At 42.9% G+C, this 288,358-nt stretch overlaps 6 protein-coding genes and 2 non-coding genes across 19 annotated transcripts; 5 read left to right on the top strand and 3 right to left on the bottom strand.

Moving 5' to 3' along the window:
• Positions 1-2,846: 2,846 nt before the first annotated feature.
• LOC125135574 (24-hydroxycholesterol 7-alpha-hydroxylase) lies at positions 2,847-83,846 on the bottom strand. Of its 4 annotated transcripts, XM_047795836.1 has the most exons (12): positions 83,376-83,844; positions 76,476-76,611; positions 71,823-71,997; positions 69,410-69,559; positions 68,091-68,184; positions 56,444-56,551; positions 48,620-48,710; positions 30,358-30,491; positions 25,488-25,583; positions 24,548-24,636; positions 8,445-8,532; positions 2,847-3,542 (listed from the first exon to the last, which is right to left on the bottom strand). In XM_047795836.1, exons 1-12 carry the CDS (start codon positions 83,550-83,552, stop codon positions 3,471-3,473), a joined length of 1,410 nt encoding a protein of 469 aa, XP_047651792.1. In that variant the 5' UTR covers positions 83,553-83,844; the 3' UTR covers positions 2,847-3,470. The 4 variants fall into 4 exon arrangements, with proteins under 4 accessions (XP_047651792.1, XP_047651793.1, XP_047651797.1 ...); XM_047795837.1 differs by lacking the exon at positions 56,444-56,551 and having other exon boundaries at positions 83,376-83,846; XM_047795841.1 differs by lacking the exon at positions 24,548-24,636.
• On the top strand, positions 45,170-45,272 carry LOC125137082 (U6 spliceosomal RNA). Its single transcript, XR_007137387.1, has one exon. It is a non-coding gene; the product is annotated as a U6 spliceosomal RNA (small nuclear RNA).
• Positions 83,847-83,974: 128 nt separating the features above from the next.
• Positions 83,975-115,608, top strand: SLC25A27 (solute carrier family 25 member 27). Of its 5 annotated transcripts, none has more exons than XM_047795830.1 (10): positions 83,976-84,323; positions 86,808-86,999; positions 90,279-90,363; positions 91,894-92,016; positions 94,129-94,241; positions 98,781-98,865; positions 103,780-103,872; positions 104,753-104,855; positions 106,895-106,928; positions 110,967-111,359. In XM_047795830.1, the coding sequence occupies exons 1-10, from the start codon at positions 84,218-84,220 to the stop codon at positions 110,999-111,001; spliced, it is 969 nt and encodes a 322-aa protein (XP_047651786.1). In that variant the 5' UTR covers positions 83,976-84,217; the 3' UTR covers positions 111,002-111,359. The 5 variants fall into 5 exon arrangements, with proteins under 5 accessions (XP_047651788.1, XP_047651786.1, XP_047651787.1 ...); XM_047795831.1 differs by having other exon boundaries at positions 111,219-111,266; XM_047795832.1 differs by lacking the exon at positions 106,895-106,928 and having other exon boundaries at positions 83,975-84,323; positions 104,753-104,860; positions 111,219-111,300.
• A 10,744-nt stretch (positions 115,609-126,352) lies between these two features.
• Positions 126,353-141,768, top strand: TDRD6 (tudor domain containing 6). The gene is made up of 5 exons (XM_047796157.1): positions 126,353-132,420; positions 134,707-134,831; positions 136,843-136,932; positions 140,399-140,462; positions 141,180-141,768. Exons 1-5 carry the CDS (start codon positions 126,357-126,359, stop codon positions 141,221-141,223), a joined length of 6,387 nt encoding a protein of 2,128 aa, XP_047652113.1. The 5' UTR covers positions 126,353-126,356; the 3' UTR covers positions 141,224-141,768.
• Positions 141,769-142,977: 1,209 nt separating this feature from the next.
• On the bottom strand, positions 142,978-186,629 carry PLA2G7 (phospholipase A2 group VII). 5 transcript variants are annotated; one of them, XM_047795554.1, is made up of 12 exons: positions 186,436-186,629; positions 169,294-169,436; positions 162,549-162,670; positions 161,710-161,854; positions 159,063-159,156; positions 156,074-156,142; positions 155,387-155,513; positions 153,809-153,922; positions 151,876-151,967; positions 149,176-149,346; positions 146,549-146,697; positions 142,978-145,222 (listed from the first exon to the last, which is right to left on the bottom strand). In XM_047795554.1, the coding sequence occupies exons 2-12, from the start codon at positions 169,400-169,402 to the stop codon at positions 145,104-145,106; spliced, it is 1,311 nt and encodes a 436-aa protein (XP_047651510.1). In that variant the 5' UTR covers positions 169,403-169,436; positions 186,436-186,629; the 3' UTR covers positions 142,978-145,103. The 5 variants fall into 5 exon arrangements, with proteins under 5 accessions (XP_047651510.1, XP_047651511.1, XP_047651514.1 ...); XM_047795555.1 differs by having other exon boundaries at positions 169,294-169,361; positions 186,436-186,627; XM_047795558.1 differs by lacking the exon at positions 169,294-169,436 and adding an exon at positions 182,123-182,188 and having other exon boundaries at positions 186,436-186,626.
• Positions 186,630-198,904: 12,275 nt separating this feature from the next.
• Positions 198,905-214,741, top strand: ANKRD66 (ankyrin repeat domain 66). The gene is made up of 4 exons (XM_047797355.1): positions 198,905-199,502; positions 203,255-203,433; positions 205,500-205,728; positions 213,729-214,741. The coding sequence occupies exons 2-4, from the start codon at positions 203,271-203,273 to the stop codon at positions 213,928-213,930; spliced, it is 594 nt and encodes a 197-aa protein (XP_047653311.1). The 5' UTR covers positions 198,905-199,502; positions 203,255-203,270; the 3' UTR covers positions 213,931-214,741.
• Positions 214,742-234,397: 19,656 nt separating this feature from the next.
• Positions 234,398-234,504, bottom strand: LOC125137087 (U6 spliceosomal RNA). The gene has a single exon (XR_007137392.1). It is a non-coding gene; the product is annotated as a U6 spliceosomal RNA (small nuclear RNA).
• Positions 234,505-246,481: 11,977 nt separating this feature from the next.
• Positions 246,482-284,389, top strand: MEP1A (meprin A subunit alpha). Its single transcript, XM_047796704.1, has 14 exons — positions 246,482-246,550; positions 246,633-246,657; positions 246,749-246,799; positions 251,317-251,357; positions 252,954-253,029; positions 258,776-258,893; positions 263,175-263,350; positions 268,995-269,216; positions 270,005-270,154; positions 272,439-272,654; positions 276,599-277,072; positions 278,337-278,510; positions 279,460-279,760; positions 284,233-284,389. Exons 1-14 carry the CDS (start codon positions 246,482-246,484, stop codon positions 284,387-284,389), a joined length of 2,250 nt encoding a protein of 749 aa, XP_047652660.1.
• The last annotated feature ends 3,969 nt before the right edge of the window (positions 284,390-288,358 follow it).

Below are 288,358 nucleotides of genomic sequence, written 5' to 3' on the forward strand. Positions count from 1 at the left end.
GAGCTGGACAAAAGCAAGGCCACCCAGGCTCAGACCCCTCAGGGAAGAGATCTGGCTCATTTCACCAAACAACTTGGATCAGTTTACATGTTGCCTCAGGGTGTGAGACATCTAGACTAGGTAGAAGAGTCACATGAACATTCAGTATTGGCTTCAGATAGATGCAGCCATAGGGACTGGAGCGTCTTAAATTAGTCATCGTGTCTTGGGTCTTTCATAGAGATTGTGGCCAGTTATCACTTTGAAGACTTGGTGATGGATTTGAGTTGACGAGGAGCATGAGCGGGTCTGAGGGGTGCTGGGCGAAGGGAGCGTGCGATGATGCTGGTGGCCCCAGTGTCTCATCCCTCAGCCTAATTCTGATTTCGGCTGCAGTAAAAACTCCGTGCAAGCTCAGATCCATCTGGAGCTTCTCTGAGGCTATAAAAACCTGCTCCATCTGCACACAAATGCAGCTGAGAAAGGCAGGGTTATCATGCTGGGGGCGGTGGGGGCGAGGTGGGGGTGGGTGGGAGGTAATTGCTCCCACCTCTCAGCTATCAGGTGGGCAATTCTGGGAGGCAGTGCACATGTTTCTCAGCTGGTCCCAGGGAGGCTAAACCCTCAGAGCCAGAACACCTACCTTGGTAATATAACTCCACTATGGAGTATGGACTCCTTCTGATCCCTTACTTCTGCTGTCTGGGCACATCTCAAACAGTGTGCAATGCACACAAGCCTGTCTCAGGCTCTGCTTCATGGAAAACTCAAGTTAACACATACAAATACACACCCATGTATGTATTCTTGCATATTTGTATATGAATATACATTATATTTATATTGATATACATAGTATAAAATACCAGGCTAGTGAAATAAAAAGAAAGAGGGACCTCCTGGTATATTCCTCTTACCAGGCATTATTTTAAAAGGTCAGCAGACCTCCTGTGTCTGGACTGTTTGTTTTGTTATTTATTTATCTGTTTAAGGCCTAGGGTTTTGGAAGTTCCCAGGCTAGGGGTCAAACAGGAGCTGCAGCTGCTGGCCTATGCCACAGCCATAGCAATGCCAGATTGAAGCCCTGTCTGCAACCTACACCACAGCTCACAGCAACTCCAGATCCTTAACCCACTGAGTGAGGCCAGGAATCGAACCTGCATCCTCATGGAAACTAGTCGGGTTCGTTACCACTGAACCACAACAGGCACTCCTTTTTTTTGTTTTGTTTTGTTTAAAGGTAACCTGAAGGATATGGTTTTATTATCCTGTGAGATAGTAATTCTTCTTTTTTTTTTGGGGGGGGGCTGCACCCACGGTATGTGCAAGTTCTCTGTCTGGGGATCGAACCCAGGCACATTTTCTACCTGTGCCACAGCTGCCACAATGCTGGATCCTTAACCTGCTGCACGACAAGGAAGCTCCCTGCACTGTTTTTTGTTTTTTGAAGTGCATAAACTTGTCAGCTAACATTCATCCTTACCAAGCAGTAATAAGGAGATCAACACTAGCTCTGAGTGTTTGCAAATTCAGCGGATGAGTCTATTATTTGCAAATACAGTGTTTCTCTGCCAGCCTCAGCTGTCTGGGAGGACACACCTTCCCTGAGGACACTGCTGCCATATTTAGAAGAACCTTCCAGGCAGTGGTCCACAGTGATCAGATCAGCTGTGGACTCCAAACTGCTTTCTTCAGCCTCTTCTGTCTCCAGACTGCCATGCCTGCTAAGCTAAGCTGCTCACTTAGCTTCACAATCGCTGCATTAGTCTCGAAAAGTTAGTGCACTCCAAAGCACTTCATGTTCTCCTAGGGAGTCATCTGCTTGTTGGTAGGAAGTAGGTGACTAAGAAATTGTTAGCAATCCCATGGGTTAATTCCAGCACAGGGGAGCAAATAGTCCAGAGGATGACAGGCACTCCGAAGCTTCCTTACTGTGAAATCAAGGAGGCAAGCCGCCTTTCACTTACTGCTAGACGATACCTCTTGACATCACTGATCACGCTATTATTGGAGTCATACGTTTCCCCTGACCATGAAAGGATTTCTTTTCTGGATTTCATAAATATTTCAGGTGTAACCCTTAAGTAGTAGATTGAAAAGTGGTGATTTGCGATATTATTGGAGTCATACGTTTCCCCTGACCATGAAAGGATTTCTTTTCTGGATTTCATAAATATTTCAGGTGTAACCCTTAAGTAGTAGATTGAAAAGTGGTGATTTGCCTTGACACATCACTTCATTTGAGTTTCTATACATTAGGGAAGATAACTCTTTTTTTTTTTCTCTCTCTCTCTTTTGAGGGCTGCACCTGTGACATATGGAAGTTCCCAGGCTAGGGGTCGAATCAGAGCTGTAGCTGCTGGCATACACCACAGCCACAGCAACACAGGATCTGAGCCACATCTGCGACCTATACCACAGCTCAAGGCAATGCCGGATCATTCAACCCACTGAGCAAGGCCAGGGATCGAACCTGCATCCGCATGAATACTAGTCAGATTCGTTTCTGCTGAGCTACGACAGGAACTCAGGAAAATATTAACTCTTAAACTGCAATTACAAACACCTTGAGTCAAGAGAGTGATTTTGCCTTAATTAAGATACAACACAAAGAGTTCCCTTGTGATACAGTGGGTTAAGGATCCGGGGTTGTCACTGCAGTGGCTCGGGTTGCTGCTATGGTACAGGTTTGGTCCCTGATTGAGGACCTCTGATATGCCCTGGGAAAGGCCAAAAAAAAAAAAAAGTACAAATCAAGACATCAATCCATAATACACCTGTACTGAATATGCCTTATAGAGAAGGTGCTGTCCTAGGCAGAGTTGAGTATGGAAATGAATGCAAGATACGATCCCTAACTTCGCAGGTCTTAGAAAGCTACCATTTTATTCATAATTTAGTGTTAGACGTGTTTAATGAAGAGTTATATTAGTAGTACTTAAGAATTTTAATTGCATATTGGAAAGGCACTGGATATATATGTCTGACTGGGTCACTTGGCTGTGTAGCAGAAATTGGCACAACATTGTAAATCAACTATGCCCTAATAAATTAAAAAGAAAAATAGCAATTTCCAGAGATCATTATTTCATACTTGGTAGAGTCTAAGACTTTTAGCCTTTTTCAAATTTGAAGTTTAAATATGTTGCTTTCACAGTGAATTTAACGTACCAAAATTTTCATTCAAATGACATTGTTTCTATGTAGTTTTGATACAGGTATGCATGAAACCACACTCCAACTTTTGAAGAAATGCCCCTTTTTTGACCATTTAAACATTTTTCTATAAGCCCTATATTGGGGGGTCTTCCTATCAGTGACAGCGATGTCATCTTAAACACACGCACATCCCATCTGGGCGCTGTCTTGAACTAAATCCTAAAACAAAATGAAGGGACATCTTTCAGTCAAACTCAGGTCCAGGTGCTGCCAGCGGATGTAGGGCAGTCACTCCTCCAGAAGGCCCTGGCCCTCCTGGGGGCCCGCATAGGTCATTTCCTCTGTTTAAATTCAACTCGGCATTGTCCTTCCGGCTGCTGGACACCCACCAAATGGAGAGAACTCTAAAAGCAGAAATACAGAAGGAATATAGAAGTTAAGGGACATAAGCCAATGGTTTGGCTCAAGGTTTTTTCCTATGTAATTGTTCCTAAAAGGCACAGAGGCTAGGTTTGGAAGCCGTGAGAGTTTTTGCTTGATGAGTTCTCAATGGCAAGCATCAATTTTCGCCCTCCATCAAGGCACAGAAAAGGAGGCAAATCTCTTATTTTTTTACTTTTATTTTTTGTCTTTTTAGGGCCGCACCTGCGGCATATGGAGGTTCCCAAGCTAGGGGTTGAATTGGAGCTACAGCTGCCGGCCACAGCCACAGAAATGTGGGATCCAAGCAGCATCTGTAACCTACACCACAGTTCACAGCCCTGCCAGATCCCGGACCCATTGAGCGAGGCCACATCCTCATGGATCCCAGTCAGGTTCATTAACCACTGAGCCACGAAGGGAACTCTCCAAAAGGATATTTTGTGGGTTCCAAATGTTCTGATCTGTTCTGTTCTGTCCTAGTTATGAACAAGGGGTGACTATGTCGGGGGTGAGGGGAAGTCAGTTCACTGCAAACGATGAAAAGAGGTTGCTGAAGCTTGGGGGCCTGAGTAAGAAAAACAACCTGTTCTGTCAACCTTGAGGGCTGGGGGAAGACAGGAAGACAAGGAGGACCATCCAAGTTAGATGATCAGATCAGTTTATTGTCAACTGTTTGAATGCCACAGGGCACAGAAAGGGCTCCTCGGCAGGGGGGTTCTCAGGGCAGTTAGCAGAATGAGTCACAGATTTCCCTCAGAGTCTCTGAAATTGTATCTGCAATTCTCTGTGTACGAAGAGGTATGTCCTTTTCCAGCAAGGGGATCCATAGGTCTTATGAGAGTTTTCTAAGACTCCACGGCCCTCCCACAAATGTAAAGCAGAACAACATCCACCAACCAAAGAAAATCCCACTGTGTTGGCCAAAAATGTGCTTGCTTTTGCACGAGAATGGAAGTTGGTCTTCTCATGCACGCGCCAACACGCCAGCATCTGGACATGGCTCACGAATCACAGATCTTGGAAAGCTTTGTAATGTTCCCTTACTGTTTGACTCTTATCGGGAGAGAATTAAGATGAAATTAATTCCTTAAGACTGTTTGGGGTGAGATAAAACACTGGGCTGTTACAAAAGTAAAAGTGGGGATTCTAGCATTTTATTTTTTGCTGGAATGGCAAGTAAACGCCTTCGGGGGAGCTGGTTTCCAGGTCCAGTGCCCTCCCTGCAATTGACAACAGCATCCCAAACATGCCCTGGCAACCCATCCAACTCCCACATCCTACAAGAGCCTGGCAACTTCCTACATTTTTTATTTTTATTTTTATTTATTTTTGTCTTTTTGCCATTTCTTGGGTCATTCCCACAGCATATGGAGGTTCCCAGGCTAGGGGTCGAATCTGAGCTGTAGCCGCTGGCCTACACCAGAGCCACAGCAACGCGGGATCTGAGCCACGTCTGCAACCTACACCACAGCTCACAGCAACGCCAGATCCTTAACCCACTGAGCAAGGCCAGGGATCGAACCCACAACCTCATGGTTCCTAGTCAGATTCGTTAACCACTGAGCCATGACGGGAACTCCCACTTCCTACATTTTTTGATGATCTCCTTTCAGAACTGAGGGGGAAAAGCCCGGTAATTAAATAGTTTGAATGTATCTAAGATAAGTATCATGAGATAAAATGCCCTTTGAGATAAGGATTCTCTCAGGCTTGTCCTTTTTACCAATGGAGGGAACATTTCTTTGAAAAATGTTCTTAGTAGTGTCAAAACAGAAAGAGGATTTATGTTTTAAAAAAGTATAATAAACACAACTAAAAGTGCTGGGAAAAATCCTGCCTAATGATCTGGTCAAAATGACTGATCTCCAGAGTCATTTGACAAATGACATCCTCTTAATGTGAAAAAGGCATTCCTGTGTCGTCTTGCTGGTGGGAAAATATTTAGATGCTGATTCAGTCTGGGCAAGATCATGACATCTAATTCATGTCAGAATGGATCAGAAACTAGTATTTGGTGCCTGTAAATCCTGACCCTCGTCTTCATTTTGCCAACAAAGCAGTACTCAACTGAAAACCTTTGGGAAGGGTGTTTTGATTTCCTCTCATCATAGGATTTTGAGAGCTCTTTGCACTGTTACTTGTACTCTGAATAGAAGTGCAAAAGAAAGCAAGGCAAAGTGCTGAAATGAGCATATTTGTAAGTAATATAATATTTTGTGTCCCTTATGCAGTTACAGAATTTCTACTGAAATGTCACCAAGAGTTTTATTTATCCCTCCATATGTTAGCCCTTATTATACAGAATAAATGTCCACTGGAGTTCCCATCGTGGCGCAGCAGAAATGAAGACGACTAGTATCCATGAGGATGTGGGTTTGATCCCTGGGTTAAGGATCCGGTGTTGTCGTGAGCTGGGGTGTAGGTGGCAGACGTGGCTCAGATCCCGAGTTGCTGTGGCTGTGGCTTAGGTTGGCAGCTGTAGCTCCTATTCAGCCCCTAGACTGGGAACTTCCATATGCCTTGAGTGCAGCTCTAGAAAGCAAAGAAAAAAAAAAAAAAGAGTAAGTGTCCATCAACAGAGGAATGGATAAAGAAGATGTGGTACATATATACAATGGACTATTATTCAGCCATAAGAAAGAATGAATAAGGAGTTCCCGTTGTGGCGCAGTGGTTAACAAATCCGACTAGGAACCATGAGGTTGCAGGTTCGATCCCTGCCCTTGCTCAGTGGGTTAACGATCCGGCGTTGCCGTGAGCTGTGGTGTAGGTTGCAGATGCGACTCGGATCCCGCGTTGCTGTGGCTCTGGCGTACGCTGGCGGCTACAGCTCCGATTAGACCCCTAGCCTGAGAACCTCCATATGCTGCGGGAGCGGCCCAAGCAATGGCAAAAAGACAAAAAGACAAAAATACAAAAAAAAAAGAAAGAATGAATGAAATAATTCATTTGCAGTAACATGAATGGACCTAGAGATTATCATACTGAGTGAACTAAGTCAGACAAAGATCACATGATACCACCTATATATGGAATCTAAGAAAACATGATGTAGGGAAGGGAGCTTGTTTATAGAACAGAAGCAGACTCGCAGATTTCAAAAGCAATCTTATGGTTACCACAGGGGGAACCATGGAGGGAGGGAAGAATTGGGAAGATGGGAGTAATATATGTACTGTATATATATATATATATATATACATATATATATATAATTGTACAGAATAGATGATTAACAGGAACCTACTGTATAGCTCAGGGAAATCTTCTCAACAGTTTGTAATAACCCAGATGGGGGGGAGAGTAGATATAATATATATATTTATGGCCGATTCACTTTGCTATACACCTGAAACTAACACATCATTGTAAGTCAATTACACTCCAATAAATTTTTTAGAAAAGAGAGTCAATCAGAGCACAAAATGCTATGTGAATAGCCCTGAGATTGCAGTACTTAATTTCTGAGCTTCACCCTCAGTTTAAACAGCACCTTTTAAAGGAGTTCGCTTGTGGCACAGAGATAAAAGATCCACCGTCATCCCTGTAGCAGCTCGGGTTGCTGCTGTGGCTCAGGTTGGATCTCTAGCCTAGGAATTTCCACACACTGTGGGTGCAGCCTAGAAAATAAATAAATAAATAAATAAATAAATAAATAAATAAATAGCACCTTCTAAAACATTTGGAATTAAACAGAACTTCCCCTGATTTCCTAGGACAGTGATACCTCTAGACCGGCAGTGTCAGCAGCACCCGGAACTTGGCAGAAATGCAAATTCTCAAGCCCTTCCTCAGAACTAGTCATCAGGAACTCCTAGGGTGGGGCCTGGGATTCCAAGTTCTAACAGGCCCTCCATCCAAATTGATTCTGATGCTCACACCAGTTCGAGAGCCATTGGTGAAGGAGAACAGTTACAGAAACACAGTAGAATTAAATGACTGGCATATTCAATGGTCAGCGGTTTGAACAGGTCATGACCTTTTCATTTCTGTACACTGTTTCTACTGTTGGGTTAATTTCCTTCCATGCCATTGCTTTCCAAATGGACCAAGGACTGTGACTTGCCTCCAAAACTCATGGATCACTTTTTTTTTTTTTTGCCTTTTGTCCTTTTAGAGCTGAGCCCGAGGCATATGGAAGTTTCCAGACTAGGGGTCTAATCAGAGCTGTTGCTGCTGGCCTACGCCACAGCCACAGCAATGCGGGGTCTGAGCCATGTCTGCCAACTACACCATGGTGCACGGCAACGCCGGATCCTTACCCCACTGAGCAAGGCCAGGGATCGAACCCACAACCTCATGGTGCCTAGTCGGATTTGTTTCCACTGTGCCACGATGGGAACACCATGGTTCCCTTTTTTTAATGGCCACACCCATAAAGGAAGTTCCCAGGCCAGGGAATGGATCTGAGCTGTAGCTGTGACCTATGTCACAGCTGCAGGAATGCTGGATCCTTTAAGCCACTGTGCCGGGCAGGATAGAACCTGCACTTCTGCAGGGACCCAAGCCCCTTCAGTCAGATTCTGAACCCACTGTGCCACAGCAGGAACTCCCCATGGTTTACGTGTGAACCCACAGATATGATTTTCTAGGGAAACAACCCAACGTCAAGGCCATGTCGATCTTACCCAGGAAAAAGGATTAACATTGACAAATTCATTGAGGAGCTCCTAGCACTAAGAGATGGAAACACTACTATCAGGTCCTGGTCTTGTGATAATGGGGCACACAGAGTAGACCTGGAATTAAGGAACATCTTTTCTGTCTGGTTCAATGCAGGTCATCTGTTATGATGACCCAAGAGAGGAAATCAGTCAGCTCATCTCCCGTAATGAAAACCAAGGAATTAGAGTCATGCTACTCAAAGTTCTGAAAACACTTACCTGTTTTGGCAAGGGGTCTAGAAGACTACAGTCATAATAATAAAATATTAAAATAACACACATTTGAATCTCCAACAGAGCAAGCCACCTGAAAGAAAAATAAAATAAAACTGGTGCTGGGTTGGGAAAGAGGCATAAATACCTACCAATGAAGAATATCTATAAAGAACACATGTTTCAGAGCAAGTGAGCTTTTTTTTTTTTTTACAATAGAAATGTTTAGTACTAAAAGAATAGTATCAAAAAGAACTTACTCTTTTATAATATTGTCCACTCCATAGGTAGGTGGGACAGCTTGATTGCTTTAAAATGTACATAAAATGCTTAGTGGAAGCATGTAAGGAATGAGAGCCCAGGTATCTCTCCTAAGTTTTAGATCTGTGCTTTCTAATATTCTTGTCCTTACCTATGTGCAGCTATTTAAATTTAAATACATTAAAATTAAAATAAAATATTTTCAGTTCCTCATGTGCACTAACCATATGTCAAGTGCTCAATGGCCATAGTGGCTACTGGCCACCATCCAGAACAATAGATATTTAGAACATTTCCATGATCACAGAAAGTTCCATTGGACAGTCTGGACAGTCCTGTCTGATCTAGATGCTCACTGCCTACTGGAAATTACTGCCTAAACATTCTATAGGCACCTTGAATTCCCCACACCTACCAAATTTATTTTTCCTTTTGTAACCCTTCACCGGGTCTCCAAGTTTTTTGATCATACACCTCTGATAATAAAATAGTTGAGCAAAGCCTACTGATACTCATTGGTTTATAAATTGTATATGCAAACTGTATTAGTCTATGGTCTACTTTGTAGACACATATACATAGACATTTAAAAATCAGGAGTTCCCATTGTGGATCAGTGGAAATGAAGCTGACTAGCATCTATGAGGATGCAGGTTCAATCCCTGGCCTCACTTAGTGGGTTAGGGATCCGGCATTGCCACAAGCTGTGGTGTAGGTCGAGGACGTGGCTTGGATCTGGCTGTGGCTGTGGCTGTGGTGTAGGCCGGCAGCTGTAGCTCTGATTCAACCCCTAGCTTGGGAACCTCCATATGCCCTGGGTGTGGCCCTAAAATAAAAAAGATGAAAAGAAATTTAAAAATCGAGAAAAGCATACATGGAATTCTGCTACTTTCCCCTGCATCCCAGTGGGTTATTTTGAGCTCTCCATAGGAGGGCCAATCATTTTAGGGGGAATGGCCCTTAATGAGTACAATTAGTCCAGCATCAGAAAACTGACCATCATCAAAGACCCAGGCCTCTCCATTACCCTTCCTGTCCAATTAGGTACCACGGTTTTTCATTTAACCCTCTTAATGTTTCCCTAGGCCCTCTCCTATCCCTTTACCTCCAGTCCCTCCGTGGCTCCCCAGTGCCAGTCTTCACCATTTATTGATGTCCTGGATTAGTCGCCTGAGCTTCCACACTGGTTTCTCTGCTTCCATGTCACTTCTCTCCACTCCATCACTAGACTGAACTTTCTAGAACGGAGGTCTATCACTGTTTTCTCATTTTGCACACATGCACGCACACACACACACACACCCTCCATCACCATCATCATCTGCCCGTGCTCCTCATTTTTTTCCAAACTCCACCGGAGAACACAGTCAGACCCTGAAGATACGCCCCTCCCTATCTCTTCGGCCTTCTCTCCCTCAGAGCTCCTCCTTAAACCCCATGCTCTTGCCGCACTGCATACGCGATGCTCCCTGAAATGTGATGCTCTCTGTGGAAAGCCCTATCCCTGCCCGAGGCTCAGTTTCCCCCTGGAGACATTCTTTGATGGCTTGCTTCAGGGCTGAGGTCCCTTCCTCTCCTTTCCAAGGCTCCCTGTGCACCTTTCAGCCACAGCATCTATTGGCACTCGGCTGTGATTGCTTACTAGCCATCCCTCCCCTGGGATCATACTGTTGGATCTTCGCACAGTGCAGAGTGTTCTGCTGGTGCCTGACAATGTTGACTGAATAAATGAATACAGGATGGAAGGTGAAGCTGCTTTTGAGCAAATCTGGCTTAAGTTTTAAAAGGATAATTCTGGCTGCTACATTGAGAAGAAAATATAAGGTGATGCAGGTGGAAGCTAGAAGACTGATTAGGAGGCCATTACAACCTCCCAGGAAGGGGTGACCTGACCAGGATAATGGAGCCATGGCTAGAGTCTGGCTATACTCTGTAAGATGGGTTGATGGCTCATAGGACGGAAGTGGAAGACCTTATGAAGGAGTCAAGGATGAATCCAAGGCTTTGACGTGAGGAAATGCAAGGACACAGCACTGGGGGAGGCTGAAGGAGGAGCAGGCTGAGGCGTTATCACCCGGAGCTCCGTTTTGGACCTGCTAAGGGGAGCTGGCTATGGACCAGTGCCTTGGAAGCCCAGTGGGGAATGTTGAGTGGAAGCTGGGAGTGAGCCTGGTGTTTGGGGGATTCCATCAGAGCTGGGGGTACAAGAGATCATAACTATTGAGTGATACAGAATCATCACTCTTCAATTATTTAAAGCTGAGGGACAGGATGAAGTCACTTGCAGAGTAAGTTAAATAGAAGAAAAAACAAGAAATCTGAGGAGAGAGCCTGGGGGTACTCTAAAATGGGGGGGTTTGAACGGTGAGGAGGATGAGCAACAAAGCCTGAGAAGTAGCTAGAAGGGTAGGGATAATGAAAAGAGAGTGAGTCTCTCCAAAGCCCACGAAGAAAGCGTTGCATGGAGGCCATGAACTCCTTCTCTAACGGGAAAGGTGACGACAGGTACCCGCATGTGAAATGAAACTTTAAAATTCCTGTGTACATTAAAAAATAAATAAACGTATACAAAAATAAACAATTTAAAATAAAAATTAAAAATAAATCCGTAATAAAATAAAACTCCTATGTACATAAAACAACCAATTCCTCTCAGTCCTCAGCTCCCTTCCTAGCCGTAAAGGAGATGAGTTCACTCAGTTGACATTTTCTGTTCTCCAGAATAAGCAGGAACTCCCCGATAGGCAATGTTTACCGGGCAGCACTAGAAAAATGCTGGCTAGGTCTGCATTTGTGAGTTCTAGAACAGGTTCAGAGGGTCTCCTTTATGCAAACAAATCCCATTTTCTTAGAACTCTAACTTTAGCTGGCTATGACCGGGGCACTGCTCTGAACAGCCCCCTGGGAGAAGGATGCCTGGCATCCTTCCTCTCCGGTCCCCGGGGGAGAGTGACTGTAACCAACAAAAAAGACGATAGACAGACGGCTTGGCGGGGCTGGTGGGGCTTCTCCTGGGAGGAAGGCCCTCTGGTCAGAGGGTGGGTGACCAAGGCACAGGCTTAGGAGGGGCTCTGGCACGCCTAGGGGCCTGCAAGTTGTCTAGTCCTTGTAGAAGGTGAGGTGATGAGAGATGGAGCTGGACAGCGCAGGCAGAAAGGAGAAGCCAGCTCCTGGAGGGGCTTGAATGTGTCATGTGACAGCACTGGGACTTTGATGCTGAAAGCACAATAGACCTGGTGAATACACTATACTATACTGAAATATAGTAGGTTTTTTGGTCTTTTTTGAATTTTTAGGGCCACACCTGAGGCACATGGAGGTTCCCAGGCTAGGGGTTGAATTGGAGCTGCAGCTGCTGGCCTACACCACAGCCACAGCAACGTGGGATCCAGGCCACATCTTCGAACTACTCCACAGCTCATGGCAATGCCAGATCCTTAACCCACTAAACGAGGCCAGGGATCGAACACTCGTCCTCATGGAAACAAGTCAGGTTTGTTAACCACTGAGCCACAACGGGAACGCCATGAAATATTATACTGATGTGTGAAAATGAAGTTTCTTCTTCTTCTTCTTTTTTTTATGGCCACACCTGCAGCCTATAGAAATTCTCTGGCCAGGGATTGACTCCCAGCTACAGCTGCAATCTACGCCACATGGCTGCAGCAGCACGGATCCTTTAACCTGCTGAACCAGCAAGGATTGAACCCATACCTCTGCAGTGACCCAAGCAGCTGTAGTCAGATTCTTAACCCACTGTGCCACGGTGGGAACTCCAAAAATGAAGTTTCTTTAAACACCGTTACACATAGGAGATAATCAGTGAATCCTTCCTCTATCATGCAAATGAGTAATGTAGACAAGAAATAGTTCACAAGCTTTTTAAGAGTACACACTGAAGTATTTTAGAAACACTATGCATGTTTTGATTGGAAATAATTAGAACTAATGATGATCAATGTATTTACACAGTCTTCCACTAGGACTTGGAGGCATTTCCTTAACTAACTTTAATCCCTGGGATGTTCTTAAAAATCATAAAACCTGAATTTCCCTTAAAGTAAAACTATGATTAAAGCTTTTGACCAATTCATACTGTGTGCATTAGTAAGGCTTTAATATGTTTTTTCTTTTATTTTTGATTGTTACATTAGTCTCGTTCTTACATTAGTATTGATTGTAGGAATAGTATAAGTATCAATATTACATTTACATTTAAATTAGTTCTAAACATGTTTGATATTCTAGTTAAAGAAAAAGTAAGATAAGTTAAAAATCAGATAATAAAGTAATATGTGCTCAAAATCTTATATTTTCCAACTCCAAATATTTGGATATTGCAGAATGACCTCAATTATCCACTAAATAAAGCCCATTTTCTTGCAATGGCAAAAACTAAATTGTGTCTTCAAGCCTTTACCATGTTCCTGAATTTTGTTGAGTGTCCAAAGTATCAGGAACTAACATATACATATCTATGACATTAAAAGCCCATTATGCCAATGAAAATGAGCCTCATAAATCCGTATTTTTACAGAAGCTCTTCAGAAGCAAGCTGAGCTATGTTCATGCAAGGAATGTTTTCGTAATACTTCTAATGTCAAAATAGTGAAAATAATGAGGCTTATTATTTATAACAGATTTATTTTTTACACTTATAAGAACATTACACATCTACAAATGAAGCTCATTAAAATAAAAACATGCTGAAAATTCCTTAAATACTGAGTGCTTGTGTGTTTTTCCCATTCGTAAATAAACGTCCAAGGAGAGCTACCCAGACATTGAGAACACAGAGTCCTACAAAACCTGGACACTGCCTTCACATTGCCAGTGTTGCACATGCACAGATGGGAAAGGTAACAACCTAAGATAAAGGTGGAAATGGAAACAAAAGGGCTATGGGGATTTCGGGCCTGGGGGGAGCACTATGACCTGGAGTGACCAACTCTACGTGGAGGTGACACTCGAGTTAGACCTGGATGGATGGGCAGGTTTCAAATAAGTAGACAAGTTAAGTGCGGGCATTCTGGACCCAGCAGAGAGTGAGAGCAAGGGGAGGAAGGAACACGGTAATCTGGGGACACCTGGGAGACCCGCCGGGAGGGTGTTCCCAGATGTTCAGACAGGTGTCTTTGTGTCAGATTCTGAAGAGTCTGGAATTCTAGGCCCATGAGTTGGGCCAGCAGGCAGTGGTGCCAGAGTCTCAACAAGAAGATGACAATTAGAGATAATCGTTAAGGAAAATTCATCTGTACCTGGTGAATAAGAAGGATTGAAGGAGGAGATAATAGACCCTGGGGGAAAGGCAGGAAAACTACAACATCACCTGGGGCATGCTGGCCTGGTCTAAGAGGTGGGAGTGGACCCAGCTGGCCAAAGAGAGGATGGCGCAAAGAAAGGGTGATTCTAGAAGCCCAGGTGTCAAGATCAGTGATGTACAGAAGAGAACCAGGAACTGAAGGAATGCTAGGATTAGGGGCAAATCGTGATTCTGGTTTCAGTTGTCTTGATTTTGAGACTGAATCCCTCTTGCACTTTTTTAAAAGAAAAATCTCTCTGCGTTTTCCTACTAGAAGTGATTGTGGGCAGTGCCAGCATGGGCTGGAAAACTGCCACTGTTGCTGGGAGCAGGGGCTCTGCAGTATATTCCGAGTTGCTACCAGCTGCAGCTTATGAAAATAGAATGATCTTGCCCTGGAATTCTGAGAAGGCAGCAAACAGACATACTTTCACAGGCACCCTTCATTGAAGCAGGGCCATTCCAGTTAAATGGGAAGTACTTTTCCCACAGCCTCATCCCCTTTAAGAAATCTTATGGGAGGATCAAAACCATTTGGTGACGGGAGGCAAAATAATCTAGGCCAGTGTTTCTCACATGTGAGCATGCATCAGAATCGCATGGAAGGCTTGTTCAAACACAGACGGCTAGGCTTCCCCGCCGACCCCTGAGTTTCTGACTCAGTAGGTCTGGGGAAGGGGCCGCCCAATTTGCATGGTTTACAAGTTTCCATGTAATGCCAATACTGCTGGTCTGGGGATCAAACTTTAGAATCACCCATTAGGTGATCTTACTTTAGAATCACCCATTAGGAACTTGACAAACAGAAGGGGGGAGGGGAGGAGCTCATTAAAAGACGTAGTTTATCAAACCTTTTAGTTTTAGCACACAAAATTAAAATTACCGAAGATACCTCAGCTACACAGGAGATGTCTGGCTGGGGTATCAAATGTTGATTGGGAATGACGGTGTGGCAAAATCAGATCGAGTGAGCAGATGCACGATAATCAATAAGGGGCAAGAGATCCAGAATAAAATGAGAAGAGGTGAAGATTAGGGTCACTTGGAAGAGAAAGAAAATACGTGAAGAAGAGAAGAGGGTAAATTAGAAGGGGAAAAAGGAGGAGAGAAAGATGAGAAAGCAAAGAGGAAAGATCTGGAGGACCTCAGGGCTTCTGGGCTTGAGAGATTGTTTTCTATCTCATTGGGGAGATGAGAATCGGATCTGCAGCCAGGATTATTTTGACAGTGATCCACCTAGGAAAAAAATTCCCATATATAGGAGCTAGGAGCTAGGCATTGGATACCTGTTTCTAAACCTCTTATGCAAGAAAAAGGCAAAGGATCACTTCCGACCTCAGTAAGATAACTCCTTATCAAATAGAAATGATCTTGTGCTCTATCTTAAATTCCATACCCTACAGGAAACATTTAAGATGTGACACCAGTTTTGTTTTGTTTTGTTTTTTCCTTCTGGTGATATACCCAGAGGAAGAGAAATGCTACCCCTCTACAAAGCCCAAGCTGTTTAGAAAGCTATTAACGAATGTGGTTAATGTTAACACAGTATTTCATGGCATACAACAGATCTTGAAAGAAAGGCTTTGCTTTTAAGGAAACTACATATGACTTAGGCTGCTTTTGGTTGCAAGTGACAGAAAATCCATTAGTTTCTGTATTGAAGAGAATGCCTCACTTTATGTACCTAAAAATCCTAGAGCTGGTACCGGTCTCAGACACTCTGATGGCTCAGTGACATTACCATGAAGCCAGTTGACCTCGGCTGCTTTGCTCTCTGGTACCAACTTCATCTTACTTTTACATTCTTATACTCCTATTCACATCCTACAGGTCGTGATTCTGCATCACAGAATCTGGTTAGATTCTTTTTTTTTAATTAAAAAAATTTTTTATTACCCCAATACATTATTATTATTTTTTAAATTTCTGACGCTGAAGTCTCAACAGAAACTTTCACTTGGTAGTTCATTGTACTGCTTAAAATACAAGACACAGAGTTCGCACCATGGTGCAGTGGGTTAAGAATCCAATTGCAGCAGCTCGGATAGCTGGGTAGGCTTGGGGTTACTTCCCAGTCCAGCGAAGTGGGTTAAAGGATCCTGTGTTGCTGCAGCTAGGGCATAGGTCGCAGTTGCAACTCGAATTCAATTCCTGGCCTGAGGACCTCCATGTGCCACGGGAACGGCCATAAAAAAAGTTAACCAACTTTTAAAAATGATAACAATGAAGCACATGCACACACAAAGCACTGAAAGCAATCACTGTGGGAAGGGAAGGGGGGTCCGGGGATGGGATATGAGGACTGGCTTAGGGAACAGTGCTCTGCTGCCATTGAGCTGCAGTGGAATCAGCATCCCAGCATCCTATCATCCCACGGATCTCCAAATGAAAATCAGGGCTATTCGCAAAATTAGCTGATGGGGACATAATAACAGATGGGCAATACTGCGATACAGCACAGCTTTAATTCCAGTCCCCTTTTCCCAGGAACTAAAACTTCGTTCTGGACAACAGAGGGAATGACCTTATTACAGAGCAGTTAACTTGGTCTGATGAGGGGAGAAAGCCCACGGGAGGCGGGGGGGAAGTGGTGGGGAGAGACTCAGCCCAATGTGCCCTTTCTTTCTCCCCAACAGACACAAACCCTGGGCGGGTCTTCTGTGCACCACAGAGGGACCAGCGATCTATTTTGCAAAGAAAAGGGAAAGAGGGTCCTTTCGGGCATTTTCCGGATCAGAAAGGAACATGTTCTATTTTATTTTTTTATTTTTTCTTTATTTCCCCAATACATTATTTTTTTTTTCCTACTGCACAGCAAGGTGACCCAGTTACACATACATGTACACATTCTTTTTCTCACATGATCATGCTCCATCATCAGTGACTAGATATGGTTCCCAGTGCTACACAGCAGGATCTCATTGCTTATCCATTCCAAAGGCAATAGTTTGCATCTATCAACCCCAAATTCCCAGTCCATCCTACTCCCTCCCCCTTGGCAACCACAAGTCTATTCTCCAGGTCCATGATTTTCTTTTCTGTGGAAAGGTTTGTTTGTGCCATATATTAGATTCCAGATGTAAGTGATATCATATGGTATGTGTCTTTCTCTTTCTGACTTACTTCCATTTAGAAGCACTTTGGCCTAGGTAGCCAAAATCCCTCTTGAATTTGCTGCTTCTGTTCTTGACAGGCTTAAATCTTAGCCTCATAATGAAGTGTCAGAATGAAATGGCCCGGAAAGCAATGGGTGCAATGTCACCAAAGGTTTCCGTGCTCTTTGGAGGAATCACTGCTCCTTAGTAAAGGAGAAGGAAGAGAGAAGCACGGCTGCAAGTTAATAAGGGCTTGGGCAGCCCCACTCTGTCTATAGCCTCTCTTCCCTCTTCTTCCTACACCCTCCAGGACAGGTGCACGCCACAGAGAAAATGTTAGGAAACAATTAGATAAGTAAATCCAGTGTGTTCCAGCTCCATTTACCGACTGGAGTTGACGGGATGCTTTTGTTTTTGTAAGCCATTCCTCAGAATAAACTGAATTTGCAACTTCTCATGAAACCCAGAGGGACTGGAGTTGCTCATTCCTCAAAGGCCATCAGCTATTTCTATATATAAAGGGGAGAAAGGCTACTTAGAGTACTGCTCAAATACAAGGTTGCACAAAGATGGTTTACTGAATAAGGCACAATTATTAAAATTATGTTATCTTTAATATGAACATATAGGAACAATTATACCCAGAGGTATGCAAACCCCAATACAGAGCTGCTTTCCTGTCATTAACATACAGGTATATAGGAGTTGCCATCGTGGCTCAGGGGCAACAAATCTGACTAGTATCCATGAGGACGCAGGTTCGATCCCTGGCCTTGCTCAGTGGGTTAAGGATCTGGTGTTGCCGTGATGTAGGTCAAAGACGTGGCTCGGATCTGGCGTTGCTGTGGCTGTGGCGTAGGCTGGCAGCTATAGCTCCGATTTGACCCCTAGCCTGGGTGCCTTCCTATGTCTCAGGTGCGGCCCTAAAAAGACAACAAACAAACAAAAATATATAGGTGTGTAACATTCTTATATTCCTATGAGCATGCAAGTTTTTCCCCCCTACATATTTGATACCACTGCCTTTTTAGGTGATGTGCTTTTTTTCTGTGCTGTTCATTGATTATTCTCATCCAGTCCATAAAGCCTTTTCTAATGCCCCTTGCTGAGAACTCCTGCGGTAGTTATGATGCAGATGAGTCATCTGGCATTTCTCAAGTGCCATCTTACGCTGTTAGGTATGGTTTGTTTTTCTGTTGCCATGTCTCATCTCTCCAAACGCCATCATTGCAATTCCGGAATGCTAAATGTCTTTGCGTCTCCCTGGTGTTTAATATGTGGTCTTGAGTTAGACTATAAGCTCCTTGAGGGGAGGGACTTCATTATTTTGTTCTCCAAGGTAACGCCTAAAGCTCTACCCTGACACAGAGCATACATGGGACATGCATTTATTGGGTGAAAGGATAATCATATTAATACTAGGTACTCAGGAGAGATTTGTTAGGTAAAATAATACTACTACTAATCTACTATCAGCTGGACCTTTATCTGAATGAATTGTCCAATAGTGATGTGATTTTCATTCATAATTCAAGACAGGTCCATGATTTGGTGGCCTCGTACTGCCCTAGGATACGTGAAGAATCCAAACACACACACACACACACACACACACACACACACACACACACACACACACGAATGGAGAAATTACAGTTTCTATTCCCAAGGAATCCATGCTTCATTTCTTTGTCTCAAGTACTGCAGCCTTCCTCTTACCACACTCCCTTCTTGCCCAAGCATGCCTTTGTAAGGGGGGTGGGGGTGCGGGTGCTGGTAAACTTGCCGAAGATGAGGGCTATTGTTTTACACTGGAATTTAACCCATATCAACTAGCACAATGGTACAGCCAAGCGGGGTTCTCTTGCAGGGATGGGAACCAACGAGAATCAGGGCTGTTTGGCTTTAGTGTGCATTCCAGGGGGTGTGATGGCAAGCACATCCCTTTCTGCTGAGATCATCAACTCTCAGAGACATCCGCTCAATGCTGGAAATCCCCAGTCCCCGTCCTCCATCTAAATTCACAGTTTAAGAGGAGCAGGGCAAGTCCACTACAGTGAGACTCCTCATTTGTTCTTTTTTAATTGTAGGGCCGTACCCGTGGCATATGGAGGTTCCCAAGCTAGAGGTCCAATCGAAGCTGTAGCTGCCAGTCTATGCCACAGGCACAGCAATGACAGATCCGAGCTGCGTCTGTGACCTACATACTACAGTTCATGGCAATGCTGGATCCTCAACTCACTGAGCAAAGCCAGGGATCGAACCTGCACCTGCATGGATGCTAGTCAGATTCATTTCTGCTGAGCTACAATGGGAACTTGGAGACGCTTCATTTTGCATGCTCCCATGGCCAATGAAGGCTTGTAGTTCATGTGCTTTCTCCTGTTTGTTTTTCTGCAAAACCACTAGACTTTCTCCAGCAGTAGATTTACTGGGAAGAGTTCCCTGCCACAGCAGGGCAGTGCCTAGCAAGGGGTTCCTCCTCCAAATATTTTTTCTTTTTGCTTTTTAGGGTGGAACCGAGGCATATGGCAGTTCTCAGGCTAGGGGTAGAATCAGAACTACAGCTACCAGCCTACCCCGCAGCCACAGCAAGGTGGGGATCCAAGCCATGTCTGTGACCTACACCACAGCTCACAGCAACTGGATCCTTAACGCACTGAGCGAGGCCAGGGATCAAACCCACAGCCTTGTGGATACCAGTCGATTTGTTTCTGCTGCGCCACAATGGGAACTCCCCCAAGTATATTTTTGGAACATCCATCATACACAGGAGAACTCCAGTTCCTCCATCTCGTTTTTTGGTTGGTACCTGATGGCGGCCAACTTGGCCATCAGCTCCCTGATGGCTGACTGCTTATTTAGTTAAATTCGGCAAAAACCTTCTGTGTCCACTTGGGAGCGAAGGGATCTTGGACTGCCTTGGTGGCCTAAACTCCAAGGGGCGACAGCTGTTTGTCCTGATTGTCGGCTACTTTGCAGGCAACTTTCTCTGACTCACTGAGTATTTGGTACATGAGAAGATAAATTGGCCTGAGGTACATAAACTAAGAATGGGTGCGATTTTCTGGGGATTAGACTAAGGGTTTGTAGGATTATGTTTCTAGGGCAAACATCTATCTTGGTATATATTGTCCAAATGAGGTCATTCGCCTTCGTGAACAATTGTCTTTTGTGTCTGTTTTGTTCTGTTTCATAGTTTGGCTGCTTAAAACAAGTAATGGGAAAATGATGGACTTTTAAAGATAGAAACCTAATAAGCAAACTAGACAAGGGAGGTTTTTAAAAATTAAGTCACATTTATTCAACCTTCCCATTCAACTATAGATTTTGGTTATATGATATATATTTTGCCACACCTTAGACTCAAAAGGTTTTGAAGGAAAACTTAACATCTGGTCCCTAAAAGTGCTCCTGTTCCTCATTTCTCTGCTTCTACCATCTCTTCCAGCCCCCTAGACTCAAAGCCACAGTCTTCTTCAAATCCTCCCTCTCCATTGATCCCCATTTCTCATCACTTCCTGAATCTGGTAGGTTTGGGCACTCCCTGTCTCTTACATGGAGTTTTAGCATGACCCTATAACCAAGGTCACGCCCCAGTCTAATCCATTCTACCACAAACTTTTTTTTGTTTATTTTTTGCTTTTTAGGGCTGCACCTGCAGCATATGGAGGTTCCCAGGCAAGGGTTCTAATTGGAGCTACAGCTGCCGGCCTACACCACAGCCACGGCAATGTGGGGTCTGAGACGCAACTGTGACCTACACCACGGTTCACGGCAACGCCAGATCCTTAACCCACTGAGCAAGGCCAGGGATCGAACCTGCAACCTCATGGTTCCTAGTCGGATTGGTTTCCGCTGCACCACGACAGGAACTCCATACCATTCACTCCTTGTGAGCTGTGTACCAAGATACTGGAGAACCTCCCCAGTCTCTTCTTCTCACCACGACTTGTAATGTGGTCCCAATGACAGTAACACCATAACCCCTAACCTATGTACTCCTGTACTTAATGACCCCTTGCTCACTGTTTCCTCTGGCTGGAAGTTTGTCCAACCCTTCAAAGGCCCCTCTCCCCAGAAAATCTTCTAAGGTCACCTTGACCAGATACATGCTCTCTATTGAATCCCTGCAGGGTGATGCTTGGCCATCTCTCATCCCTCATTTCTTGCAGTTATTTGTGAACCCGATATTCTCCTTGCCTGCTCCAAGCCATCATCTCCTGAGGGCTGAGAACATGTTTTACTCTTGCCCGAAGCTCCTGCAGTACCCAGGACACTGCCTCCCACATAGTAAGAGCTCTCGGTGCATTGAAAAATGTACAGCTTCCGTATTGATTGAGCTAAAATGCCATGGTCCCCCCAAATCTAGTCAAACTCAAGCAAATGACTGTTAGCCTCAAGAGATAATCACAGTAATGTCATAACAGTCCCTCTTAGAAACCAAAGTCATCAGTGAATCCTTGATCATTGGCCTATGCTACATGCATCACTGCACAACATTTCAATCCTTGATTTAAAATACTTCTAGTTCAATGACAAACTTTTGCACAACAAAGGAAACCATTAAAAAAAAAAAAAGACAACCTACGGAATGGGAGAAAACAGTTTCAAACGATGCAACTGACAAGGGCTTAATCTCTAAAATATACAAACAACTTATATAACTCAACAGTAAAAAAACCAACAACCCGATTGAAAAATGGGCTAAAGACCTGAATAGCCATTGCTCCACAGAAGATATACAGATGGCCAATAGGCACATGAGAAAATGTTCAACATCACTAATTATTAGAGAAATGCGAATCAAAACTACTATGAGGTACCACCTCACACCTGTCAGAATGGCCATCATTAATAGGTCCACAAATAACAAATGCTGGAGAGAGTGTGGAGAAAAGGGAACCCTCCTGAACTGTTGGGGGGAATGTAAATTGGTACAACCACTATGGAAAATAGTATGGAGGTACCTCAGAAAACTAAATATAGAACTATCATCTGATCCAGCAATCCCACTCTTGGGCATAGATCCAGATAAAACTTTCCTTGAAAAAGATACATGCACCTGTATATTCATTGCAGCACTATTCACAATAGCCAAGACATGGAAACAATCTAAATGTCCATTGATAGATGAATGGATTAAGAAGATGTGGTATATATACACATGGGAATACTACTCAGCCATAAAAAAGAACAATATAATGCCATTTGCAGCAATATGGACAGAATTCGAGACTCTCATATTAAGTGAAGTAAGTCAGCAAGAGGAGACAAATATAATATCGCATATCTGGAATCTAATATATGGCACAAATGAACCTTTCCACAGAAAAGAAACTTAGGGACCTGGAGAATAGACTTGTGGTTGCCAAGGGGGAGGGGGAGGAAGTGGGATGGACTGGGAGTCTGGGGTTAATAGATGCAAACTATTGCCTTTGGAATGGATAAGCATTCCAAGAGATCCTGAGATCCTGCTGTATAGTGCTGGGAACTATATCTAGTCACTTATGATGGAACATGATGGAGGATAATGTGAGAACAAGAATGTACATATATGTGTGACTGGGTCACTTTGCTGTATAGTAGAAATTGACAGAACACTGTAAGCCAATTACAATGGCAAAAATAAAAATCATTAACTCCACCCCAAAATACTTCCAGTTCAATTTCAAAGATCCTTATAACATTCCTTAGTGGCAACTGGGAATATATGCAAAGAGACCTGAAAAAAGTCATATCTAATGTCTATAGAAGAACTACTCTTAGAAAAATGATATTAGTAGGAGACAAAACTATAAATGTGTTACTGGTTTAAGAACTGCTTTTCTAAAGTAAAAATAATGTGAGAGGAAAGATGAGAATGGCAGGTTTTTGTAGCTATAGTTTGGTTTTGTTGGTTATACTATTCCTTTAACGTATCTAACAATTATAACGTTAAATTTTGAGTTTTTGGTGGGTATGTCAGCATGATTTCAGATGTAACCAATGAAACCTCTAACTCAAACTGCCTTAAAAGTAATGAACATTCATAACATATATATATATATATATATATATATATACACACACACACACATGTTATTTATAAAAATAAAAACAGTTTCTATGTAACATAACAGGAAGTAAAGTAGCTCAGTACTGATGATTCAGTGATACACGACATCTCATGGACCAGGCTCTTTCCATATCTCTACTCTGTGTCCACAGACTCTGCACCATCCTAAAGCCTGTTCCACTTGAACTTGTCCTCAGCAACAATTGGAGCTCCCTGCTTGGTCATTCACTTCCAATGGGAGAGGTCAGAGAGGGTCTCTCCTAACTGTGGAAGAAAAGTCTCTCCCTTCAGTCTGACTGGCTGTTTTAGACCAAGGATCGACCCCAGGACAAATCACTGTCTCCAAGGAAACACTAGGCACCAAACTGCTTACCCTTTGGCTTCTAGAATAACTTCTAAGAAAGAAGATAGAATTTCCATGGTTGGCTAAGACTAATGAAAACCATTTGGGGGGCAATATCAATTACAAACAGCAAGTTGATATTATAAAACATAAAACAAACAAAGGAGCGGTGGGATGGATGTTGTGGAGTTTAGGTTACAAGGCAAATATGGATTTGTGTCACTGTTCAAATAGTGGAGATGCCTGACTTAAGTTGAGACACTACAACTTTTCCAATGTAGAATTTTTAAAGGATTTATATATTCACTGAGTGAGATTAATGTTACAAACAGGTACCAACATTTTCCAACAGACCCATCACCAACCAGGAAGTGGGATTTATTTAGTGCTGGTTGTACGTTTCATGTGGTCCAGGACCATGTCTATCTTTCTCAGTGCTCTATTTCTCATACTTAGCAGAGGGCCTGGCTCAGGTGAGATGGTCAAACAAGTTTCGTCTGAAATAAATCATCAATCACTTGCACTAGAACAGGGCATGATGCCGAGGGAGTCCTGGGCTCCAGGTTAAACTTAACTCTAAAAGGTATCAAAGGCCCATTTTTATGGAACCAAACTAATTCAATAAACGAAAACCGCCTGGGACGCTGCTGTGATGCTCCAAGTTAAAGCTGTTCTGTAACCCCAGCAAATGTCCATGATAACGGTTGTCGTGAAGGATATATTATACCGCTATCTTTATCTTTAAAAAAGAGGTAGAACGCAAACCACTTCAAATTATCCTTCGATGAAAGCTGAGCATTTGCAACACAAACCCGCCTTCATCTGGCAGCAGACACTGTGATATTTTATTCCCAAGAGGTTCCCTGTCAGAAGCTACATTCCCACAGAGCATCTCACAATACGACAGCCCAACCAAACAGAATGTGGGCCTCCCAGATGTCCCTGTGGTTTTGATAATAGAGAAAAGAGGGGTTAAGCCAAAGCTTTCCCCCTCTGAGCTCTCGTCTTTTTGCAGACTCTGGATAAATGTGGCCCAGCTGTCTCACTGACCTTCCAGGACACTGGTACTTCCCGGTCCCAAATGCCATGAACCAGTCCAAGAAAGCATGCTTCTCTAAATTTGCCTTTTTCCAACGTTCCTGTGGGAAGAAAGCATTTTTTTTTCCCCCAAATCACTCTTATATAAATAAGCTCAACTTTATTTCTCTAGGCTAAAAATGACCTTGTACAGCTAATCCTTGCATATAAAGTTGCAGAGTTGTGGGTCATTTTTTCCAACCTGTTAATACCAGTCATGATTATGTTTTTGGAACACGAACTAATAAATACAAAGATTTAGAAAGAATTTTGCGAAGTGGTAAATGCAAATGATAATGTAAATCAACCAGAGAACTGACCTCAGAAGAGGAAGAATATTTATAATAAGGCCTCAGGCGCCATCATAAAATTGCCCTTGGTAATAAATGTGGCAATGAGACACTGACAGGCCTCCCTACTGGAGAATGTCATCTGCGGAATGAATACATCTGGATGCCATTTTTGAGAGTTTTACCTAAAGGCAGAGAATGGACAAAATGACCTCTTAAGGTTCTGTTTAGTTCTGTAACTCCCTAATTCTAAGAAAGAGCAGAACACAGTTTTAATTTGCTTCATTTTAATTTTCTGTACTCCTTGGAAACCAATCATTCAAGCAATTGCCTGAAGCACACGAAATACATCTTCTATCGGAACCAAGCATATTTACTTTAACATGCCCAGCTGGTTTCAGATACAAATTTATTTTAAAGTTGGCAGGGCTTATTCCAAAAACTTTTCTATTTGATCTGTATATGTTATATCATCTATATTACAAACCTAACCGGTGCTTTGTAGCCTTAGTTTCCGGGGAAATACGGCTGCTTAATGATAGAGCCCCAGTTAATTTATGAACTCATACTCTTGGCATAAAGAGGAAATCCAAGAACAAAGTATATTGAAAGAGATAACTTACAGGCTTGAACAGGTCAGGTTCAGGAAAATACTTTGGATTTCTATGTAGCCAAAACGGAGACAACATCAACAAGTCGCCAGAAGGAACGGTGTAATTCTATGACAGAAAAACAGGTTCCAAGTCATTTTTTTTTTTTTGAAATCTGCTTTAAAGAGAGTTTGGATCATTAAAAATAATGCTACACTATAATACAGAGAAGATATACACAGGGAATAATTAATGGAGAGGAAATCTAGCACTTTCTTAGATGGCTCATTTCTGTTTTCCAACACAGGCAACAACTGATTTCTAATTATATATATACATGTGTATGTGTGTATATATATATATATATATTTTATATATGTGTATGTGTGTGTATTTTGGGGGGGGGGGGCGCTGTGCCCATAGCATGTGAAAGTTCCTGGGCCAGGGATCAAATCCTCTCCACAGCAGTAAACCAGAGCCACAGCAGTGCTGGATCCTTAACCCACTGAGCCACCAGGGAACTCTTCCCTGATTTCTAAGTCTGATGACTAGTTACAGATACATATAGCTTCATTTATACAGGGGAAAAATATAAGATAAATGTGAAAATCTTAGAAATTGGAAGAAGCCCCCTCTAATACAGCTTTTGATGTTCGATATTGGGGTTTGCAATAAATGCTCTTGATGATAGAAACCACAGTGGATTCCTAGGTTCTAGGATAGAAAACTCTAATTCTGGGACAGGACGCTGGCCACAATGGCACTGAGGACACGGTCAGTGGGTGCTCCATCCTTGGGGATGCTGATAACAGCATCAGGGCAGCAGCAGTAGATTCTCTGTTTGTTTGTTTGTTTGACTCTGGCAGCAGCTGTTGGGGCAGAAAGAAGCTGAAGACAACTGGTTAGGAAGACAGGGCAAAGCAAGTGCTATGCATTTATTGGGTGGGTTTCATGTTTGAGGTCTCAGTGGCTGTGAAACTGATAATAAACAGGGAGTTCCTGTTGTGACTCAGCGGGTCACGAACTTGACTAGTGTCCATGAGGATGTGGGTTCAATCCCTGGCCTCGCTCAGTGAGTTAAGGATCCTGAGTTGCTGTGGTTGTGGTGTAGACCCGGCAGGTGTAATTCCGATGTGACCCCTAGCTGGGGAACTTCCATATGCCACAGGTGTGGCCCTAAAAAGCGAAAAAGAAAAAAGAAAAAAAAGAAACTGATGATAAAGAGTATGTTTCCTCAAGCAGCAAAGGTGACATGATCCTTCTCCTTTCACATTATAACAGGTCTTCGTGATACATAAACTACACCAAGAACAAAAAACCATTTCACGAAATCACTGTCACATCACCCTGTTCAGGAACCACTGGACAAAGAGTTCTCCCACGGTGTGAGATGGCTAGAGAGCCTCACTCTACTGAGGTAAAGACGTTTTATTAGTAACTCCCATCACCAATCATCAGAAACCACATCTGTTTAATCCCGTACAATTTCGAAGTGTCCTCAAGATAAGTGCAAAACACTTATTTTAAGTTTATTAGCACCTTAGATTTGAAAACATGTCTTTTTATGGGAGCAGGGAGTGAGGTATGGCAAGGGGTCATCCTTTTTTAACCCAAGAGAACTCCTATTGGCTCTGATGGCAGCTGAGTGTTACTTTTGTTTGGTAATTTCAGTACCACGACTGCTGGAAGGAGTCAGGTTGAAATGGGAGAGAGATGGAGGCTTTTGCTTGTGACCACTTAACATTTTTTTAAAATTTTATTCAAGTATGGTTGATTTACAATCTTGTATTAATACCTGCTGTACAGCAAAGTGATTCCGTTATACATTTATATATTTTTTCATATTCTTTTCCATGATGTTTTATCACAGGATATTGAATATGGTTCTCTGTGCTCTACAGTAGAGCCTTGTTTATCCATTCTATGTAGAATAGTTTGCATCTGCTAATTCCAAACTCCCAATCCTTCTCTTCCCTATGCCCCCTCCTTCTTGGCAAGCAGAAGTCTGTTCTCAATATCTGTGAGTCTGTTTCTGTTTCGGAGATGTGTTGATTTGTCATATTTCAGATTCCACATATAAATGATAACATATGGTATTTCTCTTTCACTTTCTGACTTACTTCACTTAGTATGATACCTTCTAGGTCCATCCATTTACCATTTTTAAAGTGGAAAGAGATCTGTCTGATCCCATTTCTTTTCTTTTCTTTTCTTTTCTTTTCTTTTCTTTTCTTTTCTTTTCTTCTTCTCTCTCTCTCTCTTTCTTTCTTTTCTTTCTTTTTCTTTCTGTCCTTCCTTCCTTCCTTCTTTCTTTCTTTGTCTTTTTAGGGCCGCACCTGCGGCATATGGAGGCTCCCAGGCTAGGGGTCAAATAGGAGCGGCAGCCGTTGGCCTACACCATAGCCACAGTAATGCAGAATCTGAGGAGTTTGGGGAGTTCCCGTTGTGGCTCGGAGAAAACAAATCCCTGAGGTTTCGAGTTCAATCCCTGGCCTTGCTCAGTGAGATCTAGTGTTGCTGTGAGCTGTGGTGTAGGTCAAGGATTAGGCTGGGATCCCGTGTTGCTGTGGCTGTGGTGTAGGCTGGCAGCTGTATCTCTGATTCGACCCCTAGCCTGGGAACTTCCACATGCTGCAGGTTCGGCCCTAAAAAGCAAAACAACAACAACAACAACAACAAAAAAGGAGTCTTGTAAAGGCAAAGCATCTATCAGAGAAGTTCCAAAGCACACTCTTCTTGGCCAGGAGCTTGGTTGGTGTTAGTTACCTTAAAAATTAAAAGTATAGGAGTTCCCGTCATGGTAAAGAAAACAACCAGAGTGCTGACAACTAAATAGAGCCATTAATTGGCTAGACTTCTCTCTCGTACTTTTACCTAATAACAGTGGTTTAGTTGTGTTGTTGTTGTTACTGTTTGTTTGTTTGGTTTTTGTCTTTTTGTCTTTTCAGGGCCGCACCCATAGCACATGGAGGTTCCCAGGCTAGGGGTCCAATTGGAGCTGTAGTTGCCAGCCTACACCACAGCCACAGCAACGCCGGATCCTTAACCCACTGAGTGAGGCCAGGGATCGAACCCGCAACCTCATGGTTTCTAGTCAGATTCGCTTCTGATGCGCCACGACGGGAACTCCAAGGACACGGATATTTTTAAGGCTATCAATGCATGTCACTCAACTGATATGTTGCTACAAAATTTGAGGAAGCAGTTAACTACAATATATGAGAGTATCAACTTTATCACCCTCATCTGCTAATCTAACACTTAAAACAGGCTCTTTCTGATTGCTCTTTGTATCTCTGTTGAGCATTTTCCATGTTATTTTCTTCCATAACACTTTTGTGTTCATGTCCTAGCCTCATTAATATTTGTAATACCAGGGCTTTATTTATTCATCTGCCAATTCATTAAATATTAACGTTATTTACCCTTGCATTGTACTTACATTGAAATTTATGTTTAATTTTTGGCTTACATTTAACACAGGTGGTACTTAAAAAATAAGGCATGTTATATTTTAATATGGTCCATTCTGTACATTTGCTTTGTGGTTTCACTGATTAATCCTAAACACAAGCAACTGTCTTCTCCCCACAATAGTGGCTTTCAAAGGTGGTTTAGGGTCTTCCGGGAGTCCCAACTAAGTATGTTTCCTGGATTTTCTGTCTCTTTTGTATTCTACTACTGTAAAATTTTCTTTCTTTCTTTTCTTCTTTGTTTCTTTAAGGCCGTACCTGCGGGATATGGAGGTTCCCAGGCTAGGGGCTGAATCAGAGCTACAGCTGCCAGCCTGCACTGCAGCCACAGAAACGCCAGATCTGAGCCCTGTCTTCGACCTACACTACAGCTCATGGCAGTGGTGGATCCTCAACCCACTGAACAAGGTCAGGGATGGAACCCGCATCTTCATGGATACTAGTCAAATTCATTTCTGCTGAGCCACGGGGGGAACTTCTTTTCTTTTTCTTTCTTCTTCTTCTTCTTTTTTTTTGTTTTTTTGCTTTTTAGGGCCACACCTGCAGCATCTGGAAGTTCCCAGGCTAGGGGTCAAATTGGAGCTGCAGCCGCCAGCCGACACCACAGCCACTGCAATGTGGGATCTGAGCTAAATCTGCAACCTACAGTGCAGCTCATGGCAACGCCAAGTCCTTAACCCACTGAGCAAGGCCAGGGAACAAACCCGGGTCTTCATGGATCCTAGTTGGGTTCGTTTCTGCTGAGCCACAAACAGAAGTTCCTAAAATTTCCTTGATTTAAAACCAAGCACTCTCAAGCTGTGGATTTAAACAATGCTAATGAGAATGGAAGGCTAAGTGCAATCTATCTGGATAATCCAGGCCCCAAGCCAGTCATCCTAAAAAAATTTCGTTCTGTCTGATTGACTCACCAAATATTGAATTGAAAGTCTGCCATGTGCACACAATTTTCAAGGGCACTTGACACTGTTCTCCTACTTTGCCCACTTTCCCTCACTCAGTCACTAACTCTTAATACCAGTTGCTATTATCCACGGCATTTCTGCTCTCTGTTCCTAGATCTGTGATCTGTGGCCTGAACTGTTGTCCTGTTATCCTAAAGGACTTCCCTCACACCCTCAATTCCTCAACCTATTCCAGCTCAGGAATACTCACAGGGGGTTCAACAGAGGAAAGACGATCCAACTCATCTGCTTGATTGAAATAGGATTCTAGTAATTCTGATACAGAATCACACGGCCAAAACGATTATAAAAGATAAATAGCTCTCTTAATAAAACATTGCTACCCAACTCATATTAGTAACCTGTTCCAGGTCATTTAGTACTTAATGGAACTTAAGAAATTATCTAATAATAAATGGGTGAAATATCTTCCTTTTTATTTTTTTCCTAGAAGGTTCATTATTTCGAAACAAAACCAGAGCTCACCAAAATTTTAACTGGCTTCAGCACTTTTCTAGTAATGACACCAGGGGCCCGTAAACGAATGGTTTCCAAAATACACCACTGAATTAGAGGGAGTTTCTTCAAGTTATCCTCAGACACTTCAATCTTATCTTTACCTGCAGAGAGAATTAAAAAAAAAAAATGGTTTTACATAAGCTCATTAACATAGGTTAAATACTGGCTCTGGCATCAAGTATTAATACTACTATTACTTTTGCATACCAAATTTAGTCATTTGTTGTCTCTTTTTATCCTTTTCCTCTTACCAAGATAAAATGTATGGCATAAAAAACTAAACCAGGAGTTCCCATTGTGGTGCAGCAGAAACGAAACTGACTAGTATCCATAAGGATGTGGGTTCAATTCCTGGCCTCACTCAGTGGGTTGGGGATCTGGTGTTGCCCGGAGCTGTGGTATAGGTTGAAGATGTGGCTTGGATCCTGCATTGCTGTGGCTGTGGCTTAGGCTGGCAGCTGTAGCTCTGATCTGACCCCTAGCATGGGAACGTCCATGAGCTGTGGGTACAGCCTTAAAAAGCAAAAACAAACAAACAAAACCACCCCCTCCCAAAAAAACAAAACTAAACCAATGTTGATTAATGTGATGGACTAGTGTCCAACCTTGGTTCTCATAGCCCTGTGGCCATCAAATGACTAAGGTAGTTCCTGTCAGAAAGGTGTTCAAGTTTTACTCATTTCCTTCTTTCTTGGTCAAGTTCTCATTCCACTTAAGTCTTAAAAGATTGGCATCAAAAATACAAAGGGGCTAGGGATTCATTAGGAGTTTGGGATTAACATAGACATACTACTATACATAAAAGAGATAACCAACAAGGACCTGTTAATAGCACAGGGAACTCTACTCAATAGTCCATAATTACCCATACGGGAAAAGTATGGGTATGTATATATACACATATTTGAATCACTTTGCTGTACACTCGAAACTAACACAACATTGTAAATCAACTATACACCAATAAAATAAAAAAATTTTTAAAGTACAAAGTAAAAGGTCTGAGAAGCTATCTGGCTTACTTCTCTTTTCTGCTAATTAATTTTTAGTTTTGCTTTCTCTTTTTTTTTTTTTTTTTTGTCTTTTTAGGGCTGCACCCTCGGCATATGTAAGTTCCCAAGCAAGGGGTCTAAATGGAGCTACAGCTGCTGGCCTTCACCACAGACACAGCCATGCCAGATATGAGCCGCATCTGCAACCTACACCACAGCTCATGGCAACGCCAGATCCTTAACCCACTGAGCGAGGCCAGAGATTGAACCTGCCACCTCATGGTTCCTAGTCGGGTTGTTTCTGCTTGCGCAAACAGGGATTGTTTCTGCTTCTTTTGAGCTCCTTACACATGGCTGCATCAAACGTTCCTACTATAAGTTGTATACTTTAGATAATATTTAGATTGAAGGCACCTGAAAGAGGATTGAGACTGTATGATCAATGTATGATCATGGCCATCAGTCAAAATAGTTTAATTAATGGTACTTTAAGTACAGTGTTTACACTTTTAAAATTACTTTAGGAGTTCCCTCGTGGCTCAGTGGTTAACAAATCCAACTAGGAACCATGAGGTTGCGGGTTCAATCCCTGACCTCACTCAGTGGGTTAAGGATCTGGCATTACCGTGAGTTGTAGTGTGGGTCACAGATGCGGCTTGGATCTGGTGTTGCTGTGGCTGTGGTGTAGGCCAGAGGCTATAGCTCTGATGGGACCCCTAGCCTGGGAACCTCCATATGCCGTGTGTGCAGCCCTAAAAGACAAAAAAAAAATTCCTTTAGACAACTCGGCTTTCAACTTAGTTTTGACAGTATCTGCTTCATAAAAGTCAACAACATGGTCAATTTTTTTTTTTTTTTTTTTTTGCTTTTTAGGGCTGCACTGGTGGCATATGGAAGTTCCTAGGCTAGGGGTCAAATCAGAGGTGCAGCTGCCAGCCTATGCCACGGCCATAGCAACGTGGGATCCCATTCTTGTCTGCAATCTTAACTCATTGCACAAGGCCAGGGACAGAACCCGAGTCCTCATGGATAATAATAGGGTTTGTTACCCCTGAGCTAGGGGTTGAATCAGAGCTGTAGCCAACGGCCTATACCACAGCCACAACAACACGGGATCTAAGCCGCATCTGTGACCTACACCATAGCTCATGGCAATGCCGGATCCTTAATCCACTGAGCAAGGCCAGGGATCAAACCCATGTCCTCATGGATACTAGTCAGGTTTGTTACCACTGAGCCACAACAGGAACTTCCAGGATAACGAATTTTATTTTATTTATTTTTAATTAAAAAAAAATTTTTTTTGGGGCTTTTGTCTTTTTAGGGCTGCACCCGTTACACATGGAGGTTCCCAGGCTAGGGGTCTAATCAGAACTACAGCTGCCGGCCTCACCACAGCCACGGCAACGCCAGATCCAAGCCGAGTCTTCCACCTACACCATAGCTCACAGCAACACCGGATCCCCAACCCACTAAGCAAGGCCAGGGATCGAACCGGCAAGCTCTCGGTTCCTAGTCAGATTCATTTCCGATGCGCCACAATGGGAATTCCCCAGGATAACGAATTTTAGAGTATTGACCTAAAAATGTGTAGGTCAGGATCTGAAATTCTTTTAGCATGTACTTGAGTAGAGAGAGAGAGAGACAGACAGACAGACAGACAGAAAGAAAGAAAGAAAGAAAGAAAGAAAGAAAGAAAGAAAGAAAGAAAGGAAGGAAGGAAGGAAGGAAGGAAGGAAGGAAGGAAGGAAGGAAGGAAGGAAGGAAGGAAGGAAAGAAAAAGAAAGAAGAGAAAGAAATGTTGAAAAAGACCACTGCCTAATGGCCTGTGTTAGAAGATGAAGCCCTATGGTGGAAACCCTGGCTGTCTGTGGTGAGACAAAGAGCAGGCCCCATGGCCCTGCGGATGAAGCAAAAGGGAACCAGGAGTGCTGGGGTCTCAAGGGAAGTAAGACCAGACTGGCTGGAGGGCTGCGAGAGGAGAGGGCACCCAGCTGCATGGCCAGTGACCGGCAACCTAGCAGAAGCCTAAGGAAAGCTCACCATGGGCACAACGGCAGATGGTTTTTTAAGAATAGAAAATTCAACTGTGTGTCACATACTCAATTTTAAGTTGCTTCCAGCTACAGTGTAATTTTCCTTTCCTTGTCTTATATTTTTAATGTTCGAATAAAGTCAGCTAACGCATATCCTTAAATTAACCCTTGGGGAAACAAAGATCAACGTGATGTCCAGGAGGCAGTGCAATACAGAAAAGAGGCAAGAGGTGCAAAAGGGGAAAGGCAGGGGAAGAGGAGGTTTCAGGAAATGAGAGACCGGAAGTCAAGAAAAACCGAGAGGCCTTCCACTTCTGGCCGCCTCCCCCAGCTTTCCCTCCAAGGATTCTGAGAACTCTGGGAGGGGGTTCAGACCAATTTCTCCCTTATCTTGGAAACCAGATAGGCTCCAGAAAGTGGGGGCCTTTGCCGAATGGCCATTGCAAATAAATAAGCAGTAATCTATAGTTCAGATTATAAATCTAAATTTAAAAAAGTTTTTTTCCTCTTTAAAAATCTGCTTAGAGCATTTACATTAGACAAGTCTACCAAACAATCACCCTACTTATTTATTTTTTGTATTTTACTGCAGCTCTAAGATACAGAAAATAAATATTTTTTTACTTGATCAAGGATAAATGACTACCAAGAGTCAGAAATTGTGTTCAAAACCAGATCTGTGTGCTTCCAAAGTGACCTATGTATTATGAGACGAGCAAAATTCTGGCCTTGAAAAAATTTGGACTCTTCATGGTGAAGTATATGACCTTCTTTTGGAGAAAAGTTTTTTTGATGAAGTACTCTTATGAGACTAATTGAATTATAAAGTGCAAAACAACAGAGTTTTGTATTATATAATTAAGAAACAAAAGCTTGTTCTGAGTTGAAAAATAATACTTAAAATCTCTTAGGACCTATAAATGTAGGAGAGATGTAGGCTACACCAGAAAATAAATGTTTTGATAAAATATTTTTAGTTTCTCAAGTCAAGTGATATAAGAAAAATAAGGTAGTATTCTCAGATGAGACAAAGAAAAAGAAAGGGAAAGATGCTGTTTTCAAACATCTTTAGGTTAAAGACCTTTCTTATTATAACTCTTAGAAATGGCTCTGTACTCATACTGTGCATATTTCAATGCACATCTGTGGTTTGTTCTTCCAGTGTTTTGACTCTAAAATTAGAAGGCTCCACTTGGAAGAACGCCAATGTAACATCAAAAGGGCTAAGGCCTAATGGAGACCAGGACCAGTATACAAGGCAGCCAGGGAAGACGCTGTGGGTGATTTGGGGTAAAATTCAGAAACCATCTGTTTAACTCTTGGCATAGGTGTAATAGAAGTCAGACCAAATCATGGGATGTTTGAAACGAAATAAAAGACAGGATGGTTCTTGAGCTCAGAAATAGCAAAGAATGTTTCTAAAATATTATACATTGTTTTGGGATGCTGCAGGCATGATGACAAGCACATTAGAACATGATAACTATAAATTACATTTGTTAAGGATGTAGAGTAGATTAAAATTCTATTCAACGATTTGCTCACGCAATATAAATTTGCTTCATACCTGCTACATGCTAGGCCAAGCACAGGTGCTAAAAGAGGCAGGAAGAGAATAATATCAACCTATTGACCATCTAAGGTCACCAATACTTGGGACCACTTCGTTTATTCCTCATCACTATCTGCCAGCTATCAAGCGCTCGCATGTCCAAGGTGAAGCTTGAAGGTATCAGAGCAGCCTTCTCACCTATGTGTGTCTACCTCAAAGCCCTTACCCTTTTCATCACCTCCCCTAAGAGGAGAAACAAATGAGAAAGAAAAGAGCCACTGTCTTCTAGGAGATTGGACACAAAGACACAAAATACTATCCGGATATAAATAACTATAAATTTCATAAGAGAGGATGTGAGCATCAATGGTGTTCATCCTCTCTTGCCCAGGACGGGGGTTTCAGCTAAGCCTGGAAGGATGAGTAGCACTCGCCCAGGCGGAGAGAAAAGCGACTCAAATTCCCAAGTTAATTGTAAAGATATGATTTCTTGGACTGAAAAAAAAGGGAAATGAATCCGACTAGGAACCATGAGGTTGCGAGTTCAATCCCTGGCCTTGCTCAGTGGGTTAAGGATCCGGCGTTGCCGTGAAATGTGGTGTAGGTCGCAGATGTGGCTCAGATCCTGCATTGCTGTGGCTGTGGTGTAGGCCAGCAGCTACAGCTCCAATTAGACCCCTTGCCTGGGAACCTCCATATGCTGTGGGTGTGGCCCTAAAAAGATAAAAAGACAAAAAATATAAAAATAAAAATAAATACATAAATAAAATAGGTCCTTCTTTGAGAGATGGATCCTCTGACTTTTAAGCACCCTCCCCTTACACACACACACACACACCACATTTATTTAATAAATAAATGCATAAACGATAAAAATAGTCCTGAAGTAACATTACATCAAAAGGTAATGAATAATTTGGGGAAAATAACTCATGTTTTGACAAAAAAGGGAAGAACGATAGGCATTTGCTGAGTCATTCAGATCTTTTGAGACATAATTCTGAGAAAACTGAACCAGAAGTTGGGGTGGAATACTGTCTTTCCACAAGTGAAAGACAGGCGTGTATCTACAAGGGACCCACAGCAAGGTGAAGAGAAGCAAAGAATAAACTCCACTGAAATTAAAGGGGGCATCCTCCCGTGTTGCACAACCTCTTTCTTTACTTTTGAAAGCAGGGATTCTCAGTTTTGTTTGCTGTTCTGGGTTGGGAGGTTGTTTTCTTGCACAGGGGTTGTCTTTTCATATTCATGGAACAGCTTGTTTAAAACATTTAAAATTAAGGTGTGTGCAAAAGGTCAGAGTCCACATGAAGGAGAATGAACTGGGATGAAAAATATAAGAGATGAAGGTTGAAAAATAAAGACTCTGATGAAATAACCTTAAGCAATACTTCCTACCAAAATGTGGTCATGAAATTTGCTCCCCAAATTTGATAATAATCTCTCTAAAAGTAATATCAAATAATATAAAAGTGTTTACTTTATACTGTTCTTTGGGGGAAGTTATGTAACAGCTTTGAAACGAATCCAATATTTCTATGACTGCTACTGAAAAGCAATGAAGCAATGGCATCAGTTGCTGACAGAGAATAACGGTAAGAAACTAGTCTTCTGGCATATTTTCTCAAATAGAGACCTCGAGATAAGCTCCTGAAAAAAGAATGAGTTTTTAGAAAACAGAGATAAAGCTAAAGAGAAACAGTAAATAGCTTACAGCATTCACGAGGAATACAAAAGAAGTATCTTAGGTCATTTTCTTCATTTCAGGAATTGAAGAAATTTTAATAAGTAATGTTCAAATACTTAATTTTTAAAAATTATACCTCTACTTTATTCCAGGAATATTTTCATATATTTACAAAACTGCTGTTTTCTTCTTAGAAGAAACCTATTTACACTAGAAAAGATTAGAACATCTCAGAAAGAGTAGGAATGGATAAAGTGTCCTGAAGAAGATAATATTAATTATAATAGGTTTCTATGTCCAAAGACCCTATAACAGTTATTTATAGGCAAGGAGAATGTACTGGTTACAGATTTCTGGGAATTTTAGTGAGATGAAGATTTGTTTGGTGACTTATCTCCCAAACGGGGACAATAATAAACCCCTTTCTGCAAATGTTCTTCTTTTAAATGTAAAAAGAAATGCAGTGAAACTTTTAAGATCCTCTCTTTATTTTCAACTTTTGACATTTTCATTATAATGTGGTTTGGTGTGGTGTCTTTGGTTCATCTTGTTTGGGACACACTGTGCTTCGTGGACTTAACTGTTTCCTTTACCAGGTTAGGGAAGTTTTAAGCCATTATTTCTTCAAATAGGTTTTCTGTCCCTTTCTCTCTCTTCTCCTCTAGGAATCCTTTAATGTAAATGTTGGTATGCTTGTAGTTGTCCCAGATATCTCTTAAACTATCCACATTGGTTTTTATTCTTTTTGTGGTACTGATTGGGTGATTTCCACTACTCAATCAGTACAGATTGCTAATCCCTCAGCCCTCAAACTCAACCAAATGTAAATCCCACTTGTCTTCAAAGACAGATGTTATGAAGTCCCATCCTTCCTATGCAAATCCCAACACAGGGCTTAGACCCGTCACTCTATAGGGGGCACCTCCACAGCTATGATATGTCTCCAGCTTATGAGTCACCATGCTGGGAGTGTGCATTCTGTCTAGACTGCATCTGTATGCCTCCTATCCATCTTGACACCTCCTGTCCATCCATAGCATTCTATTAATCCATGGCATTCTCTTTATCCATCCATGGCATCTATCTATCCATGGCATTCTCTTTATGTCCTTAGGTGTAGAAAATCTGTTCTTCTAGTCTTCAAGTCACTCTTAGAGATAATCGCTCCAAATGTAGTTGTAGTTTTGGTGTGTCCATGAGGTGAGCTCAGGATCTTCCTACTCTGCCATGTTGATCTGGAACCCCTAAATATTCTTTTTTTTTCTTTTCTTTTTAGGGCCACACCTGAGGCACATGAAAGTTCCCAGGCTAGGGGTCAAATTGGTGCTGCAGCTCCTGGTTACACCATAGCCACAGAAATGTGGGATCAGAGCTGCGTCTGCAACCTACACCACAGCTCACACAATGCCAGATCCTTAACCCACTGAGTGCATCGAGGGATCGAACCTGCATCCTCATGGATCCTAGTCAGGTTTGTTAACCACTGAGCCATGAAGGGAACTCCCCTAAATATTCTTTTAATAGAGAAAAAAAGATGTATTCTTTGAGTTTCATCCCTTATGTGTTCTGTGAGACAAAATTCTGTGATCAAGACATAAGTTCAGTTTATTTTAAAAAATCAAGAGAAATAAGATGAGCATAGAGAAACATGAAGTAAATGCTAGGCTATGGAGTTACATGCCTTTTAGTTCTCTGCTGTTCACTATAAATTCTTTATAGTCTCCCAAATGACTGCACGTTTCTAGAATTCCTGGAAAATGTTGATAGTTTAGAAAATGACTTTTTTCCTGAAATTTTTTTAGCTTTGAAAGAAAAGATTCTGAATTTGCTTTTTTGTGGTAAAAGATTAGCAAATAAGAACCATGATGATCAATTATTTTTCCTGTGCCAGTGTGTTCTCTTTTATAGCAGCTTTATAATAAGTTTTAATATTTGGTAGGGCAAATATGGCCTAACTAGGTTACATTTTTAATAATCTTGATTTCTAAGCATAGATTCTTCAAGAGATGTGTAAGTCATTTAGTTAACTGCCCCCCCAAACCACTGGAATTCTCCTATAATTAATTAAATATATATTAATTTGAAAGGATTGGCATTTTCATGATATTAAGCTTTCCCATACAGGGACATAATATGTATTTTTCTTTATTTGTGTTTTTAAAATGTACATATTTTTAAAATGCGATAGTTCTTCCACGTAGGTCCTGCCCCAAGCCAATGTCTTTATGGAAGAGAAATACCAGTTAAACGAATAGGAAGGACAGATGTAAAATGGAAAGGAAGGTTTAAAAACAGCTTAAGGTGTTCATGGTGGATACAGACTGGGAAAAGCAAAGAATAAGCCTAGAGATTGTCCATGGACAGCGAATATGGGCACTAGGGCTTTAGGGATTGTAGCTAGAGCCTGGCAGGTGACATCTCCTTTAATTCTCTGCCTCTAGCGCCCGTCTTCTTCTAAACCCCTCAGTCATTTCTGAACTTCCAATTCTGGTTCTTCCAATGTTTCCAGGGGGTAGACAGGGCATTTTGGCATCTGAGGGATTTAGGATAAATTTTTATTGTCAAAGACACATATTCTCATTGTTGGGAAAGGGAGTCTCATGCTCACAGTCCCCCAGCTCAGCTGCAAAAGAGTGGGCCTTGGGCCTGGAACACTTCCTCACCAAGAGACAAAGAGCCCACACAGCCTGTGCCAGGCTTATCCCCTTGTGTGGCAGAGCAGTGAGTTCTTCAATTTTCTCTGCTTAAAGAGTGTGCAGAATATAGTGCTTTCCTAACCCACCATTACACCTGCACTCCAAGGGGAGAGGACAGGGTTCCTTCCACTGTGGTGTAGAGGGGTGCACAGAGGCCAATTTCCCTGCATCAGCCACGGGGCCATGGGGGACCGACCCCTGCCCCCTGAAGTGGACCTTGCTCTATTTCTTCTCCATGTGAGTACAGCTCTGCTCCATCCAGTGCTTGACGGCATCATGTTTTCCCTGGCAACTCAGACACCAAGATGCAGTGGGCAGAAGGGGTTAGAGTCCTCCTCTGGGGTTCATAACTCTGCTTGACATCTCCTGAGAAATTGCAAACAATAACCTTTTGGAGGTAGACTCTGATCCGTGACTTTGGTCTGATGTTCATAACTACAGACCAGAAATGAGAGGCAGGGATAACAGTGAATTGAGAAAGACACCAAGGACTGCGGTAGCTCTCAGACCAGCTCATTGAGACGGATGGAAGCTAAGGAGCAAAGAAGCAAAAGATGAACCCTCCCCACCCTTTCTTCCATCCATATGAGCACATATAAAAACATAACAAATCCCATTCTATCATTTAAAGAAAACTTTAGTGCCACTACACCAAGTCAACCAAATAACCCTCTCTCCTGAAAAAAATAATAGCTCATGATAGTTTCAGAAATATTTCCTTCATATATTAGAGAGAGGTTATCAATGTCTTATTTATTGAAATATACAATGAAGCCTGCTTCCTCATTATGATGTTTTTTCCAAGGAATAAAAGACACAGTCCAATTTATAATAAATACAAGATAGAGATATTGATGAAACGAGACAACCATGGGTACAGGATAGAAGGTAAAATCAATTTTGATGTAGAAATACCCTTCCTTTATAAACTCTGCATAATGATTCTAAATTTTTGGGTAGTGTTCTCTGGAGAGATGAATACCTGGCTTGAGCATCTTTATCTCTCTCTCTCTCTCTCTCTCTTTTTTTTTTTTTTGCTTTTTAGGGCCACACCCATGGCATATGGAAGTTCCCAGGCTAGGGGTCGAATTGCAGCTACAGCTGCCAGCCTACACCACAGCCGCAGCAACGTGGGATCCAAGCTGCATCTGTGATCTATACCACAGCTCACGCCAACGCCAGATCCTTAATCCACCAAGCGAGGCCAGGGATCGAACCCACATCGTCATGGATACTAGTTGGATTCGTTTCCACTGTGCCACAGAGGGAATTCCTATCTCATTATTTTCTAAAGAGGAAAAGAGACTATCCAAATGCCTGAATAATTCTCCAGTGGAACACTCAGAAAAAAGAGCCGTGTCTAAAGGAAAAACGTAAGGGATAAACAAAGCAGATGAACAGTGCTACACTGGGGTGAGATAGGTAAAGATTTAATAAAATGAGAAGTGCCGGGAGTTCCCATCATGGCTCAGTGGTTAACGAACCTGACTAGGATCCATGAGGATATGAGTTTGATCCCTGGCCTCGCTCAGTGGGTTAAGGATCTGGCGTTGCCGTGAGCTGTGGTGTAGGTCGCAGAAGCAGCTTGGATCCCATGTTGCTGTGGCTGTGGTGTAGGCTGGTAGCTGTAGCTCCGATTCGACCCCTAGCCTGGGAACTTGGATATGCTACGGGTGCTGCCCTAAAGAGTGGGGGGGCGGGGGAAGAGAGAAGAGCCAGAGCAGGACCTATCTACAGGCTTGTCAATAATCTATAGCCCTCAGGTTTCTCTTTCTACCTGCTAGGCACCTGCTAGGCAGCAGATGAGGAGAGAATAACTATACACGAACTCTCCTAAATTAGAGTGTCACAAGGTATTAAAAAGGCAGAAATTGGTGGAGGAAATGTAGCCTCCCGGGAAATCTCTCATGGGCCAGATGCCATACAGGCAAGTTTCATCCTGGTCCTAGTGCCTGGATGAGTGGATTGGAAAGTAACAAGTTGTGAGTTCCAAAATGACACCATCTTTGTCTTTAAGGTCAAGGGGAGAAAAGAAAAGAAAATTATGGAGTTCCCATTGTAGCTCAGAGGTTAACGAATCCAACTAGGAAGGGTGAGGTTGAGGGTTCGATCCCTGGCCTTGCTCAGTGGGTTGGGGATCCAGTGTGAGCTGTGGCATAGGCTGGCGACTACAGCTCTGATTAGACTCCTAGCCTGGGAACCTCTATATGCTATGGGTGTGGCCCTAGAAAAGACAAAAAAAGAAAAGAAAATTATATATTTGGAGCAGGCTTCTGATGAACATGGCAGCATTTACAGAAAATTCTTAGGTAATCTTCATATGTTCTCCCAGGTTGATGAATGACATAGTTTGTGGAAAGCTCTGGCATAATTTAATGTTTTCTGGGTTTATTGGGGGATTTTTAAAGGTTGGGCTAGCAAAGGAAAATCAGGCTATGGAAGAAATTTTCTCTATGACATGCTAGAACCTCCAAAATCTCCATATTGTCTGGCTAGCAGTGGTAGTGGAGAGAATTTTTTAATTTTTTTTGCCTGCTGGTGGCATGAAGAAGTTCCCAGGCCAGATACTGAACCCATACCTCAGCAGTGACCTGAGCCAAAGCAATGACAATGCCAGGCCCTTTAACTGCTAAGCCACCAGGGAACTCCTGGGAATTTTTTTCAAAAAATAACTTTTCTTCATTCATAACTCCATTGGAGTGGCCTTGGCTCTGCTACTTGATCTCTCTTTTCAGTATCTTGGTCAACGTGCAGCATAAAGTGCCAAGACTCTATCACAGAACAACTTTGGCTATCAGCCCCTGAGCCCTGGCAGGCTGCAGAGGGGTGAGGAGAGTGAGCCTCAGTTACCTGAGGGGACCCAGGTCTTTGATATGCCAGGATGGAGTCCTCCAAGAAGGCTGTTACAGGTTAGCAAGACAATACGAGAGCACATCCAAGCATATAAAAGCTGAATACATGTTATAATATGGGGAAGAGGTGACCAGAGAGAAGATTTCAAGAATAAGTGAAAATGCTTACAGGGAAATTTGAACACAGAAAAAAAAAAGAAAGAAAGAAAGAAAGAAAATGTTTAGATGCAATGAAGTCAAACTTTGGAACTAATTAAAATAATGTCAACAACATGGAATTTGCCTAGAACATCACTATAGGAGCACAGCCTCCTCTACCACTCTGCTAGTTTTTAAGCCTTGTTTATAATTCTGAGCAGAGACAAAATCCTTTCTCACCAGTCCCTGGTGAGTGTAGCCATTGAGTCAGTGTCACTGGGTAATAAATAGCATCTGGTCACCCGACAGGGCTGGTCTGTCCCCTGGCGGGACTGCTGCTAAATCAGAACACACTGATATCAAGAACAGGTATTGGTGGAATCTGAGTCAACTCTCTCTTTTATCCAAAGTCACACAATTCGTGACAGGACTGAAAGTCATGAATCGAATCTGACTCTTATCCAAGGAAAATTTTGTAATGTGCCTTTTATGGTCTTCAAATCATGATTTTTTTTTTCTTTTGGTCTTTTTAGAGCCATACCCACAGCATATGGAGGTTCCCAGGCTAGGGGTCGAATCAGAGCTACAGCTGCCGGCCAACACCACAGCCACACCACACCAGATCCACACCAGATCCTTAACCCACTAAGCGAGGCCAGGGATCGAACCTGCATCCTCATGCATACTAATCAGATATGTTTCCACTGAGCCACAATGGTAACTCCCTAAAATCATGATTTTATATAAGACAGGAATCATTTCTATGCAGGTGTGTTTCTGTTAGCTAACATGATTCCTTGTAAATTAACAGAAAAAAATTACTAATTTTCCCCTTGAATAAATGAACGTGTGGTAAAAGTGAATGGCCACCAAAATACAACAAAAAACAACCACCCCCCCAACCAAAAAAACAAACAAGTTTGTGGTGGATTCTACTCTAAATTAAAATGAGTAGGTGGAAAGGGCCAAATGCAACCAGTTATAAAATTCAAATGCATTTTTATTTGTGTTTAAGACAGGATGACCTTTGGCTGGTGGGCAGATACTCACAGTGTGAGTCCTGAATCAGAAAAGAAAATTATTTGAAGACAGGGTCTAAATAAGATCCAAATGTTAATAATGCCTGGGAGAATTCTGTGATAATAACGGAGGCCCCTAACTTGGAATAGCTGTCCTGTAACACCAGCTTCTAACTCCAAACTATCTTCAGGTCCTTGCTCAAATCTCACCTTACCAGGAAGTCCAACTCTGATCCAATGTTTTTTCTTTTTTTCTTTTTTGTCTTGTCTTTTTCTAGGACTGCACCCTCGGCATATGCAGGTTCCCAAGCTAGGGATCCAATTGGAGCTGCCAGCCTATGCCACAGCCACAGCAATGCCAGATCCAAGCCACATCTGCGACCTACACCACAGCTTACGGCAATGCCAAATCCCTAATCCACTGAACGAGGACAGGGATCGAACCCACAACCTCATGGTTCAGAATCGTATTTGTTAACCCCTGAGCCACGACGTGAACTCCTGATCCAACTTTTTTTTTTTTTTTGTCTTTTTGCCTTTTCTAGGGCTGCTCCCGCAGCATATGGAAGTTCCCAGGCTAGGGGTCGAATTGGAGCTGTAGCCACCGGCCTACACCACAGCCACAGCAACTCGGGATCCGAGCCACGGTCTGCAACCTACACCACAGCTCACGGCAACGCCGGATCGTTAACCCACTGAGCAAGGCCAGGGATTGAACCTGCAACCTCATGGTTCCTGGTCGGATTCGTTAACCACTGTGCCACGATAGGAACTCCCTGATCCAGCTATTTAATGCTACCACCTGCCCCCACTCCTGGTCCTCCACACTCTGCTCCACTTTCTTTTTCACACAGCATCTATCACCACCAAATATTTTTGGAGTTTACTTATGTAAAGAAACAAACAAGAACAACAAGCAGCAATAATAACAAACCCTGAGGAGAGAGGAGAATCTGCTTTCCAAAATCACATTATATCATTTAAAATGTCCAATTTTTAACAAAAAATGTGAGACATGCAACAAACAATATGAAATAAGACATGCAACAAGAATATACAGACCACACAAGGGAAAAGCAATCAGTAGAAACTATCCGTGAAGAAACTCTGATATTGGATTAACTAATAAAAGACTTTAAATATTTTAAATATTCCAAGAATTAAAGAAATCATGTCTAAAGAACTAAAAAGAAAATATCAGTAAGGACATAGACATGATAAATAATAAGGATTCAAACAGAAATAAATGATTGAGAATGGAAAATGAAACATAAAAATAAAAACAAAACAACACCACCAACAGTTAGCTGTTTGAAAACAAAACTGACAATCTTTAGCTACACTGACCAATAAAAAAAGAAAGAGGGTATAAATTACTAAAATCAAGAATGAGGGAGGAGTTCTCTTTGTGGCTCAGTGGTAACAAACCCATCTAGTATCCATGAGGATGCGGGTTCGATCCCTGGCCTCACTCAGTGGGTTAAGGATCTGGCATTGCCATGAGCTGTGGTGTAGGTCACAGACATGCCTCAGATCTGGTGTTGCTGTGGCTGTGGCATAGGCTGGCAGCTGTAGCTTTGATTCAACCCCTAGCCTGGGAATTTCCATGTGCTGCAGGTGTGACTCTAAAAAGACAAAAAAGAAGAAAGAAAAAGAATAAGGGAGATGTTTTCCTAGTGAGATGACAGAAATAAAGGTTATGGGGAAACTTGAACAATTGTATGCCAACAAGTTAAATAACCTACATGAAATGGATGAACACTTAAAAAGATACAAACCACAAAACTGACTCAAGAAGAAATAATATGTGCTTCAGCAGCACATACACTAAAACCGCAAAGATACAGAGAAGATTAGCATGGCCCCTGCACAAGGATGACACTAAAATTTGTGAAGCATTCCTTAGCTTCCTGGTGATGTAATATATAGTATGGTGACTATAGTTTACAATACCATATTAATAAACATTTGAAAATTGGTAAGGTAGTAGATTTTAAAAGTTCTCATCACAAGAAAAAAATTGTAATTGTATGTGGCTATGGATGTTAACTAAATATGTCGAAGCAACCATTTCATAACATATAAATATATCAAATCATTATGTTTCACACCCCAAACTAATACATTGCTATATGTCAATTACATCTCAATTTTAAAAATAAAGAAGTAGATAATCTGGACAGACCTATAACAAGTGGAGAGATTGAATTAATCAAAAACTTCTCCAAAAGAAAACTTCTGGACCAGATCACTTCACTGGTGAATTCTACCATATAGCTGCAGAAGAATTAACATCAATCCTTCAGTAACTCTTCCAAAAAATAAAAGAGGAGGGACTACTTCTGAAGTCATTCTATAAAGCCAAAATTATTCTGATAGCAAAACCAAAGATATCATAAGAAAGAAAACTATAGATCAATATGTCTTATCGATATAGATGCAAAATTTCTCAAGAAAGTACTAAACAGAATCCACCAACATATATAAAAATCATGTTCTTTAAGAGAGTAATTACAATCTAAAATCCACAGCACAAATTTTGTGTGTTAAATAAATTTATTCATTATCAAAATATAGTTGATTTACCATGTTTCATCAAGTTCTGTTGTACAATAAAGTGACCCAATCACACACATTTCCTTGTGCTGTACAGTAGGATCCCTTTGTCCATACACTCCAGATGTAACAGTTTGCATCCCCGAAACCCCCAAAATGCCTACCCTCCCCACCCTAGGAACCCCAAGTCTGCTCTTCTTGGCCATGCTCTGTTTCTGTTTTCTGTTTGTTTGTTCTTTTTAGATAGGATCATCTGTTCCATATTTTAGATTCCACAAGTAAGTGACATCATATGGTATATGTCTTTTCCTTTCTGGCTTATTTCACTTAGTATGAGAGTCTCTAAGCTCCATTCATGTTGCTGCAAATGGCATTAGTTTGTCTTTTTTTAAAAAAAAAATCATGTTTTATACAGATTATACACCATGACAAAAGACTTAGCTCAGGAATGCAAGGGTGGTTCAACATCTGAAAATCAATTAAGGTAAAATATCATGATATAAAACATAGCATTATGCTAAGGGAAAGAAACCAGATACAAAGGACCAAATATTCAATAGCAGCTTTTACCCTAATACTTATTTTATTTCGTTTTATTTTTCTGCTTTTTAGGGCCACACCTGTGGCATGTGGAACTTCCCAGGCTAGGGGTCAAATTGGAGCTGCAGCTGCTGGCCTATACCACAGCTACAGAAATGCAGGATCCAAGCTGTGTCTTCCACCTATACCACAGGCTGTGGCAATGCCAGATCCTTAACTCACTGAGTGGGGCCAGGGATAGAACCTGTGTCCTCATGGATACTAGTCAGTTTCATAACCCACTGAGCCACAATGGAAACTCTTATACTTATTTTATAAGAAAGTTGGGCAAGGTGTCTGGGATGGGCTCTAGTGATGAGTGTTGAGGCTGGAGAGATGCAGAGTTGGAAATTCCCTAAAGACATCTCCAAAGAAGGAAAAGGTAATTTTGTAATAGAAAAGAGCATAAGGATGGGAGAACTGCCATACTGAGTCAGAGTCTTACTTCCTGCACTTCAATGTTCCTTCTCTTACAGGATCCTTTGTATGAGCACAGGAAATCTTCCATGATATCAACCTCCAAATATCTGTGGCATCCTCTCACAATATTTAAATTCTTGAGCTGCTACATCGTATGCATGAATTGATCTGAACTGCTTCTGAATGAGCGTGGCAAACACATCTGATATATTATAGACTGATTTCAATGCTACAAGAGTCTTATAAACTGAAAGCATTGAGGTAGTACTGCTAGTACACCGGTACTCCTATTCAAAGGAGAATTTTTCCATCAGAGAACAATAGATTCTAAAAATGAATGATACAGAAGAAGAGAAAAGGTTTTGTCTTTCTCCATTAGGACTTTGTTCAAGAGTTCAAGATTCAAGCACAGCAGAAACTCTGATGAATGTAACACTTCTGTTGTGGCCTTTGGGTCAGATAGACCCCCCCACATTACCCCAACCATCCCCATCACTGCCTTTTTATTTCCTGAAGGCCAGGAATTTGGAGACGCATATGTCAGGAGGCAGATGATGAGAAGATACAGGAGAGTATGTGATGATCAAGGACACCTTTCTTCTGTCACTTGTACACATGCAGGTGTGCACGCTTCTGTTAGCATTGCAGACGTAAACTCCATAAAGGCAGGTCGTCTTCTCTTACATCCATTAGTGTAGCTCCAGAATCTAACTTGTTAGCATGGTTGGTACTCAGTGATTCTAACGCTCACCATTTCTATGAAGTATGACCTAGCATCTGCTGATTCACACACAAGGCTCAGAGACAATATGGCTTCAGTATTCACATTGGCCAAGCCCCCTTACTCTTTGGTTCAATAAGAAGCAGTCACAATAAAATTTAAAATCCAAATAAAGTATTTTCAGTCATCATGAAGGGGAGGAAGGATAACCTAACTGGCATCGCACCTTTTGTCCTACTATTATATTTTGTTCTTCCAAGAAAACCAAGTCATTTATTATTTCTATATAAGAATACGTAATGACATATTGAAGCGACATACTGAAGTTTTTAAAAAAATCTACTCCCAAACAGGTCGAATGATGCTGAATAAACAAATAGTGGAACCTTATCCATTCAAGCTTATTTTTGCCTTTTAAAACAGATGACAAGTGATGAGCCCACAACTGAACCAGAAAGGGTAAGGTCGCAATCGCTACCTAGTGTTCTAAACCACAAAACCTCTAACAATAACTTTTAAAATAATTCCTTTGGTGTATAGCCTTACCCAACATCTGTACCCCACTAGGACTGTTAAGTAATACATGGAATATGTACCATATTACTTTTACAAAATCTAGAAAATCCTGAATTCCAAAACTATGGACTTGTAGTTGATTGTGGTAAGGGGCAAAAAGACTAGAAGACAAACCTTATGAATTAGATATTTATGTTTAAGCAGGGAAGTTGGGCAAATAAGGGAGATTTCATCACTTGGAAAGTAAGGGAGTTGGTCCAGATGACCTCTAAAATCCTTGACAGTAATTAAATTCTAGGATTCATGCTTCCTCAATTTATATCATGAAGCACATAGAAAATATGTTCAATTTGGACTACTTTGAAATTCTATAAAATTATGAGCATTTAACTTTGCCCATAATGTGTGACAAGAACGCATTATTAGATGTCTCTTCAATCATGCAGTTTAATTCAGTTTTAGTACCTGTTGTGCCAAACACAGATGATATGCCTTCCAAAATGGTCCTGTGGATATTGGGATGAGAGAGGATAAATGCAAGTGTCCAAAATGTAACCTTAAAAAGAAAAGCACATGTCAAAAACATGACCTTCTTCAAACATGAACAAAAGTATACACAGTATTAGCCACAAACACATAAAGGAAACAAGGAAAATACATAAATTAACCTTAAAAGCATGTTAGTAAAGAGTATCTTTGAAAACAACTAGATTTTATGAACAAAATAAATGTTAACATATTTCTAAGAAATCAAATTTATAAATTTATTCAGTCACTATAATTTCACTATATTGTTTACATAGAGTAAGTTATCTTCATTAAAAAATAAGAAAAGCAGGATTTATAAAAAAAATTTTAATGGCTGCACCCTTGGTATATGGAAGCTCCTGGGCCAGGGACTTAAACCGAGCCAGAACTGCAAATTGCCCCACAGCTGTGGCAATGCTGGATTCTTTAACTCACTGTGCCAAGCCAGGGATCAAACCTGCACCTCTGCAGGGACAGGAGGCGCTGCAAGTTGGATTCTTAACCCACCGTGCCACAGAGGAATTCTAGGATATTTTATTTTTACTAATATACAATATAAAATATTATATAGGCACATATTAGAAATTTTAAAACAACAAATTATGACACTTTAGAATGTTAATCCAAAACACAGTCATTTTTCAGGATTTAATTTCTTTGAAGTACAAATAAATTAACAAATCATATATTCTGCATATGAAACAAAGTCATTTGAATAAGCCCCAGAAACTTATACCTAAAGGCTCACAAACTAAATTATGAGAATATTCAATATCAAAAATAGGGTCCTTTCACACCTTATGGAACAAAGGTGCTTACAAGTTCATAGAGTATTATTGAACACAGTATGTTTGTAATTTCTCACTTTAGATGACAAGAGTATTTCACATCTTTCCTCATTGTGGTATTATAAGATAAAATTATACTACTGCATATCAAAGACATACAGATGCCTAACGGGTACATGAAATGATGCTCAGTATCACTAATTATTAGAGAAATGCACATCAAAACCACAATGAAGTATAATCTCACACCTATCAGAATGGCCATCACCAAAGAGTCTAAAAATCACAAGGGCTGGTGAGGATGTGAAGAAAAGGGAACTTTCACACACTGTTGCTGGGAATGTAAACTGGTGCAGGCACTACCGAAAACGGTATGCAGGGTCCTCAAAAAACTCAAAATAGAACTACTATATGATCCAGCAATCCCACACCTGGGCACATATCTGGAAAAAACAAAATACCAATTTGAAAAGATACATGCACCCCAATGTTCGTATCAGCACTATTTACAGCAGCCAAGGCATGGAAGCAACCCACGCACCCACTAACAGGTGCCTGGATTGAGAAGATGTGGTATGTATAATGGAATATTATTCAGCCATAAAAAGAATGAAATACTGCCATTTGCAGCAATGTGGATGGATGGAGAGAATATTATGCTTAATGAAATAAATCAGACAGAGAAAGACAAATACTGTATGATATAATTTATACGTGAAATCTTAAATATAATACAAATTAACCTCCATGCAAAACAAAAGGAGTCTCACAGATATAGAAAATAAACCTGTGGTTACCAAAGGGACCGGGGAGGTACAAATTAGGGGTATGGGATTAACAGATCCAAAAAGCAGATAAGCAGATATACAGATGTCAGATATAAAAAAATAGATAAGCAACAAGGATATACTGTAGAGCACATGGAATTATCTGTTTTGCCATAACCAATAATGGAGTATAATCTTCAAAAATGCTAAATCAGGAGTTCCCGTCGTGGCGCACTGGTTAACGAATCCGACTAGGAACCATGAGGTTGCGGGTTCGGTCCCTGCCCTTGCTCAGTGGGTTAACGATCTGGCGTTGCCATGAGCTGTGGTGTAGGTTGCAGACGCGGCTCGGATCCCGCGTTGCTGTGGCTCTGGCGTAGGCCGGTGGCTACATCTCCGATTAGACCCCTAGCCTGGGAACCTCCATATGCCCTGGGAGCGGCCCAAAGAAATAGCAAAAAGACAAAAAAAAAAAAATGCTAAATCACTAGACTGTATACACAATGGTTGTGAATAAACTAAAGAATATTGTAAATAAACACAATACTGTAAATAAGCTAAAGAATACATACAAATGTATAACCGGGTCACTTTACTGTACAGCAGAAATTGACAGAACATTAGTAAATCAATTATAATACAAAATTAAAAAAAAATAACTTTCCACTAACTCAGGTAGATGCTTTTGCTTCCATTTTTAGATTACACATTAAAGGAAACATATCAAATTATCAAAAGAACGTTACGTTGCCCTTTCATTTTTTTTCCCTGTAAACATGCACTGTGAAAGAAGTTTCATCTAGGAAAACCAACCCTGAAAAAACGCAGACAACACCATGTAACTTAAGCCGTTGCCTCTTTTGTGGGGACCATTAAGCACCTTTAAATAATCCCAATACTCCCCTCTGTGGTTAAAAGAGGAAAAGCAACCATCTAAAAGGAAGTGCTTGGACACAGCCCAGTTCAACACTGCTCCTTGTTTTCCCCTTGGTGACACTAAATTGATACTGCAGGGACATATACGGCGCTGTTCACATAAGCAAAGTGAACAGAGGGCCCAGCCCTCTACACTCCGGAGACCCGCTTTCGGTGGCATGTTCCAGATTCTAAGAGATTTATCCTAGAGATCAGATAGTTCATGTTTACAGAGGAAATATGCTCAGAGAGCTCTCTTAGCCTGTCTTGACGCTGGGGCTCTTTCTATAATTTCTATAGATGGAAGTGCTGAATTATTGGATTTAATGAATAAGCCACTCCATACTCAATCCATCTTATTTAAAGAGTCAGAGTTAATGTTGGGGAAAAATACACCTTTTTTTTGTTTGTTTGTTTGTTTGGTCTTTTTAGGGCCGCACTCTTGGCATATGTTAATTCCCAGACTAGGGGTCCAATGGGAGCTACAGCTGCCAGCCTACACCACAGCCACAGCAACGCAGGATCCTTAACCCACTGATCGAGGCCGGGGATTGAACACAAGTCCTCGTGGCTACTAGTCGGATTTGTTACCACTGAGCCACGATGGGAATGCCAGAAAATACATCTTGATCACAGTGCAGAGGTTCTCAGTTACACAAAGAGGGGTTCAGGGTTTTATGTGCTTAATTAGAGCTTTAGAGAGTCACTAAAACTGAATAATACTTTTAAGGCAAACTCAAGGAATTCAGCTAAACCATAAATGCCTGTACAATGGTGTTAATTACTAATTTTGACGTCTCTTTTCTTGATAGAGTTTTCTTTTAAAAATCTATACTATTTCCTACTTTAAAAATCATTTTAGGAGTTCCCTTGTGGCACAGTAGGTTAAAGATACAGCATCATCTCTGCTGTGGCTCGGGTTGCTGCTGTGGCGTGGGTTTAATCCCTGGCTCAGGAAATTTTGAATACTGCAGGTGCAGCAAAAAAAAAAAAAAAGGTTTAATTTGTATAGCACTGGGAACTATATCTAGTCACTTATGACGGAGCATGATAATGTGAGAAAAAAGAATGTATGTGTATGTGAAACTGGGTCACCATGCTGTATAATAAAAAATTGACAGAACACTGTAAACCACCTATAATGGAAAAAATTAAAATCATTAAGTACAAAAAATAAAATAAAAAAATGAAAAAATAAAAATAAAATTTTCTCTGAGCACCACATTTGGGAAAAGAATGAAAAACTGCCCCCCAAAGTAGCAATTGGCAAGGGGTCAGGTCCATGGTGAGAGCTGGGAAAAAAGGAGAAGGACCACCTGGCTCCTTGACCTTCAGAGGCAGCCGCCACAGTGTCTCTCCACTGTGTCCTGGAGAGGTGAGAACAGAGGAGAGACGGGCGGACAGCTCTGCCTGCTGTGTCGGAAAAGAGGACCTGAGTGTGTGCTTCGGTTTCCTTTATTCCTCTGTTCAGAACAAGATTTCACAGAGACAGATGTGGTCTCTCTAACAGGCCAGCCACGGGAAACACAAACTTGTGTAGGACATACCTTCTGTCCAAAGAACAGTCAGATCTGCTGGGGATGTGAGATACACACAGGAGGAAAAGGAGCTACATGTATAGGCAACAGATGGTACAGACAATAAATGCTGTGGGAATAGAGGGTGGGATGGTCATTAGGGAAAGTGCTTAGTAAGAGCATCAGAGAAACAGATTAAAAAGGTAAAGTGTTGGAGTTCCCGTCGTGGCTCAGGGGTTAACGAATCCGACTAGGAACCATGAGGTTGTGGGTTCAATCCCTGGCCTTGCTCAGTGGGTTAACGATCCGGCGTTGCTGTGAGCTGTGGTGTGAACTGTGGTGTAGGCTGCAGACGCGGCTTGGGTCCTGCCTTGCTGTGGCTCTGGTATAGGCTGGCGGCTACAGCTCTGATTCGACCCCTAGCCTGGGAACCTCCATAAGCCGCGGGAGCGGCCCAAGAAAATGGCAAAAAGACAAAAAAAAAAAAGTGTTTTGTAGATGGGCTCATTTGTGCCATATTTTAGATTCCATGTTTAAGTGATATCACATGGTATTTGTCTTTCTCTTTCTGACTGACTTCCCTTAATAAGAGAACAGACTTGTGGTGGCTAAGGGGAAGGGGGTAAGAAGTGGGATAGACGGGGAGTTTGGGGTTAGTAGATACAAACTGTTACATTTAGAATGAATAAGCAGTGGGTTCCTACTGTACAGCACAGGGAACTATATCCAGTCTCTTGGGATAGAACATGATGGAAGACACTATGAGAAAAGAATGTATATATACATATATATGGCTGGGTCACTTTGCTGTATAGTAGAAACTGGCACAACACCATAAATCGACTATACTTTAATTAAAAATTAATTTTAAAAGGTAAAGCATCAGCTTGGAGATCCATTTTGGAAAAAATCTTCTTAAAGAGCTCATTTGGCAGTCAGGAATTTCTTGGAACTTGGAGATGATTTTCTCATAGCAATAATTTCATAAATTGTGGTTGATATCTTGGGCCAGTCCACCAAAGTTCACCTAGATTTTGGTCACATAATAGAGCCTCCTGGCGCCCTGTGTCAAGCCCATCTGAAGCCTGACCTGTGAGTCCCCTGGGCCCTGAGTCAGCACAGAGTGAAAAAGAAGATGATTTGGGTACCAGGAAAGGACAGGCCCCCACCTACATCTCTGGCAGGGCTTTTGATGGCCTTCCTGCCCTTGATGGGAAATCACAAAAGCCAGGACAGCAGGGGCCACTCCTACCCTTGGGCATTGGAGAGGTCAAGTTTTGGAAGCCAAGGTGGTTCATTATGAGTGGACCATTGAAGTAATGACTGATTGAAGCCTTGGTGTTACTTTGCATAAGGAAAGAAAGCTAACATTTATTGAGCACCTATGTTGTGTCACGGACTGTTAGCCACTTTCCACTTCTTCAAAATACAATGCTCACAACATCCTATGAGGTAAGTAGCATTAATCCTGTTCTATTGATAAGGACACTGAGGCTCACAGTTAAACAATCAGCCCATTGTCACCCAGTGCCGCGATCTGGCTTTGGACCTGACTCTAAAGCCATTCCGGGGTCTCTGCCCAAACACCAGCTGCCTCTTGGAAGGGAAAACAAGAGCCTGCAGGATGGAACTTCTGCTCATCATCAGACAACTCCTTTCTGAAATTAATGACTGAAATTCTTTCAGACCAGAGCCAGGAACAAATTCCAGAGACCTGACTTCCTCTGGGCCAGATCAATGGGGCTTTGTGTCCCTTTCTTCCAGGGGATCTTTCTAAAGATATCTTGAAAATTAATCCTGTGACAGAAGTGGCTTTTCTGTTGTTGCTTTGGGAGGGTTTTTGTCTGTTTGTTTGTCTGATATTTGTTTTTTTAAATTTTTCTAAAGCTTAATCAGTTTCCAAGAAAAGTATATAAGGAAAAATCAGAGAATAATATTAGAGGTACATAAAGAAGGGGAAAATATTAGACTATGTTTACTTCCCCAGGCCAAAGGAAATACGTATTTTAGTGGCTGACATAATATTTGAGCAGAGAGGCCAGAATTTCTATTTCTGCTCTACTCAATTAGTTTATAATGGGGTAAAGGAAACTGGAACATAATACTTAGAAAGTCTTCCACAACATTCATAAAGAAGAAGGAAAAATAAAACATATTTTACTTCGATTTTTTTAGGAGAAAAAAGAAAAATGAGCACATTTATCATTAGAGACGGGTTGAATGTTCTTGTGTAATAGAAAACAAATACATAAAAAGGTTACCCTTTGATTTCTCAAATAATCTAAGTACAGCTTAAACTAATATGAAATCCCTCTGACACAGAAACTGGTGTGCACTGAACATAAAGTGCCAAACAGATTGCAGGACTTTAGTTAATAATAGCTATGAAAAGAAACAATTCAAAAAACTCTGCTTCCCTTAGCAGTATTTTGGGTTCTAGCCTCACCACCTCTATTCATAGGGCAGTTTATAGAACCACGACACCAAATAATGCAAACAGGAATGATGCCCAGAAGGAGAGAAGGTACAGGGGAAAACAAGAACTCATGGTCACTGGGTAGCAGTTGGGTTTATCTTGTTGAGTCCTCACAACAATCTTAAACTGACAGAACACTATAAATCAACTCTACTTTAATAAACAAATTTTTAAAAATCTTAATAGAGAAATGAAGGTTACTGTGTGTTTGTTTGTTTATCTTTTCAGGGCTGCACCCACAGCATATGGATGTTCCCAGGCTAGGGGGTGAATCAGAGCTATAGCTGCCGGCCTACGCCAGAGCCACAGCAATGTGGGATTCGAGTCGTGCCTGTGGCCTACACCACAGCTCACGGCAACATTGGATCCTTAACCCACTGAGCGAGGCCAGGGATCGAACCGGAGTCCTCATGGATGCTAGTCAGGTTTGTTAACCACTGAGCCACGATGGGAACTCCAAGGTTACCATTCATTAAATACACAAGTTCAGGACCATTCCAGGAGAATAATTACCCCGCCCCCTTTTTTCCCAATAAGGAAATGGAGGCTCAGAGAGTTTAAGTTATCTCCTTGAGACTCAATGGCAATGGCTGGGATATCTGGGTTCAAGCCCAGTTCTGGCTGAAACTGTTTACCTACTCTCTCTCTCTTTATGATAAATGGCAGGGGTCGAGACTTACTCATCCTTGCAGCACCAGTGCTAAGCACACTGCCTGACATGGAAAGTACAGAAAGTGCTCCATACAGAGGTGTTACAACGGACCCCAAGTGCAACATTTTCCCTTCGCCTGTTACACACTGCCTTTCAGATGGCAGAATTCACTTCAGATCCCTGTTTTGCATCCTTTGTGACCTTATCAGATTTCACGCAGCATTCCCTTTTGTTTTTCCATCACACAACCAAATCCATTAGTCTTTTTTTTTCTTACCCATAATAAGGGAAAAGATTGGAAAGAAAGAAAGAGAGAGAGAGGGATGGAGGGAGGGAGGGAAGGAGGGAGGAAGGAAGAGAAAGGAAGAGAGAGAGAGAGAGAGCGAAAGAAAGAAAGAAAGAAAGAAAGAAAGAAAGAAAGAAAGAAAGAAAGAAAGAAAGAAAGAAAGAAAGAAAGAAAGAAAGGGAGAAGGAAGGAAGGAAGAAAGGAAGAGGGGGAGGGAGAGAGAAGGGAGGAAGGAAGGGAAGGGGGGAAGGGAAGAGAAGGAAGGAAGGACAGAAGGAAGGAAGGAAGAGAGACAGACGAAGGGAAAAGCAGAAGTACAGCAGACAGAAATGCTACTGCTTCCTTTACTAACATACTTACAGGGACAGCGTTGGACAGAGAAGCCCAAAGTAGTAAGAGCCCGTAATTGGGGCTCATTTGTTCATTTGTTTCCATCTCTAGGAGATCCAGAATATCCTGCATTATTGTCTGTTTAAAAAATATATATATTAAATAGTTAACCCAGAGCTCTGCGACTGATGTTAATAACCAAAAACCATGTATTCTCTTTAATCTGAAAGCTATTAGTTTTGCCATTCATAGGCTTGTGATCTTGGGTATGCTAAGGGAGTCACATACTTTTTGGTGGTAAAGTAACCAGGAGTAGGGCTTCTGGAGGTCAATGCTCTTACTGCATTGGTTCAAATTCTGCCTTAGGTTTTTTGTTTGTTTGTTTTGTTTTGCTTTGTTTTTGTTTTTTGTCTTTTTACGCTGCACCTGAGGCATATGGAGGTTCCCAGGGTAGGGGTCGAATGAGAGCTGTAGCCACTGACCTTCGCCACAGCCACAGCAACATGGGATCTGAGCCGCATCTGCAACCTACACCACAGCTCACGGCAACACCGGATCCATGACCCACTGAGTGAGGCCAGGGATCGAACCCACATCCTCATAGATACTAGATAGGTTCGTTAACCACTGAGCTGTGACGGGAACTCTAAGACTTATTTTTTTTTTTTTGAGAGCAATTTTAGATTCATAAGATTGAGAGGAAAGTACAGAGAGTTCCCATATAACTCTTATCCCCACATATGCACAGCCTTCCTCATCGTCAACATCACTCACTAGAATGGTACATTTTTTACTGAGGATGAAACTCCATTGATACATCGTAGGCAACTAAAGGTCATAGTTTGCCTTAGGGATCGCTCTTGGTGATGTAAACTCTATGGGTTTATAATGATGCCTATTATCATTACAGTATCATACAGAGTATTTTAACTGCCTTAAAAAGTCCTTTATTCACTGCCTCTTCATCTCTCCCTCTTCCCTAACGACCACTGATTTTTGTCACTGTCTCCATGGCTTTTGCCTTCCCCAAAATGTCAACATCAGATTCTTAACCCATTGAGTGAGGCCAGGGATTGAACCCACATCCTCATGGATACTAGCTGGGTTCATTACCACTGAGCCACAACGGGAGCTCTTCTTTGTATATTTTGGGCAACTGTCTTTTATTTTGCAAATAATTTCTCTCAGTCTGGACTTGTCTTCTAAATCTCTTGACATTATCTTTCACAAAGCAGTTTTCAATGAACTCCAGCTTAACCATTTATTTTACTAATTGTGTCTTTCGGTGTTATATCTAAAAAGACATCATTATACCCAAGGTCAACTATGGTTTCTCCTATGTTATCTTCCAGTAGTTTCATATTCTTGCATCCTTCCCTTAGGTCTATGATCCTCTATCAGTGAATATTTGTAAAGAATGTAAGGTTTGTGTGTCTAGATCCTTTTTTTTTTTGCATGTGAATGTCCAGTTGTTTCAGCATTATTTGTTGAAGTAAAATTTTGTTTTACTATATTGCCTTTACTCCTTCAAAAGATGAGCTGATTAAATTTAATGCTGTCTGTTTCTAGCCACTCTACTCTATTTCGTTCATCTCTTTGCTTTTTCTGTGCCAGTACCTCACTATCTTGGTTACTGAAGCTTTACAGTAAGCCTTGAAGATGGATAGTATCACTTTTTGAAGAACTATACTCCTTTCAATAATGTGTTGGTGATTCTGGGTGTTTTGCTTCTCTGTATAAACGTCAGGGTCAGTGTGTCGATATCCATACTTTCTGCGATTTTTGTTGGGATTGCATTCAATCTATAGATCAATTATTGAGTCCTCTTATCCATGGACACGGAGTATCTCTCCATTTATTTCATTCTTTCATTTTGTTTATCAAGAGTGTTGTATTTTTCTTCATGTAGTTCTTATTCGTTATATCTATATCTAGATCTATATGTATCTGTATATATACCTAGATATTTCTTTGGGGAATGCTATATACCCATATATTTCTTCGTGAAATGTTAAAGAGTATTGTGTTTTTAATTTCACATTCCACTTGTTCATTATTGGCATGTAGGAAAGCAATCATCTTTTGTATATTAACTTGGTATTCTGCAACCTTGCTATAATCACTTTTTAGTTCTAGTAGTTTTTGGTTGATTCTTTTGGATTTTCTACACATATGTTCATGTTATCTGGGAACAAAGACAGTTTTATGATGTATCCTTCTCAATCTGTGTAGCTTCTATTTCCTTTTCTTGCCTTACAGCATTAGCATGAACTTCCAGTATTATGTTGAAAAAGAGTGCTGAAATGGAAGATCTTTAGTAAGGGGTTCTGGTACCAATTTCCAATGTGTGTGAGCAGAGGTCCACACGTCACAAACAATGCTTGGTTCATCAGCTGGATGTCTTATAATGCAACTCAATTCTGATGCTATTAACCTGGAGATAGCATCTGGTTCCACAAGTTAAGGGTTTAATCCCACAAGACTGTGCCCTGCTCTTCAGATGCCAGTTGCAAGCCCAGGTTGTTACCTGTGCTTGACTGACTGGCTACATAAATCAGAGGTAGGTTCCCATCAACCCCCTCCTTAGATTTGATTAATTTGCTAGAACTGCTCACAGAACTGAGGGAAGCATTTGCTTATTACACTAATGTTTTATTTATTTATTTTTTAGGGCCGCACCCATGGCACATGGAAGTTCCCAGGCCAGTGGTCAAATTGGAGCTGCAGCTGCTGGCCTACACCACTGCAGCTCTGAGCCACGTCTGCAACCTACACCACAACTCATGGCAACACTGGATCCTTAACCCACTGAGTGGAGCCAGTGATCAAACCCATATCTTCATGGTTACTAGTCAGGTTCGTTAGCACTGAGCCACAGTGCAAACTCCAGATTAATAGTTTATTATAAAAGGATATGATAACACCTACAGATGAACATCCATGTGGAAGAAATGTGTAGGACAAGGTATGGGGAAAGACCATGGAATTTTTATGCTTTTTTCTTTCTTTTTTTTGCACTTGTGGCATATATAAATTCCCAGGCTAGGGGTTGAATCAGAGCTGCAGCTGCTGGCCACAGCCACAGCAACACCAGGCCAGCTGAGCCAGGTCTTTGACTTACACCACAGCTCACAGCAACGCCAGGTCCTTAACCCACTGAGTGAGGCCAGGGATCGAACCTGCAACCTCATGGTTCCTAGTCGGATTAGTTTCCACTGCACCACGAAGGGAACTCCCGAACTCCCCTTTTATGCTTTCTTTTTTCGTTGTTGTTGTTTCTTTTTGTTTTGTTTTTTTTAGGGCCACACCTGCGGCATAAGGAAATTCTGAGACTAGGGGTCAAATTGGAGCTGAAGCCTCTGGCCTATGCCACAGCTACAGCAACAGCAATGTCAGATCCAAGCAGCCTCTGAGACCTACACCATGGCTCACAGCAATGCCATATCCTCAACCTACTGAGCAAGGCCAGAGATTGAACCTGCATCCTCATGGATGCCAGTCAGATTCATTTCTGCTGAGTCATGATGGGAACTCTGCCTTTTATGCTTTCTGGAAGCACACCACTCTCCCCAAATCTCCAAGTGTTCACTGACTCAGACACTTTCTAAACCCTGTCCTTTTGGGTTTTATCAAAGCTTCATTACATAAGCATGGTTGATTAAGTCATTGGCCATTGGTGACTGACTCAACTCCAGCTATAAATTTCTTACAACTAAGGTAGCTACAAAGCACTGCTTTCACTACCTCCCACAAATTTTGATAAGTTGTGTTTTCAGTTTCATTTTTAAATATTTCAAAATATTTTAATTTCTCTTGAGAGTTCTTTGACCCACGTGTTATTTAGAAACGTGTTGTTTAAATCCTGTGTATTTTGGGATTTTTCAATTATCTTCTATTATCACTGTGGTCTAAGAAAAGACATTATATGATTTGTGTTCTTTTAAATTTGTTAAGGTGTATTTCATGGCCCAGAATGTGGTCTATTTTGGTAAATCTTTCATATAAGCTTGAGAAAACATGTATATTCTGCTGTTGTTGGAATAAGTACTCTATAGATGTCAATTATCTCCAGTTGTTTGAGGGTGGTATTGAGTTCAATTATGTCCTTATTGACTTCTGTCTGCTGGAACTGTCCATTTCTGAGAGAGGTGTTGAAGTCTCCAACTGTGACAGTAGGCTCATCCATTTCTCTTTGAAGTTCCAACAGTTTTTGTCTCATGTAGTTTGACAATGCTGGTAGGCACATACACATTAAGAACTGTTATGTCTTCTCTTTGTCAATATGTAATGCCCTTCTTTATCCTTGATAACTTTCCTTCCTTTGACGTCTGCTCTGTCTCAAAGTAATATACCTACTTCTGCTTTCTTTTTATTGGTGTTAGCATGGCATGTTTTTCTACATCTATTTACTTTTAATCTATATTATATTGTCTTTTTTTTTTTGTCTTTTTGCCATTTCTTGGGCCACTCCCAGGGCATATGGAGGTTCCCAGGCTAGGGATCGAATCGGCACTGTAGCTGCCGGCCTATGCCAGAACCACAGCAACTCAGGATCCGAGCCGCGTCTGCAACCTACACCACAACTTACAGCAACGCCGGATCCTCAACCCACTGAGCAAGTCCAGGGATCGAACTCGAAACCTCATGGTTCCTAGTCGGATTCCATAACCACTGAGCCATGACGGGAACTCCATTGTCTTCATATGTAAAGTGGGTTTCTTGTAGGCAACATATAGTTGGGTCATGCTTTTTGATCCACTTTGACAATCTCTGTCTTTTGATTGGTACATTTAGACCACTGATGATTCAAAATGGTTACTGACATAGCTGGAATTACTATCTATCATATGTGTTACTGTTTTCTATTTGGTGCCCTTATTATTTTTTTTTATTTTTGTATTCCATTTTTTTCCTGCCTTTTGTGATTTTAATTGAGCATTTTATATGATTGCATTTTCTCTGATTTCTTAGCATACAGTTATATTTCATTTTTTCATTTTCAGTAAAAGGTATTAGTTGCTGCCCTAGAGTTTGCAATATACATTGACAAGTAATCCAAGTAAATTTTTACATAATACTATACCACGTCACAGGAAATGTGAATACTTGATAATAACAAAATAATCCTAATTCCTCCCTCCTGTTCCTGTTATCATTTCTGTTGTTCATTTCACTTACATATAAGAACACATATGGGATTTTTGCACTTATACTTACTCATAAGCATAGATAATTGAATATACTGTTGCTATTATTATCTGAAAAAAAAACTGTTATCTGTTAGATAAATTAAGAATACAAAAAATAAGTTTATTTTTTCTTTTTTTCATGTCCACATCCACAACATATGGAGTCCTGGGCTAGGGATAGAATCCAAGCCACAGCTACAGCAATGCCAGATCCTTTAACCCATTTCACAGGCTAGGGATTGAACCTGCACTTCTGCAGTGACCTGACATGCTGCAGTCAGATTCTTAACCACTGCACCGCAGAGGGAACTCTGACAAAAAATAACTTTCTGTTTCACCTTTACTTATTCTTTCTTTGATGCTCTTCCTTTATGTAGATCCGAGTTTCTGACCTATATTATTTTCTTTCTTGCTGCAGAATTTCTTTTAACACTTCTTGCAAGTCAGGTCTGCTGGCAACAAATTTCCCTCAATTTTTTTTTGCCTGAGTAAGACTATTTCTCCTTCACTTTTGAAGAATAATCTCACAGGGTATAGTGTCCTAGGTTGATGTTTTTTTTTCCCCCTCAGCACTAAATATTTCACTCCACTCTTCTCACTTGCATGGTTTCTAAGGAGAAATCAGATGGAATTCTTATTTTTGTTCTTCTATCAGTATGGCAGTTTTTGTTTTTTTTTTTTAATTATTATTCCCTTTGGCTTCTTTCAGGATTTTTTCAATCTTCGCTTTTCTGTAATTTTAAAAATGATATTCTAAGATGTAGTTTTTTGGTGTTTACTTGATTGGGTTCTCTGAGCTTCCTGGATCTGTGGTTTGGTGTCTGTCTGACAATAATTTGGGAGAAATTCTCAGTCATTCTTGTGTTATGTTCTGCTCTCATCTCTCTTACTTCTCCTTCTGGTGTCCCCAACTCATGAATGTTACACCTTTTGTAGTTTCGCCACAGTCCTTTGAACATTCTGTTCTATTTTTTAATCAGTCTTTGTTCTCTTTGCTTTTTGGGTTTCCAAGATCGAATTGACAGATCCTCTAGCTCAGAGATTCTTTCCTTAGCTGTGTCCACTCTCTTAATAAGCCCATGAAAGGCATTCTTCATTTTTGCCACGTGTCTTTTTAATCTCTATCTAGCATTTCATTTGGGTTCTTTCCTAGGATTTCCATCTCCCTGTTTACATTGTCCATCTGTTCTCGCATGCTGTCTACTTCATCCATTAGCGTCATGAGCATATTAGTCATAATTGTATTAAAGTCCCAGTCTGCTAATTCTCACAACCCTGCCACATATGATTCTGATGCTTGCTTTCTCTTTTCAAGTTTTGGGGGTTTTGCCTTATAGTATGCCTTGTAATTTTTCCTGATAGCTAGACATGCTGTGCCTGGTAAAAAGAATGGCCATAAATAGGTCTTAGTAACAGGGTGATGAGACGTGAGCAGAGGGGAAGCATTTAACAGTCCTATGCGTAGGTCTGTCTTTTCATAAACCTGTGCCTCTGGACTGTGAACTTCACAAGTGTTTCTCAGTTTTTTTCTCTCCACTTAGGTGGGAGAGAATGTTGAGAGATGGCTGCAGTTGGACACTCCTCTTATCCAGGTCAGTTAGGCTCTGATAATCTCCCAGCAGGTTAAGTTCTGTTTAATTAGTTTCCCCTGAAGGCAGGCCTGGTTAAGGAGAATGGGGTGCTCTGGTGCATTTCAAACTTGCTCCTTTTCCCCTCCTCACTATCAGAAGCCCGGGGGAGGATTTTTCTCTGGTTCGGCTTTTGTGGGTAATTTTCACAGAACTGTGGAGGCTCCTCCCCATGACTGAGTCTCACGGAGTTTTTAACACTGAGAATTGTCTGCATGGAGCCTCCAGAAGTCTGTTCACTACAGCCAGGTGTTCCCACCCTGGCACAGGCTCCCAAGTAGTCTCCAAGCTCACGGATCTGCTCTGGGAAGGGTCAACTCCCTGCATCTGCCTGCTGGTCTCTCCAGTGTTGGGGGTAGCAGGTTGCCCTGGGTCCTCTCTCTCTATAGATCCAGGAGGAGTTGTTGATTTTTTGGTCTGTTCAGTGTTTTACTAGGTGGGAGGATGAAATGGCCACTCCTAAGATCTTTACATGCAGAATTGGAGCCTGGCTTAGTTATTCAATGGCTGGGTAACTTTGGGCAAGTTACTTTCAGCAAGTTACTTTCAGCTGTGTCTCAATTTCCTCATCTATGAAGTGGTCATGATGTATACCTACCTCACAGGACTGTTGTGAGAATCAAATGAGTTACTGCCTATAAAGTGCATAAAACAAAACCTACTACATATTACCATTTTGACAAATGTTATGTTTAATTTTCTAAAATAAATCTCTGCTCTTGGGAAAATGTAAGCAACACAGAAACATGTTTGGAAGAAAACCCTACCCCTACCTGCCATGCAAATTCTTAGCCTACACATCACAGGTAAGGGAGTCGCCAGACCAGTAAATTATAAATACTGCAATACTCTAAAACCATGCAGAGAACTGACATTTGACGTGGACGGTGCCAGGTCAGATCAGGGCACCATCCAAGGCTACCGACTATGGCTGTTCTCAAGTTATTACACAAATTCCATGAAAGCATTTGCTTCATTGGAAGGTTTCCCAGATTTGCCTTCATCATGAGGAAGAAATTCAGACACTACAACATTTTCATGAAGTTACCTGTGCAGTTTGAATCTTACATAACTCAAGCAACAGAGATAATGGTAGCTAATGCCTAGTCTCTGCTTTCTAAGCCAAGTACTGTTTTTTGTTATTATTATTAAAGTATAGTTTATCTATAACATTTCATCAAGTTCTGTTGTACAACAAAGTGACCCAATCACACTCATTTCCCTGTGCTGTACAGAAGGATCCCATTGCCCATCCATTTCAAATATAAGAGTTTGCATCTAAAAAAACCCCCAAATGCCCATCCATCCCACTCCCTCCCCTTTCCCCGACTTGGGAACCCCAAGTCTGCTCTTCTTGGCCATGATCTGTTTCTTTTGTTTGTTTGTTTGTTCTTTTTAGATAGGATCATCTGTTCCATATTTTAGATTCCACAAATAAGTGTTATCATATGGTATTTGTCTTTTTCTTTCTGGCTTACTTCACTTAGTATGAGAGTCTCTAGTTCCACCCCCGTTGCTGCAAATGGCATTAGTGTGTCTTTTTTAATGACTGAGTAATATTCTATTGTATATATACCACATCTTCTTAATCCATCCATCTGACGATGGACAATTAGGTTGTTTCCATGTCTTGGCTATCGTGAATAGTGCTGCAATGCCAAGTACTGTTTTAAGAGCTTCACAAGGATTTAAGCATTGGCTCCTCACCACAACTCCAAGGAGTAGATCTCTTATTGTCACCATTTCACGATTAAGTCAGGGAACTCTGCCAGGGACATATAGCTTGTGGGTGGCTGAGCTGGGATTTCCTGTAAATCTGGCCCCAGTCCCAGTGCCAACATTCCTAGCTACTAGGCTACATTGCCCCTTAACTCTCATAGAGCAGAGATTTACAGAACTGAATGCACCTGAATGCAGTGGGTTTCCTTCAGATCCTACAACATGGAAAATAGCTATTACATCACTATCAAAGAAAATACATGATGAGAGACTGTTGCTACTACTTACAAAGGCGTGTGATGTTTCTAAAGTGATTAACCACTCTGATCCTCAGCTTTCTGGTTTTACTAACCCCCAGTTATTCTGGATATTAAAGTTGTTGTGAAAAATAAATGAGCAATGACTTGGTGAAATGGGTAACATCATGCCTGTCACAGAGTAAGCACATCATAAATGTCAGTGATGTCTTATTGTTCCTGCTTTTGTAATAATGGATTAGCAAATGTGAAAATAATTTAAGCATAAATTTCATGTATTACTGGTTTCTGTCAAACTTACAACGTAAGCTGTTATGGTATAAGATCTATAGCTCATGAAAAATCCTATAGATGTATTTTATTCTTTTGATAGGTTAGTCTGTGGCATAGTCTTAATTTTAAATGAAAATACTAGTTTAGCATATAGCTAGAATAACATGGGAGAAATCACTCATGTTAAAATGTGATAAAATTGTGACATGATAAAAGTGTGTATATAATATTTTTGAAAAATTTCTGCCAGTCTTTTGCTTAACTAGGCCATTAAAATCTATTTAGGCACTAAAAGACAAGAGAATCTTTTATCTGTTTCAGTGTACATTTAAAAAGAAAACTGTGGGTAGAAAAACATACACTCTATGTGAACTGTGCTGGAGAAAAACAGAAACAAACTTTTTTTTTTTTAAATATAGTTTAGGAGTTCCCGTCATGGCGCAGTGGTTAACGAATCCGACTAGGAACCATGAGGTTGCGGGTTCGGTCCCTGGCCTCGCTCAGTGGGTTAAGGATCTGGGGTTGCCGTGAGCTGTGGTGTAGGTTGCAGATGCGGCTCAAATCCCGCATTGCTGTGGCTCTGGTGTAGGTTGGCGGCTACAGCTCCGATTCGACCCCTAGCCTGGGAACCTCCATGTGCCACGGGAGCGGCCCAAGAAATAGCAAAAAAATTTTAAAAATTAAAAAAAAATAAAGTTTAAAGTTTAAAAAAATAGCGCTCAGGAGTGTGCAAACTGAATTCTGTCCCCATCGAAAACACTGGTTTAGCTCCAGCAAAGTTCAAAATTTGTCTTTACTCAAATAGGGAGTCAGGATACCTATAAAGGGCCTCATTTCTTCAGAGTAAGAAAAAGAAATGCTATCGAGAAGTACTGTCAGTGGAGAGTTTTAACCCAGGCATTAAGAACCCTGTTTTCTAGGCTCATAGATGACAAATCTATTTGAGCACAACTTCTATACACACATGCCTTTACCTCTAACTCCTGAAAAATAAAGCAAACAAAATGTGTGTTTGTCTGGATCTCTTTGTAACACAGAATCCTTAGCTGAAACATAGTTTGTCAGCAAAGGGCATTCATTCTAGGATGGCTCACTATTCCTTTTTTTCAGGAGGGAGATCCCAAAACATTCATACACTCCTTTTTTTTTTCTGAAGTCACCTTCCTCTCCAGTGTTAAGCAGAGTTGTCTGTGACAACACATACTGTCATAACTACAAGCCAACAAAAATGCTTGCTATCATCCTTAAATACTAACACATATGAAGTGATTATGTTCAATGATAATAACAGTGATAAACTGTTGGATAGTCCTTACCATGTTCTAAGTGCTTTATACATATTGGTTCACTGAGTTTCAAACTCTATGAGGTAGGTAAGGAAACTGAGGCCAAAAGGTTCAGTACCAGGCCCAAGGTCATGCAGTGGTGATTGGACTTGAGCCCAGGCAGTCCAGGCCAAAGGAAGCCCAGTCTTTGAGGGTGAGTCTAGAGAATCAGGTAGTTTTTAAAAGCTTTCAGAGATTTGAATGAGTGGTCAGGGCCAAGAGCCAGTCTTCAGCAAGCATCAGAACTACCTGGAAGGTGTATTGAACCACAGATGGCTAGGTTCCCAGGGTTTCTGACTGACTGATCCCTAGGCAATGGTGGTCCCATTCGTCTAGGGACCACAAGTGGGGAACCACAGATCCAGGATACTTGGGACACTGACTCTCGGTGCCCTGTTTTTTACATTATACCGCACTATCTCCTTGCATTTGAAGAAAGATATAATTAGCAGGGGTGGCCTCAAACTATTCAGTCATAAAGAAGAAAAAAATAATGCCATCAGCAGCAACATGGATAGAACTAGAGACTCTCATACTAAGTGAAGCAAGTCAGAAAGAGAAAGACACATTCCATATTGTATCACTTATATTTGGAATCTAATACATGACACAAATGAACCTTTCCACAGAATAGAAACAGACTCGTGGACTTGGAGAACAGACTTGTGGTTGCCAGCGGGTTGGGGGAGGGAGTGGGATGGGCTGGGAGTTTGGGGTTAATAGATGCAAACTACAGCATTTGGAGTGGATGAGCAATGAGATCCTGCTGTAAAGCACTGGGAACTCTATCTAACACTTGTGAAGGGATATGATGGAGGATAATGTGAGAAAAAGAAGGCATATATATGTGTGTGTGTGTGTCTGTGTGTGTGTGTGTATACTGGGTCACTTTGCTGTACAGCAGAAATTGACAGAACATTGTACATCAACTATAATAAAAATTTTTTCTTAAAAGAACAAAGTGACTTTGTCCAATTTTCAATAACTCCCACCTATCACCATTAACACAACCAATGTAAAATATACGACTCAATAAAATCTCAGACTTCAGTTTAATTTTGTTGTCTGTCACCTAGTTTTTTCTCATGTAGCATAGGATTAATACCTACCTCACTGTGGTAAGGATGTAATAACAAAACAATGTATATAAATCTCCAACACAGTCCCTTAGCACCAAAGTGGGATCTCTCTCATATCATGATTTTTAGCACAACTATTTTTTAACCATTATAGTTTATGACTGTTTTCATCTCATGTATTTAGCAAAACAACTAAGAAATATTTACCTGGGAATGATCTTTTGCAGATTTGTATGTTTTTATATCTGGAATGTTTTTCTCAAAAAGCGCTAGAAGCCAGTTTTTGGATTTTGACCAGTTTCTAGGTGAGGAAAAAAAAATTTTAGAAATGAATTTGAAAGCACTTTAGAAGTCATGGGACACAGCAGAAAGGGGGCAATGTTGACAGAATGTGAATGATTTCTCTAAATATCTTCTTCATTTTCAGCTGGAACATCATGAGAAATCTACCTTCAGACTTAATTAGTCCACAAGGAAAATTGCGGGACAAGGCATCAACATTTTAGTATCTTTTGCAAATAAATGTTTACATTCCTAAAGGATTGGCATTGAATAAGAAAACAGGGCTCAGGAGTTCCCATCACGGCTCAGCGGTAACAAACACAACTAGGGTCCGTGAGAATGCATGTTCGATTCCTGGCCTTGCTCAGTAGGTTAAGGATCTGGCATTACTGCGACTTGTGGTGTATATTGCAGATATGGCTTGGATCCCACGTTGCTGTGGCTATGGCTGTGGCCAGCAGCTGTAGCTCCAATTCAACCCCTAGCCTAGGAACTTCCATATGCCACAGGTGCAGCTATAAAAAGACCAAAAAAAAAAAAAAAAAGAAAGAAAGAAAACAGGGCTCATGACATGCTTGGTCTACGTTTTTGCTCTGGCTGTGGTCAGGCGCAGGAGGGCCCGGTTGCTGGCTTAAGTGAGGTAAAGCAAACTGGCTAAGAGTTTTTTCACCTTTTTTGGACTAGTCATTGTAGACCAGCTGCCAAGAAACTAAAACATAAATGTGTTACACTGCAATCCAATGACTTTGTGAACTTTCATCTGCGTCACCTCTGAGCAATGCTTTTGACCACGCCCACTTCTGCCTCAGAGAGAATAAGGACCCCAAGTCTGATCCTGACATGGGTCACACTTGATGATGCGGCCTGGCTCTTTGCAGGAGCAATGACCGTGATAATAATAAGCTGTAAATGGCATCAAAAGCGCTTCAAAAGAGGTTCGTCACGTCATTTTCATCGTCCCCCCACCCCGTCTTGTTTTTGTTCCTCAAAATAAGAAAAAAAAGGAAATGATGCATCTCTCTTTTCCCGTTCCTCCCTCAATTCACACACACACACACACACACACACACACACACACACACACACACAAACACACTCACATCCCTAACTGGTCACAACAAATAAGCTTCTGTCTCTTCCACTTGGACTGCTGTCATATCTGCTTAGCACAAAGAAATGAGAGAATTGTCTGAACAGCCAAAAGGAGCGTGGTCAGGACATTCATACAAGATACAACTTTCTACCTTAGGAGACGTTCTGGCAGCTGGGACCCATACTCAAAACCTTCATCATAAGCTTGAAAGTGCTGATGGAACTCCCGGATTTTCCTCTCGTTTGTGGGAAACAAACCTTTTTTAAAGAGCACGTTCACTGTGACCGGGTAAAGGAGATGCCTACAAAGAAACACACGAAACACGTCAGAGCCAATGATCAAAGAAGAGACGCACAGGATACAAAGGGAGGCGGTACTGAAGAGCCATCTACTAGGGGTAGGGAATAATACGTGATAGATTCTTTGGAGAAAAAGTCACTCTTTTTTTTTTTCTTTTTGCCTTTTCTAGGGCCGCATCCGCAGCATATGGAGGTTCCCAGGCTAAGGGTCGAATTGGAGCTGTAGCCGCCGATCTACACCACAGCCACAGCAATGCAGGATCTGAGCCACATCTGTGACCTACACCACAGCTCATGGCAACGCCAGATCCTTAACCCACTGAGCGAGGCCAGGGATCGAACCCGCAACCTCAGGGTTCCTAGTCGGATTCATTAACCACTGAGCCACGACAGGAACTCTGAAAAAGCCACTCTTAAGAGGTTTTAATATTTGTTCCCCGCAGTCAAGTTAACTGAAGGGTAACTGAAATTGTGGTCTTAATTATCTGAAGATTTTCAAACACTTTCAAAGTAAATATTATCAGATCTCGACCGATGTGAGATGATACACAGAAACAGATTCAAGACAATTTCAACAAGCATTTATTTAGCCAACAATGACAATAACTGAGATCCAGTCCGTACCTTTGGACAGAGGCCAAAAATCACCAAAGAATCAAGGGCGATATCAGCCACCCAATTTCAAATATCTCCCAGGATCCTACAACTCTGAATTATAACATATTGAAATACAGTATCTGTCATCAGTAAGTTTTCCCTCAAGGGAATAAAATGATCACTGGGGATATTTAAGCAAAAGAGCAGAGATCGTTACTATGTCCCAGATTAGTAACACCAAGAATGGTTTATTCCATTTTTATTTACCTTCTCTTCCTCACCGAAATGTCTCAGGATCTCCTTTCCCCAGAGTTTCAAAGTTATTCAAGAATTTACTTTGTTTTCTTGTAGATCTTGGGCATGCTAAAAGTCTGCTTGGCTGCTTGTTTTTGTTCTTATTTTTATTTCCTCTCTCTCTCTTTCTGGACATCGAACAAAATATTAAGTGTTCTGTTTACAAATCAGAACAGGTGAGTCCTGACTCCCGCAACTCAGTATCCCACTGAAATGGAAAAATGCCTCACTGGTAACTTCAATTTACCGAATCCCTCTATGCCTGTAGGGAATTTTGCTCACCGCTCCTGTGCCCAGTCCTTATATCTGCCAAAAGGTTCCAGAACAGGGCTGAGTGCTCCCGGGCTCCCCTCACTGTCCTTTCCTGCCTCACTTGCCTCTCAGTACCTCCCCACTCAGAGGGCCCTGGGCTATCCTGAGGTCCAGGACGACTGCCTCAAACACCTTGTCAGGTCTCCCCCAAATCTCCTGGACACTTCTCATCTACTTTCTGATTCTATCTTCTTCCCTGTCCCCTTGATGTCCTCTTGTTCTCATAATTACAAACTGCACGAAATGTTTTATCGAAATTCTGATGGATGCATGACAATTTTAAGAGGTAAATCTATGAAGAGAGTACCCAAGGGGCAGTTCCCATTGTGGCTCAGTGGTTAATGAATCCAACTAAAAACCATGAGGTTGCAGGTTCGATCCCTGGCCTTGCTCAGTGGGTTAAGGATCTGGTATTGCTGTGAGCTGTGGTGTAGGTCGCAGACGCAGCTTGAATCCCGAATTGCTACGGCTGTGGCATAGGCTGGTGGCTACAGCTCCAATTAGACTCCTAGCCTGGGAACCTCCATATGCCGCGGGTGTGGCCCTAAAAGGACAAAAGGACGGAAAAAAAGAAAAAAAAAAAAAGAGAGAGTACCAAAGGGAATGACAAGGGAGAAATTATTGTAAATGTGTTAAAATGATTATCCTGGCTTATTTGCTTGCCTTAAAATTGAGAGCTAACTGAAAATTACCCACTAATTAGAATCTAAAATATTAATATAATCTTTTAATTGCCTAGTTAGGGAGACTTTATTAATTCACCAGGTAATTTTTTAACTTAAAAATGTTTTTTCTATAGTTGATTTACATTGTTCTGTCAATTCCTGCTGTACAGCAAAGTAACCCAGTCACACATCTATATACTCTTGTCTTTCTCATATTGTCTTTCATCACGTTCTATCACAAGTGGTTGGACATAGTTCTCTGTGCTGTACAGCAGGACCTCATTGTCTACTCATTCTTAATATAACAGTTTGCGACCACCAGATAATTTTTTGAAGTGCAACTTTTTTTTATTCCAACCCCCCCCCCACAACATTAAACAATAAGGCATGGATTTACCTTACTAGGTTATTCAGGTCCATGGTTCCATGAGTGCCTAAATTCTCCAGCTGTTTGTGCAGTTCTTCAGTCAATTGTCCAGTGAATTGATACAGGTTGAAAGTCCCCATTTTCCCTTTCATCATGACATAAAGTTTCTCATGCAGTTTTAAAAAGATGTTCTTTGGAATTGATGCTATAAACAGAGAAAACTATTTTCAAAAGAAGCAATGACTCCTTGAAGCAAAGAGTCAATATACGGCAATATATTATTTGATCAGCAGGGATTAGAGCCAAAGTTTGTCTAGTACATAAAATCACCTCCTGCAAATAAAAGTGGGTGACGATTCAACACAGACTGTGAGACAGTGTATGGTAATTCATTTTAAGGGATTGTCCATATGTGGCTGATTGAGAAAGCCTTTGGGGAGTTCCCTCTGTGTCGCAGTGGGTTGAAGAATCTGACTGCGGCTTGGGTGGCTGCAGAGGCATGGGTTTGATCCCCAGCCCAGCACAGCAGGTTAAAAGCATGTGGCACTGCAGCTATGGTATAGGTCACCGCTACAGCTTGGATTCAATCCCTGGCCTGGGAACTTCCATATGCTGCAGGTGTAGCCAGAAAAGAAAGAAAGAAAGAAAGAGAGAGAGAGAGAGGGAGGGAGGGAGGAAGGAAGGAAGGAAGGAAGGAAGGAAGGAAGGAAGGAAGGAAGGAAGGAAGGAAGGAAGGAAGGAAGGAAAGAAAAGAAAGGAAGGAAGAAAGAAAGAAAGCCAGCCAGCCAGCCAGCCTTTGGGAAACACAAATCTAGGGATTTTCTTTCATGTTTAAAACTTTTCATTGACCTCCTATCCTTAAAAAGGTTTACAAGGACTTCTACCATCTTTCTAGCTCTCCAATTGTATTTCCAGCCCCTTCTCCCTCCAAATATATACTCCAGGTATATTGAAAATGGACACTCTTCTACACATCTCAGCATTTTCATGAGTGGTTCTATCTGCTCAGAATGTTCTCTACTTGACCACCCTCACCCCAACCCCCCGACACCAGCTACAAGCTATACATTTCTCCTGTTAATTCCTTTCCTCCTTCAAGTGTCTTCCTAAACACCACTTCCTCCAGCAGGCCTTTTCTAACCTCATGCATAGCCTTGGCCCCAGTGTTTCCTTTCCCTTAGGGGTAGGGTTTATGCTCCCTTCATGAGCAGGAAGAGTGTTTCAACTCATTATTCCTTTCCATTTTTTCTTTAAGCCTCTTTTAATGCCTTCAAAGTAAGTTTTTCAAAAAATAAATCATATAATTTTGCATTTCATCATCTTATTATGTGTAGGTTAAATTTTACACAACTCAATGAAAAATAATTTTAAATTTCCTAAGCATACATAATCTCTGTGATAGGAGGAATGGAAGCTGGTTCAAGCATAAATATTAACATAACATATTTTATCTGTTAAATAGAAATATTTAAACACGAGAGCCCCCGGGGGAGGCAGAAGTGAAAAAATTGATCATTTTCATAGACTTCTCTCTCTCTCTTTTTTTCATGGCCACACTCACGGTACATGGAAGTTCCTGGGCAAGGGATGGCATCCGAGCCACAGCTGCTGAACTACACCACAGCTGTGGCAACAATGGAGCCTTTAACCCACTGTGCAGGGCCGGGGTTCGAACCCGTGCCTCCGTAGCAACCGCTGCAGTTGGATTCTTAACCCACTGTGCCACAGCAGGAACTGCATCTATATACTTCTGATCGGTGAATAAATTGGCATATTTTTCTGAAGGAAGATGTTAATTTACAGATCAAGAGCCTTCAAAATGTTTATATTTCTTTGATCTGGAATTCCATAGTCTAAATATCAAGAAGCACTGGGAAACCTGGACAGCTGCATGCAAAGCAATGAAATTAGAACATACCCTCACACCATGAACAAAAATAAACTCAAAATGGCTGAAAGACTTAAATATATGACAGGACACCATCAAACTCCTAGAAGAAAACATAGGCAAAACACTCTCTGACATCAACATCATGAATATTTTCTCAGGTCAGTCTCCCAAAGCAACAGAAATAAGAGCAAAAATAAACCCATGGGACCTCATCAAACTGAAAAGCTTTTGCACAGCAAAGGAAACCAAAAAGAAAACAAAAAGACAACTTACAGAATGGGAGAAAATAGTTTCAAATGATGCAACCGACAAGGGCTTAATCCCTAGAATATATAAGCAACTTATACAACCCAACAGCAAAAAAAAAACAATCAATCAATGGAAAAATGGGCAAAAGACCTGAATAGACTGTTCTCCAAGGAAGATACACAGATGGCCAGCAAACACATAAAAAAATGCTCAACATCGCTGATTATAAGAGAAATGCAAATCAAAACTACCATGAGGTACCACCTCACACCAGTCAGAATGGCCATCATTAATAAATCCACAAATAACAAGTGCTGGAGGGGCTGTGGAGAAAAGGGAACCCTCCTACACTGTTGGTGGGAATGTAAGCTGGTACAGCCACTATAGAGAACAGTTTGGAGATACCTTAGAAATCTATACATAGAACTTCCATATGACCCCGCAATCCCACTCTTGGGCATCTATCCGGACAAAACTCTACTTAAAAGAGACACGTGCACCCGCTTGTTCATTGCAGCACTATTCACAATAGCCAAGACATGGAAACAACCCAAATGTCCATCGACAGAGGATTGGATTCGAAAGATGTGGTATATATACCCAATGGAATACTACTCAGCCATAAAAAAGAATGACATAATGCCATTTGCAGCAACATGGATGGAGCTAGAGACTCTCATACTGAGTGAAATGAGCCAGAAAGACAAAGACAAATACCATATGATATCACTTATAACTGGAATCTAATATCCAGCACAAATGAACATCTCCTTAGAAAAGAAAATCATGGACTTGGAGAAGAGACTTGTGGCTGCCTGATGGGAGGGGGAGGGAGTGGGAGGGATCGGGAGCTTGGGCTTATCAGACACAACTTAGAATAGATTTACAAGGAGATCCTGCTGAATAGCATTGAGAACTTTGTCTAGATACTCATGTTGCAACAGAAGAAAGGCTGGGGGAAAAATGTAATTGTAATGTATACATGTGAGGATAACCTGACCCCCTTGCTGTACAGTGGGAAAAAAATAATAATAAATAATTAAAAAAAAAAGAAATCTATACATAGAACTTCCATATGACCCCACAATCCCACTCTTGGGCATCTATCCGGACAAAACTCTACTTAAAAGAGACACGTGCACCCGCTTGTTCATTGCAGCACTACTCACAATAGCCAGGACATGGAAACAACCCAAATGTCCATCAACAGATGATTGGATTCGGAAGATGTGGTATATATACACAATGGAATACTACTCAGCCATAAAAAAGAATGACATAATGCCATTTGCAGCAACATGGATGGAGCTAGAGACTCTCATACTGAGTGAAATGAGCCAGAAAGACAACGAAAAACACCATATGATATCACTTATAACTGGAATCTAATATCCAGCACAAATGAACATCTCCACAGAAAAGAAAATCATGGACTTGGAAAATAGACTTGTGGCTGCCTGATGGGAGGGGGAGGGAGTGGGAGGGATTGGGAGCTTGGGGTTATCAAATACAACTTAGAATAGATTTACAAGGAGATCCTGCTGAGTAGCATTGAGAACTATGTCTAGATACTCATGTTGCAACAGAACAAAGGGTGGGGAAAAAAAAGTGTATACATGTAAGGATAACTTGATCCCCTTGCTGTACAGTGGGAAAATAAAAGAAAAAAATTTAATCAACATGTGATATCAATGCATGCAACAAGAAATCATCATCATAATCATCATCATCATCATCAGGCTATTGGTCAGCCTGGAAAACAAAGATTTTTTTTGGTCTTCATGCCAAGAAATGCACAAGAAGTAGCTGTATGAAAATGAACTCAAGAAAGAAGCAAAAAGTGGGGCAAGGAGAAAGAAGCCATAGATGGCAGAAGCCAGCACAGACATGTTAAAAACAGAGAAAAGAACCAGGCACAGAATGAATCAGCTTTACATTCTTGGGAGGCCAAATGGCCTCAGAAAGCACATTCGCAGCCTGGGAGGAAATAGAGGCAGAAAATTCACAGGGGAAGCCTGCTGACAAATTCTGTCCAACAGTCTCTCAGGATGGAGCAAGTAAAGGCACCAACTACATGAGGCCAAGCCTCACTTACCTTAACAGCCCTAGAGACTATGCCAGGAAATGCCATAGTAAAGAGCGTACGAAGCTGTGCAATTCTACTTTCAAGAAGCAAAGGAGCAACAGGAGATCAAGCCAAGAGCTACAGCCTATGGAACACTGCATACATAGCAGCAGGACAGGGAGTGACATTTTGGGAGCTGTAACAGCACACAGATTCCAATATTTTCCGAAGTAAATGAGGTGACCTCATCTCTTAGGCATGTCTGATTGAGATCCAAACACTTGAGGTTGCCAATAATTTGCTTTTCCATGGCCAAACTCATCACATGCTCTTTTCTTCCTTCTATCTCTACTCTAAAGAAGAAAATAATGGGCCCACATCATTCCTAATAGAGGATTGAGGATGTAATTATTAACCTAAGACTGCTCTTGGATTCCAATGTTGGTTGTCTAATGAACTATCTGAAAAGACTGTTTACCTGTACGATAGACGGGATTTTGCACGGCTAGTTCAAAATTTACTTCTTTGGATTTTAGAAACACATTCATTCCCTCTTCTTCGGTAACAAAAGTCATCCGGGTACCCATAGCCAAGACTGTAAATATTGGTCCATACTGAAAGAAAACACATACATACAGATCATATCAGGAAACATTTCCAATAAATAGGTTACAGGACCATGAGTTATGCTTAAGACAGTGTCTGTCAAGGACCCCAAGGCTGAAGTAAGTTACAATCAAGATAAAAACTATTATGATTATATACAGTAGTTAATCATAAATGTTGACTTATTGAGCAAAACATAAATTACATAAATCCTAATTTATTCTGCTGTAACACTTAACCTTCCTTTTGATGATGTTGGTCTTCACTGGCACCTTCCTTTCTAGTAGTAGGAAAGAAGTTATATCAAACACCATGATACCTGGACACTGTTTTCAAGATATCGATGGGTTATCAACAACCGATAGCTGAACTTTGTTCAAAGAAAAGATATATTGCTGTAGCTCTCGCTGCAGCTCAGTGGCTAAGAATCTGATTAGTAACCATGAGGATGTGGGTTTGATCCCTGGCCTCGCTCAGAGGGTTAAGGACCCAGCGTTGCTGTGAGCTGTGGTGCGGGTCACAGATGTGGCTTGGATCCTACGTTGCTGTGGCTGTGGCTGTGGCTGTGGCTGGAGGCTTTGGCTCCAACTGGACTCCTAGCCTGGGAACTTCCATATGCCGCAGGTGCAGCCCTAAAAAGCGGAAAAAAAAAAAAAAAAAAAGATACATTGCTGACTGATTCTACCATGAATCTGAGGTCACTCAATAATGTCTTGGAGTCCTCCCCAAAGTTCTCTAATGTTCACTTTCTCACTTTCCCAAATGACTCTCACCTGTTCACCCTGTCCAACCCTCTCCACTCTGAGTGTGTGTTCCTGCTTTGTAACTCACTGGAAAAAATGAGCACTCAGCTTCTCACCACTGGAGCTTGCCAAGAACAGGACCCATGTGTACCTACTCTCCAGGCTTCCCCTCGGTCAGCACAGATGGTGGGTCTTGTGCCTGTGAAATGTCCACAAATGTCTCCTTCACTTGTGTCATGGATTCCCTACTCTCTCACTCTCTTTGTTCCATCAATTTTGACTTTTCCATCAGACTACTCCTAGGAGCCTACAAACATCCTCTAGTGTGGAATTTGCTTTCAGGGAGTCCACGACGTCATTGGGAGAAAAATATATCATTATTTTCCTTGACCTCTGATTACCATTTAACATTTTCTTTAATTACGAAGAGAGGCAACCAACCACATGAACCTTCCCCATGACTCTATCCTCAAAAGAACTTACTGTTCCAACTATCCTTTCTTAGATTGGGTGTCTGTTTCGCACCCATTTATCCTAGGGCCAACTTATTTGCTTTACTTTCTTCTTCTTGATGCTCGGCTTTGGTGGCCTCACTACTGGGTAAGGATGGCCCCCTCAGGTCCTGCCAATTCTTAGAGCCAAGGGCTCAGCCAATCAGGAGCATGCCTTTCATTTGGACATTAACCCATCTTGAGTCTATATCCTCAGCCTCCTCCCTAACTAACTCTCATACACCAAGCCAGCATTTCCCCTGCCCTAACTCATCCCAGGGATAGGCACCAGGCACCCAGAGACCAAACTTCTAGCCCAAAGCCATCAGAAATTATTCAAATTGTCAATCCTAAGTTGTGTTCCCTGCCCTGACTTGCCTCTCTAAGGAAACCCCAATAAAGGCTCTGACCTGGGCTTTCTCTCTCTCTCTCTTTTTTTTTTTGTCTTTTTTTTTTTTAGGACTGCATATGGAGGTTCCCAGGCTAGGGTCGAATCAGAGCTGTAGCTACCTGCCACAGCCACAGCCACAGCCACATGGGATCCAAGCCACATCTGCGGCCTACAACACAGGTCACAGCAATGGATACTAATCAGATTCTTTTCCACTGAGCCACATTGGGAACTCCTGGGCTTTCTCTTGCTGCCATCTTCTGCCTCCTGACTGACGAGGTCCTTTCTCCTGTGGTCTGTGTGGCATGTAGGGACCCCCACCTTGGACCTGTGAGTATAGTAATCTTCCTTCTGAGCCTCATTTCCTCTCATGGTTGCACTGACTTTCCCTTCCACATCCAACATGTGCATTCTTAGAACAACCACCCGTACTTTGCTATCCCATTACAGTTATTATAAACATCTCCAAATATCATTTATGCTCACGAGTACTTCAACATTACAGTCATTCCTAGACCTGCGCCAAATCGCACTTGACATACGTTGGATGCCATCGGGCAACTGTGGGCCCAGTTATCAATGATCCCCCAAAGAGTGATGTCTCATTTTCTTCCATGTGTGATCCAGACATCTCCATTGCTTCTCACTACCCCCCCCCACAATGGTGTGTTAATTGATACTTAGAAGAGGAGTCATTTTAAATTTTTTTTTGTCTTTTTGCCTTTTCTAGGGCCACTCCCTCAGCATATGGAGGTTCCCAGGCTAGGGGTCGAATCGGAGCTGTAGCCACCGGCCGACGCCAGAGCCACAGCAACGCAGGGTCCAAGACACGTCTGCGACCTACACCCCAGCTCACAGCAACGCTGGATCCTTAACCCACTGAGCCAGGCCAGGGGTCGAACCTACAACCTCATGGTTCCTAGACGGATTCGTTAACCATTGCGCCATGATGGGAATTCCTTTTTTTTTTTTTTTTTTTTTTCATTTTAATTTCTTGTTGAAGCTGTGTTTCGATGAGAAGTCTTTTTTTCCCCCCACTGATAGTTTAATTTGTAATAGAAAGTCATTCAGGTCTTTTTTCTAAACAATGACCAAACTGATCTAACACAAAATAGACACCTCTTAAACAAAATCATAGCACCTATTTTGGGAGCTACCAATCCTTTTTTATAAGGTATAAGCTAGTACTCGGTTTTCAATATTTTTATCATCTGCAAAACTTAATTGAGAAGCAAAGAATAGGCTTATAGAGATCATGATCCCTCATATTTCAAATTATAATCATATTATGATGAATCTTGATCCTCACAGAGTATTACAAAATAATATATTTGAACTTTTCCATGTTTAAAGAAATACCGATTTAAAGACAGGCTGTAAGATACTTCAGGTAGTCCCCAAGCCACATAGCAAAATTCTAAAGTGCAGAAACTCTCATAAACTTATTTTACAACTCTCCAAAGCAACGGTCAAGTTCTAGGCCCAAGATCAGTGTTCCATTTGTACTCACAAAATTACATTGAATTCAATGAGAAGTCTTAACAATCCATTAGGAAAGTGGCCTTTTGGCACACGGGCCACACTGGAGGTAAGCTTGTTTGTCTCACTTGATGGCAACTTTATTTTCTAGTTTCTCAAGCCTGACTTGTTGGGGTCATCTTTGCCCCTTTTCATTCTTTAACACGTCGCATTCCTTCCACCAGTAAATCCTGCTGCTTCCAACCCTCCGAGATGGATCCAGCCACTTCTCAGACTTCCACTGCAATCACCACAGTGCAAGCCACCAAGACCTCAAGATTGAATTCCTTCAAAAACCTCTGAATTATTTTCTTGCTTTTAATTTTATGTTCCTGTTTTTAACTGAGTGGCCAAAATGACCGTGTAAAATTTAAATCAGGAGTTCCCGTCGTGGCACAGTGGTTAACGAATCCGATTAGGAACCATGAGGTCGCGGGTTCGGTCCCTGCCCTTGCTCAGTGGGTTAACGATCCGGCGTTGCCGTGGGCTGTGGTGTAGGTTGCAGACGCGGCTCGGATCCTTCATTGCTGTGGCTCTGGCGTAGGCCGGTGGCTCCAGCTCCGATTCGACCCCTAGCCTGGGAACCTCCATATGCCGCGGGAGCGGCCCAAAGAAATAGCAAAGACAAAAAAAAAAAAAATCTAAATCAAATCACCTCACTCCTCTGCTCAAAACACTTGAAAGGTTTCTCTTTTCACACGAAGTTACAAATGCACTTAATACTTTGACCCCGGTAATTTACTCCACAGATACACTTGCACACCTAGACATGATATTTGTTGCCACATTATTGATGGTAGCAACATTTGGAAAACAAACCTTGTCAAATTTTAAGTGACCGTGTAAGTGAACTATGAGTCAAGGAATACTTTGCAGCTTTTACAATAAATGCAGATGCTTCTCTTTCTGTGTAGGATGAGAGAGAACCTATGAACCAAGGATCTCACTGGCAACTAGGAAAAGAGGGATAGATTACAAAGATCATATTTTAATGGTATCAGAGAACAGGAGAAACAATAAGAACTAAATGGACTAAAACTCCACAGAGGAGAGACTGGTGTAGAAGGGGAAAGATAATAGGTCACTATTGATATCCCTGGTGCCATCTTTGAATTCCGGGTATGGACTGAAGGTCAGGACTGCAATACGCAAGCTTCAAAAAATCTATAGGTAGGAGTTCCAGTCGTGGTGCAGTGGAAACGATTCTGACTAACATCCAGGAGGATGTGGGTTTAATCTGTGGCCTCGATCAGTGGGTAGGGGAATCTGGCATGGCTATATGGCTGTGGTGTAGGCCAGCAGATGTAGCTCCAATTTGACCCCTAGTCTGAGAACCTCAATATGCCACAGGAGCGGCCGTAAAAAGCAAAAAAAAAAAACAAAAAAAAACAAAAAAAAAAACTACAGGTGAAAAGAAATTTAATGGTCAAATTAAACACTAATATTAGGAAAAAGACAAGCTTGCCTGTGCTTGCCACTTTTATTCAGCAATACAGTAGAAGTCCTACTGATTTTATTTGTGCAAGAAAAAGGGAAAAAAGGGCATAAAGATCAGAAAACAAGGAGTTCCCTGGTGGCTCAGGGAGTTGAGGATCCAATGTTGTCATTGCTGTGGCTCTGCTTACAGCTATGCTATGGGTTCAAGCCTTGGCCCAGGATTTTGTGCCTGCTGCAGGTGTGGCCAATAAATAAATAAATAAATAAATAAAATAAATCAGAAAACAGGAAATAAATGTATCTATTTATAGGACATATTATGTAGGGATACAAATCCTAAGAAATCTACAAAATAACTAATAAGTAAAATTAGCAAGGTCACAGGATACAAAGTTAATATACAAAAACAATGTATTTTTTTATGCGTCCGAGGGATAGCACTGAAAAATAAAAGTAAAGACAATTTTATCTACAATAACCTTAAGAATATAAAATACTTTAGGAAAAAATTAACAATCACAGGCAAGACCCTATCACCAAAAACTATAGAATATTTCCATAAGAAATTATAGAGCTAAATAAATACAGCATTCATAGATTAGAAGACTTAAAATCATTAAAAAGTCAATTCTCTCTCAATTTTTCTATAGGTTTAACAAATTTCTAATCATAATTCCAGCAGGTACCATGGAGATTGACAAACCACTTCTAAAATGCATATTAAAATGCAAATAATCTTGAATGCCATATCAATTATGAAGAAATATGAATAACTTTTACTACCTGATTTAAAGACTTGCTATAAAACTATAGTATTTAAGACAGTATAGTATTAACAAAGGAGTAGTCATATAAATCAATAGAATAGGATATAAAGGCTAGACATAGATCAACACACATGTGGTCCATTAATTTTTGAAACCTGCAAAGGCAATTCAATGACAAAAGGAAAGTCCTTCAAGAAATGATACTGGAACAACTAGACATCCAGATGAAGAAAAAATGAACTTCATCCCCTAACTTTACAAAAAAATTAAATGTATGTGGATTATAGGGCTAAATGTAAAATGTAAAACAAAAAACCTTTTGGAAGAAAATAATCTTTGTGACCTTGCTTGACCTTCTGAGGCAAGCTTTTAGAAACATTTCTTAGGATTCTGAGGCAAGCTTTTAGAAACATTTCTTAGGATTTATCAAAATCATATATACCTAAGGAAGGCTGTAGGAGACAAAAAAGTATTTCTTTAAAAGATAACATTTTTCTTCTATCAAACTAGCAAGATTCATGGTATCTATTGTAGGCCAGGATATGAGGAGCTAGGCAATCCCCTACACTCAAGAAAAGGGAAAGAAAACAAACAAACAAACAAAACAGAAAAGGATTCTTACATCCTTTTGCAAAGATAACACAATAATATAAGCAATTTAATGTCCTTTGGGCAACTTCACTTTCAGGAATTTACTGTAATGAAACAATCAGGTAAGTGCACAAAGTCCAACCGCACAATACAAACACACACAAGAACTACACACTCGAGAACGTTTATTGAAGCATCGGTTGAAGTAAAGAGAAAAGTTAGCAGTAACTCATATACTATTTTTGAGAGATATATTTAAAAGCTATTTTAAAGATAGAGATATGTACTGCAATGATTACTAACATTCTTAGTGTGCAGTGAAAACGGATCTCATCATTACCAAATAATAACATCAGCTGAAAAAACAGTGCCCATTGTATTTGTAAAGACCAAGTTTGCAAGCAATTTTTATGATAGCCTGATGTTAACTCTGATTTGGATACTAAATTATTAAGTGCTTTTAAAATTGAAATTAGTTGTATTACACTTTTGTCTTCCCAAATCATGTAAGCATTCATTTAGTTAATATGTATATACTTAGGGTTTGTTTTTTTAAAAAACTATGTTGAAGTAACCAGCACATTTAAATTAATCTCTATTTCCAAAAAGGCAGCGCCAAGCAGCGTAGTATTTCATAACTGATAAAATCTATTTCTTTCGAAAAAACTTGTATAAGACATTGTTGATTGTTAGTTGAGGAATTAATAAATGGCTAGATTGTTTAATTGGGGCAGCAGGTAAGCTCCCCATGTTCCAAAATTGCACTTGAGATTCAATGGAAAAAAATACAAAACATTGCTTCTTCCAGAAACCCCGCCTGCTAAGGCCACATACCTTGATTCTTGCTTTCTCTATAAATTCTAGAGGGGCTTTTCCAAATTCAAATCCAGCTCCAATCCAAGGAATCCAGCCCCCTATGCACGGGGGTCCACGAAAGTTCTTCCACTGAAGGAATAGCAAAAGAGTAACACAACCTAGTATTATAATCACTGCTGGGGAAATGAATTCCATGGTTTTTGTCTAGCACGTCCCTGAATCAGAGAAGCGAAAAGACCTGCTGCCTTGGTACTTGTTCCTTTTGTCTGGAACAGGGCATCCACCGGTCCTCCTAAACTTTCCGCCATTACAACTTTTGCGGCTTTGTTTGGCTTCCTAACTGTAGTCTCTTTCCCCGCCCCAATTTTTAGGTAATTTTTGCATCATCGCTCCCTCCCACCTCCACTTTTCTTTCAAGTTCTGTCCAACCCGGAAAGAAGGCAGAGGCTGAACCCAGCTAGAGCCTGGGCAGAGGTGGAAAACTGGCGCTGTTGCCATGGAGACAGAAGGAGCCGGCGGGGCTGGTGGCTAGTTTGCTGCCCTGGCTAGCTCGTAGCCAATCAGAGAACTCAGTCCGAAGGGGCTGAGCCGCGCGGACTACATTTCCCAGAAGCCTCGCGGGCTTCGCGTTGTTTTCCGCTCTCCGCTGGCTGGGCTGCTCAGCTGTATGGCTGTTGAAGCCTGTGATTGCTAGGGTAGCTGCAGGTTCGCGGGACCAGCCTGGCCGAGCTGCGCGAAAGAAATGGTCCCCGCCCCGCCGCTTGCTGGTTAAAGAGAAGCCGCCCTGGCTGGGTGGCAGGCCAGCCGCGGCACGGGGCGCGGGCCGGTGGGGGCGTATCGTCCTCCCGTGCTGCTGCTGAATGTCGGCTCCAGAGGATGAGGAGAGGCTCCTGCCGCTCGCCCAGAGATGGCCCCGCGCAAGCAAGTTTCTCCTGTCCGGCTGCGCAGCCACCGTGGCCGAGCTAGGTACCCGGCCTGGGCCTCCCGCGCGAGTCAGTCGAGGGGTCGCGCAAGGGTGGGGGGCTGGGCGGGCGGCTGCTGCTCTCTCGGTCCACACCTGTCTCCGCGGGCAGGTGTGGCAGGCTGGGGGGCCAGGGCAGCCTAGTGAGGAGGAGGGATGGGAGATCACTAAGGTCTCTTCCTTACAATTTCGTCTCCATCGGGTGCGCTTTTGAGCCTGAGTGTGTCCTTTTAGAAGCCGCCTGAGCTGTCATTGCATAGAAATCATTTTCCCTTTCGTGAGGCTGACCTCTTTAAAACCACAGTCCACTTTCCATCCTTATCGAAATCACCTCTGTTATTTATATTCTTACACACCCTCACGCTTTTGTTGCCTTTTGGGTCCAAGTTGTGGACCCAGGTTGTGGGACTTAAGTTCTTTCTTTACCTGTCCCTATTGAGCATCCATTCAGGATCGGCCAGTTGACCTCTTTGAGCTGAATTCATCGATACTGTGTTTACCTTGTCTGAGAAGTTAATGTATAAACGCTAAATCCAAGGCAGGGCACCCATTAACTGCGGCATTATTAAAATGACGACGGTCCTGGGGACTATAGAGATGGAGTTGAAAAGACCTAGCCCTGACCTTCTTACAGGCTGGTGGGGAGACATGCAGAGATAGACTATCACATTATGCTGCTTATTATGGTGAAGGTGTTATTCATATCATAAAAGCATAGCGAATGAGTAGTTATATCCCATAAGCAAGTCAGAGAAAACTTGAGAGGCTCCATAGAGCGGAATTATGATGCTCTGACATGAACAGGTGGTGTTTCTTTCAAGGATTTTGTGAGTGCCTGTGTTTCCCCTGCATAGGCTTTGCTGTGCGTTTTAAAATTACCTTTTCATTTTCTTGCCCATTTAAAAAACAAAAGGCAATCGCTTGGATGTGTTAATCATTTGTAAAGGTCAGTTTGTTCCGTTGTAAAATGAGTTTACCTTTTATTTCCAGCAGAGCCAGAACATGATCTGTTTTGCCCTTTGTGCTCCCTATTTTGCCCTTTAGACCCTCTATTTTTTTTTCTTTCTCTTCTCCCACAACTGATGGAGAAATTTTATTTTCACTGTTTTTGCTGAAATCCAAGTCATGAACTTAAAACAAATTTTTTTAAAGCAGATTGCTAAATGACTAGGTATATTTCCAGGATTTTTTTTAACCCAATGTTTCCTCCTGGGAGCAATGGCTTTTGTAAATGAACATTCCTCCTGTTAAAAATTTGTGGAGAACGGGGTGGGAGGGAGAGGGCTGGGGATAAGAGGCAGGGGAGTCAAAATATGAGATGGTTTTGAGTACAACATAATTTAGGATCAGAACCTGAGGTATTATTTAAGTAACCAGCAAGAAAACCACAGTTATTTTGAGAAGCAAAACCTATGCTAATACAGAGGTGCCTGTGTCTTAAGACTGTTCAGGTTTCATAGGTCAATGAAGCATTGCTTGAATTCTCTATATGCACACTCCTTATATTTTAGGAAAACTATCAGCAAGTTATTAACTTTTCCAAAGATGAGGGGTAAGATTTAATATTCTCTTCCCCCCCAGTCTCTGTTCTCTTGGAAAAGTCCTAGCTGAGGTTTTGGATCAGGTGGTGGTAACTGAAAGACTTATGGAATGTCACCGAGTTCATGAACTCATCTGAATCATTGTGTCTAAAAGTTAGGAAGTTGACCTTCCTTTGTGAGTCAGTTAGCTTCACTCTGTTTCAAGGCAAAAGGTCTATCTCTAATTTGAGATGTAGTCTTGAAGAAAAACATTTTTCAAGTACAATTGGTATTTGTAAGGAAGCCATGCCTAAAACTCATCAGAGCTGGAAAAACAACTCAACATATGCCTTAACCGAGGGAATACAGAGCATGCCACCCTCGGATATAAAAGACACGATAAACTCTATGTTGCATCTTCTGTTTCTCAAATCTCAGGTCAGGGATGCATCTGCATGGGAATGTCACCCATGAAATGGTAGAATTCAGCTTCATCTGGCATTTTTTAAGAACCTGCCATAATTAATACAGTATTGTAAAATGGCCCTTAATCAAGGTTGTAGTCCAGGGGACATCACAGACTGTGGATACCTGAATTTATTCCCTTTGAAAAGCAAAACCTGAAGGCTAAAGTAGATCTTGCGACTGAAATGTCCGACCGAAAGAACGCACAGCTTGTCACTTTTTTTCTTCTTTCTGGTCCTCCAGGGCTGCTTTGGGACAGTGGTTCTTAAATTTAGGAGTGCGTTAGAAAAATCAAGTGATTTCTAAACCCCTGTGAACCTACTGAGACCTCGTAGGCATGGGGCTAGGAAGCCTGTAATTTTTAATAATCTCCCTAGCTGAGTCTGATGTAGGCTAAAATGTGAGACTCACCCATCAAGGGGTGACTAAAATATAGGTCCTGTGATTTTTAGAATGTGTGTTTCTCTGAATGCCATGGCTTTCCCCCTTATTTTGTTTTGTTAGCAACCTTTCCCCTCGATCTCACAAAAACTCGACTCCAAATACAAGGAGAAGCTGCCCTCGCTCGGCTGGGACATGGTGCAAGAGAGGCTGCTCCCTATCGGGGCATGGTGCGTACAGCCCTAGGGATTGTCCAAGAGGAGGGCTTTCTGAAGCTCTGGCAAGGAGTGACACCTGCCATTTACAGACACATAGGTATTTATCTTGAGTCTAGCTGGTAAGTTTGCGAAGAGTTCTGTGTTTGTCTCCTCTCCTTTCCTGTTGAGCTGCGTCCAAAAGCCAGCTAGTTTTTTTCTTCTACTAATGTGATCAATGAATCTATAGACTCTCAACTACCAATGGTTCTAAAGGAATTATAGCTTTAGAGTTTTAGACATGCACACAGAAGTACTTAGAGATGGACTGTCATGATGTCTGTAATGTACTTTAAAATAATTAGGCAGAGTTCCTGCTGTGCTTCGTGGGTTAAGGACCTGAGGTCGTCTCTGTGAGGTTGTGGGTTTGATCCCTGGCCTGGCTCAGTGGGTTAAGGATCCGACATTGCCATGAGCTGTGGTGTAGATTGCAATGTGGCTTGGATCTGGTGTTGCTGTGGCGTAGGCCTCAGCTGCAGCTTCAAATTGACCCTAGCCCAGGAACTTCCATATGCCGCAGACGTGGCCATAAAAAATAAATAAATAAAATAAAAATAAAATAATTAAGCAAAAAAATAAAATGAAACCAATATAGTGAAAACCTGCGCAACCGATAAATCTCCATGATAGATATGGAGAGAGTTGTATTATTCTTCTCTACTTTTCTGTGTATTTGGACATTTTCCTGAATAAAAAGGTTTTTTTTAAAGAAAGAAAATGAATAATTGATTTTTTTTTTCACTTGAGGAATGTTAAACACAATATTTACTTTTTTTGTTTGCCTTTTTGCCTTTTCTAGGGCCACTCCTGCAGCATATGGAGGTTCCCAGGCTAGGGGTCTAATCGGAGATGTAGCCTCTGGCCTACACCAGAGCCACAGCAACATGGGATCTGAGCCGCATCTGTGACCTACACCACAGCTCACAGCAACACTGAATCCTTAACCCACTGAGCAAGGCCAGGGATTCAACCCGCAACCTCATGGTTCCTAGTCAGATTCGTTAACCCCACGACGGGAACTCCAAAATACAATATTTACATTTTTTAATGTTCTTTGAAAATTACGATATATTTGAGTGCAATGCCAAATCTCAGCAGTCTCTATCCTAAATGTCAGTGGCCAGGCTGATCTGAAAGAGAATGAAGATGACTGTCTATTCCCCTGGCAGAAGAGTAAATGCAACACAAGTGATTTTTGCTTCAGTTCCCAGCTACCTGTGTGTGTCGTTAGTCACTCTGAAAGGAAAATAGTGGCAGTTACACTACTGCCCATGAAAACACTTTTCTGCTGTGCTTCCAAAGTATACTTGCAAAGACAAGAGCTGTTGACTCTGCAGCTTGTGGATGGGAGAACATAAACTTGCCTTCAAAAGGGAGTCGGGCAGGTGTGGTATTTTTCCTCTCTACGTGTATAATGGTTCCTCAAGTGTATAGGGCTGCTTGATCGGAAAAGGGCCCAGTACTAATTTTTAGCAGATTTGTGTTTTTAAAGCTTTAGTTTTCCAGATGAGCATGTGGGACTCTTCACCAAGAACTATCCAGAAGTATTCATAAGACTGTGATTGTCTTGGTACTTTGTATATTTTTGAATATCTTAAAATACTGCATCAGACTTCCTGAAATACCAAGAATACCATGTACTGATTTTCATGATTTTTCCTTTTCGTTTAAAAAAAAATAAGTTTCTTTTTGCTTCCCATGATCGTGTTCTCTTCTTTTCATTTGTATTTTGTTGACCACCATATCTGGTTTTACGGTTAAGAGTCATTTCACATGTTTGAAACTTGACTGGAAAACTACCTTAATGTAATAAATTATCTAATGAAATTGTACACATTTCTTGAATGAAAATGCCTGCCATTACCTAGGTATACTGAGTAATGCCCAAGTATAGAGGCATTATCTATCTGCCTGTACTAGGGTATATAGAGTAATGAAACCTGCCTTGAAAGGCTCATAGTCTGATGGAAAGATGAACAAACAACTCAATTTAATGTCTAAGATGATAAATGCTGCATTAGAGACATGCCCCCTGGGTAGTTCTGCTGGATCTGAGGAGAAGCATGGCAGGTGCAGTGACAGCCCAGAACACCTGCAGCAAGGTCAGAGGGCATTTTCTGGAAAACAGGGTCTTCAAGTTGAGTCTTGAAATTTTAGGAGGAGTTAGCAAAGCAGAGAAGAGAAAATCCATTTGAGAAAGATCACAGAGCACAGGTGAAGGCTTGAGGCTTTAAAAGGCATGAGCATTTGTGCCATATTAGATTCCATATATAAATGATATCATATGATATTTGTCTTTCTCTTTCTGACTTATTTCACTTAGTTTGAGACTCTCTAGTTGCATCATCGGGTTTTTTTTTTTTTTTCCTTTTTTTTGGGCTGCACCTGCAGCATACGGAAGTTGCCAGGCTAGGGGTTGTGCTGGAGCAGCCTACACCACAGCCACAGCAACTCAGAATCCAAGTCACAGCCTACACCACAGCTTACAGCAATGCTGGATCCCCTACCCACTGAGTAAGGCCAGGGATCCGAACCTGCATCCTTATGGATGCTAGTCTGATTTGTTTCTGCTGCATCACAGTGGGAACTCCTTGTTCTTTTTATGGCTGAGTAGTATTCCATTGTATCTATGTACCACATCTTCTTAATCCATTCATCTGCTGATAGACATTTAGGTTGTTTCCATGTCTTGGCTATCGTGAATAGTGCTGCAGTGAACATAGGTGTGCATGTTTCTTTTTGTATGAAAGTTTTGTCCAGATATATGCCCAGGAGTGGGATTATGATATCACTTATATGTGGAATCTAAAATAGGGCACAAATGAACCTCTCTGCAAAACAGAAACGGACTACTGGACATAGAGAACAGACTTGTGGTTGCCAAGGGAAAGGGGGTAAGAAGTGGGATGGAGGGGAGTTTGGGGTTAGTAGATGCAAACTGTTACATTTAGAATGGATAAGCCATGAGGTCCTACTGTACAGCACAAGGAACTATATCCAGTCTCTTGGGATAGACCATGATGAAAGATAATATGAGAAAAAAAATGTGTGGGTGTGTGTATATACACACGTATGTATGACTGGGTCACTGTGCTGTACAGCATAAATTGACTCAATATTGCAAATGAACTATACCCTAATTTAAAAAAAAAGTTAATATCTAAAAACAAAGAAAAAAGGACATGTGCATTTGGAGAAACATCAAGAAGACCAGGTGTCAGAAGCCTGGGGACATGAGAGAAAGACATGCTAGAGAGGTTGACTAGGCCAAGTCACAGTGCCCTCTGATTTTAGTAAACCTAGGGCTAAATTTATGCTTTCAATGGTCTGTTTTGCACAGTGTACTCTGGAGGTCGAATGGTCACTTATGAACATCTCCGTGAAGTTGTGTTTGGCAAGGGTGAAGATAAGCATTATCCCCTTTGGTAAGTTCTGTTTTGAAAACCATACACTGTACTGTACAACACAGGGACTAGAGCCAACATTTTATAGTAACAATAAAGGGAGCAGTTTGAAAATTGTGAATCACTATATTTTACCTGTATCTTACTTATATTGTGCATCAACTATACTTCATTTTTTTAAAAAAATAATATACTACTGCCCCAAAGGTTTTACTCTCGTGCCAAAACTGCCTCAAGGTATAGCTTCAAATAATAAATAATTGCAATATAAGTCCAAATATTTGAGCATTTACTGCATATTGTATACAAGCATACTTGTAGCTATCTATGTAAAAATTATGTATATATTATTTAAAATTTTAATATTGAAAGAATTCTTACAGAGCTTCTTCTTTATGCCTCTTTCTACTGAGAAACCCTAGTCTTTAGAGTCAAATAAAGATGGGCTCCAATTCCCTCTCGATTTCTGTGTAGCGTAGCCTGGGCAAACTCCTTTTTTTTTCCCTTTCTTTCTTTTTTTTTTTTTTTTTTTCAGGACCACACCCACGGCATATGGAGGTTCTCAGACTAGGGATCTCATCAGAGCTACAGCTGCCTACACCACAGCCCCAGCAACGCAGGATCCGAGTCGTGTCTGCAACCTACACCACAGCTCACGGCAACGCCGGATCCTTAACCCACTGAGCAAGGCCAGGAATAGAACCCGCAACCTCATGGTTCCTAGTCGGATTCGTTAACCAGTGCACCACTATGGGAACTCTGTGACTGCATTATTATTATGCTTAAAATGGTACCTGACATAATAAACATTCAGTGACTGTATTACTATTATCTCTGGACAGGTATAAGAGAAACTGTGTCATTGTGATCACTGCAGAAGAGGGGACCTGGGGATAGGGACCCTTTTCTACTCTGTACTCACTTGTACCTCTTCAAATATTATTTTAGAGTAAAAAGAAGGAAACTGTCCCTTTGCCCCCAGAGGACTACTGTCATCATCTTTGGGGCCTGGCGCAAGACCAGGGCAGCTGGAATGGGAGAAGGGAAGGCTTGATAGCATGGTTAAGTACACTCGTCTGGTCTCACTGGGACATGAGGAGGAGGAAGAATCCAGGAACAGAAGAGTTTCTTCAGCGAGAGGAACTTTTTCAAAACCTCTTTGCTTTGGAAAACTGCTAAAATAGGAATCTATGAAATTGGTCTGTTCGACTGATTGCATCAATGCTCTCTTTGCCCCCTGCAGTCAGAATTAAATGGCAGTTCACTTATCTCTTTGAAGCAATTCATTAATTAACTTCCTTTGAATTTCAGGCCATGGAAGGCCCCTAAAACTTCGGAGTTGAATTTTAACCCCTTCTGGTCCTTGAACCCTCCCATTAGTGAACAGACAAACCATCTCCTCTCCTCTGTGATTTGTTTGGGTCTCTCCTTGGCTTCACTTTGTCGTAATTCTCTTATGCAGGGGCAGTACCAGCATGTTATTGTTCCCTACAAAATTCATGACATTAATAGCAACGTGTTAAAAAAAAAAGTATCTCCTTTTGTAATTAGGAAATCAGTGATTGGAGGGATGATGGCTGGTGTTGTTGGCCAATTTCTGGCCAACCCGACTGACCTAGTGAAGGTTCAGATGCAAATGGAAGGGAAAAGGAAACTCGAAGGAAAGCCGTTGCGGTAAGTTCCCCAGCTACTGGGTACCTTTCCTTTCCCCTTGGCCACAGTCATGCTTTGAACGTTTCCCTGATGACTCTGGCATTTGGGTAACCTGACATTCAGTAAAGACATTAATTCGGACTCTTAATTTGGAAGTGCTGTTCACTAAGAGGAGAGCCAGGTGGACCTCTTCTTTGCCTGATAAGGTGGACATGGTGTGAATGCGTCTTGCCCGCGTGGCTGGGTGTTGCAGAAGTCACTTAACATTTCTAGTCTCTGTTCCTTCACCTTTCAAAGGGACTATCTCAGATGGTTTTTACAGAGTGCCTGGTCAACAGATGCCAGAAAGCCTGCTTTCTTTCCCTTTCTTCCTTCAGGAAGGGAAATAGCAAAGTAGACCTTGCAACTTTTTCCTTCCCTGTCTAATTCCAGTCCTCTTCTTTTCCCAAGTTTTATAACGTTTTCTTTTTCTTTTAATGCTGCGGTTGTGATGTAAAATCCTCCTATTGCATAACTCTATATTGTCAAAGTCTGCCTTTCTTCAAAGGGCCTCTCGTTCAGCAATTTATTAAAATACTGCTGAGGCAGCTTCCCCTGAGAAGGGGAAATCTCGCAGATGGACAGATGGTCCTCACCCAGGCAAGAGGAAAAGTGCAGGATGCCCCAAGCTGAGTTTGAAGGAGTCCGCCCCTCTGAACACTGGAGGGGTGCGGCTGAGCCAGAGGCAAAGGAAGGTTCGGGGCCTCCTTTGGAGGTTCACCATGACCACTGCCCTCCCTCTGCTGCCCCTCCAGCTGACTCAGTGACAAGCGAGGTGGGGCTGCAGCAGGCCAGGCCCCCTGCCCAGCAGGGAGACAATTAATATGTACAGTGGAGGATAACAGGGTACCACTCAGACTTAACCAAGTAGTTTACAGAATCCCATCTTGTGACAACTTCTAAATACCATGTACTGGGCAAAGTGACATCACGTAGTCAGATACATGGAGGGAACTAACTATTAGGGCCCAGAAATACCAGAGTTTTAACTGATCACCTTGATATTTTTCCTTCTCTTTATCTTGAATGTTGGACATTTTGAGTTCAATATAGTAGTAAAAATATTTAATGTTGTTGTAAAGAACGTGAACTTTGGGCTCAGATAACCTGGGATTCAAATCCAGCCTTTATCCCATTTCAGCTCTATAACTCCAGATGAAGTTCCTTAACCTCTGTGGCCCTCAGTTCCTTCAGACGTAAATTAAAATAATAACATATACATAGAGTTTACAGGAATAAAATGTATCTTATGTATATAAAGAGGCTAGTGCTTAATAAGTGCACAATAAATATTAGCTACAATGACCACTGTTAGTGAGCATATACCTCTTATATAGAATAGCAATTGTGAATGTCCAATCAATAGGTCTGTTATCTCTTGGCTGAGATTCAAAGAGTTTAATGCCTGAATAAAAGCCATCTGGCTAGTAAGGTGGCATTTGTCACCAGGTACTTCTAACTATATGAAACCCAGGCTTTTATTTTACATCTGAGGTTTCCAGACTTGGTTCATGGTTCAGCACCATTTTTCATCTGTGTATAGAAAAATGAGCAAAATAAGGAAAAGATACTAAATTTTCATAGAGCCAAAAGTATCCTGTTTTAAGAACTCTTATGAAATTGTCCTTCCTACTTTGTGGTCTAAAAATATCATTTCTTTTGTGAGATTATATGAGAATCAGTTTTTTTTTAATGTTGTTATTTGGTAAAATTACAAAATTTGAATGTCTCACACAATATTAGAGAAATGAAGTCAGAGGTCTGATAACCACCATTCCCTCCTATAATTAACACGTGCAAAGATGGTATAAAATATCAAGAAAGGAGTTTTAATCTGTATAATAATCTGAGAAGAGGATGTCAGAGGTTATAAAGATCTCCATAAGAAATGTTTCAATCAAAAGCTGGCCTTCTAAAGAACTATTAAGTTTATGTGGAAATGTGACTTAAGTGGATTGCTTTAATATCTAATAGTTCTAGATCATTTAGGTGTTATTTTACTCGCAATCATAAGCTGTAGGCAATGCTTATGCAATCTCATTCCATACACAGGAATGCAAAGTTTTCACATTTATTATCATTATTTTTCTTTAGATTTCGTGGTGTGCATCATGCATTTGCCAAAATCTTAGCTGAAGGAGGAGTACGTGGGCTTTGGGCAGGCTGGGTACCCAATATCCAAAGAGCAGCGCTGGTGAATATGGGAGGTAATGGAAACTGTATTGAATTTTGAGAAGTCCTAATCACCTTAATAATTTTAATTAGAGGCACTGCCATCGGGGAAAATGAAACATGTATTTATTTATTGATTGCTTTTTTTTGGGGGGGGCCACATTCTTAGCATATTGAGGTTCCCAAGCTACGGGTTGAATCGGAGCTACAGCTGCTGGCCCACACCGGCAGCCACAGCCTCACAGGATTCGAGCCACATCTGCGACCTACACCATAGCTCATGGCAACACCAGATCCTTAACCCACTGAGCGAGAGGCCAGGGATCAAACGGGCAACCTCATGGTTCCTAGTCGCATTTGTTTCTGCTGCACCACGACGGGAACTCCAACATTTTTATTTTATTATTTTTAATAACAGGTATTGGCTCCAGTCTTCTTTATGTTTTAATGTCATAACTGAGTATTTTCCCTAGAGCCTTTTCACTTTATTCTATGATGATGCATGAAAAGAATTTCCTAAAACCAGCAAATTGTGACAATAAGGCACTAAGACCAAACCATTTCTAAGGGATCCTCTCCACCCAACACCTTCCTCTCAGATTCAGACGGGTGTATGTTACCAGATGATGGTCATTACATGCTGATTGCAGAGCTTCCCTGCCAGTAATCCTGCTCCTTATGCTCTATAATCCATCTTGGACAACTGGGCATCTCAGGCTGGAAACCTGAATGGTTCCTTATCTCATCCCCATCTCTCGCTTCCTGTATTCAGTCACTAATTTCTTCTATCTTCTAAATACTTCTTACAAGTTTTCTGCCTTCCCATATTATGCTAAGTGAAGTCAGAGAAAGACAAATACCACATGATGTCACTTAATGTGGAATCTAAAAAATAAAATGAAACCAGACCTATAGATACAGAGAACAAACAGGTGGTTGCCAGAGCAGGGGGTAGGGTAGGGGGCCAAAATGGGTGAAGGGGATGAAGAGGTGCAAACTTCCAGTTATAAAATCAATAAGCCAGGGGATATACTATATTGCATAAGGAACTATTACAATAATATTGTAATAACTCTCCATGGGGACGGATGGTTACTAGACTTATTGTGGTGGCCATTTCATAGTGTGTGCGCATGTGAGATCACTATGCAGTACACCTGGAATTAACATAATGTTGTACACAAACTATATTTCAATTTTAAAACATGTTCCCCTTCCAGTCCCTACTACCTTAGTATCCTTAAAATGACCACTTTTACAATTGTAACCATCAAAACATAGCTAGACAACTGCCACAGCCATCTAACTGGTACCCAGTATCCATAGAGCTTTATCTAAAATGCAGGTTGGGACATGTTAAAGGTATGCTTAAAACCCTCCACTGGCCTCTCATCATCTAGGGAATCAAGTCAAAATTTCATAACACAGAAGGTTTGCATAATCAACCTGTGCCTTCTGAGATTGAGCAATTGATTGATTCTGGAACAAGCAGAGTCATGAACCAGAAGGTTCTACCGCCTACACACCTCTGTACTCTTTGTCCCCATCCCTCATCTTCCATTTAGTTTTCTTCTGCAGATCTTTCAATACGTAGTTATGGTGTCCTCTCCACCCATGTACTTTTTCCTAAACCTTCCTCCCAAGTCATGTTGTATTAGATGCCCTTTCATGTGTTTCTGTAGTTTCCCGTGCTTATCTCTGTTCCTGCTTTTATCTCATTTTTCATTGCCTCTTGCTATGGGTCTATCTCACCCTTTAGATTTTGAGCCCCCTGAAGGCAAGGAATATGTTTTATTTATCTTTAGTTTCCCAGTCCTTCATATTTCATCAATAAACATTTAACAAATGAATCAGTGAATGAAAGACTCCTTTCTAAGACCAAAATGATATGATGCTCAGAAATTGATAACTAGCACTTCTGAGTTATAATATCCCTTAAACATCAAAGGAAGTAAATCTATTTTATATTTTGCACTTTCAGTCCATCAGTGTCTACTACATCCTATTGGTGGACATTTTGGTTGTCAGAAAACCCTTCAAATTGTAGTTTCTCAATTCATTGCTTTATAGTCTATTGTAGCCCAGATTTCTCTTCCAGGTTCCAGCCATCCACTCAGCATCTTCATTTGGTGATCTCAAAATATCACTTTGAAGTCCAAACCAAACTCATTCATTAAATCACTTCCTTCTTGATTCTTCCCAATCTCAAAATATGTCCTCTTCTTCTCAGTGAACAACCCAGAAACCTAGGCATGATTTGGCTCTCTTTACTTTCTTTTACTTCTTACAGCCAACAGTCATGAAATCCAACCAGTTCTATCTCCCAGATGTATCTCAAGCCCATCCATTTCTCTTCACCCCTGCGGCAACTCCTTTGTCCAAGGACTGACCTCCTACTGGACCATTACAGATATCTACTAACCGGTCTCCCACAGCTACGCCACAACCATTTTGTCCCACTATGCATCTAAAATTGCTCTGCCGTGAGCTGTGGTGTAGGTCGCAGACGTGGCTCGGATCCCGCGTTGCTGTGGCTCTGGCGTAGGCCAGTGGCTACAGCTCCCATTTGACCCCTAGCCTGGGAACCTCCATATGCCACAGGAGTGGCCCAAAGAAATAGCAAAAAGACAAAAAAATAAAATAAAATAAAATAAAATAAAATAAAATAAAATAAAATAAAATAAAATAAAATTGCTCTAATCAGGGAGTTCCCATCATGGTTCAATGGTTAACAAACCCAACTAGCATCCATGAAGATTCGGGTTCAATCCTTCGCCTTGCATTCGATCCGGCATAGCTGTGAGCTGTGGTGTAGGTTGCAGATGTGGCTCAGATCCTGTGTTGCTGTGGCTATGGTGTAGGCTGGCAGCTGCAGTTCCAATTCGACCCCTGGCCTGGGAACCTCCATATGCTGCAGGTGTGGCCCTAGAAAGACAAAAAAAATAAAATAACATAAAATTGCTCTAATCAGGATCACCAGTGACAATCATCTTATTTTTAAAATTTTAATCCATTCTCATTTTTGCATCTCCATAAATGGCAGCTCTGCCCTTCAAACTGTTAAAGCTCAAAACTCTGCAGTTATCTTTGCTTCTTTTCTTTTACTCCATATTCAGTCCGCTGGCTGATCCTGTTGATTCTGTCTTCACAACACCCAGACTCTAACCAGTGTGCTGCACCTCCTTTATCCAAGCTGCCATCATTTCTTACTAGCACAACTGCAGTCGTCTCCTATCTAATCTGCCTTGTCTCCCTATAGTCTACTTTCAACACAATAGCCAGCGCAAGCTTTGTAAACAGGAGCCCAGCCTGTCACTCCTCAGCTTCAGACCCTCTGCTTCTCCGATTCTTGATCCCTCAGCTCCTGTTAAACCAGTATTCTGGCTGTTCCTCTAACATACAAAACCAAAGCTGATTTTTTGCCTCCAGACTGTGATTCTGCCTGGACACTTACTTGAGGATAACTACAAAGTCTACTTTCTCAAGCTTCCTTAAGTTTTCTGCTCAACTATTATTGAGGTCTTCCCCAATCACTGCCTGTAAAATACATAAACCCCATTATTTCCTGCCCTTGCACATGCACCATCCCCTTTCCTGGCGTCTCTGGCCCCAGAGCAGTGACTGCCATCCGAAATGCCCTGTGGTTTACTTATCTGTTTATCGTCTCATCCTTCGACAAAGAATGGGGATTTCGTTCATTTTGTCCTTGGCTCTTTCCCCAGTGCCTGGAATAACGCCCACCATGCGGTTGGCACTCAGATATTTGGTGAATGACCACACGGACCTACCCATTCATACCTCCTTACAGTTCACATCCCTGTACTTGTGTGCAGGCAGTCTTTATAAAACTCTAGGCATGGAGTTCCCGTCGTGGCGCAGTGGTTAACGAATCCGACTAGGAACCATGAGGTGGCGGGTTCGGTCCCTGCCCTTGCTCAGTGGGTTAAGGATCCGGCGTTGCCGTGAGCTGTGGTGTAGGTTGCAGACGCGGCTCGGATCCCGCGTTGCTGTGGCTCTGGCGTAGGCCGGTGGCTACAGCTCCGATTCAACCCCTAGCCTGGGAACTTCCATATGCCGAGGGAGCGGCCTAAGAAATAGCAACAACAACAACAAAAAGACAAAAAGACAAAAAAAAAAAAAACTCTAGGCTTGCGATCCCTCCCTCCCTATCTGAAACCCTTCAACAGCTCTTCATTGTCATTAGAAAAAAGTATAAAAAGCTCCCTGTAGAATAATGGTAAGAACCTTTTGTTTAAAAGTGACAGAATCTCAGCTCGACCTCATTTAGACTCAAAAAAGCAATTCATCAGCTCCAGCACCGAAAACCGCAGGGGTTGAGCCGACTTCCAGCACAGCTGGATTCAGATGTTCAGATGGTATAACCTGGGTGTCTGTCTCCCTTCCTCTTCTCCTCCCCCTCCATCTAATAGCTCTGTTTCCTCTGCTTGAGACCAAGAATAGGATCTTTTATCCTTCTGCACATTCCTGCCCCATGCTTAGCATGTTATTGCCACAAAAGACATTCATTGTAGAATGAATGAGATTTAAGCTTTCTTTTTTCTATCTATTGCCAGATTTAACAACTTATGATACAGTGAAACATTACTTGGTATTGAATACACCCCTTGAGGACAATATCATGACTCATGGCTTGTCAAGGTAAGATTCTTTTAGTTTGTCTCCATCTGTTTTTTGTTTTTATTTTTGTTTTTCTCCTAGCTGACCTTTTCTTCTGTATTTGGCATTAAATTCTAACTTTTCTCTCTTTTGATGAAGAACCTAGTATTATCACCCTTTGAGAAAGGTGATGGTATATATCTATAAAGAGCAATTCCCTTAAAGTTTGTGGCGGTTAAAATGGGGAAGAAAGGGACAGAGTTGTAGAATGTTGCAGGAGAAACCTCCCCAAATATTTGCACCTTGATGGGGCTCTCTGAGAGTCAGATTCTGACAGCGATTCTCTGACTCAATTCACCGGATATGTTTGGGCATCTTTTCTGTTCAAGGCACTGTCTAAGGCCCTGTGGTAGATAGAAAAGGTAAACCACATTCCTTCCCAGGGAGTTTACCAAGGCAGAAAACAAGACAAGTCTAAAAACACGGTGCCGTAAGTACTAAAAGAAGGTGACTAGTTGGTGTAGAGTTTGGGGTGGGGGTGAGGGGGGAGGAAAAAATAACCACTCAGCAGGGCCTGTGACACAGACAGAATGAGATAAGTGTTTTGAAAGGCCGTGGCTCTTGACAAAGAGACAGCCTAAGGGAGTTCCCGTCATGGCTCAGTGGTTAACAAATCCCACTAGGAACCATGAGGTTATGGGTTTGATCCCTGGCCTCGCTCAGTGGGTTAAGGATCCAGCATTGCCGTGAGCTGTGTGTAGGTCGCAGATGCGGCTTGGATCCCGCGTGGCTGTGGCTGTGGCGTAGGCCGGCAGCTACAGCTCTGATTAGACCCCTAGCCTGGGAACATCCCTATGCCGCGGGAGTGGCCCTAGAAAAGGCAAAAAAACAAAAAAACAAAAAAGAGAGAGAGAGAGAGCAACAGCCTAGGAAGAAGTACCTTCAGTTCTTTGCAGCACAGTTGCAGGTTATCCATTAGAGTGAGTGACTTTATAGGTGTCCAGTGCTCTTAACATCACAGGGATTCTATTTAGCTTCTGATCCTGTTTCCAAGTTCTAGCATCCTTTCTGCTATTTAGACAAGCCTCTAAGTATATTAGTGGTGCCAAATCAGTGGTATTTGGAGATGTACAGACATAGATATAAAGGATTCCTAATTTCAGATTCACCTAAACTTACTATTCCTCAAGTCCTTTTTCTTCATTCTTCCTCATCTAAAGTAAGCGCTGGGGTTCCCGTTGTGGCTCAGTGGTTGACGAATCTGACTAGGAACCATGCGGTTGCAGGTTCGATCCCTGGCCTCACTCAGTGGGTTAAGGATCCGGCGTTGCCGTGAGCTGTGGTGTAGGTCACAGATGCAGCTCAGATCTGGCATTGCTGTGGCTGTGGTATAGGCTGGCAGCAACAGCTCCAATTCGACCCCTAGCCTGGGAACCTCCATATGCCACGGGTGCGGCCTTTAAAAGACAAAAAAATAAATAAAGTAAGCGCCATCTTTCATGCTGCGAAGGTACTTTTTCTCCATGTCTGTGTTCACCTTTCTTTCACATTCCAGACTCTCACCCAGGTGTGTTCAGAAGCTACAGCCGTATTTTCTGTCGCTAGTAATCCAGCCTCTGCTATCACACGAGAGGGTTGTGGATCTCTTTCCTCCGTCCCTATAAACATACGTCTGATGCCTATACCCATCCTTACCTTCCTTCCTCCACTCTCATGGTTCATGCTCTTCCCCTCAGCCTGTGAGACTTTCTTCCCCAGTTTCTTCCATGTCAAGTCACCCTGTGAGATATTCTCATCTTTCAGGAGGCTTGTCTGTTCCAGTGCTACAGTCCATTCTGGGAGCAGGATAGTCAGGTCTCACAGTCCCACAGTGGCACTGCCTCTGTTTCTTTCTCATGGTCTTTCTACCCAAATGGTCGTTGAAATACCACACTTCTAACCTAAGAGTCCAGGATTTCCTAGCAGGTGTACATCTGCCTAACAAACACCACTCCACTTAACACATCTTTTCTTGGAAAGCCATAAGGTTTCTATCGCTATTATATTCCAGCCCTAATCTGAAATAACTTCATCTTTTCCTTCCCTAATTCAGGTTTTGGGGAAATGGGATGATTGGTACGTGGTCCATTCTTGAGCTCCACCCATTGGGTCAGGTTTTTTAATGGGTTGGAACGAGTGTGTGTGGTACGTGAAGCCGCTTGGAAGTTGCTGACCACCAGCTCACGGCTAAGTAGGTGAACCTGCTGTGTGACCAGGAAGCTCTGGATCCTACATCGCAGGATAAGATGAAAGCTCACGGAGGCTTGAGGGGATTGCCCCTGTGCAGTCGAGAGATTTGTATGGGCCGTAGACATCTGAGGAAAAAGAGTTTGATAGGAAGAATAAACACAGTGGAAGCACTGAACTGTGTGCCTCAAAAAATGGTCAGAACGGCAAAGGGCATGTTGTGTCTATTTTACCACAATTGAAAACAGTGGTGTAAGTCAAACGAGGGCAGCCCAGGAGCAGCAGAAGACTGGCTAGGCTGTGAGCGAGGTGGGGAGGGAGGTTGATGAATACAGGAGGCAGAAGAAAGGGGAGGCATTGAATTAATGGTCAGGAAATGATGTAGAACTGCAGACCCAGAACAATTCCGCTCTCCCTCTTACTCAGTCATGAGGCTGTTGACAGGTAAAACTGTGCCACAGGTTAGCTCGCCCTGCGTAGACATGATCCCTGAACGTGCTTATTTCGTTGATCCTGAAGATTCTGACACAGGGCTGATGGCATGTTACAGACCAGCCTTGCAGATGGCCATTTGGTCTCCTGGAGAGAACGGAAGACTCACCCAGTTACTCCCTGTTTGTGGCGGCTGTGGCCGTGTCCTGGGCTTCACTTTGGGGTCACACTAGCGAGAAGGGAGAAAGGCCAGTAGCAAAAAGCAGTAACGCTCATTCTAAGTAGCTTGGCAAAACGGACGTTCCTTTTATTCCTCTGTCTTCTCACTCTGCCACTGGATACCATCCTCCCTGAGGCCTCCTTAAGACTTTCTTTGCTCTCTTTTAAAATTTATTCTTTAGAGGAGTCTAGCCAGATCACACCACCTCCTAGAAAAGGATGAGGCAGGCCACTGGCAGCCGCCTCCTAAGGTCTCCGTGTGACAAATGAGGCCACAGTTGCTGAAGGGGGTCCTTGATGTGGTTAGCATTACAGGTAGAAAAACTGCTTTAAGAATAAATGCAGCAATGCATGACTACCAATTAAAATGGAATTTCTTAATCATATTAACACCCTGGTAGAAGTAGTTGCCACCCTTGGCACTTATATGTGAAGCTGAGCTGGCCCCCAGCCTCCCTGAAGCAAATGAACAAGCAAAAATGTGGTGTATCCTTCTACTCTTTTGAGCCAAGGATGGGGAATTTTCTACTCTATTTCATTAAATTCCTTACCTCCTGATTGTATTCTGTTTCTGGTAGACCGAGGTTTTAGAACTTCGGTGCATTTTGTATTAGTTGAGACCTATCTGTGTAGAAATATGAAGATGTATTAAAATCAATGATATTAAGCTTTGATGTCCAAAGAATCTGAATAAATAGGAAAGAATGTTAAAAGAGCAGCAGTCTGCACCTCCTGGGATATATATGGTGAAACAGGAAGTTCTTTCCACACACAGGCAATGCCTGTTATGTGGACAGAGACCCAAGCAAAGTCATACGCACAGCTGGGTCCTTTGAAGGAAAAGGAACATAGGTTACGTGGGTTCCCGCTCTTGAATTCAAATATTCCTAAAGTGAGTTTCTCCTGTGAATGAGAAATCTGGACCCAAAAGAGTCAGAAAGAGCCTGGGTACTTTGTCACAGCAGTTTAGTGTCCTAATGCAGCTTCCACTTGCTAACACAGAGCCTTCAGGAATGTCCGAGGCCTTGCCCAGCACAGAATTCAGTGGTCCTTCTCTCTCGGGGAGGTACTTGATGTTCCAGGAGGACGTCATCATCTTCCCCAGTTTCCTTTCCAGCTTCCCATGAACCCCACCTAGGCTGTTCTTTGACTCCCCGGATCCCCATCTGTGGACTCAGCTGCCAGCTCCTGGGATGTGGGCCTTGCATTTGCCGTGATTCAGGAAGACCCCCTCTTCTTGGTGTCTTTCCCCTGGAAAAGTTGGAAGCAGTGAATGGGTTGTCAGGTTATGGGATTCTGATCGTGTCTCTACATTGCCTCTCTCATGCCCACATACACAGTGGACTGCTAGTTGTTTCAGCCGCTCCTTTACAGAACCTTGATTTACTCTGCAGTGGCATGGGCAATGAACATAGGGGTGCGTGTACTTTCTGAATGAAAGTTTTGTCTGGATATATGCCTAAGAGTGGGATTATGATGTCTTTTATATGTGGAATCTAAGGTATGGCAGAAATGAACCTCTCTACAAAACAGAAACAGACTCATTTATGGGACTGGGATTCCCGCTGCTTGAGATCTTTTCAGTGACTTCCCTTCACAAAGAGGATAAAGTGGAACTCCTTAAATTAGCCTTCTTTGCCTGCTTCCTTCGTCTCTCATCTGGCTGGTGAGGAGACCTTCTGTCACCCAGGAACCTTCTCATGCTCGTGCCTATCATTCAGTTACATGATCTCATTCTGTTTTTCTCATATCGGTGACTGCGTCTGAAATTAATCACTTCTCCTCTGCCTCTCCCCAAGTAAGTGCCTCGAGGACAAGATCTTATCTGTCTGCTTCACTGCCTCAAAGAGTGCCTGCCACCAGCAGATATGCAGTGTATATTTGTTGTCCAGACATTCATTTTTTTTTCTGCCTCTAATGAATTAATTTAGCACTGACGTTAAGCCAAGAGTGTTATTAGGAAGAACATTATTGTAACAGATGTAGTATTCCAGTCTTTCTAAATATCTAATCCCCTTTTCTTAAAATTTTAGAAACTGCTACATATTATCTTTCAATTTCATTTATTTGTATCTATAGTTTATGTTCTGGACTGGTAGCTTCTATTCTGGGAACGCCTGCTGATGTCATCAAAAGCCGAATAATGAATCAACCGCGAGATAAACAAGGAAGGTAGATAGAAAGTCTTCAGTATCCATGTATCTGAATTGTCTGTAATGCTATTGTTCTTTAAAGACTCTTCCCTCTGCTTGATAGAAATGTATTTTTGTGTTTACATGTGTTCAGCCAGGAAATTGTTTTTATGCAATTACCTGCTTCTTGTCTGATGGAAATGTACTGTGTATTTGGGGAAATGAGCTAATTTAACCATTCATATTATTTAGACACACAGTGCTTATTGTGACTTCATTGTTTTCAAAGAGTTTTTGAAAATACACTCTGTTGAGAAGTTACAAGCACTTTCTTCCAAAGATTAAGATTTAGAGGTAACATGGGTAATTTGACTTTGATATAAAAACAGTATGTTCTCTCTGGAAGAGATCAGATGGAGTGAATTCTAAGTTATTGGACCAAGGGTGGGGTGACTCAGAAGAGTCAACCTTGAAAATAATCTTTAGGAGTTCCCATTGTGGTGCAGCAGAAACAAATCTGACTAGGAACCATGAGGTTACGGGTTCGATCCCTGGCCTTGCTCAGTAGGTTAAAGATCTGGTGTTGCCGTGAGCTGTGGTATAGGTCGCAGATGTGGCTCAGATCCTGTGTGGCTGTGGCTGTGGCCTAGGCCGGCAGCTGCAGCTCCAGTTGGACCCCTAGCCTGGGAAACCTCCATGTGCCATGAGTGCAGCCCTAAAAAGACAAAAAAAAAAAAAGAAAGAAAGAAAATATCTTTAAGCTCAGAAGAGGTGCTCTCAATATATAGAAATGCAAGTATTATTTGTTCTAAGCTAGCAGAAAATATTTAAATAAGTTTCCTTAGACTGTTTTTAAGATTTAATTTATACCTCTATTTACACACAAGAAATTTAACAAAATTGTCTTCTTTCCTTTTTAGGGGCCTTCTGTATAAATCATCGACTGACTGCTTGGTTCAGGCTGTCCAAGGAGAAGGATTCATGAGTCTCTATAAAGGCTTTCTACCATCTTGGCTGCGAATGGTAAAGTTAGTTTTTTTCTTTCCCTTTGTTTTTGTTCCCTTTGTCAACTTCAATTACTTTTAATCCAAAAATATTCTCCCTTTTCTCTTCTGGTTTTTGGCATGGTTCTGCCCCCAAACCATGGTTCATTCTTTCTTTTCTATATCTCTTTTTGTTTTCTTTTACCTATCCTAGAGTCCTGTTCCCTTCCTGAGTAAGTTAAGGTAAAATAAATCAGTTACATCAGAAATGAATAGGTTGATATTCTGTTGTTATAAAGCCACCAGATAGATGGTTCTGAAATGTAAAGCATTTTGCTATTTAGCCCAAATATTATAGTTTGAGACAGGTATACAGATTTCGTACTAGAGACCATACCTGTGAACTGTTACTGTTTCAAACAAAATCTGTTACTTTGATGATAAATGTTGCATTACCCATTAATGCTTATTATCACGAAGCTCTGCTTGGTAAGAAAGCATTATATCATTTCTATTTGGGATGGATACTCTTTTTTACTGAAGCGAACTAAGATGTAGAATTAGACAGACTTATGTAAGTAACGTAAATGTAATGAATAAAAACAAGGTACTCAAGTATTTTGTAAGTTAGAACATATCTGAAAGAATGAATTGTGGGTTTAGAAATTCAAATGATCACGACTTTACACGGTATCATATTAATAATATTATCTGAGTACCTACTGCATGCCAAGCCCTGTACTCAGGGCCTGGCTTGGGGTGAATATGAGAGTCTCGGCCCCTGCTCCCTGAGCCAGTGCTGGAGCTTCTAGTCCAGGTCAGGACAAACACAAAGTAAAAAACCAGAAGTGATGAGTGGATGTGGGGTGGTGGGGAGCACATGGTGCTATCAGAATATATGGCCAGTAAGTACAGCCTAGGCTAGGAGATGAAAACCTCCTTGGAGAATGGACTTTTGAACTGTGATCTAAAGAGAGCATCGGACTTAGCCAGGTCAAAAGGGCAGAAAAGAACATTCTTGGTGGAGGGACTAGTTGAAGCAGACAGAGAACATGATGAGTTCAAAGAGCTGAAGGAAGCCAGCGGCCATGGCACAGAGGTGTGGAGGAGAGCAGCACGGGGTGCGGCCAGAGACAGCAGGGGCCGGATCAGGAAGGGCGACGGCACCCAGAAAGCGAGGGCCTTTGGCTTGAGGACATGTGTGCTTTGAGGAAGGCTATCCTGGCTGCCCCGTGGGTTGAAGAAAGAGCAGAAGTACTGATAGATGACAGATAGTGGTAACTGAGATGAGAGTCTAACAGTGGGGACAGATGAAGCTAGACTTAGAAACTATTTAGTATATAGAAAGGAGATTTAAAAACAAAAACAAAAACACGACCAGATGGGGATGGGGACATGGTTTGGAGAAGACAAGGAAAATTCAGGCTTTATTCCCAGATCCCTGCCCTGAGCAACAAATGATATAATTTCCTGAAACAGGGTTCCTTGGTGAGTAGATTTTGGCGTAGAATAACAAGTTGAGTCTAGATATGTTGCATTTGAGAGACTCATAGGACATCTAAGAAGAGACGTCCACATGACTGGCTTAATACATTGGCCTGAGGATGGAGGATGGAGATTTAGATTTGAGCCCTGTCTACACGCAGATGGCAACTGAGGCTTGGGGATAAATGACATCACCAAGAGCAGTAGGTATCTGTCTGTTCACGTGAATTTGATAGCCAAAGCCCTTGGCAATATCTGATACAAAAGCGTGCCTGAGGCGTTCTCCTGTGGTCCAGTGGGTTAAGGATCCAGTATTGTCACTGCAGTGGCCCGAGTCACTGCTGTGGCATGGGTTCAATCCCTGGCTCAGGAACTTCCACATGCTGCGGTGCGGCCAAACAACAGCAGCAGCAGTAACAACAACAACAAATCATGCCTGAATTATACAACACGGTTTTGACTGTCTTGATTATACTGTGATGTGATCTCAAATCTTTGGATATTGAATGGAAAGGAAGATTGTGACTTAGGCTCCATGAGCCAGGCACTATTATAAATGCCAGTAACACCAAGGCTGTTTATTTTTTGCACTAGAGGAGCTTACACTGTCATGGGAGAAGACAGACACGTAAGTAGTTAAAATTACAGAAACTATAAAGCTAATATTACTAAAATCACTTGGTATAAGGCCAGCGCTGAGCTAACCATTTTCTTGGCTTAACTCGTTGAATTCTCTCAGCAATCTATTTAGTAGGTTGCTATCATCTCTTTTTTATGGAGGAGGAAACAGAAGCTTAAGGTGTCTAAATAACGTGGCCAGGCCAGGCCAGGTGGTTAATACCTGTTGGAGTTCAGAGAATCAAACCAGGGCAGTCTGCCCCCAGAGGACATATTCTTACTAAAGACATGGCATTAGAGTTTGGCCCGTGCTGGGAATGACTCATGAAAAGAGGAGAGTAGAATAAAATGGCATTAACTTTGGGAGGATCCCAAAAGGCTTCCCAGGGGCAATGTCTGATCTGAGCTTTGAAGGATCCGTCGGTATTTGTCAAGGAAAGTGTGAGGGAGCAGCAGCGTGAGCAGAGGCACCACGTCACGTGTGGACCCAACATGTCTGGAGAACTGCAGAAGAGTGTGTGTGGCTGGAGGCGAGGTCCTCGGAGGGCAGGTGGTGGGAGCGAATGCTAGAGAAACGGGGAGCCGTCTGAGAAGGGCTGGGTGGAACGCTCAGATGGAACCCGATAGGTAGTAAGTGCCAGGCCATGCTCTCAGATTTGTCTGGGACAAGACTAGTGTGGCAGCAGTGCAGAAGCCACGCTGAAAGCTAGAGTCTAAGAAAGGACGTTTCAGCTTTGGTCTAGCCAGGAGATGGCTGTAGACCTGGAGAGCAGATAGAGTCCAGGAACACTTATGGTTGATGCCACAGGATATAGTAACTCATCAGATGGGGAAAGGAAGGAAGGGGAAGAAGGAAATGGATGTTTCCCATCAAACACTTGATGTTTCTAGTGTGGGAGACAACGGGGCCGGGCAAGACCACTGATAAAAAACAAAATCAGAGTCAGGACAGGCGAGGGAACATCTCGGTGCAAAGGACAACAGACCACTTCATTTGACCCATTCTCTATACAGGAGACTCAGGAAGCATAAATGACCAAAAAAAAGAAAAAAGAAAGAGAGAGAGAAAAAGTATTTCATATAGGACAAGGTCTGTGCTAAGCTCTTTACATACATTAATTATTATTATTATTTTTTGTCTTTTTAGGGCTGCACCCACGGTGTATGGAGGTTCCCAGGCTAGGGGTCCAATAGGAGCTGTAGCTGTCAGCCTACACCACAGCCACAGCCATACCAGATCTGAGCCAAGTCTGCGACCTATACCACAGCTCCTGGCAACACCGGATCCTTAACCCACTGAGCAAGGCCAGGGATCGAACCTACAACCTCATGGTTCCTAGTTGGATTCATTTCTTCTGGGCCACAATGGGAAGTCCTATTAATTATTTTTTAGGTCTTACAAGAACCGAGTAGAACAGCTGGTGGTATCATTTATCAGATGAGAAAAACATGGCTAACAGCCTAAGAAAGTCACTCAAGTTCATGTAGCTAGTATGTGGCAGAGCTGGGAACCATCCACAGGTCTGTTCAATTCTAGATCCATACTACAAACTAAGACAGTATACCAGATTTCTCAAGACCCTGCAGCTCATTATAGAAGTTTTACAAGAAAAGAGACAGGGTGTGGTGATGGGGTGATGTCACCAGAAACAGGCTGGCTAACGACCAAAGATCACTTGGGGGTGTTGGGGGAGGTACTGCCTCCTTGCCTATCATGGTGCAGGACCCTGGGCTTAGAAGCCTGACTCATGAGCACTTCCGAGTAAACTGGGCTCACACATACAGGTTCAGCCCCTCAGCCGAACTCACTGAAATGATGGCTGGACCACAGCACCGGCTAATCCACACTGAGAAACACACTTGGCCAGTGGTCCTGGTGCTGAAGTCCTCTGGACATTTAAATTTAAGCTTAGGAGGAGCCACGGTCTAATCAGAAGGTGGCTTGCTAAATACAGAATAATAGTAGGAAGAGCTTATTATAGACTTAATGTTGAAGAAGATCAACCCAGGAGCCCTTATGTGTTCAGCCCCACAGGAAACGGGGACAGAGAAACACTGCTTCTTCCCCCAGCAGTTATGACAACATGGGCAGTAGACACTGGAATTATTTTCAGTGGTGTAGCTGTGCCAGGGAGGGAAAAACAGGCAGGCATGTCCTGCCCACATACACTTCTGCAGAGAGGCTCCGTCTGTCCTGTTTACGTGCTGTTTGGCTTTATGATCGCTCCCTTTCACATCTCTTCAAAACCCAGCTAAGCTCACTCCCAGTCCCTCCACTAGGTAGTGGTAATATGACCTTGCTTTGCTCAATCCCTGATCAGTATTTATTTCATTTGCATGGGGTTTGGTTGAAGTCCATTACCGGAGCAATTAGGAATGGCTGCCTCGTCCATTCTTTTTTTTTTCTTTTTTTAATGATTCTTATTTGTTCAATTATAGTTGGTTTACAGTGTTCTGTCAGTTTTCTGCTGTACAGCAAAGTGACCCAGTCACATACACACACATACATTCTTTTTCTCACACTATCCTCCATCATGTTCCATCACATTCGTAACTAAGGCCTCTGCTTCTAGATCCTGTTGAAATAATATCCTTGGCTCACTTCATTGTTGTTGTCACACAACTACAGTACTGTCACAGCTTCTTTATTTTGTCTACTTCTTTCTACATCTGACTGACTAAGATGTGGTCTCTTAAATCCACTAGTAAATTCTCAGTCTACCAATATAATTCGCTCAATATTTCCAAACACATATGGCGTAAACATTGCTTTATAAACTCTCTAACCAAATACATTTTACATCCTAATTGCTTATTTCTGTACTCCAGTTTGAGTTTCTCTCTGATCAATATTACCTGTAACCTATGAACCAAATCAAGTAGGAATTGGATTCAAAACACACTTTCTCTGATAGTTTCTTTCAGTGTTTGCTCTGATTTCCCTGTGTGTCTTTTCGTGTTTTTGTTTTCTATTACCACTTTTTTTTTGCCTTTTTTTTTAGGGCTGCACCCACGGCATATGGAAATTCCCAAGCTTGGGGTTGAATTGGAGCTACAGCTGCTGGCCTACACCACAGCCACAGCAACGCCAGATCCTTAACTCACTCAGCGAGGCCAGGGATTGAACCGGCATCCTCATGGATCCTAGTCGGTTCATTAACCTCGGAGCCATGAAGAGAACTCCCTCATCTTCTATTATTGCGTTACCTTCACCCTTTTATAATTCCTTTTGGCACAGTTACACCTTCATCGTCAGTTCTTTCAGAGCTGGAAGCACCTTTCCCCATTTAATGTGACTTTTCTATTCATGTTGTGATATACCAGGTGTTGGTTTAATGACCTAACTTTCAAAGGAGACTCTTTCATCTTCACTTTCAAGTTCTTAGGTGGCTCCTTGTCCTGCTCCATATTTATACACAAACACACATTGAGGAAAGAGCCTAGCCGAGCATTTGGGCATACGGTGTCCTGGCCCTTTATCCAGTAAGCCAAAAGCTGCTGGTGTAGGCTTTGGATTGCTAAGCCTCAGTGTTCTCACCTATAAAACAGAGATATCAATATCTTTCCTTTCCACAGTAAACTGTCCAGAGAGATTTGTGAGAAATAAGACATGAAAATATGTCCCATCATGGTACAGTGGAAACAAATCCAACTAGGAACCATGAGGTTGTGGGTTTGATCCCCGGCCTCACTCAGTGGGTTAAGGATCCGGCATTGCTGTGAGCTGTGGTATAGGTCGCAGACTTGGCTCAGATCTGGCGTTGCTGTGGCTCTGGCGTAGCTCCAATTGGACCTCTAGCCTGGGAACCTCCATATGCAGCGGGTGCGGTCCTAAAAGACAAAAAGACAAAAAAAAGAAAAGAAAGAAAGAAAGAAAATGTGTTGTAAATTATATATAAAGGGCTCTACAGAGGTGAAAGACCACAGTATTTGTTTTCAGCCTAAGTGGATTCAAAATGACATCATCACTCAAAGATGTATATGCATATGTGTGGAATATTTATTATTGCTTTGAAATGTGCACTAACTTCTTTGATTAATCTTTCAGACCCCTTGGTCACTGGTGTTCTGGCTTACTTATGAAAAAATCAGAGAGATGAGTGGAGTCAGTCCATTTTAAGCCCTTAAAGATACAGTGTTGAGTATCATTGAAATACGGGCGTCTGCAACACCCCCCCCCATTATTTCTACCTCTTTAGGAAGACACCTTACTCCACAGAGACTATGATTTCTAGGGGGCAGCACTCTATTTTTAATCTGGAAACCCAAGTTCTCTTTGACTCCTCTTTTTGTTCAAAAGCAATCTGATTGGATCACACAAGGCCACCCAACGCAACCCAGCACCGTGTTCTCTAAAGAAGAATCAAATCCTGCCCACTTAGCTTGAGTGAGAAGATTTGACCTTCAAGATGCTATTCTGTGCCCAAGAGAGAGTGCCAGAAGGGAAACAGCATCCCAGACCTGAAGTAGACCATAGGAATGTGGAAAATACATACACCCATATGTAGTGACCATATTCAATCTGTCATGTCCATACTGAGGGGTTGAAATTTGATTAATTCACTTTCCTGTTGTCATGAAAGTGCACATACTGTAAATTAAAGGGAGGTGAATGAATAAATATTTTGAGTTTCCCTAGTTGTGAAGGAAGCCGATATACTTTTCTTGCCAGGAGAATAAGGCTCGAGTTGAGATGATGTTTGGATCTCAAGGGGAAAAGTCATTCTCTTTTGTTTTCTTTCTGTGCCCCATCATCAGTGGATCTGTGGTAACTGGCTAGCATGCCACTGCACATGCTCAGGACTGCCCACCAGCCACAGACGAAAACCAAGAAGAGTGTTTGCTTTGCCACACATCCCGTGCCAGCTCGAATTTGTCGCTCGCGCTCAAGAATCGCAGTATGTGCAAGATGCCGTGTATCTGAATAAGGCTCAGGTGGATAAGTCCTTTTATTATCAGGAAATATCTGTTATCATCAGCCTCTCAGCGGCATTTTAAAAGCAAGGCTGGGATGAAGCCCACCACTTCTGATGAACATCTTTTCTTAATGTCCCCTGCCATAACCCCAAGAGCCCTAGACAGACAAAACCCAGAAACCACCCCATAGCTGTCTCTAGCCTGAATCTTAACTCAATTTGACAGAGCTTCCTGCCTAAGAAGTGATCAGCATAAACTGCCCATGGTATATCCAGTTATGTCTCCAGTCACCGAATCGAATCCCTCTGCTTAGAAATGTGATGGAGTCCTTTAGGTTCACCACCTGTTCCCCCAGCCTCAGACAGTGGGCATTGCTGGGTGGATGGTCACCGTGAATGGCTAGAGGCTGCCACTGTCAATGTAGGAAAACCCCAGACACTCAGATCCAAGAAAGAACTGGGAGCTGACCGAACAGAATGGACCGTGGCCATGGAAAAACGTTTACAAGGGCTCTGCGGTGGCACTAATGTATAATCACTGCCATTTAAGAGGGAAAGAATACATTAACATATATTTTAATGTGGCATACTAATATGCAGTGGCTTGTTTTTTTTTTTTTTTAGCAGAATTTGCACACTGTGGAGTTTAATCTCTTAAAATCTTCAGGTGGTCTCCTTTTCCATTGCATTCGTCCATCTGTACGAATTGAGTTGTTAAATATATTAAAAATAATATTATGTATTTAAGTGCTCAAGTGTTCTGTATTAGAACAACTTTAGGAAATTTGTCTTTCTGTGTGTATTTTATAATTTTTTTAATCAAGTAAACATTGGATCAGAATAATTATATGCACACCGGCCCATGGAAAACAAATTACTTCGCTTTGTTCTTTGAGGAGCTTGAGGTGAAAGTATTGCTTATGTACTGAGACTGTTCTTTGGTATCTGGATTCAACGTGAATGACTGGAATCTTTTACCCTGAAATGACTGTTAGGATCATCTGGTTTTTCTCTTTCGTTTTCTAGGTTAGGAAATTGAGGTGTAGAGGAAGAGAGTTGTTCCTGCTCATAAGTTACTTCCTAGCAGAGCCAGGATACAAATACAGATCTCCTAAGAATTATTACAACTGGCAGTTACTGTACACTGGTTAGGTTCTGAGTTATGCTACTTATGTTATCTTCACAACACCTCAGGCCAGTGTTCTTGAATCTTCCAATAACAGATGTTTCTTTATGGCACTTTTGGTCTTGTACATTTCCAATGACTTTGAAGTGCCTTTAGTATACATTTTAGAATGGAGTCACCATGCTTTAGCTCAAGCATTAAGACCTCCCAGAATCCAAGCAAGTCCTGTATATCCAACATATATCCCATCACATTCATGCTTTTCCAGTGAAATAATATTCATTAATGTATCCTAATAATGCTTCACTTAATTTTATCACGTTGAAATCATCTTGTTCCTCTCCAAAATAACCCTCAGTAAATAAAAAGAAACAAAGTTTCTGTAATTCTGTGTCCATACTGAAAGACCTAACCACTTCAATCCCACTGTCTTATTATAACACACCTGTATGTGGTAATTATCTTCAGTTCAGTTTTGCTAATATTTCCCATCTAAGTTTCCTTTTCTTAGCTTCCACGTTTTTCTCTTCCCCAATGTTTTTTTTTTTTTTCCTCACTGAAAAATATACATGTTCTTAGGTTTAATTGTTCTTTATAGGTGTAAGTGAATTAGCATATGTATCCAAATAAAGAGATACCATTTCTTAAATTTGCTTTTAGTGAGGAATAATGTGTCTTTATCAAGTGTTCCAAATCCTATTTGATTATAAGCCACTAGTGGTAGGACTATTTCTCATTTTTATATAAACCTCTACTCTCATTAGTAGCATTTCTTTGCTATGAAGTACTCAGCAAAAGTCACATATAGTGTGAACCAATTAATTTTGTCTTCATTATTTTAAGATCTGTGACAATCATAAGACCAGTCTGAAATTTCTTTCATTTTGCCAAGAAAAAAGGAAGGAAACAAATTCAAGGAGATTTTATATGTTAAAAAAAAATTGCTTTTCTGTCATCTTCAAATTTTTAAGCATAAGCACTTATCTATAGTTGAATTAGTTATGTACTTAATGTTACTGAAAATAGAGTCTGTTTAATTTTAATATTTGGTGGTTTAAAAATTGGGGGCAAAAGTATTTGATTCTCTTCTCCCCAATTAAGCCAGAACTCTTTAAAAATGATTACCAAACCAATATCATTATTGAATGCCGCATAAGAAGCAAGGCTGAGCATGGATTCTAAAGACCTTTATTCTGTTTTGGGTTCTATAAAGTAATATAACTATGGTCCAGACCCTTCACTTCTCTTAATTTCCATTTCTTCATAAGATGAAGTGATTAAACTCTGGAATCTGAGCTTGTATATACTTGAAGGGGGGGGCAATATATTAATGCCATGTGAAAAAAATTGGATTTTAAAAATATTAGGATTTTTTTCCCCCTGGATTTAATTAACTTCTCATGGTTTAAGACGAGGAAAGGTTTATTCAGGCCTTACAGTAGGATACAGACTGTGGCTGCAAATCCTTCCTTCACCTAGAAGTATCCAGGTTACCCCACATGTCTTTAATGACTCCTGTACACACATACACACGCACACACACACACACACACTTAAAATCTCTAACCCTATATTCAAGATTCTCTCAATATGACCCCAACACATTTTTCTAAGCTTTGATTTTCATGGCGGATCCACTCTCGACCTCCTTGCAAATATCCCCACCGGGATATCCCCGCTGGCCTCACTCATTTCCCTGGAGATGCTCTTCACTTGGCTGCTCGCCGGGCAGGTTCATTCTGTGCTCTTCACCCATCATCCCTCCCGTCACTTTCAGCTTCGCCTTCACTAGGGAAGCCCCACTTTAACACCTAGAATGACCTCTGAAGGCGCCAGCATCTTCGACACCTCCATGCTCCCATTGCTTCCGCTACTGTGGATGTCCATCTGTCTGTCTGCCTGGACGTGGCCCTACCTCCCCTAAATGAATGAACTCTCGCAAGCAAGGACCACGTCATACATGTGTTTCTCTCTCAAACTTCAAATAGGAGTCAGTTAGAAGGTATTTGTTGAATTCAGAGATTTTTTGGGGTGGTGAGACAAAAGTGTCTTATGCACACATAATTAAGTCATATGCTGTTTTCCTCCTACCTTCAGAATAACTAGGTCAGGTCAGTAACACTTGATTTCATGGGATTCCTTACCGTACGCAGCATTTAACTGCATTTCCACAAAATCATGTGTGTCTAAACCTGTGTAATTATAATTTTAAAGGTCTCCCTGTCAGTTTCTCCCTGTCATTTCTGCAAAAATGTAGAACTGGATAGTTTTAAATAATATAAAATATTTGGTGAGTTGAATAATTAAGTACATGGCAAGTTTATAGTATTCCTCATTTTAGGGTATGTAGTAAAATTATGCCACTGTTTATATGGTACCATGCCAATGTACATTTTACCCACTTGAGTGTCTTATTATTTCTGAATTCTGAGGAATACGTGATCATTTTTCTCTCCCCACACTTTACCCCCCAACAGGCTGCTGTGATTGTCAACAGCAGCAGGCTCCACTTTGAAGGTTTGATAAAAGCAGATGAAGATGCTTAAAGATGTCTGTTTGCTGAAAATATCTGGTAACAAACAGGAATATATGTGAGTAAATAGAGTGCATTATTCTGATTTTTAAAATAAATGTTTTAAAACGCCTAATGGGTTGTCAAGGGTTTTGTTTTGACCTAGAGTGGTTTTGTCCTGGTGTGTTTCTGAGTTTAAATGATAATAACAAATCAAGAGATGATTTTGAAATCTTAGTCTTTACTTTTCAGAAGTGTAATAGAAAGTAGCTTAATTGAGAAGGTCAGATTTGAAATATTTAGAGTAGCAAAAACACCACTTATACCTTGTCGCTATAAATTTTATCTTATGGGTACTCCCTATGAATCCAGCTCTCCTTATTAATCCGGTTCTGCTCTGACTGAAAAGGATGAATAACTAATAATTACAGTGATGGACATGCTCACTGGCTACGGGGAAAAGAGGAAAATACATTGGAATTAGTTTAACTTTGGAAAAGTAATCCTTTCTTTTTTGATACCATATTCTACTTGGATTACCATGATACTCTTCTCCCCAGTCATTTATCCCATATTTTTATTATTATTTTTCAGTCTCCATTGACTGTTTCTTTGCTCCCAGGTCCCTAAATTCTGGCTCCTGAAGGTTCTGTCCTTGGTCCTGTGCTCAGTGTTCTCTCCCTCAGGAAGGAGCCAGGCATTTCTGTGACTTCAGCTACTACCCTTGGGCTGGTCCTTCCCAAACACATCCTAGGCACTCAGTAAATGGTAGCTGTTACCATGGTCTGTGTTTCTGGTCCTTACTCATTTCTCTAGCTTTACTCAGGTTTTCTCAGTGGCCAACTTTATATCTCGACCAGGATGGCCCACAGTCCTTGTGAGCTCAGCATTCACTCTGTTAAATCCACATTTTGTGTTCCAGTCCTTTCTCCTGCCCTTTACAATCTTTTCTTCCTCCAGGAATCTTTGTTGCACTACACAGCTCTGACTGCAGTCAGGAAACCTCAGGGCATCTTTGACTTCTCAAAATATGTAAATCCATTTATAAAAGGAAAAACTACAGATCAATGTCTCTTACCAAGATTAAAAAAACAAAACAAAACATGAGCACTACTTTATACCCATTAGAATGGCTGCTATTAAAAAAAAAACACACATACACAAAAAAACAAGTGCTGATGAAGATGTGAAGAAACTGGAAACCTTGTGTGTTGCTGGTAAAAATATAAAATGATGCAACTGCTACACAAAACAGTATGGGGTTTCTTCAAAAGATTAAATATAAAATTATCATATGAGCCAACAATTCCACTCTTAGGTATAATCCAAAAAATCGAGAGCAGAGACTTGAACAGATATTTGTACACCAGTGTTCACAGCAGGATTTTCCTATAACCCAAAGATAGAAACAATCGAAACGTCCACTGACAAATGAAGAGATGAATGGATAAACAAAATACGGCATATACATACAATGGAATACTTTTCAGCCTTTAGAAAGAAGGAAATTCTGAGATGCTAAAACATGAATCAATCTTGAAAGCATTATGCTGAGTGAAAGAAGCCAGACACAAACAGGCATATATTTATAAAAATTCTGCTTAGATGAAATACCTAGAATAATCAAATTCACAGAAACAGAAAGTAGAATAGTGGTTACCAGGGCTGGAGTGGGAGAAAATGAAAAGTTAGTATTTAATTGATGTTTTAATTGGTGTTTCAGTCTGGGATGATGAAAAGTTCAGGAGATGAATAGTGGTGATGGTTGGATGTAATTAATGCCACTGAACTGTGCACTTAAAAATGGTTAAAATGGTAAGCTTTATGCTATGTATGTTTTACCATAGTATAAAAAGTGTGAAAAAATGTTAAAATCCATGACTATAGATATAAAAAACATTAGCAAATTGAATTCAGCATTATAAAAATGACAGTACATCACACCTAAATGAAGTTTATCGCAGGAATACAAAGTTGGTTCTCAAAAATCAGTCAGTATAATTTTTATAAATGTATGCCTGTTTGTGTTTGGCTTATTTCGCTCAGCATAAAGTTTTCAAGATTTATCCATGTAAAGACCTGGAATAGCCAAAACAAAAAAAGGAAATTGTTTCATAGGATGTGAAATGGTGTATGATAAAATACAATATCTTTGCATGATAAAATTTCTCAAAAAACTAGGAACAGAAGGGACCTTCCTCAACCTGATGAAAGGGGTCTAAGTCAAACCTATGGCTAACATCACTCAGGTGAAAAACTGAAAGCTCTCTCCCTAAATCATGAACAAGACAACAACATCCATTTCCACCACTTCCAGTCAAAACTGTACTGGAGGTCTTAGCCATGACAATGACGCAAGACAGAGAAAGGGCATATAAGAAAGGAAGATATAAAACTGCCTTTATTCATAGCTGATATAATTGTGTAGAAATTTTGCAGGTTCCCAAGGAAGCTACCAAAAAACTACTAGAATGAACGAGTCTTCGAAAATCACAAGGTATAAGATCAATATAAAAAATAGAAATACACTACTATATACTAGCAGTGAAAATGGGAAACTTAAATTCTTAAAAAATCAATATCATTTATAATAACATCAAAATGCATGTAAAACTTAGGAAGAGTTCTAACAGAATGGATGCAAGACTTTTTTCACTGAAAATTATAAGATGGTGCTGAGAGACAAGTAAAAAAACTTCAATTAATGGAAAGATAAACCATGTCCATGGATTGGAAAACTCACTATTGCTCAAAAGTCAGTTCTCAAATTGATCCCTATCTATAACACACTCCTAATGAAAATCCCAAACAGGTTTTTTTTTTTTCCCCCTGAGAAATTGATGAGTATATTCTAAAATACATAAGGGTGAAAAATAAAATACATATGGAAAAATACAGACCTGAATGGCCCAAACAGTTTTGAGGAAAGGCAACAAAGTTAAAGGATTATTAACATTACTTAATTTCAAATTTGACTTTCAAGCAATGGATAAAAATCAAAACAGTGTGGTATTAGCATAAAGACAGACCAATATGTCAATGGAACAGAATAGAGGAGTTCCTGTCATGGTGCAGTGATTAATGAATCCGACTAGGAACCATGAGATTGTGGGTTCGATCCCTGGCCTCGCTCAGTGGGTTAAGGATCCAGCGTTGCCGTGAGCTGTGGTGTAGGTGGCAGACGTGGCTCGGATCTGGCATTGCTGTACCTGGGTGTAAGCTGGTGGCTACAGCTCCGATTAGACCGCTAGCCTGGAAACCTCCACATGCTGAGGATGTGGCCCTAGAAAAGAAAGACAAAAACAAACAAAAAACAGAATAGAGTCAAGGAATAGACCCACTCATGTATGGTTAACTAATTTTTGACAGAAGTGCCAAGATAATTTAATCAGGAGATTATACTCTTTGTACAGATGGCACTGTAACAATTAGATAGTCATATGCAAAAAATAAAGCCCTGATCCTTCTTTCACAACAGATGCAACAATTAAATCAAAATGGATCATAGACCTGAAAACAACAGCTAAAATTATAAAACTGCCAGAACAAAATTTTGAGGGGTTTCTTTGTTGGTTTTTTTTTGGGGGGGGGGGTTTGTCTTTTTAGGGCCAAATGCTCAGCATATGGAATTTCCCAGGCTAGGGGTCAAATTGGAGCTGTAGCCACCGGCCTATGCCACAGTCATAGCCACAAAGGATCTGAGTTGCATCTGCAACCTACACCACAGCTCACAGCAACTCCAGATCCTTAACCCACTGAGAGAGGCCAGGGATTGAACCTGCATCCTCATGGATACTAGTTGGGTTCATTACCACTGAGCCACAATGGGAACTTGAATTTTTGGGGTTTTTTTTTCCCACTGAGAGAGGCCAGGGATTGAACCCGCATCCTCATGGATACTAGTTGGGTTCATTACCACTGAGCCACAATGGGAACTTGAATTTTTGGGGTTTTTTTTAACTTTGGTTTGGACAAAAGGTTTCTTGGGACTCAAAAACTACCACTTAGAAAAGAAGAGTATGTGAATAATTTGATTTCATCAAACCACAATCCTTTTTTCTTCAAAAGACACTATTAAGGAAATGACAAACCATACGCACTGAGAAAAAAATATATGCAGAACATACATAACAAGATGTGTATCTGGACTATATAAGAACTCTGACAAGTCAAAAAATAAGGTGACAATCCCTTTAAAAATGGGCAAAGGAGTTGATCAGATACTTTACCAAAGAAGATATGTGATGGCAGATCAGCACATAATGCTCAACATCATTAAAAAATACAAATTAAAACCACAATAAGATACCACTATAGACAAGAATGGCTGAAATGAAAAAGACTGCAATGTCAAGGGCGATGAGCAGAACAGTACATATGTTGGTGGGAATGCAAAATGATGGTATTTGGGGAAATAATTTGACAGTTTCTTATAAAGCTAACATATTTACTGTATAACCCAGCAGTCCCACCCCTAGTGTTTACCCAAGAGAAATGGAAACTTAAGTCAACCCAAAAAAACATGTACATGAATGTTGACACAGCTAAATGGATAATCACTCCAAACTGGAAATAACCTGAAAGTCCATTATCTAGTGAGTAAATGTATGTCTGGGCAGTGGGAAAACTATTCAGTCATAAAAATAAACTACTGAAGAGTTCCCGTTGTGGCACAGCAGAGACGAATCCAACTAGGAACCATGGGGTTGCGGGTTCGATCCCTGGCCTCCCTCAGTGGGTTAAGGATCCCGAGTTGCTGTGGCTCTGGTGTAGGCCGGCGGCTACAGCTCCGATTAGACCCCTAGCCTGGGAATCTCCATATGCTGCAGGTGTGGCCCTATAAAGACAAAAAAATAAATAAATAAAAATAAACTATTGATACAGATAGCATGGATGAATTTGAAGGCATTATGCTAAGTGATGGAAGTGAGACCAAAGAGGTTACAAACTGTATGGTTCCATTTATATGCATTTTGGAAAAGGCAAGACTATATTGACAGAGATTGCCAGAGACAGAGGCTACCAGGGACTGTGGTTGCCAGCGACTGAGTCCATGATGGAAGGAGAGGAGAGTCTGTAAAGGAGCAGGAGGAAATGAATTAACACAAATGTTTTATATTTTAACTGTGGTGGCATACTGTTACAACTGCGTATATTTGTTTGTGGAGATGGGCATTTACATTATATAAAAATGCATACTGCTTACTGTATACAAATGTATAACCATATACAACTGTCAAAGCATCAAACTACACAATTGTAAAAATAAGCTTTACTGTATATAAATTATGTGTCAACAGACCTAATTTAAAAACTAAGATTTTTTAATCTTTAAAAGAGCTAAGAGTATTTTAAAATTTTATTTAATTACTAATAACTGATTTATTGTGTCTGCTATGTTGGGACCTTTACCAATATTGGGTTATTTAATCTTCATAATAAGGTTAAGTATAATTCTATTTTTACAGATGAGGAAACTAACTTAGAAAAGGTCACTGTTCATGTCATCCTGAGATGAAAACCAGAGACTTTCAAAATCTAAAGTCTTTATTTACAATTTTTTTTGGAGGTATCTCAAACACTTATTTAATGCAAACATGTTAACTGTATTTAAATTTCATGCTTCAAAGGTAATCTGTAAGGTCTGTGTCCTTAAACCCATTTCTAGATGCAGAAATAAGAGGAGAGAGAAATAAATTTGCCTTGGCTTGCTCTCGCTAACCACCCTCCTATAATGGCATAGTCATGAATTATTTGTGTGTGTGTATGTACTCTATTAAACCTTTAGTTATGGATACTGAAATATAAATTTCATAGAATTTTTTTTTTGTCTTTTTGCTATTTCTTGGGCCGCCCCTGCGGCATATGGAGGTTCCCAGGCTAGGGGTCCAATCGGAGCTGCAGCCACCAGCCTACACCAGAGCCACAGCAACGCGGGATCAGAGCCGCGTCTGCAACCTACACCACAGCTCACGGCAACACTGGATCGTTAACCCACTGAGCAAGGGCAGGGACCGAACCCGCAACCTCATGGTTCCTAGTCGGATTCGTTAACCACTGCGCCACGACGGGAACTCCTGAATTTCATAGAATTAAAAAAAAAAAAAAACTGTTATTTTGAAATAATTTGAGATTCACATAAAGTTGCAAAAAATGTACAGGAAAGTCTCATGTGCCTTCCACCCAGTCCTCCCCAATGATAACATCCTGAAATCTTGAATAACATAGTACACGATCAAAACCAACCAGGTGACATTGGTATAACCCACAGATTCGGATTTCAACAGTTTTAGAAGGGTGTGTGTGTGTGTGTGTGTGTGTGTGTGTGTGTGTGTGTGTGTGGTCCTATGCAATTTTATCACCTTTTAAGCTTCATATAATCACCGCCACATTCAAGATACAGAACAGTGCCTTCATGCTATCTCTGTTATAGCCACTCATCCCCTCATCCCTAACTCCTGGCAACCACAAATTTGTTCTCTATTTCCACACTTTTGTTAATTCAGGAAGAGTATATAAATGGAATCATACAGTATCTGACTTTTGGGATTTTTTTTCTCATTCAGCATGATTCCTTTGAGAACCTTCCAAGCTGTTGGATGTACTAACAGTCCATTACTTTTCTTTGTTATTGAGTCATAGCCCATGGCATGGATTACTGCTGTTTGTTTAACTATTTACCCATTGAAGGGTTGTTTCCAGTTTGGGACTGTTAGGAATATAGCTGCTATAAATATTTGCCTACAGGTTTTTGCATGGACTTAAGTTTCCATTTCTCTGGGATAAATGCCCAAGAGTGCAACAGCCAGGTCATATAGCAAGTATGTATTTAGGTTTTTTTTTTTTTAAGTGGCTGTTATGTACCATTGTACATCCCCACCAGCACCGTGAATGATCCATTTTCTCCATATTCTGAGGTTTACCATTATTTTTTTCGTGTGTGTGGTCTTTTTAGGACCACACCTTCAGCATATGAAATTTCCCAGGCTAGGGGTCCAATCAGAGCTGTAGCCACCAGCCTACACCACAGCCACAGCAACGTGGGATCTGAGCCATGTCTGGGACCTACATCACAGCTCACAGCACTGCCAGATCCTTAACCCACTGAGTGAGGCCAGGGATCGAACCCGAGTCTTCATAGATACTAGTTGGGTTCATTACCACTGAGCCACAATAGGAACTCCCTACCCGATTTTTTAGTTTAGTCATTATCCTAGGTTTTTCATGACATATGCTGAAGGTTTGTTTTTCCTTAATGGCTAAGAATGTTGAATATCTTTTCACGATCCTCTTGCCATCTGTATATCCTCTTCAGTGAAATGTCTCTTCATATCTTTTGTTCATTTTCTTTTTTTTTGTCTTTTTGTCTTTTTTGTTGTTGTTGTTGTTGCTATTTCTTGGGCCGCTCCTGCGGCATATGGAAGTTCCCAGGCTAGGGGTCCAATCGGAGCTGTAGCCACCGGCCTACGCCAGAGCCACAGCAACGCGGGATCAGAGCCGCGTCTGCAACCTACACCACAGCTCACGGCAACGCCGGATCGTTAACCCACTGAGCAAGGGCAGGGACCGAACCCGCAACCTCATGGTTCCTCGTCAGATTCGTTAACCACTGCACCACGACCGGAACTCCTCTTTTGTTCATTTTCAAGTTATCTATTTGTACTGTTTTTTTACAGTATAGTTGATTTATAGCATTGTATCAATTTCTGCTATACAGTTAAGTGACCCAGTTACACACACACATATTCTTTTTTTCATACTATCTTCCATCATGTTCAGCAAGACACATACTAATAAAACTGACAGGTACTGTTAAGTTTTGAGAATACTTTACATATTGCAGATACAATTCTTTTGTCAGGCATGTGGTTTGCAAGTATTTTCTCCCTGTCTTTCCTTTTAGCATGTCTTATTCATTCTCTTAACAGAGTATTTCTCACTTGGATCTTTTTTTTTTTTAATATCTATTAAACAGTAATTTTCTAAGTAAGCACTTTAAACAGGGCTATTAGTCATATAGAAACTATAGACTCTGAAGTGTGCTGTGCTTATGCTTAGAGTTCTCTATATATGGAGATTTAAGATAGCACCGAATAAATATGATTTATCTGTTTTGCCCAATTTCCCTGCATCGTTCTTCCATAACAAATATTGAAATAACCCACCGTATAGTCTTCAAATCTCTCTCAGAAACATTCTATCCATCACCTTATCCTTTTCTCTTTTAACTCCTTAAATATTTGCAAAAGGATCAAATTACTCCCCCTCTTACGTTTTCTGAAACCAAGACCCTCTAAGCCTAAGAGAAGGGAAAATTTAAAAATTTTTAATGCAGCTCAATATCCTGCTTAATAAAGTATAGTAAATATAGAGCAGGAGTTTAATCTTCATAGGGCAGTGGTCTCATCTTCTAAGACCCCTGTCCAGTAGCAGAGCAAGACAGAGCAAAGTAAAGCTACCTACTGTGGACACAGCAGAGGCAGGACCCTGGAACTATCTGGGAGCATGTGAGGAAAAGGCTCTGATCAGCCCATCAGCTACAGGATACACCTTGACATTGACATCGAGGATTAAAGGTCTCGAGTTATGGAAGGAGGTCGGGGTCAAGTTAAATAGAAAACAGACGTCATTCACTTTGGCATCTGTAGCTTAAGAGCTGGGCTATACCTCTTGAATTGAAGTAGAGGATTGGTGGAAATCTCCATTATCCCCTTCTATGATCAAACAATCCCAAATGATAGTAAGACCATTTTATAATGAATTCCTTCCACCATCAAGGACACAGTGCCAGATTATCTTCTTGTTTTGTTGTTGTTGTTGTTGTTGTTAGACCCTTATTATGTGCTGACCAAAAGTCCAGCACTGGGCTAGGCATTGAGAATACCAAAATAACTGAGAAGAGGTCCTGCTTTCAAGAAGTTCGCACTGATAGAAAGGAGAAATAGAGAGTTCCCGTCGTGACGCAGTGGTTAACAAATCTGACTAGGAACCATGAGGTTGCGAGTTCGATCCCTGACCTTGCTCAGTGGGTTAAGGATCTGGAGTTGCCGTGAGCTGTGGTGTAGGTTGCAAACATGGCTTGGATCTGATGTTGCTGTGGCTGTAGCGTAGGCTGGCAGCTGCGGCTCCGATTAGACCCCTAGCCTGGGAACCTCCATATGCCACAGGATCAGCCCTAGAAATAGCAAAAAGACAAAAAAAAAAAAAGGAGAAATAGGAAACAATTGCAAGATATGACAGGTAATATGAGAAAGGTTTGTAAAAGGAGAAAATACTCCTGCCTGTGAATAGTGAAGTCATGAGGAAGAGACACTTAAGCTAGATCTTGCTAGATGTTTTAAAACCAAATGTCTGGTTTTCTTCCGTCAAGAATGTAAACGATTAATTAGAGAAAATTTGGAAAATGGAATTGAATGTTCAAGGATGAGATTATCAGGTAAAAGTCTAACTTTTTAGAGAAATCAAATTCATTCTTTTCTTTATTATTCAGCGAGTATTTGTCCCCTCAGCCCCATGTTAGATTCCAGGAATGCAACAAAAAGTTCTTGCCAAAAGGAGCTTCCAAGCTGGTGGGATGACAAAGTGATCAAAGACAACTGTCACACAGTGTAGAAGCGGAGAGCAAGCAAGAGAGGCTCTTGGAAGCACTTGGTCGGCTCTAATCTGAATAGACTAAAGATGCTGAGACATTTACAAGCCAGGGTTATATTAAGCACTGCTGATTTTATCAATTATTATATTTGATAACATTTCAAAATGTGAAGGAGTGAAATAGAAGAGTATGAGAAATCCCTATGAAGGTGCCTTACTCTGCCATTTCAACCCAAATGGAGACACATCTCCGGGAGTCACTCAAGAGTTTGCGCTTTTCAAATTCCCCTCCCTCCCTGTTGACAAACCGCGTCTTCTAAGGATTACTCTGGCAAGATTTAGGTGGGAAAAAGAACGAGAGTCCAGCTAGACAACAGCAAGCGTTGGAAGGCACTTTCTTCCCTGACTCTTGACCTTCTAAGAGTCTAGTTCGATGGTAGCTCCGTGCGTAAATGGAGACTAAACACCCACAAAATGGGCAAACAAAACAGCAGAAAAACTCACATTGGGTGACCGTGGGGAAGGGAGCATTGGAAGGTCTCCATACACCTCAGACTTTATTTACTGTAACCCTCATGACAACTCTATCCGTCCAAGCGATCCAAAAGGTTCTTGGAAGAGAGGATACTCCCTCGAGGCCACTAGGCAGAGCGCGCACAGCCAAAGCCCTGCCCCGGGGGCGCCACCGCGAACGCCGGAGCGCCCCGGGCCTCTGAGAGTTCCGGTCCAACGCCTGGAAGGTGCGGTTGGCGCCTCCCTGTCTCCTCCTCGTTTCTCCAATTGTCTCGCAGGGCGCCGAGCAGAGGGGCTCCGTCCGTCTTAGTCCGACGGCGTGAAAGGAGGTCCCTGCGCGAACTGGGCCCTGCCGCGGCCCTGGCCGTCCGCCTGCATCCTCCAGAGTGCAAACGCTCTGGGCAGAAGCAGGTGGCTTTCCTACCTCGCCACGTCCGTCCTGCTCCTCGAGGCCCCTTCTGCGCCTCCAGCCCGCGTCCCTACTGCGGTCCCGGGTCCGGCTCCGCCCCACCGCCCACGCAGGCCCGCCCACCTCCCGCGGCCGGAAGCCGCGACGCCTCGCGCTGCAAATGCCTGCGCGTCCGCGCAACCGTGAGCGGTTGGTGGGGCCGCGGGCTTTTACCTGTCGGCGCGAGTCCGTGAGGTCCGGCGGCGGCGGCGGAGTGGCGAAGGGGACGCCTGGCCGAGGGTCCTTTCAGCCCGTCTGTCCTGAGAGCCCGCGTCTGCTGGGCTCTCCTTCCAACAGCGCGGGGGCTTCGAGGACCAGGTGCCGCCGTGGAGATGTGCTCGACGCCCGGACTGCCGACGCCAGGGACCTCGCTTGTGCTGCGAGTGTCCTACGTGGACGTGCAGCCCGAGGTGATCCCGGTGCAGCTCTGGGGTCTGGTGGGCGAGCGGCGGGACGAGTACGTCCAGCTGAGCCGGGAGATCCAGGAAGCGGCGGCGACTGCGCGCGGCCCCTGGGCGCTGGGCGGTGCCTCGGCTTCGCCGGGTGAGCTGTGCCTAGTGCAGGTGGGGCTGCTGTGGCACCGCGGCCGCGTGGTCAGCCGGCAAGCGCAGGAGAGCCGCGTCTTCCTGCTGGACGAGGGCCGCACCATTACCGCCGGCGTGAGCTCTCTGGCGCCCGGACGCAGCGAGTTCTTCCACCTGCCTTCGGAGGTACTGGGCTGCGTGCTGGCGGGCCTGGTACCAGCGGGCGGCGGCGGCGCGGGCGGGGGTGAGCCCCAGCACTGGCCGGCCAGCGCCGTGGACTTCCTTAGCAGCCTGCAGGGCAAGGAGGTGCAAGGGCGGGTCCTGGACGTGCTGCTGCTCCACCGCCTGGTCCTCCTGGAGGTGCCCGGGCTGTACCAGGAGATGCAGGAGCTCGGCCTGGCCCGGTTGATGCCCGACAGCCTCTTCCGTTCGCTGCTCAAGCGCTACCTCACGGCTACCGTTGCTGCCCTGGGTCCCGGGGTCCAGGTCGTCCCGCGGCTCCCACCCAAGCACGAGCATCCTGCCCTGGATTACTTCTACCCGCAGCTGCAGCTGGGCGTGACAGAGCCCGTGGTGGTCACGCAGGTGTGCCATCCCCACCGCATCCACTGCCAGCTCCGCAGCCTCTCTCAGGAGATCCACCGCCTCTCCGAGAGCATGGCCCAGATATACCGGGGTTCCGTGGGGACAGGGGATGAGAACTCTACCAGTGCCACCTGGGAGGAGAGGGAAGAAAGCCCAGACAAGCCGGGCTCTCCGTGCGCCTCCTGCGGCTTGGACGGACATTGGTACAGGGCGCTCTTGCTTGAGATGTTCCGGCCCCAGCGCTGTGCGCAGGTGCTCCATGTAGACTACGGAAGGAAGGAGTTAGTGAGCTGCAGTAGCCTTCGCTACCTGCTGCCCGAATATTTTCGAATGCCCGTGGTGACCTACCCTTGTGCTCTGTATGGGCTCTGGGACGGTGGGAGGGGCTGGTCTCGGTCACAGGTCGGTGACCTGAAGGCTCTGATCCTGGGCCAGGCAGTGAACGCAAAGATTGAATTTTACTGTTCCTTCGAACATGTGTATTACGTTACCCTGTATGGAGAAGATGGGATTAATCTCAACTGTGTGTTTGGACTACAGTCCTGTTGCTTGGCCGACCGGTTCCTTCAGAGCCAGGGAACAGAGGAGGAAGAGGAGGAGGAAGAACCAGAAACAGAAACAGCTCTTCAGTCTCACTCTCCTGCGGAAGAAGTGGATGAAGAGATCACCCTCCTGGCGTTAAGATCCATCAAGTTAAAGATGAACACCTTCTATGACGCCCAGGTGGAGTTTGTTAAAAATCCCTCTGAGTTTTGGATTAGGTTGCGGAAACACAAGGGCACCTTCAATAAACTGATGAGAAGAATGTGCAACTTCTATGCCTCTGCTAGTAAGCTGGATGGTGTTGTTTTGAAACCCGAAGCCAATGACCTTTGCTGTGTCAAATGGAAAGAAAATGGCTATTTTCGGGCTATGGTCACCAGATTAGATGACAAGAGTGTGGATGTTTTCTTGGTTGACCGGGGCAATTCAGAAACCGTGGACTGGTGTGACGTGAGGATGTTGCTTCCTCAGTTCAGACAGCTGCCGATATTGGCTCTGCCATGTACCCTGGCTGATATCTGGCCTTTGGGGAAAAATTGGAGCCAGGAGGCAATTTCCTTTTTTAAAAAGACCGTGCTGCACAAAGAATTAGTCATCCATGTCCTTGATAAGCAGGAGAGTCAGTATGTGATCGAGATTCTTGATGAATCTAGAACAGGGGAAGAGAACATTAGTAAGGTCATTGCTCAAGCTGGATTTGCCAAGTATCAGGAGTTTGAAACAAAGGAAAATATTCCTGTAAGTGCCCACTCTCTGAGGCATGTTTCAAATCATTTTACTGCAGAGAATAACAAAATATCTCCTGTCACAAAGGAGCGAGAACAAAAAGCCAAGAGAGGTGAAAAAACTACAGCTGTTGCAGAAGCTTTGACTGATGCAACAGTTGTTACCAACATTTCACCTGGGCTAGTTGTACAGGAAAAAGAGAAAATAGTATCTGTTTATTCTCCTCTTATACTGAATTTCTTGGAAATGAAGCCAGGCTCTTCTGGTAAAGGAGAGCTGGAAGTCGGAAGTACAGTAGAAGTCCAAGTGTCTTATGTTGAAAATCCTGGCTATTTCTGGTGCCAGCTGACCAGGAACATACAAGGATTTAAAACGCTAATGTGTAGCATTCAGGACTATTGCCAGAATATAGCTTCTCCCTACCAGGCAACCACCCCTGCTTGTTTGGCAAAACGAACAGCGAATGGAAAATGGTCCAGAGCTCTGATTAGTGGGGCACAACCTTCAGAGCATGTTGAAGTCATATTTGTTGATTACGGAGACAAAGATATGGTACCTCTGAAGAATCTTTATTCAATTAGTGAAGAGTTTCTCAAGGTTAAGGCTCAGGCTTTTAGGTGCAGCCTTTATAATTTAATTCAACCAACAGGTCAGAATCCTTTTGTTTGGGATGAAAAGGCAATCCAAGCTTTTAGTGACTTTGTGGATCACGCGTGGGAAGACAGTCTAGAATTAAAATGCACGATATTTGCTTTGGCTTCAATACGTGATGAAGAGCCATTTACTATCGTGGATTTGCTGACACCTTTCCAGAGTGCATGCCATTTTTTGGTAGAAAAGAGACTGGCGAGACCGGTAAAACTTCAGCAGCCTCTGGAGTCCTCTGTTCGGCTCCATTCTTACTACTATTCTACACATAATATGAAAATCGGAAGTGAAGAATCAGTGTATATAACACATGTCAATGACCCTTGGACATTTTATTGCCAGCTTGGAAGAAATGCACATATTTTAGAACAGTTGTCATGTCACATTATGCAATTAAGTAACGCTTTGCTGAATTTTAAAACACCTTCCTTGGTCCCGGGACCCTTGTGCCTCGCCAAGTATACTGATGGAAGCTGGTATAGGGGCATCATCATAGACAGAGAACCTAACAAAGTCTTCTTTGTTGATTTTGGGAACATTTATGTGGTACCAAGTGATGACCTGCTTCCAATACCCAGTGATGCATATGACGTCTGTCTTTTGCCCATGCAAGCTGTTAAATGTTCGTTATCAGATATCCCGGATCATATACCAGAAGAAGTTACAACGTGGTTTCAGGAGACTGTTTTAGATAAGTCGTTGAAGGCGTTGGTCGTAGCAAAAGATCCAGATGGAAGACTGGTGATAGAACTCTATGATGACAGTCTTCAAATCAATGCTAATATTAATGAGAAGTTAGGGCTCCTTGGTTACAAACGTGGGACAAGAAAAACAAGTGAAGCACTCCTCTCTCCAGTGGAAGCTCTTGAAATGAAAAAGGATGATATGAAGCTGTCAGCCACAGAGTACTTAAGTAAATCCGTAGTGATCAAATCAGCTAGTATGGCGATCTTAGGAGAATCATACAAACCTAAGATGAGCTCGGCACCTAAGGAACTCAAACTTGGGCGCAATTCAATGAAGACAAACTTAGTCACTCAATATCAGGACTCTTTGGGGACTCAAGATAACCTAGTGCCCCCAGCACCAATAGAAAAGAAAGAAGAAAGTTTGGCTGAGCCACCTTTGAAAGCCACAAAACCAGAAGCCACTCTTTTAGAGAGAAAAATAGGAGATTCTGGTAACAAAGATTTGCCTCTCAAATTTTCTGAGTTCCCTCAGAAGACTATAGTGCCTGGCTTTAAAACCACAGTATATGTTTCTCATATAAATGACCTTTCAGATTTTTATGTTCAACTAACAGGAGATGAGGCTGAAATTAATCGTCTTTCAGAGAGGTTAAACGATGTGAGAACAAGGCCTGAATATTACTCAGGTCCACCTTTGCAAAGAGGAGATACAATATGTGCCATTTTCCCAGAAGACAATTTATGGTATCGTGCTGTGGTCAAGGAACGACAGCCCAATGACCTTCTCTCTGTACAGTTTATAGATTATGGCAATGTTTCTGTGGTTTGCACCAACCAGATAGGTAAACTTGACCTTGTCCATGCACTATTACCAAGATTGTGTATTCACTGTTCCTTAAAGGGACCCTGGGTTCCTGACATTTTAAACCATAAGGAAATGATGCATTACTTTTCCCTAAGGACCAGCGAGGCTCAAATTAGATGTGAATTTGTTCAGTTTCAAGACAAATGGGAAGTTATTCTCGCTGATGACCATGGCATCATAGCAGAAGATATGATTAGCAGATACGAATTCAGAGAAAAATCTCAAATAGGACTTTCTACCCAAATAATTAAAGGGGCCTGTTCAAAGTCGGTCCCCAAAACAGACATAGACACTTCTGTGTTCCTTAACTGGTATAATCCAAATATGAAGATGGTAAGAGCTTATGCCATGGTGATCGATGGACCTGAATACTTTTGGTGTCAATTTGCAGACACTGAGAAACTTCAGTATTTAGAGGTGGAGGTACAAACTGCTGGAGAACGGGTGACCGACCGGAGAAGCTGCATCTTGTGTCCTCAGATTGGAGACCCTTGCATAGTGAGATACAGAGAAGATGGGCATTACTATAGGGCACTGGTCACCAGTATTTGTGAAGATGACCTTGTGTCTGTCAGGCTTGTGGACTTTGGGAACGTTGAAGATTGTGTGCACCCCAGAGCCCTCTGGAGCATTCCTTCTGAACTGTTGTCGGTTCCCATGCAAGCCTTTCCATGTTGCCTCGCAGGATTTAATATTTCAGAAGGCACATGCCCTCAAGAGGGAAATGACTACTTTTATGAAATCGTAACAGAAGATGTGTTGGAGATAACAATAGTAGACATCAAAAGGGATGTTGGTGATATCCCTTTGGCCATCGTTGACTTGAAAAGCAAAGGCGAAAGTATTCGTGAGAAAATGAAGAAATACTCCAAGATTGCTACGAGTAACAGTGAGCTGCCTGCTGAAAAGAATGGCCCTGAGATAAAGGAAGCTCTCGGGTCCTCTAGTCCCGATGTTGGAATGAAGAAACCAAGTAGTAAAGCGGGACGAGAGAAAACACTCTATGTCGAATCACAGACAGATGCGCTCTCTGAAAGAATTGAAAAGGACTTCAACATCGTTGAAACCAAACTAGGTAAATTCTGTGACCCTGGACTTGATAACATTTTTGAAAGCCCAGGCAAAGACAAAATTGCTACTGAGATGTTGGAAGCTAGGGTCGAGTGCCCTCTGGTTGACAAAGCCAAGTTTGATGATAAATACCTCATTACAGGGTTTAACACGTTATTACCCTATTCCAGCAAGACAAAGGAGATCCTAGAACTGAATTCCCTTGAGGAGCCACTTTCTCCTGACGATGAATCCAAAGAATTCCTGGAGGTAGAATCCAGTGTGTTACAGGATTCTCTAGTGAGGGATGAGGAGAAAGAAGGGCTGGGCTTGGTGCCCCCGATGGGGCCTCTTCCCCAAGGCTCTGACTTCGGGGCCACCCTGCCCCCATTTCCCATGCAGCTTCCCCTCAACTCTGAAGCTGAGAAGCAGCTGGAACTAGAAGTACCCACAGCCCAGCTGTGTCTAGAGGACAAAATAAACCCTTTGTCTCTAAGAGTTAGCCGGAAAGCCGAAGAATCCCCGTGTGCCAAGGACACAGGAAGGTCAAGTTGTGTGGACTGTTTTGATGAGGAGCCTAGGTTACCATTGCACCGGCATGGAAAGAGTTGTCATCCCAAGATGCAGATTGCAGTGAACGTCTACAAAGAAGAATTTGCAGAATATAAAAACAGAGATGCCATGTTATCCTTGAACTCTCTGTTTTCAGAAGAAGACTCCAGAGATGGAAGGAAACATAATAACACTTTCTCAGATCATGTCCCAGGTAGGTGCATGTCTTTTTCACTCACTTTCTTTTTTTTTTTTCTAACTTAGAAGTATTTATTTGCTTTAAAGAAAAGAGAACAATTCTTATATAAATTTTTTTTTGTCTTTTTGGGGCCACACCCTTGCTATATGGAGGTTCCCAGGCTAGGGGTCGAATCACCACAGCCACAGCAACACAGGATCCGAGCTGTGTCTGCAATCTACATCACAGCTCACGGCAACACCAGATCCTTAACCCACCAAGCAAGGCCAGGGATAGAACCTGCATCTTCATGGATGCCAGCCAGATTCATTTCTGCTGAGCCACAAGGGGAGCTCCTCTTATTTGAATTTTTGAAAAATTAATTTTTGGGGGGGGGAGATTAAAACCTGAAAGATCCAACTTGGATTTTATGAAGGGTATTGCAAACATGAGGAAATCAAGTTGTGAAATCAATGTAAAATAATATTTTATATGCTGGGTGAAATACTGAATTATTAATTTTTTAAAAAATAGAGTGCTGAAAATTTGTGTACCCTCCCAAAGTAATCACATTTAAAATGTAAACAAGTCATCGCTAAAATCAAGAAATTACGGAGTTCTTTTGTGAAACAGAGGGTTAAGGATCCAGTGTTGTCACTGAGCAGCTTGGGTCACTGCTGTGGCACAGGTTCAGTCCCTGGCCTGGGAACTTCCACATGCCGTGGGTGCAGCCAAAAAAAAAAAAAAAAAAATCAAGAGCTTATGTTTTTTGGTAAGTTTTTGGTTTTTAATAAAAAATTTGCCAAGCGGTAATGTAGGCATGAATGTAGGAATCCTTTTAACAGAATTTTAAATGTAACTGTTTTGTTTCATGTATATACCTTGACAGTCATTTATAAACTGATTAAAAAAAAAAAACACAGGGAGTCTATATTAACCAAAAAAAGGCAACAGCCTTGAGTAAATATTAGAGAACATTTATTGTCATCAACTTTTTCATAAATTATTGTTGCTGCTATTTTCTTGGCCACTTAATAAGATTTAAAAGCTACACAAAATGGCTAACTTATCAGGGGTTTTTAAATAATCAATGATAGATTTTTTTAAATGTCCGTTTTTATATTATTAACTTTGAGCCATTGTGCAAAATAGACCAAGGAGAATGAAAATCTTCATAATCCCACCACCAAGAAATGACCCCTGTGAATGCTCTGATGTACTTAGTCCCTTCCTGCTGTCTCTTAGCCTCTCTGTGTTCATCTGCTTACACATAGTTTTGTTTTGTTTTGTTTTGCTTTTCAGGGCCACTCCTGCGGCATATGGAGATTCCCTGGCTAGGGGTCAAATCGGAGCTACAACTGCCAGCCACAGTCACGCAGGATCCAAGCTGCATCTGCAACCTACACCACAAGCTCATGACAACGCTGGATCCTTAACCCACTGAGCAAGGCCGGGGATCAAACCTGTAACCTCATGGCCACTAGTTGGATTCGCTTCCGCTGCACCACAATGGGAACGCCTACATATAGTTTTAAAAACTAAATAGAGATTATACTCCATACAGTATTGAATCCTGCATTTTAATCCCTTGAAATCTCCTTTCAAAATATTTTAGTTTCCTACTCTGCCATCCTGTGGATCTGTGGTAGTGTACTTAAATACCACTCTAGATTTTTAAGGTGGTATTTATCACATTTTAATAATAATAAATGACAGTTTGGGGATAAAAATGTCTGCTCACCTGTCCCATGCTGCTTTGCTGTGGAAATGGCAGTGGTGACCATGGACCATATTACATGCGGCATTAACGGCCAGCTTTAATCTTCAGGGTTAGAAATCAGATTCAGGAGTTCCCATTGTGGCTCAGCAGTTAATGAACCTGACTCGTATCCATGAGGACACGGGTTCAATCCCTGGCCTCGATCAGTGGGTTAAGGATCCAGCATTGCTGTGAGCTGTGGTGTAGGCCAGCAGCTACAGCTCTGGTTCAACCCCTAGCCTGGGAACCTCCATATGCTAAGGGTGCAGCCCTAAAAAGACAAAAAAGAAAGAAAGAAATCAGATTCATATCTTTAAACAACATCCCATCATGCTCCTGTTTTTTTTTGAGGAGCTCAGTAAGGAATTAGACGGGGAGGAGGCACTGGAAGAATTTTTAAGTCAAATCAAGGGAGGGACACAGACTTAGAACATGTTGCGTCGTACATGATGCTGATGAAAAAGGAATAGGAAAAGCAGATTAGGAGAATGTTTTGCTTGTGTATCTAACATTAGGGACGTGAGAGCAATGCCTCAGTGCTCTCACTCTGTTCAATTTGGCAGCTCAACCAGAGACTACCTACACTCTGAAAGGATTTACTGTCGGATCCAAGTGTGTGGTGTGGTCAAGTCTAAGAAACACGTGGTCTAAATGTGAAATTTTGGAAGTAGCGGAAGAAGGCACAAGGGTATGTAAAAGTGAAGTACTTTGTCTCAAAATGTACTTGCAGATGGTTATGGAAGTTTTATCACACTTGATCAGACAGATTATTTACCTGTTCATTCCCCTCTGCTAACCTGAGGCAGTGTGAAAATCGTGGAAACAGTTCAAATGTAAGCATTCAAGGCTCTTTCATCTCTCTGACCCTTGAAATCCTACCAGTCACCAAGTCCTGCTCTTCCCACTTATCTCTTGGTTAAAACTTTTTATTTCTAAAGCCACTGCCTTGGTTAAATTCTGCATTTCACGACTAGATTCCTCTAATAACCTTCTGTTGGTTTACCTCTAATCTTCCTCTGGTTGAATCTCCACGCAGCCAGTGTGAAGTGTGTCAAAGGCAAATCTGCCTACATCATTGCCTTTGGTAATTTTTTTAAATTTTTTTGGTCTTTTTGTATTTTCTTGGGCCGCACCCAAGGCACATGGAAGTTCCCAGGCTAGGGGGTCTAATCAGAGCTGTAGCCACCAGCCTACACCACAGTCACAGCCACACCAGATCCAAGCTGTGTCTTCGACCTACACCACAGTTCATGGCAACACCGGATCCTTAACCCACTGAGTGAGGCCAGGGATCGGACTCGCATCCTCATGGTTCTTAGTCGCATTCGTTAACCACTGAGCTACGATGGGAATGCCCATCATTGCCTTTTGTAAAACTTATTGGAAACCTCCAGTAAACTGTTTTTCTTGGGGTCTGAAAACCCCCCTGTATCAGGATCACCTGACACATTTCTTAAAAGCTGGCTGATTGAGAATTTCTGGGAAGAGGAATAGGAATGTGCATACTTATACTGTGAAAATTTGAGAACCACTGGTCTAGAAGAGAAAAGTCATTCACATGCCATAGGAGGTTCTCTGGGGTTGAGCATCCGTCCATAGAAATAAGGCAGTCTCTCTCCTTTGGGTTTGTGTCTTATATTAGATGGACACGGTATTGCTTGATTTCTCTTACATGTTCTATGGTGTTTGGCTTCTTTGATGTACTTAATAATTCAATTCTATTTGCCTGTATTGTGTTCCCTTCCCAAACTGGTTAATTTCCATTTATCTTTAAAAGATTAGCCATTGCCTCTTTCAGGAAGCATTCACTAGCATTCTTTTCTTTTCTTTTTTCTTTTGTCTTTTTGTCTTTTTAGGGCTGCACCTGTGTCATGTGGAGGTTCCCAGGCTAGGGGTCTAATTGAAGTTCAGCCTCTGGCCTATGCCACAGCCACAGCAATGCTGGATCCTTAACCCACTGAGCGAGGCCAGGGATTGAACCCGCAAACTCATGGATCCTAGTCGGATTTGTTTTTGCTGCACCACGACGAGAACTCCAGCATTATTTTCTAAATGTCTCTGTCTCTTCACCCCTCCTCCCCCCAAAAGCTTTATACCTGTTTTGTATTTTTATGCCTCCTGTTGTAGGAGGAGTGTGTACTTCCTACACTGTGTCTATTTATTTGTTTGTTTGCTTTGTAGGGCTGCACTTGAGGCATACGCAAGTTCCCAGGCTAGGGGTCGAATCAGAGCTACAGCTGCCACCCTATGCCACAGGCACAGTAACACAGGATCCGAGCCTCGTCTTCGACCTACACCACAGCTTGTGGCAACACCAGATTCTTAACTCGCTTGAGCAAGGCTGAGGATTGAACCTGCATCCTCATGGATACTAGTCGGGTTCATTTCCACTGTACCACAACGGGAACACTCCCTATACTGCATTTAATTATCTGCTTAGTGGTCTGTTTCTCCACCAAATCTTGAACTTCTCAAGATAGAGATTTTATCAAAGATTGTAGCTTTGATCTCTAGGCATAGATACTCAGCATACCTTCTCATTCTTTGAGCTGAAGTACCATTGAGTTGAAATGTAATATATTGACATTTAATACAATCATTTCATTGCCTTTTAAAGTAGTTCATTTTTAAAGAGATTGCTGTGGTATCTAAAACAGCTTTTTGAATGACCAGTTCTGTTAAATGTTTGTCTCTCGCAGGTTTTGAACCTTTCAAATGGTTTGGAGGAGGTGGTGAGCCCTGAGAATGTCTGGAACGGCATACCCAAATTGGATAAGAGTCCATCTAAGGTAGAGGTTTATGTAGATAGTTATTAACGAGAGTGTGCTCCTTCATTTTGAAAGGTGATTTGAGCTATTTCCAAAGCCCTTCTCTTCAGGGATAATGGAGGGAAAAATACTAATATTGTAACAATAACAGTGGAAAAGAATGTGGACACAGTCAGTATTTCTGGGTTGTAGGCCCAGTATCTCTTGGGGGCAAACTACTTATTAATGTTTTACTCCTTGATTTTCATTTGGAGATTAAAAAAAAGGAAAATTGTTTGGTGTCCATGACCTTTATAAAATACATTTGATGCAGAAAATATGGGAAAATGGCAAGACTATAAAAAAGACAAGTATCACAGTTCTCTTGGTAGCACAGTGTGTTAAGGATCGGACATTGTCACAGCTGTGACTTGGGTCATAGCTGTGGTGTGGGTTTGATCCCTGGCCCCAGAACTTTTGCATGCCATAGGCACAGCTAAAAAAATAAAATAAAGACAAACTAGCAATCACTTGTATGTAATACATCCATCCAAAGACATAGATTGATCAGTTTTTCTTTAATGTTTTTCTCTTTATATGGAATATAAATATATCACGTATATATTTTGAACATGGTTGGTTTCACTGCACATACGGTTTTATATTCTGTGTTCTTCACTTAAGAATATGTGATAAGCAATTTCCCATACTATTGTGATCTATCTAGACATAAGGGTTTGCCCTATTTGGATTTTGTTGAACTTCTTGCTCCAGCAGCTCTGTCTGATAGTTCCAGTATCTGGTCATGTCAGCGTTTGTATGTACTGACTCTCTTGAGAAATTATTGCTTTTCCCTGCTTTTGGTATGTTGAGTAATTTTGGATTCTATCCTGCATGTTTTGAATATCATGTTCTAAGACTTTAGATCCTCAGAAAATCTTCTGGAAAATATTAAAGTTTTTGTTTTAGCAGGTGATCCACCTGGTTAGGTTCATACCAGAAATTCTCTGTCTCCTCTGTGTTTGGTGGTTCTCATGTCAGTTTAGTCTTCAAAGCCTTTGCTATAATGTTTGGATCTGCCCAGGGCGTAAGCCACTGGGGAGTTACTCTGGAATTTGAGCAGACATTTATATAACTGCTCAGGGGTTAAAGATTTGGCTCTGCTTTTCTTGGTTCTATTCTGCATTTGCATAGTTCAGGATAACATTGGGTCTGTCATCGGTTCTTGTAAAGTATTAGGGGTTCAAATTTCCCAACTCCTTTCCTTTTTGAGATTTCCTCCATACGTTCTAGCTCCAAGGGTCCACTTTTCTCCACCCTCCCAGGGGCCCCTTTTCCTGGCCCTCTAGCCAGAAAGCATATTTCTTCCAAAGTTTTCCTCTTTGCTGTCATGCTGTTCTGTTTGGCTGAGCCTGCCTCTGGAGTGAAACAGAGAAAAGAGAGGGAAAAAAAAAAATTACCTATCCTGACTCTTCAGGTAACAAAAGGCTCTTTCCCCACATCCACTGGCCAGAGTTCTTCCTCAGATTTTTTGCTGCCCACACTGTGACTCTTTTCCGTAAGCAGTGACCGGGGCTGCGCTCGGGGCCAAAAGAAAGACAAAGAAAAGCAGTGAAGGGCTAGTCCACCCACTTCCCACCCTCTAGTATTCAGGGCCTCTTTCCCCAACCAACTGGCTGGAAGTAGAGGGTTTCACTCAGTGTTTTGCTGCCCACCCCAGCCAGGCAGCTCTGATTTGGCCCAACCTCAGGTGAAAACCAGAAGAAGAAGAAAAAAGAGAGAGAAAAGAATCTGTGAAACTCGCCCCTGTTATAAGTCATTTTCCAAGTTTTTACTTCATTCCTTCTATATTTCTGATCCTGTTTGCTTTTCAGAAGCTTCAGGGTGTTGCTTTTGGCATCCTTTCCAGAATTTTCAGTTGTAATTAGTGTAAGTCAGCCTACTCCATCTTGGCTGTAACCAGAAGCTGCATAATATTCCATGACATTGCCAGTCAGTAGTTTATTAAACCGTTTCTCATCATGTTGGACATTTAGGTCATTGAAATTTTTCACTATTAAAAAAGATCATTGACCATCTCTCTTACCTTCTTAGGTTAATTCCACTTTTGTTTACTTGTCAAAAATGAAAGCCTGCTTCAGGGTTTACTCAAACTTTCTTTTACATTCTGATCTCTTCCATCCATTAATTTTCAACAATCAACAGCCAGATACATAGTAATACATACAAATGGTGTGTACATACAGGATTCTATTTGGATAAACTACTCAATACCTGTCAATAGAAGAGAACCACTTAGGACAAAGTGAAGTGGACATAAAATAATAGAGACACAACTACCTCTGGCTTTAAGCCAATGAGACATATAGAAACTATTTATCAGTAAGTCTCTAAATTTTTTTATTTTGTCATTGATGGTATTTAAATAATCCTTGACCTAAGTTTAGAGAAACTCTTAGATATAGGTGTTTGTCTACATATGAGCTGGTGTTCTGTAGAAGGTAAATATGGTGAGTTATTACGTCATGTATGATTTTTGGTGGTGCATCAATCCCTGTGACCTGGGAGTCTTTTTTAGTTACATTAAAAATTTATTTTTTACATCTGAGCTCTTTTGTCTTAGCATAAGAATATGTCTCATGAATTTTTGTATTAAACACCATGCATACATGTGATGCTATTGGTCATTAAATATAGGGGAAGTATCCCTGTACGTTAAGTCTTTCATAAAGCATCCGCAGCTCACTGTGGGGAATGTCTTTGAATAGCAACCCTCGACAATGCATCAGACACCAGAGTTGCAGGCAGTTGGAAAAGCATTGCTAAGCACTGAAAAAGGATATTTTCCTCCCTGCATGGCTGCTCCAGTGGAGACGTTCTGAAGACATGGGTATTTGAAGAATAGAAAATACGCTTAGAATGTATAAGCAGTGAGGTCTTGCTGTATAGCATAAGGAACCATATCCAATCTCTTGGGATAGAACATGATGGAAGATAGTATGAGAAAAAGAATGAATGTATACATGTATGACTGGGTCACTGTGCTGTACAGCAGAAATTGCCACAGCACTGTCAATCAGCTATACTTTAGAAAAATGTTTAAATAAATGTTAAAAAAGAATACTTTAAAATCAAATTGGAATAGATGCAAACTATTGCTTTTGGAATGGATAAGCAATGGGATCCTGCTGTATAGCACTGGGCACTATATCTAGTCACTTATGATGGAGCATGGTGGAGGATAATGTGAGAAAAAAGAATATATATATGTATGTGTGACTGGATCACTTTGCTGTACAGTAGAAATTCGATAGAACCCTCTAAATCAGCTGTAATGGAAAAATGAAAAGCATTTTAAAATAAATAAAATCAAGTTGGCATACTCTAAATAGGATTACTTTTTGTCATTGACCATTTTTTCTGGTGTATCTATGGTCACCTTTCTGATTTTAATTATTTTGTACTTATAATAAAGAATCAGAAGTAATCCAAAGGTTTCTTTTGTTAGGCTGTCTTCCAAACAGTAGGACAAGATCTTTACTTCATGTCATCGGATGATACTGCGATGAAAGGTAATGTGTGTTTTTTTAAAACAAAATACTTTTACCACCCAGAATTGCCAAGTCTTAAAGATCCCATTACCCTGAATCCCTCAGACAAAAATGGTGTATCAGTTTCCTTGGATGTTGGTAGGAGGAAAAAAGACAAGTTAGCTTAAAATCGTGATAAATAACCAAGAAGAAGATTTCCTGAAATATCATAGGGAATTTATTGATTGAATCTTGAACGTGTATGATAAATTCATGTTTTAAGGAGTTTTTCTCAGTTTAGCTCATATGTTCAGTTGATCTTTGTGAAACAATATCTTGGGATTCCTTTTGGGATTTTTAATTTACGGGATAATTCAATGTGTTGCCATTCCTGGTTGTTTTATTGTATGAACTTCTTCCTAAGGAGCACACTGCTTCTTAGAACTGAGGCACACTGAGAATGAAATCCAGTCTTGGTGACTTTAGGATTATGTGAAAAATATACACTAATCAAAGAGAAGACAGAACTGGTTGGTGGTCATCCTAGCAAAATATAAAATATGCCAATTTTATTCTCTTTTAGAGAAACTTTATTCGATTTCCATGGGAAGACCACGTCCGTAGGGATGGTTGTTTCTCGCAATTAGAAGTCTCCCCATTTTTAGAGGACATTCCCTTTGTCATGGGAGCACCCCTGTAAATAATGTTCTGGTTTTCATGTTTCTTCCTCCACCTGAAGCTTTTCTCTTCTTGTTTCAGAAAAGGGGTCCGGAGGTGACAGAGATTTAACTTTGGATCCATAAATGTGGCCAGTCGGTCAGAAGCTGCTCTTAAACAACTGGCATCTCACCCACACCCACAGGATCTTTGAGAAAAGGGGGCGTGTTAGTCACAGGAAGTTGTCATTTTCAAAAAACGTGGATGCGCGTGGAAAACAAAACAGATCTCCGGCAGCCCATGCAGTGTATTTCTCGTGCCACCGCTGTGTATCCAGAGTTGGGATTTTTCCTCTCCCTTTAAATGTGTTACCTTTCCAATCCGTGGGGAGGATTTATTTTGCTAAACAATTTAGTTTTCTAAATAATTTGCTAACATTTCAAAGCATTAGTCACATTTCGAAAAATATATTTTGGTTTCTTCTGAATGTAGTGTTTAAAATAGAAAGTTATAGGTTGATGCCAAGTGTATTCTATGATGCCACCAGGGAGGATGGCTTTGTTAGCGATAACTCCTTCGAGGTTTTTGTTTTGTTTTCTGAAGCTTTGCCTTTCTGTCTAGTTTCGACTAATATTCTGTTTGGATTTACACTCATAGGACACAAGATTTGAATAAAATTTATCCTTAAAGGTGTCGTGGTCTCGTTTCATGAAAGTAAGGAAATAGGCTTCTGGAATGTTGGAGTGATGGAGAGAACCACAGTAATACAGCTGCAGGAAACATAGTAATATTAAATGTTAGTTTTTATGTGTTAGTCACCCAGTTGAAGCTTTAAGTGCATGTCCCCATTTAATCTTTGATTCTGAGGTGCGTGTTAATATTGATCCTACTTTACAGGTGAGAAAATTGGAGCCTTTTAGCAAAGATAAATAACTTGCCCCCCATCCAAGAGCTAGTCCATCTCAGAGGCTTGATCAAACCTAGAGCCATCCAACTTTAAAGCCTGTGCTTTCCAAAACACAGTTTTGTATAAGCAACAGCACCACGCAAAGTATAGACCCCAGCTTTAGAAAGCAGATCCTAGCTGTATGCTGCTTCCTGGATAGGTGATCTGGGTAGGTTACAACATCATTGAGCCTTGATCTTCCTCATCCGTAAAATGGGAATAATAAAAGCTTTCTTGCAGTCTACCTGCAGCGTATGGGAGTTCTCAGGCGAGGGGTCGAATCGGAGAAGCCACTGCCGACCTGTGCCATAGCCACTGCAACACCAGATCTGAACCACATCTGCAACCTAGGCCAGATCCTTAACCCACTGAGCGAGGCCAGGGATCGAACCTGCATCCTCACAGACAGTATGTCAGGTTCTTAACCCACTAGCCACAATGGGAACTCCACTTGCAGTATTTTTAAGATTAGAAAAGAATTTATGTAAAGTGCCCAAAAAGGAGTAAACGTTCAATAAAAATAAACATTTCCTTCTCTTCCCTGAAAGATACTCACTATGAACTATGGTAGGTTGTGTTTTTTTTTTAACTTTAACTCATTGGATATTTTTAGCAGTTATTCTTTCCTTTCAGCATCAGCTCGTGCCACCAATTAAGCATTTTAAAGAGGTGCTATTGAATGGGACTTCAGTACAGTTGGAATGGTTATCCATTTCTAAAATGAGTAAGGTTTGCTAAGGTTTGTTTTGTTTTTTGTTTTTATCTTCTTAGGCTCACACCTTGCCATGTGGAAGTTCCTAGGCTAGGGGTTGAATCAGAGCTGTAGCTGCCGGCCTACACCACAGCCACAGCAATGCAACATCTGAGCCTTCGTCTGCGACCTACACCACAGCTCACGGCGATGCTGGATCCTTAACCCACTAAGTGAGGCCAGAGATCAAACATGTATCCTCATGGATTCTAGTCAGGTTTATTACCACTGAGCCGCAACAGGAACTCTGGAAAGCCTTTAGTTTTTTGTTAAAAAGTTTAACTCTCTATTTAAAAATTTCTAATTTGAATATCATAGGAATCAAATGTCTCAAAATGAGTGATTTTGCACATGAAAGCATTGATAGGCCTGAGTGCCAAATCAGAAAACATCGTTAATTGGGCAAAAGGGATAAAGATAGAATGGTTATAGTTAACCAGGCTTGCTTACTAAGTACTGATTATTATTTGTTCACACAGGCGTTAATTACACTTAATTATGAAGAATTCATAAGACCATACTTAGACCAAAATATACTTATGACAAAAGTGTTATGCCCCTTGGAAAATAAAACACATTTCCCATGACTCCCAGATGGTGTTAAGTTCACAGAACTTTAAAAAAAAATTTTTAAGTTTTATTGTAGTTGATTTACAACGTTGTGATAATATCTAGCGCACAAATTTTTAAGCCAATTTTTTACTTCCATTTATTGTGCTCTTCCACTTCCATTATACACAAAATTGAAAACATTCATTAAATAAAATTAATGGAAACTGAAGCAGTCAAAATAATGTCTAAATGTTTCCTTTCTTATCCTCAGCAGCTTTTGGGTGAATAATTTAATGTGACAGCTAAAGTCATGGGCCTGTCTTATGCACTTTTTTTTTTTTTTTGGTCTTTTTGTCTTTCTAAGGCTGCATTCGCGGCCTATGGAGGTTTCTAGGCAAGGGGTCTAATCGGAGCTGTAGCCACTGGCCTACATCAGGGCCACAGCAACACAGGATCTGAGCTGTGTCTGAGACCTACACTACAGTTCATTACAATGCTGGATCCGAGGCCAGGGATTGAACCCTCATCCTGGTGCATGCCAGTCAGGTTTGTCAACCCCTCAACCATGACAGGCACTCCTTGTGCACCTTTCTTTAATAAATAGAGTGCATCAAAAATAAACCATGACAGAGTTCTCATTGTGGCTTAGCGAGTTAAGAACCCGACTTAGTGTCCGTGGGGATACGGGTTTGATCCCTGGCCTCAGTAGGTTAAGGATCCAGCTTTGCCACAAGCTTTGGTATAGGTCACAGATGTGGCTTCAGTCTGGTGTGGCTGTGGCTCCGGCTGTGGCCTTGGCCAGCAGCTGTAGCTCTGATTAGACCCCTAGCCCAGGAACTTAACATATGCTGCAGGTGCAGCCATAAAAAGAAAAAAAAAAGATAAGCCATTAAGGTAAATGCAAATGACCAACTTGCCTTTTTTTTTTTTTTTTTGCCTTTTCTAGGGCTGATCCTGTGGCATAAGGAAGTTCCCAGGCTAGGGGTCGAATCAGAGATGTAGCATCCAGCCTACACCAGGATCCGAGCCACGTCTGCAACCTACACCACAGCTCATGGCAACGCCAGATCCTTAACCCACTGAGTGAGGCCAGGGATCAAACCCGCAACCTCATGGTTCCTAGTCGGAGTTGTTAACCACTGCGCCACAATGGGAACTCTCCAACTTGCTTTAATCCAACTTGCTTTAATCTGCTGCCTTTGCCTTGTCACCAATATTCTCACTCCCCATTTATTCATCATACTGAAACTGTGCGGTAGCATTAATCCCACAGTAAAGTAATGCCTTTATTTTCCTCTTCATCTGATTTTTCTGGCCATGATAAAGGTCAAAGGGAATTGCTGCTAAATCCTATCTAGAAGATCATGGTACTAAACCCATCTACTTCTTGTAATAGTAAAAGGAGATAAGAAAATCTGTTTTTAATTCTATTTTTCGGGAGTCATTGTTAACATTTTCAGTGGCATTGTGCCTGTATTTTAATATACCGGTCCATCAAAGTCAGGTAAAATCAGTTGATTTTGACACTGGAAAAAGAGGATCATTTTAGTAAAATTAAAATTAAATTGAAATCAGGGCTGGTATAAATTTTATATGTAGCAGTCTTTACATTTAAAGGAAAAAATTGTAATCCAAGCTTCAATCACTACTGTGGCACAGCCTACATTTTAAAATATGAGTTATTTGAGACAATGCATTAAAATCACACACACACTTTTAGACAGTTTTTCAACAAGATTTTTAAAAAGCTCTTTTAATCTAAATTCTGTTTCTCTCTTCATGTAGAGTTCTGCAGGGTGGCATGGTGGTCGGTGGTGTTAATGTTGGTCCCTGGAATAAGATTGTCATCTTTCCCTTCGATTAAAGCATCCCATTGATCGAAATCTTTCTGAAGTCCTGTAACATAGAAAGGTCAATAAACACGGGAAGCTTTCAAGAGCAGTAAACAGTTCATGGCCGCTAGGTGGCAGCCTAGCCTCACAAACTGCCTGGACTGCATCACGCTTAAGGAGGCAAGGTGCTCCGAGCTGCCACATGGTGGCTACGTTTGGATGAGATAGGGTCTGGATGAGATAGGGTCTGGATGAGATAGGATCGAAGCCCCCTTGGGTCCGAATCCCCAACATGGACGGCCCCCCCAGGCGTCACAGAAAGACTTAACAGGTCGTTAAGTCTTGCTGCCTGATACATAGTATGCAAGTCTGCAAGATTAAATTTCTCAAGTGTTGGTTTTCAAACTGACTGCTGTGTTCCATTGTAAACCAACTGGGAACAGTTAACTGCTAGTTCTTGTGGCACAGTGGGTTAAAAATCTGACTGCAGCAGCGTGGGTCACTGCAGAGCCTCGGGTTTGATCCCTGGCCCAGCACCGTGGGTTAAAGGATCCAGCATTGCCACAGCAGTGGTGTAGATCATAGCTGCTAGTTTGGATTCTGTCCCTGGCCTGGGAACTTCCAGATGCCTCGGGTGCAGCCATTAAAAAAAAAAAAAAAGTTTAAAAACAAATGTATATACATATATGACTGAGTCACTATACTGTACAGCAGAAATTAGCACAACATGGCAAATCAACTATACTTTAATAAAAATTAAATTTTAAAAATATGAAAAAATAAAATGGGATGATTGCTCCATTAAGACAGTTTTGTCCTGAGGCTCATCTGGTTTATGTCAGGAAAGATCAGTTTCAGTTTCTATGAGCAGATGAATGGATGAAGATGTGATACATATGTACAATGGAATATTACTCAGCCATGAAAAGAATGAAATAATGCCATCTGCAGCAATGTAGACAGATCTGGAGATCATCATAACGAGTGAAGTTAAGTCAGACCAAGATGAATACATGAGTCACTTATATGTGGAATCTACAAAAATGAGGCAAATGAACTTATCTACAAAACAGAAATAGACTCACAGACATAGAAAACAATTTAGTTACCAAAGGTGGGATAACAAAAGGGTAAATTAGGAATTTGGGATTAACAGATACACACTACGGTATATAAAATAGATAAACAATAAGGACCTACTATATTCAATATCTTGTAATAACCTATAATGGAAAAGAATCTGAAAAAGAATATTCATATATACACAGACATATATATATATAACTGAATCACTTTGCTATACACCTGAAACTAACACAACATTGTAAATCAACGATAGTTCAATTAAGAGCTGTTTCTTTTGGAAAAAAAAAAAAGATCAGTTTCTTACCTAAATACTTTTGTAAGAATGCTAAGGAAGCTCTGTTGCTAAGGCCAAGGGCTACATTTGAATCTATTTCTCCTTTCAGTGTGAATAGGCAGCCCATTATTTTGCCGGTTGCAAAAGTGAAGTCAACAAAATTCTGATGAACTGAACCCCTGAAAGAGAAAGGAGACGTTTGCCCATCACTTTGTTGGACAAAATGATTTTCGTAGTTAAGGTGCAAGAAAGATACTGGCCTGGTTGGCCTGTTGACTAAGGAAACAAAATTTATCAATTTGATTTCCTTTGATGTACTGGAGGGTCGCAGACTGTTTATTTATGAGTTCTAGGGTATACATTCCTCTTCCCCTCTAGATAAATCATTCAACGATTCCGGTCTTGTTTGGCATCTTAGTTTTATTTTTTTTTAATTTTTAATTTTTTTTTTTTTGCCTTTTCTTGAGCCTCTTCCGCGGCATATGGAGGTTCCCAGGCTAGGGGTCTAATCGGAGCTGTAGCCACCAGCCTTCACCAGAGCCACAGCCATGCGGGATCCGAGCTGTGTCTGTGACCTACACCACAGCTCATGGCAATGCCGGATCCCTAACCCACTGAGCGAGGCCAGGGATTGAACTCTGAACCTCTTGGACACTAGTCAGGTTTGTTAACTGCTGAGCCACGATGGCTCATTTTCAGCTGCCCCTGGGACATCTAACACTTGATTTTCTTGCATCTTTTCTGTCTTTGTTTCCTGGACATCACACCTTCCCTCCCCTCCTTTCTCCAGCTACTCTGTTCCTTGCTGGTTCTTCACGTTCATCTTCAAGATTCTATTCTCAGACCAATTCTTTTCTCACTGTGCAGTCCCATGTCCTCCAAAAGGTTCATCACGACAATAAACAAATTCTATACTTTTCCGATTTGTGACCAAACATCTCTACCCAAGGTCAAAATACACCTTTCCAGCCCTGCGTGGTGCTATTCTTCCTCTGCATTTTGCTGCTGCTATTAAAATACAAGAACAAAAAACCACCATTCTTCAGTTATCTCTACTTGGGAAACGGAACCTCCAGACTCCAGCTCATTCTGCCCCACATTCCAATCCAAACTTGAGAGCCAAAAGTATAAAGATAGGAGTTCCCTGATGCAATGGGTTGAGAATTTGACTGCGACAGCTTGGGTTGTTGTTGGGGTCAGAGTCTATCGAAGTAAAGACATCAGACATGAAATATAAGCTCTTCTTTCTAGCAGAGAAGGGAAGAAATAGTCACAGCCCAGTAAAGAAAGATTGGGTGTTCCATACTGTTTCTGTGTTAGAATTAAATAGACTTGCACATACACATAAGCTAAGTTGAAGGCTTTACTTTAACTATCCAGATCCTTCCTCACTGTCTAGTTAGTCTCTTGATCCTTCAAGACCCAATTCTTTTTCTTTTTCTTTTTCTTTTTTTTTTTTTTATGGGCTGATCCTGTGGCATATGGAGGTTCCCAGGCTAGGGGTCTAATTGGAGCTGTAGCCACCGGCCTACACCACAGCCACAGCAAGTCCAGATCCGAGCCTTGTCTGCAATCTACACCACAGCTCACAGCAATGCCGGATCCTTAACCCACTGAGCGATGCCAGGGATCAGACCTGGCAACCTCACGGTTCCTAGTCAGATTTGTTTCCGCTGCACCACGACGGGAACTCCTCGAGACCTAATTCTAACCCCAGCTCTTCCAAGCAGCCTTTTCTGATAGTTGGTAAAGGGCCCTCCACTCTCTGAGCCCCAGCGTGTTTAATGCCTTTACCATGTGTGTTTCTTCCTGCCTGTCTTCTTTGCCCTTCTAAAGAAATCAGGTTTTAGATAGGAGACGAAGGAGCTTGGTCTTTGCTTTGTAACATCCCATTGTGAGTTCAAAACTCTATAGGGAGTTCTTTTTCACATCCATGATATAAACATATTGCCTTTATAGCTTTGGGGAATTTATCAATTCAAATGCTCACCCAACAGGTGAACGCACTACAGGTCTCAACAGACGATCTTACCTTTTTGTCTAAAGAGTTCTTAGTCTAGCCTAATGATGGACTACTTCCCCCACCCCCTCCCTAAAAATGCGTAGGCCCACTTTAATAGTTAGCTAAAAGCAGAATGTACCCTGAGGCAATTTTTAATTATCAGGGTATGACTATATATATTAACACAATTCCAAAAATTTGCATTTTAAAAAGAGTCCTGAATGCACGCAGACACTAAGGGGGTCTAATGTTCTCCCTTATTCCAAGTCTGAACAACAAATTGAGCAATTCTAGGATAGCTACCAAGTGGAATTCCCAGCGTGGCTCAGTGGAAATGAATCCAACTAGGAACCATGAGGACGCAGGTTCGATCCCTGGCCTTGCTCAGTGGGTTAAGGATCTGGCATTGCCATGAGCTGCGGTGTGGGTCGCAGACACGGCTTGGATCCCGCATGGCTGTGGCTCTGGTGTAGGCCAGTGGCTTATAGCTCTGATTTGACCCCTAGCCTGGGAACCTGCATATGCCACAGGTGCAGCCCTAAAAGATTAAAAAAAAAAAAAATAGAATAGCTACCAAATAATTTTCATGGACCGTTTATCCAAGTCTCAAGTTTCTGTTTCAGATGACTTAATAAGTCCCTTAACTAATACTCACCTGATTGTAATCATTTTTCTTTCTCTCCCCGGTGAGTAGCATTTTTTCATTCTGAGGATGTTAGAAGGATATTGGAAATGTTCCGAGTTGATAAAAAAGAGGGGCTGAGGAATTCGGTCATAGACCTCATCGCCTACTGGAAACATCCATGCATCCAGGGCAATACCGCACCTGCACGGATTGTTACAAGAAGAAGTTGTTACGCACTGGCCTGCATACGGGGATGTCTGATAGTGCTGGCATTCAGAGACACGCACCGCCCCAGTGCCTCATGGGGTATCTCCCTGGGCTCAAGAGGTAGTGTACTTCAGGGTGCCAAGGGCATGCTCTATGAGGTGGCAAATTTGAATGATGTAACCACTTTTTTTTTTTTTTGCTTTTTTTTTTTTTTTAGGACTGGACCCACAGCACATGGAAGTTCCCAGGCGAGGAGTCAAATTGGAGCTACAGGTGCCAGCCCACACCACAGCCACAGCCACACCAGATCGCTGATGCACTGAGCACAGCCAGGGATTGAACCCGCATCTTCATGGTTACTAGTCCGATTTGTTTCTGCTGTGCCATGACGGGCACTCCCACTTGTTAATTTTTTTATTTTTTATTAAAGTAGAATTCATTTACAGTGTTGTGTCAATTTCTGATCTACATATATATATATATATGACTGTATGACCCAGCCATACACACACACATTTATATATGATGTGTGTATATATATATACATTTCTCTTCTTACATCATCTTCCATCATGGTCTATCCCAAAACACTGGATAGAGTTCCCTGTGCTCTACAGTAGGACCTCACTGCTATAATCATTGTCTTTAAGAGGCATTTAAGAATTTAAGATTTTTTTTAATTTTTTTTTTTTTTGCTTTTTTGAGCTGTACCTGTGGCATATGGAAGTTTCCAGACTAGGGGTCAAATCGGACTTACAGCTGTTGGACTATGCCACAGCACAGGGATCGGAACTGTCTCTGCAATCTACACCACAGCTCATGGCAATGCCAGATCCCCAATCCATTGAGTGAGGCCAGGGATCAAACCTGCATCCTCATGGATACCAGTTGGATTTGTTTCTGCTGCACCACAGTGGGAACTCCGGAATTGCAGCTTTTAGAAAGATAATGTTTCAAGATTGCTTATCATGCATTTTTTGGTTCTTTCAAGATAAATTTTAAAGTAAGTGATTCTTCAAACTCATGGGGAGGCTAAAAAATACAGTACATGCACTATTGCCCCTGTGTTTCTAGCTCTTCTGGACAATTTCTGTACTCATTACACCTCTTTCAGAGTGACAATTGGACTCATGTTTTTTCTGGCCACACCACAGCATGAGGAAGTTTCCAAGCCAGAGATCAAACCCATGCTGCAATTGTGGCATGTGCCACAGCTGCCATGCCAGATTCTTAACCTGTTGTGCCCCAAGGGAACTGCCTAGATTCATTTTTTTTTCTTTTTTAATATTTAGGGATGCTTCACCAGGAAGAGTGTCTTGGGGGTTGAAGAAAAACATATTGACTATTTGAAAATGTAACTAACTTCCTTTTTAAAAATAAGTTTATCCTAAACAATGAGGTCCTGCTGCATAGAACAAGGAATTACATCCAATCACCTGTGATAGAACATGATAGAAGGTAGTATCTAAAAAAGAATGCATATGTCTATGTATGACTGGGTCACTTTTTAGCAGAAATTGACACAACACTGTAAATTAACTATACCGTAATAAAAAAAAATTATCCAAAAAGTAAGTTTATCCTGTTTCTTGGCCTTTTGGACACTCCATTTTATGTGCTCAATGGATGAAAGAAGAGCATCCGCTTATGTTGAAACAGACTTTTTAAAATGTGAGATGATGTTTCACCAAGGATCCTACCTGCTTTCTACATGGTTGGCTACATGTCTGAAATGAACTGGTTCAAAAAAGAACATACTTCTTCAAGTTAGAAGACTGGGATCCCAACTTCCACCCAAATAACTTTGTCATAACTTTGCTACATTTCCTCTTTTACTTATTTATTTTTTTGTCTCTTTAGGGCCACACCCACGGCACATGGAGGTTCCCAGGCCAGGGGTTGCATCGGAGCTGTAGCTGCCGGCCTACACCACAGCCACAGCAACACCAGATCTGAGCCGTGTCTGTGACCTACACCACAGCTCATGGCAATGATGGATCCTTAACCCACTGAGTGAGGCCAGGGATCGAACCTCCGTCCTCATGGATACTAGTCAGATTCATTTCTGCTGAGCCATGACCAGAACGCCCCACATTCCATCTTAAAGATGAAAAAAATTAATTAAAAAAATTCCCCAACGAGGAAGTTCTGAAGTCGTATAAGATGACGGTATTATTATTTCTATTTGAAAATGTAACTAACTTCCTTTTTAAAAATAAGATGTCATGTCACAGATAAAATGTATATATCAAGATAAGTTTCCAAATGAATATGTTAAGCCCTTGAGCAGATACATAATAATGAGTTCAAGACACAGGGATGGGAGGAGTTTTTAACAGCAAGAGAAGTAGTGGGGTTTCTGTTTAGGAAAATTCATATAGAGGACTTTATGGAGGCAAAAGACTTGTGAACACTCAAGGATCTCATCGGCCCTAAGAATGTGATAACTCCTGTCTCACATTTATGATCACTCCCCTTTCTGCCAATAACGGGGTGTTCAGCCTCTCAGCCTCATCGTCTTACCTGAATCTCTGGTCTTCACTCAGGGTCTGAAGAACTGTGGCTCCACCAAAAGAATGTCCCATCACTGCTATTTTATCCCTATCGATAGAGTCCTATTGAAGAAGCATCATTTCATAAGTATCTCACACGTTGTTTAGAGAATAGGCAAGGATTTTGTGACTCAGAAGTTCTATCATTACTTCATAGGCATGGTTAAGCACCTTGATTTCATAGAAAAGAAATACATACACATACCCATACTCACAGGCACCCCCCCACACACACACACACTTATGTCTTTATTTTTATTTCTTCATTTATTTTTGTCTTTGGAGGATTGTACCCATGGCACATGGAGGTTCCCAGGCTAGGGGTCCAATCGGAGCTGTAGCCTCTGATCTACACCACAGCCACAGCAACGCGGGATCCGAGCCGCGTCTGTGACCTACACCACAGCTCACGGCAATGTCACATCCTTAACCCACTGAGCAAGGCCAGGGATCGAACCTGCAACCTCAGGGTTCCTAGTCGGATTCGTTAACCACTGAGCCACGACGGGAACTCCTATTTTTATTTTTTAAATGGAAGTATAGTTGATTGACCATGGTGGGTTAGTTTCAGGTGTACAGCACAGTGATTTAAACTGACACACATATATGTACATATACACATATATGAATATACAAACATAGACACATATATAGATGTTGAGGATCCCTAACAGTTCGGACATGAACTTCATGGTCTTCTTTGTCACCTACACTTGAAACATCCAGCTCATTGCCGATCTCTTCCTCTTCCCCACTCCCTGTTTTTCAGTGTGTTCATTTCCTGAATATTTCTTGAGCAACTGGTCTTTTTTCCCTGAGCTCAGTCTATTAGGAGAGGAGCTGCAGATACAGAGTACAGAAGGTAGGGGGCGCCAAGGAGCACATGGGATTGACAGCTAGCCCGGTCCAGGGATGGTAGCCGGCCCCAGAAAGCTTCCTGGATGGGGTGATGGCCTGACTTGAGTTGAAGATTAAGCAGGACTGTGTTGGGGGATGAGGACGACACGCACAAAGGCGTGGAGACAGGACAGTGACTAGTCAGGGAAGTGAAGGCTTCACTGTGTCTGGAGAACAGAATCATCCCAGTTTGCTCTCTTCCCTGTACTCCACCCTCCACACACACTTCTCAGTCTTGGTTCATGCCGTCTGTCCTGATATTCTTCCACCCTGTCCCGAAATTTCGTCCAAAACTTTGGGCCAGTGTTTCTGGATCAAGCTCAAAAACATGTAGGAGCCACCCAAGAAATTACAACATTTCCACCAGGAGTATTAAGTTGAACCATAGGAAATTGCCATGTGTTGGTGGAGTTCCCTGGTGGCCTAGCAGTTAAGGATCCAGCATTGCCACTGCTGTGGTGGGGGTTCGATCCCTGGCCCAGAATTTCTGCATGATTAAAAAAAAAAAAAAAAAAAAGCTGGCCATTGTCAATTTCCCTATGCTATTCAACCTAATGTTCTCCTCACCTCTGAGATACTTCTCCTGACCTTTTTTTTTGGCGGGGGGCAGCCCTTTGATATGTTGTGCCTTGCATTACAGCAGTAAAACGGACACCACAGGAGTTCCTGTTACCGCCCAGTGGAAACAAATCCAACTAGGAACCATGAAGTTGTGGGTTCAACCCCTGGCCTTGCTCAGTGGGTTAAGGATCCAGCGTTGCTGTGAGCTGTGGGGTAGGTTGCAGATGCAGCTTGGATCCCGAGTTGCTGTGAGCTGTGGTGTAGTTTGCAGATGCAGCTTGGATCCCGAGTTGCTGGTGTAGGCTGGTGGCTACAACTCTCATTGGACCCCTAGCCTGGGAACCTCCATATGCTGTGGATGCAGCCCTAAAAAGATAAAACAAAACAAAACAAACAAAAAACAGACACCACAGAACAATATGGAGCAAATGGCTTTTTCAGCTCACCTCCAGCTGTTCCACATCAAACTCTAGATCTAATACATTCTTCACTGGCTTCCCACGATCCATGTCCAGAATCATATTGAGAGCTTGAGAACACTCTTCTGCTCTTTGCCGTACCTAATGTGATGATTAGAGGAAGGAGAGAGCAGTTTAAAACGAGGTAACACTTCCTTTTTCAAATATTTATAGAGTTTATTTTGATAATGGTCGGATTTCTCATTTTGGTTCTCTTCATTTCTTCCTGTGGCTTCAAAGTGCCAGCCAGTGTCAATTCCTGTCCCCAGCATGGCTTCATTCCACATCCTTCCTTGACCTTGCTGTTGTCAAATACATATTATATTTCTAGGTCATGAATGTCATGAATTGAATAGTACAATTTTATATTGTTTTGTGCACTTTTTCCTTTCTTAATTTGCAATTTAATTTTTAAAATCTTATACTATATATTATATGCAGTATATGTGGTATGTATTATATATAGTATATATTATATACCATATATGTCACTTTAAAGTTTGTGTAGGGGAGTTCCCGTGGTGGCTCAGTGGTTAACGAATCCGACTAAGAACCATGAGGTTGAGGGTTCGATCCCTGGCCTTGCTCAGTGAGTTAATGATCTGGCGTTGCCATGACCTGTGGTGTAGGTTGCAGACGAGGCTTGGATCTTGAGTTGCTGTGGCTCTGGCATAGGCCAGCGGCTACAGCTCTGATTTGACCCCTAGCCTGGAAACCTCCATATGCAGCAGAAGCGGCCCAAGAAATGGCAAAAAATAAATAAATAAATAAATAAAAATAAAGTTTGTGTAGAGGTTGCCTGTGGGGAAATGTTTGGTTGTTTATAAAATGGCAATGACCTTGCAATTAGTGAGTAGAACTTAGCCTAGCATAATGACTCATGCATCTGCTTTGCAGGTGCTTAGAGCTCAGTCCATTTGCTGGCTCTGGTCCCAATGTGTGACCTCAGATGATTTACTAAACCTCTCTGAGATTCCCTTAATTGTATAATAATGCCTACCTCGGTAAAATCTGGGTGGGTTTAAATGCAATAACCTATGTAGAAAGCACCCACTACCAAGCTTGGCACAGAGGTGTGAAACGATGTTCTTTGTTTCACTTCATCTCCCCCAAAGCCCTGTGAGAAAGACACTGTTATTTTTCATTACTTCATAATAGATAAAACATGGAAGCAGCAGAAGACAGAGAATAAATAACTTGTCCAAGATCACCTCCCCTGCAAAGGGACGATGCCAGGATTCAAACAGAGAAAGTTGGATCCTAAGGACAGGACTCAATACTATTCTGCACCACCTCTCTGAAAAGTCTTTAACTGTCATGCAAAAAAAATTCTGAATATTCATTGTTGTCTCCAGGATTTTGAGGTTGGTCTTTGTTTTCACGGTGATCCGGATATTTCATTAAGGCAAATGTTATTCCTAAGAGAACCCGTCCACAGAGCTTTGGGGATGGGAAGTGAGGAGACTTAAGAGCACGGTCTGCCATGTGTACAATTCAATTAACAAGTGTCATCATTATGCCAGTGCTTTGGGGGCATCAGCCACCTGTCTTCTTCCCACAACGTGCCTGCTCATTGCGTAGCGGAAACTCCTCCTCCCCTTTTCCGAGGGTTCTCAGATAGAGCCAAGTCTTGTTCCTTATTTCTGCAGCAGATTGGTCCTTGAAAAAGTAAGTCGCAGATGCAGATCCATCTCTACAATACAAATAGAATAGATCACTTACGCTGCTAGTTCTCGTTTTTGTGTGTGTGTGTTCCTCGTCCTTATCCTTGACCCTTTCTGACGTCCCTTTCTCCTTCCACTCTACGTTTTTTTAAATCAAAGAGGCCCCCAAGGGAGGTCTAAACAAAAGACATTGTGCCCTGTAAACAACCTATTCCCTCTGCACAATTCTGGAAGGCCAGGGTTTCAAGTTCACTCCTGGAATCAGATCCCCGCAGGGCCACTTACTAGCTGTGTGGCTTCCTGCCAATCAATTACCTACCATCCTCAGCATCATTCTCTGCCTCCCTGAAACAGTGATAACGGCAACTGTCTTAAAGGGTTGTTATGCATTTTAAATGAGATGGTGTGTGAACAAGACACTCGCAAACACTCTAGAAATATTAGCTTTTTTTTTAAAAAAAATAATATTTGTTTCAAAATCTAACTCAGTCTCCTTTTTCCCTCATCACGGACCCATAGTCAAGATACCATCAGCATTTTTTCATAAACCTAGGAAAGGTAGAGCCTGGCCACAGACCAGGTGACATACCTGTGTTCTACAGCAGCAACTATAAACCCGTAAGATGCCAGGTCAGTGCCAATCGCAGAATAAATTGTCCTTCAAAACAAAAAGAGGGAAGCATTCAACCCCTAGTTAGGATTAGAAGGTGGGGTCCACTAATAAACCTGGGCACATGGGGCTCTTACACCTGCCGTAGTGCCCTGGGGTAAAGCAAAAAGCAGTGGTTCTCTCTAAGGGGGCTGATTTAACCCCGAGGGCTATTTGATCAAGTGTTCAATTTGACTCGTGTTCCTTATCACGAGTGGGAGGAGGGGGCTTCTGGCCTGGAGGGGGTAGTGGGATACTGCTAAACATCCTATGATGCACAGGACCACCTTCCACAACAGGAAACGGTCCAGTCCCAAGCATCAGTGGTACCACGGTTGAGGCTGTGGGTTTTTGGGTGTCAGTCTTGGCCCTGCCCCTTACCAGCCACATGACTAGCTAATTACATGACTTAATATCTGTCCTCACCTGTAAAGTGGGGATAATAAAGCCTTTGCTTTAGAAGAGTGGTAAGGTTTGGATAAGATAATACAGGATATAGGAAAGAAGTACAGTGTGATGCTTAAGAGAACAGGACTGGCACCTGGCCACTGCAGGTATTTGGATCCTATCTCCCCTGTTTGTTATCTTTTTTTTTTTTTTTTTTAGGGCCACTCCTACAGCACATGGAAACTCCCAGGCTAGGGGTCGAATCAGAACTGGAGCTCCCAGCCTACACCACAGCCACAGCAAAACAGGATCCAAGCCACATCTGCGACCTACACCACCTTGTGGCAACCCAAGATCCTTAACCCACTGAGCGAGGCCAGGGATGGAACCCAGAACCTCATGGATGCTAGTCAGGTTCTTAACCCACCGAGCCACAGTGGGAACTCCCTGTCTCCCCTGTTTACTAGTTGTCTACCTTAGATAAGACACTTATCTTTTCTCGACCTTGCTTCTTTATCTTTATCTTCTTTATCTATTATGTTATAATAGTACCTGGTGGGATTATTGTAAGGATTAAGCAAATTAACACATTTTCAGTGCTTATCACACGTCTAAAACAGAGGAAATACTGAACACACATTAGCTGGCAGGTAACTGACTGGACAGGGTGAGATGATCAAAGAACCATGAGCTCATCAGCAGCTCCATTTGGAATCCCTTCCACATCTTCATTCTGCACAACCTTCTCCTCTAAACTTATTCCATAGGAAATGGCCATGAAGGAACAAAAAGGAGGTAGATGGGCGTGTCTTCTACTTTTGACGATGCAGGACCTGCTCAAGAAGGGAAAACTGTCTGCTACAGGGATCAGCAAACCATTTCTATAAAAGACCAGAGAGCAGAGTTCCCGTCATGGCGCAGTGGTTAACGAATCTGACTAGGAACCATGAGGTGGCGGGTTCAATCCCTGTCCTTGCTCAGTGGGTTAAGGATTCGGCATCGTTGTGGCTATGGTGTAGGCCAGTGGCTACAGCTCCGATTAGACCCCTAGCCTGGGAACCTCCATGTGCTGCAGGAGCAGCTCAAGAAAAGGCAAAAAAACAAAAACAAAACAAAACAAACAAACAAACAAAAACCAGAAAGCAATTGCTTCCAGCTCCCTGTGCCATATATTGTCATAGCTGCTCAGCTCTGCTGCTGGAGCACAAAAGCAGCAGAGGCCATGTGGAAAATCATTGAGTGTGGCTATGTTCCAGTAGAAGCTTATTTATAGAAACAGACAGCAGACTGGATTTGGCCCCCAGACCTGAGGGTGCCAACGACTGGTCTAGTAGAAATCAAATCACTCAGAGTTCCCCTTGTGGCTCATCGGGTTGAGAACTCACTATGTGTCTGAGAGAATTCGGGTTTGATCCATGCCCTTGCTCAGTGGATTAAGGATCTTGCATTGCTGCAAGCTGTGGAATAAGTCGCAGATGTGGCTCGGATCCAGCATTGCTGTGGCTGTGGTGTAGGCCGGCAGCTGCAGGTCTGAATCGACTCCTAACCCAGAACTTCAATATGCCTCAGGTGTGGCCGTGAAAGAAAGAAAGAAAGACATCAAATAACTCACTGGAGGTTCCGGTCATGGCTCAGTGGTTGGCGAACCTGATTAACATCCATAAGGACACGGGTTCAATCCCTGGCCTTGCTCAGTGGGTTAAGGATCTGGCGTTGCTGTGAGCTGTGCTGTAGGTTGCAGATGCGGCCAGGATCCTGCATTGCTATGACTCTGGTGTAGGCTAGTGGCTACAACTCTGACTGGACCCCTAGCCTGGGAATATGCTGAAGGTGTGGCCCTAAAAAGACAAATAATAATAATAACTCGGAGTTCCCGTCGTGGCAGAGTGGTTAACGAATCCCACTAGGAACCATGAGGTTGTGGGTTCGATCCCTGCCCTTGCTCAGTGGGTTAACGATCCAGCATTGCCGTGAGCTGTGGTGTAGGCCACAGACGCGGCTCAGATCCTGCGTTGCTATAGCTCTGGCGTAGGCTGGTGGCTTTCGATCCCTGGCCTCGCTCAGTGGGTTAAGGATGTGGCGCTGCCGTGAGTGAGGGATCGAAAATGTATCCTCACGGATACTAGTCAGATTCTTAACCTGCTGAGCCACAGCAGGAACTCCTGCTCCTTTTTTCCTATCCTTCACGGGCATCTCGCAATAAACATCTTTCACAGCTAATCTAATCATGGCGTCTATTTCTTGGAGGACCTGAACACACTGAATGATTTTGAGAGTGTAAATACCACAACAGAGAAGGACAGCCATCAAAAATGCATCGTCCTCTTTCCTCTGTTGTGAAGCTGGTGTCCATGGGCTGGAGACAGGAAAAGACAGGGCTAAGATTGATCAATAGATCACAGGTAATTCCTGAGGAACCCCAACTCCTCCGGGACAGGGGCCCGATGCTCCAAAATGCGCTGTCCCTTTTGCAGGGGAGGTAATGATTGATTCCTAAAACGAGTCTTTGATTCCTAAAATTGTTGAACCTCTGCCACTTTACCTGAATGCTCCAAGACCATGAGAAAAAATGATGAGTGGGTATTTTTCACCAGTCCTCAGAGGGGAATTCCAGGCTGCAGGAGTTGTCATTGAACCTAGACAGCAGTGGGAGATTATAATTAGAGCTTTTTCGGACTTGAATGTCGCTGGTTCATTTAACTTACATCTCCTTCATATAAGATCCTGGCCCACGGAATTTAAATTTTTATGCATTAAGAGTAAACTCATTTGGAGTTCCCATCGTGGCTCAGCCAAAACAAATCTCACTAGCATCCATGAGGATGCAGGTTCGATCCTGGGCCTTGCTCAGTGGGTTAAGGATATGGCGTTGCCATGAGCTGTGGTGTAGACCACAGACACAGCTTGGATCCTGCGTTGCTATGGCTGCGGTGTAGGCTGGCAGTTACAGCTCCGTTTCGACCCCTAGCCTGGGAAGCTCCATATGCCGCGGATGCAGCCCTAAAAGGACACACACACACACACACAAAGGGTAAATTCATTTACAAGGTCTCCTACTTGATACCACCAACCAAGGGCCTGAACCGTGTTTTTCTTCCTAAGACCTTAAGATCATTAATGATCAGTTCTCATGGCCAGCTCTGAACTTGAGGTGAGACATCTTCCTACTTAGAGGTGTATTCAGGAAGCTTGTTCCTTATTCATCCCAGGTTTTGGTAAAAGGGAACTGTTCTGGAACCGAACCACACATAAACCTCCGGAACCTCTTACTGAGACCCAGAATCTTCGAATTGGAAACTCCTCTCTTTCTAACTTGATCAAGGTCAAGCGAAAGGTGGGGAAACCTTTGACTTTACACGCAGATGAGGCTTTGGTGCAGTTCTGCCACTCACTAGCCACTGATCTTGAGCGAGTCAGAAGAACTCTCTGAGCCTCAGACTCTTCTTCTGTACAATGAAGGAAATGCTAGCTCTCTCATGGGGGTTTGTGAGAGTCACATTTAGGGAGGGCTACAGGTAAAGTGCCCCTATCCAGTCACACGGTAAAGGGCTCAAAAATGGAAGAGTGCCTTCTTTTCCCTCACTGCGCACTTATCAGTGTCATCAGCAGCATCAATTCTTTATATTTCACGGTCTCTTCCGTAACATGGAGACCTGCTCTTGAAGATAGTCGGTGATCATTGCTTTGGACGTGACTTCTAAGTTATTCAGCATCAGAGAGATGTGTAGTTACAGCCTTTTCATCATTTCTATTATAATATGGTTCTTTTTATTTTTATTTTTTCCTTTTTTTTTTCAGGGCTGCACCTGCAGCAGATGGCAGTTCTCAGGCTAGGGGTCAAATCCGAGTTGCAGCTGCCGGCCTATGCTCCATCTGGTGGTATCGCCAGACCCTTAAACCCACTGATTGAGGCCAGGGATCGAATCCTCATCCTCATGGATACTAGCTGGGTTCCTAACCTGCTAAGCCACTACGGGAACTCCTGTAATGTGGTCCTTAAGAAAATGTCAAGGAGGTGTTTAAAATGAATGCCAAAAGTTGTAGGAGATTTGGAGACATAATTAATATCAGCCCAACAGCAGTATCTGGTCAACAGATATGGAAGGACAAGTCAATATGAGTGACATGTGGACACTAAATGAGGAAGGCACCGCAGACTGTCTTAGTGAGGGAGGCTGCCCCCTTGCGGTGGGTGATGGGAATGAAACAGTTTCCTCCTTCACAAGTAAGCAAGAAATTCTTTTTTTTAAAAAAAAACAGCTTTTCTGAGATTCCTTTTATTTTCATAATTTTATTGATTTCAAATGTATGTAAATATTAACTATATAATTTTCTTTCTTCTTATTCTTAAAGCCTGTTGGTGGACAATGTTTCTTCAAGTTCTGTTGTCCAGCAACGTGACCCCTTCACACACATTTCCCTGTGCTGTACCAGTAGGACCCCATGGCCCATCCGTTCCAAATGTAACAGCTGGCATCCCCCAAATGAAATTAGCTTTCACTCCTTTGTTTAGGATCTGGAGAGTTAGGCTGGCTTCTACTTTCTTCCTCTCTTTGTCCAACTGTAGGAAGTCTGTTCAGCACAGAGCATACAAGGTAGGGGGCACATCAGCCTAGCTGGTACTCTCACCATATTATTGCTCCCCCCAGAGCATGTAAGAAGGAAAAATCAGAGTAGCCACAGAGAGATGTGAGAGCCAGTCCGAAGGTCTGACATTTCACTCCCTCCCAGCCCCCATCATGTTCAGAATCAACAAAATGAAAACCCTTGATTCTCTGAGAGCTCCCTGGCCCTTTTAGAATTACTCTGTCATCTTAGGAGACATGTAGCCTGCAGACAATTTATTTGGGTCTTTTTTTTTTCTTTCTGTCTTTTCTGGGGTTGCACCCGTGGCATATAGAGGTTCCCAGGCTAGGGGTTGAATCGGAGCTGCAGCTGCTGGCCTACACCACAGCCACAGCAACTCCAGATCCAAGCCATGTCTGTGACCTGCACCATAGCTCACGGCAAAGCCAGATCCTTAACCCGCTGAGTGAGGTCAGGGATCAAACCCGCAGCCTCATGGTTCCTAATCAGATCTGTTAACCACTGAGCCACAACGGGAACTCCTGTTTGGGTTTTTAACTGCCTGAAACCCTTGCTGTTTCCAGATGCTCGAGCCTACAAAGCAGGGTCAACAGAAATCTTACCAAAAAATAAGCTTAGAATTTTGCCTAGAAGCCAGTGTGTTCCGAGAAATTTACTAAGACCCCAAAAATACTCTTTGTCTGGGATCCAGAGGGTGTCAGAAGGGTCACCATCTTGGGACGGATAATACAAACGCAGGAAGGTGCCCTGTAGAGGAAAGAAGATAAGGGACTTTTACTCAAGTTGCTTCTCCAACCTTTTCCAAGAGCTATTTTGCATATTTAATTAGTGGGGCCCCAGATACCTTAGTCATGCATGAAGAGGTCCAGAGAGCTGTTTTAAGTTTCCCTGGTGACTGAATACAGTCAAAAGAGAACAGAACTAGAACAACAAGATGTTTTCTGAGTGAAAAGAAAAGTACGAGCAGCCCGGTTTCAGCCATTAAAGAAGGAGGGGGACAAAAGAGAGTTTATAGAGAAGATATAAGAGCTTAGGGAGTTCCCATCATGGCTCAGTGGTTAACGAACCTGACTAGTATCCATGAGGATGCAGGTCCGATCCTTGGCCTCGCTCAGTGCGTGAAGGATCCTGCGTTGCTGTGGCCGTGGTATGACAGGCAGGCAGCTGCAGCTCCGATTCGACCTAGCCTGGGAGCTTCCATATGCTGCAGGTGCAGCCCTAAAAAGCCAGGAAAAAAAAAAAAGAGAGAGTTTATAAACAATCTGATGACAGCAATGAATTGGGGGAACGACTTAACTGCCAAAGGCTTCCTGTGAAACCATACATAGGGCAAATGAGCCATTCTCAGGTGAGGGCAAGGTCAAATTTCAAAACCTTCTGGTGGGGCCATAGCCACAGTCAATCGTGGAACAGAAAAGGATAAACGGTATTAAAGCATTACCTTCTGAGTGTAATCAAACATCAGGTCGGTACAACCGACGGAGTACAATCCATTTCCTCTGGGGATTTTCGTTTGGCCAAAGCCTGCAGCAGCCATCAGCGCTTGGATCTTACTGACCCATGCTGGAAAAACAGGTCGATGTCATCTCACTTGCCATCCATTAGACCCCAGCCTTTATTATGCAAAGGAACTCCAAGGGAATCAAGCGACTGCCCCTGGTTTCCAGCTTCCCCCTCTTTACTAAATACTAAAATACACAAATAATTCTTATGGGCCTGCTGTGCACCAAGTAGGGGAAAAAGATGGAGGCAGATAGAGTCCTTCTCCTAAGATGCTTAGGGCTGCCGCTGTCTCATACTGATGGCCCTGCCCGTGCCTTCTACTCCTATTTGGGGCATATTAAAGACCATTTCTGGAGTTTCCATCGCGGCTCAGTGAAAATGAATCTGACTAGTGTCCATGAGGATGCAGGTTCCATCCCTGGCCTCCCTCAGTGGGTTCAGGATCCAGTGTTGCCGTGAGCGGTGGTGTAGGTTGCAGACACAGCTCAGGTCCTGTATTAACTGTAGCTGTGGTGCAGGCCAGTGCAGAGCTACAGCTCTGATTCGATCCCTGGCCTGGGAACCTCCATATGCTGCGAGTGTGGCCCTAAAAGTAAATATTTTTTAAAAAAAGACATTTTCACGAATCTCTTTTTCCTAAACGTGAACTTTACCTCACATTTCGGATCTGAGCTGACAGTTTCCTATTGGCTGTCTGCATCGGATAGCCTGCCCAGAGGAACAGCAAAGCCAATGGTCCAAAATGCAGCTAAATGACTTTTCTCCCAACTCTTCCGCCTCAGCCTCCAACCAACCACACAGCCTGCAATTCCAGAATTCCTTAAGGTGGGGATGCCAAGCCAGAAACCTTGGGAACATGCTACTCCCCTAACTCTTTCTCCCCAGCTCCCTACATCCAATGTCTAACATTTGTTTGTTTACCTTAGAATTCTCTCTACAGTATCTCCCTAACCCTCCAGTTCATCTGTCTCACACTTTCACTGTCCTTCACCAGATGGTTGCCATCTCTTCTAAGCATCCTATTCAACTTGGAGCTTGACCCCTTCAAATGTCTCCTTTACACAGCTCCAGGAGTCCCTTGAAGCGCAAATCCCACCACACAATTCTTAAAATCCTTCAATGCTTTCCTATCACCAGGTGTTTTTGCTTGGGGAGGAGTGTACTGGAATCTTTCTCGAAGGCAGCTGGTAGGTTGTATTTAGACCAACACATGCCTTCCAGTGTGGTGTGGCTCATCCTGCCAGTGTTCTGGGGTTGAAACTTATAGAGGTTCATAGCTGCCCAAGTTCAATCCCAAGTTCAAGGGTGCTGTAACAAAGACACTCCATGACCGGGAAGTCCACTGCCTCCAGCCCTTCTCCTGCTTTTCCCTTTTTAACTTATCCCCCTTCCAGGAGCTCCTGAGCTCCTGAGGCACCCAAGGGTCTGTCTGATGCCTTTGCACCTTAGTAAATGCAAGTCCCTCTGCTTAAGATCCCAGTGGGAGTTCCCACTGTGGCACAGGAGGTTAATGATCTGGCTTGTCTCGGTGGAGGTGCTGGTTCTATCCCCAGTCCTGTGTGGTGAGTTAAGGATCCAGTGTTGCTGCAGCTGGAGCATAAGTTGCACCTCCTGCTCGGATTTGACCCCTGGCCCAGAAATTTCCATTTGCAGTGGGTGCAGCCGAAAAAGAAAGAAAAAAATAAAAAGAGCCCCATGGCAAACTCCTATTCAACACTGAACATCTTGACCAGACACCAGGTCTTCTCTAAAGGCTCCCCTGATCCCTCAGACATAATGATTTCATCCTGAGTATTAAATCAATTCCTGCATGTATATTTTTAGTATTCTTCCTATCATATTAAACTTATGTATTTGCACACTCTATCTCCAATACTAGGCACTTTCTTAAGAGCTGCATCCAGGAGTTCCTGTCGTGGCTCAGTGGGATAAGAACCCAACATAATGTCCCCGATGGTGCCGGTTCCATCTCAGGCTTCACTCAGTGGGTTAAGGATCTGGCATTGCTGCAAGCTGTGGTGTAGGCCACAGAAGTGGCTCAGATCCAGCATTGCTGTGGCTGTGGTGTAGGCCGGCAGCTGCAGCTCTGGTTTGACCCCTAGCCTGGGAACCTCCATATGCCACAGGTGTGGCCATAAAAAAGAAAAAGACAAACCACAATAAAAACCCCCCCAAAACAGCTGCATCTATCTTTGTATCCTCAGATCTTAACACTATGTCTGGTACAGAATTGATACTGAAATACCTGTGAAAATGAGCAGAACTAAGCTTTTCACTGTCACTGGGTCTCTGTTTCTACCAGGTGCTTTAGGCACATGCTCTTTGACCCACCCACTCTTGAAACGTTTTCTCTCTCTGGTGCCAAAACGCTTCAACACATCTGCAATTTCACCTGTTCTCCTCTCTAACCCCCAGTCAAGCCCACATTTAATTTCAGGATGCTGAGTCCAAACATCAGCATATCTGGACTTGCACATTTCTAGATTCAGCTTGCCTACTGTTGAACTGTGAGAGGTGATTCCTTTGCTGGACAGATTCCTTTCTGCCTTCCGTCACACCCTGCCTCCGCCACACAGACATTGGGCACTACGTCAGGTGTGGCACCTGCATCGATATCACAGGGCATCTCTCAGAAAGGTTTTGAGTCACGAGAAGCAGCCACGTTGGTGACTGATGTGTGAAGCGCCTGACAGTGAGGAGCCTTTCAAAGCAGAAGCCCTTGCCACTCAAAGCGGGTCCATGGACCAGCCTCATTGGCATCGCAAACGAGGCTCTTGGGCTTCACCCCAATTCTACTGAATCTGGAAAGGTGTGCCTATTAAAATGTAAGCAGCACTGGGCTCAGGTACAAGACCCCCTGGCCTGACACACGGTCAGCCATTCATGATCAAAAGGTAGCAGATAGTTCCAAAGAAGGCAGTGATTGCGAGGAAGAGACCTTGATACTGGAGCCAGGTGGTCCAGCTTTTGAATTCTACCTGTACATCTTGCAAGCTGTGATGCTCCGACCTGGGCCATTTATTCCCTTCTCCAATGCTCATTTGTAAAGTGGGGATAAAAGCCCTGGCCAGCCCTCGGGACAGCGGTCAGGATAAAGTGATAACAGAAGTGAAGTAGCTTGCACAGAACACAGCATAACAGGCAGACCACTGATGTTATTTGCCCCTTCTCTAGAGTTCCTATCTCGGGCTCCCCAAATTCAAGCCCTAAGAGTTTTAGCAGATCTACACTAGATCAGATCATTTTCTCTGGGTTGATTCCAAATTCAAGGCATTTCCTCAGAAGCTTGTTTCCTTTCTTTCTTTCTTTCTTTCTTTCTTTCTTTCTTTCTTTCTTTCTTCTTTCTTTCTTTCTTCTTTCTTTCTTTCCTTCCTCCCTTCCTTCCTTCCTTTCTTCCTTTCTTCCTTCCTTCCTTTCCTTTCCTTTCCTTTCCCTCCTTCCTTCCTTCCTTCCTTCCTCCTTTCTTTTTGTCTTTGCTAGGGTCGCACCCTTGGCATATGGAGGTTCCCAGCTAGGGTTGAATCCGAGCTGTAACTGCCAGCCTACGCCACAGCCACAGCAATGCAGGACCCAAGCCACATCTGCAACCTACACCACAGCTCATGGCAACGCCAGATCCTTAACCCACTGAGTGAGGCTAGGGATCGAACCGGAAACCTTGTGGTTCCCAGTCATTCATTAACCGCTGAGCCGAGACGGGAACTCCAGAAGCATTTCTTTAAAAAGCTCTACCTGCAAAGCTAACACACCAGGGTCTATGAAGAATTACAAAAGCCTTTTTCTCTCCCATTTACATCTGTCTATGGAGGGGTCCTTCACGGTGTCATAGGAGGACATCAAGCCAAGAGCACGGGGGGTTGGGGGGGTAGACCTTCTGTGACCAGCAGCCTGGGCTCTGCTGTGCCCCCGCCCACAGGAAACCATGGAGCAGCAACACCAACTCTGGCTTGCACGGTTTTCTGAGGAGCCCCAGAGGACCCCCTGCTGCCTTGGAGGCACTACCTCTGGAATTGGGAGTTCAGTTCTAGAGCCATGGGAAGGTTCCAAGTTGCAACAGTTCCCCTTGTGAGATCTCAGTGCCACTTAGGCCCTGAGAACCTTTTCCAATAACCCAGAAGTGCCCTGGTCCTCTCAGACCTGCTCTGCACAAGAAATCTTCCTGATGTATTTTCTTTTTTTTCATTTTTTTTGGTCTTTTTGCCTTTTCTAGGGCCGCTCCCTAGGCATATGGAGGCTCCCAGGCTAGGGATCGAATCGGAGCCAGAGCCTTAACCCACTGAGTGAGGCCAGAAATCGAATCTGCAACTTCGTGGTTCCTAGTCGGATTCGTTAACCACTGTGCCATGTCAGGAACTCCTCCAATTTTATTTTACTAAGAGCATTAGCACCTACAGTATGCATTCATCTTATTCTACATTTTGGGGGACATTCACTTATCAAATAGTCCAGATGTTCATTCCTGTTGTTGGAGATGGTATACATTCTAGGAAAACTGCATCTTCTTATACGGCTTTATGTCCTTCATTAGCAAGTGGGATCTCTCTAGCCGTGCTTATAAACCTTTTAGTGGTGTAAGCATATTTTTTATGTGTTCATTTAGTAAGAATAATACAAATAATCATCTGTTATTGCCTTCTTGTACTGAATAAACTATTTCTGATCATTCAAAAATATTTATGCAGGAGTTTCCACTGTGTTACAGTGTGTTAAGAATCTGACTGCAGCAGCTCGGGTTGCTGCTGAGGCTCCTGCTCTATCCCCAAACCAGTGGGTTAAAGTATCTGGCATTGGAGTTCCCGTCATGGCGCAGTGGAAATGAATCTGACTAGGAACCATGAGGTTGCAGGTTCGATCCCTGGCCTCGCTCAGTGGGTTAAGGATCTGGCATTGCCATGAGCTGTGGTGCAGGTCACAGATGAGGCTCTGGTGTTGCTGTGGCTGTGGTGCAGGCTGGCAGCTATAGCTCTGATTAGACCCCTAGCCTGGGAAACTCCATACACCTCAGGTGAGGCCCTAAAAAGACAAAAAAACAAAACAAAACAAGACAGAATAATCTGGCATTGCCACAGTTATGGCATAGGTTGCAGCTGTGGCTAAGATTCAATCCCTGGCCTGGGGACTTTCATATGCCATGGGTGTGGCCATAAAAAGAAAAAAAATTACGCATTCATTTTTGAGAATTTAGAATGAATGGGATATTGGGCTCAAGGCTGGGATGACAGAGAGGAATCAAGCAGTGTCCTCAAGTTTCTGCCTGTCCAGTACCAGCTTTCCAATGATTTTTAAACATCAGGGGCTACAGAACATGTTTTGAAATCCCCACCCAGTGCCAATAAAACTTGCATGATACAAAGGTCTCCTAGGAGAGAATTTGCGTATCACGTAAGACCTTACTTATTTTCAATCTATAGAAAAGGTTTTATTTATTTATTTAATTTAACCGGGCTGCAAGCTCCTTGAACGTGACTACAAGCCCTTCTGTCTTAGTCACCAGTATAAAACTCACGCCTCTGCTTCCTGCTTAAGTATTGCTGCATGAATGGACCTGTGAGATTGAAGCCATTTCCTATGAAAGTAAATATAAGATTGAGTCCCTCTTCTGTTAATGCTTTCATTTCCCCAGCTAGGAAGGAGGGCAAAATTTATAAGGCACTGGGCTATGAGAGCTCTTTTGTAAATGTTACCGGAAGGAGTCACCCATCAAGCCTGAATAACTAGATCCAAGGCAACCTCATCTCCCCTAGAGTTCAGGTCTGTGGCTACAGACGGTATGACACCTTCCAGAGGCCGCTGACACTGTTCACCTGGGGAGATGGACGGAGTTCATGCAGCCCAACCCTCTGGGGTTGCAGGAACTTGCACAGCTCTGGAAGTCATCGCTTTGGAATCCAGGTCCTTCTAGGTGACGGTGGATGTTCCTGTCTAGCGATGGCTCTCTCCCTCCGGCCACCAGTGCTGGGCTTATCTAAACCTTCCTCTGCTCTCCCCCTGCCGCCCCCCACGAGGTAAGAAAGAACCAGCAAAGCACATCCTTTCTCCTCTAGAGCCCCTGGTGCCTACCGGTCCCTGCTTCTCCTTGACATTAGATAGAAAAGATTGCCTCCCGCCCCCACCACCAACCAGACTTGCATCTGTTTCTTTTTTTCTTTTTTTGGCTGCACCCACAGTCTGCAGAAGTTCCTGGGCTAGTGACCAAACCCATGCCACAAGCAGTGACAGCACTGGATCCTTAACCTGCTGAGCCCCCAGGGAACTCCAGGACTGCACTTGTTGATCGAGACACCTGCTATTTCTTCACCTTCACGGGGGCAGGTTTAGGGTTGCCTCTGGGGGCACTCCAGGGGAGGGGTATTACTGCCCCGAGTGGGATGGGCAGGGCGCAGACAAGGGGTGGCCTGAACCTTCTCCACAGCGACTGCAAGCTGAGTTTCCAGCTTGTCTGAGAGGCCTCATCCTGGGCCATCCTGCAGTCCCCAGCATTTCTCTAGAAGAAGGCACTTCTCTAGTCCCAGTAAAAAGAGAAGAGAGTGAGGCCTGTGCCCCTCCCCCGGGAGAAGAGCACTCTCCATCAGCATCTTCTTGCTGGGGTATGCGTGGAAGGTCCCACATGCAGTATCTCTGGGGCTACTTCGAGTCAGGCAACAGGTGGTTAGCTCAAGTCTTTGAACAAATACACCTCTTACCTGATGATTTCATATGGGCAACGGGATTAGGGTCTTGCCAGTCAAAAGGCTGAGCCAGCGCCAGGCAGCTGCAGAAGCAGAAAAGCACATGCATTTTGGGGAGCAACATCTTGGAAGCTGAGCAGCCGTTTCAGCTTAACCTTCTTCAAGGCAGAGTATTAGAAGAAAAAAAAAAAAGACATGCAATAAAAGGGACTTAAATAGGCTGAGATTAAGGTACTAGTAACAAGATTCCATGTTATAAGAGAAGAAGACATTTGGAAAAAAATGGCACATGCATTTTTCTGGAATGGATTTTGATAGATACGAGGGCATCCAGGTCCTTGGTCATACCGATTGCAGAGCACAGAAATAACACTTTCATGTTGTTATAGTGGGTTTTTGGCCACTAGTTTCTGACTTGGTAGTAGTCATTTGGTTACAAAGAAGAGCATCAAAATATGGTAATTATAATAATTGCATAGAAATAACACTTTTAAGTTGTTACATTGAGCTTTTGGCCACTAGTTCTCTAACACTGTAGCAGTCCAGTTTGGTTATAAAGGAGAGCATCAAAATGTAGTAATTATAACAATCATATAACATGATGAAAATAATATCCACAAGCATGTCTAGCACATAGTAAACACTCCGTATGTTTTGGCTAATGATTCCATTCATAAAATCATCATATTGCAGCACCTGGGGTTGGTTTCGCTGCTGCCGATGTTTTTTGGTCATTTCCACAATCCCACTACACTGAGAGCTTCCCAAAGGCAGGCGGGCAGATCTTATTTCCTGTCCCCAGTGCCTAACAGGGGGCCTGGCATGCAGTTGGTGTGGAATAAAAGTTTGTGGAACAGATGAATAAAACCAGACTCGTGGTAATAACACAATATAGGACAGGGAGGCTCTGTGCTAACATCTCATCGCAAAATCTATCTTGTATGTGTGCAATCACTTTTCCCCTTTAAAATCTCTCCCCTCAACTTTTTGGGGTGATGAAAATGATCGAAGCCATCCTCTCTCTCCCTTGAATTTTGCAATAACCTCTAACTGGTCTCCTTGCTTTCCCTCTTGCCCCAGGGTCAGTTCCCAGTAGAGGAGCCAGAGAGACCACAGCGCTCCTCTGTTCAGATCCCCCAAATGGCTTTATGTCACTCAGAGCAGTAACTGCAGACCTTAAAGTTATATATCAGCCTTCAGAGTCTGTATGCAGCAGACCCCTGATCCAACCCCCAGCCCCTCTGGGACATTTACCCACACACTCACTGTACCCACACGGTTTCCTGTCATTCGGCAGACATTTCAGGCACCCCTCCCCCACTTCCCACCCTGGGATCTGTACCCGTGTCCAAGAAGGCTCTCTGTTGTGATGCCCAAATGACCAGCTCCCATACCCCTAAGTTTCTGCTTCCTCGTTACCTTCTCAGTGAGGCTTTCCCCTCATCAGTTTAAAATTACCATCCCATCCCCTTCTCCATACCAGTGCAGATCCTATTTCCCTGTCCACTTGCTTCTCCATAATATTTATCACCAACAAATACACGCTTGTTCATTACTTGTTCATTACTTGTTAATTGCTTATTTTCCTCCATCAAAAAGTCACTCCTGTGAGTGTAAGGAATTAGCACTATTTATTTATTTATTTATTTTCTCTCTCTGCTATTTTCCCAGGACCTGGAGCAATGCTTGGCACACAGCGGGCACCTATAAATGCCTGTAGAGTGAATAAATTCTGGGGCATTCCTTTCATAGCTCAGCAGTTAACAAACCTGACTAGGATCCATGAGGACACAGGTTCGATCCCTGGCCTTGCTCAGTGGATTAAGAGCCCAGCATTGCCATGAGCTGCGGTGCAAGTTGCCGACGTGGCTTGGATCCTGCATTGCTATGGCTGTGATGCAGGCCAGCAGCTGTAGTTTCGATCTGACCCCTAGCCTGGGAACCTCCATATACCACGATGCAGCCCTAAAAAGCAAAAAAAAAAAAATCTGAATTTTAGTAGTTTCTAACACACTGGTGACTCACACCAACTAAGCTGCATGTAATGATCCATGTGAGTGCTGGTTGCATTGATACCAATGGGGTACTAACTGGTTGGCATGGTTACTCTGCAGGAAGGTGTACACCCGAGGCACAGAAATCATTGCTCTTGAAGACCTAAGTGCTCCCCTGAATTTCCTGGCCTCTCTTGTGACTGGACGCGGCCATGGGGCTGACTTCTGACATATGGGAATTTGAATGGACGTGGTCCAGGGCTCTTAAGGGTCAGTGTATCTTCCCCATCCCTTCCTTTCCTTCCTACAGCAAGCTCAGAAGCCCCCTGTGATGTGTCCAGATGAAGGAAGCCTGGCTCCCTAGTCATGAACAGAAAGAAGTCTCTGCCAATTCACATGGCCTTTCATGAACAGGAAATAGACCTGTGTGTTAAGTCATTGAAATGTCCAGATGAAGCTGTTATTCTTTTATCACAGCACAGCATGGCTGGAGCTGGGTAAGATCAGATCTGCAGTCACTCGATCCGTGGGTACTTACTGAGCAAATAAGACCTAGCCTCTGCTATGCCAACAACTGTGAGAAATACCAGGGAATCTGACACAGTGCCTGCTCTAAAAGAGCGTACAATAAGGACTCAGAAACGAGACTGCCCATTTAACATAGGAAGAAAGCAAATGACAGGGACATCTAAAAATTCTTAGATGAGGAGTTCCCCTTGTGGCTCAGCAGGTTAAGAACCTGACCTAGTGTCCATGAGGATATGTTTCGATCCCTGGCTTTACTCAGTGGGTTAAAGATCCCAGGTTGCTGTGAGCTGTGGTATAGGTCACAGATGCAGTTCTGATCTGGAGTGGCTGTGGCTGTGGTGTAGGCCTGCAGCTGCAGCTCTGATTCGACCCCTAGCCCAGCAACTTCCATATGTTGCAGGTACAGCTATAAAAAGAAAGAAAAATTCTTAGAAGATAGGGAACAAATTCTAAGGGCAACAGGAATTCAGAGAGAAAGATTTCAGAGAAGACAGGGTTGGAACACCATCAGCTCTTATCACACAGGCTAAAAATTCAGATAGGTAGCTGGAAAAATTGGCACTGGAGCACTAAGCATCTTGGGCTACTTATAGAACGAGTCTGATATTGCCTTATTCTATAACTTTCTTTGCTGGGGGAGAAGTCAGAAAAAACTTGTATAGTTAGGAGTTCCCATGGTGGCTCAGTGGTTAATGAATCCGACTAAGGAACCGTGAGGTTGTGGGTTTGATCCCCGGCCTTGCTCAGTGGATTAAGGATCCGGCATTGCCGTGAGCTGTGGTGTAGGTCACAGATGCAGCTGGGATCCCGCATCTCTGTGGCTCTGGTGTAGGCTGGCAGCTATAGCTCCGATTAGACCCCTATTCTGGGAACCTCCATATGCTGTGGGAGTGGCCCAAGAAATGGCAAAAAGACACACACACACACACACACACACACACACACACAAAACAAAAAACAAAAAAACTTGTATAGCTAACCTCAAGATTATTTGTCATTTTGGTTGATTATATTTTATCTTAGTGTGATTTTCAATTTTATTATAAAGTTACTACATGATTTCAAAAATTCAAACACGACTGAATAAAGCAAGTTAAAAAATTGAGCTGTCTTTTCACTAATAGACACTTGCTGCCAGATTTTTTCCAGATGCATTTGTATGCTTGAATCCATGTAAACACTCTGCACAAACATATATGCATGCACACATATAAATATACATAAATATATATAGTTTTAAAATTGCTTATAAAACCTCAGACCATATATTCAATTTCCATTTTTTAATCTGATAATAGAGATCTTTTCAGGTGAGTCCATAGCGCTATCATTCATCTTTTTGCTTTAAAATGGCACCTAGGAGGTGCTAAAAAAGCTTGTTCACTAAACAGATAGCAAAAAGACAAAATAAAATAAACAGATAACAAGAGTACTAACACTGAACACTTATCAAGTGCCAAGAACGCTGCACAGTTCCTAGTACGTGGCAATGTTTTCAGACATCACCAGAAAAATCTGTGGGGGAAGTTTAATTATCCCCATTCTACTGATGAGGAAACAGAGGCAAAGAGAGTTTAATTGATGTGTTCTAATCACACAGGTGGCAGGTGCTGGCGGCAGGGCTTAAACCCAGTTTGAGTCCCTGCTTTTACCCACCGCATGCCATTTTCCTACAATGTCCATTTCTGTTCACTCTAAAACCAAAACCTTCTCAACTTAGTAAATGATTAATTTAATGATGCTAAGGTGTTCAGGAACTTCCTGGCTTGAGAGATGCTTTAACAAAGAATTAGGAGGCGGTCTCTGCCTCACTGTTCTTGCCCTAATTACTATCTGGAGCAACAGGCCAAGACCCTAGAAACTGGGGAGTGCTGTACATGGAGCCAGAGAAATAACTACTAAGTTTCCTAGATAAGCAATAGGAGTTGAACTGAAGCCAGGCCAGATGCTTGCCAGCCTCTGCTCTTATCCCTCTGTTATGTTACAGCTTGGTGTTTTTGTTTGTTTGTTTGTTTTAATCAAATAACATCATCCACAGAGAGGGCTTTAGAAAATTCCACCCCTGGTGCTTACAGATGAGGCTGAATAAGAGGAGTATCATCCTGCCACATGGAAGATCGTGAGGAGAGAAGAGGTGAAAAAGGAAGACAAAGGGAAGGACAGAAGGAATCAACAGTGAGTTTTAGGCATCCTGCCCCAACCCCAAGACGGCCCGCTTGCCCATAGCGCCTCAGCATTCATCACACCTTCCCTGTCAATAATCCAGGAAGAATCAGAGACAGCCAATGACTGGCAGGGCTTCCCCACGTCCTCCAGGCAGGACTGGGGTGCTCTGCCCTCCCCATGATCCCTTCCAGACTGAGACCAGGGCCCTCACCTTCTTCAGCCCTTACAGTGGAGCAGCAGCGTGGAGGCCAGGTGAAGTGGCCGGCTCCAGGTTCCAGTCTGGCCTCAGGCAGGTAACAGGGCTCTTGGGGAACCTTTGGACACACTGACCTCTGAGCCCCATCCCAGATGTACTGGCTCAGAGTCTTCAGAAGGAAGGTCCAGCTCCCTGGGGACTCTGATCCAGCCAATCCCAGAGTGCGCTGTTTGGAAATGTCTGCAGTGCAGTTGTAAGAGCACTATTCTATTTGCCCCAAGTTTTTTCACCACTTATATAGCTGCTTTCTGACCTCATTCTCAGAGAAATAATCCTCCAAATAATTTTTTTTTTTTTTTTTTGCTTTTTAGGGCTACACTTGCAGCATATGGATATTCCCAGACTAGGGGTCAAATTGGAGCCTCAGCTGCTGGCCTACCACACAGCCACAGCAACTTGGGATCCGAGCCACATCTGCGACCTACACCACAGTTCACAGCAATGCCGGATCCTTAACCCACTGAGCGAGGCCAGGGATCGAACCCGCAACCTCATGGTTCCTTGTCAGATTCGTTTCTACTGCACCATGATGGGAATTCTGGTCCTCCAAATAACTTAATGACTGGCTGACTCCATTCATTTATTCACTCATTTGTCCATGGATCCATTTACTCCATTGCAAGAGTGCCTATGTGTCATTCGCTATGCTTGGGATGAACAGATTTTAAAAATAGACAAAATCTTGTCTTTAACAACCCCAGCAGGGAGAGAGACTGTCAAACAGTCACAACCAAAGCTGTAAGAAATTACTCACAAGATGTAGAGGGAATAAAGGTCTAGCAGGCATGGAAGAGAAGCAATGCAATTTGCAGCATCGCCATTCATCAATCTGGGGATGAAGATCACTGAAACCCAGAAAGGCTAGGTGACCTGCCTGGGCTGCAGGTGCGGCTGAACAAAGAAAAAAAAAATTCTTAGATGCTTCGGTACAAATTCTCAGGGCAACAGGAATTCAGAGAGAAAGATTTCAGAGGAGACAGGGTTGGAGAACCATCAGTTCTTACCATACAGGAAGAATCCATATAGGTAGCTAGCAAAATTGTCAGCTTTCTCCAGCTTTTCCTAGGTAGCTGGGAGAATTGTCAGATAGGTAGAATTTGGCAAAGGCAGTACTAGATGGTGGCCCTTCTCCTTTACTCCAGTGGATTGAGTGATAGAAACACCCAAACAGGACCTTTCTCTTGTCTGTCTTCCCAGTGCCTCAAATGCATCACCTTTCCCTGTTGCTTCTGGCTGGTGTGCTTTCGTGGGATGGAAAGATATGCCAAGATGTGGCCAGCTGACTGCACGAAGCAGTGGCCAACCATCGCCAGAATTTCCCTGCAGCCAGGAAAGGAAGTCTCTGAGCCTGGCTCTTCCGGGGTGCAAAAGGTCTGGGGACAATCAGGACTTGTGGCTACTGGCAGCACAGAAGGCTGTGTCCCTCTTGGCTGGCCAGATTCCGGCCATGCCTCCATCCAGGTACTATCCCCGTCTCTCCCTTCCTCCCTCCCACCTCTGCTGCAATATGCTTGGTTGCACAATGTGCAGAATCACCTCCCCTGGTAGCCTGTGAGCTCTTCCAGAGCAAGGATCGGCCACATCTGTCTTTTTATTATTGCTTATTCTTTTTTTTGTTTGTTTTTGTTTATAGGGCCGCACTCGGGGCATGTGGAGGTTCCCAGTTCCCAGGCTAGGGGTCCAATCGGAGCTGTAGCCACTGGCCTACGCCAGAGCCACAGCAACTTGGGGTCCGAGCCGCGTCTTCAAGCTACATGACAGCTCACGGTAACGCCAGATCCTTACCCCACTGAGCAAGGCCAGGGATCGAACCCACAACCTCATGGTTCCTAGTCAGATTTGTTAACCACTGAACCATGACGGGAACTCCATTATTGCTTCTTAACAAAAGGCCTGACCTACAGCGAGCACCTGCAAATGCTCCTTGAAGGAGGATGAAGGAGCCTGTTTTCTTTCTAGTTTGGGCCACCGGGTAGCCCAGAAACACATCCTCAGGTGACTCAACACCCGAATTCTCAATACTTAAGGTGGGTGGGGCGTTAGTGCCTGGACCCCCAACTGCCTGGGTCTGCATCCCAGCTTGGATAGGACCTCCTGCAAGTGATGGAACCCTTCTCTGCCTAATTTTCTTACCTGTAAAATGGGGCTGAGGATGATAATATTCTTTAGGGTTAAATGGTAAATAGAGGTCGAACAGCGTGGTTTTGCCGGTAGCGAAATGCAGACTTTGCATGCTCATTTTGCATTCATAGCATCATGCATTGCCCACAGGTCAGTCGATGCTCAATAGTTAACTAAATAAAATGGAAGGGGTCAATCAAGACCTTGAGATAGGAACTAGAGGACTTTTTCTCTGCCCACTGAAGTCACTCCTTGCCACCGTTTCCTCTGTCCTGGAGGATCTAGATCTGACAGTTTTCATTAGGACCCTCCTTCCCCCTGAGCACTGTAATTAGCATTTCTCCTACATTTCTTATGAAATTTTGTGTTCACAGACCTGCCTTCCCCCTTTCAGGTGATTAGTTCTCTGGGAATGCCTGGGGCTTTCCTTGTGGCTCACCATTCTGGCTTTCTAAATAAATTTATCAAGACTGAAATTTTTGGGAGTTCCCATTGTGGTGCAGCAAAAACAAACATCAAAAAAAAAAAAAAAGACACATTTTCAAATAGTTTTCAAGCTCTTGCCGCACTGTTTTCCAACATGGGGGTCTCATGTAGCCATCCTGTCAGCTTGTGGTGCTTAGTAGATGTTTGAATGGGTCGGAGGGTGAATGGGTGGTCAGGTGGAGAGGCTGTAGTGGGGACAGACACTGTGGGGAAAGTCAGCACCATCCTAGAGGGCTGTGGGTATAGCGAGGAGAGGGCAGGGCTTCTGGCTGGGGAAACCAGCAAGGATATTATTATGACAGAGACCCCCAACTAGATGAACTAGAGAGTAAGATAAGAGGCCAATGTGGTGATGCCTACGTATCACAGGTTGAGTACACTGGGGACAAATACACTTTTTTTTTTTTTTTTGCTTTTTTGCTTTTTAGGGCCACACCCACGGCATATGGAGGTTCCCAGGTTAGGGGTCCAATCGGAGCTACAGCTGCCAGCCTACGCCGCAGCCACAACAACATCAGATCCAAGCCGCATCTGCAACCTATACCACAGCTCATGGACACGCCGGATCATTACCCCACTGAGCGAGTCCAGGGATCGAGCCCGCAACCCCAAGGTTCCTAGTTGGATTCGTTTCCACTGCGCCACGACGGGAACTCCAAATTCACAGATTTTTATTTTATTTTATTCCAAGCATCTGCTGATCTTCTAGGGAAGTATTACACACTTTAGGTAAATGTGACGGAACATTTCCCATGCTGCTGAAAGGAAAACAGTGCTTCTTGCATTCCTGAACAAAGAACTACTATAATGGACCGTAAGTCTCTGGCTCGCTGGGACACCGGCTTCCTCTTTTCTCTTCTGATGGCCATTACCATCTCTGAGAGGATGCGCCCAAGGCTTCTGAATCTGAATACAAGAGGGCTAGTTCACAAGAAGTCTTTTATTTCTCCAAGTTCTCTTTCTACAGAAAAGTGTCTGTTTCCTCAACCGCAGGATACACCTCAGCCAGAAATGTATTAATGTTTAAGAACTAGGACCCAGAAAAGTCTAATATTGACTTTGGATCTTTAGAACATAGCATCCAAGGTGACAACACAAAAACCCTAGATACAGTAACCTTTATCATCATAATGCCACCATCGCCAGCCGATACAAAATGGTCTCTGGGAAAGATGTACCTGGGCAGACAGAGCAATAATTAGCAAACAAAAAGCTGGGGACACAGGACTTGCCTATCGGAATAGTGCCAAATGTACCAACGCAAATATGAGGGTATAAACAGTTACACTGATTTCTGGATATCAATTTGGCAAGCCTTAAACTGTCCAGATCTTTTGACCCTTTCCCTCCATTTCTGAGATGAGCACACGCACACAAATCTTATACACAGGGAAGTTTTACTCCTAAAAACTTACTCCCCTATAGCATTTATGCCAACTCTAGAAGAGCCAACACACGTGGAAACCCTGCAGATATCAAACAACAACAAATATCATCACCGGGATCTTCCTCAGTTATTAACATGAGATTTACAAAATTATGCTTTATGATTTAGGAAACTATTTACAAGGCAATTTTAATTAAAAAAAAAAAGAACATCAAATTGCCACGTCAAAGTCATGCTAAAAAGACTATTAGGGAATACAGTAAGAGTGATAGAATTATGGTTTTTTCCCATTATGTTTCATACATTTTATTTTATTTTATTTTTCGCTTTTTAGGGCCCCACCTGAGGCATATGGAGGTTCCCAGGCTAGGGGTCAAATGGAGCAACAGCTGCCAGCCTACACCACAGCCACAGCAATGTCAGATACGAGCCACATCTGTGACCTATACTACAGCTCACAGCAACGCCAGATCCCCAACCCACTGAGTGAGGCCAGGGATCGATCCCTCATCCTCAGGGATTCTAGTTGGATTCGTTTCCGCTGAGCCACCATGGGAACTCCCCATTAACATTTCACATTTTTAGAATGAAATGTATTGCTTTACTAATAAGAAATAATTTAAAGAGAGTATTTAAGAAGAATTTACATAACTATGAAAAGTGTTTATGTTTAATATGAAGTAAAATGGGATATACAGAATTAAGAGACTGATTCATTTTCTTATGTACCCAGATATATAAAAGAAAAGGGGGGGCATGGGAAAAAAACAAGAATGAGAAGAAAGAAAAAAAGAAATATAAATGTTTACAAAGTTCATCTGTTTTAGAGTTTTGTATGGTCGGAAACTAAAGGTAATTTTTTATCCTTTTTTCTACTTTTCTCTTTTCCAATATTTTCAGTCAATGAGAATATTTACTGTAAAAAAAAAAGACAATTTTTAAAACAGTTAAAGCGTGAAAATCATTTTCTCCAATTTTGGCTCCTGAACCACTAGAAAAAGTATCATCCTGCAGATCAAGCTCTTTAACTGAGAGCTCAGAAAACACATGCTTTTTAGTGGATTTCGCGTCTGCCACTGAAACCACAGGTTCCTCCTCAGTCTTTCGCATCTCAGCTGAGATCTCCATGTAGCAACATGGCCTCTACTAATCCTATTTCCCCCCATCTGTCACTGTTACCTTCTCATCAGGCATCTGTTCCCTTTTTGAAACAAGAGACAAACCAAAACAGGTGTCTACTCTCAAGTCCAGAGTTTCTGTCAAGAGCTGAGGAATGATTCTGAGAAATCCTGGCCAGGGCGTGTGCCTTACCACTTCTGTTACTGGGGAAAAGAAAAGAAAATGCTTTTTCGTAAGTATCAGTACCCTCTTTGTCAAATTCTTCCTGTTTTTAACTATTGGCATGGGAGCATCTGGCAGTCAGAATAATGATACTCCCCTTCCTGGGAAAATTAAAAAAAAAAGTCCATCCCCCAGATCCTATGAATATGTTAAGTTACATGGCAAAAGGGGAATTAAGATGGCAAGTGGAATTAAAGCTGCTGATTCGTTGACTTTATTTTTTTATTATTTATTTATTTATTTGTCTTTTTAGGGCCACACCCGTGGCACATGGAGGTTCCCAGGGTAGGGGTTGAATCAGAGCTGCAGCTGCCAGCCTACACCACAGCCACAGCAACACCAGAACTGAGCCGCATCTGCGACCTACACCATAGCTCACAGCAACGCCAGATCTTTAACCCACTGAGTGAAGCCAGGGATTGAACCTGTATCCTCATGGATACTAGTCGGGTTTGTTACCACTGAGCCACAACAGCAACTCCCACCTTTCAACTAAAGTAAAGAAAGTGGCTTAACTATCTCAAAATGGACCCAATACCAGGCAATAACTGAGGAAGAAGATAAAATTCTCTGCTTCAGATATTTTACAATAGGATGAAGCAGGAGATGGTCAATCTTCCATCCACGTTTTGGAGCAATCTAGTACTATTTTTAAAATTTTTAAAATATTAGCATCTTTTGCTATTATTTTACATGACTATTGCATGGTCATTGTTTAAAAATTCAAATGTTAGGAGTTCCCGTAGTGGCACAGTGGAAACGAATCCGAGGTTGTGGGTTCGATCCCACAGCTCAGATTTGGTGTTGCTGTGGCCGTGGCATAGGTGGGCTGGGGCTCTGATTAGATCCTTAGCCTGGGCACCTCCATATGCCACGGGTGCGGCCCTAAAAGAAAGACAAAACAAACAAACAAACAAATTCAAACATTACAGAAAGGTGCAATTTTGACAGCCCAAATCTCTATAACGCTACATTTGTTTCCTCCCTTGCTCAGGCACTGGGAAAGACTCCTGTTCGTGATTAGAGGTAAGTGACTTCATCTATTTTTCTATAAGCAATATTTTTAAGGAACTAGATCCTTGTTCGAAAAAGAAAAAAATAATGTACTTCATTCTGAAATGGGACAAAGACAGCTAGAACATCATTCTGTAGCAGTAATTCTCAACAAGAGCAATTTTGTTCCCTAGAAGACATTTGGCAATGTCTGAGGACATTTTTGGTGTCACAACTGGGAGATGACCGCTCCTGGCATCAGGTGGGCAGAGGCCAGGGATGCTGCTAAACATCCTACAAGGCACAGGACAGACCCACAACCTAGAAATACATGGCTCAAAAAGTAAATAATGCTGAGCTTGAGAAGCCCTGGTCCAAAGGGATGCAGGTAAAACCATAACCTTGTTCAATAATAAGGAAATATTTATTCCATTGTGAAAAAGGCTGTAGGGAGGCAGTTGGCTGGTTAGGACAAGGAAGAACATTCAAAATAAACAGGCTAGGAGTTCCCCGAGTAGCTCAGCAGTTAATGAATCTGACTAGCATCCATGAGGACGCAGGTTCAATCCCTGGCCTCGCTCAGAAGGTTGGGGATCTGGCGTTGCTGTGAGCTGTGGTGTAGGACGCAGGCTCGGCTCAGATCCTGTGTTGCTGTGGCTGTGCCACAGGTCTGCAGCTGCAGCTCCGATTTGACCCCTAGCCTGGGAGCTTCCATGCATCGCGGGTGCAGCCCTAAAAAGCAAATAATAATAATAGTAATAATAATCAGGCCATTTACGATGTATGCCTCACAATGTGGGGAGAGTTCCCTGTCATAAGAAGGAGTCAAACAAGGCTAACTGGTCATCTGCCATGGATGCTGGAAAAGCGACAGATACCTAGGTGTGGTTGGACTCTGAAGTTCCACCTTTACTGGACATGTATGATTCCATTTAAAAGCATCAGCAGGGAGTGCCCATCGCGGCTCAGTGGTAACGAACCCAACTAGTATCCATGAGGATGCAGGTTCGCTCTCTGGCCTTGCTCAGTGGGTTAAGGATCCAGCATTGCTGTGAGTTGTGGTGTAGGTCACAGACACCACTGGCTGGATCTGGCGGTGTTGTGACTGTGGCGTAGGCCAGCAGCTGTAGCTCCTATTCAACCCCTAACCTGGGAACTTCCACATGCTGTGGGTGTGGCCTCAAAAAGATACATAAAGATAAATAAATAAATAAAAGCATCAGCAAAAATTTCCTAATTCATACTTGGTAATATTGAATTGAAGAAAGAGAAAAGATAATACCTCCTCTATTACTGTTGTTTTCTTTCTACTGTATTGGCTAATGGTATCCAAACTTGATGAGGACATTATCACAAACGCATGACACTCAAGTGACTTCTGCAAAAAAGTCTAAGGCCTCTTATCTTGGGCACACTAGATATGACTCTTGTGTAATCATGTCACCACCCCAAGAAAAGGGACATGGTCAAAAAGGCGGCATAATAAGCAGTTCCCTATTGTGGGAACAATTTAATTTTAGAAGAATTTATTTAACAGCTCTACGTAAAATAAAATTATTTGATTCGACTCACATTTTGGACACGGGAATTCAGATGCCTCCAGTTTGCAAAGGTCCAGATGTTTGGTACCCTATATGGCTTTAAAGTCATAAATGATAAGTTAGCTGAGACCCCTGGGCAGTTTGCGGCCACAATGGAAGCATCCTGGTACCTTCCATGCCAGGTAAACCCCATCTTACTGAACTGGTGGAGCTTTAAAGACTTTGACAAATGAAAAGTTTATTCAGAGTGGCAATAACCCAACAATGACCAGACCGATGCTGTGGGAACAAGGCAACAAGTCACATGAGGAATAGCTGGAGGAACCAGGGATGTTTACTCAGGGGAAAATCCAGATGGCACATGACAGCTACAGTTCTCTGGGAAAGGGATATGCTCTATGTGGATCCGGACTGTAGGCCTCTGTTAGCCAGAGCTTTTCAACAAGTACCGTATTTTCCCTATCAGAGGAGCAATTTAAGCACAGGTCTATAAGGAGCACCGTTGAGGATATTGCAGAAAGATTTCCTGCACTGGATGAGGGTGAATGTGGATTGGACAGGAGGATTGGATAACCTTAAATCCGAGGTTCAAGATCAGAAAGTCCCCAGCCCAGAAACTTGTAATGTGTGTAATAGAAAAGCAGTGGTGGGAGTTCCTGTCGTGGTTCAGCAGGTTAAAACCTCATGAGGATGCGGGTTCGATCCCTGGCCTCATTCAGTGGGTTAAGGATTCGGTGTTGCTGCAAGCTGTGGTGTCAGTCGGAGATGTGGCTCAGATCCTACATTGCTGTGGCTGTGGTGTAGGCTGGTAGCTGCAGCTCCGATTTGACCCCTAGCCTGGGAACCTCCATATGCCAAGGGTGTGAAAAGGAAAGGAAGGAAGGAAGAGAGGGAGGGAGAAAGAGAGAAAAAAATGAAAACGCAGTGGTAGAGACTGTGGCAGAGGGGTCCATCTGAAATGGTCCACCTTCTCTGAGGAATGACAGCTCCATGTAACAGATCTTTTTTTTTTTTTTTTCCAAGTAAAGCTGGAAAACCATATTTGTTTGTAAAACCTATGGGTTTTAAAAAACAGAATAGATCTGTCGCTTCCAGGAGAAACTGTAACCTCTCACTTAACGATACCCTAATCACCCCCAACCCTAAGGGGCTACGATGGCAAATAGGGCAGAAGAGAAATCATACAGATTCTAGAATTACAGTCACATTTTGCCTGCAAGTTGAATCATCAGCCTGGCCATTTTGAGCTGAAATTCAGCTGCACCGACCAACAAATAATTAATGGGGTCTGGTAAGGGAAGACAACCAGGGAACATTAAGTCACTAAGAGGTACATTTTCCACTGTACACAATGCAAATGAGGAACGGCCTCTGTGTTCTTCAAAACAGGTGCCTCTCCTTCTAGTAAGTTGCAGGTCAAAATGGGGCAGGAAAGAGAAAACAGGGCTGCCTTATTGTGGCAGTTAGCTGCCCAGCTGCTAAAAAGGTCAGTCCTACCCTAGTTGGCAAGGAACTTCGAAACGCTGGCCTGACCCTCTAAAACTGAATCAGTGATCAACTAGGAAAAGTTCAAGAGTTTCCTCTGAGAGGCGATACTTCACTAAGGGAAAAATCCTCCTCAATTCCGGTTCCCGGCCCCCTCCCGAAATTCTGCGCCACATACAGCTTTTCAATTATCAACCAATCTTTGCACTCACAGATCTCTGTCCCCAGCCACATCCAGGACAAGGGCAAATCTGATAACTGAAAAAAATATATTTTTCAGTTTCCAGATTCTATTTTGAATTTTATCTTAGCACACTCGAATTTCAAAAGTAAGCCAGCTGTTATGCTCATGTTAATTTCCCTGCATTCTCTGATGGCACTTTTTTTGTTTTTCGTTTGTTTGCTTTTTACAGCCTCACCTGTGTTATATGGAAGCTCCCAAGTTAGGGGTCGAGTCGGAACTCCAGCTGCTGGCTTACACCACAGCCACAGAAACCTGGGATCCGAGCTGTCTTTGACCCAAAACACAGATCATTGTAAGCCGGACCCCCTAACCCACTGAGTGAGGCCAGGGATCGAACCTGCGTCCTCATGGATGCTAGTCAGATTAGTTTCCACTGAGCCATGCCAGGAGCTCCTTATGTTGATATTTTTAAAACTACAAACCTCTATTACACTGTGTCTATTCATGTGTTATGAGTCACTCCTGTAACATGAAGCAAAGTGACAGGGCGAAGAACAGGTGCCCAACTTCATAGAGAAAGGCAGTTAAGAACACACTGCTCATTCTTTCAAACTATAAAACTTCCTCGGAAGTCTGGAAATTCTGGAACAATACGATTTTAGAGGCAAATATTCCCCTTCAATGTCTCTTCACATCTTACTTCCTCTTCAATGATGCACTTTTTTTTCCTGCTTTTTTAGGGCCGCTCCAGCGGCATGTGGAGGTTTCTGGGCTGGGGGTGAATTGGAGCTACAGCTGCCGGCCTACACCACAGCCACAGCAACCTGGGATCCAAGCTATGTCTGCCACCTACACCACAGTTCATGGCAACACCAGATCCTTAACCCACTGAGCGACGCCAAGGATCAAACCTGCGTCCTCATGGATACTAGTCGGATTTGTTTCCAAAGCACCACAAGGGGAACTTCTCAATGCTGCACTCTTACAGAAATTTCTCACTGTCTCGAGAAGTCAAGGAAGTCAATTATCAAGGGTCTTCAAAACAAAAAAATTCAGGCTTAAGGTGAATCAAGGTATAAATAACTTGATGATCCGCGTTCCTTCCAGAATATCCATTTTCTAAGGTGTCAGGGAAAGGAATTCAGATTCCTTACTCCAGCTGACGTTCCCAAGGTGCATTCCAGGCACCTAGTCAGCACTTTCCTTGATGCTCTATGCTGAGAGCCGCACGGAGGGTGGCATATCGCCCTGGACTGCAAACCTACCTGGGTGAGGGGACATTTGCTCACCACTGAAGTGCTAAGGGCACAGACACACAGTGGCCAAGGAAGTGAGGAACCAGCCGCCGAGGGTTCTGCTTGCAGAAAGCTCCCTGGAGCCTCAGGCAAGTCCTTTCACATCTCAGGGAGGATTTCTCAGCTGTTAAAGGCATGGCTGAACCAGATTAAGATCCCTCCCAGCTCTTCTAGTCCTGCACTCTCAGTGGCTTTTGAGTATGAAGGGCCCAGTTCCAGGCAGAGCACCACTCCAAGGCCGCAGCAGCAGCTCCTGCACGAATGTCGGGGGAGGGGAGTGAACGTTCAGTGCCCACGTGCAATGAATGGAGGCAGCGGGCTGGAGAAGGCCACATCCACGGCTGTCTCACCAGCTTCAGCATCGCAAGCAGAACTCCCTCCTTGAGGAATTTTCCCCCGGTGCTGGCAGCTCACCAGGGCCGCCTGGAGGCCAGAAGGTAATCCTTCCCTTTCAAATGGACCAGGCCCATACTCACCGCCCTGATCCCTAAATTCAACGTTAACCCAAGATCAGATGGTCAACACTAGCTCCTATTCACAGACCAACCTTCCAGCTCAGCATTCTTATTAAGGCCAAAGGTAATTTGTGCAAGACTGATTTAATACAAATCCCTCCCAAACCTGAAGGCGGTTGTCCTTCAGAGGGGGCCAGCTCCCTTTTAGGAGCCCACACGCTTCTCCCTCCTCCCGCTCACCCCCGCAGCCACCCCAGGAACCACAGGTCTAAATGAAAATTTGACCTTTCTGGTTTTGCAGCAAGAAACATCTATGGAGGCTCCAAGGGATGATGGGGGAAGGTAACTGTTTTTCGCTTTCTGATTCTGTTTGTTTCTCTAAAAACAAGCCTCCCCCAACTCAGAGTAGCGCAGCCGGGATTTTGCCTGGGAGGCAGCGGGGAGCTCCCGGTCGGTCGTGCGCAGCAGGCAGGAGGTACGGCTTTACTTTGTTGATTCTGGTCACGCCGCCCCTACTCAGAACTGGGCTCCGCAAGGAGTCACACTCCCCAGAGGGAGGTGTGTGCCTGTTTCGAGCCAGCGGGAGACCCGTAAGTAAGAAAACTCCCCGTGCTCCGGGTTCCCCCAGCCGGATTCCCTCTCAGCACCGAATTCTTAGGGTTGCTTCTGGCGAAAACATTTGGGAGAAGTGGGTTCGAATTCCATCATCCTCCCTGCAAAGATCCCAGCGCTGTTCGGTGGGCAGCGGGGACGGCGAACCCAGGTCCGGCCCGGAGGCGGGGGCGGGTGCTCTTCCAGCCCCAAGCCGCTCCCCGACTCCATCCTCCCATCCCCCATCCTTCCAGCCCCGAGCTCCTCTTGCCACCCCCACCCGCCAGCCTGCGGCCGCCCCTGGGCTCCCGCTCACCCCGGGGTCCCTCCTCACCCGGGCGCCGCGGGGAGCTGCTCGCCGGAACCCGGACCGGGCTCGTCGACCCTGCCCGCTGTTTGCAGATTCTGCCGATCTCGGTCACCGGGTCACCGTGACCTCGCGACGCGGGGGCGGGAGGCTGCGCGCAGCCTTCGCGCTCTGTCCGCGGGGCGCGGTCTGGACGCCCCGACCCTGACCTCGCCCCGAGGGGCAGGAGGAGGGACGGGGAGGAGCCCTGGCCGCCGGCCTTCCGCTAGCGGAGGCTCTGGGAAGCGGGCAGGCTAGGCCGTCTACTGCACCCTCCCGGGGGTCCGGGGTCCGCCACCTGGTCCCGCGGGTTAACTTCACCCGCCCCCGGACTGACCCACACGTGCCGAGGGCGGGTGCTGTGCCCCTAGTTCCGGTTCGCAAATTCGACCCTGATCAGATCTATCCCAGCTTCATTCACCTCTCATCACGCCGACCTTGCTTGTTTCACAAAATTCCAGTTTACTGTTTCCACCTGCAAGCTGCAATGCCCTGCGCATTCTGCTTTCTGGTCTACAGCGTGTACACTGGACGCCAGCTCAGGAGTTTGTGGACGATTCTCCGGGTTGGAAGGTCTTCCACTGAATTAGTTTCTTTTCTCCCTGGACATACAGGGAAGGGCAATCAGGAAGCGCTTTTATGATTTGAGAGGAAATGGTGGGAAAGGGGGCTATCTCATCGCTCAGTTTAATCCAATTCTTGGAGATTTAACTGAAATCCCTTCCTTCATTTTCCAGTGCCTTCTTCTCAATCCACGTTTCTGAGTTAAAAATATTCATTAAAAGCTTCAGTTAGACTCAGAGAAAGTAATTTGAAATTCATAGGTGGAGTTAATATTTTGTATTTGTAACTAGTGATTTTTTTTTTTTTTTTGCTTTTTGGCGAGGTTGACAGGACTGTAGATGAAATTTATTATATTTTTATTCAGAGGACTCTGCATTAAGAAGGCATGGACTATACCTCCTTTCTTATCAGTGGCTTGACTTTGGTAAGTTATTTATCCTTTATGCGGCTCAGTTTCCTTATTGGTAAAATGGAGATAATTAAAGGATATTAGTCAGAGGCACCTTGTGAGAATGAAATGCAAATGTATGCAAAATGCTTAGAATGGAGCCTGGCACACAGGAAGTATTCACACTGTTATCTAATATTATATCTTTAAAGAAGCTGTGACTTATTTAAACCTAACAATAGATGCAAATTTAAATAAAACTATCTCAGCCTAATGACAGTTTCTTGTACTTCCTGGGCTAACCTCCTATAAAACAAATTGCCCCAGAGGAGTCATCTAAAACGGTACATGGGAGTTCCTTGGTGGCTCAGTGGGTTAAGAGCCAGCATTGCTCCTGCTCTGGGTCTGGTCACTGCTGTAGAGCAGGTTCAGTCCCTGGTCCTGGAACTTCCACATGCTGTGGGCAGGGCCAAAAAATTAATAGGATAGGATAGGATAAGATAGGATAGGATAGGATAGGATAGGATAGGATAGGATAGGATAGGATAGGATAGGATAGAATAGAATAGAGTAGAATAGAACAACGTAAAATAAATAGTACATGATGCCCTATTCAAGAAATCTCCAAAGAACTTTCCCTTTGATCTTGTGGCCAGATGAAGATTAGGGAGACACACTGTGACACCTAAAAAGTGGTGAGAACCTAGAGAGAACCCTACCCAGTATCCTGTGGGAAAGGAATCTGAGAGAGAACGGATATGTACATATATATGACTGGGTCACTTTGCTGTATAGCAGAAATTATTACAGCCTTGTGCATTAACTATACTTTAATAAAACTTAAAAAAAAAAAGCAGTGGGCTTTGAAAGCAGTCTTGAAGGCAAGTTTGAAATATTTTCTTTCTTTCTTTCAAGGCCAGCTCTATGCCTTCTCCCATTGTCATCAGATCACACTCTCTGTGGATGTCACTAAGCAGGTTGGCACTGAGCAGGTTATTGTCCTGAGAGGGTGCCCAGTGTGGGGTTGCCAGATTTAGAAAAAGAAACACAGGGCACCCAGCTAAATGTGAATTTCAGATTTTAATTTGAAATTCAGATGAAGTCAACAAAAAGGTTTTCATGTCAGTATGTTTCATGCAATATTTGGAATCTACTTCTACTTAAAAATTTTGTGCGGTTCATTTGAAATGCAAATTTAATTGGACATCCCGTAATTTATTTGCCAACACTAGTCTATTGAAATTAATAAAGAATGGGCCTCATATACCAAAAGGATGGCATGTCAACATAGACATGAAGATTATAAGGTAGGTCTGATATGGGTCTTGTTTTTATTTTATGTGGTGAGGAAAAAATAATGTACTTGTGTTTATAAATTGATTTTTGGGGAGCTCTTTCTTACCTCTTAATTCCTACTTCCATTTCCCAAAAACATAGCCATGCTTATTTACTCTTTAGCATGAGCAAAAATGATGACTCTGTCCTCAATCAAATTATTGGGATAAATAGTAATAATGTGCTCAGTAGTATTTTATTTTATTTTATTTTAATCTTTTTAGGGCCACACTCACAGCAGATGGAAGGTCCCAGGTTAGGGGTCGACAAATTAGAGCTACAGCTGCCGGCCTACACCACAGCCATAGCAACACCAGATCTGAGCCACATCTGTGATCTATACCACAGCTCATGGCAACACCAGATCTTTAACTCACTGAGTGAGGCCAGGAATTGAACCTCATCCTCATGGATGCTAGTTGGGTTCATTACTGCTGAGCCATGACAGGAACAGCCCAACAGTGTTTACTGAGGACAAACTGAATGGCAGGTACCATTTCAAGGATGACTAAGACACGCCCTGGAGGCTAAGGAAATGACAATCTAGAGAGCAAGCCCATATAGGTAAACACAGGACTGTGGGTTTTCCAAGAAGTGAGTTTTTTTTTTTTTTTTTTGTCTTTTTGCTATTTCTTTGGACCGCTCCTGCGGCATATGGAGGTTCCCAGGCTAGGGGTCAAATCGGAGCTGCAGCCACCGGCCTACACCAGAGCCACAGCAACGCGGGATCTGAGCCGCATCTGCAACCTACACCACAGCTCACGGCAACACCGGATCGTTAACCCACTGAGCAAGGGCAGGGACCGAACCCGCAACCTCATGGTTCCTAGTCGGATTCGTTAACCACTGCACCACGACGGGAACTCCCCAAGAAGTGAGTTATTAATTGTCCATGGAAGGAGTGGAAGTTAAAGGCCTCCTTACTGCACAGGAGCCAAGGCAAAGAGGCTCTGATCCAGATGAGCTAAGGAGAGAAGCCCCAGGGTGTCAGCTGTGCCTATGCCTGGAAACTAGCCCATCCTCATTGAAGTGGTTATGCTAGCGACAACAATGGGATTCAATAAAATGGAAAGTGTGATTGGGAGGCCCTTAGAAGGTAACAGAATACAAAGGGGAAAATATAAAAGCTTAAATTACTTAAATTTCAAAGGTAAAAATTTTAAGTTAAAACTAGGAACTCCAAGGGGGAAAATGTCCAGGAAATTCATGATGTAAGTAGGAGGTAACTTAAAATGGGTTGATTTTGAGCTATTGGGTGGAGAGACCCTTAAACTTGAAATCCAAAAATATATTTCTCTGAACAGCCCAGAGATGAAAATGTGATCTGAGTATTTCACTGGACCACAGAGAACAGTGGTCACATAGTCCAACAGTGCAAACATGCTTATTGATTTTCAGCTTTTTGGATCACCTTTTAAATATGCCAATGAAGAATTAACTATGATTACATGGAGAATGTAAATATGATTGATTTTTAAAATGTAGAAAGTAAGCAGGTAGAAGGAGGTACAAGTAAGGAGTCAGCTGGAGATAAGTTTGAGTGACTAGGGGCCTCATTTTATTTTTTCTTTTTCAGCCACACCCACAGCATATGGAAGTTCCCGAGCCAGGGATGGAATCCTAGCCAGAGGATTGTGACTTATGCCACAGATGCAGCAGTGCCATATGCTTTACCCACTGCACCACAGCCGGAACTCCAATAAGGGTCTCATGTTAAAAAGATAAGAGTCAAGAGATAATGTCCATAGTTAGTAGAACAAAAAAATAAAGGTCTGGATGCTTTATTTGTAACTTTGCAGAGGAGAAGATGCAGCAGAGGGCCTGAGTATAGAGATGTAAGTCTATTAGGAGAATTAGGAAAGAGAAAGATAGGACCAGGGTCTATGTGAGCTAAATACTCACTTTCCTAGTAGAAATTAACTAGACTGTACCTAAGATGATACACCAAGGAATAGTAATATAGCATATTATTTTGTAAACAGGGAGATCCCCAGATATCTAGGAAGGAAAATCACTGGGTGATTAATCTTTGGGGAATTGGGCTGAAGCTGGGGTGGGTTGGGGTGGAGACCCTGGATTTTCTCTGTTGATACTATGGTACTTTTAACTAATTGAGGTATGTGCATGATTATACTGACTAAATATTTAAAATTTTTAAAATAGGAATTTGTGAAAAGGAAGGCTTCACCAAGATGGTGGCTTTCAAGATTGCATAGGAGTTTATCCAGAAGGAAGAAGGAGGCATCCTACAGAATGTGGGGCAGGAGCCCAGACATGAAAGGCACACTTTGGGAATGTCCAGTTCTCCATTGTGATAAGAGCATTGGTGCATAGACAGACTGGAGTAGATGGTAAGGTGAGCCAGAACTACTAAAAGAATCTTCTGAGTAATACAGTGGAGTTTGGATTGTAAGCTCCTTAGACAGGAACTATGACATTCCCCTCTTCCCCCACTCCCTGGCATCCAATACAAAGCCTGACCCACAATAGGTGCCCAATGAATGTTTTCTGAATGAATGAGAGCTTTCTTGGAGCGATGAGGAACCATCACAGTTTTTAAGCAGAGCCATAATGTTACTTCTTTGGGAAAGACAATTTTTGTACTGAAAAAAAGATGATATTGGGCAAACCAAAAACAGAGGAAGAATTAGGAGGCTGTTAGGCAAAGGATGACATAAAATAGGATAGTGACAGTGCGAACTGAGATTGGAAGATCTACTTGAGACTTTTGAATGAGGTTGGAATGGCCATAGGAGATAAAGCAGAGGGATGAGTCCAAAACAGCCCTGAGATTTCTTGCTGGGGAAACCAGGTAGATGATGCAGCCACTGAATGAGAAAGAAAATTAGGGAAAAGGGACAGGTTGTCAAAGTGGGGTAATAAACCAATTTTGTGTATATTGAGTTTGAGAGACCTGAGAATGACATTTTTATTTTTAATTTTTGACTTTTTTGTCTTTTTAGGGCCACACCAGCAGAGGGAAGTTCCTGGGCTAGGGGATCAAATTGAAGCTGTAGCTGCTGGCCTATGCAACAGCCACAGCAATGCCAGATCCAAGCCACATCTGGGACCTACACCACAGCTAATGGCAAGGCTGAATCCTTAACCCACTGAGCGGGGCCAGGGATTGAACCCCCATCCTCATGGATACTAGCCAGGTTCATTACCACTGAGCCACAATGGGAACTCCTGAGAATGATGTTTACAAATTGTGGGTCTTGAACCATTCATGGCTTATGAGTTGATACAAATATTTTTAAATGATCCATTTTAAAGTGTAATATATATGTTAAGGTTTATTGTTGTTTCACAGAACTTTTATATCCATAGCATATATATATATATAGAACTGACATAAAAATATTTTCTACTGTATATCAGGAAAATAGTTTGAGACCCTTTGCTCCTGGGTACCAAGTGGTGTGTGAAGTCAAGAGAGCCATCTGTGCACATTTTCCAACTTTGTATGCAGTGACTTCACGTGAATGGCTTAAAATTGGGAACCTCATGCCACAGAAGTCAGAAAATACCACCACATGTGATTTTCCTCCCCTGTAGTGAGCCAGCATACCTCTGGGTGGAACCATCTCATGGATGTTAGTTACGCAGGTATGAAGGTCAGTATAGAGACCTGGGCAGAAGTCATTTATTTGGAAATAAAAATACTGAGAGTGCATGGAATTGGCATGGAGAGTTTTTTAGAAAGAGTAAAGAGAGTAGAAGATAGAATTCTACAGAACATTGCATTCTGTGGAAGGTAGGAGGAAGACAGGGGAGTGAAAGAAGTTGTGAGAGGTTGGTCAAAGTGGGGATAGAAAATGAGAGAGTGAGATGTTTTATAGAAGTCAAGAGAGAAAGGAGTTTAAAAAGTAGGATCAACCCTGTTGATTAAATAGTATGGACTGAGGAAAGAGCTATGAGATTTCCTAGTTAGGAAGGCATTGGTGACCCCTAAAACCAATTTTAGTTTAACAGAGGGGTGGAGGCAGGAAGTCATTAAGAGAAAGAGGTGAGGATGCCGAGAGAGTAAGTGTAGACTACTTTCAAGACATTTTATAGAGAAGGAAAGGAGACCTGGCTGTAGACTGAGTGAAAGGAAAGCATGAAGAGAGTGAAAGCCTGGGGCATGCTTATGAGATCTATCCAAGGATACCTGAACCCTCCCAAGCCCCACGGTGACTGGAACCCACGTGTTAGTCATGGAGTCAGTCTGTGTGGCGATGTGCTTTCACCATTGATGTTTGTAGGTCCAGGAATTAGATCAGAGAGGAGGGTTTCGGGGCTTGGAAACTGGCTGAGCAAATTGACCAGAAGTGATGAAAATGAGGGAACCGATGCTAATTTAAAAAGGGATTTCTTTTCTAGCTAAGATGTTACACAGTTGACATGACACATTCGTATTGTTAGAAATCTAAACAAAGCCAGGGAACAAAAGATGGACTATGAGGGTTCCCCCATGGCCCCTACCTCATTAGGTAATTATTTAACAATTTTGGTAGATGTCTTCTAGATGCTTCTCCAGAGGTGCGTGTAGTAATTAAGAGGCCTGAGTCAGGCAGACCAGGGCTTGGGTCCAGTACTGCCTTAAGGCCTTGAGCAATGTACATAGTCTTTTAATCCCTCAGTTTCCTAATCTGTAAGATGGAAGTAGTCGTAGCATCTGTCTCACAGGGGTACAGTGTGTATTAAAAGAGATAATGCCCGTAAATTGCTTAGAACAGTATTTGGTAAGCACAGTGATCACTTGACATATACCTATACATCTCTACACACATTTGTGTACACACAACACACACGCCCCTATGGGAAAGAGAACTCAGATCTGTATGACTACACACGTACATACATCACATGAGTAAGGAGGAAGACCTGAAAAATGTTGGTGATTTGAATGGGCTGGAGGAAGCTACCCTAAGGCAGAATGATGGAAGGGGGAGGTGGAGGGTCATGGTCAGAGGATGGAGGTGGAAGGTCATGGTCAGAGGATGGAGGTAGAAGGTCATGGTCAGAGGATGGAAGTGGAAGGTCATGGTCAGAGGATGGAGGTGGAAAGTCATGGTCAGAGGATGGAGTTTCAAGCACAAGACTTCAGGGGGGAAGCACTTCTAGAGGATGACAGGTCCCAGAAGGCAACTGCTCTACATTTCGAAAGTGGAGAGGAGATAAAGAATCTTTTCCTCAGGGGAGTTCCTGTTGTGGCTCAGTGGTAACGAAACTGACCAGTAACCATGAGGACGCAGGTTCCATCCATGGCTCCGCTCAGTGGGTTAAGGTTCCAGCGTTGCCATGAGCTGTGGTATAGGTTGCTGACATGGCTCGGATCTGGCATTGCTGTGGCTGTGGTGTAGGCCAGTGGCTGTAGCTCGCATTCAATCACTAGCCTGGAACTTCTATATGCTGCACCTGAGGCCTAAAAAAAAGACTAAATAAATAAACAAATAAATAAAATAAAATAAAAAATAAAAAAAACCCAGAATACTTTATTGAGTATTTTAGCCAATTCCACAATTTCTCATCCAGGTTTAGGCTTCATTCCTCCTTGGCAGTGTCTCCATGCCTTCTGCAGACTTGGTTTACTTCTGGACTCCTGAAATTGTAGATGTCACAACCACCTTGTTTGCACACATGCCGGACTCTAAACTCGGATTTGCCCAAACCCGTCTCCAGAACATTTTTCCTTGCCTAAGTCATTGATCTAATCCCTCTTAACCTCATTCAAGAGGTAGGAGGCTTTGTGCTGAGGCCAAGGTACCTGGGGTTCTCTCGGGGCACTGTGATTCATAGTCACCTGGCTCCTTCATCTGGTTGCCGCGTTTTTTGATTCTACACGCATGCACTGTGTCGTCAATTCCCTCCTCCCCATGGCTGCTGTCACCACCCTAATCAAGGTTTGCAAAAGCTCTGCCCTTGACCATCACAAAAGATTTCTTTTGTTTGCATGAGTTAAAGGTGCTCATTCAACCAAATCTAAATTCAATGTATATTCTTTTAAACTCTTCTCCACATAAACGAGTGTATATACATATACACACACTAAATTTTTGGTCATTTTTATAAGATATTTTTTGTCTTTTTTAGGACTGCACCCACGGCATATGGAGGTTTCTAGGCTAGGGGTCAAATCAGAGCTACAGCTGCTGGCCTACACCACAGCTCGTGGCAATGCCGGATCCTTAACCCGCTGAGCAAGGCCAGGGATCAAACCTGTGTCCTCATGGATGCTAGTCAGATTCATTTCTGCTGAGCCACAATGGGAACTCCTAAGATTCTATATTGAACTTAGCAGTATAATACTAATTATAAAACTAACGTTTTACCAAGCCAAGTAAACATGCATCTATATCAAAAGGCTATATATTATTTTCCCTTAGAGTGGAAATCTGGGTTATTTATTAGAAATCTGGATTATTGATCATTTGTAATTTTTGAAATAGCACTTCATTAAATATCCTTGCAGTTACGTTGTTGTGCATGTTTTAAATTATTTCTTTGTGACCAATCCCTAGAAATAGATTTTCTGGGTCAAGTATATGCTTTTTCTTTTCCGATGGCTACACTCATGGCACATGGAAGTCCTCAGGCCAGGGATCGAACCTACGCCACAGCAGCAGCAACACCATATCCTTTAACCCACTGCACCAGGCTGGGGATCGAACCTGCACTGTTGCAGTCACCTGAGCCTCTGCAGTCATATCCTTAAGCCAGTGCACCACAGCGAGAACTCCAGTATATGCATTTCTACCGCCTTCTCTCTCTCCCTCTTCTGTGGGTGTCCCTCACCCCAGAATACATTATACCTTGTGGCAAAATTACTTCTCTAAAATTGATGGACTTGTAATGATTTAACTTCTGCATTCAGAAGCCATCAACATTTCCTACTGTGCGCAGGGAGAAACAAAGTCCAGATATCCTGGTGTGGCACTTGTAGCCTTCCGGGATCTGGCCTCAAACGCCTTTTCATTTAGGTCTCTTGTGTGTTCAGCTTTATACTCACTCAATCATTCTGGCCTCCGTGCCCGGGTATCTCCTTTGCTTGCAGAATTCCTAATTCATAGGTCTGGATCCTGACAGGAAGTATGTGGCACCCTCAAGCTGGGTTATTTGGTGAGTGTTCGATAAAGGGACTGTTTCCAAAGGTGGGAGCAGAATTTAAGGAACCCCCAAAGGCAGTGCCTCTTACCACCCAGGAGCCCGAAGGAGCAAGAGGAGAAAGCAGTGATAGGGACTGCTAACTCTGGAGAGGTCGCACACCTGAAAGAAGCTGTGACCGCTGCAGCCAACGCCTGACCCGCAGACAGGAAGCCCAAGGACCAAAGATTCTAATCCCACTTTCCATCCACCCTCCAATATCCTGCCAGGAATTGGCCAAACCCTACTGGAAACTAGAGGGCGCTGGAGGGCACCAGAGCCCATAGCGCCGTCCAGACAGGTGAGTCTTCCAGGGGAGTGTATCTGATGGGATAGGTGGAAAGGACTTCCTCCTCCAGAGGGCTGAGCCAGAGGCTGGTCCACAAAAATTACGAAGTGTCTGGAGCAGGGCCGCTAGGTGGAAGGATCCCCTGTATGAAGACAGGAACACAAATCCCTTACAGAAGCCCCGTCCAGGAGCTCTTGTTGTGGCTCAGCGGAAACGAACCTGACTAGTATCCATGAGGATGCAGGTTCGATCCCTGGCCTCACTCAGTGGGTTAAGGATCTGGCATTGCCATGAGCTGTGACATAGGTCCCTGACGAGGCTTGGATCCCACATTGCTGTGGCTGCGGTGTAGGCCAGCAGCTGTAGCTCTGATTAGACCCCTCGCCTGGGAACTTCCATATGCCTCAGATGTGACTCTGAAAAAACAAACAAACAGAAAGACGATGAAGAAGAAGCCCCATACACAAGTCAGCATGATGTGGGGCAGCCACACGGACCCACATGCAGGTTGAAACAGGACTGGGAGAGGCTGAGAGCAGAACCCCAGCTGTGTCTCTGAAGGACACACGATGGCAAAATAACACCTTGGAGCCAACACAGCCAACCTGGCAATGCCACTTCCCCAGAACAAAGTTCGGCAAGCCTCACGCCGGGTGGGCGCACACCTCCAGCTGGTGCTCAGCAGCAGCAGTGCTGGAATCCCAGGCCCAGCACATCCTTCTTCTCCAGTCTAAGTCTAGGGATGGTCCCAGATGTGAGCCAAGTCCCCGCTCTCCAACTGGGAGACCCCAGGAAAGCTCCAAGAAGATGCTTATGGGTAGAAGGGAACAAATGATCCAGAAGCACAGATGGAACCTGACTCTCACTTTCCCAGGCCCAAGCTCAGGGACCCCGGAATGTACCTGAGATCTGCACTCACACCAGCAGGTCCTGAGTGTGATCAACTCTCACACTCAATGCACACTAGGAAGTGAAGAGACCTGGCCTGAGTCTGCTTAAGCTCTCTGAGCCTCAGTCTTCTTGCCTGAAAACTACTAATATTGCAGACTTGGTATTAGGATTGATGAGATGGTCGCACGTCCCATTAGCAGATCCTATCATTTGTCGTGTACAAAGAATTAACCTTTTAGTGACATCAGGGTTTATCTCGGTCTTAATTTCATATGGCCTGTGTATTATTTGTGCTCAAATTGTAAATTTCTTTTAGAGTCTTACAGATTTGTTTAGAGTCAAAATACACCTTATTTTTTTAGTCTTGTTTTTACTATTTCCTTTCTCTCTTTCTCCCTCTTCTTTCTTTGCCTCCTTCCTCTCTTTCTTTCTTCCTCTCTTTCTTCCTTTCTTTCTTTCTCTCTCTCTTCCTTCCTTTCTTCCTTCCTTCTTTTCTTTTCTTTCCTTCTTTCCCCTTCCTTCCTTCCTTCCTTCCTTCCTTCCTTCCTTCCTTCCTTCCTTCCTTCCTTCCTTTCTTTCTTTCTTTCTTTCTTTTTCTTTCCCCTTCCTTCCTTCCTTCTTCCTCATTGGTCTCCCTGCTTTCAATCTTGTCTCTCTTTAGTCCATGTAGAAGCCAAAGTTAACCTTTTTGAAACATATAAGTTGCACCATCTTTTTCCTTGCTTAAAACCTTTCAATACCTTCTCCTGGTACTTGGGAAAAAAAAAAAAAAAAAACCCAACCCCTTGCCATGTTGCAGAAGACCTGGAATGGTCTAGCCCTTGCCTGTACCAGACTCATCTTTTCTTCTTGCCCGGTGCCCCATAGACCAGCTGCATCCTCCTCTTTTTTATTCCTCACTTAAGCCAAGCTGTTTCCCTCCTTCTGCCTGGAACACCTTGCCGAGCTCTGGGCCTCTTCTCTTATGCCAGGTCTCAGCTCAGATGTCACCCACTCAAGACATCCACATCACCCTCCTCTCTCATCATTCTCTGCCAGTACACCTTGTTCACGGGACTTAGGCAAGTTATAATTTTGCATGTAGACATTTGTTTTCTTGCTTATTGCCTGTCTTTGTGTCTGAACTCTAAGATCAAAAAAGATAGGAAGGGAGTTCCCATTGTGGCTCAGTGGTAACGAACCCGACTAGTATACATGAGGACTCGGATTTGATCCCTGGCCTCGCTCAGTGGGTTAAGGATCCAGCGTTGCCAGGAGCTGTGGTGTAGGTTGCAGATGCGGCTTGGATCCTGTGTTGCTATGGCTGTGGTGTAAGCTGGTAGCTGCAGCTCCGATTCAAACCCTAGCCTGGGAACTTCCAAATGCTGCAGGTGTGGCGCTAAAAGAAAAAAAAAAAAAGAAAAAAAAATATGAAGAGTAAGTGCCCCATTCTCTACAGGGCCCAGCACAGAGTCTGCTGGGTATGAGGCCCTTGATAAATACACATGGGAAGAAAGGACTGAGAGAAATGGAGGGAAAAAGAAATCAAAACAAAAGGAGAAGGGAGAAAGAATGAGAGTGGGAGTAGGGAGGGAGAGAGAGACAGAAAAGGAGGAGGAAGAGGAAGGAAGGGGGAGGGAGGGGGAGGGGCAGAGGAAGAAGCTCTATGAAGCCAGCATCATCATACAGATACTAGCTGGGTGTTCCTTCTTCCGCTCAGCAGATTGAGAACCTGACATAGTGTCCAGGAAGATTCGGTTTTGCTCTCTGGCCTCCATCAGTGGGCACAGGTCACAGATGCAGCTTGGATCTGATGTTGCTGTGGCTGTGGCGTAGGCCAGCAGGTGCAGCTCCCATTAGAACCCCAGCCTAGGAACCACCGTATGCCACAGGCGCAGCCGTAAAAAGAAAAATAAATAAAAATAAAGATATTAGCAGCTCAGCGTAAGCAGCAAAAAGAGGAGGCAAAACAGAAGCACCTAAAGTTTTTCTCCCTCCCTCCCTCTCCTCCCTCTGCCCTGCGCCAGGTGCTTTTTAAATTATTTCAGCTACTCATCTCTTATGGCCTAATGAGAAAGGTATTAAAACTTTGTTATCGGTGAGACACAAGGAGGCTCAGCAAAGTTAAGGGTCTTGCAGGGCATCTCACAAGCAGGTTCTGAGCAGGAGAGGCACACGTTCTTTGCCACCTTCACGGAGTCCTGGGGACTGGCAATTGCTTTTTTTAATTTTCCTGTTTTCTGATCAAATGCTATTCCAAGAGAACCTGCTAAGCTTGGACCACAGAAGCAGACAGGAATTGCTGAAGAGTTTCAGGGCCAGCAGAGGGGCAATCCCCCTCCCCCAGAGGGTCACATCCTGAGGCTGATGTGATTGGTGGACTTTAATAAGGAAGGCGGGGTCAGTTTCCATAGTGTGAACACAACAAGTCCCGCAGCTAGGACTCCCTGCCAAGGAAGAGCCTGCAGATTTCAAACGAGTGTAAGTATTTTTATATTACCTCTATCTTCAGGTGTTTCCTCCAGTTATTATAGATCACTCATATTTATTAGGACTTATATTTACTGGCTACTTTTGTTTACACTGAAACATGAAAAAGATGGAAATTCAAGTCCATTTAGCTAAATTTACAAGGATTCATGTGTAGGAAAATTTGCTAACTTTTCATAGTCAGTGGTAAGACGAGAGAATTGCATATGTTTTCTGCAAATACATTTTTGGTTTTCTGTTTGAAAGCCTCTAATGAATACCATCCTTGATTTTTCAACAGCTTTATTGAGCGATAATTCCCACAAAAGTCATCCCTTTAAAGTACACGGTTTAGTGGTTTTTAATATATTCAAAGTTGTGAAAGCATTGACTTTCACTATCTAATTTTAGAACATTTTGTCACCCCAGAAAGAAACCCAATACCCCTTAGATCACGTCCCACCCCCAGTTTATCCCAGTCCCATGCCACCAATAATCTGCATCCTGTCCCTACAGATCTGTCTGTTCTGGACATTTCACATAAATGGAATCTTTTACCATGTGGTCTTTTGCGACTGGCTTCTTTCCCTTAGCATGTTTTCAAGGTTCCTGCATGTCGTAGCCTGTATCAGTATCTCATTCTTTGTATTGTCAATACTGTCTTGTTGTATGAATATCCCACATTTTATTGATGAAATGCTCTGTTAATGGGCTTTTGGGTTGTTTCCACTTTTCTGGCTATTAGGAATAAAGCTGCTGTAAATATTTTTGTACAAGTTTTTGTGTGGACGTGTTTTTATTTCTTTTAGGTTATACCTGGGAGTGGAGTTACTGGTCCTGTGATAACTCCATGCTTAACCTTTTGAAGAATTACCAAACTGCTTTCCAAAGTGGCTACACCATTGTCTATTCACCATTACCATGTGTGAGGGTCCCAGTTTCTCCGCATCCTCATGCTTGTTATTGTCTTTTATTTATTTATTTGTTTTGTCTTTTTGTCTTTTTAGGACCGCACCCTCGGGATATGAAGGTTCCCAGGCTAGGGGTCTAGTTAGAACTGTAGCTGCTGGCCTACCCCACAGCCACAGCAACGTCAGATCCAGATCTGAGCCACATCTTTGACCTACACCACAGCTCACCACAGCAAAGCCAGATCCTTAACCCACTGAGTGAGGCCAGGGATTGAACCTGCAACCTCATGGTTCCTAGTCGGATTCGTTTCCAGTGCACCAGACGGGAACTCCTATTGTTTGTCTTTTAAAGGATAGTTATCCTAGTGGCTGTGAAGTGGTGTCTCATTGTAGTTTTGATTTGCGTTTCCCTGGTGACTAATGATGTTGGGCATCTTTTCATGTGCCTACTGGCTATGTACATATTTTGGGGGAAAAATCCTGTTTATATGCTTTGACCATTTTTTGTTGTTGTTGTTGTTGTTGTTGTTGTTGTTGCTATTTCTTGGGCCGCTCCCGCGGCATATGGAGGTTCCCAGGCTAGGGGTCGAATCGGAGCTGTAGCCACTGGCCTATGCCAGAGCCACAGCAACGCGGGATCCGAGCCGCGTCTGCAACCTACACCACAGCTCACGGCAACGCCGGATCGTTACCCCACTGAGCAAGGGCAGGGACCGAACCCGCAACCTCATGGTTCCTAGTCGGATTCGTTAACCACTGCGCCACAACGGGAACTCCACTTTGACCATTTTTAATTGAGTTTTTTTTTTAATTGTCGAGTTGTAAGAGTTCTTTGTCTTCTAGCTACAAGTCTCTTATCAGATGATTTGCAAATATTTTCTCCAATTCTGTAGTTGCTTTTGCACTTTCTCAAAGGTGTTATTTACAGAGCAAATGTTTTTATCTTTGGTGAAATTTAATTTTGTTGTCATTGTGCTTTTGTTGCCACAGTATGAGCCATTGCCTGACCCAATGTGTTGAAGATTTACTCCTGTGTTTTCTTCTAAGAGTGTTAGTTTTAGGTCTTATATTGAGGTCTGGGATGTGTTTTAAGTTTTGTAGTTTTGTATGTAATATGAGGTAGACAACCAACCTAATTTTTTTTTTTTTTTTTTTTTTTTGCGTGTGGCTGTTCAGTTATGTCAGTACCATTTGAAAAGACTATTCATTCCCCATTGAATGTTCTTGGCACCAGTGAAATCAACTGACCATTGACTTTAAGGTTTTATTACATTGCTCTCTGTGTCTAACTTTAGGCTGCCCGGCTTACTTTGTACCACACTCTTGATTACTGTAGCTTTGTAGAAAGCTTAGAACGTGTGAATTCTCCTGTGTTCTTCTTGTTCAAGATTGTTTTGGCTGTTCTGAGTCCCTTGCATTTCCATATGAGCTTTTAGAATCGGTTCATTAATTTCTCCATGAATGATTTAGCTACTCACTGAAAAATTCTACTTGAACTGCAACTTACCCATGAGAAGTGGAATTTTCTTGGTATGAACTCAAATGTGAAACAAATGGGATCCACCCTGGTGAACATCAGACCAATTGCCAGCATGGTAAATGAGGCCAAGACGTTTTATTTTTTAATTTTTCATTTAATTTTATTTATTTATTTTTTTAGGGCCGCACCTGAAGCAAATAGAGGTTCTCAGGCTAGGGGTCTGATGGGAACTGTAGCTACTAGCTTACACCACAGCCACAGCCACAGCCACGTGGGATCTGAGCTGCGTCTGCGACCTACACCGCGCAGCTCACGGCAGTGCTGAATCTTTAACCCACTCATCGAGGCTAGGGATCGAACCCGCGTCCTCATGGATACTAGTTGGGTTCATTGACTGCTGAGCCATGACAGGAACTCCCAAGACCAAGACATTTTACTATTGTAATGAAAATAGCTTTGACCTCATGGATCCCCTGAAAGGGCCCAGGGAGTCCTAAATATCTACAGACTGTAATTTGAGAACTGCTGGTGTGTGTCCGTTTTTTTGTTTGTTTGTTTGTTTCTTTGCTTTTTATGGCCCAACCAGCAGCATATGGAAGTTCCCAGGCTAGGGGTCGAATCGGAGCTGCAGCTGCCACAGCCACGGCAACATGGGATCTGAGCTGCATTTGCGAACTACATCGAAGTGCACAGCAATGCTGGATCCTTAACCCACTGAGTGAGGCCAGGGATGGAACCTCTGTCCTCATGTGTACTAGTCAGTTTTGTTACCACTGAGCCACTTTGGGAACTCCTAAACCCATTGTTTAGATGAAAGGTTAAGGCACAGAATTACATAACTGACTCAGAGTCACATTGCTAGCACTTTGGCGTAGGAGCAAGAAATAGTAACAGGAAGTGGTTTGAGGTCAAATGTCAGTCCATGATTTTAGCCTGTAATCCTATACGCAGAAAGGAGCCATTGATAGTTTTGGGGGTGGGTGATTGGCAGACACTAACTACAACAGTTAAGACCCAAAGGCACACACAAAACAACCTTGGGAGTTCCTGCTGTGACACAACAGGGTGGCGAAAGGGGGGATGTCTCTGCAACACCAGGACTCAGGTTAAATTCCTGGCTGGGCACTGTGGGTTTAAGACTATGGCATTGCCGCAGCTGCAGCATAGGTTGCAACTGCGGCCCAGATCTGATCCCTGGCCCGGGAACTCCATGTGCCTTGGGGCAGCCCAAACAAACAAACAAAAACTTGGACAACCCCGGATGCACATGTGTGAGGTCAGAAAGAAAGTAAACAATAAGGAATCCCATGGACTCAGCCATGAGGAGTAATGAGTTGCAGAGAATTTCCTAAGGGGCATGTTTCTTCCCACAGTTGTTTTTCTTTGGTCATGGAATTGATCAAACTGTCAGACATGACAAAGCTCCACCAGGCCGTGGCTGCAGGAGACTACAATTCAGTGAAAAGGATTTTGAAGAAAGGTCTTTGTGACCCAAACCACAAGGACATGGACTGGAATGACCGAACCCCCCTTCACTGGGCCGCGATCAAAGGTGAGTGGGCCATCCCCAGGTAGATGGTCCCTTGGGGTCCATCATTCATGAGGTCACCTGTTGGTAGTCGGTGTGGGGTGGCAGAACCACCTCACACCTTTCTTGGGAGCCCGAGGAATGAATGGGAGCCATTTCAATCCAGGCGCCACCACCTACTAGTTGCCACACCTTGGGCAAGTTATTTAACATCTCCAGGCCTTAGTTTACCCATCTGTATAATAGAGCAGTAACGCTGCCTTGGAATCTTGTAGTGAGGATTCAGTAAGATAATGGGTGTATACTGCCTACCACAGAGCGGCTCTCAATATTAGCCCTCTGCCCTCTTGACCTCTAGCAGGAATGGGACATCCCTCTGCCTGCAGGGCAAGAACTTCACCTTGTTCATGGCTGGGGACATGCCAAACAAGGCTCAGTTACAGAACTGGAAGAGGATTGTGGCAAAAATGCAGCCAGTGGGCTTGTGGAGACCTTCCGCCATAAAACACTCTTAAAGGATGTTAGGCGAGGGTGTAGTCAACTTTGCTTTTTGAAAGTTTGTTTTGATTCCTGTACGGAGAATGGATTGTCAGGAAGCAAGCCTGGTGGTAGAGAAATTAGCTGGGAGAATTTTGCAGAAATGTCGGTGCAAAGCGATAGGAGCTGTACGAAAGCACCTGTCAGGGAATATTTGCTGTATGCTGGGCCCCCTGTGCTCTGTATGCCTGTGATGTAATTTGTACTCACGAGTATGCAGTGGGGTGGGTGGCAATATCCTAATTTACAAATAAAGAAAAAGCCTCAGGTGTTCGTTTCTCATTTGAGATGCCACAGTTAGCAAGTGTTATTTATTAATAGGTGTAAACCCACAGTTTTCTTGCTTGCTTTTTAGGACTGCACCTGCAGCATATGGAATTTCCCAGGCTAGGGGTCACAGCTCATGGCAACGCCAGATCCTTAACCCACTGAACAAGGCCAGGGATGGGACCTACATCCTCATGGATACTAGTTGGGTTCGTTTCCACTGCACCACAACAGGAACTCCCATCTTGCTTTTTTCTGTCTTTCATTCTTTTTTTCTTTTTTTCGGTCACTGGCTTGCAGGGGCTTGATGTGGTATCTCAGTTCCCAGACCAGGGACTGAACTCAAGCCACCAAATCCTAACCACTAGGCTGCCAGGGAACTCCCAAACCCACATCTTTCTGACTAAAAAACCTGTGCTCTTAATCTCTTCTAGCTTTCAAGCATTTTTTTTTATGGAGATGTTATTGACATAACATTATATCCGTTTCAGGCTTACAACATAATGATTCCATTTTTTTAATGTGTTATGAAATACCCACCCCAGTAAGTCTAGTTAACATCTGTCACTACATAGTTACAATTTTTTTCCCTTCTGATTACTTTTAAATCTCCTGTCTTAACAACTTTCAAATATGCAATACAGTATTATTAATTAGAATCACCATGCACCTTACATCCCAGTGATACTTATTTTATAAAATTCACACTTTGGAAATGTCTACCCCTTGACCACCTTCACTCATTACCATCAACCTGTTCTCTGAATCTACAAGCTTGTTTTGCTGTTTTCAGATCCTATATAGAGTGAACTCATAGGATATTTGCCTTTCTCTGGCTGACTTATTTCACTTAAGACAATGCCCTCGAGGCCCAGCCATGTTGTTGCAAAAGATTTGGTTTTGAAATCAGCATTGAGACTGCCAAAAACAGAGTGAGCCTTCCTGGTGCCAGCACAGGCTGGTGAGCAATGACTTGGGGATAAAAGCAGGATTCCTGGGCGGGGTCTGCAGGAATGGATGGGGGAGAGATGGGGGGAAGGGGAGGGTGTCCTGGCATGAGCAGAGGGGATCCTTGCAGGGCTGAGGCCCAGTGTGGGGGCAGTGGGATTAGGTGGGGCACGGAGACCCTGGTAAGGAGAGGGAGGAGGGAGAAGGGGGTGAGGCTGGGAAACTGGAGGAGTCTCAGGGGTAAGCGTCTTCCCTTCTTTTTTGCCACCCAGACTCGCTGTGGCCTCCTGCAGAGACATCTTCCTCTTACCCTCCTGTCTCTTCCTGGTCCCTCTCAGGACATCTGGAGGTGCTGCAGCTCCTGATAGACCACGGAGCCAGACCCTGCCTGGTCACTGATGTGGGCTGGACCCCAGCTCATTTTGCAGCTGAGTCGGGCCACCTGCATGTGCTCAAAACGCTGCACGCGTTGCACGCCGCCATCGATGCCCCGGACTTCTTTGGAGACACGCCGAAGAGGATCGCGCAGATCTACGGGCAGAAGGCCTGTGTGGCCTTCCTGGAGAAGTAAGTTCCCTTTGCTTCCAGCAACAAAGGGAGGAGAAACGGGGCCTGTGATTCAAGGTCTTCGCCGACTCAGCGGCCTCAGGTTGATGAAAATGAAATGAGGACCTCCAGCCAACGTTTGAGTTGGGTTTTTTCTTTTTTTCATCAATTTTTTCACTAAAATGGCTAGTTTGAGGTGGGTACTGTATTGTTTTAGCTTACATAAGAGCTGTGGTTTGGGATGTGTTCATTTGATATTTGCCAAACAGATACACACTACAGTATATAAAAGAGATAAACGTCAAGGTCCTACTGTGTAGCACAGGGAGCTGTGTTCAATATTTTCTAATAATCTATGATGGAAAAGAATCTGAAAAAGAATCTATATCTATAGATCTATATCTGTCTATATCTATACACCGGAATCACCTGGCAGCACACCAAGAACTAAAACAATACTGTAAATCAACTAAACTTCAGTTGAAAAAGAAGTCATCATGACATTACAGAAAAAACATTAGAGAAGTGTGTCAGGCAGTTGGGTTAATAAAAAATATGATATTGTTTTCTGGAAAAAGTCTATTGTTTTAAAGTCATAATTATTATCATTATATGTGATTGATATATTTTAATAATATAAATTATTATAACTCTTGATTTAGAGTGTACAAAAATTATATCCAGATAAGGAGTTCCCATCATGGCACAGCAGAAATGAATCCAATTTGGAACCACGAGGTTGCCGGTTCACTCCCTGGCCTTGCTCAGTGGGTTAAGGATCCGGTGTTACCATGAGCTGTGGTGTAGGTTGCAGACATGGCTCGGATCTGGCACTGCTGTGGCTTGTGGTGTAGGCTGGCAGCTGTGGCTCCGCTTGGATCCCTGGCCTGGGAACCTCCACATGCCACGGGTAGGGCCCTCAAAAGCAAAATAAAAAAAAAAAAGTAAAAATTATCTCCAGATGAATCAGGTGGAACACCAACCTTGAAAAAGGGACATGGTCCAAGATTCATGGACACCCCTCTTTAGATTCTCGAAAGGTATTCGAACCAGCCATGTGACCTTGGGCAAGTTTCCTTCCTGACCCTGCTTTCTCATATTTAAAATGAAGCAGGTGAATTAGACTATGATCCATAAAGGCGCTTCTGCCTTTTAAATTTTCTATTTGTCTGTGAATCTCCTACTCACACACTCACCAAAGATGAGAACTTTTCTAGCACTTGTTACTTTTTGCCTCTCAGCCAAGTGTTCGAATAGAATTAAGCATCAATTATGGACATGGAAGTTCCAGCTCTGAAAGAGACCAAAATGAAATTTAGGAATGTGTCAGCTGGTCGGATTAAAAAGCAATTCATGCAAGGGACAGTGAAGTCGTCCTAGAGGGAGGGCAGAATTGTTTAGAAACCCAAATGAGATTGATAACAAATCTATTGGTTGGGCAGTTCATGGTGGGGAGGGGGAGTAATAGTGAAATGCCCTTCTTGAAAATAAAGTTATCTTCAGAAAGTTAAACTGGTAAAACCTTGCCTGTGATATGAGTTATCTGTAGAACTAAGCCAAGAGACTTTCCCTTAAAAGTGGTGTCCCATATTTAAAATATTCATAGTCAGGGTTCCCATTGTGGCACAGTGGAAACGAATCCAACTAGGAACCAAGAGGTTGTAGGTTTGATCCCAGGCCTCACTCTGTGGGTTAAGGATGTGGCATTGCTGTGAGCTGTGGTGTAGGTCGAAGACGCAGCTTGGATCCAATGTTGCTGTGGCTGTGGCCTAGGCCGGCAGCTGTAGCTCCAGTTGAACCCCTAGCCTGGGAACCTCTATATGCTGTGGGTGTGGCCCTAAAAAGCAAAAAATAAATTAAAAAATAAAATAAAATATTCACAGTCATAATTAAGGTGATTTGGGGTCTTACTGAGGACTTTAGCTTGGGAAACAAACCTCTCAGTAGTTCTGAGAAACTGCTCTGAAGAGGCTCATTTATAGATGACTTTTTTGACTAAGGACTACCTGCAGTCAAACATACATCTTGGTAAAAGATTACTGCTCATAACAAAGAACAAATGGCTCAAGTTAATGATTACAGTGCTTTTCCATGTATGGGAAAACGCAAGAGGTGGGTTCATTAAAATTCTTCCTGAGATAATGTCTCACTATGGAGCCTGCTTGTCCAAAGCACGGAGCATCCTGTGATTGCATTTAATTTCCTCTATTTGAAGCAGAGTCCTTCACGCTGTTTTCTTAATCTCTTCTGTCTGAAGCACAGAGTACACTGTGGGTCAGCTGACTGCGGCAGGTCCATCTTTGCAGGATTGAATGGTGAGCAGAACACTCTTTGCTCATCTTCTGTTCACGTCCCCATGATACCCTGCTTCTTTCCCTCTTTTCCCACTCTTCTCAAATGTCTATCCCTTTGTCTTTCTATAGCATATAACCCAGAATTCCCAGCTTTGAATCATCTCTGTCTCCTCCACTCTTACTCTTGGTCTGCTAGGGAAAAGCTCACAAATAAGTGGATGCTCTAAGGTTTCTGTCTTCAGCCGAGCCCTCAGAACACTCTAGGCCATCTCTCCCTGTCCTTCTCTGTCATGGACAATTTCAAGTCCCCATCACACTTCAGCCTGTCCCTCAGAGGCTGTGCTTTCTACTTCAGAGGGAATATAGAAGCCATGGGTATACATTTTCAAACCTCTTAACCTCCATGGTGTGTATACATCTATATCTATTCCTTTCCTGCTTTCCTGTTATCCCTTCATTGGATGAAGGGTCTATGGCTCCAAACAGAGACCCTTCTAACATCTGCTGTGTCTTTCTGATCCCCTCCATTTTTTAAAAAAATATTTATTCATTTATTACTTGCTTTTTAGGGCTGCATCCGTGGCATATGGAAGTTCTCAGGCTAGGGGTCAAATCAGAGCTGCAGCTGATGGCTTACACCACAGCCACAGCCCCACAGGATCTGAACCATGTCTGTGACTTACACCACAGCTCACGGCAATGCCAGATCCTTAAACCACTGAGCTGAGACCAGGGATCGAACCTGTGTCCCCATGGATACTAGTAGGATTCGTTTCTGCTGTGCCACAATGGGAACTCCTGATTTCCTCCATTTCTAAGCTACTTGAAAGGTCATCTATGCTGTTGTCTTCCTTCCCCACCCACTCTGCAGTGCCTTTCCGCATCACTGAATTGAATCCTCTCTCATCCACAGAGATCCTTGCTGCTAAATGAATGGCCTCTCCTCAGGCATTACCTCCACTTAGCATTTGATAGCTTTTCTCTGTTGTTTTATCTGCTGCTCCTCTCTTGGGGTTCTCCTGCTAGATGACCATTTCCACTTATGATTTTTCTAAGATCTAATCCTCCCATGCCTTGTAGATCCTGGAATGCCTCAGGGTCCTGTCTTTGGTTCTCCTCTACTGACTTTCTCTGAGTAATCCCTCAGCCTCTCCCTAGGGACCCTTGGTGGATGACCTTGATACGTGACCCCAGCATAACTGAAGTGGAGGAGGGGTGATTCCTCCAAATGGTGGGAAGTGAGTGCTCTTACCAGGAAAAGTGCTCAGCAGAAAAAAGCAATTAAGATTAACCACATCACGTGCATGCCGTTTCTACTTATCTCCCATGAGGAACTTCCCTTGTGAAAGTTAGAGGGCTTGGAGGGAAGGAATCCTGATTAAGGGGAAAGCAATCTGGACCCTAAAATATAGCTGAGACCTGGCTCATGGAGGAGGGAGAAAGAGTCTTGATTTGGAGTGAAGGTACCAGGCTAGAAATGTATGTAGGTTGTGTGTGGATGGGAGGGGGTAGAGGGATATTGGAGGGATGAGCAGCCCAGCTAAGTCGAGCTTTCATGCTAGAGAGGAGTGGAGAATAAGGCTGTGTGGGTGGGTGACCACAGTGATCTGGGCAACCAGATGGGCATGAACTCATCAAGGGATTGGCAAGATGAAGCAAGGCTTTAGCTAAGCTACTCCTGTAGTGGAAGAGAAGGCAATGATGCTGTGCAGGTAGGGTTGGAGGCACTTAGACTAGAGGCAAGGAGATCACATAAGGAATTTCTTTTTTTTTAATTGTATTGAGAGTTCCCATAGTGGCTGAGTGGGTTAGTGCCAAGACCAGCTCAGCAGGATGGGACTGAAGAACAGGTGCTATGGAACTTAAGGAAAAAAAGTTAACATAAAACAAGACACAGAGACATTTATCTTAAGTAAAGGTGGCAACCGGGGGACTCAAGGTCTCAGGGACCAAGAGCCCTGCCTCAAGAAACCACACTGCTTTTATTGTGCTCTTGAGGATGACATCAAGCGAAAAGGGGGTTGTAGGTGCAGGATATAGGTTTTTTTATTATTTTAAAAGTCACTTAGCTGGTAGATGGTTAAATTTTTTACTCTAAACTATAGGCATTTAAGAATCATTAGCATTTGAGTTAGCTATCTATGCATAGCATTTCAGAGACTCCTCACTGTGCTTCTGCAAAGGGCATGCCTATTTGTGGCAACCCTGTGTGCCTAGGTTTGCACCTTGGTTCTCTTTTCTTTTTTTTTTGTCTTTTTGTCTTTTTTGTTGTTGTTGTTATTGTTGTTGTTGTTGCTATTTCTTGGGCCGCTCCCGCGGCATATGGAGGTTCCCAGGCTAGGGGTTGAATCGGAGCTGTAGCCACCGGCCTAAGCCAGAGCCACAGCAACGTTGGTTCTCTTTTCTAATGCATATTCTGCTAACGACCACTCATAAACCACTTGGTCATGAGGTTCCTCTTTCTCTTATTCTTTAGAGGACATATTGTGCTTGTGCAAATGGCGTGCCAATCTGCACAGGTCCAGCGCGCCTAGACCCTTGTATTATGTCCTCATTCAGCTGACCCCACGAATAACCCATGCATTTAGGTCTTTGTTCTTAAGCTTAAGTCATTTACCAGCACTGTGACTGTTTTTCAAGCAGGAAGGTGGGATAAAGAAAAGAAGGACAAGATGGAGTTTTCAGCAAAGAGGCTAAGGAAATATTATAAAAATATGTCTCGCAGCAGGTTAGGACCTGACATGTTGTCCCTGAGGATGTGGGTTCCATCCCTGGCCTGGCTCAGTGGGTTAAGGATCCAGTGTTGCTACAAGCTGCAGCAGAAGTCACAGATGCAGCTCGGATCTGGCACTGCTGTGGCTGTGGCATAGGCCAGCTGCTGCAGATCCAATTCGACCCCTGGCCTGGGAACTTACATATGCCACAAATCCGGCCTCCCAAAGAAAGACAGACAGACAGAAAATTAAAAAGAAGAAAAAAATCGTAGCAGAGTAAGTTCATTTACAATGTTGTGTTAATTTCTGCCGTATAGCAAAGTGACTCAGTTATACATATATATGTACCTCTTCGTATTCTTTTTTTTTTTTCGGGCTTTTTGCCTTTTCTAAGGCTACTTCCACAGCATATGGAGGTTCCCAGACTAGGGGTCTAATTGGAGCTGTAGCCACCGGCCTACACCAGAGCCACAGCAACACGGGATCCGAGCCGAATCTGCAACCTACACCACAGCTCATGGCAACGCCGGATCCTCGACCCACTGAGCAAGGCCAGGGATCAAACCTGCAACCTTATGGTTCCTAGTTGGATTTGTTAACCACTGCACCACGACGGGAACTCCCCTTTTCATATTCTTTATCATGATGGTTTATCACAGGATATTGAATATAGTTCCCTATTCTCTATAATAGGATCTTGTTTTTTACCCACCCTATATATAATAGCTTGGAATTTTTTAATGCTCATTTTGCAGGTAAGTGGGATCCTGTACTAGAATGATGAAGGGAGAGGATACAAAAGAATTTTCAAAGAAGCTTAAACAGTATTTGACCATTTTCTGAGTATCCTAGGCATCCTAGGGGAACAATTCAACTTAGGATCCAGCCTCTCTTAAGCAGGGAATCTCTCATGCATCAAATATTTTTTTTTGAGCCCTCCTATATGCATGGCATTGAAATAGATACTAAAAAAGATGCAAACTGTTACATTTAAGCAGACAGACAATGCAGTCCTGTTGCATAGCAGGGGAAACTATGTCCAATCGCTTGTGATGGAACATGATGAAAGTTAAGAAAGAGAGTGTGTCTAGAGGTATGACTGGGTCACTTTGCTGTCCAACGGAAATTGACAGAACAATGTAAATCAGCTGTAACAAAAATGTTAAAAATACATAATAGAAAGGTGTTAAAGATACATCAGATGCAGTGTTGGACACGAAGATGCTCCCCATCTAGACTAAGACATAACTTGTTTACACAAATAACATCAATAGAAGATAGAAAGTAACAAGGGTTGAAAGAACATAGGAGGGAGGCTGTGTGGTATGAATAAGAAGGTCACTTCTGGCTTGTTGGGGAAAAGGGACTGAGGGGCAAGCAGGTTTGCTATCCTCTGAATGAACTGCGCTTTTTAAAAGCAAATTTGACTGAAGTGTAGTTGATTTACAATGTTGCATTAATTCCTGCTGTGAACTGTGCTTTTTATCATGCTTTGCAGTTATAATACTGTTTGCCCTGTGTGTACCATCATCCAGCCTCTCAAATTTCCTTTGTCCTCATCCGGGCTCAAATTTTGTCTCTGTGAATGGCTTTAAGCAAGTCACATACCTTTGGCTTCCTATGCAAAACAGTGTTTTCGGTTTTTTTGCGTTATTATGGTTTTTTTTTTAAATTTTACTTTATTGAAGTATAGTTGATTTATAGTGATGCCTTACGTTCTGCTGTACAGCAAAGTGATTCAGTGACATACATATTCTTTTTTTTTTTTTGTCTTTTTGCCATTTCTAGGGCCGCTCCCACGGCTTATGGAGGTTCCCAGGCTAGGGGTCCTAATCAGGAGCTATAGCCACCAGCCTCCGCCAGAGCCACAGCAACGCAGGATCCGAGCTGCGTCTGCAACCTACACCACAGTTCACGGCAATGCCGGATCGTTCACGCACTGAGCAAGGGCAGGGACCTGAACCCGCAACCTCATGGTTCCTAGTCGGATTCGTTAACCACTGCACCACGACGGGAACTTTTTCATCTCCTTTTCCATTATGGTTTATTACAGGGTATTGAATATAGTTCCCTGAGCTATGCAGTAGGACCTTGTTGTTTATCCATTCTCTATATAATAGCTTGCATCTGCCAATCTCAAACTCCTAATCCTTCCCTCTTCCCCTCTCTGACCCCCGGCAACCACAAGTCTGTCATATATATTGAAAAAAGTATTTTTGTATGCTTCCCATCATCCATGTGTGTATGATGATCAACTCATCTATTTCTCCACCTATCACCTATTCTATTATTCTCTATCTGTCTATCTATCATCTATCACCTATTCTCTGCATAAAACCATTTATACATATAATACAGATGTGATTATGAGTGATTTTTATTTTCTTCCCTATATCTTCCTGTATTTTAAAATTGTTCTACAATGAATAGACATAGCTTTTGCAATTAGGGAAAAATGCAATTAAAAAATAAGTGGATGCAGGTTCAATCCCTGGCCTCACTCCATGGGTTAAGGATCCAGCATTGCCATGAGCTGTGGTGTAGGCTGAATATGTGGCTCGGATCCAATGTTGCTGTGGCTGTGGCTGTGGCCAGCAGCTGCAGCTCTGATTAACCCCTAGCCTGGGAACTTCCATAGGCTGTGGGCGTGGCCCTAAAAAGACAAGAAAAAAATTAAAAAATGAATAAATGAAGGAAGACACCCTCCCCATAAGACAGCAGCTTGCTCTATAAACTGTGAGCACTTCAGGAGTTAGCAGAGCCTTCTTCGAGCCAAGTGCCTGTCTTTGACCTATGGTCGTCATCCCACCAGACACACCTGTCTTCTCTACCTCAAAGTAGTTTCCTGCTAAGCAGTACACTTGGATGTGCTTGAACTTGGCCCCCTTTCTCCTTGACCAGATGACAGAGGTGCCCCTGGCTGTGTACAGAAGGCAGAGGAGAGGTCCCTCGCAGGCCGGGCAGGCTGTCTGGTCCCCAGATTGCGGGCTGAGAGCTGGCTCCCTTCTCCTAGGGCTGAACCTCAGTGCCGGGACCACCGCCAGGCTGCCAGGCAGAAGGGGCTGCAGCTGGATCAGCGGGACGAAGACTGGGATGCCAAGAAGAGGGAGATGGAGCTGTCGCTTCCTTCTTGGAATCCAAACCCTGAGAAGAAAAAGAGTAAGAGACAGCGAGGGCCCACCAAGCTCAGCAACACTAAGGAGAGGAGAGTGTGAGAGGATGGCCTCCGAGGGGTGGGAGCCTCTGAGGGATGGCAGGAGACTTTCCCTGGCGCCAGAATGGTTATTAGGTATGTGTCCTCCTGCTCCATCCTAGACCATTAATTATCAGACAGCTTCTACCCGTAGCTCCTGACCTATCATTCAGCCTGGAAGTCTTGCCTGGACTCTCTCTACATGGGCTGTCCCCTCCTTGCTAATACCTGCTTGTCCCCAAGAATGATCAGGAGGGAACAAATGTGATTTGCACTGTCACCAAGTGCTTTGTACTGTCAGCATCTCCTGAGCCCCTCGATGCAATTCTAGAGCTCCAGGCGCAAAGAAAAATCTCCTCCTAAGGAAACTTCATTGTTTCAATGCAAAAAAAAAAAAAAAAAGCAACAACTGTATCTGAAAAGTCTTCAGCATTCTCAGGTCAGTTAATCTATGAACAAAAGTTTGTTGTCACATAGACCAAGCACAAAGAGGAAGAGATGGGTCTTAGTTTCCAGCTATTTATTCTTATGAGGGATAGAAAACCACAATTTCAGCAGGGCCATTTTTACCACCAATCCCTTCTACATAGGAGAAAACAACCTAGACAATAGACCAGCTCAGTGAGAAATAAAAACCTTGGTTTAATTTCTTCCCACTTAGTAATGACACATGGCATAAAATAATGGAACATGTGATGACAGCTCTGTTTGATCAGTGGTATATTTTAGAAAATCTAAATACAGATCAGATGCTGCCAATGAAAATATAGCATTGGCATTGAGATGAACTATAAATGTAAAATGCGTATTATATTTTGAAGACCTAGGATAAAAAATCATGAATCATTAATAATAATTAATACTAAATGTTAATTTTTTTTTTGTCTTTTTGTCTTTTCTAGGGCCACACCCGCTGGCATATGGAGGTTCCCAGGCTAGGGCTCTAATCGGAGCTGTAGCTGCCAGCCTATGCACCACAGCCACGGCAACGAGGGATCCGAGCCGAATCTGTGACCTACATCACAGCTCACGGCAACGCCGGATCCTTAACCCACTGAGTGAGGCCAGGGATTCGAACCCAAAACCTCATGGTTCTCAGTCGGATTTGTTAACCACTGAGCCACAATGGGAACTCCTAAGTGTTAATATTTTGGATATTATATTAACTAAAAGGTATTACTAACATAAATTTTACCTTTTATCCTTTCAGTTTTTTTTTAAATGTGTCTAGTAGACTGTTTAAAATTATATAAGTGGCTCCCCTCCCCACCCCCGCCCCCACCATCAGATAGCAGTGCCATAGAAACTGAACCATATTTACAGCCTCCACCAGGCAGCTGGGCTGGAGCACTTGAAGTGGTTAGTTTCCAGTTCTGCTTCCTTACTCAGAAAATCAGCGATACCGCTTTCATAATAAGAGTTCCTCTTTTGCTGACAGTATGGTGAATTAATTGTTTTCCTCCTAAAACCAGTCTTTCTTAGTAAGCACAACCTTTAAAGATCACAGGCTTATGAGTTAAGCAGACTTAGGTTTGTATCCTCCTCTAGGAAATAAGCAAAATAATCCTTACTTCCTGGGATTGCTGTGCAGGATGATGCATAACATGCTCGCAGCAGCACTCTGTAACTGGTCCAGGTAATGGCTATTGTATTACTATAGGAGTGAGTTACAGCTTTTCTTGAGAATTCCAAAGGGATCCAGGAAGGATGCCTCTTATGGGTTGAGTCAGGCGCTCCATTGTCCAGTCCATAAATATCCCCTGCCTAGTTTCATAACATGGATAAGAGCCTGCCTTCCACTGTCTGGAAAGACCTGGACCAAACACTGGTGAATGTTCTTAGGGTCCTTTGCTGGGTCCATAACCCCCTGCCACCCAGCATCCTCACTGAGTCCCCCTTCAATGTTAACCTCATCAAAGCATGAGGAGGAGTTTATTTCTTGTCCCACCAGTTTTTGTACAGTTTATGATGACCACAGAAAGAGGACATGAAAATAGCTTCCTTGTATGAAGAATCTATTGCGATGCAGATTCTGTACTAAGCACTATATGTGCATTATTTCGAATCTGCATGACACACCTGCAAGGTGGATATCATTGTCCCCAGTTGACACCACAAACTAAAATTCTGAGAGGTTGAGTGACTTTGTCCTAGGCCACCTAGCTTATGCTTATAAAACCTTTAAAGTGTGCCTGAATTGGGTGGAGCGCTAACCCTTCAGGCTGTGTGAGCTCAGGGCGGGTTGCTTAACTTCTCTGTTTTCCCTGTCTGTAACTTGGGGAAAATACAGTGTGTCATGAGGAAGACAATGAGATAAGCATCACACATTTAGTATAATGCTCCCCATATTGAAAGGTCATTAAATTACATGGAAATCTTTTCTTGGCCATTGAAATTTTTCATATCTTAGTATTTTTTTTTTTTTATTTTAACAGCTGCACCTGCAGCATGTGGAAGTTCCCGGTCTAGGGGTTGAATTGGAACTGCAGCTGCAGACCTACACCACAGCCATGGCAACCCTGGATCCAAGCACAGCTTGTGGCAATGCCAGGTCCTTAATCCACTGAGTGAGGCCAGGATTGAACCCGCACCCTCATGGACACTATGTCAGGTTCTTAACCCACTGAGTCACAGTGGGAACTACCCTCATATCTTATTAAAAAAAATCAGTATTTACTGAACAGATTCTGTATCAGAAAACAGAGCACAAGGTGTATCTTCATGAAATAAAACATGAAACACGCAGTCAATGATTTTATTATTTGGCATTAGGATATCAAAGAAGTTTGTGAGATTGTTGTTCCGGCATAAATTCCTTGGCATTGCTTGAGAGAGCATCTCAAATAGCGTGAATTCAGCCAAACACATTGTTAAAATTTTCTCTTACCAGTGTTCTGACTTTCATCTTTGATCTTATGATTTAGGCCAACACTTTGTTTTCTGTTTCTGTCCTGTATACTCTGTTGGCAGGCAACACTTAAAAGCCCTTCGAAGAGAAACTTTGTGGGTGAAGACAAATAAAGGCAACTAATAAAAAAAGCATGTGTTAACCAAATCCTGTATTTCCCACTGAATGATCCCATAATACTTCGAAAGATCATTCTGTTCGTCTTCTTGTATTATCGCTCTTTTGGCTTGGGGGGCAATAATATCTTAACTCCTACATCCGTTCCCCTAATCCAAAGACATTTCTGTAATTAAGTGAAAAGATGGCAAATTCAGATGTTTAAGAGGCTAAACTGCGGATTAAAAAAATCTCTTAGGAAGGATACTCTTAAAGTCACATGGATCAAGAATTCCACTGTTTACAAGGGGCTACAATTTTCAGAGAAAAGCCAGATTTTTAAAATTGAGTTAGTACAGAAATCAAGGTTATGAAGAAGAATAGAATATGTATTATCTGCTCCAAGCCTGTTATCTAAGTTCACTTTTGTTGTTCTTGTTGTTTTTCCTCTTTAGGGCCGCACCTGCAGCATATGGAGGTTCCCAGGCTAGGTAGGGGTCTGATTGGCACTGCAGCTGCCAGCCTATGCCACAGCCACAGCAACGTGAGATCCGAGCCTTGTCCATGACCCACACCACACACAGCTCATAGCAATGCCGGGTCCTTAACCCACTGAGAAAAGCCAGGGATCAAACCTGCGTCTTCATGGACTCTAGTTGGATTTTTTTTTGCTGTGCCGCAACGGGAACTCTCTCAAGTTCACTTTTGAATCTTGTACAGCCCTGGTGAGGACATGGGGGCAGAGGGAGTTTAGGTAATTCGCCCAGGTCATACAGCCTGCAGGGGCCAGAGCTGGAATTTGGATTTAGGAATCTATGGGAGTTCCCTGGTGGTGCAGTGGAAATGAATCCAACTAGGAACCATGAAGTTGTGGGTTCGATCCCTGGCCTCACTCAGTGGGTTAAGGATCCGGCGTTGCCATGAGCCGTGGTATAGGCTGCAGACGTGGCTCAGATCTGGCATTGCCGTGGCTGTGGTATAGGCCGGTGGCTACAGTTCTGATTGGACCCCCGGCCTGGGAACCTCCACATGCCACGGGCACAGCCCTAAAAAGACAAAAGACAAAAAAAAAAGGCAATGGAGAAGGGTTTCTCCTGAAATTTGGAGGAACAACTTGACCTTTCAGTTTTTCAAGGCTAAGCTTTAGAAACTGGCACGAGTTTTATTTTAACCCATGTGACTGAACTCGTTGCCATGGCAAATAACAGACACTTCTATTTACAGAGCACTGACCATGGGCCAAGAGTTTTGCATGGCTCTCTTCAAAATATCATATGGACCTGCAAAGCATTTTTTTTATTTATTTAATTTATCTACTTTTATCGTTTTGCTTTTTAGGGCCACACCTGTGGTGTATGGAAGTTCCCAGGCTAGGGGTTGAACTGGAGCTGCAGCTGTCAGCCTGCACCACAACCACAGCAATGCTGGATCCAAGCCATGTCTGTGACCTATACCACAGCTTGCAGCAGTGCCAGATCCTTAATCCACTGAGTGAGGTCAGGGATCAAATCTGCATCCTCACAGACACTGTGATGGGTTCTTAACCCACTGAGCCACAACAGGGACTCCTCGTTCAATTAATTTAAAAGCACTTTCCCTAGAAGAGGTCCCATGCTTCCCCAGATGGCCAAAGGCCTGGGACAAAATATTAAAGCACTTTCATGGTATGTCTTGCTGAGTTGAAGTGTGATGTCTCCCATAACTGCAGACATACCCATATTTAAATGAAAGCAGGAGGGAAGACCTCATCTAAAAGAGAAACAGAGTTTGGGTTTTGGCTTGTCTTTCTGATGGACAATGTGCCACTACTCAACCAGATTGGCCAGGGAGTTTGTTTCCTCGTTTGAGCCAAGCAAGCGGACAGGTGGAGATAATAAATTTGAGTCTTGAGAACTCCCCTGAGCAATGTGAGAAACCCTATTTCGTACCAGTGCCAGCACTAGCCCTTAGCCATCCTGATGAAACCTCTTCTTCTAAGATAATGACGGACAAAACAAAGAAATACCAAAGAAACAGCTAGGCTTGGGAACTGAGTTCACATCATCGATTTGTAAAAGCAACAGCTATTAGGGAATCCCCACAAGTACACACACACACACACACACACATACCCACACACAACAAAACTGGAAATGTGTTAAGCTTGATGAGAGAAGGGCCACATCATTTGTTATTCTATTTGAAGATACCGTATTTGACTTTCTAGTCACAGCAGAATGGATAAACCCAGAGCTGTTTTTGTTTCATCTGGTTAGAAAAGATATTCGCTGCCTATGGAGAATATCCCCCAGTGGAAAGAAACGAAGTTTGGTCCAAGGGAAAGCATTAAGTCTGTGTCAGGCATGAGCGCATAGGAGTCAGAGTCTAAAGCTTTGGTCCCAGAGAGCTCAGGGCTCCAGTGCTGGCCAGCTAAGTGATGCTAAGCTAACTTCTATGGCCCTGTTTCTTCATCCCTAAGGCAGGATCACACCTGCTGCATTGGCACTTGTAATGTTTAAATGATATGTGACCAGAGAGAAAAAAACAGAGAAACCTGATGGGAGCAACTTTTCTCAGAGTTAATCAAAAACCAAAGACTTCCACACACAAAAAAATAAGATGGATAGATGGAGGGATAGAGGTTGGTTAGATGGCTTGATAGGTGACAAAGCCTGCTGTGAGAGCTAATAGAAAATAGGGGGAGTTCCCGTCGTGGCGCAGTGGTTAACGAATCCGACTAGGAACCATGAGGTTTCGGGTTCAGTCCCTGCCCTTGCTCAGTGGGTTAGCGATCCAGCATTGCCGTGAGCTGTGGTATAGGTTGCAGACGCGGCTCAGATCCCGCGTTGCTGTGGCTCTGGCGTAGGCCGGTGGCTACAGCTCCGATTCGACCCTTAGCCTGGGAACCTCCATATGCCGCGGGAGCGGCCCAAGAAATAGCAACAACAACAACAACAACAACAACAACAACAACAAAGACAAAAAAAGAAAAGAAAAGAAAAGAAAATAGGTATTTTACAGTGTTCCCTGGAAAGTTCTTTTAATTTTCTGTATGTTTTAAAGTTTTCTAAATATAATATTGGGAGAAAAAAAAATCTAAAGGCTTTTCCGTAAGCAGTGAGTGGCATTTGGATATTGTGCCCCCAAGCTAGGGAGTGAGGAACATTCCTGCAGCTCCTGCTGTGTAGTTGGAGCTCAGGACCCTGTGTAGACAGTTCTGGGAAAGTCCAAGCAATCCAGTTTCCAAACATGGTGAACTTGAGCAATTCCATGAATCTGCCTTATTCTTAGTTTCCCTAAACAGCAAAATCTATGCCTGCCTCTTAGATATAAACGCCAATATACCTTGCACCATGATTAGGAAATTAGAGTTACAAATATTCTACACTCAAAAGGACCCTCAAATCCATCTAACCCAAACCCCTCATTTTATAGATGGACAGTTAGATGTTCAGAGCAAAAAGGCCATTTTCCCGAAGTCACACAGCTGATTAGCTGTGGCACTGACCTTTGAAGTTAAGTCTTCTTCAAGTGTTCCAGGCCAGTGCTCTGTCCATTGAATCAGTCTTCCTTCTTCTTCTTCTTCTGCTTCTTCTTTTTTTTTTTTTTTTTAAGAGCTGCACCTTCGGCATATGGAGGTTCCCAGGCCAGGGGTCTCATTGGAGCTACAGCTGCTGGCCTGCGGCACAGCCACAGCAATGTCAGATCTAAGCTGCATCTGCAACCTACACACAGCTCATGGCAACACTGGTTCCTTAACCTACTGACCAAGGCCAGGGATCGAACCTGCAACCTCATGGTTCCTAGTCAGATTTGTTTCCACTGCGCCATGACGGGAACTCCCCAGTCTTCCTTCTTGAGGCTTGTTCTTTCCATCTTGTGATATGGTTCAGACCAACGACATGACAACCAGGTGTAAAACCCTGGTGCAGAAGAGCAAACACCTAACAAGAGGCAACCCAGGGCTGGCGCAGTGCAACTGTCTCCCCTCTGGCTTTGCTGCTCTGTCCTCCACCCTCTGGCCATCCTAGATTCCATAGGATCAGGGGGCCTTGGGGAGGGCAGCCTTGAGCTCTCCAGGGAACTTGGGCCTGAGAAGCACCGTGATTTTTCTGTTTGGGGACCAGAACCTGGCATGTGGCAACTTCACAGGTCCAGCTGCAGCCTCTCAGCACATTATCTCTTGCTCCATCTCATCCGACCAGACCAGGGCAGAGAACCAGTTCCCTCTTCAAAGATGACTGGAGTCCTAAGGTCTGCCTCTGTACGTATACTTTCCCACACCAGCCTAGGAATCTCTAAACTCATGCTAACTTTGCAGAAGAGCCATCAGAGACCTTCTACCTCTTAGGAATTGTGTGTGTTTAGCACCTCTGCACCAAGGGCTCAGAAGCTGGAGAAAATAGCTTCTGCTCTCTACATCATCTTCCTATTTCTGCATATCATGCTAGTCTTCCAGCAGACAAAACCACAAACATTTCTTTTTTCTCTTTTTTTCTTTTTTGTGGCCGCACCTGCAGCACATAGAAGTTCTCAGGCTAGGAGTCAAATCAGAGCTGCAGGGGAGACATACACCACAGCCACAGCAATGCCAGATCCCAGCCACATCTTCGACCTACGCCACAGCTCACAGCAACGCCGGATCCTTAACCCACTGACTGAGGCCAGGGATCAAACCCACATCCCCATATTGACAATTCTGGGTCCTTAACCCACTAAGCCACAGCAGGAGCTCCAAAAATTTCCTTTTAAACGCCTGGTACTGGAATTCTTATGGCCAGGGGACTATATCCCCTTATTAGTTGCCGTGAAACTTGATGGCAGACCCTGAAGATTCCAAAAATCTTATTTTTTTTTTTTTAAAGGCTGCACCTGTGGCATATGGAAGTTCCCAGGCTAGGAGTCGAATCAGAGTTGCAGCTGCCAGCCTACACCACAGCCACAGCAACATGGGATCTGAGCCTCAACTGTGACCTACAACACAGCTCACGGCAGCGCTGGATCCTTAACCCACTGAACGGGGCCAGGGATCGAACCCACATCCTCATGGATGCTAGTCAGGTTCATTATTGCTGAGCCACCATGGGAACTCTGACGATTCCAAATATCTTCCACTGAGAAGTGAAGGTTGCCTATCTAAAAGTGAGATTGGAGGTCTGAATATTATTGCTTTTACAAAAATATTAAGTGACATACAATTTGGAGGGTATCTTTCCTGCCACCAGAGAAATCTCTGGAACTGACTGGCAGGGAACCAGCAGACACTAGCTTTTTTAAAATTTTTTTTTAACAATTTTATTGAGATTTAATGTACATATCCTAAAATGCTCTCATTCTAAGTGTAAAATGCAATGATTTTTTTTAGAATTTTAGAACATTTAGAACACTGTAGACCATTTTCATCACACTGAAGAGACCCCATCACCACACCCTGACCCTGTTATTGTCAGTACCAGGCGAGAGATGACAGTGGCTTGGGCAGCAGTGGCTGCAGTGAAGGCCATCAGAAGCAGCCAGAGTATGGACACATTTTGGAGAGTTAGCAGAGGACCTGGTGGTAGTGTGAATGAGCTAATTAGTAGACCCATTAATAGAAAAGAGACGAATGCTCAGAATGTTTCCCATCCACCCTTTTCACAAACTCAATTATGTGTGATGACAATTCTGCTGTCACAGAGGGAAGCTTTGCTGGGAGGCCTCTGTCAGTTGATTATGTTTCTAAATGGCTATGCGTGTGCCCGCTTCTTCTGGAAAGTTGCTCTTGCTTCTGGCTCTTTTGTGCAGCCTTCAGTCTTAGGAGCTCAGCTTCCTCTTGTGAGCTCTCTGGGGCTGGGTAAATATCGTAGTCTTGCTTGGTTTGATTTATTTTGTCTTATTTTTCCAAAGAACTAAAATGTCACTGGGGTATAATTTATATGCATCAAATGCACAGAGCTTACAAGACTAGTTTAATGTGTATGCCCATGAAATGTTCACCCTGTTTAGGATTAGACTATTCAAGGATGCACCTAGAGAGTCTCATGCTAAGTGAAGTCAGTCAGAAAGAGAAAGACAAATACATAGGCCATCACTTCTCTGTAACCTAAACTACGGCACAAGTGAACATATCTGCAAAACAGAACCAGACTCACGGGCATGGAGAACAGACTTGTAGTTGCCAAGGGGTAAGGGGGAGGGAGTGGGATGGACTTGGGGTTTGGGGTTAGTAGATGCAAACTATGACATTGAGAATGGAGAAGCAATGAGGTCCTGCTGTATAGCACAAGGAACTATATCTAATCGCTTGATATAGAACATGACATAAGAAAGGGAATGTATATATATGTATGACTGGGTCACTTTGCTGTACAGCAGTAACTGATACAAGGCTGTAAATCAACTCTAATAAAAAAATTTAAAAGAATATTCTTATAGCCAAAGATAGTTGCCCTAGGCCCCTTTCTAGTCAATTTCTACCATCCCCATCTGCCCTAAACTCTGTTCTGACTTCTGTTTACCATGAATTAGTTTGGCCTATTCTGAACTTCATCTAAGGAAATCATTAATGGTCATTTTTTAGTGTCTGGCTTCTATCTTTCAATACATTGTGTTTGAGATTCATCTATGTTATTGATTATGTCAGTAGTTGTTTCCTGGATGAATGATGCACAATTTTTTTTTATTAATTCACCACTTGATGGACATTTGGGTTGCTACTGGTTTGAGGCCCTTATGATTAGAACTGCAATAAAGCATTAGTCATAAGAACCATAGATATGGAAAATGCCTACATGTCCATTGATAGATGAATAGATAAAGAAAATGTAGTGAATACACACAACGGAATATTACTGAGCCTTAAAAAGAAAACCTACAATATGCAAAAACATGGGTGAACATGGAGGATGTTATGATGTGTGAAATAAACCGGTCACAGAAGACAAATACTGCCTGATTCCACTTAGTGAGGTGTGTAAAATAGCCAAACTCATAGAAGTTTAAAGTGGAATGGTAGCTGCCTGGATCCAAGGGAAAAAGGGAAATTGGAAGCTGATGTTCACTGGGAATTAAGTTTCACGTATGCAAGATGATCTTGTTCCAGAGATCTACTGTGCAACACTGCACCTGTGGTTAAGAATTCTGTTTTGTGAGTTCCCTGGTGGCTCAGCAGGTTAAGGATCTGGTGTTGTCACTGCTGTGATGTGGGTTTGATCCCTGGCCCGGGAACTTACACATGCTGTAAGTCAAAAAAAAAAAAAAAAAAAAAAAAAAAGCAAAACTATACTGTTTTGGGAGTTCCCATCATGGCGCAGTGGAAATGAATCCGACTAGGAACCATGAGATTTCAGGTTCGATCCCTGGCCTTGCTCAGTGGGTTAAGGATCAGGCGTTGCCGTGAGCTGTGGTGTAGGTTGCAGACTCAACTCGGTTCTGGTATTGCTGTGGCTGTGGTGTAGGCCTGCAGCTGTAGCTCCGATTCGACCCCTAGCCTGGGAACCTCCATATGCTTTGGGGTGAGGCCCTAAAAAGACCAAAAGAAAAAAACCAAAAAGACTATACTGTTTTCTGCAGTTAGAATTTTGTCAAAAGGCTAGACCTAATGTTAAATATTCTTACTACAAAAAACCAAAAACCAAAAAATAAATCCCAGCAGTGAACTCTGGGTTTACAACTTTTTATTTACCTATTTTCACTTCTTTGCAATAAATACTTAGGGGTGGAATTACTTGGCCCCAGGGTTGATGCATGTTATCACACTTCATCAGAGTTTTGTTTTTAATTTCATTTTTATGCATGGGAAGGCACACAAGCCTTTAGCTAGGACATCCATTTAAGGATTTCTGTCATCAAGCCTTACAAGAAAAATAATATGTGGAGATAATGATGAAGATAAAAATAATGATGAAGGGAGTTCCCGATGTGGCCCAGCAGGTTAAGAATCAAATTGCAGAGGCCAGTCCCTGTGGTAGCACATGTTCTATCCCCAGCCTGGTGCAGTTGGTTAAAGGGATGCAACGTTTAACTGCAGCATAGGTCGCAGCTGCGGATTGGAATCCCTGACCCTGGGAACTTTCATATGCCATGGGTGTGGCCATAAAAGAAAAATGAGGATGAAGAGGTAGGAGGAGCCTGATGATGCTTCTGTAGTACTTAGCATGCGTGCCTTTGTCTGTATTAATTTATTAAATCCTTACAGCAACATTGAGAGGTAGGTTTCATTATCCTTATCTTATACCTGACCAAACTCAGCCTCAGAGGCATTAACTGATGTTCTCTCTCTCTCTCTCTCTTTTTTTTTTTTTTGCTTTTTAAGGCCACATATGAACGTTCCCAGGCTAGGGGTTGAATCAGAGCTACAGCTGCCAGCCTACACCACAGCCACAGCAATTTGGGATCCGAGCTGCATCTGCAACCTACACCACAGCTCATGGCAATGCCGGATTTTTAACTCACTAAATGAGGCCAGGGATCGAACCTGTATCCTCATGGTTCCTAGTCGGATTCATTAACCACTGAGCCATGAAGGGAACTCCCGATGTTCTCTCTTTTAAAAATATTTTTTTTACTATTGTTGATTTACAGTGTTCTGTCAATTTCTGCTGTACAGCAAAGTGACCCAGTTATACATTTATATACATTCTTTTTTTCACATTATCCTCCATCATGTTCCATCACCAGTGATTGGATATAGTTCCCAGGACTACACAGCAGGATCTCATTGCTTATCCACTCCAAATGCAATAGTTTGCATCTACTAACCCCAAACTCTCAGTCCCTCCTATTCCCCCCCACCCCACCCCAGCAACCACAAGTCTATTCTCCAAGTCCATGAGTTTGTTTCTTTTCCACAAGTAGGTTTATTTGTGCCATATATTAGATTCCAGGTAAAGTCACTCAGACCCATGTTGAAGAAGCTTACGTTCTTTCTATCAATTCCACAACCTGGTATATGTGATGTGGGCCCTTGGAATGTCATCTCTCAGGACATGAATATCTTCCCGTGACAGCCTGATGTGACTTCTGAACGGCTGCTGTGCTTGGCAGCTGCTCTCTGGTGTCTGAGGGGCTGACTTTATGTCTGCCTGTCCACAGGGTCCCATCGACTCTCTCTTTGTCTGTCCTCTGCCTACCCCCTCCACTAAACCCCCGAACTCCTTTCTCTTCCCCTCCCGTTTCTCTATCAGCTTTGCCCCACCCCCTTCACCGCCACTGCTCCCCATCACTGGACCCTGTGATAATTGACCGAAACCTCTAAGCGGGCATCGTTGATTCAACTTCTCTGTGTGGTGACAAGAGTCTTCCCTCAAAACTGCTTAGCTGTTCTCTAAAATGTTTTGGTGTTTTTCTAAAGAATTGTGCCTCAAATCATTTTTTATAATAAGAGCATTTGACCTTTTTTAATAATCACCATGAAAAGCATAAAAAGTATGATGCGTTTGACTGTGCACATGCTGCTTATGTAGGCACTTTTCTTCTGTTTGATGAGAACTTAAAATGAATACATTTCCAGAAGAAAAAAACTGGATCTTTTATGATGTCATTTGAGTATTTTTCTGCTACAAATATATAATTATAATTAGGATAATTAACACACATCCCATGCCCTGATTTTTCGGCAATAAACTTCTGCCTAATAAGAGTAGCCTCTGATTTTAGTAGCTTTTCAAGTCATTTTCATACATGTTAAATTAATCTCCCCAACAACCCTCTGAGGCAGATCAAACAGAAGTAACTGGGAAGCATGACCATTAAGTAAGAAGTTGATAACTTAAGGAATTGGGAATTCTCTATAGTGTTGAATAGAACTGCTAGCTTAGGAGTTCCTGTCGTGGCGCAGTGGTTAACGAATCCGACTAGGAACCATGAGGTTGCGGGTTCAGTCCCTGCCCTTGCTCAGTGGGTTAACGATCCGGCGTTGCCGTGGGCTGTGGTGTAGGTTGCAGACGCGGCTCGGATCCCCGTTGCTGTGGCTCTGGCGCAGGCCGGTGGCTATAGCTCCGATTCGACCCCTAGCCTGGGAACCTCCATATGCTGCGGGAGCGGCCCAAAGAAATAGCAAAAAGACAAAAAAAAAAAAAAGGAACTGCTAGCTTAGCTTCATACATATTCCATTTTTTTTTGTCTTGTTGTTGTTGCTATTTCTTGGGCCGCTCCCGCGGCATATGGAGGTTCCCAGGCTAGGGGTTGAATCGGAGCTGTAGTCACCGGCCTACGCCAGAGCCACAGCAACGCGGGGTCCAAGCCGCGTCTGCAACCCACACCACAGCCCACAGCAACGCCGGATCGTTAACCCACTGAGCAAGGGCAGGGACTGAACCCGCAACCTCATGGTTCCTAGTCGGATTCGTTAACCACTGCGCCACGACGGGAACTCCCATTTATTTTTATTTATTTATTTTTTTTGCTTTTTAGGGCCACACCCGCATCATATGGAGGTTCCCAGGCTAGGGGTCAAGTCGGAGCTACTGCCATCGCCTGTGCCATAGCACAGCAGTGAAGGATCCAAGCTGCATCTGCAACCTACACCACAGCTCATGGCAACACTGGATCCTTAACCCATGGAGCAAGGCCAGGCATAGAACCCGAAACCTCATAGTTCCTAGTCAGATTTGTTTCCACTGGTGCCACAGCAGGAACTCCCATACATATTTGATATATATCATTTCTCAAACATCATGGGTAAAATCACAAATTCATCCCATTTTTGAAGATATTCTTTTTTTCCATTGAAATCAATTTTTAGTAGGAATTATCTTTTGAAATATCTAAATAATTTACAGCACAAAGTTGCTTATCATCCTGTGCTTACCAGAATTTCTGAAATTTAAGACAGGGATTTCTGTGACACCAAGGCTATAACTAATGTCTGATGGGCGCCCTCTTGTGGACCATGTAAGACCAAAAAGAGAGATTTCCGCTCAGGGAGTATTCAACAGTCTAAACACAGCAGCAACACCAATGTACAAACGGAAGCCCTAGCTTTAGCGTTACAAACACACACACACACACAAATAGAAGTTTATTCACAACATTATATATTCTTAGAATTTGAGGGCTTTTTGTTTGTTTGTTTGTTTGGGGGTTTTTTGGTATCCATAGCATATGGAAACTACCTGGCCAGTGATGGCGTCTGAGCCATAGCTGTGCCAATACCATATCCTTAACCCACTGCACCAGGCCAAGAATTGAACCCACGTCGCCACAGAGATAACCCTGGATCCTTAACCCCCTATGCCACAGGGGGAACTCTAGAATCGGAGATGTTAATCATCAAGGTATGACATACTATCACAGGTAAGAAAACCAAAGCTCCAAGAAGTTAAGTGACTTGTCCTCCAATCATAAAACATCATGAATCTGAGGTCCTACTAAGAAGTTAAGCCCCTTCATGTAAACTGCATTAACATGAAAGACTACCTAGGGATACATGTCAGGAGAAATACGTATGTGGAGTATGACAAATATTTTTTTTAATTTAGTAATTTCTTACTGCTGTGCATTCCTTAAACATTCTTGAAGTTTCTCACCCTGCAGAGAGTGCATTGGTGGAGAGGCTGGTCAGGAGGCTGGTGTGATTTAGAAGGGAGTAGTGATGCTGACTGCGATGGGGCGGGACTTATTGGGAAGAGTGTGAAGCGGGTGGTTTGAGTGTTGGGAATGAAGCCACATCCACATAACTGACCGAAATGGATTGCTATGAGGGGGGAGGGGCAAAGATGGTTCCTGAGTTTCTGCTTTGGGGCAGTTGGGTAGATAATAACTGAGGTTGGGAATGTGAGAGCAAAGACAGGCTTCTTTGAGTAATGGGACGAATGCTAAAATTAATAGGTGAGTTGTCTACATGTTTTTTGGGGGGATCAGAACACATGGTCTGAGGGAGTTCCCTTCATGGTGCAGAGGTTAACGAATCCGAGTAGGAACCATGAGGTACCGGGTTTGGTCCCTGCCCTTGCTCAGTTTGTTAAGGATCCGGCGTTGCCGTGAGCTGTGGTGTAGGTAGCAGACGCGGCTCAGATCCTGCGTTGCTGTGGCTCTGGTGTAGGCTGGTGGCTACAGCTCCGATTTGACCCCTAGCCTGGGAACCTCCATATGCTGCGGGAGAGGCCCAAGAAATGGCAAAAAGACAAAAACAAAAACAAAAAAAACATGGTCTGAAATCTTTTGTGAGTGCGTGTGTCCACATGGATATTTATTAACAGCAAGAGCATTAGAGGAATCATGCCTGGCTTGCAAGTGTTGATGAGACACAAAACAGGAAAAGTCATACTCCATATACGTATTTCTCCTGACATGTAGTCTCCTAGGTAGTCTTTCATGTTAATGCAGTTTTCATGAAGGGGCTTAACTTCTTAGTAGGACCTCAGATTCATGATGTTTTATGATTGGAGGACAAGTCACTTAACTTCTTGGAGCTTTGGTTTTCTTACCTGTGATAGTATGTCATACCTTGATGATTAACATCTCCGATTCTAGAGTTCCCCCTGTGGCATAGGGGGTTAAGGATCCAGGGTTATCTCTGTGGCGACGTGGGTTCAATTCTTGGCCTGGTGCAGTGGGTTAAGGATATGGTATTGGCACAGCTATGGCTCAGACGCCATCACTGGCCAGGTAGTTTCCATATGCTATGGATACCAAAAAACCCCCAAACAAACAAACAAACAAAAGCCCCTCAAATTCTAAGAATATATAATGTTGTGAATAAACTTCTATTTGTGTGTGTGTGTGTGTGTTTGTAACGCTAAAGCTAGGGCTTCCGTTTGTACATTGGTGTTGCTGTAAGTTATTTAGATATTTCAAAAGATAATTGCTAGTAAAAATTGATTTCAATGGAAAATGAGCTGCCATCCTACACCACAGCCACAGCAATGCAGGTTCTGAGCCAAGTCTGTGACCTACACCACAGCTCCTGGCAACACCAGTTCCTTAACCCACTGAGCGAGGCCAGGGATTGAATCCACATCTTCATGGATGCTAGTTGGGTACATTAACCGCTGAGCCATGACAGGAACTCTGGGTTTCAGAATTTCATGGGGTGGGGGAGTCCAAAAAAAGAGAGGAGGCTCTGAAATGCTGGATTCTTTAACAATGGCTTTTCAGGAACAGAGACAGACAGTTAATGACATGCTTTGGGACCTAAGGGGCTGAATAGAGGGTCCCAGATCACATTCAAAGGACAGTCACCAATTTTCCCTACTCTGGAGTCACAGAGATAAAGCAGAGAAAAAGTGGACATCAAAGAGAGGTGAACTTCAAAGCTGGTTATGGCTTACTGGTCGACCTTGTGCAAACTATTAATTTTTGTTGACGTTTTCTCATCTATAACATAGGTGACAATAATAGTCCCCACGTGGTATTAGCCTGCTCGGGCTGCTGTGACAAAATACCATAGCCCGGGTGGTTTAAAGAACAGAAATTAATTTTCTCACAGTAATGGAGGGCTGGAAAGTTTAAGATCAAGGTGCTGGCAAATTCAGGTTCTGGTGAGAGCCCTCTCCCTGGCTTGTAGGTGGCTGTCTTCTTGCTCTGTCCTCACATGGCCTTTCCTGGATGCACACTTACAGAGAGAGAGACAGTCGTTGCCCGGGTGTCTCTTCTTATGAGCATCAAGGCTCCACCCATATGGCCTCATTTAACCTTCATGCATTCTTTTTTTTTTTTTTTTGGTCTTTTTGTCTTTTTAGGGCCGCACATGCAGCATATGGACGTTCCCAGGCTTGGGGTCTAATTGGAGCTATAGCTGCCGTCCTAAGCCACAGCCACAGCAATGCCAGATCCAAGCCGCGTCTGCTACCTACACCACAGCTCACGGCAACACCGGATCCTTAACCCACTGATCGAGGCCAGGGATCGAACCCGATACCTCTTGGTTCCTAGTCGGATTCGTTTCTGCTGGGCCGTGATGGGAACTCCTAACCTTCAGGACTTCTTTAGACACCCTCATCCTCAAATAGAGCCACTCTGGGGGTTAGGACTAAAGTATTTGAATTTAATGGGTGAGGTGCAGCAGGTGGCGGGGGGTGGGGGTGGGGGGGCGTACATTCAGTCCCTAACATAGATCAAAAGGCTTGGGTGAAGATTAAGTGATTTAATGATGATAAAACTGGCTCTATTCTGGTTGCAGCACACCGTTAACACAGCGTGACTTTCTTTTCCTCTTAAGATACCTGTTCTAGCCATTATCCTAGCCATTATCCCATTTAAAGGGTCTACTAGCCATTATCCCATTTAAAGGGTCTACTACAGGAAATGTATTTTCTGCTCTTGGTAAATGTATTTTTACTTGGATCACAGCATCTAACAAAGAACAAGAGTGGACATTGCTGTGTCCCATGTCGTGAGTGCTAATACTTCCTGCTTTTGTGTTGCCTTTTGTACGCCGCCAAACCAGAGCCCAATTCCTTTGCTTCCTTTTTGAAGAGTTACCTCCTGCATTCTCAGGGTCTATGGCTGAAGGAATTCCAACCACCTTCACCCTTCTATACGTGCTTTCAGAGGGTGAGAAACTGGAGACCTTTGGTGATTATATTCTTTTCAAAACATAATACAACTCAGTACAATAGGACTCAGCACTTCCACTTATTGGAATTTGTCCTGAGGCAATAACTGAAGGTACACACACCTGCACATGCAAGGCTATTTATGGCAGCATTGCTTGCGATAAGCAGAGTCAACTGGAAATAACCTCCACACAGCACAGGCTTGGCTGCTCACCTCCAGCCCATCCACTTAGTGGAATTATATGCAACCAGTGCGAAGCATGCTGCGGAGGAATAGCTATCAACATGGGGAGCCGGGTATGAGCCATGCTAGAAACCTAACTAACATTTGTATGAAGAAAAATAAGCATGGCAGGGGGAGATCTAGGACATAGCCCAAGATGCCATGGTTATTGTTGGTGGTGGGATTAAAAGTAACTTCATCCTGCTGTGTCTTCTAGATTTTTGCACTGAGTAACTGTTCATTTGAATATAGGAAAGCTTAATGGACATGACTCCCTAAAAAGCTGAGGCATCCAAGTATCCATTGTATTTTGAGTGGGGCAATCTGTTGTGAGAGCATTAGGCACAAAGGGCCATTCTAGAGAAGGACAATCTAGAAATAAAAAAAATAGGTGTCATTACAACCTAGTAACTCCTTGAGAGCTCTGGTGGCCAAGATTTCCATCAATAAGATTTTATATTATTGTAAAATATGCATATATACATAATAAGAAGCTATAAGGGAATAGACTATATGTCAGAAGTGGAATTCATGGGTTTTTTTCGTATTTTTAAATATTCTAATTCTGAAATGCTTCATAATGGGCATCTTTTCATGTAATAAATGTTTTGTTTTTCCTGACCCACTAAGTGAAGAGGCTGAATTCTCAGGAAACATTAAGTTTAATGGCCTCAAGGATGAGGAATATGCAATATTCTTCCTGTTTTTCTCTTTAGCATCTAGCCTGGGACCAAGCGAATTTGGGGAACTGGATCAAATACCAGGTGGATGATTAATATGTCAAGATGGATTTTGCTGGCCCCTCATAGGAATAGTGTAAAAACTGGTGATTTTTTGAACACTTAAATAAATTCAATAAAATAAAAAATGGTGGGAGTTCCTCTCATGGCTCAGCCCTATCGAACCCAACTAGTATCCATGAGGACCCAGGTTCGATCCCTGGCCCCGTTCAGTGGTTAAGGATCTGGCGTTGCCGTGAGCTGTGGTGTAGGTCACAGACATGGCTCGGATCTGCCGTTGCTGTGGCTCTGATGTAGGACGGCCACTGTAGCTCGGGTTTGACCCCTAGCCTGGGCACTTCCATATGCTGCGAATGTGGCCCTAAAATAAATAATAAAAAATGGTGACATGAGAATTGCATTCAGCATTGGGAAGAGAATGTTTCTGCTTCTTCAGGAAAACAGTCAGCACTAACGAGATACATCCCTGGATAAGGACCAAAGCGCTTTTCTGAACATGTGGCCAACCATCGATTGCTTATTGTGTTCTGTGACCAGGCTCCATGGACCCACCCTCAGCATCTGTCTCTCATCCAGCTGGGCAGGGTCCCTGGATCTCTTCCCTCTGCAGGGATGTGTGGTCACTGGCAAAGAGCTTCAGAAGATGTTGCTTCCATCTGTTCAGCCACTTGATGGTCCAAACCCCAAACAGATGGCTGGGTATCCTCTGAAATACGTGGACCCAGGACTCGAAAGCCTGTCACAGCCTCCGCCACTGCCCTTCTTTCAAGAAGGTCAAAAACCAAAATGTCCTGAAACCCATGAAATTAAATTCACTCTAGGCCCCTGAGAATTCAGATAGAATAGTCCTCAGGGAGGGAAGAGCAACAGTTAAGTTCCATTAAATATGGAAATACATATTTAATGCACACATATTTAATACATATTTAATAAATACATTTTAAAATACATGGAAAGCCATGTAAATTTTTTCCTGCGCCTCAGCAGTTCTCTTGACTTAGTAATAAAAGAGGCAGAACAGGTCTCATGAGCTTCATATTATAAAAGAAAATATCAAAACATAGACTCAGTGCTTTGTCTAATGTCATCTTGCATGTTAGTGGAAGAGGGTGGGATGTCGATCCCAGGTTCCTAATTTTTTTTTAAGTCAGCTTGATTGAATTGTAACTTACATACAATAAACTTCACCAATTTTATTTATTTTTATTTTTTTATTTATTTTTTTGCTTTTTAGGGCTGCACCCATGGCATAAGCAGGTTCCCAGGCTAGGGTTCAAATCAGAGCTACAGCTGCTGGCCTACACCACAGCCACAGCAACACAGGATCCAAGCCACATCTGCGACCTACACCACAGCTCAAGGCAATGCCGGATCCTTAACCCACTGAGCGAGGCCAGGGACTGAACCGGCAACCTCATGGTTACTGGTCAGGTTTGTTAACCACTGAGCCACGATGGAAACTCCAACTTCACCAATTTTAAGTATACAATTCATTGAGTTTTGACAAATGTGTTCAGTTGCATAACCACCCACAGAACCAAGGTACAGACTATTTCTATCACCCCCAAACGTTTCCTTTTGCCCTTTGTCATCAGTCTCTTTCTATTCCCAACCTTTGGCCTCTGGCAACTGCTGATTTGGCTTCTATCACTATGATTTTTGCCTTTTCTACTGGCTTATATAAGTGGAATCACATAGCATATGGTTTATATCTTCCTTCTTTTTTATTTTTATTTTTCTTATTTTTAATGATTTTTATTTTAAAAACAGGAGTTCCTGTCGTGGAGCAGTGGAAATGAATCTGACTGGGAACCATGAGGTTTCAGGTTCAATCCCTGGCCTTGCTCAGTGGGTTAAGGATCCGGCGTTGCTGTGAGCTGTGGTGTAGGTCGCAGACGCAGCTCAGACCTGGCAACCTGGCATTGCTGTGGCTGTGGTGTAGGCCGGCAGCTGCAGGTCTGATTGGACCCCTATCCTGGGAACTACCATATGCCTTGGGTGTGGCCCTAAAAAGACAAAAGACAATAAAATAAAATAAAATAAAATAAATAAAAAATATTTTTTCTAAAAACATGGAACGATTCCTGAATTTGCATGTCATCTTTGCGCAAGGACCATGCTCAACTTCTCTGTATTGTTCCGATTTTAGCGAATGTGCTGCGGAAGCAGGCACTATCTTCCTTTCACTGAGCATAATGCTTTTGAGATTTGTTCATGCTGTTGGATGCACCAGTAGCACAATTCTTTTTATTGACTCAGTAGTATTCCATGGTAGCAGTCCTATGATGATTTGTGAATGTATCCCAATTTGTCTTTCTGCTTCCCTGTCAATCCATCTTTACTTTGGGATCCAGTAAAATGCTGAGGGAGGCTTGCCTCCCCTGATGTGCATCTGTCTAAGTTCCATGAGGGCCAAGACAGTGTCTGCCTGGTTCATGGCTATTTCCGAAATGCCCAACACAACACTTGGCACAGAGGATGCACCCAGTACTAACTTTATGGATGAAGGCATGAACAAATGAATGAACACCATACGGTGTAACTAAGCCAGGAGAATGGACACTGTCCTAAAAAAGGAAGCACATCATTAAACTAAATTCTCTGACATTTTTCAGGTTTTGGGTTCTCTATAGAACCTCTCTGAGCTCAAGCTTTTATAAAATGAGGGAGTTCCCCGATGGCTCAGTGGGTGAAGGGAATTGGCACAACATTGTAAATCAACTCTACTTTAGTAAAAAGAAAAAAGAATGTCAGTCACTGATGTCCTGTGAATAGCTGGGCTGAATGACATCACACCAGGAAAGGAAGAAAACTAGCCACACTCTGGTTTTTCAGCTGAATTTCTGGGAAGAGCAGTTCGGAACCCTCCCCCCATACAAAGTTCCCTGTCTTGAATGGCATTTCACTGCTATGCTTGCTGCTAGGGTGTAGGGTCCATCCCTGGCCTGGGAACTTCCTCTTGTCATAGATGTAGCCAAAAGAATAAAATAAGATCAACTGAGGACAACAATACTTACCTTACAGAATTGGTATGACAATGAAATGAAATAGCCTATGTAAAGCATTTTATGCAATGCCCATCCGGAATAAAGCTCTAATAAGTTATCTGGCTGATATCATCATAATCACTATTATTTGAATAAAAAGAAATGCCACCCACTGAAAGACTTAAATATACGACAGGACACCATCAAACTCTTAGAAGAAAACATAGGCAAAACACTCTCTGACATCAACATCATGAATATTTTCTCAGGTCAGTCTCCCAAAGCAATAGAAATTAGAGCAAAAATAAACCCATGGGACCTCATCAAACTGAAAAGCTTTTGCACAGCAAAGGAAACCAAAAAGAAAACAAAAAGACAACTTACAGAATGGGAGAAAATAGTTTCAAATGATGCAACAGACAAGGGCTTAATCTCTAGAATATATAAACAACTTATACAACCCAACAGCAAAAAAAGCCAATCAATCAATGGAAAAATGGGCAAAAGACCTGAATAGACATTTCTCCAAAGAAGATATACAGATGGCCAACAAACACATGAAAAAATGCTCAACATCGCTGGTTATAAGAGAAATGCAAATCAAAACTACCATGAGATACCACCTCACACCAGTCAGAATGGCCATCATTCATAAATCCACAAATAACAAGTGCTGGAGGGGCTGTGGAGAAAAGGGAACCCTCCTGCACTGTTGGTGGGAATGTAAACTGGTACAGCCACTATGGAGAACAGTTTGGAGATACCTTAGAAATCTATCCATAGAACTTCCATATGACCCCGCAATCCCACTCTTGGGCATCTATCCGGACAAAACTCTACTTAAAAGAGACACGTGCACCCGCATGTTCATTGCAGCACTATTCACAATAGCCAGGACATGGAAACAACCCAAATGTCCATCGACAGAGGACTGGATTCGAAAGATGTGGTATATATACACAATGGAATACTACTCAGCCATAAAAAAGAATGACATAATGCCACTTGCAGCAACATGGATGGAACTAGAGACTCTCATACTGAGTGAAATAAGCCAGAAAGACAAAGACAAATACCATATGATATCACTTATAACTGGAATCTAATATCCAGCACAAATGAACATCTCCTTAGAAAAGAAAATCATGGACTTGGAGAAGAAACTTGTGGCTGCCTGATGGGAGGGGGAGGGGGAGGGAGTGGGAGGGATCGGGAGCTTGGGCTTATCAGACACAACTTAGAATAGATTTACAAGGAGATCCTGCTGAATAGCATTGAGAACTTTGTCTAGATACTCATGTTGCAACAGAACAAATGGTGGGGGAAAAAAAATGTAATTGTAATGTATACATGTAAGGATAACCTGACCCCCTTACTGTACAGTGGGAAAATAAAAAAATTATAAAAAAAAAAAAGAAATGCCATCCAAAGTAGGGAACTTTGTGTATGTGTATGTGGGCTGGGGGGCAGGGGGAGGGGGGGTGTTGGTCCAAAATACTCTTCCCAGAAATTCAACCAAAAAACCCAAGTGTGGTTAGTTGACTTCCTTTCCTGGTGTGTAGTCATTCAGCCCAACTATTGATAGGGCATCAGTCACTGACTTTTTTTTTTTTTAGGGCTGCACCCAAGGCACATGGAGATTCCCAGACTAGGGGTTGAATCAGAGCTACAGCTGCGGGCCTACACCACAGCCACCGCAACACAGGATCTGAGCCTCATCTGCAACCTACACCACAGCTCACATCAATGCCAGATCCTTAATCCACGGAACGAGACCAGGGATTGAACCTGCAACTTCCTGGTTCCTAGTCGGATTTATTTCCGCTGTGCCACAACAGGATCTCCAATATATTTTTTTTTACTATCGTTGATTTACAGTGTTGTGCCCATTTCTGCTGTACAGCAAAGTGATGAGTCGTACATACATATATATATATGCATTCCTCTTCTTGTATCATCTCCATCCTGTCCCAAGAGACTGGATAGAATTCCCTGTGCTCTACAGTGGTGACTGACATGCTTGCTTGCGTGTCTGTGCCATGCTGTTCTCATCAGCAGGCACTGCTTTGGAAAGGGGCTGCAGCTCTAGCTTTCTCCAGTGGTAGTGGAAGCCCAGCTTATGCTCAAAAACTTGATTCAGCATATGAACAGAAAGAGACCTGTTACTTATTCAGGAAGCCTCCTTGTTGACTTGACAAGCTACCCCTGGAATTTCCAAAAATGCCCTTGCATAGGCCCGCCTCTAACCTTCCCTTTGTGTTAACTCTGCTTCCTGTTGAAGTGGCAGATAATGCCATTGGCCCTGAATAGAGCTGCTGGCCACTGGCATAAAAGAATCAGCTGTACCCAAAATGATGTTGTGGTTTTCAAAGAAAGGTGAGAGAACCATTCCCATGTGTTTTCTAAGAGTGCTGAAACTGTCATTCTCTGGATCCAGTTCAGCCTATGACTTAACCATCATCATGCAAACCTGAATGACTTTTCCCAGGACAAAGGAAAAGCCCCAAGCCAGGAATTCCTGTTGTGATTCAGCCTTAATGAACCCGACTAGTATCCATGAGGAGGCAGATTCAATCCCTGGCCTCATTCAGTGGGTTAAGGACCTGGTGTTGTTGTGAGCTGTGGTGCAGATCACAGATACGGCTCGGATCTGGCATTGCTGTGGCTGTGGCATAATTGCAGCTCCTGTTTGACCCCTAGCTTGGAAATTTCCATATGCCACAGGGGCAGCCCTAAAAAGCAAAAAAGAAAAAGCCCTAAGCCAAGCCCCACTGTTTCTTCTCCAACATCACATCTTTCCGAAGAATGTCCTTTGTCCTTCTTTGCCTCGCCCGCTGCAGCCGGCAGCTCTGGCAGTATTCTCTGTGACTAATAGAGTCTCCCTCTTTAAAACGCTTTAGGCTCCAAGAAGTCTCAGATGATCAGGAAGGACTTTGTATCTAACAATGAAGTATCATTTGTGCAGTTTTGCCCTGTTTCTTTGTACCCTCACTTCAGAGACAGTGGTGTTGAAATCCATTTCTAGGCTTGGGATGGAGCCAGTTGCAGCTGCCCAGGGTGACACATTAGCAAACCAAACTTTCATATTCTCATAAATGCTCCCTTTAGTCCTAAATGCAGAAAATCCAGCCTACCAATCCCCAAACGCCAAGCCCACACTGGGGTCTGTACTTATTTCCTTCTTCCTAGATCTTTCTACATTAGGTCAGCTTTGCGGCCCCAGCTCATCATGTCCTATTTCCTGGTTGTTTCTTCTAATGTTCTAGAAAGCACACTCTTGCCCCAAATCCCCTCCCCCAGTCCATGGATTGTTTCCCCTTGAATAAAGAGCATCAAACTCATCCTATAAATTGTTTTAGTTTTGTCATTTGACAGAAAACAGCTAGATTTCGTTAAAATCATGTTTCCAGAGTTCCTGTCACAGCTCAGTGGTAATTAACCAGGCTAGCATCCATGAGGACGTGGGTTCGATCCCTAGCCTTGCTCGGTGGGTTAATGATCCAGCTTTGCTCTGAGCTGTGGTGTAGGTTGCAGACACAGCTTGGATCCTGTGTTGCTGTGGCAGTGGTGCAGGCCGGCAGCTGCAGCTCTGATTCGACCCTTATCCTGGGAAACGCCATATGCCGTGGGTGCAGCCCTTAAAAATAAAAATTCCAAAAAAAAAAAATCATGGTTCCTTTCAGAGAAAAGCCCATCTCACTTTTTCTTTTTTTCTTTTTTTAAATGAGAGTTGCAACGTTTATTTCAGGTTCTCTCTTGTTTTCTTTTTCTTTCTTTTTTTTTTTTGTCTTTTTGCTATTTCTTGGGCCGCTGCCGCGGCATATGGAGGTTCCCAGGCTAGGGGTCAAATCAGAGCTGTAGCCACTGGCCTACGCCAGAGCCACAGCAACGCGGGATCCGAGCCGCGTCTGCAACCTACACCACAGCTCATGGCAACGCCGGATCGTTAACCCACTGAGCAAGGCCAGGGACCGAACCCGATACCTCATGGTTCCTAGTCGGATTCGTTAACCACTGCGCCACGACGGGAACTCCTGTTTTCTTTTTTTGTTTTTTTTTTTTCTTTTTTTGCCACACAGGCAGTATGTGGGAATTCCTGGGCCAGCGATTGAACCTACGCCACACAGCAGCAACCAGAGTCACAGCGGTGAGAATGCAGGAGTCTCAACCCACCAGGCCATCAGAGAACTCCCCCATCTCACTTTTATCTTCTCTTTACTCAACAATTTCCATGTGATGTATACATATATATATATTCTTTGTCAGAATATATTCTTTTCCCATGTAGATTATTGCAAGATGTTAAGTATAGTTCCCAGTGCTGTACAGAACTGAATCACTCTGCTGAACATGTGAAACTAACACAACATTGTAAACCAACAATACTTCAATTGAAAAATATATTTCTATATAAGAAAAAATAACAAAAACAAAAACAACAATTCCCATGTGTGTAGTCTTTCCTCCCAGATGCCTTGGTCCCACTTGGCCTCTTGGACAGTGATAATGCTTGTAATTAGCAGAGGTTAGAGATTTTTTTCTGAAATCAGTGGACAATCTTGGAGCTCTCAGCTGAGTCTGTTTCAACTTTAAGTACTCTATGAGGGTTCAATAAACAGGAAGAGAACTGGAAAAAAATGAAGCCTCTTGTCTGATTCTGTCCCACACTATATAAGATGGGTGAAAATGTCTTCTTTAGATCCTATAGGGGAGGAAATCTAAAGTCAAAAGCCACTCAGGAGTTCCCGTCATGGCACAGTGGAAACGAATCTGACTGGAAACCATGAGGTTTCGGGTTCCATCCCTGGCCTTGCTCAGTAGGTTAAGGATCTGGCGTTGCCATGGACTGTGGTGTAGGTCACAGACGCAGCTTGGATCTGGTGTTGCTGTGGCTGTGGTGTAGGCCGGCAGCTACAGTTCCGATTAGACCCCTAGCCTGGGAACCTCCACATGCCACAGGTAAGTCCCTAAAAAGACAAAAACAGAAAAAAAAAAAAAAAAGCTGCTCAAAGACTCCTGGGCATATATCTGGACAAAACTATGAATCAAAAATATACATGCACCCCTATATTCATAGCAGCACTATTCACAATAGCCAAGACATGGAAACAACCTAAGTGTCCATCGATAGGTGAGTGGATGAAGAAGATGTGGTACATCTACACAATGGAATACTATTCAACTATAAAAAAGAATGAAATAATGCCATTTGCAGCAACATGGATGCAACTAGAGATTCTCATCCTAACTGAAATTAGTCTGAAAAAGAAAGACAAATGCCATATAATGTCACTTATATGTGCAATCTAACCATGGGACAAATGAACCTAGTATAAAACGGAAACAGACTCACAGACATGGAGAACAGACTTGTGGTTGCCAAGGGGTAGTGGGCAGGGAGTGGGATGGACTGGGAGTTTGGGGTTAGTAGATGCAAACTATTACACTGAGAACAAATAAGCAATCGGGTCTTGCTGTATAGCACAGGGAACTATGTCCAATCTCTTGATATGGAACATGATATAAGAAAGGGAATGTATATAAATTCATAACAGGGTCACTTTTCTGTACAGCAGAAATTGGCACAACATTTTAAATCAACTATAATAATAATAAAAAGAAAGTAAAAACCCACTGAATGCCCACCTGGATGTAGAGAGCAGCTTACCAGGGACCTCAGTGCACAGGAAAGGCAGAAGTCTCTGCACCGTTCTCCAAAGGAATCTGCTGGTATTGGTCTCGGTACAGCCCCAAACAGAGCTGCTGTAAAAGTCAGTGGCCCCCACATTTTCCAGACAAGATTCACCTTCATGCTTGTTAAAAATGTGGGTTCTCCAGCTGCACCCCAAAAAGGTTGTTCCTATAAGTGTTCTGGAGTAGAATTCTTTCTGCATTGAAAATCTCCAATTCTTTATACCTGCTAGGTTCCCCCCTCAGAAACTGGAGGCTGCTAAGATCTTTTGATTTTTCTTTGAAAAATGGAATGGGGGAAGCTACCTAATAACCGCAACCTGAGTGGGAGCCTCTGATTAACATAAATTCCCTAGACCTCTGCTTATCAAAGTGTATTTCACAGATTGCCTGCATCAGAATCACGGGGGTGCTTGGAGTTCCTGTTGTGGCTCAGTGGTTAATGAACATCACTAGTATCCATGAGGATGCGGGTTCAATCCCTGGCCTTGTTCAGTGGGTTAAGGATCTGGCATTACCTTGAGCTGTGGTGTACCTTGCCGAAACAGCTTGGATCCTCAGTTGCTGTGGCTGTGGTGTAGGCTGGCAGCTACAGCTCCAATTAGACCTCTAGCCTGGGAACCTCCATATGCCATGGGTACGGCTCTAAAAAGACCAAAAAAAAAAAAAAAAGAAGCATGGGGGTGCTTATTAAGAATGCAGATTCCCGCTTCTCCCCCTATTGATCTGCCTCAGAATTTCCCTACTCCAGGCCCAGGAATTTGTAGTTTAACAAGCTTCCCAGGGGATTTTTGAAAGACTCTGTAACTTGGGAACTGTTGCCCTAGAAGCTAAGTCTTCTTAGTAAACTGTTGGAGATAGAACCCTGGGGTATATGGGGCTCTGCCTGCTGCAGATTGATGACTGCCAGGAACCAGGCGTAGGTAGAAAAAGATGCCTCTAAAAATTTCAGGTGGAATTTTAGGAGTATTGCCAGGAGGTGTGCGATGTTTGGCAGGTTTCTTAATTTTTTAAAATTGAATTATTACTATTATTATTATGTTTTAGCGCCGCGCCCATGGCATATGGAGATTCCCAGGCTAGGGGTTGAATCGGAGCTATAGCTGCCGGCCTACACCACAGCCACAGCAACACCAGAACTGAGCCCTGTCTGCAAACTATACCACAGCTCACAGCAACCCTGGATCCTTAACCCACTGAGTGAGGCTAGGGATCAAATCCACAACCTCATGTTTCCTAGATGGATTAATTTCCGCTGTGCCACGATGGGAACTCCTTAATCGAATAATGATTTATTTACAATGTTGTGTTAGTTTCAAGTGTACAGCACAGTGATTGTTATACCACTGAATGTATGTATACTGTGTGTGTGTGTATGTGTGTGTGTATATGCACACAGTATATGTATAGGTACATATATGTATAGGTACAGTGCTTCTCCTGGGCACGGAGGTCCCTGGAGAATATATATATATATATACACACACACACACACACACGTACATACATATATGTATATATATTTTCAGATTCTTTTCCCTGATAGGTTATTGCAAAATATCAAGTATAGTTCCCTGTGCTATATAGTAAGTCTTTGGTGCTTATCTATTTTATAGTAGTAAAATCCTCAACTCCTAATTTACCCTCCCCCCACCTTTTCCCTTTGGTAACCATACATTTGTTTTCTATGTCTGTGGGTCTGTTTCTGCTTTGTAAATAAGTTTATTTGTATCTTTTCTTAGATTCCACCTGTAAGCGATATCATATGATATTTGCTTTCTCTGACTTCATATAGTGTGATAAGCTCTATGTTCACTGCTGCAAATGGCAGTATTTAATTTTTTATGGCTGAGTAGTAGTCCATTGTATATATACAGTTCCGTAGTCTATAAAATGGGGCTAGATAGTGTCTACTTCACAGAACTACCATGATGATTACATAAGCAATTAAATAAGCAACTGTAGATCCTTGGAACCACACCCAGCTCACAGTACAAACTAAGTACATGTCAGTTCTGCTGCCTCTGCTTCTCTTACACTTTATCACTATCTCAATTTTCACCATCTTGAGGGTCAATTCTCTAAAACTCAGGGTCAGCAAATTATGCCTTTTACCTTTTTTTTTTTTGTCAATAGTTTTGCTGAGATACAGCCATGGTTGGGTATATATACACAAAGGAATACTACTCAGCCATAAAAAAGAACAAAATAATGCCATTGGCAGCAACATGGATAGAACTAGAGACTCTCATACTAAGTGAAGTAAGTCAGAAAGAGAAAGACAAATACCATATGATATCACATACTTGGAATCTAATATATGGCACAAATGATCCTTTCCACAGCAAAGAACATCATGGACTTTGAGAATAGACTCGTGGTTGCCAAGGGGGAGGGGGAGGGAGTGGGGTGGATTGGGAACTTGGGAGTTTGGGGTAAATAGATGAAGACTATTGCCTTTAGAATGGATAAGCAATGAAATCCTGCTGTGTAGCACTGGGACGTATGTCTAGTCACTTAGGATGGAGCATGGTAATGGGAGAAAAAAGATCTATACATGTATGTGTAACTGAGTCACCATGCTGTACAGTAGAATATTGACAGAATACTATAAACCAGCTATAATGAAAAAAAAATAAAAATCATTATGTAAAATAAAGAAATAAGTAAATGCCCTAGACCCCTATTGATCAAAATATATTACCATAGGGAAATATATATTGACATGGCATACAAAGCCTAAAATATTTACTCTTTGACCCTTTTTTTTTTTTTGGTCTTTTTGCTATTTCTTTGGGCTGCTCCCGGGGCATATGGAGGTTCCCAGGCTAGGGGTTGAATCGGAGCTGTAGCCACCGGCCTACGCCAGAGCCACAGCAACACGGGATCCGAGCCGCATCTGCAACCTACACCACAGCCCACGGCAACGCCAGATCCTTAACCCACTGAGCAAGGCCAGGGACCGAACCCGCAACCTCATGGTTCCTAGTCGGATTCGTTAACCACTGCGCCACGACGGGAACTCCCTACTCTTTGACCCTTTTAAGAAAAAGGTTGCCAACTCTTCGTCTAAATGCCTTTGAGTCTTGGTAAATAGACTAGTTTCCTGAAGGAACAGCAAAGGCAGCTCTGTTAGCGGTTAACAGCCCAGGCCAGAGCTCTGAGAGTCAAGCAGAAGGGACAAGCATCTGCAAAGAGGGTAGAATGTGGAGGGAGCAGAGGGCAGAGGATGCTCCTGAGAAGGGGTTGGAGTAAAATGGTGTTGCCAGCCTCCTACCTCAGTCCTGAGGGGTCTGGCCTGGGTTTTCCTGAGGCTGGAGTGTGTCTGACAACACTTAGGAGAGGGTTTTTCCCTCTTTTCACCTGGTGATGGCTTTCTTCTTCCATTCTTCATCCTGCTTTTTCAATTGGTCCATTTGTAAAATACCCTTACTCAGCTCAAAGCAAATCATCATATCCAATATTTTAAAAAATGGTTATTTGACTGTATTTCACCCAACACAACCACCAGCTGCCTACTATGTGCCAGACACCAGAGCAGATACAGAAAATGAAATATGGACCTTGCCCCACAGAATGGATATCTACCTTTTAACTGCTAAGCCACAATCCCTCAAACCTAAAGCTTGAGGCTCTATTCTTGCTCACTTGACAGCCTGACACAAGAAGTGCCTAGGATTGCAAATAACTGGTAACTAATTAACACCTGCAATCAAGATCGTAAAAAGAAATTCACCAGGGACAAGTTGTATCTGCTGAAGACCTATGCTCCCACCCGGAGGTTCTGCTGAGCAAAGAGGGTGCTGAGCTATCTTCTTACTGCCTGCCTGTCTTTTGCCAAGAGGCTGTAAAAGTGGACAGAAGGAGCTACAGTTTACCAAGTGCCTCTTATAACCTGTGATTTACATGGGTTGTCTCACTGAATCCCCAGAAAGTAGGTACCGCTCTCCATTTTCCACCTGGAAAGCATATTCTCAAAATGTCACACCTGGTCAGTGGTAGCTGTGTAACTCAATTTTCCATCCACCTGATTCCAAAGTCCCCATTAGAGTATATTGTGCAGGTAAGTCTAAGAAGGAAGGGAAAGATAAAAGCACATCTGGCTGGAAGCAAGGTTATGTCTATTGACAGATGAATAGATAAAGAAGATGTGAGATAAATACACACACACACACACACACACACACAATGGAATATTAGCCATAAAAAAGAATGAAATAATGACATTTGCAACATGGTTGGACCCAGAGATTATCATACTAAGTGAAGTAAGTCAGAATGAGAAAGACAAATATCATATGATATCACTTAGATGTGGAATCTAAAAAAAAAAAAAATACAAATGAACTTACTCATAAAAACAGACTCATAGACATAAGAAAACAAATTTATGGTTACCAAAGGGGAAAAATTAGGGAGGGACAAATTAGGAGTTTGAGATTAACATATACACACTACTATATATAAAGTAGATAGGAGTTCCCGTCGTGGCGCAGTGGTTAACGAATCCGACTAGGAACCATGAGGTTGCGGGTTCAGTCCCTGCTCTTGCTCAGTGGATTAACGATCTGGCATTGCCGTGAGCTGTGGTGTAGGTTGCAGATGCGGCTCGGATCCCGTGTTGCTGTGGCTCTGGCGTAGGCCGGTGGCAACAGCTCCGATTCAACCCCTAGCCTGGGAACCTCAATATGCCGTGGCAGCAGCCCAAGAAATAGCAAAAAAAAAAAAAAAAAAAAAAGACAAAAAGTAGATAATCAGCAAGGACCTACTGCATAGCACAGGGAACTATACTTAAATATTTTGTAATAACTTACCAGGGAAAAGAATTTGAAAGAGAATATATGTCTATATATGTGTGTGTGTGTGTGTGTATGTGTGTGTACCTATAACTGAATCACTATGACATATTATGATATTGTAAATTAACTATCCTTCAATTAAAATTTAAAAAAAGATTTTATGGCAATAATATTGAATTTATAGATAAAATGATGACCATCTCTATTATATTGTCTTCCCACTCATGAATATATCATATATAAATATATGTGTATACGTGTGTGTTTAGATAGCTCTTTCTAAGGTTCTTCAATCATTACCTTATAACATTTACGTACAATTCATTCATTTTTATTAGAGTTAAGCACTTCATAATAATTACAGATTATTTTTATTTCTATTGTGCAATGGATATTTTATCTGTTATATGAAGTTATTGCTTGTATACAAAAATGTTATTTATTTTTATATGCTCATATCAGAATCAACTTTTTCAGACTTTTCCCTGGTCTCTGGCACTTGAGCTTTTCTGCTAAAATTAATATCTGCCCTCAAATGGGGCAAAGACATTTTCTTTGATGACTTCAATGCTACAGAACATGCATAAGGGTCAAAGTTTCTAATACGACAGCCAGAGCAAAGTCCAAGTATTTATCACAAGGTGTCTTTGCTAAAATCTGTTCACTTGCAGCAATGATTTGGACAAGATCTCCTTGCATTCTCTCTTTCATCTTGTTTTTTGCCCATATAGCTGCTGTATCGGTAAGTAAAGTTCTGCTTCTCAATTTAGAAACATTAATTCTAGTATACATTATCCATTTTCTGTATATTTATTTCCTTTCAGATTAAACATCTTTCCAAAGGAAATGGTAAGAATTAAGTAAAATGCATAAAGTGTTTCTGAGCTTTTTCTGTTTCATTCAGCAATACGTATAACAATTTCCCCCCCACTTTTAACAGTACATGATGGAGATTTTGATGAACAGAAGGATATTACAGAGATCAACTTAGGTGGGTGCCATTTCTGTCGTTATTAATGCCTTTAAATAATTTAAAACCCTATGATAGAACTGCTAAAAAGCGCTTACGTTCATAATACAGTATTGGGTAACTTTAGGGGAAAACCATGATCGGAATTTGCAGAATTTCTAAAAAATGGAAATGTGTAAAGAGAAAAATGATTACACCAAAATTTCTAGAACTAGTGAGTGCTCAGTGGATCTAGAAATATAGAATAAGATTTTTGCTTATAAGACATTCATTTTTCCAGTTTTCAATTTGAGAAAAAGAAGGCAAAAATGGATGATTATTTTTCTTGCTAAAGAAAAATATAAGGAATATATCTTTGCTTAGGTTTAATGGGAAGAAAACCCTTGTCCCTCCAGAGTCCCTCTCCTGGCCCATCATACGAACAACATCAAACTAGCAACTATTTGCCTAGGACTCAGAAAAGAGTGTAAAGTGTCTCCGTTTCAACATCTTGACCACACACATATGCCATGAAGACATCCGTCAGTCTCAGAAGAAGATGCCATGTAATCCTCTCTCTTTGCCCTCTCTTGTCCTGCTTCTGATGTGAGGGAGAAACCTTGAGATTCTGGGAATCTTTGGTTAAGATTGGTGGGAAATAGAGGTTCTGGATTTGTGATCATAAATATCTTCTAGAATATAAAAACCTTCATATTCAATTGCATATTTATTTGTCAAATGTTGTAGTGGGGTGAGTGCAGGTTTCACTTTGCAGGAAAGAAACAGGAGGCTCCTCTGGGTCAAGGTGTGTCACCCAAGTTCACGGATGGCAGTGATGGAGCTCACCATCAGGTCTTCTGACCTGTAGCTCCATAAAGACTATAAAACTAAAACGCCCCATACCTTAAGGTAAAATTTCTCTGGATTTATCCCACTTACAGAGAAACCAAGTTAGGTGATATTTTGTTGGCAAACCTTGAGAATGACTAGAGGGGCAAGTAGAAATAGTTTAGGAGGGTAAATGGGTCTCAAGATTTCAGAGCCAGACACCTAATCATCTTTCTTTAGAGTCAGGCTGTCAAGGTGTGTGTAAATAAGAGGGTCTGCTGTACTTTAATGGTCCTCAGGTAGGAAAGCCTTAATGCCTTAAGCAGTACTTCTCAAACTTTATTTATTTATTTATTTATTTTTGCCTTTTCTAGGGCTGCTCCCGGCTCCCGCGGCACATGGAGGTTCCCAGGCTAGGGGTAAAATTGGAGCTGTAGCCACCGGCCTACACCAGAGCCACAGCAACATGGGATCTGAGCCACATCTGCAACCTACACCACAGCTCATGGCAATGACAGATCCTTAACCCACTGAGCAAGGTCGGGGATCAAACCTGCAACCTCATGGTTCCTAGTTGGATTCGTTAACCACTGCACCACAACGGGGAACTCCAATACTTCTCAATTTTTAGCATCAGAATCCCTTGGAGGGCCTAATGAACACAGATCAGATTATTTCCCATATTAGGGCTGCTCTAAAGCAGGACCTTCCTATTTGCTGTTGCCTCTCTTCATGCTCCACTCCACTAGATTTCTGCTTAAAAGCCACCTCCTCAAGAAGGTTTTCCCTGACTACCTTTTACCAGTATCAACCTTCCTTAAGCTCAACACTCTTTACCCCCTTTGCTCTGTTTTATGTTTTTTTTTCCTAAATTGTGTTTTTCACCATCTGCCATACTTGACATTTATTTGTTTGTTTGTATCCCCTCCTTCCCCAATCAAGAATGTCATCTCCCCTAGGGCTTTATTTTCTTTTCTGTTGTGCCCTCAACATCTAGAACAATGCCTAGGACACATTAGGCACCTAATAAGTAAATGCTACATGAATAAATGGGGTAGTGAATAAGCTGAGGCTTGCTTTCAATGGATTTGCACTTCTTTGTGAAATTCTCCTATGGCACTCTCTCCTTTGTAACCCCATCCTGCTGACAGACCCATGGGGTCAAGGTCCCACTGAGCTTGTTCGCATCCTCCCTGGAAGAGCCTTTCCCTCACCCCCATTCCTAAGCCAGGTCAAATATCAGGAAATGTGTAATTTTGCTCTCACACCAAGCCTAGGTAAGAGTATGGAAGGACAAGCCCATCATAGCCCTACTGAAAAGGCAATTCAAAACCTGGGTCCTGCTGCCTCTGGGGCAGTAGTGTCATTGCTATTTGTTGTTATTTAACTGTGCTGTTATAGGAATAGGCTAGGGTCCTGAGGTTAAGAAAGTCTAGGAAATATGTGTATGGGGAAAGGGGTGATGCAGGAATCTCTTGAGTTAGACATTAGAAAGTGAAGCTAGGAAGCCTTCTACCACCTCCATGGTGTCATTGCAGAGCCTGAACCCAGATCTTGAATGAGCCATAGGCTTTGCCCAGTGAGACCACTGCTTCAATGTAAGGTTGTGGTGATTGTTCTTTAGTTTGATTTCCCAGCTGTAAATCAGGGGCTGTCTGATGATCTTGTCTCAAGTAGTTTGTGTTTTACAAGGAAGGCTGCTTGTCAAACATGAGGGTTGTAATCAGAACTGACATTCTTTTAAAGGCCCATAGTTTTCCCACACAGAGCTTCCTTCTTAAGTATCTTATTTTCAGAAACAGTCTGAGACCAGCATCAAGGAATACCATCAGGGAGAAAGTAAATTCTGCTAAGTTCTGAAGTTCCCGTTGTGGTACTGTGGAAACGAACCTGACTAGTATCCATAAAGATGCGGGTTCAATCCCTGTCCATACTCAGTGGGTCAAGGATTCTGTGTTGCCGTGAGTTGTGGTGTAGGTCAAAGATGAAGCTTGGATCCCACCACTCCCATGTTGCTGTGGTGTAGGCTGGCAGCTGCAGCTCTGATTTGACCCCTAGCCTAGAAACCTGCATATGCCACAGGTGGGTCCCTAAAAAGCAAAAGCAAAAGCAAAACAAAACAAAACAAACAACAACAAAAAAACCCAGCGAAGCTCCTGACAACAGATGTTTGGAGTAATAGCTTTCAAATGATCTGCCCAAATTTGCCTGGTCTTCTTTATTATAAGGACAGACCCTGAACTTGGCTTTGGAGAGCACCACTATTTTTTCATGGGGAAGTGCAAAATCAACTTTTTAGCTAGGGTGGGGAAGAAGGATGATACAATAGATGCAAGGGCCCTGGATGGGAAGTCAGGAGTTCTACAGCCTACTCAGCTGCTGACCTCCTGGTTCATCCCTTCCTGTCTCAGGAAGCCCCATTTCAACCCCAAAAGTGTGAGAGGTTTGGAGTCAGTGACCAAAATGATTCCTTCTTTTTCTTCTTCCCCTTCTTCCCCTTCCTCTTCTTCTTCTTCTTCCTCTTCTTCTTCTTTTTCTTTTTTGTCTTTTGAGGGCTTCACCTGCAGCAGATGGAGGTTCCCAGGCTAGGGGTCTAATCGGAGCTGTAGCCACCAGCCTACACCACAGCCACAGCAACGCAGGATCCAAGCCACGTCTGCTACCTACACCACAGCTCAGATCCTTAACCCACTGAGCGAGGCCAGGGGTCGAACCCAAAACTGCATGGTTCCTAGTTGGATTAGTTTCTGCTGCACCATGATGGGAACTCCAAAAGATTCTTTCTTCTAACTCATCTCTTACTTTTTTTTTTGTCTTTTTGCTATTTCTTGGGCCACTCCCACGGCATATGAGGTTCCCAGGCTAGGGGTTGAATCGGAGCTGTAGCCACCGGCCTACGCCAGAGCCACAGCAACGCGGGATCCGAGCCGCATCTGCAACCTACACCACACTCACGGCAACGCTGGATCGTTAACCCACTGAGCAAGGCAGGGACCGAACCCGCAATCTCATGGTTCCTAGTCGGATTCGTTAACCGCTGCGCCACGACGGGAATTCCTCATCTCTTACTTTTAAGGTTCTCAAACAAGGTGTTCTTTGTTTTTTGTTTGTTTGTTTGTTTTTGGCTGAAGTGTAGTTGATTTACACCCATTATATTAGTTTCAGGTATACAGCAACAGCATAGCAATTCAGTATTTTTGTAGATAATACTCCTTTTATAGTTAATATAAAATATTGTCTATATTCCTGTGCTGTATAACATATCCTTGTAGCTTATCTCTTATACACAGTAGTTTGTACCTCTTAATCCCCTACCCTATCTTGCCCTTCCCCCTCTTCCTTCTCTCCTCTCTCCTCCCCACTGGTATCCACTAGTTTGTTTTCTACATCTGTGAGTATATTTCTGTCTCGTTACATTCACTAGTTTCATGTTTTAGATTCCACTCAAGTGATAACAGAGAGTACTTGTCTTTCTCTGCCTGACTTATTTCACTAAGCATAATACCCTCTAGGTTTCTTGCTCCAAAAATGAAAACAGAGGATGTGAAAATATTTGGTATTTATTGCCTATTTGCTCAATGGGAAGAGATTTTTGCTTTCTCTCAAAAAGAATTTCACCACATAAAGATTAACAAAGAAGATTCACAATGGAAAAATGATTCATTTAATTATGAGAGATGCCTTTTAGCCCTGCTCACGCAAATATTTCTTTTTTTAAAATCCATGTCTAGATGCAGGCTTGGACCTCTTTCAAGGGGACATCCTCCTGCAGGTAAGTACCTGACAGTGATGCAATAACATTCCCCGGGACTTGCTGCGTCACAGGATGGTGAGTCTCTGCTCTGTGTGCAGCCCTGGGCTGGCCGCTGTGGAGGACATGAAAGAATCTCCTCTATATCCTACTGTACAGCACAGGGAACTATATCCAATCACTTGTGACAGAACATGATGGAAGATAATATGAGAAAAAGTATATGTGTGTGTGTGTGTATATATATATATATATATATATATATATATATATATATATATATATGACTGGGTTACTTTGCTGTACAGCAGAAATTGTCATAACATTGTAAGTCAACTATAATTAAAAAACAAAAAAGGAGTTCCCGTCGTGGCTCAGTGGTTAACGAATCCGACTAGGAACCATGAGGTTGCGGGTTCGGTCCCTGCCCTTGCTCAGTGGGTTAACGATCTGGTGTTGCCGTGAGCTGTGGTGTAGGTTGCAGGCGCGGCTCGGATCCCACGTTGCTGTGGCTCTGGCCTAGGCAGGCCGTTGGCTACAGCTCCGATTTGACCCCTAGCCTGGGAACCTCCATATGCTGCAGGAGCGGCCCAACGAAGTAGCAAAAAGACAAAAAAAAAAAAAAAAAAACCCGAAAAACAGAAACAAAACAAAACAAAGAATCTCCTCTGTAATCTGTACCCACAAAGACCTCCACTGTGGTTGCTGGTAACAAAGCAGAGGAAAACATTAGCAAACAGGACAAAAGAGTCTATAATTATTAAACTGATTGCTTCCCCCCACTCAATTTTTTTCCAACCGGTGAAGAAAGAGAGAGAAGGAAATCCATCACCATATTGAAAGTGGCTATATCAGTTTTGAGGAATTGTAGGTCTCCTTTATTTGGTTGTTAATAATGTTTCTGAAATTTTCCGAATTGTCTATAGTGAACTTCTATCATTTTTGTTGTTGTTGTTGTTGTTGTTATTGTTGTTGTTGTTGTTGCTATTTCTTGGGCCGCTCCTGCGGCATAGGGAGGTTCCCAGGCTAGGGGTCGAATCGGAGCTGTAGCCACTGGCCTACGCCAGAGCCACAGCAACTCGGGATCCGAGCCGCGTCTGCAACCTACACCACAGCTCACGGCCACACCAGATCGTTAACCCACTGAGCAAGGGCAGGGACCGAACCCGCAACCTCATGGTTCCTAGTCGGATTCGTTAACCACTGCGCCACGACGGGAACTCCCTATCATTTTTTTTTAATAACCAGAAAACCAGTCTAATGAACTGTTTGAATTGTGTGACTGATTGTTTGTGATGTGAGGATTTTTTTGTTTTCTTTTTTTGTCTTTTTAGGGCTGCACCTTTGGCATATGGAGGTTCCCAGGCTAGGGGTCGAATCGGAGCTGTAGCCTCCGGCCTACACCACAGCCACAGCAACACCAGATCCGAGCTGAGTCTGTGACCTACACCACAGCTCACGGCAGTTTGAGCGAGGCCAGGGGTCAAACTCGCAACCTCATGGCTCCTAGTCAGATTCGTTCCCACTGCACCAAGATGGGAACTCCTGGTATGAGAGTTTACAGAAGGGGGAGACAAGGAAACCAGCTGTCCAGTCACTTTTGTCTTGTTTCTACAGAATTCCAGAAATGGCCTGAGAAACCCCAACACCAGATGGAAGTTCCCCATACCGTACATTCTGGCCAACAATCTGGGTAATATTCATTGTTTTTCATTATGAGTTTTGAGTTGAACTCTTCTCCCTTAGACTGCCAACATAAAAGAGTTTTTTAAGCTCTGACATTTCTTTCTTTCTTTCTTTCTTTTCTTTTTTTTTGCTTTATAGGACCATACCTGTGGCTTATGGAAGTTCCCAGGCTAGGGGTCAAATCGGAGCTGCACTGCCGGCCTATGCCACAGCCGCAGCAATGCCAGGTCTGAGCTGCGTCTGCGACCTACATCACAGCTCATGGCAACGCTGGATCCTTAAGCCACTGACCAAGGTCAGGGATGGAACCCGCATCCTCATGGATGCTAGTCAGATTCGTTAACCACTGAGACGCAATGGAAACTCTATATCTGAAAATTCTTTATGGCGAGGGATAAAAGGTATAGCCTTATTTTGAAACCCGTGCTGCTTCACTAGTCTAAGGTGCAGAATATAATAATTTTTAAAATGCAAGACAGGCTAACATGGTAGTCAGACCAGAAGCCACACAAAGAACAAAAATGAAATAAACTTTGACAGCATGGCAATAAAAAAATTGCACTCTAAAGCATAGCATATTTTCTTTTTTTTTGTCTTTTTGCCATTTCTTGGGCCGCTCCCGTGGCATATGGAGGTTCCCAGGCTAGGGGTCAAATCGGAGCTATAACTGCCAGCCTACGCTAGAGCCACAGCAACGCGGGATCCAAGCCGCGTCTGCAACCTACACCACAGCTCACGGCAACGCCGGATCGTTAACCCACTGAGCAAGGGCAGGGACCGAACCCGCAACCTCATGGTTCCCAGTTGGATTCGTTAACCACTGCACCACGACGGGAACTCCAAGCATAGCATATTTTTATATAATATAATAGCAATAGAATGTAATAATTATATATATATGAAACTATATTATAATTATATAATATAATAACAATAGGATTATTTAGGTGAATCTCAATATGGTATCAGGATACTATTTTCAACAAGTTGATTTCTTCTCTTTCTGTGGCAAGAAGACAAACCTGCTGCACTTTTGAGAAATAGAAAAGACTATATTTCATATGCTCACCATCTTTGGTCCCTAATGTTAAAAAATTCTGTTACTTTTCTCTCTCTTAAGATAAGGACTGAATAGGATACATGTTGCTCACTGTTGGAAACAGTCATTGAAAATAAGTTTTAGAAGCCACATGTGGGCACTGGCTGACCTCAAGCAGCTGACTGACAGCTGAGCTGCCTTGACGATGCAATGCCTGCCTGGGAGGCCCATCGTTTGTGCATCGGGAAGATTCAGGAGGAGAGGGGAAGCTGGGACAAGGTTGCTCAATATTAATGGGCTGCCGCGCGCTGCTCCCACTCTCAAGAGATGTAGATTATGTTTCAAGATTTGCCCTCACTGTTAATGTTGCCATTCCAGTGCCTTTTTTGGAGAAGAACTAGATAGAAACAAATGCTGTTATTCTCAGTTATTTTACAGAAAAATTGAGCTGTTTTTTTCCCCCAGTTCAAGGATCATCCATATTTATCGGGATGTGATGTAAGAAACATTCACTTTAAGAAGGATTTTTTTTCCCATGACAAATTTCCTTCATGTTTGTCTCAGCCGTGTCATTCCCTTCTCATCAAGACAGAGATGTTCTTACTGAATCTAAGATGTGCCAGGCACTGTGATGCCTTCATCTGATATTTTATTTGTCACTTCACGGGGCTGGGGAATCAAACCTGTGCCTCTTCAGTGACCAGAGCTGAGCCGCTGCAGTCAGATTCTTAACCCACCTTGCCACAGCAGGAACTCCTAAGGTGGAAATTTCTTTCTTTTCTTTTCTTTTTCTTTTTCTTTCTTTTTTTTGCCTTTTCGGGACGCATCCCCGGCATATGGAGGTTCCCAGGCTGGGGGTCAAAACGGAGCTACAGCTACCGGCCTACACCACAGCACAACAACATCAGATCCAAGCCCGGTCTGCCACCTACACCACAGCTCATGGCAACGCAGGATTCTTAACCCACTGAGCGAGGCCAGGGATTGAACCTGCAACCTCATGGTTCCTAGTCGGATTCATTTCCGCTGCAACATGATGGGAACTCCTAAGGTGGCAATTTCTATCATTGATTTTTAAATCTTCATTTTCCTAATAACTATAATACTATAACATGACATCTATATTTGAAGCACCGCTTTTACTACTTTCTGCATATTTTGATATGTTGTAACTTTATTCAAATTTAGTTTGGCTATTTTCTAGTTTCTTGTGATTTTTTTTAAAATCCAAGGTCAACTAAAAGTGTTTCAAAATTTCCAAATATAGAGTTCCTGTTGTGGTTCAGCAGGTTAAGGACCCCATGTTGTCTCTGTGAGATTGCAGGTTTGATCCCTGGCCTCACTCAGTGGGTTAAGGATCTGGTGTTGCCACAAGCTGTGGTGTAGGTCACACATGTGGCTCACATCCGGATCTGGCGTTCCTCTGGCTGTGGTGTAGACCTGGAGCTGCAGCTCCACTCGACCCCTAGCCTGGGAACTTCCGTATGCCGCAAGTGTGGCCATAAAAGGAAAAAAATTTTCCACATATTTGGAACTCTGCTAAATATTCCATTATTGATTTCTAGTTTATTTTGAAGCCAGAGAATCAAATCCATAAGGTTTAAATGTTTTGAAATTACTGAGACATGTTTTGTGGTCCAATTTATGATCTATATTAGTGAATACTCCATGTGCGCTTGAAAAGAACTTGTATTCTACCGTTTTAGGGCATATTATTTTATCTGTGTCAAATAGGTCAAGGTGATGGTTGATGTTCAAATATTTATAACCATAATGAGGTGTCCTCTCATGTAGAAAGCTATATGAATCTTAACCAATGATATTTCCTTCTTTCTGGAATAAACTCTCCTTCAGTCTCTGCCTACTTTAGTCATTTTCCAGGGTATTCAAAGAATTTCTTAATTTTTTTTAAGGTTTATAATTGCTTTCTGTGGGAGGGTTAGTCATAGTCAAACTCTTCCCCCATCATCGGAATGAAAAACTCTCTCAAAAGATTCATTTTTTTTTTTTAGGGCCACACCCATGGCATATAGAGGTTCCCAGGCTAAGGGTCTAATCAGAGTTGTAGCCACCAGCTTACACCAGAGCCACAGCAGTGCGAGACCCAAGCCACGTCTTCGACCTACACCACAGCTCACAGCAGTGCCAGATCCTTAACCCACTGAGCGAGGCCAGGGATTGAACCCGCATCCTCATGGTTCCCAGTTGGATTTGTTTCCGCTGAGCCATGATGGGAACTCCTCAAAAGGTTCTTAAACTTAATATAGGTAGTTTTCCTATGCTAGTCCTCCACGATGCCACTCCATTGTTATCTGAAGTTAACTCTTCTCATATTTCATCTAGGGATAAAAAGGGCTAGTGGTTTTCAAAAACTAACGTGATTGTTCAAGACAGAACAATGTAAACCTTACCATGTCAGGGCAGAAGGAAGAACTGGGAACTAGGAAACAGTGTGGCAAAAGATGAGGCCTTTTCTCTCCAGGAATTGACAGTATCCTACGTGGAGCAGACCGCTTACATAAAGACAATCACAGAACATCAGTGAAGTGTGACTTTCAGGGGACATGTACTCTGGGTTGGTTTCATGGTGAAGAAGGAGGCTTTACGTGGATTTTATTTCCATTTTTTTTTCTCTTGGGAATGATGTCAGAAACACTTTCACAAAATTATTTCAGAGGTGCTCAAATCCCCTTTGACAGCCTACTCAGGTGTGGGGAAGGCAGAAGAGATGTGATCTTAGAGTTAACCACTCTCGGAGTTCCCATTGTGGCTCAGCGGTTAACAAACCCGACTAGTATCCATGAGGATGAGGGTTCAATCCCTGGCCTCGCTCAGGGGGTTAAGGATCTGGCGTTGCTGTGAGCTGGTGTGTAGGTCACAGACATGGCTCAGATCCTGCATTTGCTGTGGCTGTGGTGTAGGCTGGCAGCTACAGCTCCGATTTGACCCCTAACCTGGGACCCTCCATATGCCATAGTATGGCCCTAAAAAGACAAAATAGATACAAGTAAAGTTAACCACTCTTGGCATTTCCACCATGTGGCTTGAGGATAACAGAAGCAACACATTCTTACAGACAGCATGACCCCAGATAACTTTTTCTTATATTTTTATGACAACCAGACTGTCTTGGGTACATATCTTCAAATTATAAATATTTTTGGACTCCCCTGATGGCTCAGCCTGTTAAGGATCTAGTGCTGTCATGTCTGTGGCCTCAGGTCACTGCTGCGGGGAGGGTTCAATCCCTGGCCCGGGAATTTTCATCTGTGGCAGGTGCAGCCAAAAAAATAAATAAATAAGATGAATGTTTCTAAGTGAGGATCGGTAAAAGTCCATGAAATCCTCCAGTGGGTTTAATGCATGCTCTTGCTGTTGTTGTGTGTGTTGTTACCACAATTAATTTATTGGCCATTCCAATGACTTACTTTAACGATCTTAATATGATTTTATGACGTGTGCTGTGGAATCTCCAACGTGGGAGTTTATTAAATAAAATAAGGGCCAGAAAAATATGAGATTAGTACTTGGTAAACTGCCAAGCATTATAAATTCTTTGAGAGACTGCCCCAGTTCAAATGGGCAAGAAATATAATTTCATTTTATAGGACTTAAGTTTAATTTTTAACTTAGAGACCTACCTCCAATGAGTTGATGGGAGAAACACACACGCACAAAGTGAAACACATCCATTCCTCTGGAGTATCTTTCTCCTCCAGCCCATCCTTGTATTATGCAATTCTAAGGTATGTGCACATGCAGGTTAGGCGAAAGGAATGACATTTGATCTTTGATCATGGATCCACACAGGTTACCCATAGGCATCAAATATTCTTTCTCCTTTGGGTTCATAAGGCTTCTGCTGCTTTGGTTCCAAATTTGCATTATAGAAATCTTTACTAAGGTTGTCTGCAGAGCTGCCTGCTCAGGGGTCCTGCAGGGAAGCAGTGTAATATATTATATGCACTTCTGATGCTTTCGGAACCTACAAGCTCTGCTCTCTTCCTCCAGCAGGAGGGGGTGTCTTTTTAGATTGGGTAAGGAGTCCCATTCTCACTGCTTCTCCCCAAGGTACTTGATCACTTCTGTCTTCCGCTCTGCCATGTGGCTCTTCTGAGATGACACACTCAGAATTTCTGCTTAAATGGGGGAAAAGGAAAGGGAGGACATGGGGAAGTTATTTTACGATTTTTTTCAGCCCCATATACCTAAGCACATTCTTATTTTGTAGATATATTTACATTATGGATTTAAAGTCAGCACTCACTGGGGACTTTTGTGGCTCAACGGGAACAAAGCTGACTAGTATCCATGAGGATGCAGATTCGATCCCTGGCCTTGCTCAGTGGGTTAAGGATCCAGCATTGCCGAGCTGTGGTGTAGGTCGCAGACGCGGCTCAGATCTGGTGCTGTGTGACTGTGGTGTAGACCAACCTCTACAGCTCCGATTTGACCCTGAGCCTGGGAACCTCCATATGCCTCGAGTGTGGCCCTAAAAAGACAAATAAGTAAATAAAGTCTGCACTTAGTGTTTATGTCCACAAGTATTTTCAGTTTTAGTTCTCAAAGAATCTATTTATGATTTAAAAAAAAAAAACTATCATGGACCTTTGTGGATCTATAATGGATTTCATGTGGCGGCGTGGTTTTTTATGTTATATATCTTATCCAAGATCTAGCTAAGGCTCATCAATATTTGTATTGATTCCTGCAGCGCTGAATGCCAAAGGGGCCATTCTCTATGCCTTTGAAATGTTCCGCCTCAAGTCCTGTGTAGATTTCAAGCCTTATGAAGGAGAGAGCTCGTATATCATCTTTCAGAAGTTTAACGGGTTAGTATGAAATTTTATGGAGTGTAAAAACCGTGTGTCCTTTGATTTAAAAAAACTGACACATCTCTTTCAAAAGTTAAAAGGAGAAATTGGAAAGAAACTAAAAGCAAACACATCTTTCACTGTGAATTTTTTTTAAAATGATTTTTTCCCCATTATAGCTGGTTTACAGTGTTCTGTCAATTTTCTATTGTACAGCATGGTGACCCAGTTACACATACATGCATACATGCATACATTCTTTTTTCTCACATTATCATGCTCCATCATAAGTGACCAGATATAGTTCCCAGGGCTATACAGTAGGATCTCATTGCTATCACTGTGAAGTTTTTAATTGCATCCCTTTTTTTTTTGGTCTCTTTTTGCTATTTCTTGGGCCACTCCCACGGCATATGGAGGTTCCCAGGCTAGGGGCTGAATCGGAGCTGTAGCCACCGGCCTACGCCAGAGCCACAGCAACACGGGATCCGAGCCACGGTCTGCAACCTACACCACAGCTCACGGCAACACTGGATCGTTAACCCACTGAGCAAGGGCAGGGACCGAACCCGCAACCTCATGGTTCCTAGTCGGATTCGTTAACCACTGAGCCACAACGGGAACTCCCTGCATCCCATTTTTAATGCCCTCTGTAGAGAATGAATTGTTCGGATACTTCTGGGTCCCAGGGAAACTTGGCTCAATTCTTTTCCTACGTTGAGATCATATTTTAAATTACCGTCCATTTCTTTTCTTTTTTAAAGTCAGGTTTATTTAAGTGTAAGTCGCATTTTTTTTATGGTGCTGTTTTAAATTATAGTACTCTGATGGCTAGAACACTTTGAAAAGTTAGATGTAAATTTTCTTTTCATAGTTAATTATTTCTAAGAAGAAATAAATGGTATATCAAGAAAGAAGGAGTTCCCTTTGTGGCTCAGAGGGTTAAGAACCCAACACAGTCTCTGTAAGGATGCAAATTTGATCCCTGGCTTTGCTCAGTGAGTTAAGCACCTGGTATTGCCCCAAGCTGCAGCACAGGTCAATGATATGGCTCAGATCTAGTGTGTTGTGGGTGTGGCGAGGGCCGGCAGTTGCACCTCCAATTCAACCCCTAGTCCAGGAATTCCATGTGCCTCAGGTGCAGCTGTAAAAAGAATAAATAAATAAATAAATAAAAAGGGAACAAAGAAAGAAGAACTTTGGAGTTCCTGCTTTGGTGCAATGGGATTGGCAGCATCTCTGCAGTGCCAGGATGCAACTGCAGCTCGGGTCTGATCCCTGGCCCAGGAACTCCATCTTGCTGCTGGGTGGCCAAAAAAGAAAAGAAAAAGCGAAAGGAAGGGAGGAAGAAAGGGAGAGAGAAAGATAGAAAGAGAAGGAAAGAAAGAGGAAGGAAGGAAATAAGGAGAGAAAGAAAAGAGAAAGAAAAGAGAAAGAAAGGAAGGAAGAAAGAAAAGAAAGATGAAGAAAAGAAAAGAAAGAAAGAAAGAGAAAGAAAGAAAGAAAGAAAGAAAGGAAAGAAAGAGGAAGGAAGGAAATAAGGTGAGAAAGAAAAGAAAAGAAAAGGAAAGGAAAGAAAGAAAAAGAAAGAAAGAAAGAAAGACAGACAGACAGACAGAAAGAGAAAGAAAGAAGAGCTCTGTCTTCAGTGATGTTTCTGTCAAACAGTCTGGGCTGGATGAAGTTGGGAAACAGAGCTACCATCTGCCCTGACTCTGTGTCTCCAAGACCCTGCTGGCACTCGTCACACTGCAGTTCCCATCACTGCCTCTAGGCGTTGCCTGGATTGGATTGCTTCCTTCCGAAGGTGGGGATTTTGTTCATCAGGGCTGAAACAGAGAGGTAAAGAAGTTCTTTTCAGAGGGAGAGATGAAGAAGGGAGAGGGCATAGAGGCAGAGGAGTGGAATGGACCAATGAGGGTGGAGAGAGAGGTAAACTTGGGGGACCCTTACTGCCTGTGGCCAGGGGATGTCTCTACTACATTTAAGTTAGGGGAGAGGAAAAGGGAGGAAGCAGGTCCACGGAAGGGACTGGCCCAAAGTGTCCCAAACCCATCAGGTCCTCTGAAGCTGGAGGTGAAGTGGGCTCTTTCAGAAAGACAAGGTTAAAAATACACAGAGTGGTGGAGTTATGGTATTCTGCCACTTAGGTCCTTCTATTGGGGAGGGATGTTTAAAAAAAAAAAAGATAGATAAATGCTGCTTGTGGATTGTGGTTATTTTGCAGAATAAACTCTGATTTGGGAATGAAAATGTCACTGTCAGAGAGGAAAGTGATGTAGTGATGTTTACACAACTCTAAATTGACTCAAGATCATTGAATTGTACACTAAAACTTAGTGAATTTTTTTATTTTATTTTATTTTTGCTTTTTAGGGCCACACTTGCAGCATATGGAGGTTCCCAGGCTAGGGGTTGAATCCGAGCTGTAGCCTCTGACCTACACCACAGCCACAGCAATGCGGGATCCGAGTCGTGTCTGCAACCTACACCACAGCTCACGGCAATGCCAGATCCTTAACCCACTGACTGAGGCCAGGGATTGATCCGCAAGCTCATGGTTCCTAGTCAGATTTGCTTCCACTGTGCCACGCCGGGAACTCCAACTTGGTGAAATTTATAGTATGTAAATTATGCCTTAATAAAGTTATTAGAAATAGTTGTGATCTAGCTTTCGGTAGAACTCAAGTCTATTAGCATTTGAAGGTATATGATGTTAGCAACCTTGGGGAAACAGTGGCAGGTAATTTAATGCGATTGTCAGCAAGGAACTCACAATTCATTGGTAGCATTCAAATCTCTTATTCTGTTGAGTTAGATTATAGATCCTTGTTCCACAATTTAAAGCAGGTAAGGAGACAATTTGTGTAATGCTTCTGATTTGCTAGTAGAAAGAGAAAATCAGATTTATGAGAAAAGACAAGAATAATTGGGAAAAAGAGGGAAAGAGGCATTCAGAGTATTTGCCAGCAGTTTCTGTGTCCATTTTCTGAGAGGATTTACAGCTCCTTCTTGCCTGAAGCCCTTGAAACAAAAGTTAGGCAGCCTGCCAGGTGCTTTTGCTGCAGATTGGGTTATATCCCAAGAAATGGACTTGATTAACTTAAACTTTTAAGGAGGTTCTTTTTCATGATCGTAAATTTTACACCTGCTCATTATAGGAAAATTGAAAAGTCACTAAAATATAAAGGAGAATATGTAAATCAACCACAACCATCACTCAGAATCACCTTAATATCATGATAGAAAAGCAATAGTGTTATACTTTGGAATACCCAATGCATTAGTAGGGTTGATTTGCCTCTGAGCATGTACCACTTCATTTTATTTTATTTTATTTTATTTTAATTTATTTTGTCTTTTGCACCTGAGGCATATGGAAGTTCCCAGGCTAGGGGTCCAATTGGAGCTGAAGCCACCGGCCTACGCCACAGCCACAGCAATGCCAGATTCAAGCTGAGTCTGTGACCTACACTACAGCTCATAGCAATGCCAGATCCTTAACCCATTGTGCAAGTCCAGGGATTGAACCTGAATCCACATGGATGCTAGTCAGATTCGTTAACCACTGAGTCATGACAGGAACTCTTGTACCACTTTTATAATAAACTCCTGAGCTATCACTTTTAAGCTTGTATAATGTTCCCTCCAGGGAATGTTGCTTTTTTTTTTTTAAAGACCACACCTGTGGTATATGGAAGTTCCCAGGCTAGGGGTCAAATTGGAGCTGCAGCTGCCAGTCTACACCACAGCCACAGCAAGGCCCGATCCAAACCTCATCTGTACCTCTGCCGCAGCTTGCAGCAATGCAGGATCTTTAACCCACTGAGCAAGGCCAGGATCCACACTACATCCTCATGGATACTACTCAGGTTCCTTACCTCTGAGCCACAATGGGTACTCCTGAATGTTGCTTTTTCAATCAGCCCCCTAGGTTGAACCATTAGCTTATGGAAATGCTAATAATTTCTTTTTAAAATTCAAACCTAGGAGTTCCTACGGTGATGCAGTGGGTTAAGAATCTGATTGCAGCTGCTTAGGAAGCTGCAGAGGAGTAGGTTCGATCCCTGTACAGCACAGTGGTTTAAAGGATCCAGTGTTGCTGCAGCTGCACCTCAAGTAGCAGCTGAGGCTCAGATTCAGTCCCTGGCCAGGGACCTTCCATTTGCCATGGGTGCAGCTGTAACAATAACAAAAACAATCAAACCTTACTTCCTCCAAATTTTTGTTCTGGAATCCTGTGAATTTCAGCTGCTTAAGAATTTTCTAGAAGAAAATCTCTCTCCCTTCCCTTTAAAGATGCTGGTCTGAGGTTGGTGACCAACACGTTGGACAGAACCTTTCCATTGGCCAAGGATGTGACTATAAGGCCATCATTGAACATGAGATCCTGCATGCCTTGGGGTTTTACCATGAGCAGTCAAGGACTGACCGGGATGATTATGTGAACATCTGGTGGGATGAAATTCTTCCAGGTGTGTATGAAGCCAAGGGGATTTGCTATCCTCTTTATCATTTGCTCAGACCAGCCCTGGGCTGACCAGGCCAAACCTGTGTGTGAATTGGAGCTTTGGCTCCTCCAGGAAGAACACACTATGACCTCTCCTGTGGGCTGTGCTGATCTGATCATGGCCCATCCCGGATAAGGGTTTCATGGAGTAAGGAATGTTGGTGAACTCATTGGCGGGGGGGGGGGGGGGGGGGGGTGTTGAACTGAAAGTTAATCGGACACTTTTGTTTTATGTTCGTGTTTTTGTTGAAAATCCGTCTAAAATTCCTGTCCTGGAGTTCCTGTCGTGGTACAGTGGTTAACGAATCCGACTAGGAACCATGAGGTTGCAGGTTCGATCCCTGGCCTCAGTCAGTGGGTTAAGGATCCGGCATTGCTGTGGCTCTGGCGTAGGCCGGCGGCTACAGCTCCGATTAGACCCCTAGACTAGGAACCTCCACACGCTGCGGGAAGCGGCCCTAGAAAAGGCAAAAAGACAAAAAAAATAAATTAATTAGTTAAAAAATAAAATTCCTGTCTTAGTAAAATGAATCAGGTCTCTGAGGATGTCAGGGTCTTTTTCTATTTTTACTTTATTATTATTATTTTTAATAGCCACATCATAGCATATGGAAGTTCCCTGGCCAGGGATCGAATCCGAGCCACAGCTGCAGCCATGTCAGATCCTTTAATCCACTACCTTGAGCTGGGGATTGAACCCCCAACTCAAGCTGCCGCAGTTGGATTCTTTACCCACTGTGCCATAGCAGGAACTCCCAGGGTCCTTTTTCTGGATGTGAGATCTTACGGAATTCAAGGAGGGTTGGTTGACTCTGTGATGACCCCAATTTGTTTGGTGCTTTACCAATTCAATGATAGGTGTTTTAACACAACAACAACAGCAACGGAAAAAGTACTTTTATCTGAAATCGCACCCCCAGTTGTGTTTGAGGTCTGATTAATCAAAATTTACTAGTCTTTTCGTTCTCCCCCTTTTTTTTGTGTGTGTTTTTGCCTTTTCTAGGGCTGCTCCCACGGCATATGGAGGTTCCCAGGCTAGAGGTCTAATCGGAGCTGTAGCTGCCGGCCTACACCACAGCCACAGCGACGCGGGATCCGAGCCGCATCTGCAACCTACACCACAGCTCATGGCAACGCCGGATCCTTAACCCACTGAGCAAGGTCAAGGATTGAACCTGCAACCTCATGGTTCCTAGTCGGATTCCTTAACTGCTGAGCCATGACAGGAACTCCTCTTCATTCTCCTTTCTAAGCACCTCTTTCCTTCTGCCTTCTGTTATATGTTGAAAGTTTTATTTCACATATTATTAGGCAATTATTCTAATGATTCTGCTGTTATTTAGTTTTGTTGGATTCCCATCCATACTATCCAAATTAATTATTTGAGACAGCTAAGCAGAGTGGTATTTTATTATGTGTTTGTTTTTTATGGCTGCACCTGCAGCATATGGAAGTTCCTGGGCCAGGGATGGAATCCAAGCTGCAGCTATGACTTATGCCCACAGCTGCAGCAACACCAAATCATTTAATTCACTGTACTGAGCTAGGGATCAAACCTGCACCTCTGCAGTGACCCAAATCCCTGCAGTCAGGTTCTTAATCCATTGTGCCACAGCGGGAACTCCCAGACTGCTTTGGAATACACTAAAACATTTTTATCAAACCGTTTCTCAATGGGTGAGGGGAAATATTCCATTCTGTATTTCTGGAAACACCTAGTTTTTAATTAGGAATTAATTCAGGAAATGGAAAAGCATTATTTTTGGCGATGATAGATAAATGAAACTTCAATGTATTAGAAGTGCCTTAATTATTTCCACAGCTGGTTTTCATAAAGCAAATAATTACCTTATAATGATCTGTTTTATTTAGATCCCAATTTCACACAAGAGTTCATAAATTGCAGTGCCTCTCTAATAATTTTAGGGACTTGGAAGAGCTGGCCATACTTTAAAATTAAATATGTCAGAGTTCCCTGGTGGTCTAGTGGTTAAGGATTTGACATTGTGACTGCAGTGGCATGGCACGGGTTCAGTCCCTGGCCCAGGAACTTCTAAATGCCATGGGCATGGCCAAAAAAATTAAATATGGACCCCCATAAAATCTTCTGCCAAAACTTTTTTTTTTTTCTTTTTAGGGCCACACCTGTGGCATATGGAAGTTCTCAGGCTAGGGGTTGAATCAGAGCTGCAGCCACCAGCCTACGTCACAGCCACAGCAACGTGGGATCCAAGCCGCATCTGTGATCTACACCACAGCTCATGGCAACGCCAGATCCTTAACCTAATGATCGAGGCCAGGGTTCGAACCTGAGTCCTCATGGATACTAGTTGAGTTCATTAACCGCTGAGCTATGGCGGGACCTCCAAAACTAGCTCCTTTTAGAGTAAGCTGCATTAAAGGATCTCACAGGAAGCAGGGGTAAGGATGGCTAATATCATCAAGAGAGCCTGTGGGGTCTGTAAAAGCCTAATCTATTGCCAGGTTTGGACCCACAAATACACTATCCATCCATTCAATCACTGAACTAGAGGCCAAGTAATATTCTTTGCCTCCCTGTACAATCTAGGGAAGTTCTAGAGTGTTCGCCCAGGTAGGAAATTATAGGTTGAAAACAAGAGATTTGTCTCCCAAGGGTAATTGCCTCATATCTGGTCTGTGTAGAGGGGACAGGAGAGTGCAGGTCATAGTGCAAAGGCTATGGCATTAATTAGACCTTGCATTTGCCCTGAAGGTCTGAATTTCTTACCTTCTCGTACATAGGTTTAACTCTACTGAACACTGCACAAGGAAGCAGCAAACATTCACCTTTTTGAGTCCTGAAGAACGCAATACTCAGTGCTCTTAAAATGATTTTAAGAGCCTATGAGGGGGTTCCCTGGACCCTATGAGGGTCCCTTTCTCGAAGGGGGGCAGACACATGTGCCAGGATAATTTGCAGACTTGCTCAGCTCTGGATTGAGCATGGGTTACTCAACGTGTTTGCCCATCTCCTGTCCAGGTTTGCATCAGGTGTAATCCCCTCTCTCTAAGTTGCCTGCAATCACTGAAGAATTCTTCTGGAATGAAAAATCAAATCCAATTAAAATCATCAACCAGGGCTGTATTTTTTTTTTGTCTTTTTGCTATTTCTTTGGGCCGCTCCCTCGGCATATGGAGGTTCCCAGGCTAGGGGTCGAATCGGAGCTGTAGCCACCGGCCTACGCCAGAGCCACAGCAACACAGGATCCGAGCCGTGTCTGCAACCTACACCACAGCTCACGGCAACGCCGGATCGTTAACCCACTGAGCAAGGCCAGGGACCAAACCCGCAACCTCATGGTTCCTAGTCGGATTCGTTAACCACTGCGCCACGACGGGAACTCCAGGGCTGTATTATTGCTTAGGGTAATTTATGACTTTTATTGCTTCTCATTGTCAGTTGATGATAATCTTATTTAAGAAGATAGTCTACTGGCAGGAGTTCCTGTCATGGCTCAGCAGTAAAGAACCTGACTAGTACCCTTGAGGACGTGGGTTTGATCCCTGGCCCTGCTTATTGGGTTACGAATCGGGTGTTGCTGTGGCTGTGGCTGTGGCTGTGGCGTAGGCTGGCAGCTGTAGCTCCGATTCAACCCCTTAGCCTGGGAACTTCCCTATGCTGTGGGTGTGGCCCTAAAAAGCAAAACATAAAAAGAAGGAAAAAAAAACCCTGTTTATTTGGTAAGGCATTCTGATACGTATCCTTGCATAATGAAGAATTAAATGAATCTCTTCTAACCAGATGATTTTATTGAAAGTTAAGGAAAACATAGCCGGTGAATTGAAAGTGCCTTGCTTAAGATGTCACTGAGGGGGTTCTCTGGTGGCCTAGAGGTTAAGGATCCAGCATCGTGGCAGGTTCGGTCCCTGGCCCGGGAACTTCCACATGTCATGGGCTTGGGGGAACAAAATGCCTCTGAGAGTCACCAGGAGATCCCAGACCCATGCCCTGTCCTCACGCCTCCTGGATGCTTTTTCTAATTCTACCCTTTTAATGGCCATCCCAGGACCACGTGCTGTGGAAGGAGTGACTTTCCCCCTTCCTTGTTAGAGTTACTTATTTCTTGCACTTCTGTCCCACCTTTGAAAAATGCTTCAATCCCTCTCAAGTGACGTCCTTATAAAATCCCCATGAGTTGGGAAGATGAAGCATCAGTATCCTTGTTTTGTAGTTAGAACAAAGTTTTGATCAAAGGAGTTCATTGGCTTTTCCAAAAGCATGTGGGGACTCTCTGAGCACTTGCTGGACCATCCGCCAGGTAACGCCACACTCCTCCAATCCTAAGTGTACCTGCGTTGATGGCTTTGAAAGGTGATTATGTTTTCTTCAAATTATTAAAAACAGTTGGATGGGAAGCTCAAAAGGGAGAAGGGGATAAAGGTGGGAAGTCATGACTGGGAGAGTCACAAGCATTCTGGTTCAGTTCTTCCATCACTCCCTAAGAAGGAAGTTAAAAAGCTGTGAACTTGGCTTTCCTGCAGCTCAAACAGGAAATTCCTCATGGCTGCTGGATACAAGAGCACCTGACTGTTTCTCATTTCAGCATTTCCCGCGGCAGTGTGTATTCTCTGACTTGTGCTACTCTTTAAAACATTTTCGTTTTCTATCTTGAATGGAAAGCCGGTTTTCTTCCTATCTCATTTTTCTCTCCATGAGGTGATTGCTGGAACACGAGAATCAGATGCTTGACTGGCAGGGTACCACTTCCTTGCCAGCTCCTAACCTTTCCATCTGCCTGTAAGATTTGCTTTTCCTAACCTGTGGGAGAGCTGGCCAGGCACAGCTCTGAGTAGATGAGGGCCTTGGTTCTTGGCAAGATGGATCAAAACTGAATATTTTCCTGAATTCAAGAGCTCCTTCTCCTGCCATTTGGAATAACTGCTTCCACTTTGATATATTATCTCCTCTTTCTTAAAGTCTTAAACACACACACACATTTATTTATTGATATGTATAAAAAATGAATCCTAGATTTAAATATATATTTAATAATATGCATGTTATATTTATATTACATTTACATTGCAGTATATGTATATATTGCAAATACATATTGAAAAATATGTGTGTGTTTATTATTAATGTTAATTATTATGTTAATTCTATAATTATCAAGGTATTACTATATTGTCATATATTAATATATAGTTTTATTATATACAATATAACTATAATAATTATAATAGAATAAATATAATTAATATATTATTGATATAATTATATTATATAATTAATTATATAATCAACATTATATAATATAATTAATTACATAATATTGTATAATTAATTATATAATCAATATTATAAATATAATAAAATATACTATTGATTATATTAACATTCATTATTATAATTTTATATGCTATCATGCAATATCATGCGATATTGTTTGTAAATATAGAGATATATTAATTTAGATACATTGTGCAAATTATAAAATATGTTAAGTATGTATGTATATTTAAATCAAAGGTGCATTATTTTGCCCCACCCCCTTCCTTTTTTGGGGTCTCTGATTGAGTATCCAAAGAGGGTAGGACAGGAAAAGACGTGACTGAAGGGGACCTGTGGATTCCCTCCCTGACAGGTTACCAGCATAACTTTAACACCTACGATGACAACTTCATCACAGACCTCAACACACCTTATGATTACGAGTCTCTGATGCACTACGGGCCTTTCTCATTTAACAAGAATGCCAGTGTTCCTACCATCACAACCAAGATCCCTGAGTTTAGCACCATCATCGGGCAGCGTGTGGACTTCAGTGAGGTTGATTTGGAGAGGCTGAACCGAATGTACAACTGCAGTGAGTATCTCTGGCCTGAGGGCTGAGCCTGCACTGATTCCTCTGGCCTTACAGATTTCCCGTACCTTTTCCTTTGTGTTAATTTGTTAATGTGCTGTCCATTGTGTTAAAGGAAATGGACAACTGCATACACTTGGTTTCTCTATCCTTGGAGTAGAAAAAATTATAATACCTACTTTACAGCATGGTTATGAAAATCAGTTATGTGTTTGTGGTTTGTAAAGTGCAATATTGGACCAATGTAAGGAGCTGTAATTGTCCAACTTCTTTAGCATTCTTTGGAAGGTTGCATCCTTATGCAAAGCTCAAGATCGCTATAGGCTAGAAAGTATTGTGTATCTTGCAAAATTCTTTGTCTGGGTTAGTGCTTCCTAGAGTAACATAATGCCTAGAGATAGGGTGTTTTCTAAAATGGCTCCACTAGTCTTCAAAGACACTTTCTTAATTCTGTTCACTATATACATAGAAAGGATTTACTAAAAACAAAGCCCAGTAATAAGTACCTCATTCTTGATCTAAAGGATTTCATGGTTGGCATTTTCAGCAAAGCGTGACAGTAAGCCTTTTTGTCATTTGACTGTGAGGTGAGTAGGGCTACATCTCTGTTGGCAAGTTCTACAATCCAAGAGATGACAGTAGGATTTGCATCTGAGAAAAAAAAATCAAGACAATGAAAACCTCATGATCCTGCTATATCCAAACAATGAGGTCTTAGGAGCCTGGGATATTAGGTATTTGAAATGAGATGACTCAAAATTTTAACCAGGTGACAAATATGTCATTTGCAGCCACAACTCACACCTTTTTGGACCACTGTGCTTTTGAGAAGGCAAACATCTGTGGGATGATTCAAGGTACCAGAGATGATGCTGACTGGATCCATGAAGACAGCACCCGGCCTGGACAAGTGGATCACACCTTGGGGGGACAATGTGCAGGTCAGTGAAGGCAGAAAGGAAACACACTGAGGTGGTTCACCTGGTTCAAGGGATAATGGCAGCCAGCATGTTTTGCCTCAATTGGAATGTTAGTTATCAAATCTGGAATTCTGAACGAAGACAAAAACCATTTCTCATATCTGTATTATTAACTCACTAAAAGCATCTGGGTTCTGGGCATGCCAAAGAAAGATGCATTGAAGTGATGACAAAACTGATATGGACATATGGTTGATAAGATATGACTTTATAGGTCAGGGTACTGTCTCCAGAGCAATGCCCTTCAATAGAACTACAGTGGGAACCACATAAAAGTGTAAAATTTTCTAACAGTCCCGTAAAAAAGAATCAAGGGCAATTCTCTTAATATGTTTTATTAAGCCAGCTATATCCAAAATATCAGCATTTCAAGGTATAATCAATACTAAAAACTGTTAGTGAGAGACTTCATGCTTTTTTTATACTAAATATTTGCTTTTGGGGTTTTTTTTATTTTGTTTTGTTTTGTTTTTTGCTGGCCTATCCATAGCCATGCCAGATCTGAGCCATGTCTGCGACCTACACCACAGCTCATGGCAACGCTGGATCCTTAACCCACTGAGCGAGGCCAGGGGTTGAACCCTTGTCCTCATGGCTACTAGTCGGGTTTGTTACTGCTGAGTCACGATGGGAATGCCTCCATTTATTTATTTCTATTTTAAAACACTTTTGTTGTGTGCTTGTCATTGGAATCCTGTCAACTGTATTTGGAAGCGGGTGGGGTTATAGACTGTAGCTGCCTTTTAAAGACGGGGCTGTTAGGAAGTTCCTGAGTCCATGCCTGTGTGAGAGCTGGTGAGAGTTCCTTCACAGAAGGGTACCCAGCTTATTGCCCAGATGCCAGGCCACCAGGGAGAATGTCAGAGGTTGTAAACCCCTGCCACTCTTCCTCCTGCCTTGACAAAGGCGAAAGTCTCTGTCACACATCAGATTATGAAACACAGAGTCTCCGGTGTCCAAGGGGTGCTCTAAGCCTGATGTTCTCTCCCAGCCTCTCATTTCCATCCCAGTCTCTAATCTAATCTCTCCTGTGGGTTTGCTGCCAGGCTAACAGACAAGTTCCAGCTAAACAGAAAGATGATCTGAGTTGCCCTTGTGGCTCAGCAATTAATGAACCCAACTAGGATCCATGAGGATGCAAGTTCAATCCATGGTCTTGCTCAGTGGGTCAAGGACCTGGCATTGCCGTGAGCTGTGGTGTAGGTCACAGACGCGGCTCGGATCTGGCATTGCTGTGGCTGTAGTGTAGGCCAGAAGCTGCAGCTCCAGTTAGACCCCTAGTCTAGGAACCTCCATATGCCATGCGTGCGGCCCTAAAAAGCCAAAAATAAATAAATAAGTAAATAAATAAATAAAATAAAATAAAAAGAATTTGAAGGATAGAAGCCACTTCCCATTGGAAGGTGAATGAACACCCAGGGCCAGGGCAAGAATTCGGGCCTCCTGTCTCCCGTAAACACCCCTTCTTATGACACAGTAAAGGTGTTTCTTTACCACTGCTAACACACCCAGTTATTAGTCTAGAAACAGGTGAAATCGAACCCTTAGGATTGTGAATATTTAAAAGTCAATTCCTCAACCTTTGAATCCCCCAGTTTCTTCCACAACAAAGAGGCCAGCTCTTTTCCTTGGAATGAATCTCTAAATGATGAAATTGGAGTTCCCTTTGTGGCTTAGTGGTTAATAAACCCGACTAGGAAGCATGAGGGTGCAGGTTTGATCCCTAGCCTCTCCCAGTGGGTTAAGGATCCGGCGTTGCCGTGAGCTGTGGTGTTGGTCGCAGACACGGTTCGGATCCCGAGTTGCTGTGGCTGTGGTGTAAACCAGCAGCTGTAGCTCCCATTCGAACCCTAGCCTGGGAACCTTCATACGCCAGGGGTACAGCCCTAGAAAGAAAGAAAGAAAGAAAGAAAGAAAGAAAGAAAGAAAGAAAGAAAGAAAGAAGAAAGGAAAGAAAGAAAATGGAATCCATCTCATAAATGCTAAATGCCACCGAACTTTGCTTAAAACCTATATTTTCCTTAAGTCAGAGGTACGCATTTCCCAACCTTGGGAACCTAGGCGATCACAAGAGGCAGCGGAGAGCTGTGGCGGTGGCCAGCGAGTCCATCCATGGACACAAGCCAGAATACTGACACCCTGCCTTCTTTTTATTTTCCCCAGTTGAGTTCAAGTTTTTGTTGCCTGGATGATGGCTGTAGCTCAGGGAATCAGAGATGGGACTCTGGGGGGTCTCTCTCCCCAGGTGCTGGCTACTTCATGCACTTCGACACCAGCTCGGGGGCAGCGGAGGAGGCAGCCCTGCTGGAGTCTCGGATTCTTTACCCCAAGAGGAAGCAGCAATGCCTGCAGTTTTTCTATAAGATGACGGGGAGCTCTTCAGACAGACTTGTCATCTGGGTCAGGAGGGACGACGGCACGGGCAACGTTCGCAAGCTGGTCAAGATGAAGACCTTTCAAGGTACCTGGAGGCCTCCGGAGAGGACTGGCTGGGTTGGGCATCTGGGGTGGGGCCCTTTCTCCTCCTCCCCCTCCTCTTCCTTCCTTCCCTCTACCTCCCTTCCTCCTCTTCTAAATGTGTAATGCCTGGCATGTTTTAACCACCCAGTGGATGTTTTGATCACCCAGAAATTGATGTTTCAGGTGAGGCTGACCTATGCTATCCTAAGAGGCCAACCAGAGGGAGAAAAAAGAAGACCAATCGGAATATAAAAATCTGGGAGTTCCCATTGTGGCTTAGTGGGTGAAGAGCCTGACATAGTATCTGTGAGGATGTGGGTTCGATCCCTGGCCTCGCTCAGTGGGTTAAGGATCCAGCATTGCTGTGAGCTGTGGTGTAGGTTGCAGACAAGGCTCAGATCCTGTGTTGCTGTGGCTGTGGTGTAGGCCAGCAGTTGTAGCTCTGATTTGGCCCCTAGCCTGGGAACTTCCACATGTTGCAGGTGCAGCCCTGAAAAAAAAAAAAAAAAAAGAATATAAAAATCCAGTTTTCACTAGAACTTTGGAGAAAGCCAAGACAGATAAAATTGGTGGTTCAAGGTGAAAATTCAAAAGTGAAGCAGAAGTGGGAATTGATGCTCCTGGAGGGGAGGTGGTTAAATAGTTGATCTTTGATCATAGCGTTTCTGCATCTGTTTTAGAAAACTGAACGATACCATTATTTAATACATGGAAGTGACTTGAAACCTACTTGTGAAGTGATGGGAAGAAAGCCATATAATCATTTACATATTCCTGTGTGATACCTTATATATTTCTATAGAAGGGTCAGCATGAAAACCTTAAAATGCTAAGGTAGTCTGTTGGATATGAGAGTAATCTGGTTGAAAATCAAGATCCAGGGTTATAAAAACTAAGTATATACATTCTTTTATTGGGATGGTGGTTCATTCATGAATGGAAAAGGACAGACGTGTTTTCCTATTTTACCATTCAACAAAGAATTTCTCAATTAAAATGAGTCCAGGTAAAGGAAGCATCCCCTGTGTACTTCTAGAAGAAGCTATTGCTTTTGAAGGGTGGAAACTTCCTTAGTAAAGGCCGTTCATAAGAACAGGTACCCAGATCATCTCTACCCAGGTAGGTTCCTGGGAAAGCAATAAATAGTGGTTTTGAAGGTTCATTTTTCTGGCTGAAATTTACAGAACATCTTTGTCAAATGGAACGATGACAGCTAGGTGGCCTTTAAGAATTGAGAATTTGCTGGGAGTTCCTGTTGCGGCTCAGCGGTAACAAACTCAACTAGTATCCGTGAGGACTCGGGTTCTATCCTTGCCCTTGCTCAGTGGGTTAAGGGTTCGGTGTTGCTGTGGTGTAGGCCACAGCTGTAGCTCCAGTTAGACCCCTAGCCTGGAACTTGCATATGCCAAAGGTGCAGCCCTAAAAAGCAAACCCAAAAAATAAAACAAACAAACAAAAAAAGAATCGAGAATTTGCTGTGTTACCAATGATTGTAAATATTTAATGAGAAAATGAATTAGTGTCTCAATGGTATTGATGGGCTCTGTTATTGCTCACTTCCACACAAAGCTGAAAATGTTACTCTGATAAGCATTAAGTCATTCAAGCCATCTCCTCATGCATAATTTAGCTCCTGAATTTCATTCAGTTCAAAGCATGTTTCTGTCAGTTCCCTGGAAGCAGTTCCTTACACTGCTACGCTTGAATTTCATTCAGTTCAAAGCATGTTTCTGTCAGTTCCCTGGAAGGAAGGAATGAATGAATTTTTAAATTCGTTCCTTCCGATACTGACTTGTCAATGAAACTTTCCTGAAAGGTTAGTTGAGCTTCCCTTAGCGTTTATATGGTATTCAATTCAAGGTGGTGATGACCACTTTTGAATAGCTCTTAACTTTTGCAAAATGTGCTTTTTTTCTTTCTTTTTTGTTTTTGGCTGCATTTGCAGCATATAGAGGTTCTCAGGCCAGGGATCAAACTCAAGCCACAGCAGAGACCTGAACCACTGCAGTAACAATGCTGGATCCTTAACCCACTTCGCCACAAAGGTACTCCCACAAAATGTACTTTTTAACCAAAATGCTTACATACAAAGCATGAGTCAACTTACATGCAAATATTTGCACGCAAATATGTATACACATACAATGTTTTTATTGATGCCATGATCCTCTTGGAGGTGAAAATTCAGAACTCACAGGGATGAGAATTGTTCATCACAAACAAATTTTTTTTTTGGCTGTGCATGTGGCATACGAAATTTCCCAGGTCAGGGATCAAACCTGAAGTGCAGCTGTGACCTATGCCACAGCTGTGGCAATGCCGGATCCTTAACCCACTGTGCCCCTCAAAGGACCTTGGTAGCATTCATTACCTGCCTGACTCATGGCAGCTTTGTGGACGCAGGTAAATAAAACCTTCTGGAGGCTTGTATAGATGAGCATTGTCTACCTGTATGGTAACAGCCTCTCGGGTCTTCCTACCAATTTCATGTTCCCACACGTCAACTTCGTGTTAACAACTCACAAGAAGAAAATAAAAAGATAGGTGGTCATTAGCAAGACATGCATCATGATTCTCTTTTTCATAATTCTCATGACCTAACCCTGCTGAATCAATAGTCCAAACCTTAAATCTTTGTCCCTATTCCAGACTTCCTGGTACCCATCAAGTCTCCATGTCCTCCATCCGACCACTTCCCACCCCCAGGACTTGGCGGCTACTTCAGTTTGTATGTTACAGATGTGGTCCGTGCGTCTTCTCCACCTCTCAGCTATGGATGCCTGTAACCAATGACACAGGCTGTAACCAGAGCACTGTTCCACCTGTGCCTTGACGTCATCCTTAAAGAGAATGATGGAGAACAAAGGCAGATCAAAGAAAGCTTTTCAGTTTGGGGGAGAGTATAGCCCTGTAAATAGATTTCTAGGTTACAACACACACAGAGGGAAAATGACACTTCCCTCTGGCTAATTGTACTTCAGATTGAACTTCTGTAACACTCATGTGAATGAATTCACGGTCCAGCCAGCACGGCTCCCCTTCAAGATGCAGCATTTTCCCTCTTCTCTCCAAGCCCAGTGCTGGGGTGACTCCCAGGGCACAATTTCAGAGTAGGGACAGATCTTTGGGGAGTTCTGAGTTGCTCTAGCCTGGCAGTTTTCTCTCCCCAGACCCTCCCCAGCTTTTTTGCTACACAGCACAGGATCCCATGTTCTAGAATAGCCTTCTCCCTTTTTACCTGAGCTCTTTCTTCCAAATCCCCACTGGTAATTCGGTCTCCAGAAAAAAAAAAAAAGCAAATAGACCTAATTTTTTCATAAGAGGGTGATATCTGGATAGTGGTGACTCTTTGGATTATTTGTTTGTTTGTTTTTAAAGAGGATGAGTCCCCTACTTAATGGAATTTCAGTTAATTTGAGGAAGAGGAAAAAATATTGGATGTTTAGGAGTGAGTCAATTTTGTGTAGAGGAAATCCAGCTTGTCCTGCAAGTTATCATCTACTTTGGAGCCTTTTATTTATCTGCCTCATGACTGCACAGTTTGGACCATGAGAAATTGCCACTATTTGACTTTTGATTTATCAAGGGTCTGTTCTATATGGTTCAGCCCAATACTTGGGCATTCAGTGCTCACGTTAAGGGGTGGGGTGCATTGAAACCATCAAACCCAGGGGAAAAGCCAGAACCTGCAGAAATAAATAATAATGGAAAACAAATTCATGATTAAGACTTTTGTGATACATCACCGTGTGTCTCCTTTTCTTTGTTAGCTCTTTTCCCACACTAGATATATGTGGAAAAGTTTCTTTATGAGTTGATAGCAGGACTTATCTCCAGTTTTCTGTGAAGGTCACCTGAGCTAATTCATGCAGAGGTACCAGGGTTAAAGTAAGTACTCAAAAAATATTGGTCATCATTGTCACCAACTTCATTCTCTGTCCTCAGGAGATTTTGACCAAAATTGGAAAATTGCTCATGTTCCACTCAGAGAAGAAAAGAAGTTTCGCTACCTTTTCCAGGGCACAAAAGGTGATCCCCAGAACTCAAATGGGGGCATTTACCTGGATGACGTCACTTTGACAGAAACCCCATGCCCCACAGGTGTTTGGACAGTCCGGAATTTCTCCCAGGTCTTGCAGGACACCGTTCAGGGGGACAAGCTCCAGAGCCCTCGATTCTATAGTTCAGAGGGCTACGGCTTGGGGCTGACCTTATACCCTCACGGCAGCATGAACTCCGGGCACTCTGAGTACGTGGGACTTGCCTTTCATTTGTGCAGTGGAGAGAATGACGCGGTCCTGGAGTGGCCCGTGGAAAACAGGCAGGTGATCATGACGATACTGGACCAGGAACCGGATGTCAGGAAGAGAATGTCCTCAAGCATGGTGTTCACTACCTCCAAGTCCCAGACCTCAGCGGGTAGGTGGTTATAGGAACTGTGCACCCCACCCCCACCCCCGCCCTGGAGGGCCAACAGATGTGATTCTCATCTGTGCCTGAGGGATTAACTTTCCTGTCACATTTCCTCCTCGGGCACCTCAATAACATGGTCGTGGTGGAACATTAAGGTAAAATTTTCTTTTTCTTTTTTTCCTTTTTATGGGCGCATCTGCTGCATATGGATGTTCCCAGGCCAGAGGTCAAATCAGAGCTAGAGCTGCAGGTCGATGCCACAGCTCACGCAAGGCCGGATCCTTAACCCACTGAGTGAGGTCAGGGACCGAACCTGCATCCTCACGGACACTATGTCGGGTTCTTAACCCACTCAGCCACAATGGGAACTCTGAAATGTTCTCGTTTGAATTGAAATACAGTTGATTTACAATGTTAATTTCGGCTATACAGCAAAGTGATTCAGAATGTACATATATATTCTTTTCCATGATGGTTTATTATAGGATATTGACTATAGTTCACTGTGCTACACGTAGGTCTTTGTTGTTTATCTCTTTTATCTACAGTATTTTGTCCCTGCTAATCCCAAACTCCCAGTTGATCCCTCCCCAGCCCCTTTCCCCTTTGAGAACCATGAGTTTGAGTTCTATGTAAGTTAAAATTTTCAGTGTCACCTTCTCTTCTCTTTCCTGAATGCATCCATCAAACATCTACTAAGCGCTTGCCATGTGCCAGACTCTGTGTTTGCTCCTTAGAATACAAGAAAACTGGGCAGTCTCTGCTTCACTGAGCTCAGTCCGAGAAGACAAATCCTGCTCATCATTTATCAGAGACTCAGAATTTGCTAAGCTCTGTGCAGAACTAACACACTGACTCCTAAAATATTACTGATTGTCAGTATGTCCAGGAAACAAACTTGCATCGATAAAGGGATGGGCAACTATTTTTTTCTTTTTCCCAAAGAAGAGACTTAAGCTGTGAAAGGAAGAAAGGCTAGATCTCTCTTCCCCTTCATGGAGGAATTCACTTAGTAGTGGACAATGACCCTTCAGAGGGGTGGTTCTCTGCTCCTCTCTAAATTCTGAGTTTTAATTCTCCTGGAAAGAGTAAATAACCTGATTTTTTTCCAGCATATATATTTTTTTCTGATTAACAAAGCTCTCCTGTCACATTAATGACAAACTGGAAAGGCAAACATAAAGCCATAATGTGATTTCCTCTATACTCATTAATGACAAACTGGAAAGGCAAACATAAAGCCATAATGTGATTTCCTGTAACTTTGCAGCAATAAACGGCTCCGTCATTTGGGACCGGCCGTCCATCGTGGGATCCTATCATAACAGCTGTGATTGTTTTAGAACCATCGACTGGGGCTGGAGTGGTGTCATCTCTCACCAGATGCTGAAAAGGAAGAGTTTCCTTAAAAACGATGACCTTATCCTGTTTGTGGACTTTGAAGGTATTTTGCTGGTTTTCCTGAGTAAATAATGCTATGTTGTAGTGGTCAATTGATTTTCCATGGATTTTTAAGCATCTCAAGGAAGGTGGGGATCTTTTGGGGGGACTAGATTAAAAACAAAAAAGAAAGATGATCTCTAAGAGAACCTCATTAACTCTGCTGCTCAAGGACTCCCATCTTGACTTTAACTGTCCTTGAGAGAAACTAAAATTTTAGTGTCATCTGAATTGAATTTAGTTTCAATCCACACCCACAGCATGCTTCTTTTTTTCATGTTAAGTAAATAAAAATACGGTTGGATTACTTTTAAAATAAAAAGAGCAAAAAAGAATGAAATCTTGCCATGGGCGACAACGTGGATGAGCCCAGAGGGAGTTATGCTTCATGGAGTATGTCAGACAGAGGAAGATGCCTACGGCATGTTTTCACAGTATATGTGGGATCTAAAAAAAAAACACCCCAAAACAAATGAACAGATATAACCAAGCAGACTCACACAGATACAAACAACAAAATAGTGGTTACCGGAGGGGAGAGAGAGCGCGGGAGGGGCAAAACAGGGGAAGGGGATTAAGAGGCCCAAACTACTCTGTATGAAACAGGTTAAGCCACAAGAATATAATGTACAGCATGGAGAATGCAATCAATATTTTATAATACCTTGTATGGAGTGTAATCTATAAAAATGTCAAATTACTGGGCTGCGCACCTTCAAACTAAGGTGTTAGGTCCACTATACTTCAATTTAAAATCATTTTAAATAAATAAATTCATTTAATAGTTGGCATTAGAAGAAAAATCCACTGGCTTCAAAGCCACTTTTCCATGTCACTAGAGGTGATATCCAAGACAGATGGAAGCAGCCCAGAGAACATTCTCCAGGAGGGGAAGCTAATTGTTGTCTGAGCTTCATCGTAGATCTTCCTCATGGCTCTTTGTCTTTTTCGAGATATCACCCATCTTAACCAGACCGAAGTTGACGTTAAAGACAGCAGGCTGACCCCCCGCGGCCTTATTCTCCAAGGCCAGGAGCAGCAGGTCTCTGAAGAAGCTTCCAGAAAGGACTCCTTAGAGAAAGCCCTCCTGGAGAGCCCCGCCCAGGGGCATTCCGGACGACAGAAGCGGTCGGTGGACAACACAGGCCCCCTGGAGGACCCCACCTGGCCACAGTACTTCAGAGACCCCTGTGACCCGAACCCTTGCCAAAATGAAGGCATCTGCGTGAACGTGAAGGGGATGGCTAGCTGCAGGTACGCTCCGTGGCCTGCAGGTGGCAGGCGTGAGTCAGCAGAGGGGAGCCCGGGGTCTGCTTATGCGGCCAAAACGCCATTCTCAGGGCAGGGCACCAACAACCAGGGTGGCTTTGACGCCCCAGAGCTGTGTCCTGAATCGGCGGGCAGAGCAGGGGTCCTGCCAGGGCAGAGGAGTCCCCTGTCTCCTGTTTCTTGACTTTTATCCCTTTGCCACCTCTGGGATGTTGTCAACAACACCTTGAATGTTGTTGGAATGTCAAACTCCACTGTAGGGCTCAACAACCAGCGAGAGGAGTTCCCATCGAATCTGACGAGGAACCACGAGGACTCGGGTTGATCCCTGGCCCCGCTCAGCAGGTTAAAGATCCGGCGTTGCCATGAGCTGTGGTGTAGGTTGCAGACACAGCTGGGATCCTACGTCGCTGTGGCTGTGGTGTAGGCTGGCAGCTGCAGCTCCCATCTGACCCCTAGCCTGGGAATTTCCATGTGCCTTGGGTGCGACCCTGAAAAGCCAAAAAAAAAAAAAAAGAAAACCCGCCAAAAACCCCAAAATACCTAGAGCTTTCAGCCTCCGGGATCTGCTGCAGTGGGACCCAGGCCCAAGCTTCAACCTTCCCCAATGGCAGATAATGTTATTGTTATTTACTATTATTTTTATTCCTTCTGGTTCTGTGGTATGATTATTATAGTTATGTTTTCAGTAATAGTAATAAGCCTATCTGATATTGAGGCTGCTTGCTGTGCATCACATGCTCCCCTAAGCAGTGTATATGCATTATCTAAATTATCCTTCACTGCAGCCCTGTGGCACAACAGCCGTTTCTTATGCCCATTACTTAGAGAAGTAAGTAATTTGTCTGATATTACCCAGATGTTAAAGGCTGGAGCTGAGACATATCCAGTTGTGTCTGTCTGGAGAGTGTGTCATTTTTGATAGTTCTTTTTAAAGTGTTTGCTATTCGAAGGAAATATTTCAGAAAAGGATGTATGTGATAACAGAGCATCAGTCACTCGACAGAATAGTCGCTGATGTGGGAACGGGTCTGCTTGGCTCAAAAAAATCTACATTTCCTCTCTGTTCTTTTTAATCTCCACTTTGTTCCTTATTTTTGAAACTCTTACTTTGAAATTATTTTATTTTACTTTATTTTATTTTTTTACTTGTTAATATCACAGCTGCTGCACATGGAAGTTCCCAGGCTAGGGGTTGAGTCGGAGCTGCAGCTGAGGCCTACGCCACAGCCACAGCAACTTCAGATCCAAGCCGCATCTGTGACCTACACTGCAGCCTGCAGCAAAGCTGGATCCTTAACCCACTGAGTGAGGCCAGGGATTGAACCTGCATCCTCACGGACAATATGTTGGGTTCTTAACCTGTGGAGCCACAACAGGAAGTCCTATGTTGAAATATTTTTGGATTTACAGGTACAGTGCAAAAATAACCAGAGTTCCCCACACCCTAAGTCAACATCTTATATAACAAGAGTGCAACTAGCAAAGCCAAGAAATAACATTCATGAAAGTAAATGCAATTAACATTAGTATTAACTAAACAACAGACCTGATTATGGTTTCCCCAGTTTTTCTCCCCGGGCTCATAAATCCTTGAGTACTGGCTTCATCCTTCTTGGAGGAGGAAGACCAGGGCTTCCACATGCATTTCTGTCTCTCCTCTGCCAAATTATTCCTCTGCCACAAACCTGCAGCTCAGTTTGTGGAATAAGGTCCTTTAAGCTAATACTATGGAGAATATAATTCAACTGTCTTTGGAGCAGACTGTGCAGGAAAAAATACTGGACAAACTTGCTATTACTCAATTGATCTTTAAGAAGCCAATTCCTAGGCTAGAGATGAGGCATTAAAGGTAAAATTGTGTAGTTCCTGTTGTGGCACAGTGGAAATGAATCTGAAGAGTATCCCTGAGGATGCAGGTTCGATCCCTGGCCTTGTTAAGTGGGTCAGGGATCTGTTGTTGCTGTAAACTGTGGTGTAGGTTGAAGTCTCGGCTTGGAACCCAAGTTGCTGTGACTGTGGGGTAGGCTGGCTGCTGCAGCTCTGATCTGACTCCTAGTGTGAGAACTTCCATATGCTGCAGGTGTGGCCCTAAAAAGCAAATAAAAAATTAAAAAATAAAAATAAAATAAAGGTAAAATCGTTCCAGGAATAATCAAAAGAAGCCTTGACTTCTGAGGGCCTCATCCTCATTGTGAGTCAACTTTGTTACAGGAATGTTGTTTGAAGCAAAGGCTAGAACGCTTATCCCTTAAGGTCTTGGTTCTGAGATCAGTTGATTTTTATACCAAATAACATTAAAACAAATCCAGGGGGTGGGAGTTCCTGTCGTAGCTCAGCAGAAATGAATCTGACTAGTATTCATGAGGATGCAGGTTCGATCCCTGTCCTTGCACGATGGGTTAAGGATCTGGCGTGGCTGTGAGCTGTGGTGTAGGTTGCAGATGAGGCTGAGCCTCACAGAATCTGAGATTCTGTGTTGCTGTGGCTGTGTTGTAGGCCAGCTGCTGCAGCTCCAATTAGACCCCTAGCCTGGGAACCTCTTTATGGCACAAGTTCGGCCCTAAAAAGGAAAAAAAAAACCAAGACAAAAAACCAACCAGGGTGTGCTGATTATGTGCCGACTGTATGTCAAACACCACGACAGGTAAAATGTCCTCACTATCTTACCTGGACTGCAGGGCAGCCTGAGAGATGTAATGGTACCCTCACCTGCCCTAACATTTTTTTTGGGGGTGGGGCACATTCCAACATATTCCATTGTATTTCTACCTCCAAGTAATACATATTACCAATTTTTTTTTTTTTCTTTTTAGGGCCATACCTATGGCATATGGAAATTCCCAGGGTAGGGGCTGGATCTGAGCTGCAGCTGCCAGCCTACACCACAGCCACAGCAACACTGGATCTAAGCTGTATCCTCAACTTATGCCTGTAGCTTGAGGCAGCACCTGATCCTTAATCTACTGAGTGAGGCCCAGGATTGAACCTTCAGCCTCATGGATACTAGTTGGATTCTTAACCTGCTGGGCCACAATGGGATTTCTTACCAAATTTTTTTTTTTTTTTTAATTTACTTAAGTGACTTCCAATGGGTTTTTTATTTTTTATTTTTATTTTTTGTCTTTTTGCCTTTTTTAGGCCCATTCCCATGGCATATGGAGGTTCCCAGGCTAGGGGTCTAATCAGAGCTGTTGCCACCAGCCTACGCCACAGCCACAGCAACATGGAATCCGAGCTGCAACCACAGCCTACACCACAGCTCACAGCAACGCCGGATTGTTAACCCACTGAGCAAGGCCAGGGATCAAACCCGCAACCTCATGGTTCCTAGTCGGATTTGTTAATCACTGAGCCACGACGGGAACTCCCAGTGGGTTTTTTAGTATAAGTCACAACTCCTTAATAGCACCTAAAAACCTGTATGATGTGCCTTATCAAGTATGTCCAGCCTTGTTGTAGGCTGTTCTACCCTTGCTATTTGCACTCCTGCTTCTTATGTCTTTTTTCTCTTCTTTGAATGCTGACTTCGGACCTCCCTTTTTTTGGCTGTGCCCTCGACATGTGGAAGTTCTCAGACCAGGGATTGAACCCACACCAGAGCAGAGATCTGAGCCACTGCAGTGACAATGCCTGGTACTCAACCTGCTGTGCCACAAGAGAACTCCAGTGCTGAGTTCCTTTTGACCTCAAGGCTATTGTCCATTGCTTCTCGGGTGGTTTTTCTTTGTCTTTCACTGACCTAATATTTTAGTTATTTTTTCATTTGCTTTTTAGGACTGCATCTGTGGCATAAGGAAGTTCCAAGGCTAGGGTCAAACCAGAGCTGCAGCTGCCAGCCTACACCACAGCCCCAGCAACGCCAGATCTGAGCCGCATCTGGGACCTACACCATAGCTCATGGCAACGCCGGATCCTTAACCCACTGAGCGAGACCAGGGATCAAACCCACATCCTCATGGATACTAGTCAGGTTCGTTACTGCTGAGCCCGGATGGGAACTCACACTGACCCAATTTTTCATTGATATTGAAAAATTCATTGGAGTTTTCAGCTCCAATGAATGCACTGAGTCAGACCCTTCCTGGAGAATTTCCCGTGTAGTTTATAGTGGGAGCCTGTGTCAGGAAACACATCCGTTAAGTGTCCCAAACCTTCCTTCCTTTGCACCCAGTGGTCCTGGGATTTGCCTTCAAATGTGAGACCCTTCCGAACCAAGGGGCCTTGAATAAGTCAGCTAACCTTTCTGTCAAATGAGGATGATGGGGATGGCTTGGTAAGAACCACCACCTCAAAAGGTCATTATGCAACTAAACTGACTGACGCCGGTAGAGACTTTGAATGAGGTCAGGCGTGTGAAACTGCGAAGTGTCTCCTGCCATTGTCTGCCCGTGTCACCAGGAAGCCCTTGGGGCTCGGGTGGTTCCCGCAAGCCCCTCTGTCCTGTTCCCCTCCAGGTGCGTTTCCAGTCATGCCTTCTTCTACACGGGGGAGCGATGCCAGGCCATGCAGGTGCACGGCAGCATCCTGGGCCTGATGCTCGGTGGCGCAGCCGGCCTGGTCTTCTTGAGCTTCACCATCGTCTCCATCCTTCACCAAAGGCCAAGGCAGTGATGCGCATGTCGGCCAGACCAGCGGAAATGCCTCCTCCACTCAGAACTTCCCTTCCCAGACTCAGCACAGTTTCGGGTGTCTTTTTACCAGCCTTGCTTTGCCTCCAGCCTCCTGTGTGACCCTTGTGGTTCTCCTGCCACCTATCCCCAGGTAACAGGTTCTATTACCCTGCTCTGTGCTCCATATGTATCTAGAGTGTCCTGTGAGGAAACTCATTCCACTTTGCCACATACCCCTTGTTTAAGAGACTGTCTTTCCCGTAGACTGTAAGCTCCCTGCAGGCAGACCCTCCTTTACTGTGTTAGCCCAATGCCAGGGAGCCTGCCTGGCCTGACCCACGCGGTCCCTCAGTAAAATGCATGAATGAACTAGCAATTGAATGAATAACTAAGATATAGAAATTCTCATTTTTACTGCAGATAAGACATATATAAGCACAGGTATACATCATTTGTCCTAGAACCAAATACTCACATACCTGTTTTCCACCAGACACGACAGCATTATTACTCTTTTAGGGTCATGTGTTAAAGGATTTTTAAATAGAGTCCTCCTGGCAGGAGCATTTGCCTTCCTCCTCTGATTCTAAGGAAAAGTCTTTAATACATTCAATAAATATTTTGTTAGTACCTTTGACGTGTCCAACATTGCATGTGGATTTGTGTGTGTGCATGCATGTGTGTAGGGGGGGGGGAACTTGTTCAAAAGCTTTCTCTCAGATCTTTTTAAGGTTTAAAGTATATGGTAGGGAGTTCCCATCGTGGCGCAGTGGAAACAAATCCAACTAGGAGCCATGAGGTTGCGAGTTTGATCCCTGGCCTTGCTCAGTGGGTTAAGGATCCAGCCAGGGAATGAACCCCTAGCCTGGGATAAGGGGTTAAGGATCTGGGGTTGCTGCAAGCTGCAGTGTAGGTAACCGATGTGGCTGGGATCTGGTGTCACTGTGGCTGTGTTGTAGGCTAGCAGGTGCAGCTCCGATTTGAACCCTAGCCCAGGAGCTTCCAAATGCCACAAGTGTGGCTATGAAAAGAAAAGAAGAGAAGAGAAAAGAAAAGAAAAAATAAAATGTTTCAAGGCGCCTGAGTGGTCCAGCTTTACTTATCAGCTTTCTAAGTACGTACTTCGCAGCCATTCTGGAAACAAACATGATGGGTTAGGAAGTGTCCCTTTAATGCAAAGACGTGAGAAGAGTCTATAGCAGATCTAACCCCTCCCGGAGTTACAGGAGGTAACTAACCCCTGGCGTTGACTCTCCAGCCGGAGGTGTCTCCGTCTCTCTGGAGGGCTGGTTCAAACACAGATCGCAGGAACCATCTGCAGAATTTGTGATTCAGGATGGGGTCTCCTTATTTGGAGTTCTAACAAGTTCCCAGGTGAGGCCTTTGTGGCTAGTTCCCCCCGCCACACCCTGAGAATTGCTGCTTTAGTGGACAGAAAAGAGGTCTGGACATTAGGCTCCCTGACTGCAGGTGTGGATCTATAGGTGTGGGCCATCTAAACGCTACGCTCTGCAAATTTAGTAAAATCACTTAACACTCAGTCTTCCTTTGATCCGTCAAACGGAAGTCATAGCTGAATACCCCCTTGAACCCGACCTTGCCTCCTCCAAGGTTACAAAGTAATAAAATAGGATGATGGATAAGAAAGTCATTCAGGAGTTCCCGTCGTGGCGCAGTGGTTAACGAATCCGACTAGGAACCATGAGGTTGCGGGTTCTGTCCCTGCCCTTGCTCAGTGGGTTAAAGATCCGGCGTTGCCGTGAGCTGTGGTGTAGGTTGCAGACGCGGCTCGGATTCTGCGTTGCTGTGGCTCTGGCGTAGGCCGGTGGCAACAGCTCCGATTCGACCCCTAGCCTGGGAACCTCCATATGCCGCAGGAGTGGCCCAAAGAAATAGCAAAAAAAAAAAAAAAAAAAAGACAACAAACAAACAAACAAACAAACAAAAAACAAAAAAAGAAAGTCGTTCAGAGCTAAAAACATATGCAAAGAGGACCTTTCCTTTTCAGAGCGGAGAAGCCACTCTTCATCTACAGAGACCAAATTGGAAATAACCAGCTTTGCTGGTTTATGGCCTGGAAAATCCACAGCTGACGTCACAGCTAGTCCTGGAGAAGGTGTTCCCTCCACGATGTCTGCGTCTTTGTTCAGAAGAAAGCTCCAGACATCGTGGTTGCTACTTTTGCTTTATTAGAAGGAAACATGCTTTGGGCCATGCCTGGCTTCGACCTGATCCAACTCAGAGGAGAGGCCCCATCTCCAACCAAGGACGACATTTCTTGAACATCTGACTTTTCTCTGGAGGAAGAAGCCCAAATTTCAGGGGTACCCTAGAATTTTGATCTAGTACTGGAAATGAAAGTGGCTGAAACAATGACAAGGAGGTACCAAGCTGATAGTCAAACATTTTGATGCTTCTCTGTAGGTTCTCAGCTCCAGCACCACACCTGCCACCTTCATTCCCCTCCCTTGATGATGGATGGTCTTCTCTGGTGACTGAGTGATTGACTTAAGAATCTGGCTCATCATAGACCAGACATTGTGTTCAGCTTTCCTTTAAGCAAGAAGTTCTCCATTGTTCCAGCCAGATTATCAGATTATTATTATTATTATTATTATTATTATTATTATTATTATTATTACTTTGCTGTTTGGGGCTGCACCGGCGGCATGTGGAGGTTCCCAGGCTAAGGATCGAGTCAGAGCTACAGCTACCAGCCTATGCCAGAGCCATAGCAATGCCAGATCTGAGCCGCGTCTGTGACCTACACCTCAGGTCACAGCAACACCAGATCCTTAACACACTGATGGAGGCCAGGGATCGAACCCGCAACCTCATGGTTCCTAGTCAGATTCATTTCCGCTATGCCACAACGGGAACTGCTATCAGATGCTTTATTCTTTTTAGGGTCGCACTTGTGGTATATGGAAATTCCCAGGCTAGGGGTTGAATCCACCACAGCAATGCAGAATCTGAGCTGCATCTGCGACCTACACCACAGCTCACGGCAATGCCAGATCCTTAACCCACTGAGAAGGACAGGTATCGAAACTGCATCCTCATGGATACTAGTTGAGTTCATTTCTGCTGAGCTTCAGGGAAACTCTATCCCCCATCCTATTCTTTATCCCGCCAAGTGGGGGATTGTGGTGACCCTAGGAAGAGCAGAACAAAGAGGCAGGAAGTACTGAATGCCTGAGAACCGTGTGGTTCCAAGCCTGCCATACCAGTCATGGACTGCTTATTGGCACACTTTTATGGGCCAGAGAAATAAACTTGAATTTTATTTATTTTTAAATTTTTTTTTTAATTTTCCCACTGTACAGCAAGGGGGTCAGGTTATCCTTACATGTATACATTACAATTACATTTTTCCCCCAGCCTTTCTTCTATTGCAACATGAGTATCTAGACAAAGTTCTCAATGCTATTCAGCAGGATCTCCTTGTAAATCTATTCTAAGTTGTGTCTGATAAGCCCAAGCTCCCGATCCCTCCCACTCCCTCCCCCTCCCCCTCCCATCAGGCAGTCACAAGTCTCTTCTCCAAGTCCATGATTTTCTTTTCTAAGGAGATGTTCATTTGTGCTGGATATTAGATTCCAGTTATAAGTGATATCATATGGTATTTGTCTTTGTCTTTCTGGCTCATTTCACTCAGTATGAGATTCTCTAGCTCCATCCATGTTGCTGCAAATGGCATTATGTCATTCCTTTTTATGGCTGAGTAGTATTCCATTGTGTATATATACCACATCTTTCGAATCCAGTCCTCTGTCGATGGACATTTGGGTTGTTTCCATGTCCTGGCTATTGTGAATAGTGCTGCAATGAACATGCGGGTGCACGTGTCTCTTTTAAGTAGAGTTTTGTCCGGATAGATGCCCAAGAGTGGGATTGCGGGGTCATATGGAAGTTCTATGGATAGATTTCTAAGGTATCTCCAAACTGTTCTCCATAGTGGCTGTACCAG

Source organism: Phacochoerus africanus, chromosome 9 (genome assembly GCF_016906955.1).
Source record: "Phacochoerus africanus isolate WHEZ1 chromosome 9, ROS_Pafr_v1, whole genome shotgun sequence".
Lineage (NCBI taxonomy): Eukaryota > Metazoa > Chordata > Mammalia > Artiodactyla > Suidae > Phacochoerus > Phacochoerus africanus.

Coding starts and splice junctions, on each gene's coding strand:
- TDRD6 (XM_047796157.1), top strand. CDS start 126,357: ATGTGCTCGACGCCCGGACTGCCGACGCCAGGGACCTCGCTTGTGCTG. Junction 132,421..134,706: donor TTTCTCAGATCATGTCCCAG/GTAGGTGCATGT, acceptor TCAATTTGGCAG/CTCAACCAGAGACTACCTAC. Junction 140,463..141,179: donor GGATGATACTGCGATGAAAG/GTAATGTGTGTT, acceptor TTCTTGTTTCAG/AAAAGGGGTCCGGAGGTGAC.
- SLC25A27 (XM_047795832.1), top strand. CDS start 84,218: ATGTCGGCTCCAGAGGATGAGGAGAGGCTCCTGCCGCTCGCCCAGAGA. Junction 94,242..98,780: donor AGCGCTGGTGAATATGGGAG/GTAATGGAAACT, acceptor ATCTATTGCCAG/ATTTAACAACTTATGATACA. Junction 103,873..104,752: donor CCGCGAGATAAACAAGGAAG/GTAGATAGAAAG, acceptor TTTCCTTTTTAG/GGGCCTTCTGTATAAATCAT.
- MEP1A (XM_047796704.1), top strand. CDS start 246,482: ATGATTTGGACAAGATCTCCTTGCATTCTCTCTTTCATCTTGTTTTTT. Junction 246,551..246,632: donor CCCATATAGCTGCTGTATCG/GTAAGTAAAGTT, acceptor ATTTCCTTTCAG/ATTAAACATCTTTCCAAAGG. Junction 263,351..268,994: donor GTGGGATGAAATTCTTCCAG/GTGTGTATGAAG, acceptor CCTCCCTGACAG/GTTACCAGCATAACTTTAAC.
- ANKRD66 (XM_047797355.1), top strand. CDS start 203,271: ATGGAATTGATCAAACTGTCAGACATGACAAAGCTCCACCAGGCCGTG. Junction 203,434..205,499: donor TCACTGGGCCGCGATCAAAG/GTGAGTGGGCCA, acceptor GGTCCCTCTCAG/GACATCTGGAGGTGCTGCAG. Junction 205,729..213,728: donor TGTGTGGCCTTCCTGGAGAA/GTAAGTTCCCTT, acceptor CCCTTCTCCTAG/GGCTGAACCTCAGTGCCGGG.
- PLA2G7 (XM_047795554.1), bottom strand. CDS start 169,402: ATGTTGCTCCCCAAAATGCATGTGCTTTTCTGCTTCTGCAGCTGCCTG. Junction 155,514..156,073: donor GTTGCTGCTGTAGAACACAG/GTATGTCACCTG, acceptor TTTGTATTGTAG/AGATGGATCTGCATCTGCGA. Junction 145,223..146,548: donor ATTCTTACAAAAGTATTTAG/GTAAGAAACTGA, acceptor TCTATGTTACAG/GACTTCAGAAAGATTTCGAT.
- LOC125135574 (XM_047795836.1), bottom strand. CDS start 83,552: ATGGAATTCATTTCCCCAGCAGTGATTATAATACTAGGTTGTGTTACT. Junction 71,998..76,475: donor AAATCCCGTCTATCGTACAG/GTAAACAGTCTT, acceptor CTCTGTTTATAG/CATCAATTCCAAAGAACATC. Junction 30,492..48,619: donor ATCTGTGTTTGGCACAACAG/GTACTAAAACTG, acceptor TTCTCTCTGCAG/GTAAAGATAAGATTGAAGTG.